The 288,358-nt window shown below is 43.1% G+C and overlaps 1 protein-coding gene across 5 annotated transcripts; it reads left to right on the plus strand.

Moving 5' to 3' along the window:
- Positions 1-17,829: 17,829 nt before the first annotated feature.
- NCK2 (NCK adaptor protein 2) lies at positions 17,830-194,026 on the plus strand. Of its 5 annotated transcripts, XM_064268582.1 has the most exons (6): positions 83,844-86,515; positions 105,619-105,790; positions 134,815-134,968; positions 138,734-138,975; positions 171,830-172,548; positions 187,026-194,026. In XM_064268582.1, the coding sequence occupies exons 4-6, from the start codon at positions 138,750-138,752 to the stop codon at positions 187,218-187,220; spliced, it is 1,140 nt and encodes a 379-aa protein (XP_064124652.1). In that variant the 5' UTR covers positions 83,844-86,515; positions 105,619-105,790; positions 134,815-134,968; positions 138,734-138,749; the 3' UTR covers positions 187,221-194,026. The 5 variants fall into 5 exon arrangements, with proteins under 5 accessions (XP_010591879.1, XP_023408386.1, XP_064124652.1 ...); XM_010593577.2 differs by lacking the exons at positions 83,844-86,515; positions 134,815-134,968 and adding an exon at positions 17,830-17,909; XM_023552618.2 differs by lacking the exons at positions 83,844-86,515; positions 134,815-134,968 and adding an exon at positions 31,078-72,027.
- Positions 194,027-288,358: the final 94,332 nt, after the last annotated feature.

The following is a 288,358-nucleotide window of genomic DNA, read 5'->3' on the forward strand; positions in this document are numbered from 1 at the left end:
AGACAAAGAGCTGCAAGTGCGGGCAGTTGGAAGTTAGACCCGTGTTGGAAATGGTGCCTTCCAAAGGGAAATGGGATGAGCACCAGCTGTGTCTGCCACACCACCTGCAGCCGATCTTTAAAATTTAATATCTATTTCGGTGAATCTTCTCTAGTCTAATTCTCGGTCTCTGTGTTTGGGTGAAGGTCTTCAAACCTGGTGGGGACACTTGTGGATGAAGTTAAGAAGGCTTTTTAACGAAATGACAATTGCAAGAAGGCAAAGTGTCGATCAAAGGTGAGGGGGGAAATCCTGTCTGACTAGGATTTAAAATATTAACGGGAGAAGATAGCAAGAAAGAGAAAAGGAAGTAGAGGACAAGGAGAGCGAGAACAGAAGAACCACAGCCATGGGAAATTCTCATTAAGAAAACTACTCAGGGGAATTTGTGGCTGCGAACAGGAAACAGACTACCGATTCTCTTCTTAGGCTTTCTCTGAGGAGACTTAGCTAAATTAGAAAAGTCTCTCTGGTGCAGATTATAACAATGATTCCAAAATCGTGAGTAGGAGGATCTCTTTTTACATAAACAATTGTTTTCAAGATCTTTGTGTGTTAGTGGTTGCAGTTTAAATATTCTTTGATTAAGAAAACACATGATGATTAAAAGCTACAACGAATTCAGTAGCATTTCAAAATGAACTCGTGTTTTATCCATCGCTACTGCATCTGCATATGTTTAAAAAATAGCTGGTGCCTGTGCAAGACGTGAGACGTGTGCAGGCCACAGACCGGAGAGTGCACTGGCTCAGGGATCCGTGACAGTGACTTTCCAGTGAACTTTCGCCTTTGAGGATGAGCTCTCGTCTGAAAAGTGCTCATGACTGGAGGAGCCTGGAAGGTGGTACCACTGAAATGCTTTAAATATGCGTCGAGAAAACACATCCCATGAGACCTTCCCCCAGATTAGACGTTCCTGAGTAGTCTCCTGAGTAGCCTGTGGAGCCCTGGTAGTCCAGTGGTTCAGAGCTCGGCTGCTCACCGAAAGGTCGGCAGTTCAGATCCACCAGCCACTCCTTGGAAACCCTGTGGGGCAGCTCTACTTTGTCCTATACAGCAACTTTTTTTTTTTTTCTGTTTTGAGTAGTCTGTTTCCTGAATTTCTTCCTATCAGTCAAGATTAAGAAGTTCCTGGATGGTGCAAACAGTTAAGTGCTCGACTACTAACTGAAAAGTTGGCAGTTTGCAGCCACTCAGAGATGCCTTGGAAGTAAGGCTTGACGATCTGTTTCTCAAAGTTCACGGCCACGAAAACCCTATGGAGGAGTTCTACTCTGACACATGGGGTCACCATGAGTCAGAATCAACTCAACAACAACTGGTTTGCTTTGGTTCGGTCAAGATCATTGTTCACCCAATCTGCCTTTGTGTGGTGCAGGTGGTACACACAATGGCAGAAAGAAATTGAGCTCAGGAAAAAGGCAAAACCCTATGAATCTGCAGGTGTGTTCTTTGAAGGAGAAATGTGCTTACCCCCACCTCTTCCTGCCCACCCCACACACACACGATTATTCTTGCATGATGGCAATGCAAGGCTGCAGGTAATATGTCAGAAGCTCAGTGGCTTTCTCTGGTGTGGGGAATCCATGCTTTGTCTAACCAGGCATGTGCATGTGAGTGTGTGTGTATGTGTATACGTGTGGGCTTTTTATAACAACTTGGATTGATGTATGACTGCCTTAATTTTGGCTCAGACTCCGAGACAAGGTTTTGGGTGTAAGCAATTTATTTGGTAGGTGTTCCTAGGAAGCATAGCACGGGAATGGAAAGTGAGAAGAGAAAGGAAGGAAAGCATTAACAAGTGAGTTACTGCTGTGGGTAACTGGGGCTCAGTACCACTGGAGACCCTTTGAGAGACTGTGTGGAACACACTCCAGGACACTCCCACCAAGAGTTAAGGAAGCTGGGGTATTTATCTACTGATACCCATCTGCATTGGTTGGGTTACTCATGAGGACATTAACTTGTGGTATTTCTGCCCTGCCCCCACATGAGGGCCAAGCACATGTCTGTGGCCAGAGGAAGCCCCCAGAATGGCAGCTCATGTCTTGAGAGAAGAAGCCATTAGCCTATAAGGGCGGTAAGGGATCTGCTCAATAATGTCGTGGGTGACCTTTAGGGAGGGCTATGGGGATATGAGGGGAACACTGGCAGCATCTGCTATAAAAATTTGGACTAAATAATAGTATCTACTTTTAGGTTACTTAGGCATTTATCGAATTAGCCAGGTTTTAGACCAATTTCTTCAATGGCACCACGGTTTTTTCTCTACTTATAAACAGGATAAGAATGGTGGTTTATTGGAGTACAACCTGCTTTGTCTCCACTCTACTTTGGGAATCAATCTACAAATAACATAGGAATTTAGAGCTTTCAGGATCTGAAGAAAATATGTATACATTACAGAAATTAATTTGAAATGACATTCAAGGGTAGCTTGGACAAGAAACGCAAAGGGGCAGCCTCAGCCCTATGTGAGTTCTGCTGTATAGACAGGCTTTGAGGTGCGGTCTGAGGCCATGGTGGAGGAGGGAATCTGGGAGTACTACAAAGATTCAGTTATTGGGGCTGAATTAGAACCTCTCCAGTTGGCTGTTACCTTCCAGCATCACTCACTGCTTAGCATTATCAGTATAGGGACACTCAAATGTGGCAGGATCATCTTAAATAAGCAAACTCAAGATGGACTTCTGGAAGGGCCTCCCGCAAAACTTAGAAAAACCACGAATTTTCACCAGTTTCAATGTTTCCTTCTTCAGTAATTCTGGGGAGTTATAGAAGGTTAGAGTCGCCAGGTGGTGCGAACAGTTAATACACTTGACACTAACCAAAAGGTTGGAAGTTCGAGTCCACCCAGAGGTACTTCATAACAAGGGTCTGGACATCTACTTCCCAAAAATCAGCCATTGAAAACCCTATGGAATACAGTTCTACTCTAACACTAACTAGTATGGTACGGGGTAGAAGGTTAGGTTGCAAATTTGATAGCAACAGGTATTGTTTTTCTTGGTTCCGGAAGATGTAACTCCTCTTAACTTTCAAATTGATGCCCAGATGGTTTCTGGACCAATCTCCCAAAGACAGCAAATAGAAAAAACTGGAAAAAAATATAGAAGACATTGAGAGCTATGATGGCAGTGGGAATTTGTGGGGTTAATATCTGGGAGGGAATGTATTTAAATACTGGCTTTTCACTTTTTCACGTTCCACTCTTCTCAGGCTTCCCATTCCTCTTTCTTGGGATCACTCCCTAAAATAAACCCCTTGCATGAACGCCCTTGTCTTGAGTCCTACTTTTGGGGGGATTCCAGGTCAAGACATCTGTGAATGTTGCTAATGGGCCCAAAGGAGACATAGCATAGCAACATGATTGAGCAAGAGTACTAGATCTTTCATTAGGTTAGAGCAGGGTCTTCATCTTCTGATGCTTCTCCTGGGGTAAGCAGAACGACAGAATACACATGCCTTTCCTTTATGTCCAATATTCAGTCAGTTGCCATGCCCTGTCATGTGTTCCTCTACACAACATTCTTTTCTTTCCATCAACTTCTAATGTGACCACCAAGGTCAGTGTTTCATCAGTCACACCTTAGCCTCACCACTGTGACCCCTCCAGCTTCAGTGCTCCCCCATCCGCTTGCATACTAGTGCCTGACCAGTTTTTCCAAAATATTAACATTTAATGTTTTCATTGCTAAGTATAACACATACAGAAAACCACGTGTGGCTTAATGAACTGTTATAAGACAAACACCTTTGTAACCACAACCCTCACCACGTGTTCTTTCCCAAACTCAATCTCCTCCCACTCAATAGTTTTCCCTTCCTGTTTTATCAATCAGTATGTATCCCTAATTGAGCCCTGGTGGCACAGTGGTTAAAATCTCTGCCGCTAACCAAAAGGTCAGCAGTTCAAATCCACCAACCGCTCATTGGAAACCCTACGGGGCAGTTCTACTCAGTCCTATAGGGTCGCTAGGAGTGGAAATCGACTCAACGGCAATGGGTTTGGTATGTATCCTCAAAGAATTCTTGGATGGAGCAGATGGTTAAGTGCACGACTACAAAAGGTTAGTGGTTCGAATCTATCCAGAGACACCTCAGAAGAAAGACCTGTTGATACACTTCCGGAAGATCACAGCCATAGAAAACTCTATACAGCACAGTTCTACTCTGACACACGTGGTCGCCATGAGTTGGAATTGACTCAACAGCAACAAGTTGTTTTTCTATTAACACAATTCTAAATACCACAGTTTTTTTTTTTCCTTTTAAATTTATTTTAAGCTGTTTAGTCTATAGGCTCCCTGTCCATCTCTTTATTTTACCTAGCAATGTCAGTTGAAGAAACCAGGTCTTTTGTCCTTAGAGACCTCACAGTCTGAATTTTGCTGATTGCATTCCAGATAGAGTTTAAGGTAGTCTCTGTCCTGTGCATTTCCTGTAATTTTGTGGTTGGACCAAAATAGCTTAACAGTGTCATTTCCTTGCTCAAGAACCCATCAGCTCCCCTAAACTCCTCAACCTGGCTCTTCTGGAGTGGAACACAGAAACAAAGTTGGAAAGAGGCTTTATCTAAGCGGCAAAAACCATCCTCACTGCCACTAACACGTGATGCTGTTTTGGGGAAAGAGGCTCCAGAAAGCACGTGCTGGAAGGTACCCACATTCCACATATACACCATGCTCATCCCCTCCCTGGTGTTCTCTCTGAATGGTTCCTGAGGCCAGGTGAGCTCCCCAGCTTCTCCCCTCAGCGTGTGACATCCTTGTTCTGCTCTAACCCCTCTGTGAAGCCTTCACAGGGCTGGCTCTTCTCTGGACTTCTAGGGGACTGGAAGTCTGTGGCATCAGTGGGAGACAGAATGATAGCCCCCAAAATGTCCCTGCCCTAATGCCCAGAACCTGTGAATATGTCTCCTTATATGGCAAGTGAACGTTGCAGGTGCGATTAAAGTTATAGCCCTTGAGACTGGGAGATGATCCTGGGTTATCCAGATGGACTCAATCTAATCACATGAGTCTTAAAAGACCAAGACTTACCCTGGCTGAGGTGAGAGAGACTCGAAGGAGGGTCAGAAAGATGGGGCATTGCTAGCTTTGAAGGTGGAGGAAGGAGACCATGAGACAAGAAGGCAGGAAGCTTCTAGAAGGTAGAAAAGGCAAGGAACAGATTCTCCCATACAGCCTCCAGAGAGGAACACAGTCTTGCCTTCAATTTGATTTTAGCCCAGTGAGACTGTAAACCTGTAAACCAATAACTTTTTTTAAGCCACGAATTTTTTTTAACTAATACACCATCCATTTTGGCCCTGAGTGTGCTTTCCTCCAGCCAGACTCCATGCTGGTGAAGGCACAAGTCACATTATATACTCTCCCCGCCATAATCCCTTAACACGTGAAAGGTCCCTGGTTCGAAACCGGGCGGAAACATAGTCGTGGTATAACCCCTTACCCAGTATTAAAAAAACCCAAACCCGTTGCCATCAAGTCGATTCAGACTCATAGCAACCTTAAAGGACGGGGTAGAACTGCCCCATAGAGTTTCCAGGGAGCACCTGGTGGATTCGAACTGCTAACCTTCTGGTTAGCAGCCATAGCTCATTCCTGGCATAGACGCAGGGAAAGTGTATAAATATTGTTGATTGACTGAAAGCGTTTAATCAGATTAGAGATGGGACAGAATCAGCAACTGTTATGAATTCAACATGCAAGTGATTTAATTGCAGATTAAAATAAGTGCAATTCGTTCATCTTAGTAGTATTTCTCAGGTACCTTGCAAACCATTATTTACATATTTGCAAGAGAAATAAAAGGAATCCTGGTGGTGCAGTGGTTAAGCACCCGGCTGCTAACCTAAAGGTCAGTGGTTCAAACCCACCAGCCGCTCCTCAGGAGAAAGATGTGGCAGTTGGCTTCTCTAAGGATTACAGCCTTGGAAACTCCATGGGGCAGCTCTACTCTGTCCTATAGGGTCGCTGTGAGGCAGAATTGACTCAATGGCAGTGGGTTTTTTGAATTAGGAGAGTTCATGAAAACACTTTCATGACCACCTAGCAACTTTGTTACCTTAGACAACTTTTGGCAGGTTTTGAAGCTCCTGTAGGGGTGGGATCATCACACAGGTTGTGAAGATTAGCTAACGTGCTTGTAAGTGGTAAGGCTGCAGTGAATGACTGCATGGGTAATGATAACCTACGATGTCACGTAGCTAAAAATATTTGCAAATATTTCTAAATAGTTGGTTTTTCTCCTACATCAGTCCTTCCAAAAGCCATTATTAATTGCCAACTTTGTATGAAATGTTAGTGGAATATTCTGTAGAGTGAAAAGACATCAGTCTTAATCAGTTTGTCGTCTTTAAATACCACATGGGCAGAAATCACTGAATGAGAAGAACTCTGAGAAAAGAGAGTTTACTGAATAATGAATGGAGGATGCTGTTTGAAAGGGAGGGCATTCCAGAAACTGCACAGAATTTTATTCCTTAATCACAGATGTCCAATTTAAAAATTTCCACCAAGTCCCCGAAAGAAGAGGGCTGTTCTGAGCAGTGCACCACAAGCAGCAAAGGGAAGACGGTATCACATCCCGTATTTTCCTATTAACTTATTTTTCTCCAGCGAAGAACGCAATTAATGAAAGCAACCAATCTGTCTTGGAAGAAGTACAGCCATAATGCTCCTTAGAAGAGAGGATGGTGAGGTTTTGTCTCAGGTACTTTGGACATGTTGTCAGGAGGGACCAGTCCCTGGAGAAGGACATCATGCTTGGTAAAACTGAGGGTCACTGAAAAAGAAGAAGACCCTCAACAAGATGGATTGACACAGTGGTTGCAATAATGGGCTCAAACATAACAAAGATTGAGAAGATGGTGCAGGACCGGGCAGTGTTTCGCTCTGCTGTACATAGATTGCCTATGAGTCGGAATCGACTCAATGGCACCTAACAGTGACTGGTTGAGAATTGCTTTATATTTCAGAAGTCTTCTCTTTTAATATATGCATGTAAAACACTAAATAACTAGACTCTAACTGAAGCCTCGTTAACTGGAATTCTCTACTCAGCACTCTACTTTTGGAAGAAAGTAGCAAATGCAGGAAACCAAGTGGATTTTACTAACTTTTAAAAAAGTAATTCTAGCACATGGACTGACTTAGCACAGATTCCATCCAATCTTCTACCCACTTAACACTGTAAAGTGAGGACGCGTGTTCAGAAGGGTGACTGAGGCATCAGAAAAGGAGGGGGAAGAAAAAGGATTCATTTTACTTAGTATACTGAGCTTTCTAAGGTAAGGTATCAGCTTGCAATATTTTAGGAAAAATTTTCAACTTACATCCCGGTTAAAGGGGCTTACTTTCTGGTTAATCCTTAACCAAAATGGAAATTTAATTTAGCAGAGCAGTTCCTTCCTGAGGCATTCCGATTAATTGAGGGTTTATTGTATCTAGCAGAAATGTTTCATACATGATATTGACCTAAAGGCAGATTTCAAAGCAGAAATTTGAGTAAAATCCTCTTAGCATTTCTAAAGTTATAGGAGTGCTCTTCAAATTTTTCCTGTCTGAAATTAATTCTGCCCTGCTGCTAAGAATGAAAAACAGTGTAACATTTGATCATTTTTATTTTTCAACCCAAGCGGTCTTCACGTTTTAAAGTTAGTTGTACGTGTCTCTCAGCACTAGAAGCGTTCCTGACAAAATGCATACTGAAAGATCAGTTACTATTTGAGCAACTAGCATTATTTTTTACCTTAAATTGCACTCAACTTTAAAGTGTTATTTCAGCAATTTTTCCTTTACTTAAGCAGTAAGGAAATGCATAGCTGTTTCCTCAAATCCCGATCATGCTTCAGAACCAGAAGCTGGTAGAATTCTAAAGATGGTACATAGAAGGGCACCTCAAATTTTTTTTTTTTTTTTGGTATGTATGAACTTTCATTCTTTGTTATTGGTATTATTATTATTGCATTAATCCTGTCAATCACTTAGAGAGAGATTTCTGAGTTGCTAGGTTGACTCTTGAGTCCGAAGAGGAAGTGAGAAAGTTCTTAGCAGTTCTGGTAAGAAATCGCCATGTCATCTTAAGACTCCTGTTTCAGTCCCTTCTCCCTATGCTGACTCAGATAAAATAAAATACAGAACTTGGCCAGAGCACCAGTATTTGTTTTGAAATTCTCATAGTGAGTTCATAAAGGTGTCGGGGCCTTTTCACCAATGTTCAAAGTCCTCTGTCCCCTTGAGCAAGCTCAGAAAAAGAATTTCCATCATTAATAATTTATTGTTGGCTCTGTGCTGGGCATACAGGAAAAGGTGCTGGGGGTTGTACAAGGCAACCAGACTTGGTCCTGCCCTCAGGGTGTTTATATCAACGCTAAGATACCAGCCAACCAACCCATTGCCGTTGAGTTGATTCTGAGTTATAGCGACCCTATATAGAAGACACATAGAGAAATAAGGCTCATTACTCCAGTGGAATACTTGTAGCACCAATAGTTATTTTTCTAGGAAAGTCACTTGAGGGCAGGAACTGTGACTTGTTCACTTGAGTGCCTCCTGTAGAGCCCCCTCCTGTACTAAGTTGGCAATAAATATTCATTAAAGTGAATGTACAAAAACAAAACTGTTTATCCCTAACAAACCAGTTTTCCCAATGTTTCTATTTATGGTATTGGCCCCGTTTTCTTTGGAGTTACCCACATGTTATGTTTGACACTTGTCGTTCTTTGTCCAATCACCTTTGGAGCCTTCCTTCTCAATTCTCCTAGGCCGTTTTCCCATCCCTTCACTCCACCCTGTTGCTGGTGTTAGTTGTTCTAGAGTTGATGATGAGTCATGGCAATGCCACGCGTTACAGGGCAGAATTGCTCCACAAGGTCTTCTTTGCTGTAATCTTGATGGGATAGTCCCCGGGTAGAGCAAATAGTTAAGTCCTTGACTACCAGCTGAGAGGCTGGTGATTTGAACCTACCCAGAGGCACTTCGAAAGTAAGCCTTGAAAACCCTATGAAGTTCAGTTCTACTCTGTACACACGAGGTCATCATGAGTCAGAACCAACTAGCAACAACAACAATCTTGACGGAAGCAGATTTTCAGGTCTGTCTACTGCGCCCTGTCGCTGGGTGAGTTCAAGCCACCAACCTTCAGCAGTCTAGTGCAAATCATTTGTGTCTTGTATTATAACCTAAGTAATGCAAACTTCCTTATTGCCCGGCATTCACATGCATAGGAGGTGACTGAAAATACCATAGCTTGGGTCAGGTGCACCTTAGTCCTCAGAGCGACATCTTGGCTTTTTAGCACTTTAAAGAGGTTTCTTGCAGCAGATTTAACCCATGCAATTTGATTTTTTGGCTGCTGCTTCCATGTTGTGTTGTTGTTGTTAGGGGCCACTGAGTTGGTTCTGACTCATAGCAACCCTGTAGGACAGAGTAGAACTGCCCCTTAGGGTTTCCAAGGAGCGTCTGGTGGATTTGAACTGCTGACCTTTTGGTTAGCAGCCATAGCACTTAACCACCACACTATCAGGGTTTCCATAGGCATTGATTATTGATCGAAGTAAAATGAAATCTTTGACAATTTCAGTCTTTTCTCTGTTTGTCATGATGTTGCTTATTGGTCCAGTTGTGAGGATTTTTGTTTTCTGTATGTTGAGGTGTAATCCATACGGAAGGCTGTAGTCTATGAACTTCATCAATAAGTGCTTCAAGTCCTCTTCACTTTCAGCAAGCAAGGTTGTGTTGTCTGCATATCTCAGATGCACGGGAAAGCTGGATAATGAATAAGGAAGACCGGTGAAGACTTGATGCATTTGAATGATGGCGTTGGTGAATAATATTGAATATACCACGGACTGCCAGAAGAATGAACAACTTTATCTTGGAAGCAGTACAGCCAGAATGCTCCCTCAAAGGGAAGATGGCAAGACTACGTCTCACGTACTTTGGACATGTTATCAGGAGGGACCAGTCCCTGGAGAAGGACATCATGCTTGGTCAAGTACAGGGTCAGCAAAAAGAGCAAGAACCTCAACCAGATGGATTGACACAGTGGCTGCAACAAAGGGCTCAATGGTGCAGGTCTGGGCAGTGTTTCCTTCTGTGGTACATAGGGTCGCTTTGAGTCGGAACTGACTCAATGGCACCTAATAACAACAACAACATTGTAAACTTCCAGCAAACTTCCTGCCTTCCTAACGTTTTTGGTGCATCTATCAAATGAGTTTTCCTGAAGCAAAGTCCAGATATTGTCCACCCTTAATGACCTTCTCTCCTCATGATCCTCACATGCATCCTCTGCTCCATTTAGGTAAATGGGACCATTCCCTGTTCCCATCAAGTCCTCCCACATCCCCCCCCCCACCCTATCCTCACAGTTCTGTGTTCCCTCCATTGGGAATTTCCTCCCTCTCTGTCTCCATCTTTCAAGATCCTACAGTCTGTTTCGTTCAGAAGTTTTGGTTGCAAGCAGGATAAATTGCCTACAGCAGAACAGGAACTTATTGGAAAGATATTGTCATGGATTGAATTATGTTCCCCCCAAAAGTGTGTATCAATTGGGCTGGGGCATGATTCCTGGTATTGCGTGATTTTCCCATATGTTCTAAATCCTGCCTGTATGATGTTAATGAGGGAGGATGGGCGGCGGTTGTGGTAGTGAGGCAGGACTCAAGCAACAGGATTGGTCTGTGTCTTGAGGCAGTCTCTGAGATATGAGAAGCAAGCAGAGATACAGGGGGACCTCATACCACCAAGAAAGCAGCACCAGGAGCAGAGCATGTCCTTTGGACCTGGGGTCCCTGGGCCTGAGAAACTCCTTGATCTGGGAAGATTGAGAACTAGAACCTTCCTCCAGAGCCAACAGAGACAGAAAGCCTTCCCCTGGAGCTGACACCCTAAATTTGGACTTTTCGCCTACTTTACTGTGAGAAAATAAATTTCTCTTTGTTGAAGCCATCCACTTGAGGTATTTCTGTTACAGCGGCACTAGATGACTAAGACAGATATCAAGTAGTTTGCAGGGGAGTTGGAGAAGCAGAAAGAAGAGGGGAGAACCAAGCCGGCTAACTACCGCTGTCCGGAAGTGCTGGGACCATCTTGTTCAGAGCAACTCCAATCGCACCCTCCTTTGTCTTTGTCACCCTCTCAAGTTTCAGAGTCCTGAGCGGGAGGGTTCTATCATCCAGTCTGAGGTTGTACGTCTCGCAGGGTCTCTGGGAGTAAGGACAGTGAGGAACCCACTCTGCCTCCATCCAAAGACTGGACAGGAGGACTCCATGAAAGTAGGAAGGGGGTTGGATGTAAGGTAACCAATTCATGGCACCTTCATCTCTCAAGGCCTATTTCTTGTTTTTTTTCCTACCAGTTACTGGTTGCCATTGTGCCTACGCCGACTCCTGGCAACACCATGTACATCTGATGTGCCCCATAGGATTGTCAATGACTGATTTTTTGGAAGTAGATCACCAGGCCTTTCCTTCAAGGCACCGCAGGGTGGACTGAAATCTCCAACCTTTTGGTTAGCAGCTGAGTGAGATGACCGTTTGTACCACCCAGGGACTCCATGAGGCCACCACCTTTCATAAAGCCTCTCCTGATTGTCATATTTTGTTTCATACTTTTCATAGTTAGCTTTATATGATTGTTGTTTGCATACTGGTTTTATCCTTCCTCTAAGATCAAAAACTCTTTCTTTGTTTCTCCTGAATTGCTTCTTACAACATCTTACAAATGGAAAAGTAATAGAAATGTTTAATTGAATGAGAGTTAAAATAGAAGGTCACAGAAAGGCTGACATGTTTACTGTGTGACAAGCACATAGTTTAGGCATTTTTATGTTATCTCATTTAATCCTCATAACTCTTTGCAATAAGACTCTTATCCGAGGCTCAGGGTGATTAAATGACTCAAATCGCAGGTTTGTAAGTAGGCTTTGGACCTCTGAGGTCTGACTCAGCACTCTCAACCATTGTGTTATAGATGAATCCAGGGAGGGGGTTAGATAGGTGGGCTTGGGGTGGAGTTACAAACTACACTGTTAGGGCAGGACTACGTTCTAGAGGTCTTTGAAAGATAGTCGAGTTTAATGCTGAGGTGATTTGGGGGAAAAGGTTTATACTTCCAACAGTTGCAACATTTCATTATTGAAACAAACAGGCACGTTAATGGAGTAACCCAGAAACCCAGTGCTGTCGAGTCGATTCCGACTCATAGTGACCCTTTAGGACAGAGTAAAATTGCCCCATAGAGTTTCCAAGGAGCGCCTGGCGGATTCAAACCGCCGACCCTTTGGTTAGTAGCTGTAGCACTTAACCACTACACCACCAGGGTTTCCATTAATGGAGTGGAATGCAGAAATACATATATGCATTTTTAGATAAAGACAGACTTCAAAGAAGCGTCTTACCTATGTTGGATCTTATAGTGAGTTGAATCGTGAACCCCGCCCCCCCATAAAAGATACATCCACCCAGAACCTGTGAATGTGACCTAATTTGAAAAAACAGTCTTTGCAGGTATAATAAATCAAGGATCTCCTGATAAGATCATCCTGGATTAGGATGGATTACCAAAACCAAACCCACTGCCGTTGAGTCGATTCTGACTCATAGCAATCCTGCAGGCCAGAGTAGAACTTCCCCTTACAGTTTCCAAGGAGCCCCTGGTGGATTCGAACTGCCGACCTTTTTGGTTAGCAGCCATAGCTCTCAACCACTACGCTACCAGGGTTTCCAGGATGGATTAGGTGGGCCCTAAATCCACTGGTAAGCAACCTTACAAGAGAAAAGACAAGTGGAGAGGACACAGAGGGATGGTCATGTGAAGACAGGGACAGGGGTTGGAGTCACGCTGCCACAGGTAAGGAGCTTCTGGAGTCACCAGAAGCTGGAAGAGGCAAGAAAGGATTCTCCTCTAGAGCTTCTGGGGGGAATGCAGCCCTACTGACACCATTTTTTCCTGATTTTTGACCTCCAGATTGTGACTGAGAATAAGTTTTGTGGTTTTAAGCCATGCAGTTTGTATCTGCCCAGGGAAACCAATGTAGGCTTCTTAGGGCTAGATTGCCCAGTCTTCCTTGGAGCAAATGCTCACCCCTTGTGTGATTAGAGGAGTTTCAGCAGACTGCGGTGGGAAACTGGGAGCTTGAGGTGTGCGGTCACCTTACAGAAAGCAATTTGGCCTTTGTTCTGTTTTTCATAGCTGTACCAACACCTGAGGCTGATGAATGGGGGCTGATCCGACCAAGAGGGACCACCTGAGTGCCCAATGCTGCCTAAGCCTCACAGGCATGATGTAATCTACCACAGCCACGTGGTGAGGCTGATAAAGGCCCAAGGCTCAGAGGTGCTTCCTGGCTTGTGACCATGTACCAGAGACTAGTGTGTTCTTTGGGACGTGGAAGCTCTGTCCCAGGCCTCATCCTGTGTGTCTCTTCATTTGTATCCTTTTTGGTTGTAATAGAGTTGTAGCTGTTAAGTATGGTGCACTCTCCGGGAGATTTGCTGAGTCACTCCAGTGAACTGATGAACCCACAGGGCAGCCGAGAGCCAGGCGGGCTTCTGTCTGCCTATTTGGCAATCTGAAAGAAGGTGTCCTTCTAATGTGTGAGGTCTGACCCATGACCTAGCACTAGGTGGGTAGGGCCCAGTAATGCTGCATGGATAGCTGGTCTGAAAGATGGTATCCGTGTAACTTGTGGGCTCTGACGCAGCTCTGGGTGGCTAGCGTGGGAGGGTATGCCTGTGAGTGGCTGGTGACAAGAATGGAGAAGTGCGAAGTTAAGGACTGAATCCGTCCCCACACTTTGGGAATCGGACTCTTGTTGATGCCGGTGGCATGTCTAGGGTATCGCCCTGGTCCTGGATGCATGGAGCCACTGGACAGTTTCTGCTAACTCGGTACGGCCCAACGTACTTCCTCAAGCACCCAAACCCAAACCCAGTGCCGTCGAGTTGATTCCGACTCCTAGTGACCCTATAGGACAGAGTAGAACTGCCCCATAGAGTTTCCAAGGAGCACCTGGCGGATTCAAACTGCTGACTCTTTGATTAGCAGCTGTAGCACTTAACCACCATGCCACCAGGGTTTCCTCCTCAAGCACAGTAACGTGTTAATTAAAAGATGAACAAACTTGACTTGTATTTTTGAGCTGATTGAGCCACCGTGAGTCAGTCGACTCAATGGCAATGGGTTTGGTTTTGGTTTTTATTATAATAGAGTTATTTAAAAGAGAGGTGTCAGATGTTTGGGCAGGGGCGCCATTTTCTGTAGGTAGCCGCTGGTCGTGATGGGTTAATAGAAACTTTCAGTGGTGCCAAGCACCCACAGGTGGTACAATACCTGCCATACCAGCCATACCCCAGTTCTGCCTCTGCCAGTTGATCCGTACCTTGCAGTTAACGATGAAGGCAGGATCTGCCCAGCGCCACTTGCTTAGTGCAGGTGCCATGAGAGGCTTTTGTGCAAGGGGAGGGGTAAGAGAGAAGCCGGCTAGGAAGACATTGATATTCCATGTAAATCTGGGGGATGGGAGGAAGTGAGGTATGGGAGGCGAGTTGGAAGGTAGTGGGTACAAGAGGAAAGAACAGACTTAGAGTCAAGAGCATGAGGGTTCTGTTCCCAGCTCTGGCACTTACTTTTTCAATTTTTTCATCTGTAAAATGGGGATAATAATATTGTATGTGAGTTAGAGATAATATATGTAAGGAATTCAATAAATACACATTACAATTATTGTTAATGATATAAATATTAGGATGGTGGCATTGGAAATAGAAAGGTACTATCAAAGAGATGTTTAAGAATCAACAGGACTCAGAATCACAGTTTAGACCGAAAGCGATCTTAATGTCCTCTAGTGCCGCCTCCTTACTTTCCTTGGGGAGAGCTAAAACAGTGGGGATGAAAAAGTCCTGGCAGCATGAGCTTTCTACCTTGGGAGCCAAGGTGCATGGTGCACTCCTGGGCAAGCCTGAGAGATGGTGAGAGAAGGAGCTAACTCGGAAAAGTGATGAGTTCACTCTGAACATGCTGACTTTGATGAGACAATGAGTGGCCTACAGGAGAGGTCTTCTGGGCTGCTGATAGTAAGGCATTGGAGTGTAGGTAAGAGATCAGGGCTGAGGAGGTATCTAAGGCTACAGAGCTAGGAGTTATTCGCTGAAAGTCCAGCTTGCAAGATATAAAAAACCATTGTCTCTCTTAAAAAAAAAAAAAAATCAGAATAAAAACAAAAGGCCAAAGTCAGCTTTGGGAATATTACGGTTACAGGTTGGGGAGTCAAAATACCCCACAAAGAGACAGATGGGTGGGCAGAAATGTAAGAGAATCAGAATTAGTCATTTTAGACAAATGAAAAGATGATCATGTTTGAAATATAGTAGAAAGGACACGTTTCAGAAAACTGTACAGGATGACGTTTGAGGAAAAGACCACTGGGTTTAGACAGAGAACGCCGTGGGTGACTTTAAGAAATTACCAGGGGAAGAAGAGGAAACACTGGGTGAAGTTCAAACACCCATGATTCAGTCACAGTTTACAAAACAAGTAAAAACTAGGTTGATATCATTATACTTATTTTGAGTACGTTCATTTAAAACTGGGCCAGACCATGACTGGACTTCTGTTTTACTTATTGTAAAGCTGTTGTTGTTGTTAGCTGCTGTCAAGTAGATCCGACTCATGGCGACCACATGCACAATGTGATTGGGCCATCGTGATCCATATAGAGTTTCCATTGGCTGATTTTTGGAAGTAGATTGCCAGGCCCTTCTTCCTAGTCAAAATATTAGTAAAACAAGGTTTTCACAAAAGGATGAATCCAAACCAAACCCATTGCCATCAAGTTGATTCCAACTCATAGTGACCCCACAGGACACTGCCCCACAGAGTTTCCAAGAAGTGCCTGGTGGATTCGAACTGATGACCTTTTGATTAGCAGCTGTAGCTCTTAATCACTCTGCCACCAGGCTTTCCTTAAAGGATGAATGGAGGTCGCTTTTTTTCCAGCATCACTGCAGAGAAGAATGAAGATGTCCTGATTCCCCTAGCCCCTCCCACCAGAGATTGCTTAATGGGCACCACCTACTGCCAGGGACTGTGTCAGGTGGGTTAACATTACATTCCCATCTTGCAGAGGAAGAAACTGAGGCGTAGAAAGGTTAAGAGATAATTTGTGCAAGGTCACACAGTTGGGGAAACCAACAGTCACTGAACTGACTTCAAAACCATACTGGCTCTAGTTACCTATCCTTGGATACTTCCTTTAGGGAACGCGATGGGATTTGTGAATCAAATAATACTACCCCGTCACTTTGGATAGATCATTATTGCTTTAATAATAATGGAGAAGCCAGGAATCTAGGAAAAAATCTTAACATGGAGACATGCCATCCCACTAGGACATCAGGATTATTTGCATGTTCAGGTTTCCTTTGGGAAGCCATATGGGAAGGGGACTGGAGAACAGACATCTGCACGCAAGTGCCTGCGAAAGTGAAACTTCTGTCTTTGCTCTTCCTCCGGGGTTTTAAGCTTCCAAGTTTGTTTACAGGTAAGCCGCAACTTGGTGCTGAGTGAACCAGTCCCCCACTAGTGACAACTCCTTCTGGGCCCACAGTCAGGCAGCTCCTTATGGCGTTCTGTCCTCGTGGGTGAGTGTGCAACCAGAATCCAACTGGCTCGAGCTGGTGACGATACAGGGGAGGCAGCAGAGTTTGGGTTTCCTCTCCTTCCCTTAGGAAGTGCCTCCAACAGGGATGATGGAGCAAAAACTTGTCTGGTTAGGAGTGTAAACAGATGCAAGACAATCAAAAATATCCAAAAGCAATTACTGGGAGGCAGTGACATTTTTATGTAAGTCACTTTTCTGATGGACAACAGACCTGCTTTGCAGAGTGCCTTGGGGACGCTTCCGGGAGGGGGACAGTGGCCAAACAGAGTGCACTGATAAGAAAATCGAACTAAAAGGATGGGAAAGACGACCCTACCAGTCATTTAAGGCTGGAAGTTGCTGCCTTATGTTCATTCTCGTGCCTCACTCCCAACGGTAAAGGTACTTTCTTTTCTCTCCGCACATGGTACCGCGTTTCTCCCAGTATTTACCCGTCGCCAAGCGGCTCGCGCGCCACCCAGGCTGAGTATTCCCTTGCTTCCCTGCTATTCTTTTAAGCGTTCCAGGCCCTGGGCCGCCGGTCTTCCACAGGGCCCCCGGCCAGGCCCGACAGCCTGCCCGGTGTCTGGTCCCGGAGAGGCGGCCGGAGGCTGGGTGCGGGCACGGATCGCACGCGGGGCGGCGGGGCGGGCCCGGGAGAACCCTGTGAGGAGGTGGCCGCGCCCTGTGCTGCCCGGGCGCCCCCAGGTGGGTCTCGGCGGCCGGCGCCCCAAGCACCCGGGGCCTGCGGCCGCCCCGCACGGCGTCAAGGCGCGGCCGGGGGAGGAGCGGCAGGAGGAGGCGGAGAGGGCAGCGAAGGGAGGGCGCAGAGGAGGAAGAGGAGCGGAGGAGGCGGGAGCTGGGCGCCGGGGGAGGGGTTGCCGCCGCCGGGGCTTCGTCAGGCTGAGAGCCGCGGCGGGCGAGCGAGGCGCGGAGCAGCGGGCGAGCCGGGCGGACGGCCGGGCCTGGACGCGGCGGGGCCGAGGCGGCGACAGGGCTCAGCGGCGGCCGGGCCGGGGCAGCGCACGCCGGGCCGCGGGAGGGGGCGAGCGGCCGGCGGCGGCGCGAGGAGGGAAGCGGCGCAGACAAAGAGCGGCGTCTCCCGGGTGCTGAGCGCGGCCACCGCCGGGACCCCCGCGCCCGGCCCTCCGGGCGGCGCCGCGCGCGGCTGCCTCTCTGCCCTCGGCGGGCGGCGGCCCGGCCAACCCCTTCGCGAGGTAAGCGCCGCCGCCGGGGAGCACGGCCGGGACGGGCTCGGGGCGCGGGGGCGCGGGGGCTCCGCGGCCGCCGCAAACTTGTGGCCGTTCCGTGGAGTTGGGAGCGCGGCGGGGGCTCGCGGGGCGGGGCTGCGCCTGGAAAGGGACTCGGGGGACTGGGTTCCCTCTGCCCTCTCCACCGGGTCCCCGGGCCCTGCCGCGCGCGGCCTGGGGCGCCCCCTGCCCCGCGCTGTCTGCCCCTGGGGTCGGGCAGGGCTGGGCGCCGCACTTCGCAACTCCTCACCTTTCTTCTCGCCTGCCCGGCTCGGGCCCCTTCGCCGCCGACACTCCTGGAGTGTGGGCACTGGCCGTGGGCAGGCAGGAGGGTGCGGGAGCCGGGGGCTGCCGGTCGACCCCGCGAAGCTGGGACTGACTGACCCGGGGAGCTGGGGAGCCCCAGGCAGGCAGGGAGTAAGCGGCCTCCGAGCCAGCTGCGGGGACGAAGCTCGGGGCCGGGCGTGGGCGTGCGTCCTCCTCGGGGTCACAGCAGGCCCGTGGGGGTGGCCGGGGTCGCTGGGGCGCGTGCGTCCTCGCGAAGAACAGCCCTGGATTGCAGGGCTCCTGCGCAGGGGACGTGGGAGGCCGAGCTTTGCCGAGAGAACTTACTGTCCTTATTGGAACTATTTATGAATCCCCGCACAAAGCTGCTGTCATATCGCATAAAAGAGGTCCTCGCCTAGGCGAAGGGCGCTTTTGTGGCGGATTCAGCCGTGTCCTGTCCCAGATTTACTTGATTCTGTTACAGCCACCGGAACCAAAGTTTCTCACCACAGCTTTGCTCTCCTGGCTTATTCAGGACGATTTAAGTACGAAGTGGTTCCGAAGAATTTGGTGTGTGACTCCTAAGGCATTGACTGTAACTCCCTCACCAGCTTGGTTTTTGGGGGATATTGTATGGAGGGGGTTTAATTTGCAAAACGCTTTAATTTGTAGACATTAAAGATCACCGTGGAAGGTCTGCGGGGGACGCTGGGGGTCACTGGCTGATGAACGTCAGACACCTGACTTAAGATAAACACTTTAACAGCTTCAGGGTCAAAGCAGTAATGTACCTGGAGTCTGCCTAAGCCACTTCAGACAATTCGGTTTGGCAGTTTCCCCTTTATTTGGCTTGTTTATTTTGCGAAGAGGTTTAAGGTCCATTCGGCCAAGTTTTCACCCCATCAGTTAGCTTCTCCATAATCAGTTGGCTTCTGCATAATGGGAGCAAACCCCAGTGCTGGGCAAGAAAGGCTTACCAGCATCAAGTCCGTCTCCTTCCATTGACCCATAAAGAAGCTGCACTCTGGCCAGGTGGCTCCCTTTCCACCCACAGGTAGGAGAGTCCCCAGTCCCAGGACAGCCCTGGCTTCTTGAAGTAGATTTTGTGTAGGAATGAAAATTCGGGGTGTGCTTTGTGCCACTGTTTTTGATACAGTTGTAAACAGTACTTCTCAGTCTTAAGAAATGAAGGAAAAAAAGTGAAAATGAAATTTACCTGGGGCTGCTTTAATTTATCAGAACAGAAGTAAACTTTGCCTCTGAACACACTGGTAACTCAACTCGCCAAATGTTCCTAGGTAAAGGGCAAATAAGAGAATTCAAGCATGTGCGTGGTTTATATAAATAAATGTTCATGATAATCAGTGGTAAACGTGGAGAAGAAATGTGGGATGTTTGGGTCTGTTGTTGGGTGCTGTCTAGTTGATTTTTACTCATGGTGACTCCTTGTGACAGAGGAAAACTGCCCCATAGAGTTTTCTTGGCTGTCATCGTTAATGGCAGCAGATTACCAGGTCTTTGTCCCATGGAGCTGCTGGATGAGTTCAAGCCACCAACCTTTGGTTAGCAGCCAGGCGCTTAACCATAGTGTCACCACGGTTCCTGGTTTGGTATAGATAAATTGGTTTTTAGATGTTGTTGGAGACAGATTTTCTGACGAGTGGGTGTGAACACGGCTTGTGAAGAAGTGACCACACCTCGATATTTCTCTCTCCTCAAGGTTGGTTTGATGTAGTTTTGACTGAAGAAAGTGGCAGAATCTTAATGGTGGTCTTAGGACGGCTTCATGCTGGAATTCAGAACTTGAAGCCAGTTGTAAGCTTGTGGAGGTGCCTTACTCATCTTCCTCTGCACCTGGGCCTGAGCTTCTTAGCTGCTGGGTAAACACTGAACTGGATTGTCACAGAATTCAGGATGTAGCTGGTGGCAAATTGCCATAGGAGAATTGACTGCTCCTTAAGCCCTCTGTCCACGAGGGGAGAAACCCATACTTTTTAGGTGGGTGAGGCTTGTCTAAGGTGCATTTTAAATAGCTGTGCTCAGTTTCCTATCTGTTAAGAGCTAGCTGCCAACCAAAAAGGTCGCCAGTTGGCATTGACCAGCTGCTCCTTGGAAACCCTGCAGGGCAGTTCTACTCTGTCCTGTAGGGCTGCTATGATTCGGAATTGACTGGGCAGCAGTGGGCCTGGTTTTCAGTTTTTTTGATGCTCAGTTTCCAGGCTTTGAATTTTGCTCGATGGTAAGTTTTGGTCAAATCGTTATACAGCTGCATCCTGAATCTTCTCTGTCAGTCTCACCTTCTGGCGTTTGCGTAGGGGGTTATTGTTTTCCAACAAGCAGCAGCTCTTGCGTACACAGTGTTTGAGAAATGAATTATCATCTGTGTTAAAGCACTAGAAATTCTCTGCATGTGCACAGACTGGATAACCTTTTAAAATACTCTAAAGACTTCCTGATCGCCTGGAATCTTTTCCTTTATCACTGACATTAGCTAGATTTGCCCCGGCTAGGCCAGGGCTGTGCTGCTGTATAGAACACAAATGCTTCTAATTGCTCAGACAGGCCTGCAGTGTACACTGGGGGAGACGGGGCTTGTGGAGATGGGTCTTCGCCTTTAAAAAATGAGGCTTAAGATTGCTTGCTGTAACTGCAGGGGAGGGCAGTGGGTGAAATTTGGGTAACCAGTAAATTGTTTTTCACAAATGAACTGAAAACTCCCACAATCCACCCCAGAGGCTTAGGAAATTAAATAGTTTTTCCCATCCAGAGTTATTGCAAATGGCACTTCCAAATTGTTTCTCTTTCCTGAAATGAGTTATGGAAACACTTCACTGTGTGTCTTCAAAGGGCCTAAGCTAAAAATTATGTAATGTGCGTTGTTAACTGCTTGAGTTAAGGCAAGGAGCAGGTCAAGATAGGCTTTAATGGGTTATTGAAGGCGTGCAGCTGAGGTAAAAATAGTTTATTTCTCCTAGGCCGTTTTAGCAGTACAGTTTTAAAAAATTATTTTTTTTCTCCCTGCATTTCACGCCGAACACTGAATTTATCCCAAAGTGCTTGTATTTCTAAAGGTATAATTAACATTGGCAAGATATTACACCCTGTCCCCTAACATACACACGTTTACGTTCACACGTACATCCCTGCCTCAGGAATCTCAGTCCTTGAAGTCATGACAATGCAAAAAAAAAAAAAGAAAAAAACCCCACAAAAACTCCCAAAACAAACCTGCTGCCCTCCAGTCAATTCCAACTCATGGCAACCCCATGTGTTACAGGGTAGAAGTCTGTAGGGTTCTTTTGGTTGCAGTCTTTATGGAAACATTGCCAGGCCTTTCTTCCGTGGTGCCACTGGGTGAGTTCCAACCTCCAACCTTTAGGTTAGTAGTCAAGTGTAAACCGTTGGTGCTGCTCAGGGAACTTGGCAGTACAAAAGTACTTTTAATTGTACTTTTTTCTATTTAAGGGTTCACTCTGTTTTAGTAACTTCGGTCCTGTTATTTCCCCTACCTAAAATATTTTCATGCCCATTGGTTATAAGATAAAAACCGAAATTCTGTGGCTTTCTATTCTCTTTCCTTACTCCCAGCAGCCCACCATGGTGACGTCACAGTGGTGTTACTACGGCTGGCCAGCTCCTTTGTTCCTTTCTCCACTCCTTTGCTCTGCCTCATGGCCTCTCAGCCCTCTTGTGGTTTTAATTTCTCATCCATCCTGAAGGTCTGTCCCAATTCTGTATGGTCACCACATCTCTTTGCACCAACTTTGTCCAATTTCCCAACCAGAGGTGGTGACTTGGCCGTTGAACTTTCATAGCACTTTCTTTGAGCCTCTGATTTGGCATTTGTCATAGTCTGCCTTACGGTTTCTTTGTGTTCATATTTTTCTTTGTAGATTTTAAGCACCTTGAGGGCAGAAAGTTTTCTTCACTTAGTGTAACATCTTATACTATGTGTTGGGTGCACAACACATAGTTATGGATAATACATGCATATTGAATTCTGAGCCCTCAGGGTTACTGGGGCTCTAGAAAACTCTGTGGCCATTCTACCCGGTCACATGGGGGGAAGACTTTGTCAGTAGGATGTTGGAACAATGGGGTAAGTCGGTCTGGTTGCCTTTCTCCTTGGTAAACTCTCTGTCAAATGATCCATTCCTAGTTCTGAAACTAAGCTTAAAAGAAAACCAGAAAATCCCCCAACTATGTAACAACTTAGTGGTGGGCTTGTTGGCTGGCTTGCTTTCCAGTAGAGTTAGCCTGTTTCCAGGGCCCACCTAAAGTGGGAAACTTTGGGCAAAGCGCTCCTTATCCAGGCCTGATAAGTTATTTAGTACCATTCTACTTCTTGCTGCCATTTGTAATTTTAGTATTTTTAAGTAAAGCAGCTTCAAGTGGACTCAGATTTTAAATATCATAAATTCCTCTTTTGAAACAATTGAAAAGTGAGGTGCTTTTGCTGGTCTTTCATGAATGAAGGTTTAAAACACCACAATCCGATGATAATAGACTCTAATTAATGCTTGTGTGATAATTCATAGTTTACAAAGCACTTTTCACATACTATCATGTTGAATACTCGAAATAACATGGCACAGTTGACCTAGCCTTTATTTATATGTGAGAAAGTTGGAGCTCGGGGAACTTGCCAGAGACTGTATAGTCTGAACTTGTACCTAAGTGCTTCTGCTTCCAGCCTGTGTCCCTGGGCCACGCTAAGCAGGCAGCAAAGACTTAACACCAAAATGGTGCTGAGTAGAGTTGCTTGTAATGTGGCAGTAGATAGGGCAGAACTTTGTAGACCTTGGGTTTATGCCTCTGCCATGTTGCACATGTGTACAGATATTGACAAGAGTAAATTCTGTGTAAGTTGCCTCTTTGAAAAAAACTATTTTGTGGGAGACAGGAGCAGTGGGCTTGTGACCCTTCTTCACTGTCAAGAGCCAGTGTCATCCTAGCAATTCTGAAGTTGAGGAGTGCTTATTCCTATTTAGTATGTAGCTACGTGCTCTAAAACAAGGCTGATTATTCTAGAAAGTCCTGTTGCTTTCATCACCCAGATCTGGAATCTGTGTTTATTTGAGGACACCAGCCTGTGATGGTTTCAGAGCAGTCAGAGTGGGGCGGGACTGTCTACTTGTATATATGTCAGTCATAGCCAAAAAAAACCCCAACCATTGCCGTCGAGCCCATTCCGACTCAGAGCAACCCTATATGACAGAGTAAAAGGTTTCCAAGGAGCGGCTGGTGGATTCGAACTGCTGACCTTTGGATTAACAGCCGAGGTCTTAACCACTCTACCACCTGGGCTCCACAGTAGGACCTTGCAGTAGGCAAGAAGCCTTGGCTTTGGGCTTACAAAGACTGGTCACATTTTAAGTAGAATAATTAAGGAGAGAAAAATGTCTTGACTTGATTTATGAATGCTTCCCCTCAACATACGCAGGTTTAACTGCAGTCAAGTTTTATTTATTATTATTTTTCAAATCAGGACCATGATGAAATACCAGAGACATGGAAGGTGTTGGCACCTGGATGAATGGAGCAAAGTGTTAGAAGGCAGGGCAGGTGGCAGCCCCCAGCTGCCGCCCCCCTAGGCCTGTAACTGCTGTTCTGTGCATCTTTGCCCAGTAATGAGTGAGTGTTGGTCAGTGTACCGTGTGTGGGTAGGACACACCCTGGGTGCTATATGTCTGTTCTGACCTAGACTGATTTGAGTTGTCCAAGATGATGACACAAGGCGGGGGGAGTGTATACGTGACTGACCTCTTTCCAGCTCCAAATCTCTCTGATAATTCATGATTCCTTTGTTCTTCATTCATTCATTCATTTATTCATTCACATGAAATAGCCAATGTTGTACTGATCATTTCCACCCAGAACTGTGAATGTCTCCAACTGTGTGTACCATCTCTGGACGCTTCTTTTTCAGTTAACCTTACCGAGCCATCCTTGGATTCCCCTGACCATCCAAATCCAGTTATCAGACCTCTAGTGATTCTACTTCCAGAATGTCTCGTATACCTGAGCCCTGCTCTGGTTGTTTTTTCCCTCTTTTCACTTGGACTGTTGAATAGCTTTCTAGCCATTCTTGCCAGTCTGTCCTCACTGCACCGCAAAATTCAAGTCTGGTCATAGCCCACACTCCACGCGTAGTGCTCTCCATTACCCTTGGGTTCATGTCTAAAGTCCCCAGCATGGCATGTGTGGTCCCGCTGGGCTCCCCAGGTTCCACCAGCCTCTAAATATGACCCTTCACCCACCTCCTCAACATACCCTGAGCCAGTACAGTCACCCTAGGGCCACAGACGGAGTGGCAGTTTGCTAATTGTAATAATAATAATAATAAAATACCAATATTTATAAAAGTTTGAGAAACATTGGGCTGATTGAGGGTTATCCTCTGTAATAATGACAGGGCAACTGCAGCTTTGTTCCGCTGGAATTGTGCGTGAGCCCTACTCTGCCTGGTGGGAAGGAAAGAGACTGAGTGCAGAAGATGGGGTGGGTGTTGGTTTTAATGCTGAGCGTTTCCCTGTAAATGCCCCTTGAAATGCTTGTCAAGAGCAGTGCTGTCCCGTAGAGATGATGCAGTTACAGATGGCGTTTTAGATATTCTAGTAGTCACATTAAAAAAGTAAAGAGAAACACATGAAACTGATTTCCACAATATATTACATCTAAGATACCATTTTTACGTGCATTCAATATAAAAAAATATATATACATCATAAATGGGGCCGTTTACATTCTTTGATTTGCACGAAGTCTCCGGAATCTGGCGTGTTTTACGTGTACAGCACATGTCAGTTTGCCGTAGCTCCATTTTGACTGCTCAGCAGCCACGCCAGGCTGCCATATTGGATTGCAGGTTTAGGGTGCAAAAATTGGATTCGGTTAGAAGCAAATATATATAACCAAAATACCTTGTGTGTTTTAGAAGTATTTTTAAATGTGTTTTCAATTACCAGTGTAAAATAAATTTTTTGAGTATCCGTATTCAACGTATTTCTGATATGTGCTAAGCGCTCAGTCCTTAAGTCCCGGTTGCCGACTAATCGACTTGGACTCATGGTGACCCCATGGTGTCAGAGTAGAACTGTGCTCCAGAGAGTTTTCAGTGGCCGAATTGCCAGGCCTTTCTTCTGAGGCTCCTCTGGATGAGTTTGAACCTCTAACCTTTCAGTTGGCAGTGGAGTGCCTTAACCATTGGAGCCCCCTGCCTAAGATTATATACCTAGTAAATGGCAGATCTGCAGTTCACACTCAGGGCATCTGGCTTCTGAGTCTCCTCTTATCCACTAAGCTAGGCTGCTGTCTCTTTATTAAGGTGTATCTGGACATCCGTAAAGCAGAACCATAAATTTTTATTATAAGATTACAGAAACATTTATGGAACATCATTGATAGGGAGAGCAACTTGGATATTCTGGCTCATTCTGGGAATCCCTTATCAGCCAAGTCTTGTAGGAGGCACCTGAACTTTGGAAGGACATAATAATAACTGCTAGGGTGGTCATTGGATCCCTGGTGACACAGTGGTTAAGAGCTACTGCTGCTCATCAAAAGGTCAGCAGTTTGAATCCACCAGCTACTCCTTGGAAACTGTATGGGGCAGTTCTACTCTTGTATTATAGGGTCGCTATGAGTTGCAATCGACTTCATGGCAATGGATTTGGTGTTTTTTTTAGGGTGGTCATTGGAGCCCTGGTGGCACAGTGATTAAGAGCTCAGCTGCTAACCAAAAGGTTAGCAGTTTGAATCCACCAGCTGCTCCTTGGAAACCCTATGGGGCAGTTCTACTCTGTCCTATAGGGTCGCTATGAGTCAGAATCAGCTGGACGACATACAACAACAGACTGGTCATTGAAAGGTAGCAGGTAAAGGGTTACAGAAGGACATTGTTGGGCACCTTTGGCCTTGCTCCTCCTCTTCTCCGCCCCTCCCCCCACTGTGCCTAATAAGGGGGCATCAGACTCCCTTGGAGGACTTGTTATAACACAGGCATCTCTGGTGGAGGTCTCGGGTGGGACCTGAGAATTTTCTTTTCAAAGTTCTCAGATAATTGGCTGCTGTTGGTAGGGGCAGGGCACTTTGAGAGCCACTGTGGTAAGGAATTAGAATACAACTGGGAGAGTGAGGACATTTTCTCTTATAATAGCATTTTAATGGGAACGTGGTCTGAAAGTCTGCTATGTAATAGCACCATATAAGCTTGTGTGATTATGCCATTTCATAAATAGCTGTGTGGTGGTTTCCCACCCCGTCAATACCATAGCGGAGAATGAGGTAGCTAGAGTAATTGTCGTCTCACTCCGCCACTCTGTACCTGAACCCATGCCTCTTGTATTGATGCGGTGTCTTACGTGAGGCCATTTTCAGCTGCTGCTTTTTTTCCTTTTTGAGTTACTGTTAGTAAAGTGAAGGTGGGTGGGTATTTGCTGAAAACCTTGGAGTTGAACACACTAAATCCTGTGTTTGTGCTCTCTTAACATCTATGAAGGTCCTGAATTCCAAGATGGCTTTGGAAATATACTTCCCAAGCCACAAGAGAGGCCATGTCAAGCCTCAATTTGGTAATCTTTGAAAACTCCTGGTAAAAGATTCCAATAGAAACTTTAATTTTAGCTGCCATTCCTAGTGAGTTTTAACGTGCCAGAACAGTCCAGACCGGCCTTTCTGTGTCTGCAGGACCCTTGATCATCAGAGCTTTGGGCTTCCTTCCCCCAGAGCAGGTAGAAGTGAGATACTCTGAAGAGTCTGGGTGTCACTGTCGGGAGATGCTTCCCTATATAGCAAGACTAGAGAAAACATTAGGCTACAACTTGGATAGGCTTAGATTTGTAGTCCGTTGCTTCTCATATGGACATCTATATGTAGCTTGTTTCAGGATGAGTAGTAGCAAAGATCGGTTTATATACACGTGGTTAATAATTCTCCCAGCAACTGTGGGGGCGGCCAGTGAGTGAGGAATAATAAGTTTAGTATAGCGTGCTACATGTTTAGAAAGGCGCCAGTAGCCATCTTATAGGACAGAGTCCATCACTGTTTAAATCTGTTTTCCTTAAAGGATATGCCTCAAATCCTTAACAAATTTTGGCTGTCTACCATGGATGTCTCCTAAGTCAACAAATATTTGAATTATGTCACTTATAAGCCTGGCTGCAGAAGAGAAGAGCAGTCTCTCTCTCTGTCTCTCACTCCAGTTGTGTTCATCTTAAGGAAAATTGCTTTAAAAGTTTGTATTCCTGTTTAAAGTCTCTCTCTGTGTGTGTGTGTGTGTGTGTGTGTGTGTGTAAGTGAGACAACGGGAAGGAGAGGGGGAGAAATCTGGATTGATGATAAACAGCACTCTTTTCTTACTGCTCTGAGTGAGTGGAAGCTGGTCTGGGGACACTGACATAAAACTATCAAGCTGCAGGCGTATTTTTAAGAGACCAAGAAATAACAAGGGACGGAGGGAGTTATTTTAGAGACGGTTTCAGGAAATTTGATACAGGTGAATGGTGACTTTTGGTCAGACTACTTCTTTTTTTTTTTTAAGACAAATTTAGGAGCAACATCTTGCAAGACAGATATAAAAACTGATTTTTCTTCCCATTGCTTTTTCATGTTTATATCTGACTTACCTTGGGCTTAGTGCGCTCTCTTCTGCCCCGGCCGTTTATCTTAGAGTTGTTCTGTTTTCCATCTGTCTTCATTGCCTGCACTCCTATGACTTTTGTCCTTTACATGTCTCAGTTCTTGCCTTTTTAGGACCTACCTAGCTTGTATTTGGAAGATTCTCCTCACTTTTTTAAGCCATCTGCCTTGTTTCAGTTCCCTTTTCATAGTTTCCTTACTGGGTCTGTTTTATATGGTTCAGTAGACAAGACCCAGTGGAGACTATAAACTATGACGTTATCATACAAAAAAAGGGGAATGTCAGATTCCCTACTGTCTTAGTTGTCGTTTTGAAGCTTGGCTGGCTGGAAGTGTAGCTTAGTTGATTGGTCATTATAGATTTAAGACCCGGGCGATTCATGTTGCTTCTTACACTTATTGAGCCATGTGCCTAATGTCCCTCGGCCTCGGTCAGTAAAGCTGATTCCACCTTTCCTAGGAAGTAGGTTCTCTTTTCGTGAATGTCCCAGAATGGCAAGGGTTACATGTAGAAGGAAGAAAATACGTTTTCTGCATACTGTGCGTTAATATATATGGGTTCTCGGGTTTGGATCTTGTTAGCTATTAGATTTGGATTAGGAAGTGGAAGCAGTTCACTTTTGAAAATACACAAATACCTTTCTAAAAGTTAGTATTTTGAAAACGAATTGAGACTTGGACCTCCACCCCGTATATATATTAGTGGTCTTAACTAGAAGTGATTTTGCCTGTGTGGACATTTGAATGTCCAGATTGCTTTGACTGATGGTGTGTTGCTAGCATCTGTTGGGTAGAGAAAAAGGTTCTGTTAAACATTTTATAATGCACAGGGCAGTCCCCTACAATAAAGAACTGTCCAGCCTAAGATGACAATATTTATGCCACCTTTTTGTAAATGAAGGGTGTAATGCTTTGTTTAAACTTTTTTTTTTTTTTAATGGTAATCTGTTTATTTACTTATTTGTAACACTTTTTTAAGTTGTACTTTAGATGAAGGTTTACAGGGCAAATTTGTTTCTCATTAAACAATTAACGCACAGATTGTGTTGTGATATTGGTTGCCAACCCTGCGAAGTGTCAATACCCTCCCCTTCTTGACCTCGGGGTCCTGCCTACTCGTCCTTGCCCCTGGGCTGGTGTGCCCATTTAGTCTCGTTTGTTTTGTTTTATGGGCCTGTCTAATCTTTGGCTGAAGGGTGAACCTCAGGAGTAACTTCAGTACTGAGTTAAAAGGATACCTGGGGGCTATACTCTCGGGGTTTCTTCAGTATCTGTCAGACCTGTACTGTTACCTGTTGCCATCGAGTTGATTCCGACTCATAGCAACCCTATGGGACAGAGTAGAACTGCCTCTTAGAGTTTCCAAGGAGTGCCTGGTGGATTCGAACTGCTGACTCTTTGGTTAGCAGCTGTAGCAGTTAACCACTATGCCGCCAGGGTTTCTGTCTTTGTGAGTTATAATCTTGTTCTGTATTTTTCTCCAGCTCTGTCTGGGACCCTCTGTATGATCCCTGTTAGAGCTGTCACTGGCGGTAGCTGGGTGTCATCAGGTTCTGCTGGACTCAGTCTGTTTGGGGCTGTGATACTTGTGATCCATTAGTCTACTTTGTTTAAACTTTTAACCCTTTATCGTGAATGAATTTTTTTATGTTTGTGATTTTTTTTTTAGTGCTGTAATGTTTTCTAACTAATGGAATTGCACGCTGAATCACTGAGTGTTGGGAACCTTTTGTTAAGTAATATGGTGTTTTATTAATATTATGTGGTACACATATATACCCGTGAACTCTGGAGGTAAGATAGGTGGAATTTGGCCGAGAAAAAATTTTTTCTTGCCAATTGTTTTCTTTTTTGTTGGTTGGGTAGAACATCATTACATAACTGCCAAACCACTGTGAATCATGGCCCAGCAAAGTGGACACACAACCTGAACCAGCACAACAGGGTAATACAAATACCATGTCTCCAAACCAGTATGAGAATACACAAGGGGAGACATTACGTAATTCCAGCCTCCTGTAAAGCTAAAGCCCCCAAAGGAAGTGCTGTCGTGGGAACATTACCACTGCAGTGAATTACCTCTTACTGCCAAACAAGTACTTACAGCTCAGAAACCAGAAGATAGGCCCTTGGTGACTGCAAGAAACGTGCATGTGGTATGTCGAGGGTGCTACAACATGGGCTTATACTGTATTTCTTCTGAAAATAAGTTTTTCACATGGATCTTGCCTAATCTCGAGAATCGTCCGTACCCAATAACACAAAGAAAACCAGAGGTATTCTTACGAGGCTCATCTCTGTTCAGAATTCCAAACGGCCCAAAAATGTAATTGGTACTTACCTGTACCTGTGTACGTGAAGTACGGCAGGGATGCATGTTTACGGGGTATTTCCACTGAAAATAACTTATGCACTTGAATACTACGTAACGGCCAAAAACCACACCCTCCTGATAACGCAGAGGAAACGGTCGATGTACTTACAAGCCTTATCTTGCTGTACAGAGGGAAAAAGAGACAAAAGTCACTTACAGTCACTCTTCCCAGCTGCATCACCTTCTGCAGTAACAAGACAGCAACATGGCACCGGCCAACTTCCTTCCAGTTTAGCAGCTACAGAAGTCCCTGCCCCAACCTCAGCAAGTAGCAAAATGTTACAAAACCATACCCATAAGCCCCCAGAGGTGAAAAATATGAGTGGTACTTATATATACCAGTATACGTGGAAGAGTTAAACTAATGACATACGTTCTTTTACACAGTTGTACTTCTGGGGATTAATTTTTTCTTCCAATTTCATAAACATAATAGGAAAAGAACATGTATTTAGCCATCTAAATACTGTTTATATATCTATACAGTTAAATATGTAAAGGAGAAACTTACTGTAATGTAAAAAAAAAAAAAAAAACAAACCCACTGCCGTTGAGTCGATTCCGACTCATAGTGACCCTATAGGACAGAGTAGAACTGCCGGAGTTTCCAGGGAGTGCCTGGCGGATTCGAACTGCCAGCCTCTTGTGTAGCTGACTTTATTTTATCCGTAATGTTAAGGTAAACATAGTGTACATTGCTTCTGTATTTTCTAATTCAACATATTTGGACCATATACCTATAAAATAGTGATGTTACAGGAAGCATTACGATAAAAACATATTCCCCTTGGAAGGTCTACTCACAAGGAAATAATAGCGTGCGGGGGTGGGGGGGAGGGAGTCTCTTACCAAATACTTTTAATAAGTAATTGATTTTCAGAGTTTAGTTTAATCAAACACATCTGTTTACTTAGCTGAGATGCCTTATAATTGGTGATTGTCTATAGTAAAAAAAAAAAAAAATTTATTATGAAAGTTCGTAAGATTCTAGATTCAGCCTGATGATATTCTTTGAGCTGGTTGGTCACATCTGTTAGCTTTTGAATGTTTTATTTCCTTCATTGTATAGTTCTAAAATAAACTCTTCAGTAAAGACAGAACAAAAATACCACAAATTAGACCTTACCCAAGGCAAAGGAAAGGGAAAATTATAATTTGTCTGTTAATTGCTGACGCCCAGTGTCTAGATTAGTGCCAAAGCTGCCTGTTAGCTGTCCGAGAATATGATGTTGATGTCCGAATTTTTTGTCTTTATAAATAGGCTCTGACTTGATAAAGTAGGATAAGCCTAGAAATTAAGAGGGTTGTCAATTAGAAGTTCCTTGAAAGGAGAATTAAGAAAACAAAAGACACAGGGAAAGATTAGTTCAAAGAACTAATGGACCACATCTACCATGGCCTCTACCAGACTGAGTCCAGCACAACTAGGTGGTGCCCGGCTACCAGCACCGACTGCCCTGATAGGGATCACAATAGAGAGTCCTGGACAGAGCACGAGAAAAATGCAGAACAAAATTCTAACTCACAAAAAAAGACTAGACTTACAGGTCTGACAGAGACTGGAGAAACCCGAGAGTATGGCCCCCAGACACCCTTTTAACTCAGTACTGAAGTCACTCCTGAGGTTTACCGTTCAACCAAAGATTAGACAGGCCTGTAAAACAAACAATAACACCTGTAGTTTAACTATTTTTATGAGACCTTTTGTGGGCACACCGGCACAAAAGCAAAGATGAGAAGGCAGAAAGGGACAGGAAAACTAAACGAATGGAAGTTGGGAAGCTGAGGCTGAGAAGGGGAGAGTGTTGACACCTGATGGGGTTGGCAACCAGTGTCACAGCACAAAACAATTTGGTATTAATTAAATGATGAGAAACTGATATGCTCTGTAAACTTTCACCTAAAACACACACAAAAGATATTTCCTTGGCTTTATCTTCATCTGTTTTGTGTGAATGATTTCCTGATATATTTCTCCACGTTTTTACTTTGTAGCTTCTTATCTCCTCTCTTCCTGTTCTGATAGTTACTAGAATAAACACAGAATCAGCACTTTGTATATTTGTGGTCTTTTCTCTGTGGAAAAAGTACAATCGATCCTTTCTTTTCCTTAACCCTCCCATCCTCATATGAACTGAGAGAGACATCTGAAAGATTCATAGTAATTCTCTGGACAGACTTGAAAGTTCTGAAGTTATATGCTATAAAACAACACGCATCTGTTATTTTTGCAGACATTGTATTTTTGGAGTCTTCTAGCATTGGCTGAGGGAGGCAAATGTTATCAGCCATTTTGTGGATGAAGAAAATGTGGGTCAAGACCTAATGGTCTGACTGAGACTAGAGGAACCCCAGAAGACATGGCCCCCAAATTCTGTTAATCCAGAACTAAAACCATCCCCGAAGCCACCACTTCAGACAAGGATTAGACTGGACTATAAAACATAATGAAGAGTGTGCTTTTCTTAGTTCAAGTAGATTAAAAAAAAAAAAGTTTTTTTTTTTTTTTAAACGGGCAGCTCTTGTCCGGAGGACGAATGAGAAGGCAGAAGGGGATAGGAGCTGGTTGAATGGACATGGGAAACCCGGCGTGGAAAGAGGGAGTGTGCCGTCATACTATAGGGATTGCAACTAGGATCATGTAACAAAATGTGTATAAATTTTTGTTTGAGAACTTGACTTGAGCTGTAAACTATCACCTAAAGCACCATTTAAAAAAAAAAAAAGTGTGGGTCAGAGGGCCCGTGTCTGGTCCACAGAGTCCCCCCAGGGGGTAGAAGAGGTGAGACGTGGAGCCCCAAATCTAGGGTTTCAGACCCTGTACTTCATTATGGCTTTGCATTAATGTGATTGAAATCTCTCGCAAAATAAAGCATCTGCCTTTATGTAGGGACATCTTGACCTTGAATGTCACAGTAGCAGCTGAGTTAAAACAGTGTCGTTCTGAACTTTGTTAATAGATACCCATTGCCATGCAGCCGACTCCGACTCAAGGTGACCCCGTGCGTGCAGAGTAGAACTGCTCCCCAGGGTTTTCATGGATGTGACCTTTCGGAAGCAGATTGCCAGGCCTTTCTTGTGAGGTGCCTCTGGGTGGGTTTGAACTGCCAACCGTTCAGTTAATAGCCTGTTGCTTAACTGACATGTCCTGCAGGGACTCCTGCTTTATTAATAGCTAGTCTCAATTTGAGCTTCAAAAATTAAGATTCACATGAGGAGTAGAGCTGTAGATTCTCCTTTCCTCTGCTGCTAACTTGGCTAAAGTTGCATGGCTGATTTTTCACCTCTCTTGACCTCTGTTTTGTCTTCTGTGAAACGAGGTTAACTCTAATGTTCTTTAAGACCTTCTAGAGTTCTATAATTCCCTGTTTTAAAATTTGAACTGTATAGCTTCTTATTAGGGAATTTATTTTTTTCTTCAAAGCTAGTGGAGTGAACCGATAATGTGGTAAAGTCATGTTGCCGTTCCTAGGTTTAAGAGCCCTGGTAGTACATGGTTATGTACTTGGTTGCTAAGTGAAAGGTTGACAGTTCGAACCTACCTGCTGCTCCGCAGGAGAAAGATGTGGCAGTCTGCTTTCGTAAAGATTTACAGCCTCAGAAACCCTGTGGGGCAGTTCTACTCTGTCCTATAGCGTCGCTGTGAGTCGGAGTCAACTCGACAGCGGGGTTTTTTTTTCTTTTGTGGGTTACTAGATTTGTCTGAATCTAGTTGGCAGGCCATGGTGTTTTCAGTTGCCTCATGCACGCAAAAGCTGGACAATAAATAAAGAAGACTGAAGAGGAATTGATATCTTTAAATTAATGGTGTTGGCAAAGAATGTTTGAATATACCATGGACTGCCAGAAGAAGAACAAATCTGTCTTGGAAGAATTACACCCAAAATGCTCTTTAGAAGCAAGGATGGCAAGACTTCATCTCACATACTTATCGACATGTTATCAGGAGGCACCAGTCCCTGGAGAAGGACATCATGTTTGGTGAAGTAGAGGGTCGACAAAAAAGAAGACCCTCAACAAGATGGATTGACACAGTGGCTGCAACAATTGTGAGGATGATGCAGGACTGGGCAGTGTTTTCGTTGTGTTGTACATAGGGTCACTGTGAATCGGAACCGTGACAACAACAGTTAAGACTGAAGGAGCAAGTGTGTGCAGAAGTAGAAACTGCTACGTTGTTCCTCCTGCTTCTGACTTACAAATTTGACTGCTCTCCTAGTTCTGCTGTCACTAAACGATCATAAAATCTTATACCGATCGAGTATCAGCTGTATGTGAGGCACTGTGCCAGGTGCTGTGGGGAATACAGAGACAAACCAGACAGAACTGCCCTCAAGGAGCTTATTAACTTGTTTGGAGATTTTACAAGTTCACAGTCAAGACTAACCTTAATTAACAAGCACATAAAATGACTCTTTGCAATGTCTGTGTGGAGTTCTGTAGGCGATACAAGAGGAGAGACTGTTGAAGGTCCTCCTCACCCCAAGGCCAGGTAGAACTCATCTCAAGTATCCTGGGGGAGGATAACAATATTTCCTTCAAGATTCTCAGAAATCTCCGGTCAGCCCTTGGAGAAAGTGGAATTCTCAGCTGACAGTGAAATTGCCAGCTGTGAACCACTGTGCCCACCACTGCGTCAGGCGAGTGCCCTGGGTCTCTCATCTCAGAATTGCCGCCCTTATTGCAGGTCCTGAATGAGGACCAGACTGTCAGTTTTCATAGGATGAGCGCTTGATATTTTGGATCAGTGAGTCCTTTTTTTTTTCAGATAATGTAAACTCTACTTAATATGTTGTTCATTTGCTTAAAACCTTTAGATCTTAAAAATTATTGTGCTAGTCGTCTAGTGCTGCCGTAACAGAAATACCACAAGTGGATGGCTTTAACAACGAAATTCATTCTCTCACAGTCTAGTAGGCTAGAAGTCCAAATTCAGGGCGCCAGCTCCGGCGGAAGGCTTTCTCTCTCTTTCGGCTCTGATGGAAGGTCCTTGTGATACATCAGTCTTCCCTTGGTCTGGGAGCATCTCAGTGCAGGAACCTCAGGTCCAAGGGACTTGGCTCTGCTCCTGGCACCCCTTTCTTGGTGGTATGAGGTCCCCCTGTCTCTGTGCTGGCTTCTCTCTTTTATATTTCCAAAGAGATTGGCTTCAGACACTATCTAACAGATCTCATCAGTATGACTGCTGTTAATCCATCATAGTGATAGGATTTACAACACATGGGAAAATCTCATCAAATGACAAAATGGTGGAAAATTATACAATAGTCGGAATCATGGCCTAACCAAGGTGATACTTATTTTTGGGCGATGCAATTCAATCCACAATAATTATTGAGATCACTTCTTGATGATTTTAATGTAATGTTGGTGTTAGGTACCAAAAAAAAAAAAGAAAAAGAAAAAAAACTAAAAAGCACTGCCGTCGAGTTGATTCAACTCTCAGCAACCTCACAGGGTTCCCAAGGCCGTAAATCTCTGTGGAAGCTGACTGCCACATCTTTCTCCCTTGGAGCTGCCGGTGGTTTCTAACCGCTGACCTTTAGGTTAGCAGCCAACCGCTTTACCCACTGCATCACCAGGGCTGTTAGGTAGTATATTAATAATACTTTATTCCTTTTTTTTATTTATAAAGGCATGAGTGTATTATGCAATTACATTTCAATCTAGAAAATACTTATTTAGACAAATTGCAACTTTGCTTAGATTAGTATTGAATGTTGTAAATCAGTCCTATCCAGGTTTATTTTTCTATCCTACCAGTAGAGGGTCTAGTTTGAAGTGTGTTTCTTTCAGTCTGTTTCCTTTGAAACTTAAACTATTTCTTACTTCATAATAGATTTTTTTATTTGTATTTTTAAAGTGCTGTACTTCAAATTGTCGACTTCTCCTTAACCTAGTACCTGTGCTATTTGACAAGACGTTTCACAGAACATTGTTACCAAAGTGTTTTCCAAAGGGAGACTTCTTATGGTGTTTACATTTTAGCTGTGCCCGACATCTGGAAATAAATTAATACTAAATCCCAAGACAAAGTCGTAATTAATGCTGTGGCCTTCATTTTACACTAAAACAGTTTACATTTCCTTTAACTTGTGATGACGTGGGTATGTATAATGGCTTTTCTGATATACTGTAATTTGTGATACAGTGTGATTAATGCTTAGTCTTTTGAATGAACTTAATTTAAGAATAATGCAAATTTAATTTGAGATTTGTGATGGGATGTTAAAGATTGGTTGAAATTCATTGATTCCTGACTCCCAGGGGCCTTCAGTAGGAGAGAATTGAATGTATTCTCAACAGGTTCATGTTGGGTCTCATTCAAGGGAGCAGTATTATTATTTTTTTTTTTAGCAAACTCGTGCAAAGTACTTATCATTTTACATCAGGTACACGCAATCAGTTCTCTTTTGGCCAATTTCATTATTTTTGAAGAACAACAAAAATTGTACTGAGTTTCAAACATGTGATAACCTCATTCTGTTCTGTTGAGCTAATCAGTAGGTGTGTTTGTCTCCTTTCATTGAGTATTTTCCTAACTTTCCAAAGTACAGCTTGTCATTGTAGAAAACAAGCCATGTTATGATACATACATAGCATATATAGTGCATACATGTTTTTTAAGTAAACTTTTTAAAATAAGCTTCTTTCCTGATACCCCGCTCCCCAGAATTTTAACCACCTCTTGGATATTTCCATCTGAGTGGCTCACTTTTAATAAACCTGAGGATCTTCCTTTGCTTTCTGGGTATTTGTTATTAGGTAACCCTGGAGTCAGCTCTAACTTGGGTGATCCTATATATAACAGAATGAAATGTTTGCCCAGTCCTGTGCCATCTTCATGATCATTGGTCTGTTGAGTCCACTATTGTGGCTATTGTATAGTGCCTGCCAACCTAGGAAGCTCGTCTTCCAGCACTATATCCGACAGTATTGTGTTGTGGTCTAATTCTTGGAAGTAGATTGCCAAACCTTTCTTCCTAGTCTGTCTTAGTCTGGACCCTCCATTGAAACTTGTCTGCCATGGATGACCCTGCTGGTACTTTAAATACCTGTGGCATAGCTTCCAACATCATAGCAACATACAGACCACTACTGTATGACAAACTAACAGGTGGGGGCTTCTGGGTAACCTCATCCTTAATTTTGATGGCCTCTGAGTTCCAGTAGAGGGGGATGTAGTAGGGTTGCAGCCGTGAACTCTACCGTGTAAAGATTGGTCTGGACCAGAGTAGGAAAGTCTTTAAATGCCAGCTTATCTGAAAATGATTCCACTGTGTGTGAGAGAGAGGGAGGTTGAGAGCATCCTGTGGACTCTGTTCAAATTTGGGCAAATCAGAAACCATCACTAAATCCTCATAATTTCCAGTTGTGTCCCTTGCCTACTTCTTTGCAGAGGCCATCTAGCTCTAAAGAGGCAAAGTCTGGTTTGAGTGGGAAGCAGTGGCCTGAAATGTACTTTTCCAGGCTTAGGTCTATTATTGACCTCCCCTTGGGATGTAGCTAGAAGAAATACCATGATGGCGCTCCTTCAGTGGGTCACAGCCCAACTCCTGGAGAACAGAGTCTAGGTAGGGAAGGAGCACACACATCTGTAAACATAGACCCCCCGCCTTCTCTTGTGACCTTAATGATGTGAACCTCCCCTGGGCCAGTGAGGATGTCTGCTCCCCAGGTGGTGTGATGTGGCTTCAGGTGTGTGTGTGTGTGTGTGTGTGTGTGTGTGATGTGGGTTGGGCAAGAAGTGGCTCAGAACCTGTCTTGGGGGGAGGGGCTTGGAAGGGCCCTTTTACTGTGCTGGCAAACTGACCTCAGATTCCAGAGAACCTTTTGTGGAGAGGGAAGAGTGGTTGACATTTGTCTTGGAAAGCATGGAACTTAATTTCTCTTCTGTAGCTCCGGCCCTCCCCACCTCCCCCCACTCCACCCCCTGCCAAAATAATGGTGCGATTTGAGGATGGGGAGTGGAAAACCCCTTGGTGGGAGATAGCTGTTCTATCGTCCTTAAAAACTACATAGCATCATATTAGAGTCAATTGTGTTCATTCATGTGAATTAATTTTTGGTAATACGTCCTTTTTATTAAAAATTACTGAATACAGACATATGCAATGGCTTTTTTTGAACATTATTTTAAGTCCATGCCCGTGTTAAAGTAGACTTATGACTTCTATTTTGACCTGCAGATTTCTGATAATTTTTTTAAAATCGTTGTTCTTTTCCTAGAAATTTTGCCTTGACTAAGGCAAAATTAACATCCAAGGTTGTTAATGTGAGGTGAATCACTTCACATGAAAACTCTGACTTCTGCTTTGCTGGGAAGCAGTTTGGGACAGCATTTTTTTGAATTGATTAGTCTTGGGTTTTCTTTACAGCACGTCTGTTGAAAACATAATTTTCGTATATAAGAGTAGGCTAGGAGTTGAAGAGAGACTTATAGTGACCCTACAGGGCAGAGTAGAACTGTCCCATAAGATTTCCTAGGCCGTAATGTTTATGGTAGCAGATGACCAGGTATTTTCCCCCACAGAACTGCTGGTGGGTTCCAACTGTTGACCTTTTGGTTCGATGGCACACAACAGTGACAGAAGTTGAATGAGCTGACTTCCTCCAACTTTGAAGCTGAAAGGGGCCTTGCCCAAGAAAACAATAGTATTTAGGAGGGCAGAGAATCAAACCAGGTGGGCGTAAGTCTAGGTCCTGCGTTCTTTCTGCTCTGCTAGGCGGCTTGGTCATATCAGTGGCTGTTCTGTATATTAACAGCAACGTTATAAATGAGCCTCTGCCCTGAAAGAGCTTTTAGTCCCTTCTGCAGCCCCTGAGTCTGGAATCTACATGAAATTCTGAGTGGTTTCCTGAAGTAGGGGCCCTTAGCTTGGGGTCCCTGGTGGTAAGTGGATGGACTTCAGGGGTTCCATGATTTGGGGTGGGAAAGGTTTACATTTTTATTTTTTCCCATTTTTAACTGAAATTTAGTATTTCCTTCCACTGTGAATGTAAGCAACACAGCCAGTGGCATTTTGCAGTGCCTGTGACTTTGTCATCCGCAGAAATGGCAAGTATTTTCATACCACATTTCAGTTGTTGTGGATATGTTGAAAGGAGGATATGTTGAAATACAGATTACTCTCTTACTATGAAACTATGGTAGTTATTACGGCTATGGCTAGATCTTCTTGTTTAGTGTGTTAACAGAACTAAAAAAAAAATGAGTTGCTGTTGAATCAGTTCTAACTAATGGCGACCTGATGTGTGTCAGAGCAGAACTGTGTTCCACAGGGTTTTCAGTGACTGATTTTTTGGAAGTAAATCACCAGGCCGTTCTTCCAAGGTGCTTCTGGGTGGCTTGAACCTCCAGCCTTTCAGTTAGCAGCTGAGTGCGTTAACCATTTCACCACCCAGAGGCGCCCTGTATTATTATATCTCACATCTTTTAAGTACTATTTTAATAACTGTATTTTATTATACAGCTATTTAAAATATTTGTACTATTATATTTATAATATAATTGCATAAAATTAAAACCATTTAAAAAAACATCCTGAGAAGGAGTCTCTAGGCCTCACCAGTCTGCCGTGGGGGCCCGTGGCGCAGGAGGGAAGGGCCTGGCTGGGGACCATGTGCCATCCTATCCTGTGATCGAAGTGCTGATCAGGGGCCCAGATCACGAGGCCAAAAGTCCACGCTGGTGGGGTAGAAAAGCAGTTTAATTTTTCTGCTTAATAGAACTCTTTCCAGTAACATAGCCATGACAAAACATCCCTCAAAGTGGATAAAATAAAATTTCTTCTCTGAAAGAAAATCTAAAAAGAAGTTTATTTAAATTGGATAAAAAAAATTCACTATTTCTTGTAAATTTAATTATTTAAATCGTCATCGTGGGATTATTATTTAACCAGTTTATTAGGTTAAAAAAGAAAAAAACTAAATTTTGTTCTGGAATATGTGATTATTTATGTTACCATGATTGGGTTGGGTTGTGGGTCAGGTACTTAGGGGTTAATGATTTCCAGGATTAGAAAAGTGTCAATGACTTTTAAAAATCTGCATAAAAGAGTGTGACTTTTTAGTTCTTGGAATTCAAAACAAAACAAAACAAAAAAAACAAACCACCCATTGCGGTAAAGTTGATTCCGACTCATAATGACCTTATAGGAAAGAGTAGAACCGCCCCATATGGTTTTAAGCAGTGGCTGGTGGATTCGAACCGTTGACACTTTGGTTAGCAGCCTGAGCTCTTAAACATGGTGCCACCAGTTCTCAGGATGGTTGTGACAAAGTGGTCGCTGGAGTGTCTGACCCCATGATTAACAGAGATATGCTATAAAACAAAAAATAATTTGGAAAGAGAATTGGCTCATGCATTACTCATACTGTGCTTCTCCGCACATGGCAATATAAATACCAGCTGCCAGAAATTCCCTTGAAATGATGGACTGTACAGAGAAACGTTCTTAAAGAATTAATGTGGCAACAACAGGTAATATTTACTGAGCACTTAACTGGCTGAGCACTTCAGATACGTTATATAATTGATCCCTTCACTGGAACCATGTGAGGCTGCCCTTGCTATCCCTGTTTAATAGATGGGGGAGCAGACTTGGAGAAGATAAGTAATTTACCCGAGTACTAGTCCTGGCAGCTTCGCTCCTGAAGAGCTTCACCTAGGTGTGCTGTATTTGCACACATGTGCGGTGATCCCTGGTGTTGGTTACAGCTGAGAGCCCTTTGGCATGGTTTTGCATCTATATTCTGCAGGTTAATGGGAGCCTCCAGGCAGGCATCCCCTATCCTTAATTAATTTAGAGACTGGAAGTTGAGTGGAAAAGCCTTCTTTTCATGCAGCTGTGGCGGGCAGCTGCCTGAGCTCTGCGTGTTTATCAGTGGCCACGCTCCAAGGACCACAGCCCCTGAGGAGCCTGCAGCAGGCTCTGCTTCAAGGTTCCCCAACAAAGCTGTCTGAAAACCTGATGGCCAGTCTCTTTTGATTGAGCAAGAAGCAGGAAGGTCATAGTCACTTGCTTTCTTCTTCCCAGGTGGGATTTGCAGCACCACCAGGTAAAAAGTCCTGAAAGAGCAAACTGAAATCACAGACGCCATATTGAGAATTGTATTTCTGAGACTTAAATTTTCTGGCACTTTTTTTTTCCCCCCTCCATGGGTTTTCTTTTAGTAATAAAGACCATAGTTCTTAAAGATAGTTTTTGAAAAAGGAAGACACCTTTTGTCATCTCACCACCCTAAAAGAGGAATTTTTCATATTCGCAATTAGTTTTCATAAGTATTTGTAACCATTTTGTACACTTTTATATTCTTTTCCTCTTCATTGTAATGTTTTTTTCTCCTTACCAGTAACTGTAATACATATTGCTATATGATATTCCATGTAGTTGAATGTCCCATAATTTATTTAAACCATCTACTGGACACTTAAATTTTTGCTCCAGTAGGTACAATACCTGTGTCTTTCTTTCTCCTATTAAATTATTTCTTTTGCATAAACTCCTAGGAGAAGGGTTACAGAGTTAAGGTACAGACATCTTTATGGCTCTTGATACATCTTACCATAATGCCCTTCCAAAGGGTTGCACTGGTTGTCAGTGGTGTTCAAGTACCAAACCCATTGCCATTGAGTCGATTCTGATTCATGGCGACCTTCTAGGACAGAGTCTTATGGAAGCAGACTGCTGCATCTTTCTTCCACGAGGGTGGCTGGTGGGCTCAAACCACTGACCTATCAGTTAGCAGCTGAACGCCCAACCACGGTGTCACCAGGGCAAACTACACCCAAACTACACCTCCAAAGAGGCATCTTGAGTTGATCTCTTCTAAAGGACTTTATCTCAGAGCAGTGTAGCTACCATTTTAAAAACAAGCGTACTACAGTTTGTGCATACCAAGAGCACCGTGTTCTTTCAGACAGGCAGACTTTAAAACAGTGCCCGAATCTCGGGGACTCTGCCTTTGCACACCGGTTTTAGAACTCCCTCATGGTTGTCCCCAAGGCGGGACCCAGCTGCTGACTCTTAGAGTTTATAGCCGGTGGCACATTCTTTGAATACACTCTGTGACGGCATATTGAATGTACTCAACTGTGGCACATCTTTTCCCTTCGAGGGTGAATTTAGTTTTTGTTAATAAGTTGTTCTTCGGAGCCTTGTTTGGGGCATAGAGTCAGTGGGTGGAGCTGGATTATCTTCTTTTTGGTCACTGGTAAAGTGAGGTAATGGTGCTACTGTTCTTTTAGTTGGTGATCTGATTTAAGAATGTCTTAGGAAAGAGTTCCAAATATTTTTAGTAAGCTGCCGGGACCGTGACAGGCAGATAGGCTCCCAAAGCTTTGGGGAGTGTGTGTGCGAGTGAGATTAAGTATGTATGTAGGTACGCGTATTAGGTATCTATTGCTGTGTAACAAATTGAGAACCCAGCTAAGTCAGGCCTTGACTCCAGACTCACCAACCAAAACCCACTGCCATCGAGTCGATTCTGACTCATAGTGACCCTATAGGACAGAGTACAACTGCCCGATAGAGTTTCCAAGGAGCACCTGATGGATTCGAACTGCTGACCTCTAGGTTAGTAGCAGTAGCATTTAACCACTATGCCACCAGGGTTTCCTCCAGACTCAGAAACTGAGATAATAAGTGTGTATTGTTTTGATAATTATGCAGCAGTAGATAATTAACACAGTATGCACATTTTACCTGTTCCTATTACTCCGTGGTCGGACTTTGATGCCAAGCGGGAGTCCCTGAAATTGCTACTCCACTTCTTTACTAGGTTTTTATGACGTTTCTTCTAGTTGACTCAAGATTTAGTAGGAATTGCTTTATATAGTACCTGTGGTTGTTAAGATTATGTGTCAGCTTGGCGAGGCCATGATTCTCAGTGGTTTGGCAGGTATTGTGTAATCATCCTCCATTTTGTGATCTGCTGTGAGCAGCCGGTCAGTTGAAAGAAGAGTTTCCTTGGGGGTATTGCCTGCATCCAATGTATATGGATGTTCTGGCAAAGCTTGCTTGCTCTCAGTCGTGCATCTGACTCTTCTTCCTCTGACTTCAGTTCTTGGGATGTGAGCCAGCAGTCTGCCATCTGATCTGCAGACTTTGGGTTCATCAGCCCCTGCAACCATGTGAGTCAGGGGAAGCCTCCAGCCTGATACCTGACCTGTGGATTTGGGACTTGCCAGCCTCCACAACTGTGTGTGCTGGTTCATTGAAATAAAACTCAGGTTCATGTAAAAAAAAGACTTAATGGTCTGACTGAGAGTGGAAGAACCCCTGAAGTCATGGCCCCCAGACGCTTTGTTAACCTGGAATCAAAACCATTCCTGAAGCCCACTCTTTAGGCAAAGATTAGACTGGGCTATAAAACATAAAATAATGTTCATGAAGAATGTGCTTCTAGTTCACGCAGATACGTGGGACCAAATGGGCAACTCCTGTCCAGAGGCAGGATGAGAAGGCAGGAACTGGTGACTACCTTTTACCTAAAGCACAATAAAAAAAGAAAAAAAATGTAATCAATATAAAAATTTACTAGTGAGATATTTTATTTTTTGCCTAAGTCTTCAATCTCAAGTATGTATTTTGGACTTAGGGCAGTCACGGCTGGACGTGGCACATTTTGAGTGCTCAGTAGCCATGTGTGGCAGATGGCCGCCGTGTTAGCCAGGGCAACCCTACACTGCTTCTTGTTACATCCTTCATCCCCAGCTGGCTGGCTGGGCCCTATTTTAAAAAACACTCCTCTCTGCTGTAAAACAGCTGGTGAGTTCTTATTTCACAAGCTCTCCTTCTTTACCCTCTCTCTGACTTGCCAACTCCTCCTGTTCCTGGTTGTCAGGAAGCAAATGGAGAAAAAATATAGTAACATTTCTTGGGAAACGAAGTGTTTAAATGCAGCCCACAGATTGTGTATCTGCTTATAATGACTTAAAGAAAAATAACTGAAGAGTAGCAGGCAGGCAGCCATAGCCACCAGTTTTCTAAGGAAAGGGGCTGTGTAGATGCGGTCCCTTGCCCAGATCTGCCTGAGAAGCCTCATAGGTTTAGGTGGCTCTGGTCCCCGCCTCTCCTTTACTCAAGAGTCAAGGCTGCACAAGGAGTCTGTGGACAGGAACACGTGCATCTAGGCATTGTAAATAAAATTGGCGCAGGAGGGGAACCATTCAGAGAAAAACGAGAATTTTTGTTTCTCAAGTAGTCTCTGATTTCGTCCGTCCTTGTATGATGTTTCTGCATTTTTAACTTTTACTTTCTTAATTTTTATTCTCATTTTTGATTCAGAATTTTGGAGCCGGAACTGCTGGATTCAACTCTTGGCTCTACCACTCACTGGGCCTTGGCCCAGTTACTTTACCTTTTGGGGCCTCAGCTACCTTCGCCTGAAAATGCATTGTTAGGAAGATTAGAATGAGTTTACTGTTCAATGAGTTAAAACATGTAGAACGGTGCCTGGCATGTGACATTATGTAAGTGTATTTGTACTTGCTTAATTTCAAGATATAAAGCAGTAGTAAATAAAGAAAAGGTATATTACAAAAATAAAAGGGAATGGTAAAGAGAATGTCCAGGGAGTTGTGTCAGGGTGGGTGGTTGCTAAATTTCAAGCGTATAGAATTTTTATAAAATTAGTATTTTGGACATGGTTTATACAAAAAAACTCTTTAATCTTTAAGGGCAGGATGAAGATGTCTGTTGCATCATGACCTCCAGCTGGAGACAGACTTAGTGACACTATCAGATGTTAAAATGTTTTTAAAGGGTGGTGTTTGCATCTGGCTTCTGTCTTCCTTCTGAGAGGTAGATAGACAACAGTGATAAAGGCACACTGTGTTCTACAACAAAGAAACCCTGAAACTTAGCTGTAGGGTGGATGTATGTGTGTTTATATATATAAACGATCACATTGAACGTTTCTTTAGGAATAAGGGAAACCCTGGGGGCGGCGTAGTGGTTAAGTGCTACTGCTGCTAACCAAAAGGTCAAAATCCACCAGGCGCTCCTTAGAAACTGGGGGGCAGTTCTACTCTGCCCTGTAGGGTCGCCATGAGTCGGAATCGACTTGAAGGCAGTGGGTTTGGTTTTTTGTTTAGGAATAAGAGGATATAGGATATATATTACCTTTAGAGTATGTAGATCTGTGTGACGTAGAAGCAGACTACTCACCTGCAGAATAATCAGTTCATGGTTTAGAGTTTGAAGTATCGAATTAATTCATATGTTAAATTATAGAAGGCTATATTGCCTATGATATGGGTATTGATATTTAGTAATCTTGGTTTTTTTTCTTATTTTAAATCAGAGATCTTGAGCAGGTCAAGAAAAAAATTGTTTTTAAAAAAAGTAACTTTAGCCTTTTTTATACTTCAGATATTCAAGAAAAAATTTGGGGGAAATAAACTATTGCATTAAATAGTTTCGTGCTTTAGATTGTTTATAATTTCAGCATTGAAAACTATTAATACAACTTTGTCTCTATCCTCATTCACATATTTTATTCTCAGTTTCTAGTAAGAAATGGAAGAACTAATTTCTATCTGGACAAATACTTCAAGAGTAGGTTCTCATTGTTTCTCAACATGTGTCTTAGGTAGAAACTAATGTTCTTTATGACAAAAGGACTGTTTTTTTTTTTAAGCTTATGTTTCTCAAATAGAGACTATTAAGACTTCCTTTGAGTCCGTAAACCTCTCCACGAAGAGCATGCGCCTTGGTTTAACACAGTTTGCAGCAATATCTAACCTTTATTTTCTTCTGTCTGAAGCAAAAACCCTTCCGGTCTCGAATCCTTTCTTTTGTCAGGCCTACCCATCATTCAAATCTATTTTTTTCCTACAGCTGCTCCCAGAAGCTTTCTCAGGCTGACTTCCTCCCTCCCAGGGTAGTTTGAGGACCTAATTTTCCATTCCCTCCTTACCACCCTTCAAAAATTAGGCATTGTAGAAGGCTGCAAGAACTCTTCAGCTGTGACGTCTTTGAGAGCTGTTAGCTTTTGAACGGCCCTGTAGCGTTTGAGCTGCCCACCGGTCTGCAGAGCTGCTGGTAGCTGAAAGGGTAGGCAGTTCTGAAAGCTGTGACTTATTTGAGGTAGATAAATCTCAACGATGAGGAGCAGGGACTGTTTGAAGGAAACTGAGAGTGCTGGTTTAGCAGTTTCTTACTGGTATCTTCCTAACAGCCTCTCCGAGCCTCTTGGGAGTGCTTGAACTCTTTGGCCCTCCGTTTGAGAACCACGGATTTAGACTGTTGATTTTAACGTTCTCAAGTCCCAGCTCAAACACTTGAGTTGCTTTTTTTTTTTTTTTACTTAGTCCCAAATGAGAACCTTCTGGCCCCTTGGAATTAATAAAACTAAATATCCTATTCATCTGCCGGTGCTCAGTTACGAAAAGTCCTAGAAAAAGTAAAATATTCCTTTCTTCCCAGTTATAATGCAGGCGTCATCCGTATTTTTCCTTTAGCCTGCCCTCTTCTCTTCTGTGTACCCCCTCTTGTAGATGGCTGGTCCAGTCTCATGGATTCAGTGATCACGTCTCTAAAAGTGATTTGATCTCGGGTCGGAGCCTCTACCTTGCAGTCAGTCTCCTATTTTTACACACAGGAATTTGAATGTCTTCTCTTGGGAATTTAGTACTTATGTAGGATGGGGAAGAAAACAGCAACCAAAGGTCGTTGCTGCTGATTTCAAGGAGCTTGAAGGTATTCCCAGGCATGCTCCTTAGAAGTGAGAATAGTGAGACCTTGGCTCCCTTACTTTGGACATGTCATCAGGAAAGACCAATCGCTAGAAAAGGACATTGTGTTTGGTAAAGTAGAGAGTCAGCGAAAACGAGGGAAACCCTCCATGAGATGGGTCGCCACAGTAGCCGCAACAATGGACTCAAACATACCAGTGATCATGGAGATGGCACGGGATAGGGCAATATTTTGTGCTGTTATACCTAAGGCCCCGTTAGTGAGAGCTGACTCGATGGCAGCTCACAACAAATAGGGCTTTTTTTTTTTGCCATCCTGTTTTTCTTAAACCCTTCTTCCTGAAACTGGCTTCTCTCTCTGCCATTTTCACAGTTAGTAAAGCTTAAGGATTATCTTGGTGCCAGGATTCATCTGACCTGCTGGCCGTCCTTCCTCTTGCTGCGTCTTGGTCTCTAGGTCCTCCTGCGTCTGTTTTCTCAGCAGCCCCTTCCTGTCCATTTTCTCTGCTGGCTGCCTGATCCCCCTACCATCCTCACGTAGGTGCCTTCCTGCCTGTCTGTGGGCCTCTTCTTTCTCCCAGGTGCTGCCAAAGCACTTTTTTCTTAAACCAGTTATTATCCTATCGTTTTCCTCCCCGAAAAATACAGTAGTTTGTTTTCCTACAACACTGAGTGTTCCTTTTCCCCTCGTCCCTCGGTCTTACAGTCCTGTCCGCCCCAGACAGACCTGTCTTCTTGCTGTCCATCGCACGTGCCTTTGCTCATGCTGTCATCTTCTCTGGAATGCCTCCCGCTGTGCCCGTACGCTCCACTCATTACTGTGTCTGCACTGTGTCGGGAGCCTCCTGGGCAGGTAGTTACAGGTCAGTGGGAACGCTCCTGTGGTGTCTGTGATCTGTCCTGCTTCGCGTTTAGATCTCTCCTCCCTCCCCTTAAGTACTGTTATTGCTGTTAGTTGCCATAGAAAAAAAGAGTCACCTCCAATTCATGGTGACCCCATGACAATGGAATAAAACACTACCCAGTCCTGTGACACCTTCATGATCGTCGGTATGCTAGAGTCCATTGTTGCAGCCATTGGGTTTTTTGAGTGTCTTCCAACCTAGGGGGCTTGTGTTTCGGCAGTAGACTGGCCAGTATTCTGTTGTGATCCATCGGGTTTTCATTGGCTGATTTTTGGCCAGGCCTTTCTTCCTAGTCTGTCTTAGTCTGGAGGCTCTGTTGAAACCTGTCCGCCGTGGGTGACCCTGCTGGTATTTGAAATACTGGTGGCGTGGCTTCCAGTATCACAGCAACACACAAGCCACCACAGCACCACAGACTGACAGATGGTTGGTGGCAGAGTTCTATCATGGCAACGAATATCGCAGCATCTCTTTGGCACATAAGAGTTTACTACTTAAATGTTAGTTTTTTTAGCATGTGAATACATGTTTTTTGAAAGAGCTGAAACTTTATTCGCTCATTAAACTAGTGTTTGATTGCGTGCTGTGTGCCAAACCCGGTTTTGGCAATACCGCACTGGGAAAAGTAGATATAAATCTTTTCTCTCCTGAGGTTGTGTTCTGATGGGCTTCTTGGAGAATGGTCAGTGGTTATGGACTTACGGACTTGTGTTTTGTTTTTTTTTTTTCCTTTTATGTAGTTGCTTGAGTAGTTCCATAATCATTTATTAACTGAATTTTTTTTTTTAAAGCGTGAGCTTCAATTTGGATCATAAACATGCTACCAGACACCAAATGAAGTGTTTATCTAGATATCCTAACGCCAAAGATTTAGTTCTCTAACTGCCTTTGTGGAGGAGGTTTTAGGTTCCTAAATTCCACTCAGTAGCTTAAGACCTCTGCCCTGTGTGATGATGGTGTGACAGATACTCAGTATTTTTTGTTTTAGCAAAAATAAAATTGACATATTGGTCAAATCTGGTGGCATTCTGTGAAGGCTTGTGGGGCACCTCTTGTGCCCTGGTGTTCTCAATCCCTGGAGTGGTGTGTCTGGATCCCTGTGCCAAATTCCCCAGGAAGTTCTCTCGTCTCTGTCAGGCCAGGTGTCCACTGCTGGTCTGGTCAGCTGTGGCCAGGGGTGGTCACACAATTACAGACATGACTGCTGGACTCCCCCACCCCCGAGGTGGGGCAGGACTTGGACAAATCACGTGAGGCCTGGGCATAACAAAAATACAGCTCAGTAAGCAGATTCTTTTTTTTATTTTATTTTATTGCAGTAAATATATATGTAACAAAACATTTGACATTTCCGCAGTCTTCACGTGTACAGATCAGTGACATTAATTATGTTGATCACGTTGTTCAACCATCACCATTATCCGTACCCAGATTGAAACCATCATCCTTAGGAGAAGCTCAGTGCCCTCTAAGCATTGAGTCCTCCTTTCAGGCAGAGTCATTTCAAATTCACGTTTATTTACCAACTAATGCAAGGCATCTAAGGAGCCCTGCTGGTGTAGTAGTTAAGGCTCTCAGCTGCTAACCTTAAGGTTGGTGGCTCAAATCCACCAGCCACTTCATGGGAGGAAGGTGTGGCAGCCTACTTGCATAAAGATTACGGCCTTGGAAACCCTATGGGGCAGTTCTACTCTGTCCTATAGGGTCACTATAAGTTGCAATCGACTCTATGGCAGTGAGTTTGGTTTTGATTTTTAGCAACTTTTGGAGCCTGGTAGTGCAATGGTTAAGAGCTTAGCTGCTAACCAGAAGGTCAGCAGTTCGAATCCACGAGCAGCTCTTTGGAAATCCTTTGGGGCAGTTCTACTCTGTCCTGTAGGGTTGCCATGTGTCAGAGCTTAGTCGATGGCAATGGGTTTGGTTTGGTTAATGAGGCATCTAAGGAGCCCTGGTAGCACAGTGGTTAAGCACTCAGCTGCTAACTGGAATGGTCGACGGTTCAAACCCACCAGCTGCTCTGTGGAAGAAAAAAGGAAGTCTGCTTCCATAAAGATTTACAGTCTTGGAAACCCTATGGAGCAGTTATACTCTGTCCTGTAGGGTCATTATGGGTTGGAATTGACTCAGTGGAAGTAGGTTTACATGGGCATCTGTGGAACTCTGGCTTAGAAACACATAATATTTTTAAAGCGTTTTAAAATAATTGAAAAACCTTTAAAGAAACCTTTTTTTTTTTTAGTTGTATGTTTATCTAAAGAAATACATGATATATAATTGAAAAAATGCTTTCTAAAATCTTTGCCAGGTGGATTCATTTAGAGATTAAGTAATGTCACACTGACTGAATGCCTTATGACCTGGTTTTGGCTTAACTTTATTTTGTAAACAATAATAATAAGTGACATTCAGTGAGAGGTGATGACTGACTATTGGCCACTCCTGTGCTAAGTAATTTGTACTGTGCGTGTGTGGTATATGGGTTCACAGTCAATGACAATTTGCCTATTGATTTTTAATTTTTTATAACAAATTTCAAACATGGCAGAGTTAGAGGACTGGAACTGCTGTGCGCTAACCCTTGGCTGCAGTAGACATTAGCTCTTGGCCAGTCTTGTTCCAGCTTTACTCCCCTCCCCCCCTCCGCCAGAGCCCTCCCTTCCTCATACTCTCCACTGGATTATTTTAAAGCAAATTCCAGGTATATATCAATTCCTCGATGTTATGTTTAATCAGAATGTTATGTTTTTAAATTTAACTTCAAATTGGTTTTGCTTGAACTTCCTTGTTTCCTCTGCGTTGCTTATTTTTCTCAGTTGTCCCTATATACTCATTGCTGTCCAGTCGATTCCAACTCACAGCAACCCTATAGGACAGAGTAGAACTGCCCCATAGGGTTTCCAAGGAGCGGCTGGTGGATTTGAACTGCTGACCTTTTGGTTAGCAGCCGAGCTCTTTAACTACGACTCCACCAGGTCTCCTGCCACTATATGGCACCTTGATATCTTGTCTCCTTCAGGTCTTAGACCCCATTATTTGTGATTTATCACTTACCTTAAATAGCTTGTTCTGTAGACTAAAAGAGGTGTCTGTGTCAGGCTGCCTGTCCAATAGACAGTAATCAGCTAATTAAAACCATTTGAAAATTAGCTTTCTTTTTTCCCCTTCTTGACCTCAGCTTCGTTCCTGTAACTAAAACCCCACACCTCCCAGTGCGTAAGCTTCAAGAGCTACATTGATTCAGGTGGGTTTTTTAAAATGTGAATTTCTTTTCTTTGCACGCTAATCAGCCTCATAATTTCCTCATCTGTAAGTGAGAGGGTTGGAATAGCTTGTTGCCAAAGTTCCTTTTTTGGTTTTGTGGTTACAAAAAAAAAAAAGTATAAGGCGTCATTGGTGACCATCAGTTACTTAAAAAAAAAAAAAAGCTGTTGCTGTTGAGTTGATTCCAACTCATAAAGACCCCATAGGACAGAGAACTGGCCCGTAGGGTTTCCAAGGAGAGGCTGGGTGGGTTCGAACTGCCGACATTTTGGTTAGCAAATGAGCTGTTAACCACTGTGCCACCAGGGCTCCTATCAGTTACATACAGGGGAGTTAATGACTTCCATCTGGGAAATAATTAAAAAAATACACTCATTGTATTTTAGCATCTCACTGCTTATATCCTTTACTGAAGACTACCTTTGGGGAGAAGTGAATGTGGAGGAGGTCACGTGTGGCCTTTGGACCATCCCAGGGGATCTGGAAGGTCTACCCTGCTGTTAGACTTTGTCCACAAACTCCTACTTCATGTGTGCGACCACAGTGTCCCAGTCAGGAGTGGGAGCGCCCTCCAACTTTTTGTTATGGTAGCAACCATACATTTTGTTTTTTCTGTAACACACTGAATTTTGTTTCTTTTGCCCCTTATTTCCTTTCATAAAAAGCCAAAAACAAAACAAACAAACAAAAAAACCCATTGCCATTGAGCTGATTCTGACTTATAGCAACCCTATAGGACACAGTAGAACTGCCTCATAGGATTTCCAAGGAGTGGCTGGAGGATTTGAACTGCTGACCTTTTGGTTAGCAGCCAGGCTCTTAGGACTCTGCCCCGAGGACTCCTTCCTTCCATAAGCACGCCAAATACCTTGAAATTTCAGCATCTCCTGGAGTAGCCAAGGGAAGTTTGGGGTGGTTCAGTAAAACCTGTCGCTGTGTGGTATGATACATGGGCAGGCTTATTTGATGTGGTGGTGGCTGCCCTGCAAGGTTTGCAGCCACCAGCTGTGGATTGAGAGGCGGTCATCAGCTCCTCCCTGTTGCCTCCCAGTAAAAAAAAACCCAGTACCGTCGAGTCGATTCGGACTCATAGCGACCCTTGCCTACACAACCGAATTCCTTGCAGGTAGCCTGCACGCCCACTGAGGGCCACCGCTGTCTGAGTGTCCTGTATTGTTCCCTGCCGCAGCACCTTGTCTGTACCTTTATGACATTTTTAACGTGACCTGGGTCTTAATTAGCTAGTGCTGCTGTATGGGTGGCTCTCACAAACAGAAATTTATTCTCTCACAGTTTAGGAGGCTAGAAGTCCGAGTTTTTTTAAATGGTGAATTTCTTTTCTTTGTGCACTAATCAGGCACGTAATTCTCTCATCTCTGTCAAGGTTGAAACAGCTTGTTGTCCAAGTTCCTTTTTGATTTTGTGGTTTCAAAAAAAAAGTATAAGGCATAATTGTTGACCATCAGTTACTTAGGGAGTTAATGATGCTGGCTCTAGGGGAAGGCCTTCTCTCTCTGTCGGCTCTGGAGGAAGGTCCTTGTTTTCTTCTGAGCTTCTGTTCTGGGGCCATCTTCACGTGACTTGGCATCTCTCTTCCCCCAGCTCTGCCTCCTGGCTTGCTTGTGTAATCTCTGCTATATATCTCAAAAGAGATTGATTTAAGACACACCCTACACTTATACTGTCTTGTTACCATAACAAAGAAAGCCTCTTTCCAAACAGGATTATAACCACAGGTATTTTTTTGTTGTTAGGTGGATGTGGAGTCTCACGGTGTTCCTTTACACAACAGAACGAAACACTCCCTGGTCCTATGCTATTCTCACAGTTGTTGCTATGTTTGAGCCCATCATTGCATCCTCTGTGTCATTCCCTCTCCTTGAGGGTCTTCCTCTTGGGGGTAAGATTTACAACACATATTTTGGGGGAGACACAATTCAATCCATAACAGCCCAAAAAGGAACTTGTGGATTTTTCTAGGCTTAGCCAGTGGACAGTTGATGCCAGGCTAGGTAGATACTTTTCGTCCTCTATCTTGCCCAGCTAGTTCTAGCTCAATCTTCCAAGAAGGGGTGATGTCAGCTGTACCCAGGCTCCAGGGGTTCTTTAGCAATCGGACCACAGGTGACTATTTGGGGAGTGACACAACCCTCTGGTATCTTTTTGTTTTGACCTAACTAAGGAGTCATGAGTGCTGACCTCATTTTTCAGATGACCTCTGCTTTATTCTAGCCTCAGAGTTCTCCCGGCCCCCCTCAGGCACCTCTCTGTTAGGGAAATAGAAGCCTCTCTAGGTATTTCAACCAGATAGTATCTAATACAGGGAGTGATTACAAAAGTGTTTGAGGGGCTGGAGGAACAAAAGGGGAAGGCAGTGTTAGCCAAAGAGAAAAATCTGAAGAAAGCTGCCGCCATCCCTAGGTCTGGAGGAGCAAGACAAGGAAATGGGAGTTGTGCAAAGGCCATGAGCAGGTGCTGTCACTGAGCAGGAATCCTGGAGCCAACAGACACGTTGACGCTGCTCGGCTTGTTAGGCATGCAGCTGGAGCCCCTGGTCACTTTCTCCTGCAGCAGTTGCTGCTGCTATTGCGGGAGGCTGCTGCCACCACTGCCATAAGCTGGATGGGAGGTGGCCCAAGGCTTCTCCTCATTCTGCGTTTGAGCGTTGTACCCGGGACTTTGTTTGGCAGAAACAAACCAGAATCCAGCTGGCAAGGGAGTCTGGGAAATACAGCTTTCAGGTTCCTAGCCCCTGTGGTACAGAGGAGAGCATGAATAGATAGCAGTGGTCCTGAGCACCAGTAGACCATGTCTGGCCCACAAACTCCCTAATGCGTTGGAGAGAATTAAAGGGACCAGTACATGTCAGCTACTTGACACAGTGTCTGACCACCTGGCCCAGCATGAGTGAATGAATAGTAAGTGGTAGCTGCTGTTCATATTTTCTGGATGGATCAATAAAAATGGACTATAGATTGTTTGCTATCATACAGATTATACTCAATTGCTAAGGACTAGAAAATAGAAAAGTTTAACACAACCTACTTTGGCTAATGGAAGTGAATATAAATTCATCAATTGTAGCTGTACTCTACGTAATAGTTAACGGACACTGATATGTTCATTCAACATCAAGGTAATATCGTGTTAATGACTCAGCGAAGGAGCGGTGGTTCTCTATGATGTGTGATGTTGTAGATGGGAGAGCTGAATCATCCTTTGAAACGCTGGTACTGACTGTTCACTGCTGTCAAGCGGGAAGCAAGTACCTGCATTTTGAAAATGCTAAGCTCTTATTCACAGTTCTTTTAAAAGTCTGCCTTGAAGAGAAGATGGCATTGAAGTGATGGCTAATGAGATTAAAGCAGCAGAAAATTGGCTTCATTTGTCCATTCAGCTTCTCTCCTCCTAATAATGGAAAGTTCTCTTGGTTTGGCTCTTTCGGCCTCGTGCGCTTCTCTTGGCATGCCTGTTTGCGTCTTTTCTCCAGCCGTGTCAGGAGGAGCTGCCGTGGTGGCAGGTAGCAGAAACCCTCTTGAGCTAGCTGAAGTAAGAGAGGAATTTGTCACAAGAATAAGGTGTCTTATGAGAGAATATCGGCAGGCCTCTGGGACTGCCTGGATCCAGGGCTTGAACAGGGATGTAGGGACCCTAGAAAGCCCCCGTGTCTCTCAACTCTTCCTCCCTCAGCACTTGCAGACTGGCTGCCCCCCTTTCCCAGCCCATATGGTAGACAGTGTCTGCCAACCAACAGTTTAGGGGTATGTTTCCCATGGAGGTCGAGATCTTCAGTCTCAATTCTGTATTCCTCAGGGAGTGTCGTCTTTATATCCTGTGTGGTCAGATGACCACTCTGAGTTAATCAGCTGATCACCCACCTTCCCCGAGGAGATGGTGTCTTGTAAGAACATGCCTGTCCTCATTATAACCATGCAGATGGGGAAGGAGAAAAAGACAGCTGATATTAGAGATGGGGAAACGATAGAACCTGGGCACCCACCTGTTATGATTTACTAGAGCAGACTTTCATAAAGTAATGTAGGTGATATGGATTGAATTGTATCCCCCAAAATGTGTTGGAATCCTAACCCTTGTACCTGTGGATGTAACCCCATTTGGGAACAGAGTTTTCTTGGTTGTGTTGATAAGGCCTTATTAGTGTAGAGTATGTCTTAAACCTAATATTTATGAAATACAGAAGAGCGGATTAGTCACAGAAGGAAGCAACCATGAATGGGGTAGTGATAGATGCAATGTGGACATCTTTAAGGAACCCCGAGAAGAATACTAGAGAAGCTGAGACAAGGATTTTACCACTGAACAGACAGCCTTCCCCTAAGAGCTAGTGCCCTGAATTCAGACTTCTTGCCCCCTGAACTGTGAGAAAATACATTTTTGTTCTTCAGAGCCACCCACTCGTGGAAGGAAAAACACTAAACAGACAATAGATAAGTGGTAACTTTGGTGAAGGGTAAGGCAGTATACAATACTGGCGAAGCCAGCACGACTTGTCCAAGGTAAGTCCCATGGACACATCCAGACTCCCTGAGTGACCAAATTACTGGGCTGAGGGATGTGGGAACCATGGTCTTGGGGAATATCTAGCTCAATTGGCATAACATAGTTTTATGAGGAAAATGTTCTACATTCTACTTTGGTGAGTAGTGTCTGGGGTTTCAAAAGCTTATGAATGGCCACCTAAGATACTCCACTGGTCTCACCCCATCTGGAGCAAGGGAGAATAATGAAACCAGAGACAAAAGGGAAAGATTACTCTAAATGACTGATGGATCGCAAGTGCTATAATCTCCACCAGACTGAGTCCAGCACAACTGGATGGTGCCCGGCTACCACCACCAAGTACTCTGACAGGGATTGCAGTAGAGGGTCCCAGACAGAGCTGGAGAAATATGTAGAACAAAATTCTAAGTCACACACACACACACACACACACACACAGACCAGACTTACTGGTCTGACTGGAGAAACCCAGAGAGTATGGCCCCCAGACACCCTTTGAGCTCAGTAAGGAAGTCAGTCCTGAGGTTTACCCTTCAGCCAAAGATTAGACAGGCCCATAAAACAAAACAAGACTAAATGAATACACCAGCCCAGGGGCAGGGACGAGAAGGCAGGAGGCAACAGGAAAGCTGGTAATAGGGAGTCCAAGGCAGAGAAGGACAGAGTGTTGACATGTTGTGGGGTTGGCAGCGAATGTCACAAACAATATGTGTACAAATTTCTGTAATGAGAAGCTAGTTCTGTAAACCTTCATCTAAAGTACAATTAAAAAAAGAAAAGAAAAAAAAAAGTAAATTTAGGAAAAAAGGGAAAAGGCAAATTGTTTTTAAACAAATAGAAAAAATTAATAAGGGAAATACAAAATTAAAGTTACACTGAAATACTATTTTATAGTCTTATCATATTGGCAAAAATCAAACATTTGACAACATATTTTGTTGGCAAGTTTGTAGGGAAAAGGTACTCTCGTACGTTGCTGATGGGGAAATATAAAATAGTAGAACTCCTATGAAGGGGAATTTGCCAACATTTAGCCAGAAAACGCTGTCACTTACGTTTTGATCCAGCAATTCCACTTTTAGGAATCCATCCCACAGATAAAGAGCAAAATTATAATTATAATTAGACATATGCACTAGGCTATTGATTATAGTACCATCTGTAATGTGAAAGAGTATTCTAAAACTGAGGTGCTTAACATAACTAAAACGGCTAACACAGTCTGAATTGGACTCCATTTTGTCCTAGGCCCCAGCTTTTTAGAGTATGTGACCCATGACTACACTTTTGACCCAGATAACTTGTTTTGCAACATTTTGAGGTGGCGCACCCAAAATGCTGCGGGAAATGGAAGGAACTAGCTCTGGAATGCAGGAAACTGTGGCTAAGGTTGAGTTACCCAGCAAATAGAAATTCTTGATAAATGAGTCTTAGAGATCATGTTGAATGTCAGCCAATCAAGTGTACCCCTGTAACTCTTTTCCCACCCTGTACAACGTTGTGATAAAAGACGCGTTCATGCCTCTCCTTCAGGATGCCATTTTGAACTTTCATTTTTGTGCTTCCCAATTTGCAAATCTTTGAATAAAAGTCTTATTCTACAGGAAAAAAAAAAAAAAAAGCCCACCCATTTGCGATATTTCTGTTACAGCAGCATTAAGAGACTAAGACAGAAGGCATGCTGGAGACACGCCAGCTTACAATGTATCATTAACTGGAGTTCCTATTTTCTGTGCATTTGTGCCTGGACTGAAGGAGATAATACCTTTGTAAATGCAGTGGCTTTGTGTATAAACTGGAATAATGGTTGTTTAAAAAAAGAGCTTTAGTAATATTCTTGAAGAATATATCCTTTTAAACTCAGCCACTCAAACTTTTGTGAATATTGAAACATATAATTGAGAGTAATTTTATTAAATTGATTATTATAATGCGTTTAGTGGAATCACTCGTGAAGAAAACGTAAGAGACAAAAACTCAGGGCTTTTAATCTTTTATATTAATTTAATTAAAGAGAACACTTTAAGTTGATGACCATTTAATTGTTATATAGACCTGGTAGTGCAAGGGGTTTGCCATCAGCTGCTAACCTAAAGGTTGGGGATTTGAACCCATGCAGCCACTCCAGTGCCTGTCGAACTGCTTCCTTAAAAATTCCAAGAAAACCTTATGGAGCAGTTCTACTCTGTAACATATGGGGTCACCATTAGTCAGAATCAACTTGATGAGAACTGGTTTGGTTTTTTGTTTTACAGAATATGACAGCGTTGCCGTTTACCCCTTATAAAGTGATAAACTACACCATTATAGCTAACTTGGTTTCCTAGAGCAGAATGTAGCCAGCGGGAATAGAGACTCTTTCGAAGACTACACCTGTTGTATAACTCGCCTTTGTGGTGGACACATGAAAGAGCGAGCTTGTTTCCCCACCCATTGAATGTGACACAGGTAGAGGAAGGCACATACGTAATGGTAATTTTAGTTTGTTTATAACGCAGCTTTTGAACTGGTCCGCTTTGCTAGTCCGTAGTTTAAAACACAATGAGTAGCAGAAAACTTGTTTTGTGGGATTCGTATGTTCTGTATCATAGGATTGATTTTCTTAGTTCTGTGAAGGGGGGACTGACATGAGAAAAACAGCATGAGGAATATCCCAGCCTACGTGAGCTTCTGTGTGGTCAGACTCCCTTTGCCCTCTTTTAGGGAACGTGATACACACGTCCACGTACCTTACCACTGAATGAATTATTTGGATGTTATGTGTTGTTACCCCTTCATTATTTAATCCATTTCTACTCTTCATAAACCACCCCATCTCCCATTTAGTTGGTTTTCCCTTTCTCCTTTTTATACGTGATTATTTTAACTAAGCATATTTTGGATGTACTAGGCGAAGTGCTAAGAAATAAGGCACATGTGCTTAATAAATTTCTGATTGCAAGATTAATCAAATAATAAATATTTATTGTAGAGCATTTAGGAGGTTTTTATAGTAAAATTTTCAGTGTTAGAGCCTTAGCTGTACATCAGCCAGATTAAGCTGGGTTCTAGTGTCATGAATATTTAGATGTCTGTAACCATATGTATTTCCATGATATGGTTTTCATATATGTAAATTTATTTAAAGGATACATGTGTGTACTCGAACACACACCCATTCTTACTTCTATTTTGGTATCTGGGTTAAAATTCTAGTGTTTATCCTCAAATCCTGCTGCTTCCTCATGCCCTGCACCATGTCCAAATGGGTGTGGAATAAGGTAACCATATTATTACCTACATGGGACACCTTGGAGAGAGAAAGGGGGTGCTGTTGATATTTTTGTAGAGAGAGGAGTCATAAGCCAGGGCAGATGGTCACTCAGCCTCAGATGACTGACCTTTTCTCATTGCCCTTTCTCATGTACCCATGGTCTTTGTGTCTTCTTCCAGACTTTTCTCCCTCCCCTCTACCTCTTTGTTACTGCGGTCGGTATTTCTAATATATAGATCTGATTGTTTATGTCTCTGCTTCTAAACCTTTACTCCCCCGTTTCCTGCAGGAAAAAAACCCAGAATCCTAAGTGTTATTAAAAGACCCTAAAAATTTGCCTCATCTTCCACCGTTTGGCACTTCTAAACTTCATTATAAGTATGATCACACTGCTCATTTCCAACGTGACCATGTGTTTTCACACCTTCATGCCTTTGCATGCGCTGTTCTGATGGCTGGACTGCCCACCCCCCACTGCAACCACTCTTAATCTCCTTCCTGTGTTCCGGACTTGACTAAACTGGTACCTCTCCTTGGAAGCCTTCCTGGATTCCCCTGGCTAGAACTAGTTACTCCTTCCTTGGTCTTGTCCTTGTTCATGTACCAGAAACCAAACCAAAACCCTTTGCCATCAAGTCGATTCTGATTCATAGCAACCCTATAGGACAAAGTAGAGCTGCCTCATAGGATTGCCAAGGAGTAGCTGCTGACCCTTTGGTTAGCAGCCGTATCACTTAACCACTGCTCTACCAGGGCCCCAGTTCGGGTACACCCTTCTCTTAATACTTGCGTACTTAATCCTGGGAGACAGTATAGCATGGCAGTAATGAGCTGGTGCCCAGGCATGAATCATGGCCTTCCACTTGTCACTGTGTGACTTTGGGCTGGCAAGGCTCTTTGTGCCTCAGCTTTCTCATCTGAAAAGTGGGAACAATAATGGTACTTATAGGATGGTTGTAAGGTTTATGAGAACAATGTGTGAAAAGTGCAGAGCCTGTTTGGCAAACGATAACCCTGTGGTAAATGTTGCCTGTGGTTAGTGTTAACTTTCACCTCGATGTAGTGTGATAATTTGTATATGTGTTTCTACAACTGGAATATGGCTTATTTTTAATTTTATAAACCAGCTGTGGTTACGAGGTTTATAAAAGATAATTAGCAAGGCAAAAAACATCCAGCATATGAAGATTGCAGGTGGTAATGCTAGACGGAGTGTGTGGAGAGGCTTTTGGGTTTCTACCAGAGTTGGAGCCTGGAGCTAGATTGTCCCTCATCCACCCTCCTCCCCCATTACCGATTTTGAATAGTTTGGGTAGGCAGGTTAACCCTTCAGGTCTGGCTGTTGGCTGGCAGGGTGGATAGGCCTGGGAGCTGGTGATGGATTTCCTTCTGCAGTGGGTGTTGAGGTGGCCGGTTCACCAAGCAGATCCTGCTCATGGCCTCCCACAGACTGGAGGGGGACTGCCCAGGAGCCACTGTTGCGTCTTCTCTCTGCCGTCAGAATCGTCTAAAACTAGTTCCACTTTCTCCACCATAGGTGATAGTTTGGCTAATGGCCCTTGGAGGACGTGGGAAGAAAGGTGTCATATACCGAACGTTCTTTTCTTAACGATTGAAGTTAATTTAAATTCTACGCAAAATCTTAGTTGAGGAACGCTGGCTACGTAAAACGTTGTATGCCCATCATCCCACTCTTCAATTCCATTAATCGTCCTGTAGATTTTACCAGAGAAGAGGCTTTCTCTAGCTTCCTTTCTCTGTGTATGGGTTTGGTATTAGTACTTTTTCTTCTTACTTCTTTATAATAATTTTGTTTTCATGGCCAGTTTAGGTTAATTCATACAGTGTCAAATGGTAGATGGAGAGGAGATAGAAATTGTTGCACAGGTTGGTCATGCTTATTTTGAGGACTGGCAGTTACAAAGCATATGCCTCCTAGAACCGGCTTTAAATTATTTGTAGTAACATTATCAGAAACCCTGATGGCATAGTGGTTAAGAGTTCGACTGCTAACCAAAAGGTCGGTAGGTGGGATCCACCAGGTGCTCCTTGGAAACCCTATGGGGCAGTTCTACTCTGTCTTATAGGGTTACTGGGAGTTGGAATCCACTCAGCGGCAACTGAGGAATCTGTTATCTCTGACATTCCTTATGAGCAGTTGCTTTCTGGGGGCATAAAAAACCAAACCAAACTCATTGCTGTCAAGTCAATTCCAACTCATAGTGACCCTATAGGACAGAGTAGAATTGCCCTGTAGGGCTTCCAAGGAGCAGTTGGTGAATTCGAACTGCTGACCTTTTGATTAGTGGTCCAGCTCTTAACCACGATGCCACCAGGGTTCCAGTGGGCATAAGAGACAGTTGTTATTCCCAGTTATTCCTTCACCAGCTTGGTGAAGGTAATAGCTACACCTTTATTTCAGGTGTACTAACAAGTCCATTTGCCTCAGAATCAGTCAGTAAAGGATGACTTCCTTTATTTAACTGACATGCATCAGGTGCCAGGCCCTGTTTTGGGCACCTGGGATATAATTGTAGAGCAAGATCAGTGGGGACACCTGCCTTCTTGGAACGTGTAAGCCCCTAGAGTTACAGAGGGGCAGAGTCCTAAAAGACGGTTGTGAAGCTTTCTGGAGTTCTACTTTGCTTTCTGTTTAAGCTGCTGAAGCAGAGTGAACCCCTGCTTTAGCTGCTGCTGAATCAGTCACCAAAACAGTCAGCAAGCCTTAAGCTGTGTTTTCTGTAAAATGATGTGGTGATTTAAAGTGGAAAATAATGACAATAAAAATGCTCGCAGTGATGTTTGGAGGTGGAAGGATCTGCTTGTAATCTACCCCAAGCTTGGTGATTTCCCGTTCCCCTCCTCACTTGGTGATGGTTATGAGAGAAGAGCCTTCCGTTGCTTGCCTTCGTGGGTGTATGTGTTTCATTTGAACATGCAGATTATCCCAAATCCGGAAAGATGAATGGCATTTCCCAGGGACTCAAGCTGGCAGAGTCAGCCCCCAGTGCGTGTAGAATGTGCTCAGGAATGCGGACGGTCGTTTCAGGGATTAACTAACTGGCCGAGGACTGCCGTAGATTCTTTGGAAACTAAAGTTGAGGTTTGCACTTTGAAGGAACATTTTCTTACAGCTTAATATACCAGCCATGTGCGAGGTACTGTCCTAGCCACGGAGGGCGAGGGTGGAGGCGAGATGGTGATAAAAGATCTATATCATCCTGGCACATGGTCCTCCCTGCTGAGGTCCCCTCTCCCTTCAGATGGACAGCAATAGCTTGGGTGGTGAAGGGACAGAATTTAGCATTGTGGATAAAAATACTGTTGGTTGCTCTTTGCTGCAATATTCCCTAATGACAGTTTAGGACCTTATTAGGATGTGGAACGTGTACTTTGTTGTCATTGTTAGCTGAGGTCACCTTGCCCTGATTCATGGCGACCCCACGCACAATGGAAGGAGACACTTGTGTGGTCCTGTGCCATCCCCATAATCTGTTGCAGGTTAGATTGTTGTAATCCATAGGGTTTTTCCTGGCTGATTTTCCAGAGCAGATCACCAGGCCTTTCTCCCCAGTCCTGCTTAGTCTGGAAGTGCCGCTAAAAACCTGTTCAGCATATTAGCAATACCCAAGCCCCCACTGACAAGAGGGGTGGCGGCTGCACATGAGGGACATTGGCCAGGAATCAAACCCGGGCCTCCCATATGGAAGACGAGAGTTCTACCACTGAACCACCATTGCTCCCTGAGTTTGCCTTAAACAAACAAAAAAAAATCTGCTCAAACCTGTTGCCGTTGAGTCGATTCTGACTCATAGCGACGCTATAGCACAGAGTAGAACTGCCTCAGAGAGTTTCCAAGAAATGCCTAATGGATTCAAACTGCCGAGCTTTTGGTTAGCAGCCGGAGCTCTTAATCATTATGCCAGCAGGGTTTCTGAGTTTGCCTTAAAAAATACCTTAGCCCCTGGTAATTTCTGATGAATGCTTTGTAATTTGAAAAGTCTTACGCGTGTTACGTGCTTTATGCTTGTTATATGTATTAAATTTTGTATGTTAGTAATTGTCGATGCTGGTAATGTTACTGTCACTTTGTCAGTGTTTGATAGTTGGATTTAAAAAAAAAATGTTTTATTTAGGATAGTTTTAGATTTACAGAGAAGTTACAAAGATGGCACAGAGAGTTCCCACATACACCCCCTCCCAGGTTTCTGTACTGTCAGCCCCTGACATTGCCGGGGTACATTTGTCACAGCTAAGAGACTAACAATGTTTGGATTTGAACACATGCTCACTGGAGGTGACTGTCTATTGACGTTCCCCTATTAAAGCTTCTTAATTTTATGTAAGTGATTAAGTCATTTCTTTTCAGATATCCTCAGAGCATTCTAAGTACCAAAGAACATTATTTTGTGGCCATCAAGTGTAGTTGTTATTATGATATATGTTTCTTACCCCAGAGAAGTAGAATTCCTTGTCTGATCATGGGTGTTTCGATTCTTTGTTCGTACCCTGAAAGTAGAGGCTTTTTCATGCTTCATGTATGACCATGCAGCCATTTGAAAAGCTCTCAAATTGTTAAACAGGGTTCCAGAGAAATTTATCAATTCTTCATCCCTTGTTTGGCTTCTTGATGCATTTAGGATCCTTTTATAAAAGCTGCTGGACTGTAGAGGGTGTTGACAATTCCCATAGGAGCCTTTGGGAAGGATGGTTACAGATTTGCCTTGGGAAGTGGTCCCTGCATTGCAAGGGATGAATCCAGTGTGCTCTGGTTGTAATAGGTGCAGAAGAGAGGTGAAAACAGACACTGCTCTTTAAATCCCCCCAGTGGTCCTCTCAGCTTTTCTTCAGCTTACCTGTTAGATGCTGAGAGATTTCTACGATGGGCTTTTAAAACTGCTTTTAAAAAACAAACAAAAACCCAAACCTGTTGCCGTCGATTCCGACTCACAGTGACTCTATAGGACAGAGTCGAACTGCCCGATAGAAGGGAGTGGCTGGTAGATTCGAACTGCTGTCCTTTTCCTTAGCAGCCAAGCTCTTAACCAGGTGCCTCCAGGGCTCCAGAACTGCTCTATGACAGATAAATTAGAAAGAGGCCATCACTATGCTGAACCCCTTTAGGTGGAAAGTAGTGTTGTTTAAGACTAGCCTCATCTGTTAGAAGAAAAAACTATTCAGCAAATTCACAAATCTGTTGTAAAGTTGGTTTAGATAAATTCTTGTTCTGTGAATAGAAATATCTCAGGTATTAAAAGACAGCTGTGATATGTTTCTAAGTTCATATGTATTCCTTGACTTGTGGCCTTCAGTCGTGCCTCCTCTTAGACTAATCACCGCGTTGGTTGAGAAGGCTTATGTAGAGCTCGGCCATAAACCGTGGATCCTACCATATTAGCCTCATTTGGTCTTTAACAACTAGTAGAGATAAATGTCTTCACTATCATGGATTTCTAGAATGTGTGAAAAGAACTGAAAACATGCTTGTTACTTACAGTTTTAAAAACAATTTTAGATATATACTGGTACATTGAAAATGGTTGGAAATCTAAGTCTTAGTCTTAGGAAAGTGCGGCTTTTTTTTTTTTAAAGCTTAAATCTTTTCTCAAACTTACTAAGTGATGTCAGAACTTCTAGCCGCTGAGGCCTGTATCACAGGGAAAATTTATGAGCTAAAAGGAGCCTTGGGGATCATTTAGTGGGTTGATTCTTTTTTCATTTTTAATTAGCATGTGTTCCTTTTTAATTGCAAAAATGATGCAGGCCTGCAAGTACCACAGCCTCTACCAGACTGAGGACAGCACAGGTAGATGGTGCCAGCTACCACCACTGTCTGCTCTGACAAGGATCACAATAGAGAGTCCTGGACAGAGCTGGAGAAAAATGTAGAACAAAATTCTAACTCACAAAAAAACACCAGACTTACTGGGGTGACAGAGACTGGAGAAAACCCGAGAGTATGGCCCCGGACACCCTTTTAACTCAGCACTTGAAGCCACTCCTGAGGTTCACCCTTCTGCCAAAGACTAGACAGGCCCATAAAACAAAATGCAACCAAAGGGGCACACCAGCCCTGGGGCAAGGACTGGAAGGCAGAAGGGAACAGGAAAGTTGGATTACTGGAAATGGGGAACCGAAGGTCAAGAAGGGGAGAGTGTTGACAAGTCAGAACAATAATGTATATTGTTTAATGAGCTATTAATTTGCCCTGTAAACCATCAACTAAAGTACAATAAAAAAAAATTAAAAAATCATGCAGGTCCAATGCACGTGGGCCGACTTGCCCATCATCTTCATCGCTAAGCTGGGCATTCACTCCTGTTTACCTGAGTCTTCATTCTGCTCCCACTCCTGCCTTGCTTTATTTCCTCCTAGATCAACCTGGTGGCGTAGTGGTTAAGTGCTACGGCTGCTAACCAAAGGGTCAGCAGTTTGAATCCACCAGGTGCTCCTTGGAAACTTTATGGGGCAGTTCTGCTCTGTCTTATGGGGTCATTATGAGTCGGAATCGACTTGATTGCACTGGGTTTTTTTTTGGGTACTGGGTACATCAACCTGCCTGCTGCTTCTCGCCTCTTCCACCTCTGGACCCTGCCCAGCCTCCTAACTCACTCACCCCGCCCCGTCTTCTCTCCCTGATGCCCTTCCCTAGTTCTGTAGCTGCGGTGAATCTCGAAGTACTAGAAAGAGCAATGGCTTTAGAGCCTGGAGGCTGTGCCACCCACCCCTCTGTACCACGTGTGCCATCTTTGCAGGTCGCTTCCCTCTCCGCGCTTCCGTCTGTGCACCAGTGTACCATGGGGATTAAGAGAGGTGATTGAGTATTTGTCTACACAAGCCCTTGTCGTTCTTGGCTCACAGTAGAGGCCCCTTTTCTCTCAGCCACTCTGATGCTGGTTTCTGGCCTTGAGGGCATGCACACAGAGTAGCGCTGTAGTTTGCCTTTTTGCCCGAGACCGGTCAGAGTTTGGCTTTTGCATGTGCTTGTAGGGATGGGGCAAAATTATGGCTTCTCTTGACCCTTTCAGTTTGTTGAGGCTGAGTCCATAAAATGTACTGGGGATTATCTACTTATGTGGACCCTTAAATAACAGTAACAGTAATGGTGATGATAATGAAGGTGGTGTTGACCTTACAGTGTATAAGCACTTCATGTGCCTTATCTCCTTTAATTTTCGTGACAGCCTTCTGAGACATCTTGCCACTTAACCAGTGACACATAGGTGGCCAATGGAGAAATACTGGTTTGTCTTACTTGAGTCCTCTGCTCTTAAAATCAACAATGTTCTCACAAAAAATGTGAGATGGGAGTTTTATTAAGAATTGTTATTAAAGAACAATGAGGCCAACAAAGTGTGTTTGACATGTAGAGCTTGACCTTTCCCCAGGCCTGGGTGCAGGCTGGCCTGCCCTCGCTCACGCTGCTTGTGCAGGAGCGGCAGCTACTGCGTCTGTCACAGGTGTAGTTGGGGACCAGGCCTGAAGAGGAAGAGGTGCTGAGAAGGCGGGGAGGAAGCGTGAACAACACTGCTTTGAATGTCTGTGGGAAAGGCTGTTTTTGAGAATGTTTTGTTCTTCAGAAGATACATAGGCCATTTAAGGGAAGTCCTGTAACCAGCCCCAGCTGGGGTCTCCCAAGGAGAGGCAAGAGAGCACCCTGCCCTTCTCTGTCCTTTGTGTTTTTGCTTCTGAGCATGTAGCGTGCTTGGTACGTGTCTTCTCTGTATGATCCCTTTGTAGCTCGACAGCTACGCTCTAGAGACACTCAGCTGCCAGCATTAGGGGACCAGTAAGTACTGTATGACATCACTGTGTGACATTGGCCAGGAAGAGAGATCCTTCAAAAAATGTAGAAGGAGGGAGGGCTGAGTCAGTGCAGGATTCTTGTGAACAGTGAGCCTGAGTTGAGCCTTGATGGTTAGGGAGGATTCAGGGTGGAGGACTTAGAAGCAAAAGTGGGTGAGCAGGAGAGGAACAGTAGATTTGGGTAGAGGGAGTAGATGGGGGCACCCTAAGCACACGAGGCCTCAAGGACTTGATTTGGGAAATGAGTGACCTGGATGAGGACTAAGAGCTCAGGTGGTTAAGGGTGAGGGTGCTAAAACCAGACCACTGGGGCGCTTCTCCAGTTCCAGTGTTTATCATTGATCACCTTGGTTTCCCCATCAGGAAAACGGGTCCATGACTGATGAGATAGATCCTTTACACATAAAGCCCTTGGAGCAGTGCCTGGCATACACTGAGCAGGCGAAGGTTGGCTGCTGTTCTGATTTGGAGACCCGGGTTCAGCTGAAAGGTTTTTATAAATGAGGTTGAGAACAGAAACAAGGGGAAAAAGCATGAAATATCCAAAAATATCTTGAAAAAAAATTAATATCATAGACCTAATGATATATTGTATAGGGTTGCCTGAGGGGGGAAAAAAGTTTTCAGTGGACTTATATTCTATCTTGGGAGATGGGAAGAATGGGGGCATGATTTGCAGAGTCCCCTGTATTAATTTACTTCTGGTTAAATGTTACTACTAACTGTTCTAAAGTAGATTTGAGTTGCCTTTGATATAATTGAAGGTAAAAGTCGGAGCTAGTCAGTAAATTGGGCCCCTGTTGGGTTGGGTTGTTCTGGAATACTGCCATGTAGCGCATATGCCATAAGTGTGCTTTTTTATTTAGGGGTAAAAGGAGCTTGGTGAAAAGTTGACTGTCTGAGCTAGCCTTGGCCGTTCCACAGTCAGCTTGCTTGTTGTAAACTTTCTACGCTGAAGCCCCACGTTCCTAATTTGTAGTCGTTCCCATAGCGAGCAGAATCCTAGGGAGGCAGTAGAATAATGGCATATTTTTCCACCTTGGTTCTGACGAGGATTGTAAAATGTATTGGCATGAAGAAACTCAATAAATATTCTGAACAGTTGTCTTACCTAAATACGTTCTGATTACTCTTGTCTCTAGTACAAGGTTAAAACTGAAAACCTCAACTCTTTCGAAGAATGGAACAGCAAGGTAACCTGTTACTCAGGCCAACGCTGTGGTTTCACGCAGAGGTGATTCAGAGCTGGTAACAAGGATTGTCTTTCCCAGAAAGTGGGAGTCGTCACTTCTCTTCTTTTATACTACTGCCTTGTAACAATCAAAAAATTGGACATGTTTGGGATTTCCGGGACAAAATAAATACGTCTTTCTTTGCAGAAGATAGAGTGTAATTTCCTTTCTGGGTTACCTAATAATTATCTAGAATTCTCTGCTTCCATGTGGGAGACCCAGGTTTGACTGCTGGCCGGTACACAGCCACGACCTGTCTGTCAGTGATGGCTTGCGTGTTACTCGGATGCTGAATGAGTTTTAGACTAAGACTATGAAGAAAGACCTGGCTCTCAATCTGTTTCTGAAAGTCAGTCAAGTGAAAACCGTCTGGGTCACAATAGTTTAATCTGCAGCAGAACAAGGGGATTGAACAGGACCAGGCAGTGTTTCACCCCATCGTGTAGGGGATTGTCATGAGTTGGGAGCCCACTGGCCAGCCAGGTATTTATAAATGCTTTACATAAAGTATTCTCCTTTAATTTAGTGGATGCTGTGTTGTCATTTTGTTGTTGTTAGGTGTTGTTGAGTTGGTTCCGACTCATAGCAACCCTGTGTACAACAGGACAAAACACTGCCCGGTCCTGTGCCACTCTCACAATCATTGCTGTGCTGAGCCCGTTGTTGCAGCCACCGTGTCAGTCCACCTCGTCAAGGGTCTTCCTCTCTTTCACTGACCTTGCCCTTTACCATGCATGATGTGCTTCTCTAGAGACTAGTCGATCCTGATACCATGTTCAAAGTATGTGAGATGAAGTCCCGCCATCCTTGCCTATAAAGAGCATTACAGATATGTTCGTTCTCCTGGCAGTCCACGGTGTGTTCAGTATTCTTTGCCAACACCGTAATTCAAAGGCGTCACTGGACACTGAAGCAACATCAAAATTGTGAGCAAAGGGTGAGAAAAATTTTATACCCCACGGGGGCAACATGTCTCCCTGCTTTGTGCCAGTTACTGCTCCATGTTACAGGCCCTAAGGGTAGGGATGGTGCAGGTGAGTAACGACTACAATGGCCTGCTCCCGCCTCCCATTTCCTCTCCCACCACTTACTGCATGGCCCCCGGTGTTCTCTTGGTATTTTCTATTCAGTATTCCTACTATATATAGAGTAAGAACTTATATATATGTACACACACACGTGTATATATGTTGTATCATAAAATACTGCTTGCATAGGATACACAGGTAAAGTTAGGAATACATGAATGCAGTTAGACAGTTTACCAATTCAAAATGCTTTGAAGTAGCAGTTGTTTGTCGTGTCCCTGGGAGTCGGAAGTGGCCGTGGTGTCTGTGTCAGAGTGGAAAAAAAGCCAGAGAACAATACACGCCTTCTCATCCAGGAGCCTTGTTGGAAGGTTCTCTCTGGAGACATCAGACATGTATTTTGCCTCCGGACACAGGAAAAGATGATTATGTTGTCATGTAGAGAGACAGCGTGAATGTAATTCCTGGTACTAAAAAAGATCAGATTAAAACGGAGTTAAAAGTCACTTTACCAAAATACAGCTGTCTTAGTCATCTAGAGCTGCTATAATAGACATACCACAAGTGGATGGATTTAACAAAGAGAAATTTATTCTCTCACAGTTTAGGAGGCTAGAAGTCTGAATTCAGGATGCCAGCTCCAGGGCAAAGCTTTCTTTTGGCTCTGGGGGATGGTGCTTGTCATCAGTTTTCTCCTGGTCTAGGAGCTTCTTGGTACAGAGAACCTGGGTCCAAAGGACATACTATTCTTCCGACTCTTGTCCCCATGTCTCTCTGCTCGCTTCTCTCTTTTATATTTCAAAAGTGATCGGCTTAAGACACATCTAATCTTGTAGATTGAGTCCTGCCTTATTAATGTAACTGCCACAAATCTCACCTCATCAACTCCATAGGGATAGGATTTAGAAAACATAAGAAAAGCACATTAGATGACAAAATGATGGACAATCACAATATTGGGAATCATGGCCTAGCCAAGTTGACGGATACTTTTGGGGAACACAATTCAATCCATGACAACAGCCAATTAAAAATCTTCTTGTAATGCTGCCTCCTGTAGTTCTTCTCACAACCTTAATGGTCACACAGACAGGTTTTCCTTTTACAGACAGAAGGGAAAACGTTAAATGTAAAAAAGCATAAGTCACGTGGAAGCCATATGATTTTATTTGCCCATTCCTTGATTTCAGTAATGGAGTACCCCCCTCGTCCCAGGCAGCACCTTGTGCCCAGTGGTGAGGTCGGTTTACCCAGTCGCTCTGTGGGACAGCCCAGTGCAGTGGGCTAGAGCAGGGAGTGTGATGTTTACCTTTGTGTTTTGTCAGTTAAAGCCCAGAAGAACTTTATCACACAAAAACGTCACTCTCCGGTTCAGCAGTATGTTGGGTGTAATATAAAAATATTGGGTATAGGATGTTTAATTCCAAGTAAGCATTGTGTCTATTTGTTCTTATCTGATACGCTAAGGAAAATAAGTACTTATAGCTGGTAGCTGTGAAATCCTTCTGGTCTAAACACTCCAGGGAGGCGGAAATGATTTAGCTGAGCCCTTTCATTTCTTTGTACTTACTCGCTTTGGGCTTATGTGTGTGCATGGATCCACTCTTTGCCCATTTGTTGACCTTCTTGTTTACCTTCTGCCTTATTTGCCTTATTCTCATGTCTCTTCCATTGTACATCTCTCTACCCATTCAACCATTCATCCATTCATCCAGGTGACATTTTTTTTATCATCAGTTCTGTTGAAGGCACCATGATAAAGTGTTGTATGTGGGATGGTAAATTTCACAGTCCCTGCAGCAAATACAAGGAAGAAAGAAATATGTGCACAAATGGCTTTGATACAAGATAAACAATATGAATTCTGAATATATGTAATAAGAACCCCCAAAAAACCAAACCCATTGGTGTTGAGTCAATTCCGATTCATAGCAACCCTATAGGACAGAGTAGAACTGCCCCATAGAGTTTCCAAAGAGCGCCTGGTAGATTCGAACTGCCACCCTTTTGGTTAGCAGCTATAGCTCTTAAGCACTATGCAACCAGGGTTTCCAGGTTTGATTTAGAAAACTAAATCTATGTAGAAGCGTGCCCTTTATATCTTGGCCCCCTCTTCCCTCCAGTCTCACCTCTCTAGGCCCTTGTGTTGTTCCCATTGTGTTCGTCCCCTTCCTATTTCCTGTGAGAGGCTTAAGGTTCAGAGGTGGGTTTGCTGTGCTCTGGGGCCAGCTACCTAGGTTGGAGTCCTGGCCCCAGCCCTTTAGCAGGTTACCTAACCTCTGCTCCTCCTTTCTAAAGTAAGGTGATAATGGTGGTCGGACTTAAAGGAGGTGGTATGTGTTAAGCCTCAGGGCTGGGCTTGAGAAACTCATGGAGCCCTGTAAACTTTGTTGTTGCTGTCGGGTGCTGTGGAGTAGCTTCTGACTCACAGTGACCCCGTGTGACGGAGTAGAACTGCCCCATAGGGTTTTCTTGACTGTAATCTTTATGGGGAGCCCCGGTGGCACAGTGGTTAAAGCACATGGCTGCAAACTGAAAGGTCCTCGGTTCAAACCCACCAGCTGCTCTGTGGGAGAAAGACATAGCAGTCTGCTTCTGTAAGGATTACAGCCTTGGAAGCCCTATGAGGCAATTCTACTGTGTCCTGTAGAGCTGCTATGGCAACGGGTTGGTTTGTTTGTTTTTTAATCTTTACGGAAGCAGAATGCCAGGGTGAGTGGGTTTGAACTGCAAGGGCCTAACCTTGCACCACCAGGGCTCCTTTAGTGAACTTTAGCGGCTGTCAGTTATTGTGGTTGTGTTCTCACCTTCTCTGCTCTTTGTTCCGTTTATTGCTTAGCACTTTCTTCTCAGTCCTGGCCTTGACCCCACTGCAGGCGACAGCCAGACAACCTGCCTGTTGTGTCTTCTGTCCTAACCGCTCACTTCCTCATCTCTACATCACAAATCTTTTTCTTTTCTAAAGCTGCTTTTCTCCCCCATACAGAAAAGAAGTCAGCTCGGCATAGTAGAACGTGCATGGACGCCCACATCTGCAGTGATCCTGGGCCACGTCCTGTCCTTTCTCACTATGAGCCTCACTGGATTCAGCACTGAGGTCAGAATCCATCAGGGAGACGTGGAGTGGGTGTGTGAGGAGGGCCTGGCTAGCCTTCCTCTCCCTGTCACCCCAGCTCCCCATGCAGGGTGTCCCTCTTTGGCCACAGTCCTTTATGCAAGGCAGCCGGGCCCTCCTCTCCTTCCTTCTGCTGGTATGATGGGAAGATTAAAGCCACTGCTCTTTTGTTTTAATATTGACCCATTCCCACATCGTTAAGATGAACTCAGACTCCTCGCGTAAGACTTTCGTAAGGAGAAGTCAATGCAGATTCCTCTCTGTTACAGATCCTGCACCTGCGGGGATGACTCAATGACTCAGGGGTTTCCTGCTGCTCTGCCTCCTGGCCCCGCCCCAGCCCCACATGCCATGACCAATTACAGATAATATTTGGGGCACGGTCCCTCATATATTGGACTCTACTTGTACCAGGATGCAAAAGTGGAGGTGTTAACCTTTGAAATAAGTTTCTAAATTCTGACGTTCCTTGCACTTTTTTACTTTTAAACCCATTGCCATCGAGTCAATTCTGACTCATAGCGACCCTACAGGACAGAGTAGAACTGCCCCACAGGGTTTCCAAGGACTCTTATTTATTTGAATTTTGGGAGTTGGGCGTAAGGAGACTGATTCTAAATTAACTGAGTGTTTCTAATTAGTGGTATGAAATGAAGAGTCAGAAAACCTAGCTACTGTTGCTGTCGTTGTTTAAAAGGATTTTTGTGCCCTAAAAACACCTACACCCTTTTGTGGAAGCATCAAGTACTCTGGTGGGGTAAAGGCATTACTTAAAAGCAAATTAAAAGGAAAGTTTTTCTGTTTGCTCTTAACCCCTTTTAGCTTTTTTAAATCTATGCCTACAAGAAAATTTTCTCAGGTCTACATGCTTATATTTTATCCAGATTAGCTTTTCTTATTAGCAGGGATAGATATTCTGAAACTACTCTTATTTTCTTCATCTTTTCTTGCCAAGTAATATTCATACATATATATGTATATACATACACATATACACACGCATATACGTATACATACACACGCATGCGTGCTCACATGTATATGTATGGAGCTCTGGTGATGAAATGGTTAAGAGGTTGGCTGCTAACCAAAAGTTGGCAGTTCAAATCCATCAGCCACTCCTTGGAAACCCTATGGGGTGGTTCTACTCTGTCGTATAGGGTCGCTGTGAGTCAGAATTGACTTGATGGAGCAGTGGGTTTATATATATATGTATTTTTTTTATATATACAGTCACTAGTTTTTTTTAGTATAGTCACATGGAGTTACTATGTATTATAGTCATATGTTGGTAATGGAGTCCTGGTGGCACAGTGGTTAAGAGCTCAGCTGCTAACCAAAAGGTCAGTAGTTGGAATCTACCAGCCACTTCTTGGAAATTCTTTGTTCTATGGGGCAGTTCTGCTCTGTCCTGTAGGGTAGCTGTAAGTCGGAATCGACTGACCACAACTGGTTTGGTTTGATATTGGTAGTATAAGAATCTTATGCTGACCAATGCAGAGCTTAGTAAACTTCAAGGTCCTTTCTCCAAAGATTTTCTATTTGTACTTGTGTTCATTTACCATCCTTTGCCTACAGAATGCGTCCTTTCCTCCTATTTTCTCTCCTTTTCTTTATTCTTAATTTGCTTAATTATAGACCCATTGCATTTCAATACTCTGTGCTTTAAAACAAAAGTCATCTTTATTAATTCTTTTGTGCGTTTGGCAGATGCAGACTGTAGTCGAAGCAATGGACTCTGTTTCTGAGTTTTTAAAAATACTTTAATTGCATTCATCTTTTTAGAAATTATAAATTGATATAAATTATTATTTAAAATATTATGACAATGATCGTTCTATTTCATGCACAGTTCTCTTCCCCCCTCCCTCCCACACTCACAGCTTTGGTATTGGAACAGCACTTGTACTCAGATTGCTCCAGTGCAGGAGCTGGGAGCAGCCTCCAGCTGTGTCCCACTCACCTTCCCTAGCTCATTGACTGGGACACTGGGTCTGTAGTTAAGGGGATGACTAGGCCAAGGTTATAGTCACACACGCACTTGAACCCAGGTGCTTACTAGTTGTTTTTTTTTTTTTTTTAATGAGAGAAAACATTAGCCTGTTTCTTTTGATCCAGAAAATAGAGTTTGTTCCATTTGAAGAAATGCTTTCCTGAGTCTTTCTGATAAATGGTTCACCTGTTAGATAACATCTGAACATCTGATGCCCTAACCTGGGCGAGAAAACCTGTCCAAGGAACACATTTTAAAGCATCTAGTACCCATCTGGATCTGCTTGTGAGGATGTAGCCCACTGGTTCTCAAACTCGAGCCAGGGTGCTACCCGGACCCGGACCCGTGGTATCTGCTTTAATAGTCTGAGGTGGGGGCTTGAGAATTTACTGCTTAAGCGACCGGCTTTGAGAACCACTGCTCTAGCCGTCTGATAATGAAAAACAGATTTGACGCCAGTAGTTAGTTACCTAAATTTCCACACGTATGTGTTGAGTTTTTCCTTCATTAACTACTTGTAAGAGGAGTGTGTGAATCAGTGTGTAACAGTGTACTCTATTCAACATCGAATCCAAAGACGCAGAATTGGCTTCGCTTCAAAACATCTTAATTTTTATTGCTGCTGTATGTGAAATGTTATCTTCTGTTTGTAGAAAGGGAAGAATTAAAAGTTGATTTGTGAGCTAAAAATACAATAAACCATTTCTTCTTCATCATAGCCCATGAATAGACTAGAATATTTAGACATTTAGGGTAAACCATTTAGACATAGTGCTCTTGTCCTTAGAATTTAGTTGATCAGATTAAAATTATAGACTATCTCATTTCTTTACTTCCTGCAGCTTGCATAATTGTTTACCACCTATGATTAGTGGATCTTGCATTGTTGACTGAAAGTGGTAAATGTTGTTGGGCTCTGTGCTTCTCAGTACTGTAGGCCGAGCAGGTGGCCAGGCCGTGAGGACGGGTAATGTTATCCTGCCTGGGTACTGTGTGGGCTGGTATGCCAGGGCCTCTCTAACTGCGTGGTAAGGGGATCTCTCGGCAGCCTGGGAACACGGCCAACTTCTGCCGGCCCCTTCTTTTGACTCCAGCCACCCAGGGCAGCCGTGGCTCGAGTCCACATTTCGAGGGCAGAACTGGCCCCTTGAGAAGTGTGCCAGGCCAGGTGGTGCTGCTTAAAGTGTCTCACCACTTGATACCGTATTGCTCCTCAATTTGTCCTCACTCTCGGGTGAACGTAAGTGCTCCCATCAGCGGGGAGGGCTCTTTGAGTTCCTAGTCTCTTGCCTGCATTTCTTAGCAGACCTTAGGGAGAAGCATAAATAGGTGGAGCTTGTCTTTATTGGGGCATAGAGGTGAGTCTGGGGGTCCCCTGCGTTGGAACAAATAGTTAACGTGTTCAGCTGCTAGCTGAAAGGTTAGAGGTTTGAGTCCCCCCAGAGGTGATTCTGAAGAAAGGCCTGGAGATTTATTTGTGCAAAATTAGCCATTTGAAAACCCTATGGAACACAGCTCTACTCTGACACACACGGGGTCGCCACAAGTTGGGGTTGGCAGGTGGTGGGTCTCTTGTCGCCGGAGGAACATTTTTAAACCGATGCGTGCAGGCAAGGTGTGGGCGGAGCATTCGGTTCTGTCACTTTGACCTTGAAGTTGTCCGCTGTGAAGCCCAAGGCAGGGTCTGGTCAGCCAGCCCATGCCCTAGTCAGCCAGCAGGGCCCCTGGCCCACAGGGTTAGCAGGAACTTAGCCAGAGCCCTGACAGTCATCCGTTTTGACATCAACACACAAATACAAACCTTTAGGGATAGTGCTGTTGTTATTAGAATTTGGCAGGAATTGGGCAATACGACTTTGGTGTTATTGATTCAGGTGCAGGAAACTACGGGGGTCTGGAGGTGACCTGTGAGGAGCGTAACTAAGAGTGCAGGGTTGTTCTCAGCACCTTCAGACAAAGTAAAGCCCCTGTGACCTGGGGCTCAGCCATTCTGGGCTTTAATTATCTCATTTGTTAAAGAAGGGGTTAGAGCAGGAGAGATTTAATCCTTCCTTTCAGGATTTAAATTCTCATTATTTGTAAGAAAACGTTGATTTCATCTAGAGAAGGCTGAGGAAGTGCAGTAAATTATGGCCACGCTGATAAGAAATTTGTCATTTTTTACCTCTTTAACCTCATGGACTGTCATTTCTTTGCCCTCACCCCAGAAGAATAGTGAACTGGTATGAATTAAGCCTCAGTGAATTTCGGAAGGAGGACTGTTGGGTGTGTTCACGGTCAGGAGTATACATGGTATATTGTTGTTAGTCGCTGTTGCATCTTCTCCGACTCATGGTGACCCCATGCACAACAGAACTAAATGTTGTTCAATCCTGTGTCATCCCCATGATTAGTTAAGGATCAGACTGTTGTGCTCCATAGGGTTTTCACTGGCTGATTTTCGGAAATAGATGGCCAGGTATTTCTTCCTAGTCTGTCTTTGTCTGGAAGCTCTGCTGAAACCTGCCTACTATGGGTGACCCTACTGGTGTTTGAGATACTGGTGACATAGCTTCTAAATCATAACAAATGCAAGCCACCATGGTACCAAGCCGCCACCATGGTACCAAACTGACAGGCGAGTGGTGGAGATATGGTATATGGGTACTTAATAAATTAGTGAATTCACCCATCACCTGTCCTTACAGTCTTCACCAGCCAGAGAGTTCCAGCAGTTTTATCTTTGCTTACTGGGCCAGGGATGTCCTTGTTCTTAACTTGTATTTCAGCGTAGTTTATTATATGTTTATATAGTACCCTGATGTGTTGACCTGTTTTATATGGTAAATGTCTCTAGACTAATGAGCATTTCCAATTGCCACACTGAATAATAGAAGTGATTGTCGTGGTCTCTGTAAGTAAGTGCTTGGTGCACGCTTTCATTTTTATAATTTTGGGAAACTGATGATGCATTCTCCTTGCGGCCTGTGAGTTAGGAGGAGTCTCCGTAGTTCTGTCAATGTGGAAATGACACAGCCGCTTGGAGCTGCCTTCTTTGTTCTTTTGCCACATCGCCTGCAGTCATTGATGTCATGCCAGCAGGCAAGGAGGATGTGGTGCTCCAGGCTTTTCTCAGACGGTTCCTACCTGAGACCTGGAATTAGCGTTTCTTCCAAGATCCTTGGTTCCTTTTAGTAGGAAATGGAATTAACAGTTGGGTAGTGGTGTTGTCAAGTCAATTCTGATTCAGGATGACCCCATGTGTTACAGAGTTGTCTTTGTTATCTAGTGCTGCTATAACAAATACCACAGGTGGGTGGGCTTTAACAGAAAATTATTTTCTCACAGTTTAGGAGGTTAGATGTCCTAATTTAGGGTGCTGGCTCTAGGGAAAGGCTTTCTCTCTCCCTCTCAGCTCTGGAAGACGGGCTTTGCCTCTTTGAGCTTCTGCTCACGGGCAGTCTTCATATGGCTTGGCATATCTCTTCTGTCATCTCTGCTTTTCTCGCTTTCTCATCTAATCTTTTTTATATCTCAGAAGAAATTCATTGAAGACACACACTACACTAGTCTTGTCTCATTAACATAACAAAGACAACCCATTCCCAAATGGGATTATAACCACAGACATAAAACCAAAAAACCAAACCACCTGCCATCAAGTGGATTTCAATTTATAGCAACCCTGTAGGACAGAGTAAGACTGTCCCATAGGGTTTCCAAGGAGTAGCTGGTGGATTTGAACTAATGACCCTTTGGTTAGCCACCTGAGCTCTTAACCACAGTGCCACCAGGGCTTTAACCACCAGCATGGGGACTAGGATTTACAGCACATTTTTGGGGGGTACGATTCAATCCATAACAATCTACCCTTTGGCCCCCCAAAATTCATGTCCTTGCCACATGCAAAACACATTCACCCCATCCTGTTGTCCCGAAAGTCTTATTAAATCAACTTCAAGTCCAAAATCTCATCTTCTGAATCATTTAAATCAAATATAGGAGAGACTTTAGGGGTATTCCATCCTGGGACAAAATTCCTATTCATCTGTGAACTTGTGAAATCTGGAATACAGGTTATCTGTTTCCAAAGTACAGTGGTGGAAACAGGTACAATATGTTCTCCTGTAACAAATGGGAGAAATTGGAAGGAAAGGAGGGATAACAGGCAGCAAGGAAGTCCAGAACCCAGAGGAACAAATTACGTAAACTCTCAAGGCTTGCAAATAATCCTCTGTTCTCTGAGACCAGCTGGGCTATGGCCCCACCCTCCAGACTCTGGGTGTTGGTCATACCTTGTGGATTCTGGGTGGAGGCCTCTTGACCCTGGGCTTCAGACCCACTTTCCAGGCCCACTGGGATGGCAACACTGCTCCCTTGGCTTTGGATGCCCCATTCTCCTAGTCCATCTGAGTGGCTATCCCACCCCCTCGGCCCCATTCTTTTGCCCCTTGGGCATGGCAGCCCTGCCTCCTCAGGCTTGGGTAGCAGCCCCATCCCCCTGGTGTACTTATCAAGTGCAGCCCCACACTCCAGAACTAACTTGGTAAAGATCTGACTCTTAGAAACTTAGGAGGCCATGGCTTTACTCTTTGAAACCGAGGGAGCCCTCCGTCCCGTGCTCCTTCCAACAGTTCTGATCTCTGAGCTGCTCCAGGGGTGGCCCTTTTCTTTCCTTGGAGGGCAACAGATATAGCTTCTTTGGACTGTTTCCTGCCTGTACAGTTCCAATAGGCAAACAGTGTTCTTTTCCTTTTGTTCGTTCTCTGTCCCCTTCAGTCAAAGCTGATGGGTTTTCTGCTGTGGCAGTTGGTTAGATCCATCAGCCACAGGCTTAATCTCTTTAACAAAAGATTGTGTAGTCACATCCTTGGTGAAAATTCTAGGACGTGTGTCCTTAGCTTGTATAACAGAATTTTCTAAATTTTTAAGCTTCGTTTTCAGTTCGCACAGTTCGTTTTTAAGTCCATCTCTTTTCTCTTGCCTTTTGTTATAAGCAGCAAGGAGAAACCACATGGCCCCTTGAAGGTCTTGCTTAGAAATCTCCTCAACCAAATATCCAAGTTCATCACTTACAAGTTCTACCTTCCACCAAACATTTAAACATAATTCAGACAGGTTCTCTGCTACTGCACAAAAAGCATGGCCCTTCCTTATTGTCCAGTAATATGTTCATCATTCTTTTAAAGCCTCACTAGAAGCACATTTAACATCCACATTTGTAGCAATACTGTGTTGCTGGTGCCATATGTATTCTCTAAAATGATACTTTCTCTATAGCTCTCCTCCCTTGCTCCCGAGCCCTTGCTGGAACTGCGTTCTATGTCCATAATTCTACCAACAGCCTGTTCAAGGCAGTCTAGCCTTTTACTATTAGAAAAACAAAAAACCCAAATTCGTTCAGCCTCTACACATTACCTAATCCTAAAACTACTTCCACATTTTAGGTATTTGTTAGAGCAGGACTTCTACCTCTGGGTATCAAATTCTGTCTTAGGTATCTGGTGCTGCTATAACAGAAAAGCCACACATGGCCAGGCTTTAACAAACAAATTTATTTTCTCACAGTTTAGGAGGCTGGAAGTCTGAATTCAGGGCACTGGCTCTAGGGGTAGGCTTTCTCTCTCTGTCGACTCTGAAAGAAGGAACTTATCTCTGAGCTTCTACTCTAGGTGATCTTTATGTGGCTTGGCATCTCCCTTCCCCTGTCTCTGCTTCTTTTGCTTATTTGTCTAATCTCTTTTGTATCTCAAAAGAGATTGATCTAAGATACACCGTAAAGTAATCCTGTCTTACTAGTGTAACAGAGACAACCCATTCCCAAATGGGATTATGACCACAGGCATAGAGGCTAGGATTCACAGTACCTATTTCTGGGGGACAATTCAATCTATAACAAGAGCAGAACTGCTGCATAGCATTTTCTTGGCTGTAATCTTAATAGAAGGGATCACCAGTTCTTTTCTTCTACAGTACCTCTGGGTAGGTTATCAGTTGACAAACTCCCCCTTTTTGGGGGGGGGTGTTGCTTTCTCTTTTTTACCATATCAAATTCATACTGATATTTTGAATTCAAAATTAGGATTACAAGATTTTTTGTTTCTTTGATTTTTGTATTGTATCTCTTGTGTTGAAAATCTTGGCCCACGAACATTAACGTAATTACTTATTTGCTTGATACATAGCACATATGAATGTTAGTTTTGAATAACTACCAATATTATTACTAACGGTATAAGTAATGAAAATAATTGCAGATTTTTTTTTTCCCCTTAGGGCTTATCCCACTAGGGAAGAACTAATTATTATGATTCAAAGTCTTTTGGAATCATCCATCTCTGTGTTTATGCTACCAGCTCAGTATATAGTTGGCTTGTTTGTTTCATTCTGCTTTTAATTTTTAGTACTTTTAAAAACATTCATGTTATTTTATAATTACATAAACCATTTACCTGGTTCCAGTGCCAAGCCTGTAAAACCTGGTGTACTTAGAGAAGCCCACATTGTATGTCTGTCCCCTCTACCCTGTTCTCTCCCTACCCCTTTAGATCACTGTGCTTTAAAGGATTTTTGTCTTTTCTCCTTCCCCCTTTTATTTATTTTTTTAATGTAGGCAAATACATATATACATACATTTATATACTTAGTTTTAAAATTTCTGCTTAAAGAATAACCTACTCTGCACACTTTCTCCAACCAGTATAGATGAGTATAGTTTTATTAAGCTAGAGTTTAAAGGTTGTATTCTAATTATGTAGCATGCTGTAACTTAGTTAATCATGAAATAAGTTACATTTAACGTGCCTGTTTGGTTGGAGCCGTGGTGGTGCAGTGGTTAAGAGCGCGGCTGCTAACCAAAAACGTCGACAGTTAGAATTCACCAGCCCCTCCTTGGAAACCCTATGGGGCAGTTCTACTCTTTCTATAGGGTCGCTATGAGTTGGAATCAACTCGACGACAGTGGGTTTTTTGGGTTTGGATTTGTTCTGTTATTTTGGGAGGAGAAATTATAGCAACTACCACCAAATATTTTAATCATATTCTAGAATAGTTAGAAGTACATGAATATCCTTTATTTTTGCTGTTAAAAAAACAAAAGCAAAAACGAAATACCCCTTGATCTAATTTGTATGTATTCCAGTTTAGTGGTGCTCAACCTATGATGATTTCGTCCCCCAGGGGACATTTGGCAGTGTCTGGTTGCATCCTACAATGCCTGGAGTGGCCCCACAACAAAGAATTATCTGGCCCAGAATGTCAATACGTGTACCACTGATGAGAAACCCTGCTCAGGTTCAACCAGGCATATGAGAGCTTGTGTTTTCTCCCTTTAGCCCCCTCCCTCCCTCCTTTCTTCCCTCTTCCTCTTCTTTTTCAATAAAACTAGTTATTTTATACCTAGGACTTGAGGAGAACATCAGTCATTTAAAATGAAAAGTCAGTAGAACATCACTGGTGTATGATTCACCAGACTTGGAGAAAGGGAAGAGTAGTGCAGCACTGGACACCGCTATTGGAGTTTACTCTGGGATAAATCGTGTACAACTAAGTATTTGCTGGAAAGTAAATTCCGCTTTCTTACAGATCTCGGGAAAACAGGATTTCTTGTTAGGTGCGTAGACACAGACTACCATCTACGTGGTTTAAAGTATTTGCAGTTGAAATTGTGAAGAACTGGAAGCATTATGTTTTCATAGTTGGTTTGAAAATATTATCCGTTTATGAGAAATCATCATGCCAAAGGCACATGTGAATTTAGAGTTTAGGTAACAGTTGGGAAGGTTGATAGCTTTGCTGCTGTGATGCCGTTATTTTGTCATTGATGGCATAAGGGGAAGTCTGGTGGCTAGTGTCAATTTTTGTCTCTGCGCTTGCTTTTTCTATTGCCTCCTATCTGTATCCTCTGAAATCCTGTTGCAGCTAAAAAGAGGAGTGAATAATTTAGCTTCATTGCAGTTTTAAGGGTTGCATGTATAATGTGATAAGGATGAAAGGTGGGAGGGCTCCTTTTCTTACAGAGGGAGCCTGATGGGGTGTCCGAGTTGTACCTTGTTACTTACACTTGGTCCATTTGCCGAGAAGGGTCTGGAAACAGAAGCATGTGGCGTAAAAAGCAGGTCCTCAAGGTGGACAACGTCCAATCTAATGTTGTGAGTTTATGGCTTCAGATTTCAGTTTCCTGTTGCCCTTAGTAATGGAGAGGTTCCAAATATTTTGTGTTATTCCAGAAATTCCTGACATCACTGCTCTTTTTTCCTTATTTATTTCCTGTCTTGCCCTACATGTCTATCAGGTGAATTGAAAGAATTAGAAAAAACTTGGTCAGCATTTCTTTTTGACACCGTAAACATAATACAAATGTGATTTTGTGGAAAGGAAATGTGTACGTAATTAGACTAGTTATAGACATACACAGTAACAGTTGAGAGGTTTGTCAGCCCTTTTAGGAGTAGTTTTTATAGAACAAATTTGATTAAACATTTTATTCATAAGCTTCAGCACTTTTGTGCTTGGGTAAATGCCACTATTTGGGGTGAAAAGTGGGTTATGATAGTGGTTACAAGAGTAGTCTTTCAGAAATAGATTTAGTCATCAAAACCCCCTTTTGGTTTTAACCTTATGCCCCTATGATGTAAAACTTTACCCTCCTCTCTGGACCTGTGATTCACATCTTTTACCACCAATCTTTTCCTTTTACTGTCCCTCTCACACCCTTGCCCCCCAAAAGAAGCTGGCATTTGATTTTTTAGCCTTTCTCTTTTGCAGAATCCAGGATCTTGGAAAGCACTCACCCCTATTTCAGTCTTAAATGCTAGTTTTAGAGGGAGTGGGGTCCTGAAGCCTTGGCTGTCTTGTCTTTTCTGCACAGAAAAAAAACAACAGCTTGAGATATTTGTGTTGTGAGTGTTGAACTCACAAGCTTTAGGGCACAAGGAGGCAAGCAGCAGTGCAGTTCGTATCCGGCTTTGTATTCTGCAATGTGAGGGCATAACCGGCTTCCTTGTCTTCCTGAGGAAGAAAAGCAGCAAGAGGGAAAAGAGGGAAGTCCTTAAAATACTGTATGCTTCACCTAGAGCAGCCAGCACTCACGGCGGAGTTTTACTAGGGCTTCAGGATTGATGGAGAATGGTGTACATCTTCGTCTTGTTGGGTTTCCTGTAAGGCCCCGTGGGAGAGGACTGTAATAACAGTGAAGTAATAAGTAATTGGATTTGCAGCGACTCCTAACCAAGAATGGGATTCATTATGATTTTGCCTCAGCTTTGCTTAGCGAGCAGATGCAAAGTCTTTCGTTACCATAATCAGTTAAAACAAAGCGCCTGAAATCGCGGAATCCTGTCAGCTGTTGCCTTCCGGTAGGAACAGGATGTTTTTAGAAAAGAAAACCAGTTCATGACTTTGGCAATGAAAAACTCTTTTAGTAATTTGGGGTGCACTCTACTTATTAGTTTATGGTTTCGTAACTTTTTTAAGCTACTGGCACTAACTGCAGTTCTTTAAACTATTTCATCATTTTAAGTAAGGTCTGACTGTAGGGTGACTAGCTGTATTAATCTGATTCAGCTCATTTCCTAGGAGAACCAAATTATAACTACATTTTCATTAATTTACAGTTTCAATCCATCTATTTCAGAGCCAATATTAAATTATCTCCTACCTCCAGGAGATGTGTTTTTGAACATTAGTGTCTTTAGGATTTAATATTCTGTGAAAGGAATGTTTGCCTGTTGCAAGATTTATTTTCTTTTATTTACTCGTTTGTTGAGGAAAAAAATATATTTGAAAGAGTGAAGCAATGGGTTTTTTTTTTTTTTTTTTTTGATTAATGCATAGTTAAAAAACAAAAAAACCCCAAGCAGCCAAAAACATAAAACAAGGGAAGTTCTCCTCGGGCCCCAGGCACCCAGATGGCCTGACCAGTCAGAGTCGGGGACTGCAGTTCCTCATGTGTACCAGTCAGAAGGTTCTGTATGTATCTAAGCACAAGGTTACCTCAATCATTTATTTTCTTCTCTTTTCTCCCTCTTTTCTTATAAAAATGAAGAGATCTACCCACAGGTGTCTAGTCCCCTCTCCCCACAACCAATGAATTGTATAAATTAAAACGGTGAATTTTATGGTATGTGAAATGTATCTTAGTTTTTAAAAAAGTAACCTTGAAATCATTTAGAGCATAGAACATAGCTTCCTCCTGTTTTACATGTAAACAGTATTTCAGCATCTAACCAGTCGATGTTGAGTCAGCTCCAACTCGTGGCAATTGTGCTCCGTAGGGTGCTCAGTGGCTGGTTTTCTGGAAGTAGACCAGGCCTTTCTTCCGAGGTGTCTCTAGGTGGACTCAAACCTCCAACCTTTCAGTTTGCACCTAAGCACATTAAATGTTTACATCACCCAGGGTCTCCTATTTCAGTATGTAGATGTGTTTACCTGTTGATAGGCATTTAGATTGTTTTCGTTTGGGTATGTACTACCAAATTGTTCTCCATAAAACCAAAAATCCAAACCAGTTGCTGTTGAGTCAGTTCCGACTCATGGCAGCCCCACGTGTTGCAGAGTAAAATTGCTCCATAGGGTTTTTGTGGCTATGATTTTTTGGAAGCAGATTGCCAGGCCTTTCTTTCAAGGTGCCTCTGGGTGGATTTGAACCACCAACCTTTTGGTTAATAGCTGAATCTTAGTGCTTTACACCTCTTAAAAAACCAAAACCAAACCCATTGCCATTGTGTTGATTCTGACTTATAACGACCCTATAGAACTGCCCCATAGGGTTTCCAAAGAGCGGCTGGTGGATTTGAACTGCTGATCTTTGGGTTAGCAGCCAAGCTCTTAAAGAGTACCTGTTTCATCACAGCCTCACTGATACAGTGTTTTATCATATTTACAATTTTTTGATAACTTTTCAATTCCTTAAGTTTTCATTTTGAAATAAATTTAGACTTATTAAATGTTACAAAAATAGTACAAAGAATTCTTCTATACCCTTCGTCTGGATTTCTCCAATGTTAACATCTTAAATAACTGCGGTACAATTTTTGAAATCACGAAATTAACAATGGGACAGTGCTATTGTTACCACACTTTCTGATTTCTGACAGTCTATAGTTCAGAGGTGGTATCTTAGTGTACTTTTAGTTTACATTTATTTTATTATGAGTGAAGTCTTGCTTCCTTTCGTTATGTTTGAAAGCTAGAGTTTTTCCCTTGCTAGCCCTTTTTTTTTCCAGTCAACTTTTGGGAGCCCTGTCTGCATCAGGGAGGTGAATGCTTTGTCTCTTCCATGAATTGCAGGTATCTTTTTTTTTTTTCCTAGGTTTTTGTTTGTCTTTTTGAATTCACCTATGGAGTATTATGCTATATAAAAAAACTTCATGTAGTTGAATTCATCCATCATTATGGTTTCTGAACTTTGATTTATAGATTAAAAACAAAACAAAACAGTTCTTCCATCAAGGAAGCTGTGTTCGCCTTATCTGGACTTCCCCTCCTAGATTTTGCCTGCCTGCATTCTTGGCTGCAGGAGGCAGGTGAAGGATGCCTGATAGGAAATTGGTTGAAAATAGTTAATGACCTAACATTTTGTAAAAAGATGGTAAGCACATTTTGGAAAGTATGTAAGAATTCCTTGAAGAGTTCTCTCTGGTAATTTCACCTTTGATATTAAGGGAATCTGTGCCACTCAAAAACATGGCCTGTGCTCATCTGGTACAGTTTTAGTCTCGATTTGCATCAGTATTTTTCAGAGATCTAGCTTGCCCCTAAGCAAATGCTCAGTGAAAAGAAAGGGTTAACGGAGTGGTTGAGTTCCCGCCTTGCTGCACCGCACTGTGAGTTCTAGCTGCCCTTAGGTCTACTAGCACCAGGGGCAGGATACCCAGGGGCAAGGCCAAGGGCTCTGAATGAAGTCAGCAGTCTCCAAATCCCGGCTTACAACTTACTGGTGGCATGAACCCGTGCTGGTGGGTTACCTGACTTCTGCAAAATGGGGATAATGAAGCCTCATCCTGATGTTAGGAGGAAATGTGGTAACGCATGAAAAGCGCTTGACATCGTCTATGGCACCCAGGAAATGGTCCCCGTTATTACTGGTCTGTGTCCTTTGCTCGTCAGTGTGTGAAACTCGGAGGCACAGAATTCCTGAACTTTGAACTTGAGTGCTGGAAGAAAAGGAAGATAGTATGTAAATTGGGATGAAATATGGAAGTGGTGTGTGCACGTGTGAGTAGCTCATAGTAGGCCAAAACCCAGGACATTGGTGTCTGATATGACTAATAGGCGGGAGCAGGACTGAGCAGCTTTCATTTGTATTGATTTTCATTGACGTTTATGTTCCCCTCATTTTCCTTTTTTTTCCATAAAACAGAATAATCTTCAAGGTAGAACAGAACAAATATGATTAACAAGGAATGGAAGCCCAAGTTGGGACAACAGTGAGTAGGAAAGCACCGTGCCACTTTGACTCGAAGGCTTGAGGTTCCAATGAATGCTATGAATTTATAGGTGGGTGGCAGAATCACTGTTGGTATTTTTTGAGTGACCTTGAGGAAGAGGACAGATGCCAGAACATTGGAGACAGGCAGTTGTTCTCATTTTCTAAATGGAGAAAAAGGCAGAATTGGGGAAGAGACTGTTGAACTGATTACTAAATGGAGATGAAAGCTGAGAGCCTGGAGCCTGTCAGCATTTCTTCTCGTTGATGTCGTGTGGCTTGGTTTCGGTAGGGTACCTGGATAAGGTTGGACTCACATTTGTGTCCCTTAAATCTATAGTGTTAATATAACTTCTTGCTTTGGACCCTCCCTTCTGACCCTAGCCATTGTCTAGAAGCTTTCTCCTTTGGGATGAGACTGTGATCATCCACCCTCGCACTGCCCTGTGGGACCTCCCCACACCGTAATCCTGATATCCATTGACCAGTTCACTGGACTTACCTCTTCCCACCCCCATGTCACCTTGTGCACATGACACACGATTGGGGGAACTTTTTTGCTTAAACTCTCATACTCTGACTACACAAAAAGCAGTGTACAGCATTAACTGAAAGAAAATGAGGAAGATGATGGAGCGTCGGAGAGGCCTTTGTCATGTGCTGGCTCTAGCTGAGTAGGAGGGAAGGTGGCTCATGGTACAAAGGAAAACTAGAGTGTGCCAGTGCCAACCGACAGAGGGGTGTTTCTGACCTCCACCCCGTGTGTCCTCTTCTGCCCCAGTCTGTCTGTCTGCCATCTGATACCAGCCACAGGAATAGTTCTTGGTCTTCCCTGGCAGGCCCAGTTATTCACAGGTTGGGTGTTTGGGGGCAGGGTGGTTCTTAGCTCAGTTCTCCTTTATAATCAGAGTCCGGGTGGGGGAACAAACTAACATTTTTTGAGTACCTACTATGTACCTCCATCACCCATCTGTCAGTGTGTTGTACTGTGGTGACTTGTCTGTTGCTATGATGCTGGAAGCTATGCCTCCAGTATTTCAAATACCAGCAGGGTCACCCATGGTGGACAGGTTTCAGCAGAGCTTCCCCACTAACACTAGGAAGAAACGCCTGGCATTCCGCTTCCAAAAATTAGCCCACGAAAACCCTATGGATCAAACGCAACATTGTCCAGTGGACTGAAACACGCCAACAGCCATGGGGCAGAGCTTTGTTCTGTCGTAAATGGGGTTGCCTTGAGTCAGCGATGACTTCACAGCAGCTAACGCCACCACCAGCGTGTACCTATAGAACCTTGCTGGGTCCTTCATGTGTTATTTGAGGTATACATGTCTGCAGAAATCCATTTCTCTTTATCCTCCATTTTATAGGGGAGAAAACCTGAGTTTTAGAGCTAGTAAGCCGTCTTTCCCAAAGCCATAGCCCGTAAGTGATGGAGCTGGCATTTGATTGCAAAGCCAAAGCTGGTTCCCTGAGTCAGGCAACAGGCCTGCCTCCTTGTGTACACAGCGGTTTGTGGATTGGGAGTTGGTGGAGTGGCCTTTCCCGAAGAGTGCCTTTGACGACGCCTCGACGCTAACGTGTTCATTAGCTTGGCTGAAAACCTAGAAAACCTGCTTATCAGATTTGTGACTATGAGTGGATGTGATGAGAGGGCTGATCCATGACTGAATTAGAATTTCAAACACTTGAGAAGCTGGAAAGCTGGACTGAAACAGACATGATGAAGTGGAATGAGATTAATAACATACTCATGTCCTCTACTTCCATTCAGAAATTACCTGCCCAAGTGCGGGATGAGAGAGACTGGGCCCTACCTGTGTAGGTAAGATGCTACCTGAAAAAGTCATGCAGTATCAGGCATCATTAGCATGCACTTACTACTAACCTTTCCTTCTTCTGTAATGGATATTCCTGCCTGACTTTGTGTGTCACGTACGGAGGCCCTAGATGATGGTCAGCCACATCCTGCATTCCCCTGTGCGGGTCCTTACCACCCAATTGTCCGTTTCTACCACTTTGTTCTAAAAAAAAACCAAACTCGTTGCCATTGAGTCAGTTCCAACTCATAGTGACCCTATAGGACAGAGTAGAACTGCCGCATGGAGTTTCTGAGGAGTGGCTGATGGATTCAAACTGCTGACTTATTTTTTGGTTAGCAGCCATAGCTCTTAACCACTGTGCCACCAGGGCAGCACAGCTTTGTTAGTGCAAGGGATATATCTGTACTGTTCATCAGGTTTCTAGTACCCAGCACCCGACCCCATTGCCATCGAGTTGATTCTAACTCATAGAGACCCTATAGGACAGAGCAGAACTGACCCATAGGGTTTCCAAGGAGTACGTGCCGGATTTGAACTGCTGACCTTTTGGTTAGGAGCCAAACTCTTAACCACTGTGCCCACAGGGTTTCCAGCACCCAGCACAGTGTTGTTTAATAGCAGGTGTTCAATAAGTACTTATTGAATGAATTAGCTTGGAATTTATCTGAAGAGAGAACAGTATTGGGACGATGATGTTTAGGAAACCATGTAATTTTTCAGAGTAGGAAGGTTTTGCTTGGAGAAGTATTTCCAAGAGACGTTATATTTCTCCTAACGGTCCGTCTGGGAAAGTGAGATTAGACCTACTTTCTACTATATCATAGATTGTTTTTTCTAAAACAACTACACTGATATAATCACTAATTTTGCTCGTCTCCTTAGAGTTTTTGTCAGTTCTAAGGCAGATATAGGCAGATATTTTGGGTAGCACACAACTCTTTTAGAAGTTACTTAAAAAAAGTTTAGCTGGTATTTTTCTTATAGGCAAATATTCTTGTAGCAAGTAAGATTTAAAAGGCAGTGCTGTGTTGTCTCGTATTTAACTTTGGTTCCTTAAGGGCAGTGTTTGTACTTTGCCATGTTTACGCACTGTGTGTGTACACAGCACATTTGAATACGTTTTCGTTGAGTAAGTGTGTCTTTCGATTAATTCTGTCAACAAGGTGACTGGCACTGTTTCCGAGGAAACTTAGTCTGAGGCTAAGAGGCAGCCTCAAAATAATATAGCTAGTAAGGTGCGAAACGAGGATTTGCATCTAGTTTAAAACGTGTGCAGAGACAGTGCAAACTTTTATTACCTGGGTTAGTCTTCCTTACTGCAGACCTTGTATTCGAATTATGAGGGTTCCGGGAATAAGAGTTTCTTGAATCGGTCATTCTTGTTTCTTTTCCTTTTCTCTATAATAGTAGTTCTTAAGTGGTTCACTGGAAGATTTCTCACCTTCCATGCAGGAGACCTGGGTTCGAATTCTGCCCAGTGTACCTCATGTACTGCTACCACTTGTCTGTCGGTGGAGGCCTATGTGTTGCTGTGACGCCGAACAGGTTTGAATGAAGCTTCCAGAGTAAGGTGGACTAGGAAGAAAGACCTGGCAATCTACTTCTGCAAATCAGTCATTGAAAACCCTGTGGATCACAATGGTCTGATCCGCATGCTGGTCATAGAGATGGCGTGGGTCTGGGCAGCAGTTTGTTCTGTTGTGCATGGGCTCGCCATGAGTCAGAGGCCAACTGGACGACAGCTAACAACAGTGGTTCTTAACTGTGGTTCTGCATCAAAACCATGTAGGAGCTCAGACAGTCTAATCTGGCAGCTCTGGGTAGGATCTGTTTGGAATAAACAGGCCAGGATCCCTTTCCGTTTCTGGAATGCATGTTAGAACATGCATGGTTTCGTCTATTGTAAGTGACTTACAGGTCCATGATGCTCAGTATTCTGTATTTGGCTGAGCTGTAGATCTGAATAATGGGTTGCAAGGTGTGTTTAGAAAAGTGAGGGAGTAATTTAATTCATTAGGTGAATCTTTCCAGTCCCCCAGCCCCTCAAGGAGGTTTTGGCATTGATTGCAATGTTTACAGGACAAGTTGTATGCATAGAGGCAGTTGTAAACTTCAAGGTTTACTAATGACTGAGTGAAATTGTGAATTATGAAGTACTGTAAAGTAGGGAATGCCTGGAGTCCCTTCTGGACCCTGTCCCCTCAGTACACGGAATTGCATTGTGAAGTCCAGGTTGATCATCTCGTAATGCATGTGAACGAATAGACGAAAGCTTTTCATTGATGCTTATGGTGGACGAGGATTACCGGAGAAGACCTGGTTGGACAAGAAAACTGGTTTTGACTTTCTGCCGGATGGTCACTGCAATGTCTTTTCTTTCTTTGTGCCCAGTTAAAAGGCCTGGCATGTAGATTTTCATACTCTTGTCTGGTTTTAGCTTTGGAAGTGCTTACACAGCTAATCTGGCATTTATGATTATTTCCACTTCAGGGTCAGCAGGAGACTTTTTGGGGACATTCATACAGAAATGACTTAATTGGATTTCAGCCCAGACACAGCATTTGAATGGCTTTATGGATGGTATTAATTGGACAGCTGTTGTAAGAGGTCGTATATATGTTTTTGAGCTTTAGAATTTAGAAGTACTTTTTGATTGAGTGTTCCTCATTGGCTTATTGCTAATTTATTTAACAAATGAGATAGTCCAGAAAAACAAATCTATAGCAGTAAAGTTAAGAAATATGATTTGATCTCCATGAGCAACTGCCTTCTTTGCCATGGGACCAGAAGAACTAGATGGTACCTGGCTACCATTACTGAACTTCTGATCAGAGATTCCATAGTAGAATCCTGATCAAAAGGCGTAAAGTGCACAACAGAATTTAAAATTCTTGTGGACTCTAGACTTTCCTCTTCTTTTGAAGAAGAAGGTGGAGGGAATATACAGAGTCACTGTACAAAAAAGAACTGGTCCACGTTCAACCATTTCAGGAGGTAACATATGATCAGTAGCCGATGATACTGAAGGAAGAAGTCCAAGCTACATGGAAGGCAGGAGCAAAAAACAAGCCTCCAGGAATTGACAAAATGCCAATTGAGATGTTTCAACAAATGGATGCAGCACTGGAAGTGTTCACTCATCTATGCCAAGAAATTTGGAAGACAGCTACCTGGCCAACCAACTGGAAGAGATCCATTTTTATGCCTATTCCCAAGAAAGGTGATCCAACCAAATGCAGAAATCATGGAACAATATCATTAAAATTCTGCCGAAGATCATTTAAAAGCAGCTGCAGCAGTGTATCGATAGAGAATTGCCAGCAGTTCAAGCCAGATTCAGAGGAGGACATGGAACCAGAGGTATCATAGCTGATGTCAGATGGATCCTGGCTGAAAGCAGAGAATACCAGAAAGATGTTTACTTGTGTTTTATTGACTATGCAAAGGCCTTTGACTGTGTGGATTGTAACAAATATGGATAACATTGTGAAGAACGGGAATTTTGGAACACTTAATTGTGCTCATAAGCAACCTATACATAGATCGAGAGGCAGTCATTCAGACAGAACAAGGGGATACTGTACGGTTTAAGTCAGGAAAAGTGTGCATCAGGGTTGTATCCTTTCACCACACCTGTTTAGTCTCTATGCTGAGCAAATAATCCGAGAAGCTGGACTATATGAAGAAGAACAGGGCATCAGGATTGGAAGAAGACTCATTAACAACCTGTGATGTGCAGATGACACAACCTTGCTTGCTGAAAGTGAAGAGGACTTGAAGCACTTACTGATGAAGATCAAAGACCACAGCCTTCAGTATGGATTATACCTCTACATAAAGAAAACAAAAATACAACTGGACCAATAAGCAACATCATGATAAACAGAGAAAAGATTGAAGTTGTCAAGGATTTCATTTTACTTGGATCCACAATCACTGCCCATGGAAGCAGCAGTCAAGAAATCAAACAGTATATTGCACTGGCCAAATCTGCTGCAAAAGAGTATTAAAAAGCAAAGATGTCACCTTGAAGACTTAGGTGTTTTCAGTTGCCTCATATGCATGTGAAAGCTGGATGATAAAAAAAGGAAGACCAAAGAAGAATTGAAGCCTTTGAATTGTGATGTTGGTGAAGAATTTTGAATATACTGTGGACTGCCAAAAGACTGAACAAATCTGTCTTGGAAGAAGTATAGCCAGAATGCTCCTTGAGAGTAAAGATGGTGAGACTATATCTCACATACTTTGGCCATGTTATCAGGAGGGAGCAGTCCCTGGAGGAGGACATCACGGTTGGTAAAGTAGAGGGTCAGCAAAAATGGCTGCAGCAATGGGCTAAAGCATAATAACGATTGTGAGGACGGCGCAGGACTGGGCGGTGTTTCCTTTCGTCATACATAGAGTTGTTATATGAGTCGGTTCCAACTCAACAGCACCTAACACCACCACCTACTACTAGACTTTATGGAGCCATGGAGAGTGGATTGTTGCCTGAAACTATTGCCCTGAGATAATCTTTAAACCTTAAACCAAAAATATCCCTGAAGTCATCTTAAAACCAGCAGTAGTTTAGGTTAACTAATAAAAAAGGTCTGCCTTGAGTATTATGCTGTTTTAAGAACTATCTGTACGGGATCAAGTTGACAACAGCAACTCAAAAGATTAGATGAGAACCTTAGGGGGCAGTGAGTTTATGTTAATGCGGGAAGAAGAGCTCAGAAAACAAGGCTGCACAATTTGAAGAATGTAATCAGTGTCACTAAATTGTACATGTGAATTGGTATATGTTTTGTTGTGAATGTCCTCAACAACAACAACAAAATAAAAAAGAAATACAGCTTATAAGTACAACCGTCATTTGGTTTCAGCACAGTTAAGATTATTATTTATACTGAGGCTTCCATGTTAATATGCATGGTCTGGCTCAGAGGCAACATTGTGCAGTGGAGTTAGGTTCTCTTGGATTGAATATTAGGAGAAGAGGACTCTGTGTGGCGTTAACTGATGCAGGGTGTTGGGCAATTACACCAAATCTTACAGATATAATTAGGGATGTGAGATTTTATTGGATGATACGTGTCTGAAAGGAGTAATTTTATCCACAGCTGCCCCGTGGTCTCTCCTTGGAGGCTCTCCCTATCCGAATAGTCTTGTGTCTTAGTTTCCTATGGCTGCTGTAACAAATACCACAGTGGGTGGCTTTAAGAACAGAAATTAATTTTCTTGCAGAGGTATAGGCTAGAAGTCGAAATCAGGGTCTCAACCCTGTCAATTCCTTCCTTGTCAGCATCCCCAGGCATTCCTTGTTTCCTTGGCTTGTTAGATGATCCACGCCTGGCCTCTGTCTTCCCCAGTATGTGTGTCTGTGTCTGTTCTGGTGTCTTTATAACTCAGAAATGATTAGATTTAGAGCCCACCCTACTTGGGTATGATCAAATTAACAAAACCTATTTCCAAATTTAGGTACATGTACAGATTTTGTTGTTAAGTGCTGTTGAGTCAGTTCTGAGTCCTAGCAACCCTGTGTACAGCAGAATGAAACACTGTCCAGCCCTGCTCCATCCTCACGGTTGTTGCCGTGTTTGAGCCCATCATTGCAGCCACTGTATCAGTCCATCTCGTTGAAGAGTTAGGATTCCAGCACACATTTTAGGGGATGCATGATTTAACCCATAAAAAAAAAAATCCATAATACCATGTAAATGGAGAGATTATGATATTGTAAAGTAGTGGTTTCTATGGGAATGGAGGACATTCTCTCAGAAGAGGGGACATGCCTGAAAGTTTAGAACTGACAGATGAGGTAGATTTGGCTGGGCCATGGTGGTGTGAAGCTGGATGGAGAAGGGCATTCCCAGTAGGGGGATAAGTACAGAGGTACAAAATTGTGAAAGGGTCCGGCATTTGGGGAAAGTGTGGGCAAACACACTTTGAGCATTTTAGGAGTATTTAAAATGTTAAATATATTTCAAAAACACTGGTATTAAAATGTTTATTCACTTGAAATAACAGCACAGATCACAAATTTGTTCTCTGTAATCAGGTTTTTATAGCAATTAGCCTTTTCAAATGGAAAATTTTAATTTACTTAATTCTCTTTTCATTTCGTGTTTTACGGATTTTACGGGATACATTTACGGGGTGCTGTATTATCTGCAGGATCCCTGGTGTCTCAGTGGTTAAAGTGCTTAGCTGCTAACTGAAAGGTCAGCGGTTCGGGCCTGCTGGCCACTCCATGGGAGAAAGATTTGACAATCTGTTTCTGTAAAAAATTTCAGCATCAGAAATCCTGTGGGGCAGTTCTACTCTATCCTGTAGGGTCGCTATGAGGCAGAATCAACTGGACGGCAGTGGGGGTTTTGGTATATTATCTGTATGACCATTACCTCTCCTCAAAAATCAAGGAAATGTCAGAGGTGGAAGAGGATAATATGTAGTAAGACTCTCTCTCAGTTTCTTAGAAAAAAAGGAATTCATTCTGTAGGAGGCTTCTCAAGGTTTCAGCGGTTACCAGTAATTTACCCAAAAAAATCTAACAGCCTTTCCAGAGAATCTTTCTCAATCTTTTATCTCCAGAGCTGGCTTACTCTGTATTCTCCTAGAGACTTTTCAGATGCCAAACGGGCTATTGTCAGGTCCTTTTAACCCGTACCTTCATCTAATTGTTGATAAAAATCCTATCTCCCACCCTGGCGTTGAGAATCCTGTTCTGATTTCTTAAAAGGCCAGTGATGTTATCTGGAACAAAGGTAGGGTCTGAGTAACACTTGGAATCCTGGAATACTAAAATCTGTATTTTATAACAAGTCAGTCATTGTGCCGTGCACACTTGGGGATGCAGCCACTTAATCCCGAGTTAATTAGAACTAAGGCCCTGACCTGAACAGCTCACTTGGGGTGTTTCTGTCTTGCAGTACACGTGTGTGTGTGTGTGTGTGTGTGTGTGTGTGTGTGTGTGAATGGTGGGTTTAACAGATTGAGTGTTCTTCTTTCTAAATTTAATATGTGACTCTAAAACAACACCCAAGTGCCTTACTTGAAAAGCAGGGGAAAAAATAAAGGTTTCTAGGATTCTGATTTGATTGATTCTGGGGTGTGGGAAAATCCTGAGATTCACATGAAACAGTAGAAGTGTTCTTTGTAGGAAAAAAATAAAGTACAGATTTTCTTTCATAGAAAAAGTGTAGAGGAAAATATTGTTTGGTATCTTAAGAGAAACCGAATCAACCAATTCCACATCTCTGACACCAACTAAATTGAAGGAATTCACTTTCAATTCAGTTGCATGTGGCAGAGTATTTCTTTCTCGGACCCTAGCCATTTGGAACTAGGTCAGACCTCACAAGTTAAAGGGCACAGTCCTCTAGACTGCCAAGTCTGCCCAAGGCTTCAGAAGCCAGTCACAAGCTGGGGGGTCCCCATATACCCCTCACTTCTGACCTGGGATTTGATAATTCACTAAAACAATTCACAGAGCTCAGGAAAGCACTGTATTTATGATTACAGTCTTATTATAATAAAAGTATACAGATGAAGAGACCTTACATAGGGTAAGGTCTGGGAGGGTTCTCAACGGGGAGCTTCCATATCCCCAAAGGGATGAGCTGCCCTTCCCCATGCATCCGTGTCTATCACCAACCAGGAAGCCCTGGGAAATGCAGTGTCCAGAGCCTTTTTGGGGACCTCATTTCATCAGCATGATTGAGGTGATGCTGATAACACATGGTGGGAATTTCTGGCTTTGGCATCCCCCACCCAAGAGGCACCTCATTATCCTAAACCCTCAGGTATGGTCTGGAGGCCTCCTCAAGGACACTTCAGTCAGTGGAGAAATTCCACAGTTTTAAAGGTTACCTCTCAGGGGTAAAGGACAAAGACCAAATTCTTTGGGTAAAGTTAATCCTACAATACTATGCGTTTAATATTTGTACATAATTTGACTTAAGTATATAATAGCATTATGTTTCCTCAAAAGGATAGTTTTGGGGCTTAAAATGCTACCTTCATAGAATTGTGGTTGAAATCCCCATGAGACCACACCTGCCTGGAGGAGGTGGCGTTGCACCATGCTGTTCTGCATAACATTAGCCTACCCATGAGATAGTCAGTTTTTAAAACCATTTTCTTAAAGCCAAAAAACCCCAAATCATTTAATGCTTAGCTTAGTTTGTAACTTATAGCCTTAAATTTTATATACCTTTTCCCAGTGGGTAAAGTAGTGTCCTGGGAGGCAAGACAGGGGAAGGACCCAGGAAATGGAGGGTGGAGTGCTGTAGGTGTTGATCCCTTCCCATGCCCTCTACCTCCGGGAGAAGCCCACTTGAAAACAGGAGCAGTGGACACAGATAAGTAAGAGTCTTGAGTCTCCGGTATATGGTTGTTGTTTGTTACTATTGAGTTGGTTCTGACTCAGAATGAAAAGTTCCTCAGTCCTCCACCAGCTTCATGATCTTGATGTATTTGCAGCATTTCTGATACCTGAGCTCCCCTCATTTTTTTTTTTTCATTTTCTGAAAACATTGATTAGTTGGGCTGCTTCTCAGTACCAAGTGCTGTGGTCATTACTAGGTCCCTCTCCTCAAGAAAGTTAGGCTCTCCCATCCAACTAATCTTTAACCAGTTGGCATCGAGTTGATTCTGATTCATGGTGAACCCACGTATGTTAGAGTAGAACTGTGCTGCCTAGGGTTTTCAATGGTGGATATTTTGGAAGCAGATCACCCAGCCTTTCTTCTGAGGCACTCCAGAGAACTGCCTCTGGACCGTCCGGACCGTCCTCTAGACTGCCAAGTTTGCCCAAGACTTCAAAAGCCAGCCACAGGTTTGGGGGTCCCTAGGCATCCCTCACTTCTGACCTACAGGCTCCCACTACCCTCTGGGATTTGATAATTTGCTAGAACAACTCACAGAACTCAGGAAAACGTATACAAACGAAGAGGACTTACACAGGACTCGAACCACCAACCTTGTGGTTAGTATTTGAGTGTGTTAAGCGTTTGCACCATCCAGGGACTCCCAACTAGTCTTTAGCACTAATTTACTGGAAATAGCAGGGATGGAGGAATATGTACAACATCAGCGTGATGAGATCTACAACGTATTGAAAAAAAAAAAAGAATGCAGAAATTCTGCAGGACAAATAACCTAGTTTCTTCAACAAGTTAATGACAAGGGGGAAAATTGGAGGGAAAATAAGAGTAAAAGATGGCTTAAGAGACATATGAGAAATTGTAACACGTGGGCATCATTTGGATGCCGATTCAAATAAACCTACTTTAAAAAGACGTTTATGAGGCAATTAGGAAAATTGGAACACTAACTAGATATTAGATTTATATTAAGGAATTATTTTAAGTGTGGTAATGGAGTTGTGCTTTTCTGATGGTGATACGCACTAAAGTGTATATGGAGGAGATAATTTTTTGTATGGTGTCTGTGTTCGGGTCCTAATGAGGGCTGATGTGCTGGCTGTGTGTCTATAATTTTTGATGTTGGGTGGTAAGATACATGGGGATGGATGTATACTCTACTTTTAAACATCTCCATTAAAATGCAAAAACAACGATTATGTTACAGTGTGGTGAATGCTACTGTTGAGCTTTGCATAGAGAAGGGAAGGTAAGACTTTCTGTGTAGGAGAATCAGGAGTGTGTTCCAAGAGGTGACAGTATTGTGACTGGATTTTGAAGAATGAATAGGTGTTTGAAAATTGGAGAATCTATCCCTTCTTATGCAGATGAGGAAGGAAGCAAGGAGAGAAGTACTGTGGGTTTGTTTGGTGGTTTTGTTACTGGTCCTATCTTTTCATTCATTCATGAAATATTTGAGTCCCTGGATGACACTGGACTACTAATTAAGAGGTCGGTGGTTCGAAGCCACCCACAACCCACTGAGAGGCACCTCAGAAGAAAGGCCTGGGGATCTGGAAGTTCACAGCCTTGAGAACCCAGTGGAGCACAGTTGTACTCTGACATCTAGGGGGCCACCAAGACTTGGAATCAACCAGATGGCAACTGGTTTGATTTTTTGGTTTTATTGTATGTGTGTACTGTGGTAAGAATTCATGGGATTATGATCTAGTAAAATAGATGGGCATACAAAACTGTGGTGTAGTGCTACGGATTGTGTACCCCAAAAGTGTTGACTTGGCTAGACCGTGATTCCCAGTATTGTGTGGTTGTCCACCATTTTGTTGTCTGATGTGATTTTCTATGTGTTGTAAATCCTACCTCTGTGTTGTTAATGAGGCAGAATTAGAGACAGTTATGTTAATGAGACAGGACTCGCTCTACAAGGTGAGGTTGTATCTTGAATCAGCCTCTTTGGAGAGATATAAAAGAAGCAGAGATGAGGGGGACCACTGACCACCAAGAATGCATAACCAGGAGCAGAGCACGTCCTTTGGACCAGGGGTCCCTGTGCTGAGAAGCTCCTAGACCAAGAGAAGATTGATGACAAGGACTTGCCCCCAGAACTGGCAGAGAAAGTCTTCCTCTGGACCTGGCCCTGAATTTGGACTTCTAGCCTCCTAGACTGTGAGAGAATAAATTTCTATTTGTTAAAGCCACCCTACCTGGGGTGTTTCTGTTATAGCAGCACTAGATAACTAAGACATGTAGTAAAATGCTATAAGATACTAAGGAACCTAGGAGAAAACATGTTTAACTGACCCTGGAGCCATCCCAGAAGTCTTCCCCAGGGGAAGGGGACTTTTGAGCAGCCTCTTAAAAGAGGGTAGGAGTTGACCCCACCCACAGAGCACTGAGAGAAGTGGAGGGAATGTTGGAAAGGAGTTCTCAGAGATGAGGTGGAGAGGGAGAGGAACAGGGACAGGAAGGTAGAGATGGTGGGTGCTGGGTAGACACTGGACAGTTCAGCCGGGACGGATGATGAAGGACACCTTGCTTGCTGCTTGAACAGTTTGTCTGCCATGGTTTAGGCACCTGGAGCTTGTAAAGGATTTTAAGCAGGGGGTTGATATGAGATTTGCGTTGATGAAAACCCTCTCTGGCTACAGTGTGGGACCTGCGTCTAGGAGACAAGTCTGGAGCCATTTTAGTAGTGGACATCAGAAGAGATGAAAGGACAGGTTGGAGAGGAGGGGCAGATGTTTGAGAGAGTGGGTGCCCAGGACTTGCTTTAGTGTTAGACTCAGGGGAGCAGCCTGGTGGAGCTGCATGTACTTCAGAGGGAGAGAGAGAAAGGGCACACTCCCTGTGTGTGCACATCCAGGCTTCTGTTAGGAGGCTGGTGCAATGGACAGAAATGCAGAAAGGAGGATGGCGTTGTATAAAACACTTTTCTTCTGTGTTGCAAAAGTAAAACACTGCTATAAAAAGTCAAACGTTATAGAAATGCATACAGTGGAGTGATTCCACTACCCAAGTTTATTAGTAGTTACCACTGTCCACTGTTAGTATAACAGCTGTGGCTAGCCTTACAGATCGCTTTTCAAGATTCTGTTTAAAAAAAAAAAAAAGGCTGTGTGTGAGAGAGAGAGAAACCGGAGAGAGGAGAAGGGGAGAAGGACAATAGACATGTATGCTTTTCTGTGTACCACAAGCACGTTTATCTTGACCTTTCTTTCAGACTCCTCCTTCCTTTCAAACCTTCATCCCTAAGACGTAAGGTGCAAGAACTTAAACAAAATAGTAAAAACAATGCTTTACACATAGGTACAGGTAGGAGAGACCTTTTGGATCACATAGTAAGCTTCATTTATCTCAGGTAAGAGTTCAGTATTTCTTCGAATTGTTTTTTTCCACCCCAAAAGGGGGGTTGTACACTTTGATTCAATAGTGTGTTTTAGTATTTAAGATTTATTTTTTTTCAGCATACTTCTTATTGGTCTTGTAACTACTTGGACAAACTCTAAATCCCATTTGTACTTAATAAATAATGCTATTGAACCTTTAAAAAACAGTGTGTGTGATTGGCTTATCTATTTATGGCACTGAGATGTATAGCAAGGCTTCTAGTCTGACTCTAGAACTGTGGTTTGCACCAATGGGGAGATCTTAGAGTAACATCTTAACAAACCTTTCGAGAGTGGAGTACCGTTGTGTTTAAGAGGCTAACGTTAAATATATAAACAGAAATCTTTATAAGCCATTAGTGTTTCTGATCAAATTCCTGTATATACATTTTTTAAGGCAGTAGCCTGTAAAACTTAAATTCATTTTAAGATTCATATTATGACTTTCCAGTCTTGTTATTTTAGCTTTAATAAAGTTCCGCACCATATCATCAATTTTTCATCATCCTAAAGCCTGTTGCCATGTCCTACAGAATTGGAGTCAGTGGGGTCCTAGTTGAGTCTGCGTTGTGGACATGAACAGGTGGCACAGAGTCACACAGGATGTTGGTGGTGGAGCCAGCCTGGAACCAAGTTCTCCTGTCCCACAGCCTCTTTCTTAGTCCATACGTTCCTTCTCGTTATGGATGGTGGACCCACTGTTTGTAGTTCTGTTCTTTTCCCAGTCCTGGAACGCTCGAAGGCAGAAAACTTCATTATTCTACACCATAGAAATATGGGAGCTCAAAATCCAACCAGTTACTCTCTTTGCCAAACACCCACCTGAGTCTCATGTGCTGTCTCTCTGAAGTTGTTTTGAGTGTTAGAAATTAGTACTGGGGTGTTTTTCCTCCCATTTTTGCTATCACCTGGAAGGTTGGAGGTTCAGACTCACCCAGTGGTACCACAGGAAAAAAGGCCTGGCAATCTGCTTCTGTGAAGATTACAGCCCAAAAAAACCCCTATGGGGTAGTTCTACTCTGTCACATGGGGTCACTATGAGTCAAAGTCAACTCCAGGCAACTAACAAAAACAACATATGCATTCCCGGGCTTGTTTCTTTGATGCAGCATTACCCTGGAGTCCCTGGGTGGTACAGACGGGGCAAACCCCTCAGCTGCTAACCGAAAGGTTGGAGGTTTGAGTCCACCTAATGGCTTTCCTCAGTCTATTTCAGGAAAATCAGCCACTGAAAACCCTATGGGCCATAGTTCTACTCTGACACACGTGATTGCCATGAGTCACAGTCAACTCCAGGGCAGCTGGTTTTGGCAACTCTGTCCTTGTGTGATGCTCCAGACACAGGGTAGCGGCAGAATACATTCGTCTGTGATGAGTCTCAAGGTTCTAGCCCTTTAGTGCTAATCTTTGTGAGGAAAGAGAGCATGGTTGGGTTTTACAATCAGACAAGCTTGTGTGATATCAGGTGGGGACACAACCTGGCAGTTTGGTTGCTGAGCTGAAAAGGAAGGTATATATCATGGGGTTACTGTGAAGATTCATGAGGCTGAAGTGAAAATAAAGCAAGAGAGCGTTGCCTTACTTGGCCAAAAACCAAACCAGACCCACTGCCATTGAGTCGATTTTGATGTACAGTGACCATTCTAGGACAGATTTGAGCTGCCCCATAGTGTTTCCCAAGGAGCAGCTGGTGAATTTGAACTGCTGACCTTCTGTTTAGCAGCCATAGCTCTCAACCACTGCACCACCAGAGCTCTTGGACCAGTACGTGGTAATTTTTCTCCTCGCCCATTAGTTAACGTCAGTCGAGGAGGAGAAGGTAGTATTACACGACCTTTCTGAAAGTGAACCTTTTGATGGTTTCCGTCATCTGGACTAATAGGCCGCTCCAAAGCAGGAGGAGTAATATGTCCAGCAATATCGAGCCCAAAAGACGCACAGCCTTGGGCAGTTAGCAGAGTAGGGCAAGCACATTACCTGGTTATTAACCCTTAATGACTTGAATTGAGTAAAGCTTATTGGGTGTGGGTGGCAACACTTGACTCTTAAGGTTTGAAGGAAATGGCACAGTACTGCCCAGAAGACACTACCCTATATCATACCAAAAAATCCATTGCCATGGAGTCGAATCTGACTCCTAGTGACCGCATAGGACAGAGTAGAACTGCCCCATAGGGTTTCCAAGGACAGCTGGTAGCTTCAAACTGCCAGCCTTTTGGTTAGTAGCCATAGTTCTTAACCACTGCGCCACCAGGGCTCCTATATTGCACCAGGCACTGGGAATTTAAAATGGAGGCGGTCGGCTTGCATAGGGGTGCCTTGATACCAGATTCTACCCGGAGAACAGGAAGTATGACCTGGGTTTGCAGACCGCGGTGCTGAGGAATGCAAACCCAGAGTGGGCGCTCACAGCTGGGATAAGTCTTGCCATCTAAATGCCTCCAAAAAAAAAAAGACTGAAAATCCCCAGGTTGTGGTTTGTGTTTTTCAAGCAGTAGCTGAGAAAAACCAACTTTCAGTGTTGCAGAGAACACAGATAATCCCTTGGATTTTACTGTGGAAAATGTCATATTATTAAGGGTTCAAATTAGAGAAAGAGATGCATTGGGTGTTGGTGTTAATTCCTTTCCACCCTTACTCTTCCTGTATTATTTCTAAAGGGAGATGCACGTTGGACTAGTGGAGAAATGTTTTAGAAGAAACATACGCCCGTTTCTTGTGTTCTCTCATATGCTCAAAGCAGGCTTTGTGGAAAACCTTTGGGTAAATTCTTTGGTAAGGGCTTTCTACATTCCAGACTTATTACCTTGTGCCTGATAGTGTTTATCTCGCAGTTTGATTTTTTTTCCCCACAAGTATATTTTTTTCTGATGTGTTTAGATCACAGGTTGTGAGTATAACCTGATTTGAAATGCTTAGTCTTTAACACAAGTTTTGAATAAGCTGATAGCCCCATGTTAAGCATAAGCAGTGGGCGGATTTCAGTGAAACCCATAAAGAGAGGTCTTGGTCGTCTGTTTATTTCTGTTTTATTTAAGGTGTATGCTGAGCACATTGACATTTTGCCAGTGAAATGCTTTTCTTAAGGAAAACGTGGTGACCTTCCTTTCTGTACTTCATCCCAGCTGGCCACTGGCACCTTTAAATTGATTTAAAACAGCCGTCACTTCCATTGGAGCTAGCCCATTAATTCAAATTCTGGACTGTTCCATCTGGTTTCTCTTTTACTGATTGTGCTTGGAGGCGGTGTGTTGTGTGTTGCCTACTATACAGAGTATGGAAGGACTGGGTTCCAAATCTCCTTCGTTATTCCTTTGCTTCGGGCTAGTAGGTAAGGCTCTCAGACCCCTGGCGTTTGTTTTGCTGTTAGTTTGATGAGCTTCTTTTCTAAATTGTGTTTTCAGAGACTTCCAAGAAAGGAATGAGTTTCTAAGTAATATCCATGCTTGTGGCAGGTAAAGAACACTGGGTTTGAGGTTTTGAAGGTCTGAATTACCAACGGTCGAGCTTATTAAGCTTCACCTTTAACCTCTCTGAGAAGGTTAACTCATCTGTAAATTTGTGTATTAATGTCTATGCTGGAAGGTTATTAGGAGAATTTAATAATATTACTCTAGAGAGCACAAGTACCTGGAGAAGGAGGTCCATATTTGGACCAATACCACCTAGCATTTGCCTAAGGAAGTCTGACTCCAGACGAATGAAATTTTGTCTAGAATAACACCTGAAAATAGTGATACAGAAGTAGCATTTTGGGGGGCATGGCTACTGTTCTGGATTGAATTGTGGCCCCCCAAAATGTGTGTCAACTTGGCTAGGCCACGATTCCTAGTGTTGTTGTGTGATTGTCCACCATTTTGTCACTGATGTGATTTAGCTATGCATTGTAAATCTTCATGGTGTTAGAGGTGGTTATGTTTATGAGGTGTAGGACTCAATCTACAGGGTTATGTTTTATCATGAGTCAATCTCTTTTGAAATATAAAAGAGAGAAGTGACTAGAGAGACACAGGGACCTCATTACCACCAAGAAAGAAGTGCCAGGATCAGGATGTCCTTTGGACTTGGGGTCTCTGAGCTGAGAAGCTCTTAGACCCAGGGGAAGATTGATGACAAGGCCCTCCCCTAGAGCCAACAGAGAGAGAAAGCTTTCCCCTGGAGCTGGCACCCTGAATTTGGACTTCTAGCCTCCTAGACTGTGAAAGAATAAATTTGTTAAAGGCATCCATTTGTGGCATTTCTGTTTTAGCAGCACTAGATAACTAAGTTAGCTACCCAGCACATCGCTATATGTTTAGATGGTGGCTTTCTTCAGTAGGTGGCATGTAGAGGTCAGGAACGTCAGCAGTGAGAAATCAGAATCCTTGGCCAGGACCTGAGTTCAAATGCCAGTACCTCCTCTTCGAGAGAGCCTGTCACTTTGTTGTAAATATTTAGCAGAGAGAAGAGAGCCGTCTTCTTGGTATACATTTAAAATCTTGTCCTGTCTATAATTCCCATTATGTTTGGTAATCATTTTTTCTTGTTAAATCATATATCTTTTTGAAAGTATGCAGCCTTTAAGATACTGCTAGAGAAATCCATAAAGAGGAATAATTGTTTAATCAAAATTTATGAACTTGCCTTATAACATTTTTTATGATAGTCCTACTTGAATTTTTCTTTTTGACTGAAATAGGGTTCGATTTTTCTGTGGGGTATTTAACATTTTGGGTCACAATAATGCGAGTGGTGAATTAATAGATCTTCTCTGAGTGAACTGTCAAGACATTTCCCCTCTGGGTTTGAAATGTAATTAAAAATGTCAGCGGACTCACTCTGAAGTCCACAGAGGGCTCCAGGGGCCCCTCTAAAATGTTATTCAAGGACTGAAAATATTTACCCAAGTGTCATCAACATACCGCAGCAACAAATGCTTGACAACCAGGAGGGAGACCAGGTCACCTCTGGCAGGTTTCTCTCCATCTTCACTTCCTGGTAGCTTTGAAATGTCATTCTCAGATTTCTGACCAGTGGGGGATGTTTTTGGCACAGTGCTATGTCTCTAGTTGGTGACATCCCTCAATAAATGGCCAGTGCAGTCCCAGCAATGTTATGTTTTTAGAGACTTCCAAGATAGGAATGAGTCTCTAAGTAATATCCATACTTGCTGCAACCTTCCTCCTCTGCTGGCTCCCAGACTTGCTTTCTTTCCACTCGGCACCCTCCCTTTTTTCGTGGCAGGCTTTGAAGGGTGTGGGGGGAGGGTAGTAAATAGGGAAAGGAGGGCTGGAAGGGACTCCCTCAATTATGCCTTGATCATTGCTGGCTGCCCCCTTTCTCCCCAGCCCTTCCCTCCCCTGCTGTTCATGCAGTGTGTGTTGATTCTCCCCAACCTCTGCTTCATGGCTCACGTGGGAAATGGGCGGGGTAGAAGGGCGAGAGAATTTTTGTTGCAGAGATCTATATACCCAAAGCAACTTTTTTTTTTTTTGGAGTGAAGGTAGATGAAAAACACTGGTTTCAGGCAAATAAATAACCAGTTATCTTAAAGATGGCCACTTAAAATCAAACAAGCCAGCCCTTCTAACATGTGGTTCTTTCTCTTTCTTTTCAGATTTCCTATGTTCCTTTTATATAAGTTGTTTCTGAGATAGTAACTTTCTGCTGAGATTTGAGTGGAATTTGAGAATTTGGGGAAGGTCCTGTGGCTGCAGAGGTGTCATCAGCTGCAAAATTAACCTCTTTGAAGAGTTCTGCATTTTGCCACTCGACTCCGTGTGCCAAAGGTACGTGTCAGTTTTCTGCTTAAAACAGGCCAGGGAAGTTGTTGCTTTTACATCCAAAGCTTCATTTATGCAGTAGCTTTGAAGCTACTAAAGTAACAATAAACGGAGCCCTAATTTGTCGAACCACTTTAAATTTAAGCTTTCAGAGGACTTGGTTCAAAAATTAGATTATGACTTTTCCTGCTTTAGCATGCAATGGTTTTGAGCATGTAGATGGGAAACAGAATGGTGGGAACCTGCAAACTGTGAAGTGCTGTTGTGCTTCATTTTTTTCAGCTGAACAGATAGTTCTTGAATATGTACTGAGTTGGGGCTGGGCCATCTGTGTGCTGTATCAGGGTTAGGACTACAAAGATACATGAGAACTGCCATTAGCCTACTCTCGGTCTAGTACAGATGTGATTCCAACTTTGATATTCAGAAGATAAGTCTACAGCATAAGAGAAGCAAACAGATAAAGGATTCTTAAGAAATTTTTACCTGATGAATGAGAACTCCGCTAGCCTGTTGTTTAAAAAATGTATACTATTTGCAGTTATAATACAGCATGTGGATTCTGGGATCCAGTAGTCATATACCAAGTTTCTACGTAAATAACGTGTGCCTTCTGCATTTGTTTGCCAGCCGCACCCTCCACCTGTGAGGTATTTTTGTAAGTGTGCTATGCTATTTTTTTTTTTTTTAAACCAACATGTTAAAAAATTGGCATACCGGCATCTATGAAAATACCTTGAAGGGGGGAGGGCGTGGTTGGCAAACGCAGAAGGTGCACATTATACGAGTAAAAATGGTAATAACAGATGGTGGGCTAAAATATGTCTCTGTGTAGCAACAGTATTTTTTAGCCTTAATAAATACTTTGGGACCCTAGATTTAGAATGTAAGAGTTACTGTTTAGTGCCTTGGGTTCATCTGGTGCTCCATCTCAGATGGGCAATAAGAAGTTTTTCTAAGAAGGTGTTATTTCACTTCCATGAGGCTGTCTCAGATTTTAAGGATAGCACCCAATGCGTCAGCTTTCCTTAAAAAATCTTACGTTGCTTCTGTTCTTCACAAATTGTTTTAAACTCTACTTGAATCTATAATTTTGGACAGTAAAATCTTTTGGTATAATGATTTCTATACATTTACTGTTGTTTTTATTAGGTGCCATCTAGTCAGTTCCAACCGATAGCAACCCTATAGGACACAGTAGAATTTCCCCATAGGGTTTCCAAGGAGTGGCTGGTGGATTTGAGGTGCTGACCTTTTGGTTGGCAGCAGAGCTCTTAACCACTATGCTACCGGGGCTCCGCACATTTACTGCTTTACCATAAATTAGAATTTCCTTTTATTTGCTTTAAAACTACTACCAAAAACATTGTGAATGTACTGTCTTTCTTTGATCACTTTTTCAAAAATCTTTTTGGAACCTTTTCAGCCTCAGTTATGCCCCTTTTGTATGGTAACCAGGATGGCATAAATGTAATGCATAGTATTTTGTAAGGATAGGGTTAAACGTCTTAGTAAATGATCCTTTATGGTTTCTTTTGAGGAAAATGACACGTTTGTACTGTTTATCTAGGGTATTATTCGTTACTATTTCCCAGTCTAGTCTGAGGTTGGAATCAAGAGCTCAGAGTTCGTATCGCTTAGCCTGATTCCACGTCCCCGCCTTTCTGCCTCCTCAAAACATTTGAGTCATGTTTACGCACATGTAAATTTATCTCCCCACCCCAGAGCTTTTTTGGCTCTTACTAGCTTTAGATACTATCATGCATGCATAAGGCATTTCCAAGTTTCTCTTTCAGAGATTTTCTAAAAATATTAAGACAAACACCACTGAGATGTTTTGTTTCTAATCCTAGGAGATGTGCATGGCATAAAAAAGCTCTTTCCAAACTTTGGTGGCTCAAATTTTTTTTTTTTTAATAGCCATTGGTCTGGAAGCTTTTAAGACTTAACCATTTGTAAGTGTGGTTACGTATCAGTCAGTTTGTCAGATTTTAAGTGGAATAGAAGCTAGAAATGAGCGCGGATCTTCAAATGTGATCGTTGGAATTCATTACTGATTCATGAATAATCAAAACCTGGTCACAAAAGTTTTTGATCATCAGTGACACTAACAGACAGCAAGTTATTCTTGGTCCTCTATGACGTCATCTCTTTAGGCAACCCATCTTACGTAAGCACCCGGTAAGCATATTACCCAAACTAGTGCAGGCGCCTGAGTATAAATACATGGGGAACCGTGCACAGATCATGAAAATATAAAAATACCTCTACCCACGTAACTTTTAAAGAATTACTTTTTTAAGCTCATGAGATCCACGCGAAACCCTGATTTCTGTATTATTGTGGTTTGGAAAAATCATTAGATGCATCCATTTATATAATAAATATTTGTTGTGAGTATACCAACTATATGCTAGGCTGTTTCTCTTTAGGTGACTGTTTTAGCAGCCACAAAAAATAGATAAAATATTGTTCCAGACACACTTGAGGGATGGGGCAGGACCCCAACAACCCTGGGATTCTGGTAGCTGAAATAGTTGAAGGTACTTCTAGAGTCTTGGGTACATTGAGGCAGGAAGAACTGACCCTCCAGAGAGGGGTCTGGAAAAGCGAGAAGAGGCTAGATTTAGAAAGGTTTTAAAGAATCAGGGGACCAGGTGTACAGAGGCAGAGTGAGTCCCCTTGGCAGAGGGCAGGCTCTGGGGATTGGCTGGATAATGTGTCCTGAAGACTCCAGATCATTTAAAAAGTGATGGGCTGGGACCATGCATATGGTCTTTGGTCTTTTAAGTGCCAGCAGGAATAGTGATAGGTCGGTCAGCTTTATCTTTGGGCCTGTTTTGTACAGGAATCAAAGCCCTGATAGCCTGACAGGATGCTAAGTAGGGATATCTGCTGCAGATGCCTTCCCCAGTCCTCGGGCTTTTCAGGTTTGCACTGTACCAGCTACATCTACACCTGGGGCTGGGCTGAGCAGAGCCTTCTGAGCAGGGTGGTTGTCTGAGCTGCATCTCTGAGAGGCATCAATTTGGTGTCTGAGCCTGTGCCTCCCAGGCAGTACCCTTCCCAGACTGGTGTTCTCTTCTCCCCCTGGGGCCCTCCTTTGTTGACGTTAAAGAGCAGTCTTCAGAGCCTCCTGGCTCCCATCCTGCCTACTCTGGGGAGGGAGCCTGTGGGAAAGCATGGTGGCACACCCCTTCCTCTCACAGCCCAGCCACAAGAATTGTGTGTTGTTTTCACAGATGCCCTGGTGGTGCAATGGTGAAGCATTCAACTGCTATCCAAAAGGTCAGCGGTTCGAACCCACCAGTGGCTCATCGGGAGAAAAGACCTGGCAATTTGCCCCCATAAAGACAACAGCCTAGGAAACCCGATGGGGCATTTCTACTCTGTCATGTAGGCTTGCTGTCAGTCGGAATCAACTAGATGACACAACAGCAGCAGTCTACCCTTAATTCTTGCCATAGACAATCAAGACTTGACTAATTCACTGTTGTTGCAGGTGGCTAGTATTTACTGGGGGTGGAAGACATGAAGGAATTAGTGTGCTATGTGAAAGATTTTTTACCTTTCGAAAAGCTATTAAAGGCCCTTTCAGGAGAGAAGCGTCCTAACTGGTAGAAGGATGTTGGTGTTACGGTAGAAGAAAGACTGTGGCTTGGATGACAACCTCATGGACCTGGTAACATAAATACAGTCTATGTTTTTACAGACTGTAAGAGTCATTTTCTATTCTAGAATCAGCAGTGGCTTTGTTTCATTGAGCACTGAGGAAAAATGAAAGGTATTTCTGTCACTCTTACGTTCTTCAACATGCTAAACAATAATATTTCTTTTGGAAAGGAAGTTTTTACTACTTCATGTTAGCCACAATTTATATTATACAGCTTTCCCAGAGTTTATATACTTAGAAAAATTGCCTTAAATATTGCTCCCCACTGTTACCACACCTGAGCTTTTTGGGCTGCACTCCGTAGGGTTTTCTTTGGGAAGTAGATTACCAGGCCTTTCTTTCGAGGTCCCTCTGGATGCATTCAAACCACCAGCCTTTCAGTGAGTAGCCAAGCGCCGAACTGTTTGCACCACCCAGGGGGCTCCTTAGAGTGGCTAGGATCTGATAATTGGTTAAATAATTGCCCAATAGGTGTGGACAATTGCTAAGAAATATTGTTAACATTGATTCTACCACAATTAAAACCTGGTAATGCAGTCCATGGATCCGACTATAATCTACTGAACACTTGCTGGGTGCTTAGTACAGGCCTTGCCGCCTCTCATGTATTATCTCTGGTCTAAAATGCAGATACTATTATCCCCATTTTACAGATGGGCATCACACCTCAGAAGAAGTTAAGCGAGTTGTCCAAGGTCACAGAGTTGTACGTGCAAAAAAGTATTTTATCCAAGGTCTGCTGCATATAAGCCCATGTTCTTTCTGTTCCTCCATGTTGTGGCTCTCCCATTCTGTGCTGATAACATAGTAACAACCCTGGTATTTGAATGCTCATCTTGAACCAGGGACCAGGTGAGGCTCTGAGAGATTTAATAGCTTGGCCAAGGCCCAGTGCTAGTGAGTGACAGAGAAAGTTATGAGCCCACAGCTTCCTGACTCCAGAGTCTCTGCTCACGCTTACTGTACCATAAATTATTTTATTTTTCTTGAGCAATCTCCAGCAACTACATATGGCGTAGACGAGGGTGCATTTTGGAAACTCAGGGAAGCCTGGAGGAAGGTTTTGGGAGGGGGTGGGTGGATAGGAGACAATAAGTCAAATCTCCTGGAAGGGCCTCAGTACCTCGTGAAGGTCCCCAAGATCAATTTAGCAGTTTAGGGGCTGAGCTGAGGCAAAGATTCAGACTATCTGATCTCCACATGGACCTGTCTCAGGACGGTGTTCAGAGTTGCCTTGTGTTGGTGATTCCCAACTTATGAACAAATTTGAGGTTACCTGTAAGAGGAGAGAGATCCTAGTAATAGCCGTTTACTGGGTGCGGAGTGGTCTTTGTAGTCCCTGTTACACATCCCCCAGCACCTTCTTACAGAGTGATGCCTTTTAAAAACCACAGTTTAACATTTCTGCATGCAGTCAGTGAAACCATCATTTTCTGATAATTTGAGGGGATTATCAAAGTTGAGTCGAGCGTTTTTCTCTTTTATCTTACCTAAAATGCCCTAGTAGTGTGGCTTCCCAGAAAGCTGGAGAAGCAAATTGAAAACATGAAAATAAATAAATAAAGCAAATCCCCACCCTCCTGCTGCCTCCTTTCCCCTCTGACAGATTGTAGAGGCTGAATACATAAAATTTCAGTCATCCTGTGGCTCTTCTCAAAATTGTACCTTCGTGTGTATAGAGGAATTTTTGAATACACATTTTCATAAACTCTATTTAAAACCAGGTGATGTGGAAATTCCTCCTTCCCCTATTTTATAGACAAAGGAGTTTAACCAGGAGGGGTTATATTACTCGCCTTCTACGGCCCCGCTGTTAAAGGGTGATCAGTGACCCAAGCCTAAATGTTCACTCACAGATACCAGGACAGTTCCTGGTAGCCTGCCTCCCGATCACAATGCAGTGCTTTGTCTGACTTTAAGGCTCCCTGACCAGGCCTGGTGTGTGGCGACAGCCTGTCCATGGGAGGAAGCAGTGTTAAAGGAACAGGCCACGCTGTGCTTCCAAGGAGGTCTGGCTGCAGTGGATATTCTGAAGTGAGGAACAGGAGAGTTTTTTCTTGACCTCCCTCCTCCGGAAAAGCAAAGAATATATTCCTGCTGTGTGTGTGTTGCAGGGTAGTGGGGTAGGCTTTTAGCAAACTGACCTGAATAGGCAATTAAAAATAAATGGAGAATTCTTTTATGGGCCTGCCAGCGGAGCGTGCCGCAACATGGGGCCTCTGTGAGCAGCTACAGGCCTATCATTTCGTAGTGTAAACATCTGGAGGTCTTGGAAGCCTAGCGGGTTGGTGGTGGAACCTCTTACCTTTCTCCTTCTCATGGCAATGGTGCACCTCACTACACAAAGCAAAAGCATTTTTTTTTTCTTTTTAAGTTTATTTTTGAAAAGTCAACATATAAAAAAAAAAACCTTTAAAAAAAAAAAAAAAGATAAAATTCAAACCATTCAAAGTCACCCAGACTCCACCTCCAGAAGGAACCGATTTTGTTTTTTGTGTGTATTCTTGCAAAGGTAACCTGTGATTATAAAAGTACTTAAATGTATACTGTAATTTATTTTTTCATTTTACCCAAACAGTAGCATCTTACTTTTTTTTTTTTCTTCTTAATACCTTGGTGGCAATTCCACATATAAACTGCCTCCTTCCTTTCTAATGACCGAATGATGTATTTCGTTGCATAGATGTACCTTAATTATCCAATCCTGAACTCATGGGCACTCGTGTTGCCAGACTTTTGCAGTTACAGAATGCCGCTGAGAATACCCGTATGACATGTGATGTTAAGCCCTTGTCATGGTTGCGCAGATGGTTGTCATCTGTCTATCTTCTTTGGGGAGGTGTCTGTTCAGATCTTTTGCTCATATTTTAATTCAGTTGTTTTCCAAAAGCATCTGAAGTTTTAGAGTCCTGCCTAAGAGAATGGCTTTTCCTCTTGATTTTTATTATAACATTGTAAGTGTTTTCTTTGGAAACAGTACTGGCTCCACGATGTTGAAATTGTTATAAAAACATTATAAATAAATCAGACCATAAAAGATCAAGGTTTAAGGGGAAGAATTTTTAGTACTGTGTTAAGGAGCAAAATATTAACAGAACACAGGTTTCGAAATGGAAAGTAATAAACCACAGTGTCTTGTGGAGGGGAGGGCATAAATAATGCTAAGAAGGGAGAGGAGAGGTGAGCGTCAAGCTGCCTTCGCTCACGGTTGTGCCCAAGTTCATAGCCCTGTGTTGTGGGCTGTATTGAAACTTGCATTTTTCTTGAGGCCCTCACTGATCTTTGCTAAAGGGATATTCTACTCTGAGGTCCTACGTTTGAGAGTTTTCATGTATTCATAACTGTACTCACCTGCCAGGTCCGATTGTAGCCTTTTCAGCCTTCCAAAGCAATAATATTGACATCTGGAAGTTAGTTGATCAGATTGGAACTTAACTGCTGTGTGGAAATAAGGATGATCTTTCTTTTTGAACCTGACCAAAATCCCTTGCTCTCTGGTCTTTCCATTTGACCACCTACCCAAGGCCAAAGTCTGAACAAGCCACAGTCAGAAATAGCCCAGTGCCAGAGTCAACTCCAGTGGCTGTAGCAGGTAGGACCTGGAGACCTGAGGGAGGGGGGTGCCTCTCCTTAGTGGCTAGTTAGCTTGCCCCCCAACCCCGCCCCAAAACATGGGGAGCTCTGGCAGTTGGCGTTTTTAGCGGTTTTTCTAAATGGCTTGTGTTTTCTGCTGCCAGCCTTCTATTTTGGGTTTTGTTTTTAGTTTTTTAAAAAATTATTTCATATGTGTTCTCTTTCCCTCTTCTCTCTCACTCACAAACACAAACACGTCACGTTTTCGTAGAAAACAGTTTTCTGCTTTTACGCTCATTAAACACTTGAGGAGGGAATAAGTGAGAAACCCCACAGACGTGAGACACCCACCCCACCAGTGAGACACCCACCCCACCAGTCAAACTCGTTTTGATGAGGAAGTTCAGGGACAGGCAGCTGATGTTTTACACAGAGTTTTTGTTGTCACTGTGGGTATTTACAGAGACCATGAGGGACACATCTCGCCCAGATTGAAAGAGCTAGGGAATACCATTGATTCTAGGAACCTGAGAAAGAATCTTCTTTGCTATAGCTTGGGCCTTAGTTGAGTGTGTCTTTTATGGGAAAAGCTGACTGCAGGCCACCTTTTAAAATTACCGTATCTGATAACCTGAGAGCTTATTTTTAAGATATTTCTATAAAATGCTGGTCATCGTTTCCTGGTGGTCAGATTCCACAGCCTGTTTAACTTGTCCTTGAAATCCTCTGTCTTAAAGATTTTGATCCTCCAGTTTGGAAACTGCTAACTTAGACCCTGGGCTTTATAACCTCTGCCAGCTGGAGAGGTAATGGACTAGTCTGGGAATCAAGAGCATAGATACACTAAGAAGGGAGAAAAAGGGTGAGTGTCTGCCGAACAGGTCTTCAGCTGTGTTTGTGGCCAAGTTCACACCCCTGTGTTGTGGGCCATTTTTTTCCTTAAAGCCCTCATCAATTCTTATTAAAGGGATATTCTATTCTGAGGTCCCACATCTGAGAGTTTTCATATATTTACACTTTAAATAGTTGATTAGACTTTTAGAAATCCCATTTTATGACTAATTACAGTGTTTGTTGACAGTTCCGCTCCTTGATCCTTACAGTGAGCCAGTCCTCGAGGGAGACTGATCTTACCGCACAGAAACTTAATAAAATATAATTGAAAAACAGGAAGCAACACTGGGCACTGTGACTTTATAGAACATACACAAAATAGAAACTTTTCTCCCCACGCCTCGCGTACTCCACTTTGGAAACCTCTGGTTGGGAAGATGGTGAATTCCTGGAAAACGTGATTGAGGGATGGTGGGAAAATTGCGTAACAGCCCATATTGTCTAGTATGAAAGGGAAATAATGTTTTCTCTTCTTTTAGGGATATTTTATGGACCCCTTATTTTTGCCCAAAGCACAGAAGGAATGTGAAGTACTTATAACCTTGTGAAAGGTAATATATACAAAGCCAGTCCTCTGTGCCGCAGATCACGTTACACCCCTAGAACATTTTTACTGTACTCCCTTACATGGCCAGAATCTTCTAGTCATCAAATTTCTAAGTCCCTTACATTATACCATCCTGATGATCACAGATGGCACCCCTAGCACCTCGAAATTGTGAGGTACCTTTGGGTTAACTAGAATGATTGAATTATGTCCTTTATTACCATGGAGCTGAATGTTAGGATGTTCCATGTCATTGAGAAGGCTGACTCTGTGAGGGCCAACTCTGTCCCCTTCGGTGTGTTGGGTGCAGCTTGAATAATTGCCATCAGGTCAAGTTATATTATCCATTTATGTACACGTTGGTGGAGAGACCTGTCATATTTGACTATCTAAATAATAGAAAATTTAAAGATGCCGATATATAGACTATCTCAATCAACCGTTGTTCCCCCCCCGCCCCGCCAAACCATAACTACTAGAAATTGCTTATTCTCAGTTAGAACAAGATTCCAAATGGGTTACTTGGTTAAGGGTTCTGAGCTCCTTTCTGCAGCCCTAGGACCCGCATGTTGGGGCCATTCCTGGCTTGTTCCCAGAGGTGTACCCCTCCTTTTCAATGCTAAATGCCAGCCAAGTAAGTGTCCTTTCCTCTGAAGAATTTCCCTCTCTCCCCATCTTATCCTGGCACACTTGAGAGAGAGATTAGATTTGGGATTGAGAGAGTGGCTAGAAAAATTGAATTCTGTGAGATAAAGCAAACTAGAAAAATGGTCTTTGCCATGACTGCCAACTCTGACTAAACGTTTGTTCCCCTTTTATAGTTCACTGTAGCTAAGGCAAAGCAAGCTCTGGAGCCAGCCCACCTGGGGCGGAGTCCCAGCTGCTCTCCTACTGTGTCCATTTGGGCAAGTTAGGATAAGGGGTATCTCGGTGGTAGTGGATAAGTTCAGTATCTTGACTGTGGGTGGTGGTTACATGAATTGACATATGCGATAAAATAACAGAACTGTGGACACACATTATACCAGTGTCAGTTTCCTGGTTTTGATACTGTACTATAGTTTCATTAGATGTAACCATCAGCGGAAACTCTTAAACATGGACCTCTTTGTATTATCCTCGGAGCTTCCTGTGATACTATATAATCATAATTTTTTCTTCAATAAAAGGAAAATTTAAGAGATCCACTCATTTCCTCTTTTGAAAATAGCTTGTAGTTTGGGATCAAAGAAATTTCTAAGTTTACATAACAATTGATGAGTTGTTGTTAGGTGCTGTCAAGTCAGTTCCAATTCATATCAACCCTACGTACAACAGAACAAAATACTGTCTTGCATCCACATGATTGTTTTTATGCTTCAGCCCATTGTTGCAGCCACTGTATCAATCCACCTCGTTGAGGGTCTTCCTCTTTTTTGATGACACTCTACTTTGCCAAGCATGATGTTCTTCTCCAGGGACTGGTCACTCCTGATAACACGTCTAAAGTGTGTGAGACAAAGTCTCGCCATCCTTGCTTCTAAGGAGCATTCTGGCTGTACTTCTTCCAAGACAGATTAGTTTGTTCTTCTGAAAGTCCATGGTGTATTCGGTGTTCTTTCCCAACATAATTCAAAGACATCAGTTCTTCTTCAGTCTTCCTTGTTCACTGTCCAGTTTTCTCATATGAGGTGATTGAAAACACCATGGCTTGGGTCAGGTGCACCTTAGTCCTTAAAGTGACATCTTTGCTTTTCAACACTTTAAAGAGGTCTTCTGCAGCAGATTTGCCCAGTGAAAATTAATGGGTAAGGTATAAAAAAAGAAACAGGATGGAGGGAGAATTGGATACATGTCAAGGTTGCTGTAGAATATGTTTTCTTATCAACCAATATCCTGTTTCCTAGTTGGGTTCTAGCCCTAGTTTTTGTTTTCATATACATGTATAATCTACAGTAATTTACCCTGCAACTGACTAATGCTGATCAAATGAAATAAAACATAAACAGCATGCATTGACCAGAAGAAGGTTACAATTCACCAAAGCTCCGTGACTAAATACACACAGACACGCCAATGTGGAGTGCAGTGTTTAAGAATGTGGTCCGTAGACTAATACTTTGTTTTGACTCTTAAACCTAAGAAACAAGGCTGCAAACAGCAGAAGGGTCTGCAGATCATGCCAGCAACTGCCAATGAAATACCTGTTGTCATGATTTACACACATGAATACTAACCTTGGAGTCGGGAGACCCAGGACCTCGGCTTGTCATTGATTGGCTGTGGCATGTTGAGCAGGTCACTTTCCTGTGTAACCTTAGTGTCCTTGCTTATAAATTGGTAGAAATGATATGTTCCTTTAGGGCTGGTATATGAATAAAATAAGATCCCGCATGTGTGAGCTATTAGTAAATTAGAAAGTGTTCAACACAGCACAGTGCCGTCATTCATGCATCTCCTCACCTGCACCCATAGGAAGATAGAGGCTACTACCTGATATAAACTATATCATGCTTTATAGATATATAACTGTATCTGTCCCTATAGGACAGAGTAGAACTGCCCCCATGGGATTTCCAAGGCTGTAAATCTTTTTGGAAGCAGACCGTTGCATCTTACTCCCACAGAGCGGCTGGTAGGTTCGGACCACCAACCTTTCAGTTAGCAGCCAAGTGTTTAATGAACTGTGCCACCAGGGCGCCTAGATATAAACTGTAGGTCTAGGTATGAGTTCATACACTCCATCTCTCTGAGGCTTAGACCTTCCCAAAAATAGGTGTTACATTTCAGCTGAACCCAGATAAGCTTAATGCCTTATTTGGGGTGCCTGGCCCTGGATGGCAGAAGTCAGGGTGGCAGTAGAGTGCAGAACTTCCGGGCAAAGCCCTGCTGACTGGCAGCTGGCGGAATGCTAGCTAGTAAAGTACCAACTCCAAATGCTCATCTTTTTGCATGACCTCTGTGCTTCATTTTTACAATGGTATCTGTGATGTTTGATAGGTACAAACTACGCAGATGCCATCTGTGCAGTTACACAGCATAATAATAAAGCAGATAACTCATGCATTCACCACCAGACTTCAGAATTAGAGAATTGTCAATACTGGGGAAACTAGAGTGTCCACCTCACCCCATCCCATTGCTTCCTCCCTTGCTTTTTTTTTTTTCTTTTCTTTTCTTTCCGTAGAACAGCCGCATAGGGTTTCCCAGGCTGTAATCTTTTTTTATTTTTTTAATTTTTATTGTGTTTTAAGTGAAAGTTCACAAATAAAGTCAGTCTCTTATACAAAAATTTATATAGACCTTGCTATGTACTCCTAGCTGCTCCCCCCGAATGAGACAGCACATTCCTTCCCTCCACTCTCTAGTTTCGTGTCCATTCAGCCAGCTTCTGACCCCCTCTGCCCTCTTATCTCCCCTCCAGACAGGAACTGCCCACATAGTCTCATGTGTCTACTTGATCCAAGAAGCTTACTCCTCACCAGTGTCTTTTCTTATCCCATGGTCCAGCCCAGTCCGTTTCTGAAGACTTGGCTTTGGGAATGGTTCCTGTCTTGGGCTAACAGAAGGTCTGGGGACCATGACCTCTGGGGTCCTTCTAGTCTCAGTCAGACCGTTAAGTCTGGTCTTTTTATGAGAATTTGAAGTCTGCATCCCACTGCTCTCCTGCTCCCTCAGGGGTTCTCTGATGTGTTCCCTGTCAGGGCAGTCATGGGTTGTAGCTGGGCACCATCTAGCTCTTCTGGTCTCAGGCTGATGTGGTCTCTGGTTTATGTGGCCCTTTCTGCCTCTTGGGCTCATAATTACCTTGTGTCTTTGGTGTTCTTCATTCTCCTTTGCTCTAGGTTGGTTGAGACCAATTGATGCATATCAGATGGCCGCTTGCTAGTGTTTAAGACCCCCCCCTTTTTTTATTTTAATTTTTTACTTTAGAACGGTTTCAAATTTCTAGAAAAATTGCAACAACAGTACAGAGTTCCCATACACCTTATACCCAGGTTCCCCTATCATGAACACTTTACACTATTATAGTACATGTTTCACAATTACTGAACCTCTATCGTGGATACATTATTGTAAATGAAAGCCCTTACTTTATTAGGATTTCCTTCGTTTTTACCTGATGTCCTTTTTTCCTGCCCCAGGATTCCATCTGGGAGACTACCTTGCATTTATTCATCAACCCTCCTTAGGCTCCTCTTAGCTGTGACAATTTCGCAGGCTTGCGTTGTTTTTAGTGACCTTGACAGTTTTGAAGAGCTGCTGCCAGGCAAATGCTGTGAGTCGGAATCGACTCGATGGCAGTGGGTTTGGGTTTTTTTTTTTTTTTGGTTTTACCAAGCAAACATTTTGTAGAAATGTTCCTCTGTTGGGATGAACCTGATGTTTTTGTCGTGATTCGACTGGGGTTATGGGGTTTTGGTGGGAAGACCCCAGACGTAAAGTGTCATCCTCATTACATGGTACCGAGGATACCTGTTTTAAACATGACATCACAGTTGGAGCCCTGGTGGCGCCATGTTTCAGAGTTACTACTGCTAACTAAAGGTTGGCAGTTCGAGTTCACCAGCCGCTCCTTGGAAACCCTATGAGGCAGCTCTACTCTGTCCTGTAGGGTCTCCCTGAGTCGGAATTGACTGGACTGGACAACAATGGGTTTGGTTTGATAAATCACAGCTGAGGTTGACCCTGAGTACCTGGCCGAGGTTGTGTGTGTAAGGCTTGTCCATTGAAGGGTTACTCCTTTTTTTTCCTCTTTCCATACTCTTCTCTTTGGAAGGAGGTCATTTATGTGCAGCCCACACTGAAGGGGGGTGGGAAGTTGGGCTGCACCTCCTTGAGGCAGAGGGTTTCCATAATTTACTTAGAATTCTTCTGCAGGGAAGATTGGTCTATTTGCCATCGTTGATTTATTTACTCCTTTATTTCCAGTAGTTTCATCACATGTATATTAAAGATAAATGCATAGGTAAGCCTAAACAACATTGTTTCATTTTGCTTGATTTGGGGCTTTGTGAAAATGGAACCATGTGCTGGGTGGCCCTCTGACTTTGTTGTCCTACTCAGCATTGTTGTAATTTCACTTTCATATGAGGGTGAATTGTGTGGCTAGACTGCCAGTTTATCCCTTCTCCTATTGAACTTTTTTTTCTTAACAGGGAATGCTGTCTAGAGCGTTGTCGTTCAAGTCTGTTTATACACAAGTGTGAAGTTCACTACCGTCTGTAACTAGGAGTGGAATTGCTGGATTGTAGATTATGTCAATATTCAGCTTTATAGGAAAATATCCATCATTTTCTCTCCAGCAGAATATGAGGATTCTCACTAATTTGTAGCATTCCTAACACGTTATCACACTTAAAATGTTATCCATTGAGGGCAAAATGGTATCTCATTGTGATCTCAGATTAGGAGTGAGGCTGAGCTTTTTTTGTGTTTATTCACCACTTGTGCTGACCATCTGTGAAATGACTGCTTGTTGCTCATTTTCCAATCGAGTTGTTGTCTTTTTCTTATTGAACTGTAGGAGTTTTTTTTTTTTTTAATAGATTCTGTATACCAGTCCCTTGTTGTTATGTGTGCTGCTTGCCACGGTTTCTTTACAAGGACATTTCATCAAGTTTTGATCTATGGAAATGGGTAATTCCTACATGGAACTTACTGTTAAGCCAGACTGTTTAACTACAACAGAAATCTTTTATTGCACAGATGACGGATACCAGTACTTACGAACTTTAAGGTTTTCGCATAACAAAAGAATCTCGTATTCTCATAACTCTGCTGCGAGAGGGCAGTATGCATGTTCTGTTGTTTCAGCCTTCAGCAGCCTATTTTTAAATTAAATTTGGGGGTTAGTAAAGATAAATACAAATTTTGTAAATGCCTGGACTTGTTTTTAAAGTACTTAAATTATTTTTGTCCAACATATATAATCTAGTCTTAGGCTATGCCTTCTTGGTATTAAGAAGCTTTGCTGAACTTTTATCTTTCATTCATGTGTTGCTGTAGCAGTCACTTGCTAGAAAGAGTTAGACGATTCACTCGTCATCGTGGATCTGCATTTCATGAATATTTATGTGTATTCCATGTATTTTCACCCTTTTACTCAAAGTAGCTGAGTGGTATAAAATTTTAACTTTTAATGGGGATTTAGCCTCCATCATATGTGCAAAAGACCTGGTATTGTGTAGAATAACAATGAATATATTTTTTAAAAAATAGAATTGTTTTAAATGAAGCATCTTAAATTTGAATCCATTTGCGAATTAGTACTTCGGTATAGGATGCAGTAGCCTATGGGCATTTTATATTTGTGGGTTGAGTATGGCAGAGGAGCCCATCAACAGGTATTTGTAAAGAGCATAGTCAGGCCATTCATTCATTCACTCCTTCAAATATTTTTGAGTATATACATGAATGTCTTAGTCTGAGTTCTCTGTAGGAACAAAACCAGTGAAGCGTATATATAGATATATATAGAAAGAAATTTACTTGAAGGAAATGGCTCACGCACTGGTGGGGGCTGGCAAGCCCCAAATCCACGGGTCAGGTGGCAGGTTGGAGGCCTCTGCTGGCTCATGAGGTTCTGGGGGTTGGCAAATGAAAAGTCTGCAGGTCAGGTAGCAGGCATACACCCCAAGAACCAGAGGTCAGGCTACAAGAAGAGTTCAGGGTCAGGAAAGAGAGTGAGCTTTGCGAGAACATACATTTGTATACTGGAGGCAGGCCACGCTACCAAGGAAACTCCCCTTTCAACTGATTGGCTGCTCATATCAGATCACAAAATGGAAGTTGATTACATAGCGTCCGCCAAGCCACTGGGAATCATAGCCTAGCCAAGTTAACACGTAACATTAAACATCACAACGTGCAACCCCTGACAGCTCCTGAGAATATATGCAAATGAGTTGGGACTATACAAACCACCTCAGGAAGGGAGGGGGGCATGATGCCATCAGTCATGCATATTCATTGATTCAGTCAATCATGAATGTGCAGCAAAGCGCATAGAAGGCTTATTGGATTGGAGAGAGCATGCCCCTTCGGGAGAGTGGCACATCCCTGGGGACAATGGAAGCTTCTTCGTGCCTGGACCCCTCCCAGACCGTGCTGTGCGTGTCAGTTGCATTGTATTGCTTCTGGTTATATGAATCTGTAAGTGCAGGTATTCTCTGCAAATCTTATGAGCTGTTCCAAGGAATTAATGCATCCAAAGGAGCAGTGAATCAGCTGGGGCTGTTTGCCTCTCCGGCGGTCTGAAGCACAGAGTCCTTCTGACTTCTGTGTCCTCACTTGGTGTGGGATGGCTGGGATCAGTGAAGGGCTGAACGGATAGCGATTAGACAAGTTAGTCCGTCTAACTTGTGAGCTTCCATCCAGCTCTGGGTGGCTGGAGGTTGGAGAGAGAGTGTGCTGTTCAGGTGGGTGGTGATGAGGATAAAGAAGTGGGAGGTGAGGACTGGACCCACTACCAGGTGGGAATTGGACCCATGCTTGTGCCTACCTGGCTGTTAGAAATGAAGATGGGAATTGCCCATCGTGCCTCTTTTTCAGTGCACAGAGTCCTTGTCTGCGAGGAATTATATCCAGTGGGAGACAATTGCTAATAAGTAAAAATGTGCATGAAGTACTGATGGTGACATGGAAAAAAGAAAACAGCGTGAAAAGTTAGAGTGTAGGGTAACAGCTATTTCAGATAAGGCGCTGCAGGAGTGGCTTGGCAGAATTGGCTTTGGTCAGGGATGGGATATGAAGAAGGGAGAGAGGAGCAAGGCAAGTAACATTTGAACAGAAGCCTGAGCAAAATGAGGGATATGTCGTGCAGGTATCTGGGAGAAGAACGCTCTAGGCAGAAGGAACAAGTGCAGAGGCCCCAAGACAGGAGTTTGTCTGAGGAACATCAGAGGCAGAGTAGCAGTGGGCTATAAGTTTGGAGAAAGTACCCAGGGCCAGCTTATTTTGGGCCATTGTAAAGGTTTTGGGTTTTACTCTAGTGTGATGGAAAGCCATAGTGGGGCTTGAGCAGAGGAGTGAGACATATCACCTTCAAAGTGTCAACATGGGCTGCAGCTATAAGGCACATAAACTGGGAGTAGGACCAAGGTGTGGGAACAGAGCAATTAGGAGACAGTTACCGTAGTCCAAGCAAGAGATTGTTGCTGGCCTGGACCACGGTGGACCAGTGGAGGGGAAGAGAAATGGTTGGGTTGGAGACATTTTACAGGTGAGCCCGGTGTTTACTGAGCAGGAAGAGTTTAAGGGATAACACCAGGTTTTTTGACCTGAGCAACTAGGTGAACAGTGGTTGTCTAAAATGTCATTTACTCAGAAAACTGTGGGGGCACAAGAGTTTTATTTGTGTAGAGTTCTGTTTTGGACACGTTTTGTTTGATATGTACCTTAGACATCCATATGGAGATATTCAGTAGGCAATTGGGTGTATAAGTCCTTCGGGATAGAGCAGGGCTGGAGAAGAGACAGGTCTCCTGTGCAGAAATATTCCAAACACTTTATGTAGACACTCTGCCCTCTGGGGGGTGAAGCCTAACCCCCCAATCCTTAGGTGTGGGCTGCGCATTGTGACTTCCTTCCAGAGACTACAGTATGGAAAGAGGATAAAAAGGTAACTTTACAGTGGACAAATCTGACACATACTATCTCAGTCAGGTGATCCAGGTCTGCCTCAACTGAGACAAGTCATGTTGATAGCATGTACCTGTGATATGATGCGACAAGAATGACACTTTACCTCTCTGGTTTTCTGCCAAAAGCTCATAGCCTCAGTCTGATGTCTGATGAAAAAAACATCAGACAAGCTCCAAATGAGGGACATTCTACAAAATACCTGACCAGTACTCCTCAAAGATGTTACACAGCGAGAGGAACCTAAGAAGACATGTTGAGTAACTGTAATGTCGTCTCCTGGGTGGGATCCTGGGACAGAAAGAGGAGATTAGGTAAAAACTAAGGAAATCTGAATACAGGACGGAGTTTAGTTAATAATAATTTAGCAATACAATTTCAGTAACTGTATCAAATACCATACTAATGTAGGGTGTTAATAATAGGGGAACCTGGTTGTGTATGGAAACTTTTTATACTTTTGTCCCAGTTTTTTTTTTTTTAATAAGTCTAAAATTTTCTAAAAAATAAGTTTATTTTTTAAAAAATGAGCCACAGATGCTAAAAACCTTTATTTCATTATTCTGTTTTCTTGAATGATAACGAAAGCTTTCTTTAGAAGAATCATATGTTTGTAATAAATAAACCTTAAGCGCTTGTCTTTCCAAATCCATTTGTGGCAGTATCTGTTGTGTAGTGACTAAACCCAAAACAGGCCCAGTTCACCTCCCTTGTATCGGGAGTATGCTGAACAAGGTGTCAGTGAGGATCCCTGTCCACAAAGGCTGCGTACTGAGGGGCTTTCTAGAATTCCCTCTTCCATTAAACGGGAAAATCTGAAACAGATTTACTGCTTAGGAATGTGGGCATAAGCCTTGTAAATCTGAAGAACTGTAATGATTTTGGCAACTTAAGTCATATTTGAACATTATGAGACCCAGATAATATGACGCGTGTTGTTTTAAATCACTGTGCTTCTAGTGTCAACCTCGTATGCTTCAAAATATTGGAGGCAAGAGAACTGTAAATAAGGAAATAGGAGGGAGAAAGGACAAGTATTGATTAGTATAGCTGAATTCATTTTTAGAACTGAGGATGCTCATGACACTTGTATTTTGATATGTTGATAAAATAGATGTTTAAGTTATAAAAGCTAACTATTACGGTTGTAGGGAAGAAAATAGCAAGTCCTAGTAAACCGTGAAAAACAGTGACCGATTGCTGTTTGTCTGCTTTGGGAGCCATAGGTGTGCATTATCTGAGAGTACTTCACAGCCTGTTGCGTTTTAAGAGGGTCAAATTTAACCAAAGTTATCAATGTTGACTTTCATAGATGCTTTATGGGCATTTTTCCATTGCTAATATTTTTTCCGTCACCCCATTACTCTGGTGCCTTCCATTTTGGTAAGGCAGTGTCAATTCAGAGTCCAGTACAGTTATTTGGAATTCTGTTTATTTTACAATTAACATTGTGTAATAAAATTAACATTAAAATGTCGGTGATTCTCATGCATCATGGTACTTCGGCATCATTTAAGGTTCATAACCTTCCTCCTCCCGGTGTGACAAATGTTTAAGACACCCACCAGGACGCTTAGAAAGATTAGCACAGTGTATACCCGATTGTGACTTGATGGTAAGTTATGTGTAAAATAGCATTTTCCAGATTCTAGCTGAAGCAGCCATGTCACCAATTATTTTCTTCTGTAAAATTTTCCAGACACTAATGAGTTGTGTTGACTTGTCTTCTAGTCTTTTAGAATGCTGATTATGTCCCGGCACTTCACATAGTAAAATAAGTTGCTTGGTGGACTGTTTCCTGACAACTGATTGATAAATTCTCATTTTAAGGTATTTTCCTTATGTGGTTTAATTTGGGTGGAGCCTGATCCTGGCAGTAGGGATGAATTAATGGTAGATATTCACTTTAAAGGAGCCCTGGTGACTCAGTGGTTAAGAGCTATGGCAGTTCGAATCCACCAGGTACGTCTTAATAACCCTATGGGGGCAGTTCAGCTCTGTCCTATAAGGTTGCTGTATGAGTTGGAATCGATTTGATGGCAATGGGTTTTTTTTTTAATTCACTTAGAAAGGGGCGGGCAGTGCAAAACCTTAGATTCATTAAGTATAAAATTTTCTTTTTATTAAAAATTCCCGTTCCCTAGCAAATCCCACTGAGGCTCCAGTATAGAAGAAGGGTCACTTTAGAAATTAGGTGGTGTAGTATGTGCTTGAACTTCTGCTGAACAGTGCTTATTGTATTCTCTATTCGAAGCACTGGCGGTGCAGTGGTTAAGTGCTTGGCTGCTAACCTAAAGGTTGGCAGTTCGAATCTAACAGCTGCTCCTTGGAAAACCTATGGGGTAGTTCTACTCTGTCCTGTAGGATTGCTATGAGTCAGTATTTAAACAGTGTCAAATCCTGATCTGGGGTCATGGGGATCTTTCCAATGAGTGGCTGGAAAGGCAGGTGCAGTACCCAGTGTGGCCCTCAGCCCTAGAGATAGAGCTCTGCGAACAAAAGCTAGGCAGAGCCAGCAGTGGGAGGTGGATGCACTTGACAGGCTCCAGGGCTGGGAGCCAGGGAGGGGAGGAGGGAAGACTGGGAAGGAGCAGGCAGCAAAAGGGAAGGAAGAAGCCAGATGATTACTGATCCAGGTACACACTTCGCCGCCTGGTTCTCTGGAATAAACATCAACAAATACTTTAAATTTACGTTTTCATGATGATGTAGTTCCACCTTCTTGTCTGTGAAATGTATTCTGGTAGGTGTTACAGACACATGAAAATCCCCACTAGGCTGAAAATCACTATCAAAATACAAGCTGGTATTATCAGTGTTAGCCGCAGTGGCAGCATTGGCAGTGCCTGCTAATTCGTGGCCAGTTCTCCAGCAATGAGGAGTTAATGGAAATATCATCATTCAGAGGAGTGGAGCTTGGGGCGTACCCAAGACCCACTGGAGTCTCTCTGTAAAACTTTCTAGTAGGGTTCACAATACTGAGGCATTAAATTTTATGGTACTACCTTTGAGCGTTATTAGCACATCTTTTTGTTATTGTAAATTTTCTCTCTATTTTTAAATGGCACGATCCATAATCTAGTGCAAGTATTTCGGACTACATTCAAGTCCAGTGAGTCGTTTGATTTGGCATTACATAGATGTGGCTAAAACAATAACGGTAATGGCTAATGTTTATTGAACATGGGCCAGTTATCAGGTACTGTGCTAAATGCTTTCCATGAATTGTCTCATTTAATCTCAAACTCTGACCCTACAACACAAAAATGAAGGTCAGAAAGAGGTTGAGTCACTTTCTCCAAGGTCACCCTGATGCCAGGAACTCCGGATTATGCTCTGCGTGACTCTATCAGGCCAAAAAGACAGACAACAGAAGGTTAACTTTATTGGTTGGCCAAGCTGTCCAAGACTGCCTCGCAGGCAGCTTGTTGAGGCTGGTTTATATAACTAAAAAAAGGTTTATATAGGCAGGATCAATTTCAAAATACAAAATGGCGCACATGCAGGTACACAGCATTTTAGAATGAGTAAGCATTTTCTAAGGCCCAGGTTCAATTCCCCCACGCAGGAGGAGGTTAGCCATTTTTCTTCATTAGCATGTTAGCTCTCCACGCAGGGTGGGGAATTTACCATGCATGAGACAGTTAATGAGCTAAAGGTTATCTGGAGTGCCAAGATGGGGGTCAGAACCAGTTTAAGTCATTTTTGGCCAGCCCATGGCTGTTTCTCTTCAAGGGAATTCTGAGGAGAAAAAGAATTCCAGGAAATGGCCTGGGTGAGGGGCTGTCTTGAGGCTAAGAAAAAATGGCTGTAGGGCTCTAGCCCTGTCTTAACCCAATGGTTAGTGCCAAGGCCGGATTCCAAACCCTTGTCTTCTGAAGAAGAGTATTCACAGAGATGGATCACACGTTTGTCAAAAATCTTGCCAAATTCAAAGAAATAGAGATTTTCACAGGCCACAGTCTTTGACCATTATCCAATAAAATTAGAAAACAGATCATTAGAGCCTGTCTCCAAAATAACCTGTGGGTCAAAGGTAAGCGAGGTCTCACTGATAGGTAACAAAGCCTCCATCCGCCCTATAGCATTCACCTGTAAGTAGGAGTGAGTGTGGTTGCAGTGACGTGTAAGTGGGCTCCCCAAAACAGCAGTGCAGAAGGGGCCTGCTCCCCAGACAGGAGAGAGAGGACCTGCACTCTTCAACCCCTTGTTTTTGAATTGGGAAAGATACGCCTTTTTGACCTTTCTCGGCCACCTTCAGTAAAATACTGAAAAACAAAACAAACAAGCCCCTTACCAAAACACACCGGGAAGATGGAGAGATACTGCTGTTTTCTCTTGGTTTTTCTCTTACCATTTGTCTTAGTCATCTAGTGCTGCTATAACAGAAATACCACAAGCGGATAGCTTTAACAAAGAGAAATTTAATCTCTCACAGTCTAATAGGTTACAAATCCAAATTCAGGGCGTCATCTCCAGGGGAAGGTTTTCTCTCTCTGGGCTGGGAGGAAAGTCCTTGTCCTCAATCTTCCCCTGGTCGAGGAGCTTCTCAGGTGCAGGAACTCTGGATCCAAAGGCCACACTCTGCTCCTGGTGCTGCTTTTTTGCTGGTATGAGGTCGTTCCCCCACCCCCTTCCTTCCCTGTTATCTCTTGAGAGAGATAAAAGGTGGTACAGGCCACACCTCAGGGAAACTCCCTTTACTGTGGACCAGGGAGGTGACCTGAGTAGGGTGGTGTTACAATCCCACCCTAATCCTCTCAACATAAAATTATAATCACAAAATGGAGGACAACCACACATGGCCTAACTGAGTTGATACACACATTTTTGGGGGAACAGAGTTCAATCCATGACACCAGTTTGTCAAAGTGAAATTGAAATTCAGTTCTTATTAGCATATGCTTTGCCTATAAGGAGCCCTGGTTGCACAGTGGTTAAGCACTCAGCTGTTAACCAAAAGGTAGGCAGTTTAAACCCACCGGCTGCTCCTGGGGAGAAAAACGTGGCAGTCTGCTTCCATAAAGATACAGCCTTGGAAACCCTGTGGGGCAGTTCTACCTGTAGGGTCGCTATGAGTAAGAATGGACTCCACAGCATCAGGTTTGGTTTTTTGTTTGATCTTCTCCTTGAATTTTTTTTTTTTTTTTTTAACCCTGCAGCAAAATTCTGCTACCAATTAACAGCAGGCAGTAGAGAATAATAAAGCAGGAATAATAAAGAAGAAGGCTGAGGGTGGTCAAAAAGATCTAAGTTTCCTGATTCCAGAACAAAGAGTTGGAAGAGGGCAGGTCTTCTCTCTCCTGTCTGGGGAGCAGGCTCTTGCACAGCTATTATGAAAAGACAGTTCTAGTGGCCTGGAATCCCATTCCAACCACTTTCTATCCTTGTGAACTTGGACAAGTTATTTAATATCTCTAAGCCCCAGTTTCATTTATAAAATATATCTATAGACAATACCTACTTATGCTATAAAGATTTAATGATCGCTAATACATATAACATATAACATGGGGGCCCTGGTGGTACAGTGGTTAAGTTCAGCTGCTAACCAAAAGGTCGGCAGTTCCAATCCACCAGCTGCTCCTTGGAAATCCTATGGGGGAGTTCTGTCTTGTAGGGTCGCTATAAGTTGGAATCGACTCAACAGCAATGGGTTTTGGTAACACATATAAAACACATATATAGTGCCAGTACAAGGTACCTGTTGGTTGTGTGTACTGTAACTATGTCCCTCTGCCATTGGGATGGCACTTTGTACTGGCATCTCCACCTCTGTACACAAAAAGGTGTGTTGAACCCAGCTCTGTGACTTCTTTTCTGTGTTGACATGTAGTGTCTTTATTGGTGTCTTAGAAAAGACCTTGATTCTCGTCACAGCTTAATTAACTTATTGGGAGTTGGAACAGCCACTAGATTCCATATTGTGTCCTGGTTAAAGCGGAAGCATGGTAGCTGTAATTAGTGACACTGCTTGTGAAAAGCCACCAACTGGCCTTTCTGTTCCCCCACAGAGTACCACAGGTTCCTGCCAACTCCTGTCAGATTAGTTGGCGTCTGGCAAGTCTTTTCTCTACAACAGCACAACTTGGAATTTTAAATAAGAATTTATAAGGTATTTTATAGTTGCTTCTGAGAGTCTTTCTTGAGGAAGTCTCCTTAAGCAAATGTGCCATTTTTAGATATTTACAAAGATACACTAAGGAGGGGGTAGGCGTTATGATAAGTGGAGGGAAACAGGAAGTATTCCCTTTGTTTGGACTGCCCTATTAGTGTTCTCTACTGCTGTAGCCAGTGGCTGCAAACTGAGTGTCTTAAAGCAACACAGATTTATTCCTTACAGGTCAGAAGTTTAACATGGGTCTCCGTGGGCTAAAATCACAGTGTCAGCAGGGCAGTGTTCCTCCTGGAGGCTCTCAGGAAGAGTCTTGTTTCCTTTCCATTTTCAGCTTCTGCAGGCTGGCGCAGCTTTTGGCCCCTCCTGCGCCTTCAAAGCTAGTGGCATAGAGTTATTCAGTCTCACTCTGACTCTTCTGCTTCCTTCTCCCACTTATCAGGCCTGGTTTGATAACACAGAGCCCACCTGGATAATCAGGGTAATCTTCCCATCTCAGAGGGAGCCGATTAGCAACTTTAATTCCATCTGTAACCTTAACGGCCCTTGCCAGGTAACACAGGTTCCAGGGATTAGGATATAGACATCTTTGGGGGAGGAGGGTATTAGTCTATCTACCATATCTATGAAAAACCTATTATGTTTGAGTGAATTTCCGTATGAATTGGTTGATGGCATTTTTTTCTTCCTCCTGAAGACATGAGATATTACAAAGAAAAAAACTCTACAGAACCATGTTTATGTTGTTAGGCACCATTGAGTTCAATTTTCAACTCGACAACCCCCTGTGACACAGTAGAGCTGCCCTACAGGGTTTTCTAGGCTGTAATCTTTCTGGGAGCAGGTCACCAGGTCTCCCTCCCGAAGAGCCACTGGGTGGGTTTCAACCACCAGCCTTTCAGTTAGCAGCTGAGTGCTTTACCATTGCACCACCACGGCTCCTCAAAAGAACTATAGTGAAGTAGATTATATTAGACTGTGTTGTTGAAAATCAGGGTCAGGGTGACACTTTTTTTTTTCATCTAATCTCAATTTCTTTTCCCAGTTGCTTATTCTCTAAACCAATTCTTTGCTCATAGACACATATTCAGGATAACCAAAAGGTCAGCAGTTCAAATCTGCCAGCCGCTCCTTGGAAACCCTATGGGGCAGTTCTATAAACCACAATCTCTGCAGTTAACTAGCTCTCAAGTGGCCAGGACTTGGTCAGTAACTACCAGCTTCCCCGATTTTTTGAAACCCTGGTTGCATAGTGGGTAAGCCCTATGGCTGCTAACCAAGAAGTCAGCAATTCGAGTCTACCAGATGCTCCTTGGAAACTCTATGGGGCGGTTCTACACTGTCCTATAGGCTCACTATGAATTGGAATCGACTCTATGGCAATGGGTTCGGTTTTGGTATCCACATGTAAGGAGCCCTGGTAGCGCAATGGTTTAAGCACTCAGCCGCTAACCAAAGGGTCAGAATTTCCAACCCACCAGCTGCTCTAAGGGGAAAGGATGCCCACTCTACTTCTGTAAAGACTTACAGCTCTGGAAATCCTATGGGACAGTTCCACGCTGTCCTACGGTGTTGCGGTGAGTTGGAATCAACTCAACGGCAGTGGGTTTTTGGTCTTTTTGGTGTATAAAAAAAAACATGTACACAAATTTGTTTTTCTGAAATTTAAAATTAATTCGATAGAGGTAAAATGCTAGATTTGTTTTATTGATCCGTTTGTTTATGCATGTATGTATGTATTTTGAATTGAGTTCAAGAAACCAGAATTCTTCCATTTAAGATTTACTTATATTGGAAAGTGAGATTGGCAGTTTTTTAAAGCTGTATGCCTGTGGTGGTCTCTGAGGCTAGCTAAGCTGGTAGTTGGTAGAAGAGTGAATGGGCAGATGTATATTAATCTTGAATCACCAGCCTGCCTTTACCTTGAGTTTCCATTCAACCAGGTGGCTGAAGCCTAAATAACCATTATTGATACCTAATATGATTGGTGGAAACCCTGGTGGCATAGCGGTTAAGTGCTAAGGCTGCTAACCAAAGGGTCGGGAGTTCAAGTCCGCCAAGCGCTCCTTGGAAACTCTATGGGGCAGTTCTACTCTGTCCTACAGGGTCGCTATGAGTCAGAATCAGCTCAATGGCACTGGGGTTTTGGGAATATGATCGGTTGGACAATGAGTAATTGAATAGGTAATCTCAGGTGGTGTTTAAGTGTCATTGAGAAAATGAAACAATAGGTTATATCCTAAATGACCTCTGGGAAGCAGAGGGTGGGACAATGATACTGACTTAAGACAGTGAGGGGAGGTATCTCTGAGGAGAGCTTGAATGATGAGAGAGAGGGGGCCTGTCTCCCTTACCGAGGAACCCCAGGTGCCGTGGAAGAATGCGTGGTACCTTCTGATAGAATGAATGTAGGAATCAACAGAAAGCTTAAACCCACCTTACATTTATTTATAGAGTGTGGGTGTTACTTTGTATAGAGGCCTTTAGTTACGTTGTAGCTACCGTTCTTGGGAGTTTATTCAGTGTACTTGGTGCTCTCTTTACAACCTTACAAGTTAAGTATTACTGTTTTTGTTAGTTGCTGCCCAGCCACGCCTGACTCATGGCGACCTGATGTTCAACAGAACAAAACATTGTCCAGTCCTATGCTATCTTCATGATCATTGGTATTTTGAACCCATTGTTGGGCTGTTGTGTCCATCCATCTCATGGAGGGTTTCTCTCATTTTCACTGACCCTGTACCAAACATGATGGCCTTTTCTAGCTGTAGGTACTATTATTATCTCTCATTTTCTGGAAGTGGAAGCTGGAGTTAAGTGAACCTCAGCTACAGCAAGTGATGTGGCAGGACTTCAGCCTGTATCTGTATGACCTGAAACCCCACATTTTAAAATAATTTTTGTTGTTCTTGTTGAGAATATACACAGCAGAGCATATACCAATTCAGCCATTTTCTACAGGTACAATTCAGACATTAATTACGTTCTTTGAGTTGTTCCTACCCCACTAACAGGAGCTCACTGCCCCCTAAGCTTCCTGTCTAACGTTTTGGATTGCTGTTGTCACTGTGATCCCACATAGGTAGATCTTAAAAGAGCACAGTGCTCAAGGCAGACATTCTTTTATTAGTTAAGCTAAACTATTGTTTGTAAACCCCACTCTTAAACACTACACTGTTGTGTTTCTCGTGGGTATCAAAAGTGTCTTGTGAGCCTAAGTAGATGCTGCTATCTCCATTTTATAGAGTAAGCTTGAGCCCAACGTGGACTTAAAGTTACACCAATGGTTCAGCTAAGCTTAGAACCCCAGATTTTCGACTCCTGTCTTCTATTTGCCATTACAACCAAGTGGTTTAGCTTGGTTCCATGACCTCTTTAGAAATATCTGTGACCGTTTTGGGGTGTCATGGGGGCACTGGCTATTATAAGCAGTATGTTACACAGCAGAAAGCAGTAAATGGGATCATTTTTAGAAAAAAAAAAAAGGGGGGGTCTCAGAATAGGATTCATGATATTTTAGGGGTTAGTGAAAACTGTTGAGCCAAGGAATTTTTTGTATCTGTTGTTTCTATTTTTCATTCTCTTAACCTTCTCTCACCTAAGACTCAAAAAAGCAGCCTAGTTCACGAAGTTTTTCAGTTTCTTTTACTCGGCGTAACTTGAGCTCCCTGCTGAGCTTTATTCCTGAGTAGTAATGTGACATGTAAGATGTGACCTAACTGTATGATACCAACCAGCTGGCTGTTCTCTCCGTGGGCTGGATCTCACTGATAACTAGCTGTAGTTCATGAAGGTGAAAATTAGGTTTCCTTGAACTTAAGCTGGAGAGAGAAAGACACATTATTCTTTGAACTTGACCTCTATGATTCTGTCTTAGGCTAAATCACAGTATCATCTCTGAGGTGATATTTCAGTAGTCACTTATTTAGAAAGCACTTTTTCAGACTTTCTTTTGTTGGGGCTTTTCCATATTAGAAATTTAAGTTCATTTTTCTGCCTAGTTTTATTGATCTTGATTCATCTCCAGTCTCTTCCTATTCCAATCCATCCTCCATGCCACAGAAAATTATACTTCACTGAAGATAACTTGTGTTCCCTGTGGGGCTCCTAAGAATGTTTTCCAAAGCCTCAGGGCTGGAATTTGAACTCTTGCCCTACATGCAAAACCCTCTGGTGTGGGCTCCATCGACCTTTCCAACCTGCGCTGGTGAACAAAAGGAAGATCAAACGTCTTCAGAAGTGAAGAGCAATGATTGGGGGGCGGTGGGCTGAGCGATACCTTGGCTTCTGTTGTTGTTAGGTGCCATCAAGTTGGTTCCGACTCATAGGGACCCTCTGTGCAGTAGAGTTGTGAGGTCCTGCACCATCCTCACAATCATTGTTATGCTTGAGTCAGTTCATCTCCTTGAGGATCTCCCTCTTTTATGCTGACCCTCTACTTTACCAAGCATGCTGGTCCTTCTCCAGGGACTGGTCCCTCCTGATAACATGTCCAAAGTATGTGAAGTAAAGTCTTGCCATCCTTGCTTCTAAGGAGCATTCTGCCTGTACTTCTTCTAAGATATTTGTTTGTTCTTCTGGCAGTCCATGGTATATTCCTTGATATATACCTTGGCTGGAAGCAAATTAAGTTTGAGTTTTCTAACAAAGTACTTCACATTGAAATGGCTTCAAAAAAGAAAGAAAAAAGATTCACAAATATATATCCTGTGTTTTTTTTTTTTTTTAATTAGTCTCTTCCACTATTCTTCATTCTTTTTCTTAGTAACATATTCTTCCTACCTGGTTCTTGCTTAAACAACTTTCTGGCCTGGATGCCTCCTCCTACTGCTTTGCTTGGTCCCTTCCTTCCCATCTTTTAAGACCTAAATCCGTTTCCTTTTGATCCTTCTCCAAGTCCCGGTTACCGTCCTTTTCTCTCAGCTCTTGTGGCAGGTGTGGTCTGTATCATTTATTGGCAGCTTAATCACCCACTGTCTTCTTTCATCTCCCGTATGTTTTTTTTACGTGACTCTTTCTTCCCGCTTGGTTTGTGGTCCATGAGGGCAGTGACCCTGGCTGTTATCTGGCAGGCTATTTCATAAATGAGGAAGGTGGGAGAGAACTTAGCATTACATTTAGGCAGCTTGTTTTACATGCGAGGTAATTCAGACACAGGTGAGGTGCTTTGTTCACTGCTTCAACTCAGTATCTGAAAAAGCCGAATGTGTTGCATTTTAATCAGGGGAGAGGTGTGCTTGAAAGCCAGAGCCTCCTGAGCGAAGAGCTAATCTTTTGAAGGGTTTTCGGATGTGTGCATTTAGGTATTAGATTTGCAGAAGTATAAGGTTCAGGGTTTGGTTGACCTTTTAACTCTTTTGCGAAGCAATTATTTTCTAGTTTGAATTTTTGTTGATACCACGTGTTTTCATGCTGAATCATTGAGTGTGTCTGAATTTTTGGTAGGTAGTATGGCTTTTTTTTCTCGCCCCCTCCTATAAGCCTACCCTAAGTGTTTAGTGGTGCACACAAAATACCACTAATTATACCCCAGAGCCCCCACCAGGGTTTGTTGGTACATATGTATAACAAATACAAATTTCCAAAATTTCTATTTTTCCTAACAGAAATTCAGACACCTCGTATAATACCCTGTAAAAACAGCTATTTGCAGCACACAGCCGTTTCTTAGGTTTCAGAAGTCATAAAGGCCCCTGCCTGGCTGCAGCATGGACTGTCAGTGGTGCAGCTGATTCCCAGTAAACCCCAGATGCTGAAAAGGTAATTGGTCCCTCAAGGTACCCATGAGATGAAAGGGTTAACCATGGATGCAAAGTCACTGCCTTGGACTATTGCTGATTGGTTGCCTTCTGACATACTCTCACTGGAGTGAGGCAGCTGTTGATTGGCTGGCTGGCCTTCGGAATTGGTTCTGTTCATGGGAGGCTGTCAGTAATCAATCAGGATAGATTTAAAATTACCTATTGCTGTAGCCAAGGAACAACCAGTCGTCCTAGGTACATTTTTTGTTGTTAGTTACCATGGAGTCACCTAAGAACTTTTTACTCTCATCTCTCTTAGAATCAGAGATTTTCTAGATTGGTATAAACAACCACAACAAAGACCAAACCCATTGCTTTCAAGTCCATTCCGACTCATGGGGACCCTATAGGACAGAGTAAAACTACCCCATAGGGTTTCCAAGTCTGTAATCTTTACGGAAGCAGACTGCCACATCTTTCCTCCGTGGAGTGGCTGGTGGGTTCAAACTGTAGACTCTTCAGTTAGCAGTCGATCACTTTAACCACTGTGACACCAGGGCTCCTTAGGTTCGAATCAGCCTATCAGAATACAGACCACACGTTAGATCCCTAACCACCCCAAAATGAGCAAATGAGCATAGATTTGGGACTGGAGCTCAAATCCTGACTCTTTCATTAAACAAGCGACTTGATCTCTGTGATTCCCAGTCTCCTAAAGGATGAAACCTCCCCAAAAGGGGTGGGTCGAGATTAAGTTGATGTGAATTGAATTGACATGTGTGAACTACCTATGGTATACTTGGTACTCAGAGCTTGTGCACTTCCCTAAACTGAACATTTACGCCTTCATTACAGCCCACAGATCCAGTGTCACGGTTGCTACTCAGGAAAGCATCCATGAGGAGGGGATTTCTAGCTCTGTTCTGTCTTGTTTGGCTTTTGCCTCCTAAGACTGTGATTAAGGAGGCTTGGTGATACAATGGTTAAGTACTCAGCAGCTAACTGGAAGATTGGCGGTTGGGGTTCACCAGTGGCTCTGCGGGAGGTAGGCCTGGCGATCTGCTTCCGTAAAGATTACAGCCAAGAAAGCCCTATGGGGTAGCTCTCCTCTGTCACATGAAGTCTCTAGGAGTTGGATTGGACTCCAGGACATCCAACAACAACAAGACTGTGATTAGCTTTGGAGCCCTAAGGCCTTTCCCAGGCTAGCCGCTATGTCTTCTCTCTGGACTGGTGGTTTTCAACCCTGGCTGCCTGTCAGAATCACTTGGAGAACTTTAACAATCTATCGATACCTTGGCCTCACCCTAGAGCTTCTGATATAATTGGTCTGTGGTACAGCCTCAGGCAAGCGCATTTTTAATTTCTCGTGCCTGGTGGTACATATAGCGACCATGAACTTTTTCAGCTTCTGGGGTTTGCTGGGAAGTTGCTGTACCACTGATAGTGTGCTGCTGCAAGACAGGCGCCTTTAATACTGTCTGAAACCGAAGAGACAGCCATGTGCCACAAATGATTGTTTTTACAGGGTATTGTATGAGATGTTTGAATTTTTGGTAGGACAAACAGAAATTTTGAAAATTGTTATTTGTTACACAGGTGTACCAGTAGACCCCAGTGGGGAATATGTGATATTGGTATTTTATATGTACCACTAAACACTTAGGGTAGGCTTGTGGAAGGGGGCGAGAAAAAAAATCCATACTAACCTACCAAAAATTCAGACACACTCAATGATTCAGCAAGCTTCCGTTAATGAAAACACATGGTATCAACAAAAAATTCAAAGCAGAAAATAATTGGGTCACCAAAGGGTTAAAGCTCCCCATGTGATGCTAACTTGAGATCAGGATTGAGAACCCCTGAGGCAGACCTTGCCCAGCCAGCTCCTTACTTAATTGCTCTTCATACAAACCAAACAAAATCAAACCCCCTTGCCACTGAGTCAGTTTCAACTCACAGCAACCCTGTAGGATGGAGCAGAGCTGCCCTCAGGGGGTTTCCAAGGAGCGCCTGGTGGGTTTGAACTGCTGACCTTTTGGTTAGCAGCCGTAGCTCTTTATTACACCACCAGGATTTCCACTGTTCATACAGTAGAAAATTAGTAAATAGCTTTGTTTGGTTAGGTCATGGTTGATCTTAAGTAATGAACTGTTCTAATTAGAAACTTTTTTGAAAATTGTGTAATTAAGAAACAAACCTGGTTTTCAAATGGAGTATTCTCTGAACTGCGTTCCCCTTACTGTAGCCCCTCTCATTATTATTTTAAAAAGAACAGCCTGAATGACTTTAAAAACACATAAAGGTCACGTTAGAGAGATACATGGTTATGGACTGGAGATTTTCAAGATAACAAAATTACTTCTTTTGAAATGAGCTTTGTGTAAATGATATCCTCTTGGATATTTTATACATTATGCATAAGGCTTATTAAACATTTCCTTCTTCCCAAAAGGTTTGTTATCTGTAAATTTGGAAGTTAACCCGTGATAGAGGAGGGCATGTATTATTTATAAATTTCTTTACTGTCTAGTAGAAAATGTCATGTTATTTAAAAATAGTATTTATTAAAAAAAAATAGTATTTGTGCTTCCAAGGAATTACTGTACATAGGTGCTCTCTGTAATCCTGAAGCCACCCCCGTAAAATAGTGAGAACTCTCTGTCAGGGCTGAAGGGAGTTTTAAATTAAGAGTCTAGCATTCCTTTCTTCTTAGTTTTGGGGAAACTTCTAGTCAGTTGAAGGACTAAATATTGACCTTTTCTGCTGAAAGGATACTGGCCTGTCTTCTACCGAGTAGGCATTAAGTTGCTGAAATAGTTGGTAACTATATATTCATTTTGGGAGCCTTGGTAGTGTAGTGGTTAAGAGTTTGGCAGTTAACCAAAAGGTCAGGAGTTTGAATCCACCAGCTGCTCCTTGGAAACCCTATGGGGCAGTTCTACTCTGTCCTATAGGGTTGCCATGAGTTGGAATTGACTCAGCGCCAACGAGTTTATAATCCTTTAGTTACCAAGTACATTTTGCTGGATACTTAACTAGATGCATAATATACTGTACTTATTTGTTGTTAGTTTTAATAAGCTTTTTATTCAGGGTAAATTTCATATTTACAGAAAAGTTGCAAAGACACTACAGAGAATTCTTGTGCACCTTCACCCAGCTTCCCCTAATGTGAACATCTTACTGAACACTTGTGTGTTTGTCAAAAACACAAGATGAACATTGGTGCATCACCATTAACCAGACTCTGGGTGTTATTCGGGTTTCACCAGTGTTTATGCCCATTTCGTTTTTCTATTTCAGGATCCAATCCAGAAATACCACATTGTATTCGGGACTATATTTATTTTAATTTGCAGGAGCAGTTTGGGTGGGTTGTGTTTATTAAATATGTTCATAAAATTCAGCATATCCCAAGGAAATGGATGTAAACATGTCAGCTATAAGGAGCTGGTTTTATTTTATCGAATGAACACATTCAGTTATATTTTTATTTAGATTTTTCTGAAAATTTGTTTTCGTTCTTGGCAGAGCACGCAGAATCCCCAGTGTTTAAAACTAGCAGGAACATAGGATTTGTTATATAAGTTTGCTGTTTCTAAACAAAATACGAAAGTGTGTTGAAAGAAGGTCATTTTAAGGTTGAGTATTTCAAGACCCAGGAGACAACAGGTTGCAGAGTTGTAATAAAAGCTGTAAATGCATGATTTTTCAAGTTGGTGCAAAGGATGAGGCATCTGAATGGTTCTCTAATAAGCGTCTCCAAATGTTTTGCTGGCAGAAGGACTCCATGAAAGATGACAGAAGAAGTGATTGTTATAGCAAAGTGGGATTACACTGCCCAACAGGATCAGGAACTTGACATCAAGAAGAATGAGCGCCTGTGGCTGCTGGATGACTCCAAGACATGGTGGCGGGTGCGAAACGCAGCCAACAAGACGGGGTACGTGCCGTCCAATTATGTGGAAAGAAAGAACAGCTTGAAGAAGGGCTCGCTCGTGAAAAATCTGAAAGACACACTAGGTAAGTGTCCTGTTCGTTAGGCCCCAGGTGATAGACATAAATTGTTTCTCGTGATGGAAAGAGAAAACCTTGGGCTTTTCCAGGGGAGGTTGTTCACGCTTTTTAATTTGTTCCTTGACATCTTTCTAGTTGGCCTTTTTTTAATCTCTGAAAATTAAGAGATCAAGTTGGAGGACTAATCATGTTTGTCATTTCCTAGGAATTTTAGGGTTTGTAGTTGTGAATGTTGACACTCTTGTGTGTTTTGGACCCCTGCACATATTTCTCTCTTCTTGCCTCAGAGTTCAAGAGGATCCTGAAATGAGATGACCACCTCAGAAAATGTCTTCCATTCTGCCTCTATCTTTCCAGCAAGTCTTTCTGAAGTGTGTCATGTATAGCTTTCTGTCTCTTAACAAAATCTTTCTATATGGCCTTTATGCGTAGAAAAGGAGATAGCAAAAAGCACTTGGAAGCCAGGTGAATTTCTTCCCTCTCTTAAATTAATGACCTTTCATACCACAGTCCTGGGCAGTACTAGCTAAGGTGGCAGCTGGGGCCCACACCAGTGTGACGTCACAGGCCGTGTGAGCGCACTGAAGCGGAGACTGCTGGATCTTAATTGCCAGGATTTCTTCTTCTGAGCCTCTCTCCCTTCCTTGTTGCCCTGATATCAGGACACAGTAAAAGCTACTTCAAGTTAAAGGTATCGTTACCTCATTCTCTGAGTGTAATGGTGGTTGGTACGCCTGAGACTGCTTGATTATAACTTAAATGTTTACTATTGAGATAAGCCTGTAGCACTTCAGTATTATCACCTGTGTTACATTTACTTGGGTTAAGAACAAGTGTACCTGTTCTTATCAAGGAGCCCTGGTGGCACAGTGGTTAAATGCTTGGCTGTTAATTGAAAGGTTGTCAGGAGAAAACCTGGCAACTGTAAACATTGCAGCCTCAAAAACCTTAAGGGGAAGTTCTGTTCTGTCACTTGGGGTCACTGTGAGTTGGGATCCACTGGACAGCATCTAACAACAGTTTCTAACAGGATTTATTTCATTTGGGGTGGGGGGAGGAACATGTGGGAAACTAAAAAGAAGACAGTGGACACGGTGGGTGTTGCCGAGTTCATAATGTTGTGTTTTATGCAACCTTGCAAAGTCTGTTAACTCTGCAAAGTCCTTCAAAGCCTTCATTCATTGGGTAGTATTTTTGTGTTCTAGATTAGGTTATTCCCACGATTTGGAGAGAGATAAGAGACACAGGACTGCATAGGACTCACACAAAACTGTCAGCAGTCATGGGTTCTGAGCCTGATGTAGAAATCCCGTTTTGCACAGGCATCTTGGTTCTTTTTTCACCAAACTGTCTCCCCTTTATCTTCACCCCTCCCCATAAGCATGTCACTTGAAAGAATCATGGTTGCCTGTGCATAGAATTTTCACTTAACTGATAACAAGAAATGAGGGGAGCCCAAATAGATACGTTCTGTAAGATTGTCCAAAGTTTAATTTTAATTTATTTTTTCCAATTTCAGCTTCTTACCTGCCTTTTTTAGAGATGCCAGACATTGTTGACTTGGGTGTTTTGCCCTCTTTCTTGCCTGTGTATGTGTGTGTGTGTGTTCTCAAGATTCTAGCAAGCGTGGTATGCCCAAAAATTGGCGGAGGAAGTAGAAAAAGGCATGACAAGCACTCTGGAGAATCTAACAATTCCCTTGAGTAACTTAAATTGTCATCAGTTTTCAGAAGGAGAACAGGCAGAGCCTCAGACTGGAACGATTAACATCTTTCATCCAGTGCATTTAGATTTCTTCCTGAGCTGCGATGAGTTAAACCTGTTCGTTTGCCCCCAGACTCTCAGAATCAGACGAGAGCGACTCAGCCAGCCCCCCGGGCACCCATCCCTGACAGATGGCCACCCAGCCTCTGCTGGAACACTTCTGCTTTTCAAGTCGGCCGGTTCCATTTTTGGCGAACACAGATTGTTAGAAAATTCTTCCTTAAATAGCATCTACATTTTTGCATTTCTTTGGCTTTCTCCCATTGGTTCTTCTTTTGCCCTCTGAGGTTGGACTGAGCAAATCTGATTTATCCCTCTAAAATGACAGCTCTTCTCCAATCTGCGGTCTAAGTTGAGTCACACATCTCCTTGGAAACGTTTGTATGAAGTATTACGTATTTTAAAAATAGGAGTAAAGCTATGCTTTGAACATCCGCATCTATTAGCAGTGGGTGGTAGTCATAGTCTAAAGGCTCTCAAGGGTCTGTATCCCCCACCATCTGGGAGAAACTCCCCCCACTTTTAGTATATCTTGTTTGTTTTGATGTGTTTATCATGCTCACCTGAAGCCTTCTTTTGTTGGTTGAAGGAGGGACCTTATATCTCAGCATGTGTTTTCTATTGCCCTGTTGGACAGGGATCACACAGAAGGGGAGAGACCCTGACAAGCGAGACTTCTTATTTATTTCTCCGTAGCCTAACTTGTAGTAAAACCTTCTCGACAAAGGCATCACTGTCAAGCAGGAAGGTGAGAAAAGTTCTAGAGCACCTCCTGCCTCACACCAGCCTCCATTGCTAAGAAGATCAGAGCTGCAGTATTCATGGGCTTCCTGTTGAAATGGTTGTCATGGGTTCGCTCTCAGAACTGCAGTATGCTTTTAGACCGATGGTGTAGCCAGCAGCAATTATCTCTCTCATGTATTAGAAGGAGTGAAATCCACACTGAAAACTACATTGCATATATCAACCTTCTGATACCTGCTCACGGCATCTTCAATGTCTGTAATTTTTACTGCTCTGAGAACTCACCTAAATCCTAAATCTGTGGTGAAATTTCCTTGGCAGTGGCTTGGTTTGGAATAAAGTAGCACCGTCCTCCCCAGCAAACCCTGGGTGGTATACAAGTCTCAGCGTTATAAATGTGCACGTACATCACTAATTTCAGATGTCTGTAACTCTATAGAGTTCTCTCCTGCTTTGTGATACTCACCGGTCGAGTATCAGAAAGCAGGTCATCGGTCGAGTACCAGAAATCAGGATGGGTTTGGTAGTGCATTTAATTTTCTCACGTGTAATACTTCGTTGGAGTAACTTCAGGAAAACAGTACCTTTGACAAAAAGATCTCTCTGTTAGGAAAGGATGATCCTAACGGTCTTCCATTTCCTTTAATAATTTATAATTGAATAAAACAATATAAGCTCTTATTTTCACATGGGCAAAACATTTGTCTACTGGATCTCCTCTTGTATTCAATTTATGATCCTGAATAGTCAAAGAGAATTTTTCCTCGGATAACAAGGAGCAATTGTCAAGAACTATTTCTGTTGGCAGGATCCAGTTGATGTTTTGAAGGGCTCAGACACAGATTTCTGCACAGCTCTCAGCTCAGCAGGGAGGGTTTCTGGGCTATCGTCTGGGCTTGATATTGCAACTTATAAAATCTGTGTGTTAGGTATTATAAAAGCTCCGGAAGAAATCTTTCATGATGGCAAAGGTGCTAAAGCCGCACCTAGCAGGAATTTTTCAAAGATTTTTCTTCTGGCTAGTGAAGAACAGTTTTTGTTAACTACTTCATGATCCCCAGCTGGTATCCACCAAAGCCTCAAAGGTCATCCTCTTCCCAGTGGTTAACCTAAGTGCCGACTTGGGCTACCTAAAAAGATACAGTTCCATTTATAACCTAATAGTAAACCTCCTTAGGAGGGTTTGTTCAAAGGCTCACGTACGGGTACCTATCCAGTTCCTTCCTAGGCATCTGGAACCAGTGTCCAGCTACCAGGGTTGCTCGCCCAGCGCTAGTCCCACTTTGACTCTAAAAAAGTTACCATCGAATAGATTTTGACATATGGCCACCCATGTGTCCCAGAGTAGAACTGTGTTCTGTGGAGTTTTCAGTGGCTGATTTTTCGGATGTGGATCTTCACGTCTTTCTTCCGAGGCACCTTTGGGTGGACTTGAACCTCCAGCCTTTCAGTTAGCAACTGAGAATGTTAACTGTTTTCACCGCCCAGGGAATCCAATGTGACTGTATATATAAGGCCGGTTAGAAATCAGTCAGCGATGAGCACCAGGATCTATCGCTGCCTCTGCCATTCTAAGTGAGCCTAGAGAGGACGATGAAAGAAACAGCTTCGTGTTTATTAATTGTAAAATAACCTCTGTACTGGTCTGAACTAATGCCGTTGGAGGAGTGGTGGTTTCTGTGGGTGAAATTGACAGGGTTCGCATAGCCAGATCCATGCTAAATACCACCTTTGGAATTGAGACACAAGAGTACATACTGTCTGGTCCCATTTATATAAAGCCTAAAAACAGGAAAACTAATCTTTGGTGTTAGGAGTCAGGATTAGGATCAATAGAGTCTGAGGGGAGGGCATGAGGGGCCTCTGTGTGTTGGTAATGTTCTGGATCTGGTCGTGGGTGTAGGGGTATGCCTGTTTTGCCATAATACATTGAGCTAGACACTTTTATAGGGGTTATACTTCAGCTTTTAAGAAATTATTTTAAAAAATATGTCACTAATTCAAAACAACCAGAATAACAAAACATCAGAACTTTTGGAGAACCTGATAGAAATATCCAAAGGTGTAGACTCTGTGTTCAAGTTACTTTTTTAGTTGGGAAGGAGGAAAAAGTGGACCCACCAACAAATTCCTGCTTTAGTAAGCATGTAGCGTTACGATTGTGATGGTGAAGACATGTGCAAAGTCTAGTGGGAGTGGAGGAGAAACGACAGCCCCTCAGTCTTCAGGAAGGACCCTGTGCAAAAAGGTAGTTTCCAAACCCAGAATCAAGGCTGGCTGGGGGACTGCCAGGCAGGGGCGGTGGGGCCTTCCAGGTGGGAAAGCAGCAGTCTTCCATTAACCCGTATTTACTGAGTGTGCCTGCTGAGCGCCAGTCTCAGTCCTACATGTGGGCGCAGGGTGGACGCAGTCCCTCCTCTCGGGGAAGTGATACATCACGCACAGGTTTAGGGACCTGGGAGACCATGGTACATCTCAGGATGGTGACTAGTGTCAAGTTTCTGGAAAGTAAAGTTCAAAGGAGGAAGGTGGGAGATCAGGTTGAACAGGTAGTTGGATGACTTCTGGAGTCCTCTGTAAGCCAGGCGCAGGAGTTCAGTGTCTTGGCCTGGGTGATCAAGGGCACTTAAAGATTGTGAGCAGGGTTATCACATGGTTCTTTGCAGGGCTGAGGAGGAATTGGAGATGATGAAAAGTTGGAAAACCTGGAAAGAGGCATATGTTGGTCTAGACTGAAGATAAGCAGAGGCCTAAATCAGGGTGGGGAGGTGGGAGGGGCAAGGAGGGATGAACTAGCAAGACCTCGAGGAGCCAATAAGGGTGAAGGTGGAATCCATTGGTTCCCATTCACTGGCTTGTGGGGTTGGGGGCGACGTGATTTTTGCCAGTTTGCTTCCTTACCCCTCCCTCCTACCTGGACTAATCATTCCCTACCCTCTCAGTTTGTTGAACTATCTTAGATGCTAAATTTTCTTTCTAATTTTGTCAAGTTTCTACTCAGCCTCATCAGAGCTATTGACAGAAGCTCCCAGGACTCCATCGCAGTGTCTCCTGAATAAGTTATTCAAGGAGCCAGAAAGAAAGGGGCATGGGTGGGGGTGGGGGGGAGTGGCTAAGGAAGGTCCCCAGCCTTTGTGTCGGTGCCCTTGGGCAGGAAGCCACAGTAGCAATGCTCATAACAAATCACATACCATTTTTTTAAATGTGTTATTGCTAAAAGTAAATGACTCGCATGCCTCTGCTGTGGAAAAGAGAGCAGTTTGAATTTCATTGATTGATTTCTGTGCCTCTATCAAGTTGGGTTTTAGGTTTTAAGTGGACTGATAAATCAATTCCCCATACGTGTAAAAAATAAATAAACGCATGTCTAATTGTAAAAGTAGATGCCCTTGTGATATTTTTTAAGCATTAGGATCATGAGCAACTTGTAAGTGCAAGCCTATGCAGGATACACGCATTTTGGGAGCGGAAGCATGGCTCAGGAGCCTGATCGCAAGCCCCTTCTCTCTGCGGAAGAATGCCCACTGTAGGAGCTGTGAGGTCAACCCAGCAGGGGAGAATTCTTTCCTTCCTGGTGCAGCAATAGACTTAAAACAGCTTTCAGGCTTATCGATGCAATTTAAGTTTCTCTAATTTCTAACGCGCATCTGCTTTTTACAGAGACTGCTCTAGTATTTCAGTCATACTCAATAATTTGTCTTAAGATCAGACTGGCCTGGAAATTTTTTTGGATTCAGAGCACTGGCTACAGCAACTAATAGGCAGAGAACCGGCTGTCAGCCATTATGTAAGAGAACGCAGGAAGACCTCTTCTGCCACCATGGTAACTAAGTAGCTAACCCTGCATATATGCACATAATAAAAGTGACAGCTTGCAATTTACATATTGTTGTTAGGTGCAGGTGAGTCCGTCAGATTTCACAACAACCGGATGTGACAGAGCAGAGCTGCCCAAAAGGTTTCCAGGCTGAAACCCTTACAGAGGCAGATCACCAAGTGTTTCTCCCCTGGAGCCACTGGGTGGTTTCAAACCGCTAGCCTTTCAGTTAGTAGCCAAGTGCTTAACCATTGCACCATCAGGGCTCCTTGCAATTTATCTAAACCTAAAACCATACGCATTGTCAAGTAGATCCCCACTCATAGCGGCCCTATAGGACAGAGTAGAACTGCCCCATAGGGTTTCCAAGGAGTGGCTGGTGGATTCGAACTGCCAACCTTTTGATTAGCAGCCAAGCTCTTAACCATTACGCCACCAGGGTTTCCCGTAGTGTATATAGCACGTTGCAGTTTATCCAGCTGCTCACTTCTGCATACGTTCCTCGTATGAACAGTAGAGACTCCCGACTTCTGCCTCAGGAGCATGGGGGGCTTCAGACTAACTAGAAAGGGGCCCCTGATCCTGTGCTGGAATCCTAAGCATGCTGATTATACTTAGATGGAGCAGCCTGAGTTAGTAGAATAGCCAAGTAAAATGGTTTTAGTTACACAGTACATAATTTGTGAAAATATCAGTTGTTCACATAAAAACGTGTGGCACTCCCCAGGCGTACCCTGGTGGTGTTACTGATTACAGATACGAAAATGAAGGCCTAAGAGCACACTCCTAGTCACTAGGACGTGACTGAGATGGGACTTCGACTTGAGGTTTTCTACTATACCTGGATTTAGCAGGTGGGCCTCTTTGTGTGTTTGATAGAACTCTGTTGAAGAGTCAGACAGTAGATAGAATGTTAGAGAAAAGTTTCGCTCCACCACGGTCTTCATTTTAAAGATGGAAAACTAGGACCTAATTAGCAAAACTTGAATGGGGCCCAAGGCTTAGGTGGTGATAATGTATCAATGTTAATTTATTTTGATGGCTGTACTGTGGATATATGGGTCCCTGGTAGCACAGTGTTTAAGCACTCTGTTGCTGATCCAAGAGATCAGTGGTTCAAACCCACCAGCTGCAGGAGAAAGATGCAGTAGTCTGCTTCCATAAAGATTAAGACCAAACCCGCTGCCATTGAATTGATTCCAACTTTTAGTGACCGTATAGGACAGAGTAGAGCTGCCCCATAGGGTTTCCAAGGAGCAGCTGGTGGATTGGAACTGGCGACTTTTTTGGTTAGCAGCCAAGCTCTTAACCATGATGCCTCCAGGGCTCCCTATAAAGATTACAGCCTTGGAAATCTATGGGGGCAATTCTCCTCTGTCCTGTATGGTCTGTGGGGTTGCTATGAGTCAGAATTGACTCTACAGCTGTGTGTTTGGTTTTTGGTTTTATCATAGTTAGGGAGGAGTCCCTGGGCAGTGCAAACGGTTAACGTGCTTGGGCACTAATTGGAAAATTGGAGGTTTGAGTCCACCCAGAGGCACCTCAGAAGAAAGGCCTGGCAATCTACATCTGAAAAATCAGCCATCGAAAACCCTGTGAAGCACAGTTCTACTCTGACACATGTGGAGTTGCTGTAACTTGAAATTGGCTCAACGGCAGCTGTTTTTTTAATGTGGCTACGGAGGAGGAGCTCCTTGTTTATGGAAACACACACTCAAGTTTTGGGGGTGATGGACATTATGTTGGCAGCTTACTCTCAAATGGTTCAGGGAAAAAAATGTTCTTTGTACTGTTGTAATTTTTCTGTGCATTAAACCAAACAAAAATAAGAGTGGTTTAGGGACTGCCTGAGGCTATAAAGTTAAAAATAGAAAGTTAGCTTGTAGCAAAAAAGACATTATGACTTGGGCTCCCGGGCTCTGCCAAGGCACTTATTGGACATTTGTGGTGGCATAGTGCCTTAAATTTGGCATAGACATTTCAGAGATCAGAGAGCATCGCTGAGTATCTGCCGCCTCTGGATCTAAAACCTGAGAATAACGCCAAGTATAAACTTGTCCAGCTGATTCTTAATCAGAATGGTTTTCCCCAGTACTTGATTGTTGTTGTCAGGTGCCATCAAGTCGATTCTGACTCATAACAACCGTATGTACAACAGAATGAAACACTGCCCAGTCCTGTGCCATCCTCACAGTCGTTAGCTTGAGCCCATCGTTGCAGCCACTGTGTCAATCCGTTTTAATTGAGTGTCTTCCTGTCTTTTGTTGACCCTCTACTTTACCAAGCATAATGTCCTTCTCCAGTAGCTGATCCCTCCTAACAACATGTCCAAGGTAGTCTCACCATTTTTGCATCTAAGTAGCATTCTGGCTGTGCTTCTTCCAAGACAGATTTGTTCCTTCTTTGGCAGTCCATGGTATATTCAAGGTTCTTCGCCAACACCAGTACTTAATAAGGAGTTTTCTATAATTATGGAGCACATTCTCTCCATATCTCTCACATGCGTGCACATGAGAAACTCCCCACCCCTTGCTGAATCAGCCAAGACTGTTTTGAGCCAGTTATATGCATGTTTTGGTTATAACAGATACAGGGAGAAGGAGAGCCAGAAACAACCTTCTGGGACTCATAGCCTTCATGACTTGTGTGGGGCGTGGGGGATTTGTGTTTAGGTACTGCAGAATTGTGGATCTTTCTAAGTGATTATGAATGTTCTCAACAGGTCTGAACAAGGGCAGGTGGTTAGTCATAATGAGATGTGAGTAAGGTATGTAGCCTGGGGGTTGCGGCAGTGGAGTCTGAGTTGTCTCTTCCTGTCTCTATCCCTTGGAGATCCCTTCTAAAGCCAGCTTCATTCACTGCTGAGTGTCCTTTGAAAACAAGAACCAGCGACTTTGAAAGAGGGAGGCAAACACTGTGCTGGGATCATGACAGTGTAATAGGCTGTGTGTAGATCAGAGGTAGGGGCCTGATAGAGTTAAGGTTTAGCCCCTGACTTTCTGAAGCTTGTAATTTAATTGGAAAAATAATGTTGGCACAAAATAGAACAGCCTTCATTAAGACAGCGGCACTGCCTCTGCCTGTGACGTTAGAAACGGGGTCAGAATTGTCCAGCTCAGGCATCTATGCCTGGAGGAAAGCAGTATAGTCCAGTGCTTAGAAGGGAAGGCTAGAGTCCCAGACTGCCACCCTTCAAAGCCAGGCTTTGCCACTTTACACAAGCTGAGTGACTTTGGGCAACATATTGAACTCTCTAAGCCTCAGATGCATCATCTGTAGAATGGGCTACGTGACTACTTGCCTGATAAAATTTTGGATGAAGTCTTTCATGTAAAGAATACTCTGGGCTGGGTCAGGACTTTCAAGGAGGGGAGAAGGCAAGCGAAGATTTAGAGATTGAAGCCATGAGGCGGTTGAAGGACGTTAAGCGACCCAGTCGGTCTAGAGTAAGGAGAGCTCTGGGGAGTCCTTAGCAATTAGGGTGCACCACATTGAAGGCTCTGGACATTAGGCAGGTTTCTGGGTAGTACAAGCGGTTTGTGATCAGCTGCTAACTTAAAGGCTGGCAGTTCGAACCCACCCAGCAGCTCTGTGGATGATAGGCCTGGTGATCTGCTTCCTTAAAGATTATAGCCAAGAAAGCCCTATGAAACAGTTGTACTCTGTAACTGCATGGGGTCACCATGAGTCAGAATTGACTCGATGGCAACAGGTATGATTTTGGTTTGAACCTTAGGCCTGATTGCATTTGGAAAGGAACCCCCTCCCTGCAAGGTTTCTGCATGGCAGAAGGAAATGAAAGTAGGGGCCTACCATAGGTGTCCTGATCCTGGTCTTCAGAATGGGACCGGAGAGAGCTGGGCATGAAAGCAGGAGGCTGGAAAGAAGTCACAGAGGACCCCAGGTGGGATGTGGTAAGGCCTTGAGCACAGCAGAGGAAACAGAGGGTGGCAGATTTGAAGGAATCCCTTGACGCTGGCTGGCTGACTGGATTCGGAACAGCTGGAAAACGTGTTAGTCAGGAAGAACTTGGAGGGGTTTGAGGCTGAAAGACCAATGGAAGAGCAACACACTGAAAAATTAGGGAGGTAGGATGAGCAGCTGAGCTGGAAGGCTAAGACATGTTTCAGGTATGGATCTCAAGTTTAGGAGATTTGTAGATCATGTATAAAATGTTGGCATTCAGATTTTTGTTATGACATACTTCATATGTTCAAGTAAATTTTAGTTTTTGAACTTGTGTGTAAATAGTTTTTTTCTAGGGTCAACAGTGGAAACCTAGCATTTCCAAGGCAAACTTTGAGTCTTTCTGTTGTCTGGGGAACTGATCCCAGGCCTGATCCTTGTCCTTTGTAGACATGGCTGTGGCCTTCTCAGCTCGTGGGAAAAGCTTCATGCCCTTTAGCAGTCTGTAAATTAACCACCTTGGACACAGCTAACACTGACAGAATAACATTGGAAAGAGGAGAGAGAGAGACAGGGAAAAAACAGCATCGCCAGGTACAAAAGCAAATTAGTGATTTAAGTTCAGGTGCCCCTACACATAGCTAACAACGCATTACCTTCTCTGTCTCACCAGCAGCCCTCCCCTGGCAGGAAGGCACCAGGTACTGGCCTAGGCCCCTGTGATGGCCACATGCTGATTGGGCCCATCTGTGTCCCCCAGCCAGCATTCCCCGTGCTTGCAGGGCTCCTTGCTGAGAAGGCACAAATAAGTGTGTCACTCCACCAAAGCAAACAAAAAAACTGGTACAACAGAAATATTCAAGCCAAGTACCCAAACTGATTTTATATGCATTTTTTATTCTCTTTGATTTCTATAAAGTAACTTGCCAGAAACACCTCTTCAGTTTTTTTTTTTTTATTGTACTTTAGATGAAAGTTTACAGAACAAACTAGCTTCTCATTAAACAGTACACATTTTGTTTTATGACTTTGGTTAACAACCTCGTGACATGTCCACAGTCTCCCTTCTTGACCTTGGGTTCCCTATTACCGGCTTTCCTATTCCCTCCTGCCTTCTAATCCTTGCTCCTGGGCTTCGTTTTATGGGCCTGTCTAATATTTGGCTAAAGGGTGAACCTCAGGAGTGACTTCATTACAGACCTAAAAGGGTGTCTGGGAGCCATACTCTCAGGGTTTCTCCCGTCTCTGTCAGGCCAGTAAGTCTGGTCTTTTTTTTGTGAGTTAGAATTTCATTGCATGCATTTTCTTGAAATGAATGAACAGCAATACTTTTTCCTTTGACTGCCTAATTTGTGCCAGATACTGGGCTTGCATATATTTTTGTTTAATCTTCACAATAATCCTGAGAGGTAAATGGTATCCTCATCTTTCATGTGAGAAAACAGGCTCAGAAGTAATGTGCCCAAGAACACAGAGTAAGTGATGGGGTTGAAGTTCAAACCTAGGTCTGTCTGATTCAATGTCGGTGGTCAGGCTCATGAGTTGGATTGGTGGGAGAGGCAGGGGTGGGTGGGCATCAAAGTGCCTGCTTGATTGATACCTGTTTGCCATGGATATTGGTGAATTCAGTTACTCGCTGGCTACTTTGACACCCTTGCCCCAGCTCTCACTGTTTAGGTTTTTTGCTGCCCTAAAATGCCAGGGGAAAAGCCACTGCAGTGTGCATCATTTTCTCCCTGGTTCCAAGGCCTGTTCATAGCTTTAGATTATTCCTTAATTTTGAGGTGCGTTAGAGCCATCAATTAAAGTGATCCAGCAGCTGAATGTTCTGAGAACATGTCTCCTTTTCTGTAAATTTGTTTTTACTTTGGCAGCAATTTTTGTCAGTAGCAAACATGTACTGTTTACTGCAGGCATAATATTTCAACCATCTTTACTGCTTCACATATTCTTTGTATGACACACGTTTTTATAAACAGATATTCCTCAGAATTGTTGCTTCTAAAATGCCTGTATTTTCAAAAATTGTCATTTCTCTCTTGTGTCTCTTTGTGTGTGTGTAGGTGGTAAAATACTTAAATAACAAAAATATTTGCCATTTCAACATTTTTTACATGTACAATTCAGTGGCGTTAATTATATTCATCATGCTATGCAACCATCACCCTGAACAGAAACTCAGGGTTCCCTAAGTGGCAACTACCCTTTTACCTTCCCTTCTGCCTCTGATAACCACTAATAAACTTTGGTCTCTATACTTGTGAATTCTAGGTATTTCCTATAAGTGAGATTATACAATATTTGTTCTTTTGCATCTGACTTATTTCACTGAGCATATTGTTTTCAGGGTTCATCCACATTGTAGCATGTATCAGGACTTCATTTCTCTTTATGCCTGAATAATGTCCCATTGTATGTATTTACCAACTTTTGTTCCATTCATCTGTTGATGGACATTTTGGTTGTTTCTACCTTTTGGCTGTTGCGATTAGTGCTGCAGTTAGCATTGGTGTACAGATGTCTGTTTGTATTCCTGCTTTCAATTCTTTTGGATAGATACCTAGGAGTGGAATTGTTGGGTGATACAGTAATTCTATGTTTAACTTTTAGAGAAATGACCAAACAGTTTTTCACAGAGGCTTCCGCCATTTTGCAATCCCACCAGCAATGGATGAGTGATGCAGTTTTTTCACGTTTTCATCAGCAACCTGTTATTTCCCCATTTTTTAATCATAGGTGTCCTGGTAGGTGAAATAGTATCTCACTGTGGCTTGATTTGCATTTCCCTAATGACTAATGGTGTTGAGCATCTTTTCATATGTCTGTTGACCACTTGTGTATCTTTTGGGTTGAAATGTCTATTCACATACTTTGCTTATTTTTTGATGGTGTTGTTTTTTGGTTCTTAAGTTGCAGGAGTTCTTTATATGTTCTGGGTATTAAGCCCTTAACAGATAAATAGTTTCCAAAAGTTTTTTCCTAATCTGTAAGTTGTCACTTCACTTTGTTGATAAAGGCCTTTGATGAACAAAAGTGTTCAATTTTGATGCACTCTCATTTATCTATTTTATCTTTTGTCACTTTGGGCTTTATATTTAAAACTAGGCCCCTAAAACCTTGCCCGTATATTTTCTTCTGAGAGTTTTAATTCTCAAATTTAGGTCTTTGGTTTATTTTGGATTAGTTTTTGTATATGGTGTGAGGTATGGGTCAATGTTCATTCTTTTGTATGTGGAAATCCAAGTGTCCTAGACCATTTATTAAAGAGACTATTCTTTCTCCATTGGAAGAACTTAGCATTCTTGTCAAAAATTAACTGACCATGGATGTATGAGTTTATTTCTGGGCTCTCAAGTCTATTCCATTGGTCCATATGTCTTATCATTATACCAGTACCAGGCTATATTAATTACTGTAGCTTTATAGTACGTTTTGAGTTCAGGAATTATGAGTCCTCCTAGTTGACTCTTCAGGATTGCTTTGGCTATACGGGGTCCTTTGCCCTTCCATATATAATGTGGAGGATTGACTTTTCCATATCTACAAAGAAGATTGTTGGAATTTTGATGGGAATTGCATTTGAAGGTATAGGTTGATTTGAGTAGTACTGATAACTATATTAACCTTCCAGTTCATGAACACAGAATGTCTTTCCATTTATTTAGGTCTTTAATTTCTTTTGTAATTTCCTTAGTTATCTAGTGCTGTTACAAAATAAATACCACAAGTGAATGGCTTTAACAAACAAAAATTTATTTTCTCACAGTTTAGGAGGCTGCAAGTCCAAATCCAGGGTGCCAGCTCCAGGGGAAGGCTTACTTTCTCTGTCAGCTCTGGGGGAAACTCCTTGTCATCAGGCTTTCTCTGGTTCAGGAGCTTCTCAGTGTAGGGACCCCAGATTCAAAGGACGTGCTCCGTTCCTAGCTCTTCTTTCTTGGTTGGTATGAGGTCCATCTTTCTCTGCTGCATTCTCTTATATCTCAAAAGAAGCTGATTCAAGATACAACCTAATGCTGTAGACTGTGTCCTGCCTCGTTAACATAACTGCCTCTAATCCTGCCTCATTAACATCATAGAGGTTAGGATTTATAACAATAGGATAATTATATCAGATCACAAAATGGAGGACAACCACCTAATACTGGACATCATGGCCTACTCAAGTTGACACACATTTTTAGGAGACACAATTCAATCTACAACAGTAATGTTTTATAGTTTTCAGTGTTCAAGTCTTTCACCATCCTGGTTTAATTTATTCCTATGTACTTTGTTCTTTTAGGTAATACTGTAAATGATACTGTTTTCTTAATTCTTCTTCAGCTTGCTCATTGGTAATGCATAGAAACCTGACTTATTTTTGTGTGTCGATCCTATTCCCTGAATTCATTTATTAGCTCAAATAGCTTTCTTATGGAGTCCTTGGGGATTTTTATATATAGGATGATATCATCTGTGAAAAGGCATAGTTTTACTTCCTCCTTCTCAATTTGGATTCCTTTTATTATTATTTTCCCATCGCGTAATTGCTGTAGCTAGAATTTCCAGTGCAATACTGGATAGCAGTAGTAAGAGCAGGCATCTTTATCATGTTCCTGATCTTAAGGGGAAATTTCAGTCTTTCTCCACTGAGTATGATGTTAGCTGTGGGTTTTCTATAAATGCCCTTTATCAGATTGAGGAATTTCCTTTCTATGTTGAGTACTTTTTATCATGAAAAAAACCAAACTAAACCTGTTGCCTTCAAGTCAATTTCTGACTTGTGGCAACCCAATAGGACAGAGTAGAACTGCTGACCTTTTTTGGTTAGCAGCCAAGCTCTTTAACCGTTGCTCCTGAAAGGGTGTTGGATTTTGTCAGATGTGGTTCTTTTCCTTTGTTCTGTTGATGAGGTATGTTACATGGGTTGATTTTCTAACGTTGAGCCACCCTTGAATTCCTGGGATAAACTCCCCTTGGTCATGGTGTATAATCCTTTTATTATGCTTTTGGATTCAGTTTGCTAGTATTTTGTTGAGGATTTTTTGCATCTATATTCTAAAGGATATTGGTTTGTAGTTTTCTTGTAGCGTCTTTTTCTGGCTTTGATATTAGGGTAAGGCTAGCCTCATGGAATGAGTTAGGAAGTGTTCCTTCCACATCTACTGTTTAGAAAAGTTTAAGAAGTATTGTGCTCACTTCTTATGTTTGTTGGAATTCCCCAGTGAAGCCATCTCGTCCAGGATTTTTCTTTGTTGGGAGGTTTTTGATTACTGATTCAGTTTGTTCATTTGTTATGGGTCTACTGAGATTTTCTATTTCTTCCTGAGTCAATGTAGGAAATTTATGTATTTCTAGGAAGTTGTCCATATCATCTAAGTTTCCTAATTTGTTGGCATACAATTATTCATGGTAATCTCATTTTACCCTTTTTATTTATGTAGGGTGGGTTGTAATGCCACCACTTTCATTTCTGATGTTATACATTTACATCTTCTTTCTCTTTTTCTTCGCCAGTTATAGCTAAAGGTTTGTGGATTTTATCTTTAAAAAGAAAACCTACATCTAGTTTAATTGATTCTCTGTTGTTGTTTTTCTAGTCTCTATTTCATTTATCTCTGCTCTGGTCTTTGTTCTTTCCTTCCTACCGGTAGCTTTGGGTTTGGTTTTCTTTTTCTAGTTCTCAAATTGTAAAGTTAGGTTGTTGATTTGAGATCTTTCTTTTTTAATGTAGGCATTTACTGCTATGAATTTCCCTCTGTGCACTGCCTTCACTGCATCCTATATGTTTTGGTATGTTTTAGTTCCAAAAAAAAATACCTGTTTTTTTAAAACTATTAATTAGTTGTCCTCAGTCTTAAAGATAGGCATACTCATAAAACATTTGGAAGATATGGAACAGCATAAAGAGGAAAAATCACTTCACCAAGAAATAATCACTGTTAACATTTGTGTCTGTTTTTCCAGTATTTGTATATATCTAACCAGTATATATATATAGATAGATAATCAAGATAATGTTACATAGATAACTTCTTGAAGTTATCCATACAAAAAATATTGGGCTTTTACTATGGGGTGCCCAATCCAGACACATGCTGGAAATGAGGCTTGCATAGTTGTTTTCATTATATATTTCCTGGCTGTGTAACAGTTGGGATGCTCAATGTGTTTTGTATTTTCTCTATGCTATTTTTTTCTCTTTTTATGCAAAAAGAAAAGTTGATTTTTTTGTGGTGCATTTATGTTAGAAGCAGTTGGTTGTTCTAGGTTAAATATTCTTAAGAAATAAAAAAAATACTCTTAATTTTCTGCATGTCACTCAAAGATGCTTCCTAAACTAAGTCAGTCTTTCAAGGAACCAACTTTTCATTTAGAAACACTACAAAGCTAAGTCACTCCCCACACAAGTTTACAGTAATATATGAAAAATAAAATTTAAGGTATCTCAATTTGAAATTGTTTATCACCTCTTCGCCATATTAAAACAAGGACTCTATAGAGCTTCCAGAGCTGCATTTAGTACTTCAGGTTTACTTTTTTTTTGGCGGGGGGTCTCTGTTGTATAATTTACCACTGTATTACCATGAATTAAATATAATATATCATAATTTAAAGTTCAGCATAGCAAGATCATTCAGGATGGAAATAGTCTGCCAAATCTATAGCCTACATAATGTGGAAACTTTTACAATAATCATGGTGCCACCCACCTAAAATAAACTTGGATTTGTTTTTGTATATCATAAGCTTGCAAGTATTTGGAACTAAAAATGTAAAACAAATCACAATAGATTAGTGGGAGGACGATTAGAGAGAAAATAGAGATAGGTTGTTATTAGAAAAAATACTAATGGGGAAAAAGCCAGAAGAGACAATGGGAAATGAGGGAGGGACTCTGTACCCTTATAAAGCTAAGGAGAAGCTGCTGTAGACTAGCCAGGCTCCTTTTAGGTGGAGTTAATACGTGTAGGAACACGAAATCCTAATTGCTGTGTTCACTGGGCCGAGAGATACCCTCTCAAGTTCTGACAATGGACAAGAACATGAGTAAAGTGTTTCTTGGTTTGTTACCCAGCAACTGGCATCTTGGTTACTTCTTTTTAGAATTAGCTTACTCTGCTTCAGCTTTCTAAAGAGCATAGAGAACACCTGGCCTGGCTAAAGAGTTACTCAAATGGGAGTCTTAAGTTTTGGAATAGAGAAATGTGCATTCCAAATGCCTAGGAATTAAAGTAAAATCTTCTTAACACATTTCTGACTGCGTTTCCCCATATGGCACACTCCCTTTTTTAGGTCCTATCCATATGTCTAGAGTGTTCCTTTTCTCCATTACTTTCTAGTGTCTGTACCCTGGGGGTGGGTGTAGGGGAAGAGAGTGTGGATTTGTTTACGGTCATGTCGCTTAGATGTTTGCTGCTGAGCCCACTTTATTGGCTATAGATTGCTTTTGGACCTTCCTCTCCTGCATGCTGCTGAGCCCACTGCCTGGCGCCCACTGTCCCTCTCTGGAGCAGAGGGTAGCGGGCATCTGTAGGGCTCCTGCGCGACCAAGATAAATCAAGGTCGCCTTGGTAGACTTCAGCCAATGCAGGCATTTACTCAGGTCACTTATGTCAAGAAGTCTGTCCCTGTGATCTCCTCCAAGCTGTTGTTACTTTCTACTGGTAGCTCATGACTTCCCCTGTCTGCTTCCGAATTCACAGATTCTATAAAAGGAAGGTCGTCCTCAGTGGTTCTCACCGCCTTGGAAGCCACCTGGAGGGCAGCTCTTTTTAAGACTTTAAGCTTGGGGCTCCTGAGTGTTGTCCCAGAAGCAGGTTATCCCATGGCATCTCTTTGTCAGGAATCTTGCTTGGTTTTGTTTTTTTTTTTAAGAAGGATAGCAGTTAATTGACTTCAAAAATTGACAGGTGTGCATTTGAAATATATAAGTTGATCATGAATTAGTAGTAAAACTGCAGTTGTTCCCATGTTACTAACTTAAGTTGACTAAATCTCTAACCCCCACGCGTCTGTCAGTTTGACGTACTGTGTCGGCTATGCCACCGGTATTCAGATACCAGCAGGGTCACCCATGGGGGACAGGTTTCAGCTGAGCTTAGAGACTAAGACCAGGAAGTAAGTACATAGGGTCACTATGAGTGGAGACTACTCGACAGCACCTAATAACAACAACAAATCTCTAATGTTTAACTGAGCGTCCTAAGAAAAAGACTCAAGTCACAAATGATGGCTTTGCAATGACAAAAATGACCGCTTGATTCCATTGTGGTTCTGTCTGGGTGTTTTGTAATTTTTTTCTTTGTAGCCTCATATGTCTGGCTGTGTTTGTTGTTGTTGTTATTGTCAGGTGCTGTTGAGCCAGTTTCAGCTCATAGAGACCCTGTGCACAACACAGTGAAACACTGCTCAGTCCTACGCCGTTCTCACTATTGTCGTTATGCATGAGCCCATTGTTGTAGCCACTGTGTCAGTCCATCTCTTTGAGGGTTGTCCTCCTCTTCGCTGGCCCTGTTACTTTACCACTCGTGATGTCGGTGAAATTTTCTCAATAATTGAGGCTAGCTATAGAATTCTAGAATCTGGGAGGAGCTCTGGAGATAACCTGGTCCAGAGGTTTTCTGTGAAAATGAGGCACTTGAGACCCAGGTAAACTAAGTGACTTATCTAAGGTTGCAAAGCTACTGCACAGCAAAGCCAAGGCCAGGCCTCCCAAGTCCCAGGCTGGGGTGTTTTCTGCTGAAAGCCAGAGAGAGACGAGGGCTAGGAGGCAGGAGCCCAGTTGCATCAATGACCTGGAGCATGAGCAAGTAGAAAGGAACATAGAGCGCCATAGGACTTGACGTTCTTCGTCTTGTCCAAGCAGTGTGGGATCCCACTGAGCCCTCCTTACTTCGAAAATTGTCATTTTTTATTCCCTGAGTTGAGGGTCATTTTGCATTAAGTTGTACTTTCTGTGACTATTCATGGCAACCCGCCTGGTCCATGAGGACGTTAAGCTGCTCCTGATCCCAAGAGGAGTGAGATTAGACCTGTCCTTCAGGAGCCTTTTGGAGCCCCAGTGGCTCAGTGGTTAAGAGCTCCGCTGCTAACCAAAAGGTCAGCAGTTTGAAGCCACCAGCGGCTCCTTGGAAACCCTGTGGGGCAGTTCTGCTCTGTCCTGTAAGTTCGCTTTGAGTCAGACTCAACTAGAGAGCAACAGGTTCAGCAGCCTTTTAGAGAAAGAAGTAGATACGTGCACATCTCTATTTAAAAAGTACCATCTTGCCTTTTGTCTGCTTCATCAGCCTCTGCCCCCAATCCTGAAGGAAGGCAGTTAGATGACATAATAATAAACACAACAACTAACATACAGGCTCTTGCTGCATGCCAGACACTGTACTGTACTAAGGGCTTTCCGTAGTTATCTGACCTTTATAACAGCCCTACATGGTAGGTGCTGTCTATATCTTTGTATTTCCGGTACCAGTTGCCATTTCCACTCCCGGCCACTGTCTGGGTATCACAGTAGAACTGTGTTCTGTAGGGTTTTCAATGTCTGATTTATTCAGAAGTAGATTACCAGGGCTTTCTTCTCAAGCTCCTCTGGGTGGACTCGAACCACCAACCTTTTGGTTAGCAGCCGAGCTTGTTAACAGCTTGCATCACTGAGAGACTCCATATCCTGACACTACAGATGAAGAAGCTAAGGAACACAGAGGCGTTATGTAATTACCAAGCTCAAAAGCTAGTGTACGTGGAAGCTGGGCTTGGAGCTCAGGTCTGAAGGGTGATTCAAGTTGTGTCTTTGCCCGCTACTCTCCACCTGCGTATTTTCCCATGAGTCTGCTGTCTGTTTACTGTTTTTTATTTATTTGTTTCATTTTGCTTAGCAGGTGTGGTCTTGAAAAGTTGCCTGCATGCTGAACTTTTGCCAGCGGATTGACACTTTAATGCTTCAGAATGTCATGTCTAATCCTTGCCACATCCAGTATACTGTTTGGCATATTCAAAAATTCCCATGCTAACGGATCCAGTATATGTGCTGAAATTCCCATGCTAACGGATCCAGTATATGTGCTGGAAAAAAAAAAAAAATGTGCTGAGAGGTACTAAATATGTATTTTAATTAGAAATTATAATTAAAATTTTAAAAATTCTTTTCATTGGCTTCTGTGTTACCGTTTGACTTTCACATTTGATATAAAATCTTATAGTACTTCTAAACCATTTGGGGGGGAGCTTAAAAATTCAGTTATGTGCCTGCCTGCAAACTAGTGAGTGGGCTTTCTTATGAGCAGGGATGGGAACTCAGGTGGTTCCGAGCCCTGGACACATATATTGTGCTATGGTAGGGAGGATGGACCCCTTTGCCTCTGACTCTTCTTCACCTCTTTCTGGAACGTCTGCCTGCTGGGAAAAGGGGCCATCTGGCATTGATCCCTTCCTCAAGTGGCAACCCCTACCCAGTCAGTGTGGGTTTCTTCAGGAATAGTAGTTCTCCATCTTTCGTTCCTCTTCCTTCCCCTGTCCTATTCTACCACAGCCACCCCCACCCCTGAAATTGAGAATTTTATATGGCAAACACTAGAGCTCTTCACTGTAGAGTGAGGGGCAAACACTCAAAGTGCACATGCCTAAAAACAATAAAAGTTAAATCTACCAGATTCAATCTGCATTGGGAGAGAGAAGGCCAAACAGCTTTACTATAGGGGCCTCCCTGAGGATGGGGGTGGATCAGGAAAAGAGTATTACTGTGGATATGTCTGACAACCCCAGCTGGCCCAGCACTTTCGCTACACCTCATCACTGCTTCACTGACTTAGGAGTTTATGTGTGCCTGGCACATAGTAGGGCCTCAAATTTTTGTTGAAGATTGAAAGGAGAAAAGGTTGCAGGAGAAAGGTTAGCATGGTGTGTACTTGGGAAGTTTGCTAATTGCAGTATCTGTCTGCTTATAATTAATCTGTCTTTTCATACTCCTGGTAAGAGGAGTGGGTGTCACTGGGGAGATTTGATTCCTCCGGAAGGGCTGGTGAGGGCATATGAAATAGTGGTGATTAAGATAGGAAGTGCAATTTGCTAACTGGGCAAATATTTATTGAAGGCCTGCCAGTGCCAGGCCCTGAGGACATAAAGGTGACTGAACATGGTGTTTACAGATGGATGAATACAGCGCAGTGAGGTGGGTGCCAGAGTGGGGTGGATGAGTGCCACCAGGGGGTGTGGGAGAAAGGCCCCTACAAGACTTCTTCTCTCATGGGGAGTGACATCACATTATTGTAATGCTGTTTACAGATCTGAGAGGTAAGCAGGTTTTTGAGATCAACCCTCATTTTATTGTGGAGGAAACACTCACAGCGAGTTATTTACATGCTGGCCCTGGTGTCCTACTGATCCACCCAGGGCCTCTTTGCTCATGGGCTGTGTTGACTGGCCAGGGAGATGGAGTTGGCTAAGCTTTTGGGAAAGACATCGGTTTTTTATTTTTTTCAAGCTAGAGTTAAACTATTTCTTAGAGGAAGAAAGGATCCTGGCCCAACATTATACCCAACCCTTAATCTCTTCTGTGTCTAGCACATCCTGATCGTCAAAGGAATACACTCCATTCTTCATGATGGGGATGTTATAGAACATGGGCGCAACTGTTGTGGCACCTGACAGCACAACAATGGTAGTAAGACTGGGTTTGGAAAAGGGCTGGAATTTTATGCAAATGAAATGGTATTAAGAGTAATGCCCAAAGAGAGACATGGAAGACCTGGAAAAGCCGGCAAGGGTACATGTAGTCCTTTGCCTCAGCAATGATTAGGAATTTAGAATTTGTTTTTCTGTATAAATATTCACTTCCTGATAGTGAGTCCACAGTGTCAAATAGAGCATATTTTTCATCAGTAGGACACTAAGAAGAGAAGGGTAGGTCGACAGACATTTTGCTTTGCTTGACACGGTTCTGTCCACCTCGACTGGAGACATTTTTGCTTCTACCCTGCCCAGTTCTCTTTTTTTCTGTGACTACTAAGTTGGCCTACAAAACCTGCCACTGGCTGTGAGTCCTACCCAATTCCCAGTCTCGTCCTGTGCCCCCTCTCTGCCTTGCTGTCCACACTGCAGCCACGGAGGTCTGCCTTCAAGTGCTTGAGTGGCCAGCTCCTCTTCCTGCTCGCGGTCCTGGTGCGTCCTGTCTTCTCTGCCTGCATGTGCTTCCTTTCCTGCTCCTGGGCTCTGCCCACAGAGAAGCCTTCCCTCCCTGCTTTCCCTGTATTGCACTTGTCACAATTTGTCACTGTTTGAAATTTGGGTTTTTTAATACCGCCCTCTTGCATCAATCTGTAAGGTTCAGGAGGCCAGGAATCTGTTCCAGTCTTCGTTCCTTCCCTTGAGCCATGCAGTGAACAATGAGCAAAGAGACCTTCATCAACCTCAGGAGGCATCTGTAGGTGTTCTCTGTGGATTAATGGCTGAACCTAGGGATAGTGTTTCAGGAGGGATTGAGGAGCATTCGAGGTCTATTAGAGTTCCCCCTGAAAGCCCATTCCTTAAATGCCGTTTGCTGTTAAGGAGGATTCTGCAGTGGTATGAGGAAACCCCAGAAAAAAAATAACTCTTTCCCCCCTTCTCATTTGCCTAAACTGGCCACATCATTTGTGCAGTGAATGCCTTCAGGATTCTCTTTTTGGAGAGGCAGACGTTTTGGCTGCACCCCGTCCTCTCCCAGCTTGGGCATACCTTTGCCCACGGTGGAAATCCAGACCAGTGTCATGAAGTTCCCCAGTTACCAGGGAAGCTTCACTTGTCCTTTCAGATCTCACTCCCCTCAGCCCCTGTGAGCCTCCAGCCCACAGTTAGTAACATGTTTGAGCCCGTGTGTTGACCAGAAGAATAAATGCTAACTGAAGCAACCTGAAACCAAAAGAAAAGTAAACCGATTGCCGTTGAATTGATTCTGACTCATAGCGACCCTACAGGACAGAGTAGAACTGCCTCATAGGGTTTCCAAGGAGTGCCTGGTGGATTCGAACTATTGATCTTTTGGTTAGCAGCTGAACTGTTAACTACTATGCCACCAGGGTTTCCTAAAGCAACCTAGTGATGGCATTTGTACTTGAGTCTGTTTTGACTTAAATTTGGACTTGTCATAAGTAGGTTTATACTGAAGACCCTGTTCTTCTCTCTTGAGCCTCTCTTGATGATCTCTCTGACAACCTGTGCTTAGGATTCTGGACCAAAGTGAATTTAGTTGGGCCCATAATAAGTCAAATCTGATCAAACCAAACCAAACCCATTGCCATCAAGTCGATTCCAGCTCATAACGACCTTATAAGACAGAGTGGAACTGCCCCAAAAGGTTTCCAAGGAGCGGTTGGTGGATTTGAACCACTGACCTTTTGGTTAGCAGCTGAGCTCTTATAGCCCCCAGGAAATTGAGGTTAGATTGCCTTGGCTGGTGAGACCTAAATTTGATGGACACCCACTCTCAGATTTCTCATGACAGCCCTTATTGTAAATATTTTAAACCCAAGATTATCTGGGTTTAGGACATGTGTTCACCACCCCACCCCACTCCACATCCAAACCTGGGTGGTCCAAAACTATTAGTGTGTTCTTTTCTACATGTGCACCAAATTAGGAATATACCACTGTCCCGAAAAGGAGTCAACAGTTTGGCATATTCTAGGAGGTGAGATAGAGAGGTGAGGATGGGGGGAGAATAATTTTATTTTTAGCCAGGGCTCTTACTTGTAAGTGACAGAAAGTTCACTCAAAAGTAGCTAGAGCAAAAAAAAGAGGTAAAATTTAAAAGAAAATTTAAATTGTTGGCTCAGTTAATTGGTGTGCGGTTGGATCCAGGGGCTCAACTCATGTCATCAAGGTTCTCTCTCTGTCTTTCTATGCCCCGTTCCAGCTCATCTCTGCCTCTTCATTCTTCACATAGACCCCCTACCAATGTGGCCTGATGGCTGCTGGCAGCTTCAGAGAGATGGTCTTCCCATGACCACAGCAGATAGTGCTAGCCAACATGTGTCCTGTCCCATGGACCAGCGAGGGTGGGACAGCTCAGGCGTGGGGTCAGCCCTGCCCAGGTCACATGAACGGGCTCCCCTGTGAGGAAAGAAGTTTTGTTCGAATTGAAAAGGGAAAAAGGATGCTGAACAGATAAAAAGCAATGGCGAAGCGCTGTGTTAATCTTAAATGGTCACCCTTTCAAAAAATATCTGGTAAATTTGAGTTTTTTACCTTTACACATTCAAGTATTTTTTTATCGTAAATCTTTACACTGGATACTCTGCGAGTAATAGAAGCTAATCTTCCCAGCCTAACTAAAAAACTTGATGCAAACTAAGTGAACATATGATAACATGAAAAACTATTAGAAGCCAAACATGAAATACACCCTAATTTGTAATTTGTTCACTTTGTACCCTAATCAAACCTTGTCAGAGCTCCTTAACATTTAGTAGTAAGAACTTTTTATAATTTTTAGTTGACTTTAATAGGCCCTAATCCTGATTAGAGCAAACCCCCACAAATTAAGGTCCCTAATCAGGCGTTCTTAGAAACTCTATGCGGCAGTTACTCTGTCCTATAGTGTCGCTATGAGTCACGGCAGTGGGTTTGGTGGTTTAACCTAAAGGTGGAAACCCTGGTGGTGTAGTGGTTAAGTGCTACTGCTGCTAATCAAGACGTCAGCAGTTCAAATCCACTAGGCACTTCTTGGAAACTCTATGGGGCAGTTCTACTCTGTTCTGTTGGGTCGCTATGAGTCAGAATTGGCTTGACGGCAGTGGGTTTTTTTAACCTAAAGATGGAGCCCTGGTGCCATAGTGGTTAATAGCTACGGCTGCTAACCAAAAGGTCAGCAGTTCGAATCCACCAGGTGCTCCTTGGAAACCCTATGGGGCAGTTCTGCTCTGTCCTTTAGGGTCGCTGTGAGTCGGAATTGACTCCACAGCAACAGGTTCTGCTTACCTTGATGGCAGTGGGTTTGGTTTTGGTTTCTGATCATGCTTAGCGTAAATGAAATTTTCAATACAAGGAAGCTTTCTAGTTAAATGTGGTTTATGATACAGATCTCATTAGTAACAAAAATAACATGGTTTTGCAATAGAGTTCCTAAAACTTGAGTGCATTATTGTCTAAATGAATTTGCTTGAGTGTATGTCTGAGCTGTCAGATTTGTTTGAAGTTTTATTTTAAATCTCTAAGACTCCAACTGGAAGATGACAGAACATGTTTTAAAGTCATCTGTTATAACATCCCTTTATCTTAAAAGGGGTGTAGGGAAGATTTTGACTTTAGAATTACTAGCATTAATAATGTATGACATACTAAGCTTTTATTAGAACTCAGTCTTTAATGTATGTAATTTTATTCCAGAAAGTTAAATGAAATGTGCTTATTATTGTCAATAAAAATGTAACTCAGGGTCAGAGATCTAATAGCTCGCTGCCAGGAAATCGTCACAAGAGCAGAAAAGTATAGGTTACCTTTAAATCCAACTTGGCTGTTTGCCAATTTAGAATTATGCTGTCTGCTCATAAAGTAAGAAATATTTCTGATGCTGCACATGTGACTTTTTAAATTAAATGCAGATAAAGAGAACTCGTCACCCAGCTTGTGGCTGGTCTTCCATGTGGCAGCTGTAGCGATGGCACCTTGACAACTTGTTCAGATTCTGTCTTGGCCCCAAACCCGGTCCCTCCCGGGCAGCCCTGTGCTCAGGAGTTTTGAGCCCATGGAGCCATGTCCCAGCTGGCTGCCGGCTGGCTTGTGAGACCCTGAAACTGTCATCTATCTTATCTCTCGAGCACTTGTCAAGCACTTCTTGCCTGATGGGTAGAGTGACAGGGGTCTGCAGCAGCGGTGGGGTTTGCAGGCTCTTGTGCCTGCTAGTCTCCTCAGCAGCACACACACGGGAACTCAGGACCCCACAGCAGCAGCTTGAAAACATGTGACCAAGATGACTGAAGTTTCTCCTAGTGCTTAAATGCCGCAATTTTGTGACCAGAGATTTAAGGAAATTGAGCTGCTTTCGGGGCTTAATCTTCAGTGTAGAAGTTAAAATCCTGGCACATGAAGCAGCATCTTTTTTTTTTTTTTTTTTTTCCTTCACAGTGAGTTCCATTTCTTCTTTGTGTGGGAATTCTTCTTGCAAGGGTGTTGCAGTTGATACATTATTGAGCAAGCCCTTAAAGAAAGTCAATACCTGGCAAAATATTACTTAACCTCACCCAGTAGAGCATGCCAGCCTTTAGATTTTGCAAAAGGCTGCATTCTAGATATTCATATCCATAATATGTTTTACCCAAAGCAGATGGCAGAAGCACCTGCAGCCAAAATGCTCCAACACTGAATTTTATGATTAAAATCGAGAGAAATACACATCTCTTGAACTCTTGTCCAAATCTTGCTGAGACACACTGAGTGCACATTCCTGCCTCTGAAAATGCAACAATGCAGTAATTGAAGTTGTCTAGGCATTTTGCACAGGGTGAGTCCTCAAGTGCCCAAATGAATGCGCGTCTGTGTGCCTGCCATAGGGCCTGGTCTCCTGAGGGCCCTATTGTCCACAGCTGAAGCTACACAAGGACTACATGATTGGGCCTAAGATGAGCAGGCCTTGAAGGAAAGTTCTAGAATGTGCTTTGAAAATATGGGATGAGTAGAAGCACTAATTAATAAGGGTCTCTGGTCTATTACATTTGGCTTAGTTATGGTTTAGTTATATTAGATAAATATGACCTGAGTCTTTAAGAAATGTGTGTGAGGATTTGCCTCTAATATTGGGAAAATATGTAAATTCTAGAAGAAAAAAAATCACTATCCTTGTTAAAAACAAAAAGCATCGAAGTTCATACCTAGAAGAAGTAGATGATAGGACTTTAATGAAAGAAGATGAAATGGAAGATGTATAGAAAGCAGACGTAAAGAAAGTGGAAAGCAATGGAATGCCCATGTTATGTCTTTGCTTAAAAGGTAATAAATTTGCCTTCAAGTTAGAGAAATTGCCTTGGAGGGCTGGACCAGTGAGGGCGGGGAGTAGGGGACCTGGGGCTCACGTACCCCTCTGTCTTCTGACTTGCTCTCTGGGGCTTGTGTAGGAGTGCTGCTCTCATCTGGTAGACGCACGTGAACCACTGCTCATTCTGTAGTTAAAACCCATCCCTATGAGATCTCATAGCTGTACCATAGGTGCTATTGTGACTTCAGGGTAAGTAGAGGCAACGAGAGAATGATAGAGGAGCCCTGGTGGCACAGTGGCTAAGACCTTGGCTGCTAATCAAAAGGCTGGTGGTTTGAAGCCACCAGCCACTCCTTGGAAACCCTATGGGATAGTTCTGCTCTGTCCTGTAGGGTCACTATGAGTTGAAATCAACTCGACAGCAACAGGTTTGGATTTTTTTGGTTTTGGGCAGGTCACTGAGCCCTTGAGCCTGTTCCCACGTAAGTTATTATTGTATTATAGGCAGCCCCGGCTCACAAATTTCAGTTCACTTAATTTTCTCACTCAGAAAGGCCACCCTAACTGTTGGTGGGATTTGTTTCTTACCTCTCTCCTTTTCTTTCCCTTTTGCCACCAGAGACACCTTGCCTATCCACCTTACTATTCCTTCCCCCCATTCCTCAGCTTTTTTGCTATTTTCCCCAGTATTCCTCGCAGTGGGAAGGGCAGGAGCAAAACTGAATCTTGCTTTGCTAACATTTCAGGGTCTCTCATCCCTTCTGTTTCAGATTACCCTGGCTCTGACGGTTGGGCAGCATCAGGCTGAGGGGAAAAGTGGGGAAAAGAAGGAGAAAGAGCAACCCCTTTCCTCAGCAACCCAAGCGACTTGGTTCCATTTATACATTTTCTACCAGCAACCCCCTCCATCCCTTGTCCCAGCCTAGCTAACTGCTGCTTCGAGAGCCCCTGGTCTACGACTCTCACTACACACTAAATCTCCATCAGCTCACCTACAGCTCTGCTCCCAGCCCCCCGACACAGGGGCTGTATTCATTCCCTAGAATCTGAGGAAAGATTTATGCCTGCTTGGGAGGGCAACAGAGAAGGGGGCACAAGTGGGCTCTCGACACCCTAGTTCAGAATCCCGGATGCGTTTTCACGCGAAATCAAGTTACAAATGATAATTTATTTGCCATGAAAACCATGTTATAAGTCAGTCTCTAACAGAACTGTGCTCCTTGAGTATTATGGGTTAAATAGGCTTTTATTGGGCCTACAGGTCTGTGTGTGTTGCAACAGTTCCCCAATCTCTTAAGCTTTGGTTTCCTCATCTGTAAAAATCAAGAGAATAGCCACCTCATCAGAGGACTGTTGTGAGGGTTCAGGTAATGTCGGTGTCAGTAAAGCAGGTCCCTTCCTTATTCCCAGACACCTGCCTCTTGAATTTTACTGCACCAGCAATGACAGGTGACGTTACTCCCACAGAAGAATGTTTTCCAAATGCCGGAAATCCCGTAGACAGGCTTTTTATTTTGATGGCCACCTGGTACTAGTGGAATCTTGACTGAGAGCTTTTAAAGAGGATTTTGGCCCTCTTGGAGCCTGGTGAAGAGCTCGGCTGCTCACCAAAAGGCAGTTCAAATCCACCAGCTGCTCCTTGGAAACTCTGTGGGGCAGTCTACTCTGTCCTGTAGGGTTGCAGTGAGTCAGAATCGACTTTATGGCAACAGGTTAACAGGGTTGGCCGTCTTTTGGTGAGATAGCATTCTGAGAAAAAACCTGAAGTCCCATCTCAGTTCATAACAGTATTAATTACTATCATTCATAGACTATTTCTGTGCTTAGCTCTTTATGTGCATAATCTGAATTTATATACAATTGCTGTCCACATTTTACAGGTAAGAAAAATGAGACACAGAGAGACTAAGTAGCTTTCCCAAGAACACACAGCTGCTAAGTGGCAGACCCAGGATTCCCAGCCAGGGCTGTGCTCTTGGTCATCCTGCAGCAGTGCCATCCACTGTTGCCTCAGAGTAGCTAGATCACCTTAAAGCAAAACGGGTGTATTTGCCACGTGAATATTACAGCTTTGATAAGAGAAATGCAAGCTCCATGGAAGGGCCCGGAGCCTGCCTCTTTTGTTTATCTCATCCTCCCTAATGTCTAGGATGGGACCCAGCACGTGGCAAGAACTCAGTGATTGGATTAAAACTTTCGTTACTACATTCCCCCCCTTTTTTTTTGATGGCATGTATTTTCAGTATTGGAATGCTTGCTTGCTAATTGAGCATGTGTTAAATTTTTGATTGGGAATAGGGACTTTGAGAAATATGAGCTGGTGATATAAGCCACCAGTGAGGCGAGTGGCACTGTGGTGCCACCAGTCTGTGGTGTGACAATATACCAGTGAGTCACATAAATAACTTATTGCTGGTACCTTTCTATCAGGTTACATGGGGAGCCTCTGGTTTTCCAAATATGACACAGAAAAACCAAAACAAACCCATCAGGGCTCCCTAACTATCACAAAGGAAAGCCCTAATTATTCTTGCAAGCCTCATCTCACAGAAATAAAGGAAAAGGGGCAAAAGTTTACAAAACTAACACATCCAGGAAACATCACCTAATAGAAATGCTCAACCTATGCAACAGTGAGGCTCCAGCTCAGGTCTGCTGAGCTTCACACACTTCAAAAGGGACCCACCTTGGTGCTAAATGCATTAGAACCAGAATAAGGCCTTACCTCTGAGATCTAGAGGCATAAAAAGTGGCTGATAAACACTGTTAACCCAATGGTAATGAAGAGTTTTAATTGAACTAATTATTTGATGGTTAGAAAAAGTCACCAGATGAAGTAGTATATTCACAAATCAGCTATGGAGTATTATGCTAAGTATGTTTCGTTCTGTTGTAGGTAGGGTTGCGCTGAGCCAGAACCAGCTCAACGGCACCTAACAAATGTAATGTACAGTATAATGTATTATGGTAGTAAAGCCTTCGTGTTGTTGTTTCTGGTAATCTTACCACCTCTATCTTTCTGTCATGATGAATATCCTAAAACCTGCTCTTCTGTGTTTTCTCAAGTAGTTTCTCTGACTCACAGATTTGAAAAGGTCTATTAAAGTATTATTTTTTAAATGCTATTGTCTTGAAATCTTGGTTACAATAAAAATGGTACTTGGCCTGGTCATTGCTGCTTCAGCATGTTGACTGTTTTATGAGTTTTATAACATCTTCATGACGAGCTTTAGGCCCCGCTGTCTTCTGGACAGACGCCTACTCTTGTGAACTGCCTTCCGTACTTTGAAGGTGCTGAGTTATCACAGTGCTTTCTCATCACATAGGTGAACTGTGCTGCATCTGAAAACACACAAAAGGATTGTTGTTGTGTGCTGTCGAGTCCATTCCAACTCTAACGACCCTGTAGGACAGAGTAGAACTGCCCCATACGGTTTCCTAGGCTGTAGTCCTGTGGGAGCAGATTGCCAGGTCTTTTCTCCCACAGAGCCAGCAGATGGGTTTAAACCACCAAACTTTTGGTTAGCAGCCGAGTGTTTAACCACTGTGCCACCAGGGTTCATATTAAAGGGTTAGCTCTACTCAAATTTAGAGGTTCATGTTTTCCTATGAAACAAATTACCCTTATTTAGAAATCTAAATTTTAAACACTCAGTCGAATATTCCAGGTTTCTCTTGCATTCCCCGTGCACTTGAGTAAAATGTAAAGAAATTGCAGAGGCCATTAACTTTAGATGAATTCCTCTATTCGCTTTAAAACTCTGGTGAATGACCACTCCCCAGCAGCATGGTGCGCACCACACAGGTCTTGCTCTGCTCATCTGAGTGCCTTTCGGCCTGAGCGGCTCTGCTGGGCGGCCCAGGGTGGGCATAGATCCAGGATAGTGGAGTCTGAGAGCTTGGGCAGGTCCACACGGGAAGGCAGCACACCACCTCTCAACAGCAGAGGAGACATGATCCAGCATTTCAGTCTTCATGACTTCACACTAGCGCAAGAAGACGGGAGAAGCAAAAGTAATTCTAAGGGGCCTAACTGCCTTCGTTGCAGTTTAAGCAATTGGAGGAGAGATAAGTAAAAGTTACCCATGAAAATGGGTTAGTGTCGTTTGGGAGGGGGAAAAAGGCCTGCAAGTGGCCACAGTTTTCATATAGAATCTTGAAGCAGAGCTGGTGGGTAAGCAGCTCGCTTAGGAAAGGCTCAGGAGCATGGCCAGCCCCAGCGATCCAGGGGTACATCCCCACCGGTCCGGGGGTATATCCCCAGCACTGGGGCTGGCATGCTTTCCTCCCTTGGGCTCACTTCTCAAGAATGTTCCGGAATTCTGTGCATTTTAACTGAGTTAAAGCATTTTTACCTCAGGGCGTTTCAATTTTTTTTTTCTCACCTACAGGAAGAAATACGTTTCACAGTACAATCTGGGACACACTCACATATATAACTGAAGAAACAATATTGATCCTAATTGTCTGATGCATTCGAAGATTTTCTATTTTATTCCCTTAAAAAAAAAAAAGCTACCCAGTGAATTGATTTTACGATTCGCTAGTGGGTTTTGAGAATCCCCGAGTGGCTGAAATGGTTAAGCGTTCGGCTGCTAATCAAAAGGTTGGAGGTTTGAATCTATAGAGAGGCACCTCAGAAGGAAGTCTTGTCAACCTACTTCCAAAAGGCCATAGAGCCTAGTTCTGCTCTCACACGTGTGGGGTCGCTATGAGTGGAAATCAACTCCACGGCAACTGTTTTTTTTTTAAAGTGGGTTTTCAATCACAGTATGAAAAATTTCTGCTTTAGATTTAACATATCAGCTAATCTTTTCTAATTTACTCAGCACAATGTGTTGTGGGAAAGTAGTCCACCGTTTTTGAAAGAAAGAGGGATTTCAGGAAGGGAACAGGTGAGTATACATTCCTGTCCAGTAGGGCCTATTATGGTGACAGGCAGCCATTCCAGGCACTGAACATCGGAAACCCTGGTGGCCTAATGGTTAAGACTTACAGCTGCTAATGAGAAGGTCAGCAGTTGGAATGCGCCAGGCGCTCCTGGGAAACTCTATGGGGCAGTTCTGCTCAGCCCTATAGGGTTGTTAGGAGTTGGAATCGACTCCATGGGCAACTGGTTTGGTTTTTGTTTTTGTTTAACCTGATAGGAGCAGCAGAGGAGGGCCAGAGTGAGAGGAGGCGGGGAAGGAGCAGGACAGGAAGTGTAAGCTTTGCTCGCCGTCTTAGGGTTGGAACAGGGGCTTGAATTCCTTTAGTTCAGCTTCCCATCCAGTACAAAAATGCGGACCATCTTCTGTCTATGCCTTTATACCTTATTTCTGAGTGGCACACGAATGCTCTAAAAGGTGTATCATTTCAAAATGAAACTTAACTTTCCACTATTTTTGGTTAGGTTTTGTGTTGCAGGTACTTTGGCATTTTTTTAATGAGGAAAAGAGAAAGATCAATTTTAGTAATTTGCAGCGTTTAGTGATTTGATACTGCACAATACCGTGGTCAAAATTTTATGTTTCTGATGGCGATGGTAGCTCGTCATCACAGTCGATTTTTAGCCCTTTGTGTTACATTGACGCAGGAATTGCATCAAAACCCTCATTATTTATCGTTGTAACTAGTAATCCTTTAACCATTTAAAAAACTAGTTGGCATTTGATTGTACGTGTGCTGCGGGAGTGCCCACTCAGCGCGTCCCTGTGTCTTTGCAGGCCTGGGTAAAACGAAGAGGAAGACGAGCGCCAGAGATGCGTCCCCCACGCCCAGCACGGACGCCGAGTACCCCGCCAACGGGAGCAGCGCCGACCGCATCTACGACCTCAACATCCCCGCCTACGTGAAGTTTGCCTATCTCGCCGAGAGGGAGGACGAGCTGTCCCTGGTGAAGGGGTCCCGGGTCATCGTCATGGAGAAGTGCAGCGACGGCTGGTGGCGAGGAAGCTACAACGGGCAGATCGGGTGGTTTCCCTCCAACTATGTCATGGAGGAGGTGGACGAAGCCAGCGCGGACTCCCCCAGCTTCCTGAGCCTGCGGAAGGGTGCCATGAGCAACGGCCAGGGCGCACGGGTGCTCCACGTGGTGCAGACTCTCTACCCCTTCAGCTCCGTCACCGAAGAGGAGCTCAACTTCGAGAAGGGAGAAACCATGGAAGTGATTGAGAAACCCGAAAATGACCCCGAGTGGTGGAAATGTAAAAATTCCCGGGGGCAGATTGGCCTTGTTCCCAAAAACTACGTGGTGGTCCTCAGTGACGGGCCGGCCCTGCACCCTTCCCACGCCCCTCAGATAAGCTACACCGGACCTTCGGCCACTGGCCGCTTTGCGGGGAGAGAGTGGTACTATGGGAACGTCACGCGGCACCAGGCGGAGTGCGCCCTCAACGAGCGGGGCGTGGAAGGGGACTTCCTCATTAGAGATAGTGAATCTTCGGTAAGTGCCTGCCAGCTCGTTGGTGGGCTCAAGAGAAAACAGTAAAAATAAGTGTGTGTGTGTATGTATGCATGTGTGTGTACATATATATAATAGAGAACGTGTCTATGGGTGGTGCAAACGGCTAACGCTCTTGGCGGCTAACGCCCTGGGTTGCTGTCTGAAAAGCTGAAGGTTCAAGTCCACTTGGAAGTGCCTCAGAAGAAGGGCCTGGCGATCTCCAAAATCAGCCATTGGAAACCCCTTGGATCGCAGTTCTATCCTGATGCACCCGGGGTACCCAATGAGTCTGAGTTGACTCAACAGTAAGTAGCTTCTTTGGGTTTTTTTTATACACGTACACACACACACATCTATAGTGCACAGTATGACAGTATCATGCCATTTCCTTTTCAGGTTATGAGAATATACTTGAAATAGCCAAAGAATATTTAGGGGCTCCTGTGAAGATAGATGAGTAAGATTTAGTATGGACTTTATGGTTTACTTATATCTATTTAATATAGTGACTCATTGTCGACTTAACCACTTATCTCCCGGAGTTACAGGCATGGAGAGGGGAGGGTAAGTAAAATACGTTTTGTTCATAAATATTGTTTTGCCTTTTTTTTTTTTTCATGATTTCCCCATGCCCTTTTCCATTCTACACTCAGGAGTCATTTTCCCTGACTGTTTCCCAGTCTGTTAATGACCCCCGCCGAGGCCCCAGTGATTCACTGTGTCTAGGCATAGAGGAGTACTCTCAGCGAGGTGGGTGGGTGCCTGGTTTCCAGTACAGCCTTTTGTTGGCTGGTTTATTTTTCTTTTTAAATCATAGAATCCCAAGGTCATCTCTGCTGCAGGCAGCGCTACTGAGTTCACTTCTGAAAAGCTTTTAGAACACTTAGGAACTGCATTGAAAAGAAATACACCGTTCTTGAGAGAGTTGAGTTTGTGTGTATGAACTGAATCAAGGCATTGAGGCCACTTGACTTGCAGCGGCATATCTGTTTCCAGTGGTAGTCAAACCTGGGGTGTGTGTGGCTGAGCCTGTCTGGAAGAATTGGACCAGTTTTGTAGCTCTCTTTCCACATATACCATACACATAGTGAGACCCCCAAGAACAAGAGTTTGAAAGATAGAGACCAGTGTATTTTATATTTGTTGTTATCCATAAGGTTTGCAATGGACTCAGACACGCCAACGATCGCGAGGATGGCACAGTGTTTTGTTCTGTTGCAGATAGGGTCACCATGACGCTCCGGCAGCTAACAACAGTTTTATATTTAAGTTGTATTGATTCTGGTAGGCTTCAGTTTATTTTTTTTTTTAATGTAAAGCATAATGCTAGTTAAGTATATGCTAAAAAAAAAAATATGCACTAGTAATTGCGTGCCTGAAAATGTCGTTATCATGATAAGTGTCTATTCAAGACTCCTGTTGACTGATCTGAGTGGAATTCAAGGCTACAGAGATGCGTTTTCCCTTCAAAGAGAATTAGCTGTGATCTTTTCTTCTTTGAGGCAGAAGGAGCATCATAGTGGTGGAAATAGGACCTCCTCATGATGTCAGCAGCTTTGCAGAGTCTGCCGCAATCTTTGAGTATGCTTGGGTGAGCACGTTGTGCCTGAAAGTTAACTACATCTGAAATCTGAACTCCAAGATTTTCTTATCAAGCCACCAGAGTTTATCATTTCTGGCAAGACATCACATTAAATTGTTCTCACGCCGTGTAAGCTCTGCGCATAGCTTCCCTTAGACCATGTTTGAGGCTTCAAAGAATAAAGTACAGCAGCACTTTTAACTCTATTGGGCAGGAATTTAGAGAAAGCACTGTAAAACCAGCTACGATATAAGGTGAGAGGTCCAGAATACTTAAGGAAGAAGTATAATTCAGAATCAAAAGGATAACCTTGATTTAAAATGTTTAGTAGAGAGAGGGGCTAAAGAAGCCCCACAGTGTGGAGATGTTAGTCCCATTCATTGTTTTTTCTGTCTAGGACTTGGGGGAGAAAGGGAAAGTCTTCGGAAGGAGGATGGACGAGAATAGACTCCTCCAAGGCTGTTTGCCATAGGGAAGATGTAACCCTTCTCTGCCGGACCAGCACTTACAGTGGTCTTTGCTGTCTGAACTCAAGGACCGCATCTAGTGAGGGATACTTGCATTATCTGGGTTCCATCTCAGAATTTGATACACTCTTAATGTCTTGTGGTGGGGGGCAGCGGTAGTTCAGTAGCAGAATTCCCGTCTTCCACACGGGAGACCCAGGTTCAATTCCCAGCCAGTGTACCTCGCGCACAGCTGCTGCCCGTCTCCCATTGAGAGCTTGTATGTTGCCGTGATGCTGAACAGGTTTCAATGGAGCTTACAGACTAAGACAGACTAGGAGGAAAGACCTGGTGATCTGCTTCCAAATATCAGCCAGTGAGGACCCTGTGGATCACAGTGGCCCCATCCCTAACCGATCAGGGGGATGGTGCAGGGCTGGGCAACGTTTTATCCTTTTGTGTATAGCCTCACCATGAGTTGGGGGCCAACCTGATGGCAGCTGACAATGTCTTATTTACCTCACCTTATTGGAGAGTAAACTTAACCTTCTAAAAATAATTGAAACATGAATTGCTTAAATTCTATTTTAACCATTTGAATGAAAGCCTTTCCGGATTTTTTTCATTCTGCCTTAATTTAGAAAAGCTGAGCCCTCCAACGCTGGGTTGCTGCTGTGATGTTTTTATAGTGTGTTTATAATGTGCCATGCCCTTTGATATCAGGGGCATGGGGGTGGAAGGTGAGAAATTGGCCTTGACAGTAACTGCTGGGCCTCTCGTCAGCCTGCACTCAGTGGTGCTGCCTTGGTCTGAAGGCTGTCACGTGGCCTGGAGACATGTAGGTTCTCTTTCCTGAGGGATCTTGCTTTAGCAGATGATGTGCGGTGTGCTTACCTTGTGCCAGAGGGCTGCTGGAAGGGTCTTCTGAGGCATGTCGGTCGTCTCCTGACTGCACAACTACTCCGGCCTACCTGCTTTTCTCGCTCATCACTAGGGCTGGTCTTTGCTGCCAGGTGCTGCTACTGGGGAATCTGTCCTGGTGGTCTCCGTTGCTTATTCTTTTCCACTATCCACTGCCTCTGCCTCTTGCCAGCGTCTCCCCCCTGCACTCCCCTTCCTCCTTTGTCTTTTTCCTGTCCGTTCTGGCATTTCTAAGGTTAAAGCCTGGCTTTCACAGCCACCATGGGACCAGAGAGAGCCCTTACTTCATAACCTGACGTACCACGTAGTGAGTGGTGTGTGTGGAATGGAAAGATTCCTGATGAGACCAGCATTCCTGTAAGACTCAGAAATGTCTTTCTTTTAATTTCCTTTTCCTCTTTAAGAAACTTTGGGTCTAAAACTGTTCCTTGGATTGAGGTTACCACAGGAAGCCTGACTTCTAAGTAAGCACAGCAGCTTTTTTTGGAGTCTGTCTGTAAGAATGTATTATTTTACAATATCCTGAGGGATTGCCGTATAAATGAGATAGCCTCTTGTGCTTCGCAGTGTTTTTCGTTTAAAAATACTTAATAGTTTTCTGTTTTAAAGAGTAAAGTAATAACCCAACTCTGAGTCCTAGTAAGTCAGTGCTTTTTTAAGGGGGGGAGGGGTGGTACATATATCTGGGAAAAAAGAAAAAGGGGTCATCCTATGATATCCCGTGTTAGTGAAGCTCTCGCTGTTTCACAGATCAGTTAAGTGCGTATTTTACCAGTGAATGAATGAGTGGACCAGTGAACGTATGTACAAACCAACAAAGTTTCTTTACCTGTTTCAGTCCTCTTTCTCATTCCTTCCTCTCATCTCTTCTTTTGCTGTCCTTTCTGTATAATTGTCATGTATTTTATTTCTAGCAGCTGAAGAATAAACAGTATTCTTATTATTCATATTTCATCATCATACTTCTGTCTGCTAAACCATAGTTCATTAAATCTGGAAAATTCAGAATTCCTACCGTTTACCTGTATATTTGTCATAGGTCCTTACATATTTTGTCCACATTCATTCTATAGATAATGGTTAGCAGGCTGTTCTTACAATAAAGAATAACTAGTAGCTAGATTTATAAATAGTAAGCAGTGCAAGTTGTCAGTGTTTTATCAATTCCTTCTTTTCAAAGGAGCCCTGGTGGTCATAAACAGTTAAGCACTCAGCTGCCAAACAAAAGACTAGCCGTTCAGACCCACCCAGTGGTCAATCTGCTCATGTAATGGTTACAACCTAGGAAACCCTATGGGGCGCTTCGCACTATGAGTAGAAATCAACTAGACAGCACCTGTTTTAGTTATAACAGAAATACCACAAGTGGATGGTTTTAACAAAGAGAAATTGATTTCCTCACAGTCTAGTAGACTGGAAGTCCAAATTCAGGGTCTGCTCCAGGGGAAGGTGTTCTCTCTCTGTCAGCTCTGGAGGAAGGTCCTTGTCATCAGTCTTAACGCTGGGCTAGGAGCTTCTCCGTGCAGGTGCCCCAGGTCCAAAGGACACACTGTGCTCCCCGCATGCAGTCCACACCCCAGGGAAATTCCCTTTACCATTGGATCAGGGATGTGACCTTAGTAAGGGTGTTACAATCCCACCCTAATTCCCTTTAACATAAAATTACAATCACAAGATGGAGGACAACCATGCAATACTGGGAATCATGGCCTAACCAAGTTGATACATATTTTGGGGGGACACAGTTCAATCCATGACAGCACCTAATGATGACAACATTCCCCCGTCCTCTCCCAGGTCCTAAAGGTTATTGAGAAAGTGACAGGTTATAACTACGAGGAAGTCTGAAAATTATAACACCTGAGAGAGTAGCTAACTTCATAGCATAAGCTAATGGTTTAGGAAGTCATCTTCATCTCTGTAAGACTCAAAAGATCCCATCGAAATCACAGTTCTCCCATATTTTCATGTCCCACAGTAGTATTTACATCCCAGTGTTTAACCATTTGTTTCTGATAGAGAAAAACTGTGTCTTGGTATAAAGATAATTTTAACCCACATATCTGGCACTCTCAAAGTTAGTGTGTGTTTAATCCCCCCCCCCCCCACTTTTTTTAATGTATTAAAATTGGCCAGGAAGGAACAGAATAAAAGGATTAGAAAAGTTCCTGGCCATTTTTTTAAATTTTAATATTTTCTTACAGCAATCATTTTTAAACCCAAACTATATTTTTAGGAAGTCTCTTAAATCTCTTTCTAAATCAGTGATTCTCAAACTTTAGTGTGTATCAGAGCCCCCAGAGGGCTTGTGAAAACACTGATTGCCTGGTCCCGTCCCCCGGTTCCCCGCCCCCCCCCCCCCCGCCACCCCGCCCCAGAGTTCCTGATTCAGGAGCTGTAGACGTAGGGCCTAAGAATTTGCGTTTCTAACACGTTTCCAGGTGATGTGGATGCTGTTGGTCTGGGGTCACACTTTGAACCCCTGGTCCAGATTGTGTATTCCCTATGGTTTTATACGTTGCTGTGGAAACTCTGGTGACATGGTTAAGTGTTATGGCTGCTAACCAAAAGGTCAGCAGTTCAGATCCACCAGGCGCTCCTTGGAAACTCTATGGGGCAGTTCTGCTTTGTCCTATGGGGTCGCTATGAGTCAGAATTGACTTGATGGCAATGGGTTTCATCAATGGGTATGTTGTTCCTAGGTGCTGTCAAGTCGGTTTTGGCTCATAGCAACCTCAAGTGTGCGGAGTAGAACTGCATGCCATAGGGTTTTCGTAATATTTCTAAATTCAAATATTTAACTATAAAAATTGGAAGTACCTGAAGTATCATTTACTATATGTACTTTTCTAGGCATTCAATCCTCACCTTTCACCTGATGCTCAGGTGAGTCAGGACCTTCAGAGAACCCTACCTCATTAGCCCTGGCAAGCTCCTCAATCCACCTTTTTTTTTTTTTAAACTGAAGTACAGCATTTAAAATTATTCTTCACATTTACTTCTGTAAAGAAGACAAGAGTCTTATTTAATGAAATGGAAAAACTAATCTCCAACTTTATGTGGAAAGGAAGGAGGCCCTAAATAGATAAAACAATATTAAAGAAGAACAAAGCAGGAGGCCTTATACTTTCTGATCTCAAAACTTACCATACAGCCACAGTAATCAGAACAGCCTGGTACTGGTTCAATGACAGGCACATAGACCAATGGACTAGAATCGAGACCCCTGAAGTAAATCCATCTGTGGGCAGCTGATCTTTGACAAAAGGGTAAAAGCCCATTCAATGAAGAAGAAACAGCCTCTTTAACAAATGGTGTTGGCAAAACTGGATATTTGTTGGTAGAAAAATGAAACAACATCCATACCTCACACCTTACACAAAAACTAACTCAAAATGGATCAAAGATCTAAATATAAAACCTAAAACTATAGAAACCATGAAAGAAAAAATAGGGACAACACTAGGGGCCCTAATGTATGGCATAAATATAATGCCAGCCATAACTAAAAACACAAACAGCAGAAGATAAACTAGATAACTGGGTTCTCCTAAAAATTAAGTACCTAGGCTCATCAAAAGATATCAGCAAGAGTAAAAAGAGAACTGGGAAAAAGTTTCCAACTATGACGTAGCAGACAAGGGTCTAATCTTCGAAACTTACAGAAAACTTTTAAACACCTCAACACCAAAAAACAAACAACCCAGTTGAAAAAGGGGCAAAGGACATGAACAGACACTTCACCAAAGAAGACATTCAGGCAGCCAGCAAATACATGAAAAGATGCTCACGATCATTAGCCATTAGAGAGATGCAAGGCAAAATGACAATGAGATACCATCTCACCCCTGCAAAAATGGCAATGATACAAGAAAAAAATTGAAAACAAATGCTGGTGAGGCTTTTGTGGGAGTGGAACTCTCACACATTGCTGGTAGGATTGTAAAATGGTACAACCACTATGGAAAACTGCAGACCTTCCTCTAAAAGCTAGAAAAAGAAGTACTTTGACCCAGCAATCCCACTCCTAGGTATATATTCTAGAGGTGATAAGAGCAGTGACAAGAATAGACATGTGCATACTTACGTTCATTGCAGCACTATTCACAATAGCAAAAGGTGGAGACAACCTAAGTGCCCATTAGTGGATGAATGGATAAACAAATTGTAGAATGTACATACAGTGGAACACTACGCAACTATAAAGAATAATAAGTCCATGAAAATGATATTTGATCATGTCACGTGGATGGGCTTTAGATCTATGAAGTAAGTATTTTAGAGATACAGTCAGAAAATAGAAAATGCCATTAAGGCTGTTCACACTTGAGAGTAAGGAAGAGATAATCTGATGTAACAACAGACAGCAGTATCAGCTGACAGTGGCATTGAAGTGTTGAGAGTGAGCCAATTTTGATTAAAAGAAGTCTACGTTAGACAACTAGCGAGGGTGCTGTAATAAAACAGCAAAACTGAAAGGTGGGTTTTCTGAAATAAAAAGACAAAATAGTCAATGGAATACAGTTTGTCTCTAATCCATTGGTTCTCAAATTGTTTTGTCCGCTTCTGTGGACAAAAGAGTACCTTCATTAAAGTAAAAAAAAAAAAAAAAACTCATTTACCAAAGTAAAAAACAATGACACAGCTTTTTGATAAGAAACCAACAAGGTGACCTGTCTTTGGGGTCCAGGGAATATAAATATGTAATGGTAAGTTGTTGGTGCTCAGAGGTTTCAGGGTGACCACATAGTCCAAAGCCCACCTGGGAGACCTGGTGAAGCACACAGAGGGGATTTCTACTCAAATCTTTTTATAAAATCCAAAGTGGAATAGAAGTAGAAATTTTAAGGCTATTAGCGATTGAGGAGTGCCTGTAAGCAAGGTCCCTCCCACCCCTCTTATTTCCTCAAGGCCATTGTGCTTAGAAGAAAATCATATTAACACATAAGCTTTCAGGGATGAAGGAAGAAGTAAAGGATATTTAAGACCATTCTCAGCATCTGTTTTTTTCCCCCTCAGTGAGAAAATACTGATTAAATTCTGAGTAGATAAGTATCTGATCTAGGCATCTGTTCTAGAATAATGCAAAAGGGCTTTTGAGCAAGTATTTGAACCAATGGTTCAAGCTTAGTGAAGCTGCAGGAATAGCATCAAAGAGTTTGTGCTCTGGTTTTCTTCTCTAAAAGCACTCTCTTCTTGCAAGCTGAAATCGCAAAGAGGTGAGGTGTAAGAATTATTTAAAGAAATGAATAACGGAAGAGCTGTCAGAATTGGAAATTCGTTAAGTCAACGTGTTTGTTGAACACTTAGTAGAAGCCCGGTGTGAGGAAATGGAGTTGAATCAGGTTCTTGCACTTACAGGGTCATATTCAAAGAGGGGCCGAAAGCCCAAAATGAAAACGACGGTAATGGTAAGTGCCCCGACAAAGGTTAGATTTCTTCCAACCTATTAATTGTTCACAGATTCCATTTGGAATCTAAAAAGAAGGGGTGGAGTTAATGGGTTATAAAAAAAAAAAAACAAACGCATTGCCGTGGTCTTGATTCCGATTCACAGCTATCCTATAGGACACAGTAGAACAGCTCCACAGGGTTTCCAAGGAGCATCTGGTGGTTTCGAATTACCAACCTTTTTAGTTACCAGCCAAGCTCTTAACCACTCTGCCACTAATTGATAATTCTTCAGAACCTCCGATTCAAATACGAGAATAGAAAAGTCGCTCCTTACTAGGAACAAAGAGGAGGTAAGAAGAAGTGGTCTTATGTTTTAGTTTTGCCTACTTTTGAATTCTATAGATGGTGCCCACCAGCAACTCGCTGGAAACACTAAGGGGCGGTTCTACTCTGAATTGACCCGGAATTGACTTGATGGCAATGGGTTTTTTTTTAATCATACTATGGCTGTTTTCTTAATTCGGGTCCACACGGTGAGACATTTAATCTCTGTTGACGCATCCCTCTCGTTGTTTGCTGGCGGCACACATCTCAGTCTTTTCCCATTTTGCTGCTGGTGAACATGAGGAGTGTTGGCAGCACAGGGTTATGAATAGTCCTGCTGTGGACATTTTTTTTTTAATTATATGGCCTGTGCTATCAAATGCTCATTCAGGCATTATCTATAGGAATTCGTATTCTATATAGATAAAAATTCTGGTTTACTTAGAATACCGTGTTTACTTTTACCTGAAATTATTCTATATTCCTTTTTCTAAAAAAAATATTGTGTTTTTGGTAAAAGTTTACAGAGCAAATTAGTTCCCCTTTGGCGATTTCTGCACATATTGTTCAGTGACATTGGTTACATTTTCCACATTGTGTTGACCTTCTTAATAATTTTTGTTCTGGTTGTTCCATTAGTCTAGCCTCCCTGCCCCCTCCAACCTTCTCATCTTTGCTTTAGGCTAAGTGTTGACCATTTAGTCTCATACAGATTTTTTTTTCGTTAAGGAGCACAGTACCCACAGTGATTTTGTTTACTGAGCCCATCTGTTATTTAACTGAAAGGTGGCCTCAGAAGTAGTTTCAGTTCAGAGTTTAAAGGGTATCTCAGTACAGTAGTCTTGGGGGTTCCTCTAGTCTCAACTGGTCCGGTAAGTCTGGCCTTTTTTTTTTTTTTTAAAGAATTTAAGTTTTGTTTTACAGTTTTCTCCCATTCCACCTGGGACCATCTATGTGTGCCTGGTCAGAACTGTCGGTAGTGGTAACAAGGCACCATCTAGTTCTCCTGGCCTCAGGATAGATGAGGCCACGGTTCATGTAGGCAGTTAGTCCTGAGTTGTCCCACCAGACTATGGTCCTAAGCCTTCAAACTCAGTAAATCAATCCTGCAAGGTGTTTGGTTATATCTAGGCACTATTCACAGCTGTGCCTCCTGTGTGTTTTATTATATATGTGAATATATGTGCAGCACACACAAATACGTATATATATATGCCTACAGATACACCTATACGTGCACACATATACCTCCCTATACGCATATATACATACATATCTACCTATGCAACCAGTCACATTTTTTTTTTTTTTATAATAACTTTTATTAAGCTTCAAGTGAACGTTTACAAATCCAATCAGTCTGTCACATATAAGTTTACATACATCTCACTCCCTACTCCCACTTACTCTCCCCGTCTTGAGTCAGCCCTTTCAGTCTCTCCTTTCTTGACAATTTTGCCGGCTTCCCTCTCTCTCTATCCTCCCATCCCCCCTCCAGACAAGAGTTGCCAACACAATCTCAAGTGTCCACCTGATATAATTAGCTCACTCTTCATCAGCATCTCTCTCCCACCCGCTGACCAGTCCCTTTCATTTCTGATGAGTTGTCTTCGGGGATGGTTCCTGTCCTGTGTCAACTGAAGGTCTGGGGAGCATGGCCGCCGGGATTCCTCCAGTCTCAGTCAGACCATTAAGTTTGGTCTTCTTATGAGAATTTGGGGTCTGCATCCCACTGATCTCCTGCTCCCTCAGGGGTCCTCTGCTGAGCTCCCTGTCAGGGCAGTCATCAATTGTGGCCGGGCACCATCTAGTTCTCCTGGCCTCAGGATAGATGAGGCCACGGTTCATGTAGGCAGTTAGTCCTGAGTTGTCCCACCAGACTATGGTCCTAAGCCTTCAAACTCAGTAAATCAATCCTGCAAGGTGTTTGGTTATATCTAGGCACTATTCACAGCTGTGCCTCCTGTGTGTTTTATTATATATGTGAATATATGTGCAGCACACACAAATACGTATATATATATGCCTACAGATACACCTATACGTGCACACATATACCTCCCTATACGCATATATACATACATATCTACCTATGCAACCAGTCACATATTTTTTAGTTGTTTACCGCTGTTGTTGCAGAATTGTGTATGTTACAGCATTTACCAATAACATCTCCTATTATTGTGTACTTCTTAGTGTCATCATTTACTTTGGTCAAGTTGAGCAGACTTCACCCACACAGCCTTTCCCATCCGCAAAAGTACTAAGTGCCTACTGTCTACAGAGTGACTCCCCCTTCCTCCCCTTCCGATCCCTGGTAACCACCAAGTGATATTGATTTTTGTATGTGTACTTATTTTTTGTCTTTTTACACAAGTGGGATCATACAGTATTTTGTCCTTTTGTGATTGACTTATTTCAGTCATCATAATGTCCTCAGGATTCGTCTGTGTGGTTTCACGAACTGATCATTATTCTTTATAGCTGCATAGTATTCCATTGTATGTACGTACCATAATTTGCTTATTCAGTCATCCATTGACGGTTGCTTAGGTTGTTTAAATCTCTTTGCCATTGTGAATGATGCAGCAGTGAACATAGGTGTGCGTGTGTCTATTCATGTCCCTCCAGGGTATATACCTAGGCATGGGATTGCTGGATCATAAGGTACTTAGAGCTTTTTGAGAATATGCCATACCGTTTTCCATAGTGGTTATGCCATTTTACTATCCCACCAACAGTGGATAAGGGTGCCACTCTCCCCACAACAAAAATGTTTTCTGTTTTTTAGATCAGTGTCATTTTTGTAGGTGTGAGATAATATCTTATTATAGTTTCGATATGCTTCTCTCTAATAGCTAATGATCACAAGGATCTTTTATATGTTTGTTGGCTGCTTCACTGTGGATATTCTTGAACGTGAGTCCTGGTAGACACGTTGCATGCATTTCTCAATACCACATTTCCGAGATGAAATTGCTGGGTCAATGAAAATGACTGTCATCAGACCACACAGTAATGTAGACGCTGTGTAACGAAGCACTAGCACTGCGTTATGCACTCAGCAGCCATGAATGAGAGCTCCCCAGACCAGCAGTCTTTCCACCTCAGAAATCATCATGGCGCACTGGTCCTTCAGCGATGGAGACTTGACAGGCTTCACCCCTGTGCCCCGGCGGAGAAGGCTCACATTAACCACCTTGTGTGAGCCTTCCTCCAGAGAAGAGAGAACTGTTTAGACAGAACGGAATCCCTATGACTTCAAATCAGTAACACTCAAAACTGAAAACATGTAGAGTGTTGAGTTAGAGTTTGTTTTGGTCTTCTTTCTCAATGTAGATATTCAAACAAAACGTGTTAAAATTCTTTGACAGCTTAAATTTAGAGTACTGTATCATCATATTACTACATTCCTCCTCGCTGAGGGGGTGGAGTGTGGCATGGTCCTTTTCCAGTCTGATTTCTCCAAGTCTATTTCAGAAAACCAGGCATAAAAAGACCACAGCAGACGTGAGCAGGGGCTGGTGGAGTTGCCTTTGCTGGGATCATTCCCTTGAGCTCCCTTTCCTGGGGGCTGAGTTGTTTGGGGCCCAGAGTAGCTCCATTTCCATCAGATCCAGGGAACTGGCTCAGCTTACGGAATTCTCTGCTGCGGTGCCCCAGCTGTCCCATTAGGGACATTCCCAATAAGGAAGGTCTGGAGCAGGGCCAGGCTCCGGGATAGAATCAAAAGCATCTGCAGGCTGAGTGAAGTCGGCAGCACAGCTTCCTCCAGCGTGGGGCTGCTTAGCCCGTAAGTCACAGCTGGCCGTTCACATCATTTTCTGGTGGCATTGAACATTTGAATGTACTCGTGGTGGTTGGCTGAACTTCATTTCACTTCTCAGGCTGCATGAGAATCTCCTGGAGGGCCTGTGAAAACACAGGGTGCTGGGCCCCACCTCTCGAGTTTCTGATTCCCTAGTTCTGGGATGCGGGCCGAGGATTTGTGTTTCTAACAAGTTCCCCGGTGATGCTTCTGTTTCTGTTCTTGGTTGGGAGCACACTTTGAGAACCACTGGTCTAGTTATCTTCACATTTGATTTAGAGCTGTTCAGTGGTAACCCATAACCGTGTGTGTTAGTATGTAGATTGTTCGCTCTCTGATTTTCTGAGGGGAATCTACGCATTTGGAATTAAAACACCCCACATTTTGAATACTCCTGCTTTGCCTGAATGAAGTTGGTGCTCTTTCCTTACCTGATTTCTGCTTGAGAGCCCAAGAAATTAAAAACGACCTTTCCTGCTGCCTCAGTTTTACTGCCATAGCGCACACATATACACACATACACCTACACACGTACACATACACACGTAGACACTACGATGCTAAATCAAAGAGCTTAAACTAAAAGCAAATTTCCCTGTCTGAAAAAATCATCCGCTGATCATTTGGGTTAATTAAAATCGAGTCTGTCACACACTTAGTAGGATCCATTCATGTACCACCTCCACTATGAACGATGCCATGTTCCCTGTGAATTGATTGAAGTGTCTGTAAAACTTGCGCAGCGCCTGGCTCATGGTAAGGTTTCATATGAGACCCCCCTGCCAATCTTTTCCTAAAGGTACAACTTATGGCACAGAAAAGAAGAAGAAAAATACCTGTGTTTATAGAATATATATTTTTAGAATATTCATAGTGAGAAACTTGAAACTGAAAATAATTCAGGGAAAACCTGAAACCATCAGAAGAGAGGGGTAAGCTGTTCATAGCCATATATCCTGTTGCTACGTTTAATGCAGTATGGTCAGCAGCGGTGGTTCTCCTAACCTGCTAGAACGAATAATGGTGACCGTGGCAAGGATGTTGGCACTCTGGCCTTGCTTGCGTGTGGAGCACCTGTCAGGCAGCACCGGCTTTGGTTTGTTTTGTATTCAAAGCCATGCTCAGCGGTTAATTTGGATGGTGATACTGAGGCTCGCAGGCATTCATCATGTTTAATTCTGTGAAAATAGTAATGATTTGAGACTTGTGCGATCAGATGATTACTTAGCATATTGTTTTGTGCTGTTTAGAATATTATGTGGATAGGACTGGCTCACGTGATCACCTGCGACAGCAGAGTTCTGTGATGACTGATTCTAAGGGACCTAGTAGGCGAAATAATTTCCGATTCTCTGTATGCAGACCACTTTTAATAAATCCCCAGTTTATAAAAAAAAAAAAAACGGAAACCCTGGTGGCGTAGTGGTTAAGTGCTACAGCTGCTAACCAAAAGGTTGGCAGTTTGAATCCACCAGGCGCTCCTTCGAAACTCTGTGGGGCAGTTCTACTCTGTCCCATAGGGTCGCTGTGAGTTGGAATCAACTTGACTGCAGTGGGTTTGGTTTTGGGTTTTTGGTTTATCAAAAATAACACAGGAAGTAAAAACGTCACGTTTCTTCGGTGCCCAGGTTAACACGGGTGCCTCGCATCCATGATGGGTTCCCAAGTTTCAAATAACAAATTCATTTAGCACCCAAACTGTGCTAGGCAAAATTTAATTTTTCTTTGGTTCAGAACCTTGGAATGCCTCGGGGCCATTCTCAGTTTCAAATACTACTCTCGGTGTTAACACAGAATGGGCTGGCTGAGCTTTTGGGTGGTTTGGATTTGGATAAGTGGAAGATTCAGACTGCGCGACCCGAAATATTTAAGAGTCAAGAAGTTACAGCTCCCACAGTAAAGAATGTCTGTTCTCAGTTTTTTAAGTTTCTGGATGGCTTGAGTGTTTCTGGAGCCCCCGCTCTGTGACCGGGTCCTAATGTGTGCTTTGCTTCCTCCCTAGCCCAGTGACTTCTCCGTCTCTCTCAAAGCATCAGGGAAGAACAAGCATTTCAAGGTGCAGCTGGTGGACAATGTCTACTGTATCGGGCAGCGGCGATTTCACACCATGGACGAGTTGGTGGAACACTACAAAAAGGCGCCAATCTTCACCAGCGAACACGGGGAAAAGTTATACCTTGTCAAAGCCCTTCAGTGACAGCCGAGGCGGGGTCCCCTCCCCACGGTCCTCTTCCAACTACAAGCCTTAGGTCCAACACTCATTTCCGCAGCGCGGGGCTCATCTACCTGAAGAAGAAGGCTGAAGCCGCTGGCTCCCCTGCAGAGGGTTGTGCTCTCTCTAGTGGCGTGTCCTTTCTTGGGTTCTTTTGCTGGTTGACCTTTTAGCCAGTTCTGTTTGTGTTCCGTTTGCCTTAGGTGTAAACCATGAGCAGCCATCTCTAGCACTCACATCCACGCTCAAGTCCAGCACCCCCCGCCCACTAGGTTTGTAGAATTTGGAGATGGAAGAGAGGCGTGTTTGTTTGCTTTATTCTTTTTCAATTGGAAGTGGTGTTAGTCTGTTCAAATTGTTCATGCTGACAGAGCCCCCTGTTAAAAAGACGTTGGGCACAGTCTGAATGCCCTGAAGCTACAGTTCATTGAGACAGAGTACACTCAAGAAGTTGTGGCCAGGAGCTTTAGGGCCGTTTTGCTTACCAGGTAGCCTACGAGGAGTTTCTAGGTCCCAGAAGCATTTGTTCCCCTGCCCTTTGCTCTCACGTGGCTTCCCAGACTCTCCAAAGAGTGAACGTATTTGGTGGTAGCACTAAACTACTAAGTCAGATTGTCGTTCTAGAGCCTGTCTCGTGCATTTTGGACTGTGCTTGCAATAAAGAACAACTTTGAAACTCAGTCTGCAAAAGAAGAAACCGGTGACTCATAAAGAATAGAACGTTTTGGTGGTTGACCCCAAATGTGCCATCCACATAGTGCTTTTTCCTTTCACCCTCCTGCTTGCTTGAATTTTATAATTATGTATTTAATTCTCAAATTTATAAGTGTACCTGTAGCTATTTGTTGACACTAATACAGATGATTATGGAGAACAGCTGATCTTTGGGGAAGGGGAGCTACCAACACTTTATATATGTGTGTGCGTGTGTGTGTGTGTATACACACACACATATATTCACCCACATACACACACTATATGTGTGTGTATATATATATACATATATATAATTTGCTTTACAGGGAAATTTTTTAGGGTTTACAGAGAATATGTGATTGGTAGTGAGAGACACACAGAATGTTTATGAAGAAGATGCATTCTCTTTTTTCTTTGCATTTAAGTTTCTTTATAGTTTATACGTCTTGAGATGGCACATTCCTGAGATTGAAGAAGGGGTCTTGCGATTCCCCTAAACTTGCATACCCAGTTTTTTGGATATTGTAATAAAAAAGTATTATGACGAGACTATGCGTAGATTTATCTTTGGCAAAACTCGGACGCAATTATGAGCATATCTACCGCAGCTTTTTCCAAACGCTCTGTGCTGAGAGGGAAAATTGTTAGGAGTTTAACAAATTATTTGTGTGCTTCCTTTTTCTACCACCACATCTTTGTATATTGAAATAATAAATTTTAATTAGTGAAATTCCATGAGAAACCAGAATCACAAGCTTGGTCGTAACATTACTCTTTGGAAGTTATTTATTTAAAACGATGTCTTGCCAAACTGTTGTCAGCCAGCCAGAGTTCTCATGTTTAGTTTTTCTCTCCTCATTAATGTCTTACTTTCGTTTGCTCAGTCAGTAAGCATTTCTCAAACAATCACATGTGCCAGACACTGGAAATAGTCACATAAACACAAGGTTTGTTCCCTTTTGGGCTAATTGTAGCTGAAGTTTACTGAGTGCTACCTGCGTGCCAGGCCCAGTTCCTCACTGACCCCATCAAGACCCCACGAGGTGGGTCCTATCATCGTCCCCATTTCACAGATGAAGAAAATGAGGCACAAAGTAAATACCCAAGGCTAGTGGGTTAGTGAACGTTAAAGCACGGATGCAAACCCAGAGGACCTGGCCCCGAGACTGCCTGTTGAGTGCTTTTGCTCCGCCATTCCTGTTTCCTGTTTCCTTAGTGTTAATTGCATCTTTTTGTTGCCTTTGATTATAATAAAGAAGGTTGGTTCTGGTTACTGAGATGGGGGGCGGTGGGAGGGGAGACAGTTATATAAGAATAGGCATCCAGGTTTTGTAGTGAGACTGTCATCACCTTATACAAAATAACATTTGTCCTGTACTTTATCCATGGAAACAATTCCTCTTGACTGTTTCAGGTTCACATTTTGGCTTCAGTTTAGAATCATTCTCAATAGTCAGTGCGTGGAGAGCTGAACAACTTTGATATACACATAGCCATTCAGGAAGAAATGAGTAATTAAAGGATGGAAGACAGATACACATTTTGGCTTCAGGAGCTTTGTTAAGGCTTATATTGTAATTGACACTTATTTTTAATCTTTTCACAAACAGAATTCTCCAGCTCACTTGGGTAGATCAGGGCTATCTTTTATTAAGGAAATAGTACTCCAGTGGACCTAGGAGGGTGGATTGATAGCGCCAGGGTGCATCTATCTGTAGACCAGGAGCCTGAAGACTGCACCCCAAATGGTTTGGAGTGTTACCACGATGCTCTGGCCAGGTGGTACTTCTGCCATGGAAAATCTCTGCGTGTCCAAAGATTTCCTAAACAAATCTCCCTGCTTTGCTATCGGCATTGCCCCTTGGCACAGACAGCAAAGAACAATAAAGGTTATTCTGTAGCTGGGTAACATTTCTTTGCACTTAGATCTGACTTCATTTTACATAAATAATGTGACATATGGGCACCCTGCTGGGTTACAGTTCATAACTTCTAAGCCCTTCACAGGTAGTTGATGGCCAAATACTGTTACACAATGATTCTTGGGAGCCAAACGGTCCATCAGTTTTTTCCCAAAGTGTATCACAAATTGAAATCTTAAATTATAATTAGAATCTTTATAACCACTGGAACGCCGACATTTCTAAAAGAAGCATTTTGGACTCCAGGACTATTTTGTCTTTCACTTCTGTAGCTGATTTATATCTATTTTTCTACCATTCCTATTGCCTAATGCCAGAAAAATGTCTTTAAGACCAAAGTTCAGAGGTGAAAATAGAAAAGTTTGAAGGTATTTGTTCAATGTATTGACTTTCATTAAATATAGGTTTAGTTTTGACTTCTCACTGGAATCTAACATTATTTGTTGTGTTGTTAGTATATAATTAGTGTAGTTAATATGGCTATTTCAATTCTAACACCTTTCCAGGTGCTAAATGAAGTGGGACTCATTCAGCCACAGACTCTGGAGCACCTACTAGGAGCCAAACACGATAGCAGTGTGGGGTTCTTATTAGCCCTGTGATTCAAACAAATCACGGAGTGTCGATGACTGTGTTTGCTCAGGAGTAAAGCGGGGTTGCTACCCACCTACATTTAACATGCTCGACTACTAACCGAAAGGTTGAAGGTTCAGGTCCACCCAAAGTCTCCTCAGAAGAAAGGCCTGGCGATCTTTAAAAAAAAAAAAATCCATTAAGAAACCTGTGGAGCACAGTTCTACTCTGACACACATGGGGTCACTGTGAGTCGGAATGGACTCAACAGCAGCAGGCAGCGACCCACCTGTATCATCACAGCTGTGCGAGGAGGCGGTGAGGTGATGCGTGTGGAAGTACTTTGTGTAAAGTGCTATATTCAGTAATGGCAGTCAGGACCTGCTGTGTGTCACACAATCCACTTAAACGTTCGTCTGCACACGGTGGAACTCATCAGTACCTCGTTAACCCATTGCCACTGAGTCGATTCCAACTCATAGCGACCCCGTAGGACAGAGTAGAACTGCCCCATAGAGTTTCCAAGGATCGCCTGGTGGATTTGAACTGCCGACCTTTTTGGTTAGCAGCTATAGTTCTTAACCACCATGCCACCAGGGTTTCCAGCACCTCATTAGCCACGGGCATTCCTCAGATGACCCCAACATGTAGAGCTCTGGCCCAGTCAGACCACCACTGTGATCCTTACTCAGCAGTCCTGGAGCCAGCCTTTCCCTGTTTCTTCAACTTAGACTCTTACAGTGTTTGAGAGGTCTCTTCAAAAACTGCTGCTTTCATTTCAAGTCCAGAACTGAAATCCATATTCAACACTCAAATTTTTACCTGAGGTAGTTGCCAAAGTCACATCCCTAAAAATAGTCCTCTTTGGGGGGAGAAACATCTTTTTTTGTTCACTGTGAGGAAATCCTTCTGTTTTTCAGCCTGAGTCTGACAACACAATCCCTACTGAGTACTGAGCAAAATTTGCATAAGCCAACAAGTGCCAGTTAAACCTTTTCTCCCTCTCAGAAGGTGGTGTTCCCACGGCTCTGAGAACGCCGGCCGTTGCTGTTCTACATAAAGCTCATTCAGACCTAGAGGGCTTACAGTTCCAGCCTTACAAACTGCTGCTTCAGGCAAATCCTGGAGCCCTGGTGGCACAGTGGTCAAGAGCTACAGCTGCGAACCAAAAGGTTGGCAGTTCAAATCTACCCGGTGCTCCTTGGAAACTCTGTGGGGCAGTCAGAATCAACTTGATGCCAACAGGTTTGGTTTGGTTTTGGTTTCAGCCAAATCCAGGGCCAACTGAAGGACCAAGACCCAAACAAGGAAAAAAAAAAAAAAAGACACTAGTGTTTGCTTCCAAATCACCCTGGGTGGGGGTTCCTCATGAGTCGGAATCAGCTGGAAGCAACTGGAGAGGAGGGAGGAGAACAAATTGGGACCTGAACTTTGAGTGCTTTCCTTGTCTATTTGAAATCTGTGGGAAAATACCTGTTCCGTGCACTTGGCCTTTCTTTGGCTCTTAGAGAAATGTCTGATCTTGAGTGCCTAAAATGGTTTGGCTTTGGTATTTTTTTTAGCAGTCTTACTTGTCTGCATTTGGATTTCCCATATCATAGCTACTGACACTCCGAGCTAGCTGGAGAGACTCATTATGTCCCATCTTTGGAGGGAGTCCTGTTACTTGACAGTAGGTTATTACTGAAGATGGTTGAGCCTGACAGCTGTTATAAAAGCTTACTTTGACAGCTTTTGAAAACGCACAGCCTCATCACCACCGGGGCATCAGGCATTTGGCCAACTCTGCTGGGTTACCAGATTCTGCAGCTAAACTAATATCAGGCACCAGGGGACTAGGTCGTTTTGCTTCAGTTGCCCTCTAATGAGTAAGGCAAGTGGCCCTCTGAGAACAGGTCATGGCCTGAGGAAACTCCAAGTCCAAAAGTCTTTGGGGACTTTAAACAGAGGTCCTGCTTTCATGGGAGTTGAACCCATTGGCTTTTGTCTGGCCTGGGGTTGAGCCTGGGCTCTGCCCCTCAACAGCAGAGCAGCCTCCAACAAGGTCCCAAACCTCTTTGTGGCTCAAGTGCCTCAGAAAAACTGGTGCGTACCTGCAGTTCTTACACAACCCTTCAAAGACGATGTTGTTAGAATTTATACATTCAGATAATGTGTCTTAGTTATCTAGCAATGCTATAACAAATACTACAAGTGGATGGCTTTAACAAAGAGAAATTTATTCTCTAACGATCTAGGAGGCCAGAAGTGCAAATTCAGGGCACCAGCTTCAAGGGAAGGCTTTCTCTCTCTGCCCAGGGGGAAGGACCTTGTCATCAATCTTCCCCTGGTCAAGGAACTTCTCAGCACAGGGACCCCAGGTCCAAAGGTACATGCTATTCTCCTGGCTCACGTTTCTTGGTGGTATGTGGGCCCCATGTCTCTCTGCTTGCTTCTCTCTTTTGTATCTCAAAAGAGACAGGCTTAAGACACAACCTAATCTTGTAGATTGAGCCCTACCTCATTACCATAACTGCTGCTAATCCCACCTCATTAACATCATAGAGAGGATTTACAACACATAGAAAAATCGCATCAGATGACAAATGGTGGACAACTATGCAATACTGGGACTCATGACCTAGCCAAGTTGACACACATGGAGGGGGACACAATCCGTAACATAAGGTGAATTCCTTAACATAATCATGTAAAATGCTTAGAAGCTTTGTACAGATTGTTAGATGATCTTAATGAAAAGGGGGAAAAGTAGGTTAATGTGTTAAATTATTATCAGAATGGAGCCAGTAGTGAGTAAAATGAGATTCCAGACCACATCTGATTGCAGTATCACAGAGGCACTGTGGTTGAATGAATTCAACATAGAACTCCATATACAAATGGAATTCAGTTGCTAGCAGGATTTACTTGAAAAATGACATGGATTTCCCTTCCAGTGCTGTGAAGAGCAGGGAGTAATAAAATAAGTAAGGCATGACTTTGAAGTAATGAAACCAAATAAATATTTGCCTGACTAGAAAATAGACATCCAAATAGCATCCAAATCCTGTAAACTCTGTCACAGTGGTCATGTTAGCTGTTGAATGCTTAGAGACACTACCTTTGCTGAGGATACTTTTCGGAACATCGTGAGAAAATGTCCACCCATGCTGGGGTGTAGCCTGAACCTACTGGTGCTAGACAATCCTTAGGGTTTATTCAGAGTGGGAAGGGTGGTATTGCTTATGGAACTACTCAGAAATCATTTGGAGAAGTTAGAGAAGTTTTTATTTTCTTTTTCATACTTTTTAATATTTCCCACATTTTCTTCAGTAGATGTGAATTATCTGAATGAAAAATACATAGGGAAAAAATGTTTTCTATATTTGTGTGGAGTAAAATTGGGCAGATAAAATTAGGTGCTCACATCAGTTATACCAGTTGTAGACAAATATTTAGCAGAGAGATTTCTGCTGTGGATTTTGCTTGGTTTCCTTCAAGTATTAGGAAGTAATGTTATCTTTTGTCAATATTTTCATCAAAAATGCCTGTTAGAAATATGATTGCCAAATTTAAAAGTGCAATGAAGTCAATAAACAGCAGAAGAAAACTGAATTCAAAGTCCAAGTATTCTAGATTATTTCGGACGAACCTTTTCATTGTAGCCTGTGCTGACTGCCCTATTTAATACTTGGCCTGTCCCTGCCCTGATTCCATTGCACTGCTCTCTTTTTTTCCCTTATAGTACTTACCAACTTCTAACCTACTGGATAATTTACTTCATTACTATGGTTATCATTTACTACCTGCCAAAGTGCATGTGCCTGCACACACACACACACACACACACACACACACACACCCCTCACACACAGCTATAAGGTAAGTTCCACAAGGCTTCCGATATCAGTTTGGTCAACTGATGTAACCTGAATAGGATAATGCTTAGCACCTAGTAGATAATAAATACTTGTTTAGTAGCACTGAGCAAATCAACCTCATAGGAAAAAAAAAATATATATATATATATATATATACCTTGAGACATTGTATATCTGAAAATGCCTTTACATCGCTCTTGAAAAAGAATACTTGCTTGGGTGGGTATGGTTCATGCAACACTTTTTTTTGCTTTCAAAAAATCTAGATACTGTTCTATCATTTTTTGGCATTCAGTCAAACCAACCCTACTTTAGTCTATGATGCCGTCATTATCCTCTTCACTTAGGTCAAGAGCTCACCTCATCATTTGTTCTGCCTTTCTCATTTAGCACCTCCCACACACCTCAGTTCAACCTCCTCTCACTCCGTTCTTCATAAGGTCCTTATCCAGCCCCTCTCATCTGCAATACATAGTTTTCTATTTTTAACCACCTATTTTTATTTTTGCTTTCTGCCTACAAGAAACAGTAAATTTTAACTATGGGCCTTCACATAATTTCTTCCCTCAACAATTTATCCTTCCTGAATCTCTGATCGTATCACTTAACCATGCTATGAAGGCCCATCAACCCCCTTTTGTCCAATAGAGATAGATGATGAAATCCAAATCGTGCTCAGACAACCGAGGAGGCTTGCTACTAACATGCCATGACTCCTAAGCCCAGTTCCTCATGTCTTCTTACCTAAACTGTGTTCTTCTCATGATTCCACAAACAGGCATAGCATGGGCATTCATATTTCTCTGTCCACATTCTTCCCAGCCTTCTCTGTAATACGAGTAACTTCCTTGGCCCACCAAGTGCCAATGTCCCAGCTCGATCCCCGTTTTCTCCTTTCTCACTCTGCCCCTTCTCCTGGACCACCTACAACATTTGTCTGGCCTTTCTTATTGTTGGCCAACTTGCATCTGTGTCTTATCTCTCTCATCAAATTATCAACAATTCTAGTTTAGGTTGAGTGATATGAAATTGCCATTCTGTTAAGGTCAAAAATGGTAGAATACTGGAAATTTTGTATGGTTTCCAGCTGAAAACTTTTCTCAAAGTTCTTAATACCTTGCTCTCTGGACATAGTAGGTACTTAGCAAATATTTGTCGATTGACTTACAGAAGTAGAGAACCTATAAAATAAAGCAACACTCATCTCTCTGGCTTAATTAGATTAAAGCTAAACCCATTTTAAAACACTGATAAGGGAAATTCGACATAATCTAAGACCTTATTAAAAGAGTTCGTTCTAGTTGTCAGCGGTCCTCTCATTTCTCTCGAGTCTGCATCTGCACGCCTTGAAGAGGAGAGACAGACTCTTGTGTCTTTGTCCCTGATTTAGACATATGCCATCCAAAAAACATTTAGTTGGACCCTCAATGTTGGGACCTGGGTCTTATTCAGGAGAGCTGTTATTTCTTATAATCTTGCTCAATAATCTACCACAGAACTTCTGGGAAATCCCTTAAGTGGGACACCAGATGTGATCTGTGACCCATTGTGACATTTTTATGAAACTCAAAATGTTATACCATTAGGACTCAACCTCAAATTCATAACTGCATGCGTGAGCTTTAACATGTCTGTATATCCTCAAACATGTACACATCATGGCACCAACAAGAGCATCTAATTTACATTGTAATCTCTTGAAACATTCATTTTTATTGACCTTAATCCATAGGTGGGATACATAGAGTACAGCCAGTCCTAGTTTTGAAAAGCCAAAATCTGGAAGCAAGTGAACAGGAGATCAGAGATTAGTCTTCAAAGGACATTGATGTTAGAAAATCACTGTCATTTAAAATCAGCCAAGGTAAGCCAAGTAAGCAAAAAACGGAGTAATCTTGTCCCAATAGTCACCACTTTCCCTCTACCTGTGACTTTAATTGATTTAATCTATTAAGATCAAGACAGACAACCCTGCCAAAATTAGGACGTTTGGACTCAAAACACTTTTATATGTCTTCACACACATTAGACAAGGATCCCTGGTGACACAATGGTTAAGTGCTCAGCTGCTAACAGAAAGGTCAGCGGTTCGAACCCCCCGAAGGCTCAGCAAAGATTTGACGATCTGCTTCTGTAAGGATTACAGTCTTGGAAACCCTACGTGGGAGTTCTACTCTGTCCTATAGGGTTGCTATAAGTTGGAATTGACACGACGGCACACAACAACAACACATCCTTTAGACACCCTTGCTCTTTAACGTATATAGGTTTTTCTTGATTCAACCAATATTTAGATGCAAGTCCCTCTGGTAGGCCATGGTCTCAGGGAGCTTGCAATTCCGCGGGAGTGGTACCTGTCAGTATACAAGGAAGCAAATGAATAGTCACATAAATTACAAGTTTACTGGAAAAGCTATGAAGATCAAACAAACAAATCCATCGCTGTTGAGTTGATTTTGACTCATGGCAACCCCTCATGTGTCAGATTAGAAGTGTGCTCCACAGGGTTTTCAAGGCTGTGACCTTTCAGAAGCAGATTGCCAGGCTTTTCCTCCGAGGTACCTCTGGGTGAGTTCAAACCACCAACCCTTCATTCAGCTAGTAGTCGAGCACTTAACCATTTGCACTCCACAAGGACACCATGAAGATCAAATGGGAACTTTGATGGAAAATGAGAAGGTTGCCTAATTTAGTTAGTGAGGTAAACAAGCAAACAAAAAAGCTTCTTTGAAGAATTGAACTTTAAAATTGAGAAGGAGCTGGCTGTACCAAGAGACAGAGCAGGAGTGCCTCCTGTAACGGGGCAGCATCTGTTGGGCCCCAGGGAAGGCAGGGAAAAGCGGAAGCGCATGCAGCGCTTGAAGATGGCATGAGATGAGGGTGAAGAGTTTGAAGAAAACTGAGGGGGAAACAATTTAAAGTAGAAAAATCAGTTCAGTTCATCCAGAGTTCAGTTTTAAACACGGAAAATCTGAGATGTTTGTAAGACATTAAAGGGGAATTGTTGGAGACAATTATATGTACCAGGCTTGATATAAACTGTGGAAAGTATCAGGTTATACATGGCATTTAAAGTCAGGAAAGTAGATGAGATTATCCAGAGAGAGAATGTAGAGAAAGAAGAAAAGAAGGTCCAGGATCAAAGCCCGAGGAATTGCACATTTATAGACCCCGAGGAACCAGCCAAGGGGAATGACAGAGAAAGGAATACAGTGATTAGAGTGTGGCATTGTGGAATCCAAGTGACAAGAACGCAGACGAAAAGAGAGACAACTATATCAGCAGTTGTTTTGGAGTCCCTGGGTGGTGCAAACTGCTAATGTCCTTGGCTGCTAACCAAAAAGTTGGAGGTTCAAGTCCACCCAGAGGTGCCTGGGAGGAAAGACCTGGCAATCTACTGCTGAAAAATAAGCCACTGGAACCACGATGGAGCACAATTCTACTCTGACACACATGGGGTCGCCATGACTCAGAACTGACACAACTACAACTTGTAAAACCGAAGCCCATTGCCTCCGAGTCAATTCCGACTCACTGCAACCCTATAGGACAGAGTAGAGCTGCCCCACAGGGTTTCCAAGGAGCGGCTGGTGGATTTGAACTGCCGACCTTTTGGTTAGCAGCCAAAAGCTTAACCACTGTGCCACGAAATGGGTAAAGGTTGTGTTAAATGAGAAGAAAGGACTCACAGAGATTAGCAACAGAAAGGTCGATGACCTTGACATGAGCTGTGTGAGTGGAGTGGGGGAGTGGTCAGATTGAAGAAGATTGAGGAGAAATGTAGGATTTGGAAGAGGGGAATTTCAGAGCAGAGAAATGCAGCAATAATTTGGACGGGGCTGTGGAGTTCGTGGAGCCCTGGTGGTGCAGTAGTTAAGCACATGACTGCTAACTGAAAGGCCAGTGGTTTGAACCCACCAGCTGCTCTATGGGAGACAGATGTGGCAATCTGCTTAAGCAAATATTACAGCCTTGGGAACACTATGAGACAGTTCTGCTGTGTCCTATAGGGCTGCTTGTGAGTTCGAATCGACTTGACAGGATTGGGTTTTGTTTGCTTGTTTTTGGTGGAGTGCTTCTGGAGTTGGAGATACCAGAGTTGTTTATGTGCTGGTGGGGGCAGTCTCTTAGAAAGAGAGAAATGGAGGATGTAGCAAAATGATCATCCAAAGGAGTAAGGTTCCTGAAAGCAAGGGAGGAAGGGAGGATCCAGAACTCACAAGAGAGGACTGCTCAGCCAACAAGGAAAGGAATAGGAGTTTCGTAATTCCATGGAAGGAAGAACTGTACCAACTCTACTGTTTTGTAGATTTGGCAGCCAGGCGATAACGGAGTGCCTTTCCAATGGCTTCTGTTTCTTCAGGAAGTATGAGTCTATCCACAGGAGTTTTTAATTTTTTGATTTTTTGTCCTCAAGGATAGCTTTTGAATACAGAAAAGATGATTCAAATGAAAGTTCCTTGGGTTTTTAAAAATAAATACAAATCCAAGATGGTGGAGTAGTCAGACACTTCCTGTGGTCCCTCTTACAGCAAAGACCCAAAAAAACAAGTGAATCGATTATACATGACAGTCCGGGAGCCCTGAACATCAAGGACAAAGTTGAGGAGTTTGGCTCAGTGACCAGTGGAAGGAAAAATGGTTCAGAAGCAGCAAGGAGTTGCCAAACCTGACCCACTGTGAACCGGTGTCCTGCGGGTCAGATCCATTGAAGCCACCGTGGTGAGGCAAGCAGTGGCGTTCAGGATGCGTTTTCCACATCGGGAGAGACTGAGTGTTGGAGAGTCCACTCATGCCTCCAGAGTCTGGCTGCAAAACCCACCTACCTAGATGCCCTAGAGAACAGGGACATGATTTCCTCACAGACACTCAGGCGTAGTTGTCAGCTGCTGCCTCGCTCAGCTTGTGACACCCTACTGCAGCCAGATACCTGTGCCTACACCAATCACCCATGCTCAGCTAAGACTGTAGGTGAGAGAGCCTGCACCACATACTTGGTGACCAACTACCTGAACACATGAGCTGAATTCATACAAGAAAAGTAAATGGACTACTGGGCTCATATATCTAGTAACAGCTCTAACCACCTGGTGACAGGACATTAGAGCTTCAAAGGCACCAATAATCAAACTAGCTCACTCAAGCAGCCTGTATGAGCATATCAAAACAAAACAAAACAAAAAAAGAAGCTTGGACATAGTTAGCAAACATAAAATAAATACAATAACTTATTGATGGCAGGATTCACACCAGGTATGCAGAGATGGTTTAACATTACAAAAACAATCAATGTAATCCATCACATAAATAAAACAAAAGACAAGAACCACATGACCTTATCAATTGATGCAGAAAAGGCATTTGACAAAGTCCAACACACATTCATGATAAAAACTGTCAGCAAAATAGGAATAGAAGGAAATTTTCTCAACATAATAAAGGGCATTTATACAAAGCTAATAGCCAACATCATCCTAAATGGAATATGAAAGCATCCCCTTTGAGAACAGGAACTAGACAAGGATGCCCTTTATCATCACTCTTATTCAACATTGTGCTGGAAGTCCTAGCCAGGGCAATTAGGCCAGAAAAAGAAATAAAGGGTATCCAAATATAGGGAAGAAGTAAAAGTATCTCTATTTTGCAGATGATATGATCCTATACACAGAAAACCTTAAAGAATCCACAAGAAAACTACTGGAACTAATAGAAGATTTCAGCAAAGTATTAGCCTATGAGATAAATATACAAAAATCAGTTGGATTCCTCTACACCAGCAAAGAGAATGTCAAAGAGGAGGAAATCACCAAATCAATACCATTACAATAGCCCCCCAAAAGATAAAATACTTAGGAATAAATCTAACCAGAGACATGAAAGACCTATACAAAGAAAACTACAAGGCACTACTGCAAGAAACCAAAAAAGACCTACATAAGTGGAAAAACATACCTTGCTCATGAATAGGAACACTCAATGTTGTGAAAATGTCTATTCTATCCAAACCAATCTGTAGATACGATGCAATCCTGATCCAAATTCCAATGGCATTTTTAATGAGACGAAGAAACAAATCACCAACTTCATATGGAAAGGGAAGATGCCCCAGATAAGTAAAGCATTACTGAAAAAGAAGAATAAAGTGGGAGGCCTCGCACTGCCTGATTTTAGAACCTATTATACCATCACAGTAGTCAAAACTACTGGTACTGGTACAACAATAGATACATAAACTAATGGAACAGAATTGAGAATTCAGACAAATATTCATCCACTTATGAGCAGCTGATATTTGACAAAGGCCCAAAGTCTGTTAAACGGGGAAAAGACAGTCTCTTTAACAAATGGTGCTGGTATAACTGGATATCCATCTGCAAAAAAAATGAAACATGACTCATACCTCACATCACATACAAAAACTAACTCAAAATGGATCAAAGACCTAAATATAAAATCTAAAACAATAAAGATCCTGGAAGAAAAAATAGGGACAACTCCAGGAGCCCTAATACATGGCATAAACAGTATACAAAACTTTACTAACAATGCAGAAACACCCGAAGAGAAACTAGATAACTGGGAGCTCCTAAAAATCAAACACTTATGCTCATCCAAAGACTTCACCAAGAGTAAAAAGTCAACCTACAGACTGGGAAATAATTTGGCTATGACAAATCCGACCAGTGTCTAATCTCTAAAATTTACAAGATACTGCAAAACCTCAACAACAAAAAGACAAATAACCCAATTTAAAAATGGGCAAAGGATATGAACAGACACCTCACCAAAGAAAACATTCAGGCAGCTAACATGAGGAAATGCTTATGATCATTACCCATTAGAGAAATGCAAATCAAAACTACAGTGAGATACCATCTCTCCCCAGCAAGGCTAGCATTAATCCAAAAAACACAAAATAATAAATGTTGGAGAGATTGTGGAGAGGCTGGAATACTTACACACTGCTGGTGGGAAGATAAAATGGTACAACCACTTTGGAAATTGATTTGAATCTTCCTTAAAAAGCTAGAAATAGAACTACCATAGCATCTAGCAATCTCACTCCTTGGAATATATCCTAGAGAAATAAAAGCCCTCACACGAATAGATATATACACACCCATGTTCGTTGCAGCACTGTTTATAATAGCAAAAAGATGGAGACAGCTGAAGTGTCCATCAATGGATGAAAGGATAAAGAAATTATGGTATATTCACACAATGGGAATACTACGAAACAATAAAGAACAATGATGAATCCATGAAACATTTTATAATAACATGGATGTATCTGGAAGGCATTATGATGAATGAAATTAGTCAGTTGCAAAAGGACAAATGTTGTATGAGACCACTATTATAAGAACCCAAGAAAAGGTTTAAACACAGAAGAAAACATTCTTTGATTGTACGAAGGTGGGGAGGGAGGGAGAGGGGTATTCATTAATTAGGTAGTAGACAAGAATTATCTTAGGTGAAGGGAAAGACAACACACTATATAGGGGAAGTCAGCACAACTGGACTAAACCAACAGCTAAGAAGTTTCCTGAATACAACCAAACACTTTGAGGGACAGAGTAGCAGGGGTGGAGGTCTGGGGACCATGGTTTCAGGGGACATCTAGGTCAATTGTCATGTGTATTAAGAAAACATTCTGCATCCCACTTTGGTGAGTGGCATCTGGGGTCTTAAAAGCTCGCAAGCGGCCATCTAAGATGCATCAATTGATCTCCTGGAGCAAAGGAGAATGAAGAATAGCAAAGACACGAAGAAAATATGAGCCCAAGAGACAGAAAGGGCCACATAAACCAGAGGCTGCATCAGCCTGAGACCAGAAGAACTAGATGGTGCCCGGCTACCACCAATGACTGCCCTGACAGGGAACACAACAGAGAATCCCTAATGGAGCAGGAGAAAAGTGGGATGCAGAACTCAAATTCTAGTAAAAAGACCAGACTTAATGGTTTAACTAAGACTAGAGGGACCCCGGAGGACATTACCCCCGGACTCTCTGTTAGCAGAGAACTAAAACCATTCCCGAAGCCAACTCTTCAAACAAAGATTAGACTGGACTATGAGACATAAAATGATACTGGCAAGGAGTGTGCTTCTCAGCTCAAGTAGACACATTAGACTAAGTGGGCAGCTCCTGTCCAGAAGAGATGAGAAGGCAGAGGGGGACAGGAGCTGGTTGAATGGATATGGGAAATACAGGGTGGGGAGGAGGAACATTCTGTCTCATTGTAGGGAGAGCAACTAGAGTCATATAACAATGCGTGTGTAAGTTTTTATATGAGAGACTGACTTGAATTGTAAACTTTCACTTAAAGCACAATAAAAAAAGAAAGAAAAAACCATATATATATATATATATATATCCCCCAATATACACACACACAAATACAAAACTCTGGCTCTTCCTTAAGCTTTTGAATTCAGTTTACTAACCTTATTCTGTTTATAAATCTAGCATTTAGCGATTCCTTTTAATTATTGTGATTAATGTCTAGTTTCATTTTAAGATGTAGTTAAATAAACTCCCTTAAGTATTTTAAACTGCTTTATATGTCTATTAATTCAATTTCCTATTTAAGTACTTAAGGTATCTAACTAAAAAACAAACTTCTCCAAGTACTTAAGTAATCCTTGGAAATCTAATAAATTAAATTTGTAAACATATAAATATGGTGAGCCTTAAGTTCTTTTAAAAACTTCAATGCTGTTTGTATACTTAGTAGAATTACAACCTAAATTCAAAGCTCTAAATTGAATTATAATGAGACCTGGTGGCGCAGTGGTTAAGGACTTGGCTGCCAACCTGAAGTTTGGTGGTTTAAACCCACCATCCCTGCCTTGGGAGAAAGATGTGGCAGTCTGCTTCTGTAAAGATGACGGCCTTGGAACCCTATGGGGCAGTTCTACCCTGACCTGCAGAATTGGAATCAGCTCCATGGCACACAACAACAACAAATTCAATTATACACTTGGTATTAAGAGGCCAAGTTCTCTTAAATTTTATAAGTGCATAAGCTACCAAATGTGCATAGATTTTTTTAAATCTCAAAAATATTAATGCTATCGGTTTGATTCTCTTAAACATTATTATATCAAACTTAAATCTTCCTGAGATTAGGAAATATTTGCCTACTGAAGAAATCATTGTCACCCCCAAATATTTTGGCATAGCCTCCCTAAGGGGTCTCTGAGTTTGCCTTTTCCGCTGCTGGGACTTTTTAATGATCAGCGAGGTCACCGGCCTAGACGCTGGCTGGGTTCTTGCCTATGAGCTGTCAGTACTGTCCCAACAGTTTGCTGCTCCACAGCCCACACCCCTGGATTCAAGTGACCCAGTTTCTAACTCTTACTACTCAGGAAGATGACAATTTCTACCACTTTGTTAGATTCGCCTGATCTATTTACTGGAGGTCCTGTTGTTGTGGCTCCTTGGAAGAATGGCCTGGTGATCAACGTCCAAAAAATTAGCCATTGAAAATCCTATGGAGCACAGTTCCACTTTCACCACACATGGGATTGTCATGAGTCAGAATTGTCTCCCCAGAAACTTGATTTTTATTGGGGATTCTTTTCGCATTGGTCCTTCCTGCTAGGACCACAATCTTGGACAGATATCTAACTAACATCCAGTTAAATTTCTCATGGCTTTGTGTGGTTCTAAGGTCATAACAAGGAGCCCTGGTGGAGCGCTGGCTAAAGCACTCAACTGCTAACTGAAAGATCGGTGGTTCAAACCCACCGGCTGTTCTGCAGGAGAAAGATGTGGCAGTCTGCTTCTGTAAAGATTCGTTGTTGTTAGGTGCCATCGAGTCGGTTCTGATTGGTAGGGACCCTATAGGACAGAGTAGAACTGCCCCATAGGGTTTACAAGAGTGGCTGGTAGATTTGAACTGCTGACCTTTTGAAGCAGCCAAGCTCTTAACCAATATACCACCAGAGCTCCTGTAAAGATTTACAGCCTTGGAAACTGTGTGGGGCAGTTCTATCTACTTTGTACGGTTGGGTTGCTATGAATCGGAACCAATTTGGTGGCAGTGGGTTTGGTTTCAGTTGGAAGGTCATACCAATGACAAAGGCAAGACCATCAGGGGTGAGGGGATTGAGGAGGAAGGAAAAGGTGTGAAGTAGCCTTCACAGAGCATGAGCGTTTTATTGAACTTATTAGCCAGAGTGCCCACCAGATGGTGAGCACTAGTGAGCAGCGGCTACACTCCCCGAGTGTCTGTGCTCCTCTGTTCTCGTCTATTTAACAAGAAGCAATGTTGTTTGTTTCAGGCCTACAGGTGTTCCAGCACCTGTTTATTGCAGGCTTACATGTTATTGTAATAATTCTACTCAGATCACTTCTCAAGTAGCATTTGGTGTTTACTCCGTTTTAAAGAAAACCAAACTGGACCTTGCAGAGGAGGCTTTATGGTGACTTATACCAGAAACACTATGCCGAACTCCAGTCAGAAGGCCCCTTCTCAAAGGAAAGGCATGGGCCGAACTCAAAAGATTGGCAAATTAATATCTATTCATACGTGGTAAACCAAAACAACATGTTCCAGTGTGTATATAAGTGATGCCTGGGTGGCACTAACAGTTTGTGCTCGACTACTAACATGAAGATTGGGGATTCAAACCCACCCAGTTGCACTGAAGAAGAAAGGCCTGGCAATCTGCTTCTGTAGAGATTACAGCGAAGAAAACCCTATGGAGCAGTTCTACTGTATAAGACATGGGGTTGCCATGAGTTGGAATTGACTTGGCTGCAACGAGTTTGTGTTTTTTGTTTGTTTGTGTTTTTGTATATGTATCGAGTCTCTGGATGGTGCATTTAAGTGCTTGACTACTAACCGAAAGGCTGATGGTTTGAAGCTTCTGAAAGATCACAGCCTTGGAATCCCTATGGAGTTTTGTTCAGTTCTACTCTGTACAAATAGGGTTGCCATGCATCAGAATCAACTCAACAGCAATTGGTTTGCTTTTCTGGTTTGGTAATATGTATGGGTCATTTTTTATAACTCCCAATTTTAATGTACTTTTTCAATTAAATTACCAATTACCAGACCAGAGAACATTGGGTAGAATGGCTTCTGCTGTAATTGTAAAGATAAACCATGGAAGCTAAGTTGGCTAAAGGGAAAAGTAAAGAAAAGAGGGATTGATGACGAAAGAGAAAATCTCAGGGATCTATGGAATAAGGGGCCTTAGTGAGACTGAATGATTAAAGAAATGAGCTAGTAGGGTAATTGATTGTGCTTGGAAAATAGAATGTGTGGATTACAAATTTAGAGGTGGTGCAGTTGGTGACTGTCTTAGTTATCTAGTGCTGCTATAGCAGAAATACCACAAGTGGATGGCTTTAACAAACAGAAATTTATTCTGTCATAGTTTAGGAGGCTAGAAGTCTAAATTCAGGATGCCAGGTCCAGGTGAAGGCTTTTGCTCTCTGTAGGCTCTGGGAAAATGTCCTTGTCTTCTTTCAACATCTGTGGGCCTGGCATTCCTTGGAGACCTTTGTGTGTCTTGGCATCAGTCTTCCCCTGGGTCTAGGAGGTTCTCAGCACAGAAGCCCTGGGTACAAAGGATGCACTCCACTCCCAGCTCTTCTTTCTTGGTGGTAGTCAGGCCCATCTTCTCTCTGCTCACTTCTTTCTTCTTTTATCTTTTGTAAGATAGAAAGATGTGACTCAAGTAAAGGTGTAACTTGAGTAAGGGCATGACTTGAGTCAAACCCTTTTGTAAGGCAGTGACTCAAGATACACCCCAATCTTATCCACCCCATTAACATATAGAGGTTAAGATTTACAACACATCACAAAATGGAGGATAATTACATCCTGTCACAAAATGGAGGACAATGCTGGAAATCACGGCATAGCCAAGTTAAACACGTATTTTGGGGGACACATTCAATCCATTACAGTGACCAAGGAAGAAAGGAGAAAAATGCCACTGGAGAGAAGTAAAAGAAAAAAAAAAAAAGATTCAACTGTGTGTCCTTGGCCAATTCTGGCTCTTAAGATTGTAGAATACTTCAAAGATTACGCTTATGTTGCTGATCAAACCACACTACTTCTTTTTCCTGTAAAGGTATGGAAGCACGTGTTCTGAGCTAGATGGGACCTTAGCGGTCACCCAGACCCATGCTCTTATTGTATAAACAACAAAACTAAGGCATAGCAAGATTGTTGGAGCAACATAGGAAGAGCTTTGAGCAGCAAGGACTTCAAGCACAACCATGAGCCTCTTCAAACAGATCACTGGGGTGGACAGTCTCTCAAATGGAGTGTGTTGTGGTCTTTGTTTTTTGAAGAATCAACCTTTCTGGCATCAGCAAAAGGCATATGGCAGCTTTGCCCACCAAATTCAGTACTGGTGTCATAATTTCCTTTTGCGGACATGTCTTAGTGGTCATCATGCACTTCTAAAGATCTAAGAGGTGATGGAACTATCTGCTGGCTGGTCAGCCCAGTGGTTTCAACACTATGACAGTGGGGCTGAAAGCCAAGGCCGTGACTTTGAGACTAGGATGGCCTGTGAACCACACTCCCCACTCATTGCTGGTGGGACGAGAGACAAAAGGGGTCATTTGCAGTTGGGAGGACACAGGAGTATTCTGAAGTTGGTGGAGAGAGAGGTTTAAGTGTTATTCAAGAGGCAGGAGACAAATATGTGATCATTTTTGGGAAGCAGGAGACAAATGACTTCCTAATAATTATTCTCATCTTTCACGATCAAACTTAATAGTGTTATTTTCCACTTACCAGTTTTTGATCATTTAAGATCAGTGAATTTGAAAACAAGTACTTTCTCAGGAAGCATCTTCAGGCACCTGTAATTTTGGAGGTCCTCATCTGAATGGGTGGCCAGGCATTTGGAAGTCAGGGTCCTCTACCCCCTCCAGAGGCCACCATCCAGAAGTTTCCGTGGTTTGAAAATGGACCACACCGTCTAATTCTTTCTCAGTCAAAAGCCCCCAGTCAGCAACAATCTCTCTGGAAGGTGTGTTTCCTGTGAACAGCACAGAGCTGGGAGTCACCTTGGAAGAGCTGGCCAGAAAAGTGTAATCAGTGTAAGCTGGGTGAGGATAGAAGGGCCATTGTGAGTGGCACCAGGCTTCATCAGGACCGTAGAAGCAACTGCCGTGACTGACGCAGAGAAAGCACCTGCAACAGCACTCAGCTCCCAGGCTAGACACTGAGGCCAGGAAACCTAGTGCCGAGGCCAACAGACGTAGCCTCCAAAGGGCAAGGTTTCCAGCCCGCTGGGTGATGTGAATCATGGAGGACTACAGCTCCCTAATCACCTAAGCCTCGTTTCTGACTCCTGGAGACTCAGGGACTCAAATACACCTTTGTCTCTCCACTCTGCTCATTTCCCACTCAAATAAGTCTCCAAATGAATCTCCTTGCCTCTAATCTTAGCCTACTACTATCTGTCTTCCACGCAGTTGCTGTGTCTGGAAGGCTGTATTTTCCAAAATAGCTAGTCCCACTGATTTTATTTTCCAAAAATAGCTAGACCCACATATTCTTCCAGAATTTTGCCACTCCCTCATCAAGAAATGGAGCCTAGGTCCCTTCCCCTTGAAACAGGCTAGGCCTTTGTGAATGCCACAACTAGTAGAGTAAGACAGAAATAATGCTACATGACTTTGGAGGCTAGGTCATAAAAGCAATACAGCTTCCATGTGGTTCTTTCTCTTGCAATGCTCACCCTTGGAACCCCATCACTATGTTGTGAGGAAGTTCAGGCTCATAGAGAGGCCTGTGTGGAAAGAAACCAAGGTTCTTGGCCCTCAGCATTGACTGAATTCCCAGCTGACAGCCTGTACAAACTTACCAGCCATATGAGTGAGCTGTATGATCTTGGAAGCTGATCCTCCATCCTTCAATCAAGCCATACCAGCTAATGTCAAGTAGAGCAGAAATAATGAGCTTGGCTCAAATTGCAGATTCATGAGCAAAATAAATGATTCTTATTGTTTTAAGCCACTGGTTTCGGGTGCTTTGTCATGCAGCAGTAGATAACTGGAGCACCAGATAAATCGCTTCCCGACTTCAGGTCCCCAGTTAGCCCAGTTTACAATCCCTTCACGCTCAGGTCCCTCCACCACGGCAGCCACAACTCTGTCTAATTCTCCAATCATAACATACTGTTTTCGGACACTGGGTCCTGCAGTGTTCTCTCATGCCTCCTTGCCTTCACACATGCTTTCTCCTTTGCCTGGAACACTCTTCTTTCTAGCCTCATCTGCCACCCTCTCTTTACTTACTCCAAGTTGTCTTTCAAGACTCAGCTCAGGACTCACTGCTCCAGAAAGCTTCCCATGCTCCCCTTCCTCAATGTGGAGACTGAAGAAGAATTGATGCCTTCGAACTATGGTGTTGGTGAAGAATATTGAATATATTATGAACTTCGGAAGAACGGACAACTATCTTAGAAGAAGTACAGCCAGAGTGCTCCTTGGAAGCAAGGAAGGTGAGACTTCGCCTCACGTACTTTGAACATGTTACAGGAGGGACCAGTCCCTGGAGAAGGATATCACGCTTGGTAAGACAGAGGGTCAGCGAAAAAGAGGAAGACCTTAAATGAAATGGATTGTCATTGTGCCTGCAACAATAGGCTCAAACATAGCAACAATTGTGAGGATGGCACAGGACTGGGCAGTGTTTCATTCTGTTGTACATAGTGTTGCTATGAGTCAGAACAGACTCAATGGCACCTACTTAAACAACACTCCCCTCATGCATGATCCAACAGGAATCTGAGCATTTCTTCGTTGTAGCACTTACCAAACAGTACCATAATTTATATGTGTCTTCCTTCCTCAGGAAATGGTGAGCTTCTTGTGGGAAGGGCCTGTGTCTTATTTGTCTTTGGAACCCCAGAGATCAGCACAGTGCCTATCATAAAGGACATGCTCAATAAATATTTAATGAATGACTGATTCTAGACATGGAGTCATTGAACCCTACTGGAGCTAGAGGAGTGTATATAACGGTTTTTGGCTGAGATGGCCTTGATGAGGTTTCCACGTTCCCTCTTTTCTGACGAAGTATGCCCACTTTTATTCAGATGACTTCTTTACTGGATATCACCAACAGCCTTCCTTCATTTCTAGCTCCTGCATTCAAAATTAGCCCAGCCTCTATTCTCAGAAGTACTTTGTCTATATTATCCACTAGGTGGCCTAGCATAGTATGTAGAGTGGCGGTATCTATAGCTGCATTCATTAGGGATTTGTTCTCTCATTTTTCCTTCAAACTTACTCTTTCCTTCATGTGGTTGGAAATCTTGAGCAGGTCTCATAACATTTTTGGCCCTTTGGGTCACAAAATCAATCTTGTTTCAGTTTTGAAAATTTCCAACCAATGGACTTCTGGAATTTTGTCCAATTTAAACCTATCCCTAATGGTGGTGGAATAATTTGAAAAAGGATAGCAAAAGTGGTTGTACAAATTGAAGAATGTAATCAGTGTAACTGAATTGTACATGTAGAAATTGTTGATTTGGTATGTTTTGCTGTGTATATTTTCACACACACACAAAAAGTTAATGGTAGAATTAAACAAACAAACAAAACAATCCCAGTGTTAGCCTGCCTCTAGGTGGAAGCCTGCAGAGGGGGAAGGGTATTTGGTCTGTATCTCTTCAATTCTCACTCCACTTCCCCAGCTCCTTCCGGCTGCAGTGAGTTGGGAGGGGTCAGAAAGGAGGATACAGGGCAGGAAATGCCTTTCCTGTCTCATCTGTTGTAATCAGGATGTGGATGGATGTACAACTGCTGGTTCTTCTTTCCACAGGGTGCGTGGTGAACTTCTGGAATCCCTCTGCTGGGGCTTGTGGGACACATCTGTCCTCTGGCTGGCTCTTCTGACTCTACACAGTTTCTGAGCTTCCTCTGTAGAGCTTCCTCCACCTTTCAGGCAATCTCCTTGGGTGGGTCCCCTTTTAAGATCACCCCAGGCTGGCTCCTTTCTGTTCTCCAGATGTACCTGCATTTTCCACCATGGAAGTGCAGGTTACTCCCAAAGCAGCCAGTTCTCTTCATTTCGATCCCAGAAAAGAGCTGCCCTAGCCTTTAGTCTTAACAGGTGGGAGTCAAATAACCAGTCACTATTCACCCCAAACTCTAGGGAACATGATATGCAGCTCTCCAAGTGGTCTTACGAAGTCCAAATCACCTTGCTTGAGGTGAGAGGGAGCCACTTCCTTCAACATGGGGTGAGGGACAACTCTCCCTCAAATATTCCTCAACCCAAATGTATTCCACCAAGCCTACTCCAAGGTGTTGATGGGTAATGCGAGCAGAACTGGCTTCACAATCTCTATGCACTTAACTTTCAGATATGACACCTATTGTACTGTATTAGGATGGAGGAACCTACCGTATTGTTTTCAGTCTTTGGGGCCCCAGCCAAAACTGTAAGACAAAAAGAGTCCAAGTTTTACATCCTGTTACACCTGTAGAGTTGTCCCCAGAGTTTATGTTCTTAAATGAATCTATTAGTTGTGGAGGCTGCATATTCAAGTTCCTATTTTGGTTCAGATATACCTGTGATTGGATGACAGGAGAGGAGGCAGAAATGAATTTGCATGAGGGTTTTTGTCAGAATGAGAATGAAGGAACATGCAGCAAGCAGTGTATGCTTGGGTGGGAGGAGATAAGGAAAGAGACCACCATAGCTGCCTGAGATTGACCCCCCTCCCTGGCACCACCGATTTACTTCTGAGCCCATGGGTGGGAATAAGAAAGTGGCTTCCCTATGGACTTGGTGAAACCCGTGATAGTGGACCCAAGCAGTGGACACCAACCAGAAAGTCCTCGTTGGAAGAATATGATGGATCTACATGGGAGCTGGGGAGTCTGCTCATGAGCTGGAGTGACTCATCCAATGTCTCCAGAAATAATTGGGTGAAACCCTGAGTGGAGATGGAGACCTGGCATTAATGAATGGGGTGAGGCTAGAGAAACAGTTATTTTTGATAATGTGACAAGGTTGAACCTATCCGCTCGTGAAAACTGAGGCTATCGTTTTAGTATATTAACACAGTGCTGGATTTAAAAACACTTCCCCCACTTACTTCTTTTTGATGACGAGATGGTAAGACCTAGAAAGACCTTCATAGCTAGTGTCCTTGAAGAGACACTGCTGTTTGGCATCTCCTACAAAAGATTTGGTTCCATTGATCTTACTACCACATCTCTGCCTGGGTTTTATTTTAACTCCCTGTTTCACAGAAATAAACTATTGCCTCCTTATGCTCCATGTCAAAACATGGTACAGAGATAGCACCTGCATAGTAGAGTGCTGTTGTTGTCAGGTGCAGTCCAGTCGGTTCTGACTCATAGCAGCCCGAGGTACAGCAGAACAAAACACTGCCCTGTCCTGCGCCGTCCTCACAATCATTGTTATGTTTGAGCCCATTGGTGCAGCCACTGTGTCAATCCATCTCACTGAGGGTGGTTAAGTGCTACGACTGCTAACCAAGGGTCTGCAGTTGGAATCTGCTAGGTGCTCCTTGGAAACTCTATGGGGCAGGTCTACCCTGTCCTACAGGGTTGCTATGAGTCGGAATCGACTTGAAGGCACTGGGTTTGGTTTTTTTTTTTTCCTTCTTCTTTACCAAGCATGATTGTCTTTCTCCAGGGACTGATCCCTCCTGATAACATGTCCAAAGTAGAGTAATATAAGTAATAACTACGGTATGGAGAAATTGTGCCTTCCCTAAAACATGGCTTTGAATTTTTCTTTAGAGGAGATTGAGATATGGGTCATCTCTCCAGAAGATGGCTGCCCTAAAAAACCTGTTGCCGTTGAGTCCATTCCGACTCCTGGCGACCCTATACGACAGAATAGAACTGCCCCATAGGATTTCCAAGGAGTAGCTGGTGGATTTGAACCACCAACATTTTGTTTAGCAGCCTGAAATCTAACCCACCCCTTAAGTTTTGTTTTCAAACAATCTCAGCTAGGCCTCCACACTGTGATGACAATAGAAAGGAGTTAAACACATGCAAATTATTCACTTGATTAAAAAACATTGCAGTATCTCCAGTCTTTGCAAACCTCTCTTGGACTTTGGCCTCTCAGGGTCCTTTTTCTGGAATCCCACTTAAAATGCACAACAAATTCTGAACCTCTTTTATGAACTTTTCTCTTGTCATCTTTCTGACACCCACAGGCCATCAGTTGGAGTAGATGCCAAAAACGGCTGCTGTTGTCCAGCGTTTTCCATCGTCAGCCGTAGCCACGCTGTCCATGACCCCTGGGGCTGCTTCCTGAAGCACAGATTTGCACAAAGGCCTCTCTCATAGCTGTTTCTCTCTGTCCCCAGAGGTCCCTGGGCTGAGTCCCTGAGTTAGAAACCCTAGCCACAGCTAAATGTAGTGACACAATTGGGCTATTGTGTGAACTGCAAGTCAGCGGACAGGCAGCAGAGGCTGGGCTGACTCACCAGGCGCACCTGCCCTGCTGGTCCAGTGGGGCTGCTGAGCGTGAGCGGGGCTTTCTGGACGCCCTCTGCCTCAGGCCCTGCCCTTTCCACTGCCCCCTGAGCATTTGGGGGCTCTCTCTGCTGTCACTTCTGCCTTTCTCCTCTCTTTGCCTTCTCTATTCCCGAGCAAAGGCCCTGAGGCCAGTCTTTTGACACCTGTCGTCTAGACATTGCAGCCCCAAGCCCACTCTAGTTCTTGAGCAGCCCACACCTCACCCTGAGTCTGAGATTAGAGATTAACTGGTTGCCTGCAGGGTCCAATACTAGGCATGTCAAGAATGAGCTCCATCCCACATTTCATGAAATCTTCAAGTTGCAGCAGTTCTAGCCAGGTTAAGAAGGAGGCCAGCTGGCAGTAGCCTGGGGTACCAGGGCTGGTGTGGCAAGGCTGGGGGTCTTAATGGACCTCAAGGGTGCCAGCCACAGAGCCAGGGCCAGTGGAGAGAAAGGATGGGAGCCCCAGAGGAATCAGCACTTTTGATGGGTTAACACTGGGAGCAAATGCAGCAACACAGAAGATGTCCAAGAGGGGAAATAATGCCAAAGGGGGCAGGATCTGGTATGGTGCGTGCCAAAGCACCAGGACCCACAATCCAGGGAGACCACAGTGGTGGGGACAGTCTCCAGAAAGGGGAGCCTGGAAGACAGGATTGAGGCTGGAAAGAAGTTCATGGGGAATTCAACACACCTTTCCATAGACCTGCACTACCCAACATGGTAGCCACTAGCCATGTGTAGCTACTAAGCACTTGAAATGCGTTGTTGTTCTTGTTAGGTGCCATCGAGTTTGTTCCAGCTCATGGTGACCCTATGTACGACAGAACAAAACACTACCCAGTCCTGTGCCATCCTCACAATTGTTGTTATACTTGAGCCCATTATTGCAGCCACGGTGTCAATCCATCTCATTGAAGGTCTTCCTCTTTTTCACTGACCGTCTACTTTACCAAGCATCATGTCCTTCTCCAGGGATTGATCCCTTCTGATAACATGCCCCAAGTAAGCAAGATGAACTCTCGCCATCCTTGTTTTTAAGGAGCATTCTGGCTGTATTTCTTTCAAGACAGATTTGTTCATTCTTTTGGCAGTCTATGGTATATTCAATATTCTTCACCAACACTGCAATTCAAAGGCATCGATTCTTCCTTGGTCTTCCTTATTCATTGTCCAGCTTTTGCATGCGTATGAGGCGCGGTTGAAAATACCATGTCCTTAATGTGACATCTTTGCTTTTTAACACCATAAAAATATCTTTTAGCAGCAGATTAGCTCAATGCAATACGTCATATTAGATATACCCAGTTCAATAAAATGTTAAAATTCACTTCAGCCTATTTCTTTTTACTTTTTTTAAAAACAAGTCTATTAGAAAATTACGTAGTTTGTTTGCATTCTATTTCTATTCTGCTCTCTGCTGTTTGTTCACCTTAATTCCTAGGTTCCCTCAGCTGGATCCCCCCATCTCTCCTGCCAACCCCACTGCCCCTTCTTCCAGCAAGCTGTCCCTATCCCCTCACTGAGATGCTTAGTGTGGAATGCCTACCGTGGACCAGGTATTCTTCACACATTATTTCCAATCTTGACAACAATCTTTTAAGGAAGGTATTACTATTCCTACTGAGAAAATGAAAATGCGGAAAGGATAACTTCCCAAGGCCACATGTCTTATTAGTGTCAGTATTTGGGATGTGGTTTTCCTGGCTCCAAAGTCCACACTTTGTCCACCACACCACCCTGCCTTCCTCCTTTCTCCTGTACTTCCAACCTCTGTTGTCAGTCCCCTATATCAGTGTGGGGGCAAGGACTCCCCAGCCCCCTGAGATATGAGATTCACCAAACAAGCCTCAACCTCTCTGTTATCGATTGAATTGTGTCCCCTAAAAATGTCTGTCAGCTTGGCTAGGTCATGATTCTCGGTATTGCGTATTGTCTACCATTTGGGGATCTGAAGTAATTATCTGATGTGTTGTAAATCCTCTATAAAGTTAATGAGGCAGGACACAATCTACAGAATTAGGTTGTATCTTGAATCAATCTCTTTTAAGATATAAAAGAGAGAAGCGAGCAGAGGGGACAGGGACCTCATTACCACCAACAAGGAAGTGCCGGGAGCAGAGCGAGTCCTTTGGACCTGAGGTCTCTGTGCCTAGAAGACCAGGGAAAGACTCATGACAAGGACCTTCCCCCAAAGCTGACAGAGAGAGAAAGCCTTCCCCTGGAGCTGGCACCTTGAATTTGGACTTCTAGCCTCCTAGACTGTGAGAGAGTAAGGTTTTGTTTATTCAAGCCATCCACTTGTGGTATTTCTGTTACGGTAGCCCTGGATGACTAAGATACTCTCCCTGGGCCCAGACTTCCAGAAGCTCAGGGACAAAGCTATCCCAAGCTCTGTCAAGTAACTCCTGGGTGAGCAGTCACAACAGTCCTACTCATCCAGGGCTCTTGGGGGCCATAGGATGGACTTTACTACAGGGATGGAAGTTTCCTAAGGGCCTGAACTGGACATCCCAGGAACATGAAGAAGACACGACATGAGGTCATCTGGCCTCTGTGCCTTTGCGTATGCTTTTACTCTGCCAGGGACTCCCTTCTACCCTTCACCGGGTTGACTTCTCTTGGCCCTTCAGGTCTGTCCGGAGCCCTCCTGTATGCTCTCGTATCATCCTATTTAACTCCCACTGAACCACTCATCATATCCTAGGACAGGGGTTCTCAGAGTGTGGTCCCTAGGCTGGCAGCTTCAGCAACACTTGGAAGCTTACTAGAAATACAGATTCTCAGACTTCACCCTGACCTACTCAATCAGAAACTCTGGGGTTGGGAATTAGCAACCGGTGATTAAATAAACCCTTCAGATGGTCCCTGGGTGGCATGAACAGTTTGTGCTTGACTGCTAACCTAAAGGCTGGCAGTTCAAGTCCACTCGTGGCACAGCAGAGGAAAGGCCCAGTGATCTGCTTCCATAAAGAATACAGCCAAGAAAACCCTACGGAGCTCTACCCTGTAACACATGGGGTCACCATGAGTCAGAATCAACTTGACAGCAATGGGTTTGGTTTTTGGTTTTCAAATCATTCTGACGGCCACTCAGGTTTGAGATCCGCCGGTTGGGGGAAGGAGCCCTGGTGGTGCAGCGGTGTCATTCTACTCTGCCCTATAGGGTCGCTAGGAGTTGGAATCAACTTGAGGGCAATGGATTTGGTTTTGATTTAGGGGAACTTCTTGTTTGCTTGTTGGCATCTCCCTCTAGACCATAGACTCTGGGTATAGGAACCACATCCTGTTCACTGTAGTGTTTTGAATCCCTAGCCCAATTCCTGGCACATTGTATGTGCTCAGTAAATGTTTATTCAGTGAACATGTCTAACTTCATTGGCCAAAAACAAAAAACAACAAAAAAACATAAGCGTGAGCTGTGCATAGTGACCTCCTTGCAAAGAGTACAGTCTGGAAAGGTTGGGTCGGGGAGTAGCTTTACAGTGGAGACACCTGGCAAACACTTGCTGAGCCAGGCAATCAAGGTCAACGCAGCAATGACAATGATGTTGACAGCCCATACCATTGATGTGCTGTGATGAGAGTGGCATTTCACCTCTTCCTCTCAAGAACCCATAACCACAGCCTAATCATAAGAAAAACACCAGACAAACCCCAACTGAGGGACTTTCTACAAAATACTTGACAGGTTCTCCTCAAGGTCATCAAAAGCAAAGAAAGTCTGAGAAACTGTCCTGCCAAGAGTAGCCTAAGGAGACGTGACAACTATATGTACTGTGGTATCCTGAATGGGACCCTGGAAAATAAAATGGGCATTAAGTAAAAACTAAGGAAATCTAATGAAGTATGAACTTTAGTTAGTAATAATGTATCACTATTAGCTCATTAGTTGTGACAAATGTGCCACATAAATGTAATACGTTAACAACAGCGGAAACGGGGTGTGGGCTATACAGGAATTCTTTGTTCTACCTTTAAAGCTTTTCTGTAAATCTAAAACAATTCTGAAACTTAAAGTTTATTAAAACAAAGGAACAACAAAGATTCTCTTCTGCCCAGTTCCTGAGCCCAATCCAGTGTGGATTTGACTCATGGCTTGCTGATTGGTAGCCTAGAGACTAAATCAGCAGTACAAATGTGCTTCATTTGATTCTGAGTCCTTTAAAAAATATATATACATTACTTGCTAACATTTAAAAACCAGGAAAAAAAACGAGAATTTCCAACTTTCTTTGAAAAATCAAAGGACCCAGGTGTTCCTGGCTTAAATTCCCAATTGTTCTAGCCAGGGCTTAAGCTCTCCAACTTGCCATAGTCTCCACCATTCTCTATTGCCTTCCAGAAACAGACTTCCTATCAGCTGCCATCACAGTTGTGCTTGCCCTGCTTTGTTTTGTTCTGTTTTACTTTCCCTAAGTTTTCTTCACTGCTCATCTGTGCTATCTGCCTGGACCCTGTGGATATGCTTCACCCTGGCCCGTCCTTACCCAGAGTTGTCTCCGTCTGGGGGAGGTCACTCAAGTCCTTCAGACACCTGATCTCATCTGAATCTCTGGGCTGGTGCTGACTTTATCCTGCCTCCACGGTTGTCACCATCCTTCAGCTACATTCCACCCCACAAGGAGTTGTTTTCTAGAGCTTCTGCCCTCCTCTCAGCCTGAAAGAAGTTTTTTTTTTTTTTTTTTCATCTTTTTTAACCTAGAGCCATTTAGTTACTCTGGGAATTTGTGCTTTGGTGCCCAAGAAAAGTCCTAGAGTTAGGTTTCATTTGGAAAAGGGTTTGTTTATTCCCCTTATTTCGTGGCAGAACTACGATTTTAGATAGTTTTATAAACAGGTAGCAAACGAGAAACGGTCATATTTGCTCACAGAGGCCTGCCTGTGAGTCTGCTTGGGTCTGTTAGAAGTGGAGAACCTCCTGGGAAAATTAAAGGCTGTGGACTAGGTTCATACGTGACAAGTATCATGTGGTAACTGAGAAAATTCATTAGATCCCTTGGGGAATATTTGTTTAGAACGAGAAGGGTGAAGAGACCAGGCAAGTATAGTCACACAGGTAAAGAGAGGGCTTAATCGTTACACATCCTGAGGAGAAGGGAGAGGAAGGCTAGGCTCAGGTTCCTTTTTGGGCTCAGCTCGCTGCTGGTTATCACACGTTTGGGATTAGTTTTTCTCTCTTAGGTCTCCAGAGTACCTGGGTGGTGCAGAAGATTAAGCACTTGGCGGGTAACTGAGAGGCTGGCAGCTTGAGTACACCTAAAGGTGACTTGGAGGAAAGTCCCAGTGGTCTCCTTCTGAAAAATCACCGCGAGAACCCTGTGACGCACAGTTCTACGCTAACGCACCTGCGGTTGCCGTGAGTCAGACTGACATGAAGGCAGCTGGTTGTTACACAACGCTCAAAGAGTCAGGACACCAGGCACACCACACGGAGAGGAAGGCCCAGGGCCAAGAACAGCAGGAACGAGAGAACACCTGTGCTCCCTGAAGAAACAGAGCCTCTCCAGAGAAACCACCTGGAAACACTGGTGTTTGTTCATCCCTGAAAAACAGTGCCAGCTCATTGCTCATGCCCTACCAGTCCAAAAGCCTCAACCCCAAGTTCAGCCAACACTGTAGGGCCTCCCTCAAATAGTAATGTTGTTGTTCAAATAGTAATGTTGTTGTTAAGTGTCGTCGAGTCAGTTCCAACTCATAGGGACCCTGCGTACAACAGAACGAAACACTGCCCTGTCCTGAGCCTAATGTTGCAGCCACAGCAACCCATCTCATTGAGGGTCTTCCTCTTTTTCACTGACCCTTTACTTTACCAAGCATGAAGTCCTTCTCCAAAGACTGGTCCCTCCTGATAACACGTCCAAAGTATGTGAGACATAGCCTCTCCATCCTCGCTTCTAAGGAGCATTCTGGATGTACAGACCTGTTCATTCTTCTGGCAGTCTGACGTATATTCAATATTCTTTATCTACACCAGAATTCAAAGGCATTAATTCTTCTGCAGTCTTCCTTAATAGATAGCCAAAATCTATCAGACTTTCACAAAAGCCTCCAGCAGGAAAGATAGAGACCTAAGCAAAACAATACCTCCCAAAAAGAGGAAGAAGACGATATAGGCATCGGATATGTATATCCATATATATATATATATATAAAACAAAACCAAACCTGTTGCCATTGAGTTGATTCTGACTCATAGCAATCCTATAGGACAGAGTAGAACTGCCCCATAGGGTTTCCAAGGCTGTAAATCTTTTATAGATGTACACCGACACATCTCTGTCCTGCAGAACAGCTGAGGATTTGAGCCATCAGCCAGCAACCTTTCATTTAGCAGCCAAGCACTTAACCGCTATACCACCAGGGAGATATATATACCCTTGAGTTCAAGTCATATATATATATATATTTATATTTATACATATTTTAAATATATATGGACATTTACTAAGTGCTTTAGGCATTAACGTTAAATTCACACACAACCCTGTGAGGAAGATGCTATTATTCCAATTTTTTACCAAAAAAAAAAAAAAAAGAGACTCAGAGAGGTTAAGCAACTTGACCAAAGTTATTTAGCTAGTAAATGGGCAAGCAAGGATTTGAACCCAGGCTACCTGCCTCAAAAGGCTGTAATTCTAACTGTTATGCAATACTGTTTGCAGAATACAGTGTACCGGTAACAAGAATAAATAGGATGCTATAAAACAGGAATAGTCAGAGAACAAAAGAGAACTCTTGGAAGTTAAAAACAAGATTGCCTTATTAAACAATTTGTTAGAAAGGCTGGGCAATAATTTTGAGAAAATCTAAAATTTAAACAAAAAGAAAAAAGATGGCGCTGCAGAATAAAATGGAGAGAAAAGATAATAAAATTATAGGATCATACCAGTATGACCAAGGAAATTTAAGGAGTTCATACCACAAAAAAAAAAAAAAAGGAGAGGGGGAGGAAATGGTGAGTAAAAAATTATCAAATTTCCTGTGAGATGGAGGAGAGGGGAAGCAAGGGCAAGGCTGAAAGATAAATTCTCATCTATCATTAAAAAAAAAAAAAAAAAACCAAAACAAGAAAGCATGCATTGAGGAGATTCTGACTCATGGCACCCCAAGTTTACAGACTAGGACTGTGCTCCATAGGGTTTTCAATGGCTGATTTTTGGGAAGGAGATCACCAGACCTTCTGTGGAGCTGTTGGGTGGTTTGAAACTGTCAACCTTTGGGTTAGTAAGCCGAAAAACCAAACCCATTGCCGTTGTGTCAATTCCGACTCAGCGACTCTATAGGGCAGAGTAGATCTCCCCCTTAAGAGTTTCCAAGGAGCTCCTGGTGGATTCAAATTGCCTACCTATTAGGTATAGCTCTTAACCATTATGCCACCAGAGTTTCCTTTCGGTTAGTAGCGAGAGCAAATCATTTGTGCCAATCAGGGACATTATATTAATAACAGGTAAAGTCTAAAATTGAAAAAGAGCAGTATAACAATGATATTTAGATATTTGGTCCAAAAGTGAATGCTAAGTGTTAAAAGTAAGTGGTGCCTTGTAGGGAAAGGGACAGTGGTGACATTAGAAACCAGGGGCAAATCAGCTGATAAATCAAGTTGAATATAAGCTTACTATAAAAAAAAAAAAAAAAGCTTACTATAAAAAAAAAAAAAACTAGTGCCTGCTAGACGTATACCAGAAAATTCTATACCCCCCACATGAAGACACGTAAGAACGTTCATAGCAGCATTGTTTATAGTAAAAAACAAAACAAAAACTATTAAAAATATCAAAAATCACCAACAGGATATCAGCTAAATAAATCATGGGAGAGTCATACAAGACTAATTTTGAATACAGTTGTTGCAGAAGAATACATGTTGTATAAGATTATGTATGTAAAGGTTGAAAACATGAAAAACAGTGATACATGTTAATTAAGATCATATATGTAGTAAATTTTTAAAAAATAAATGAGAATGGTTAACAGCACATCCAGAATACTCACTCAGTGGTTAGGGTTGGCCGCTAACCAAAAGGTCCACAGTTCGAATCCACCAGCTGTTCCGTGGAAACCCTATGGGGCACTTCTACTCTGTCCTGTAAGGTTGCTAGGAGTCAGCATTGGGTTTTGAAGGGAGGAGGTTGTGATCAGGGAGGATTACGTGGACCCTTAACCTGTGTGGGTAGCATCAGTGTCAACTGTATTTTTTATTTTTCTTTCTTTTTAAAATAGTTTTGAATTGTGAAATATAACATACCTATATAAAATGCATAAAAACTTATATCCACAGTTTATCATATATTTATAAACACCCATGTAGCTGCCACCCAGGTCAATTCTGACTCATAGCGACCCTATAGGACAGAGTAGAACTGCCCCACAGGGTTTCCTAGGAGCTGGTGGATTTGAATTGCAGACAGTTTGATGTAGCAGCTGAGCTCTTAACTACTGTGTCACCAGGAATCTGAGAAATAGAACATCACTGGCCTGGAGGATTTGAACTGCTGGCCCTTTGGTTAGCATCTGTAGCTCTTAACCACTGCGCCACCAGGGATCCGAGAAATGGAACATTACTGGCACCCAAAAGCCTCCCACCCGTAAATCTTGTCCCCCATCTGCGCACCCTCCTTCCTTCCATAAGTAACTGCTATTCTGACTTTTAAAGTAATCCTGCCGTCAACTTTCTTTATAGTTTTACCTGTGCAAGCATCCTGGAACAATACGTTTTGGTTTAGCCTGTTTTAAAACTTTATATAAATGGAATCATATGGTATTATTTTGCATCTGATTTCTTTCCCTCCGGATTATATTAATAAAAATTCTCTGGGTTTTGTGTGTGTGTTAGCCAGTTGCTACTGAACTGACTCCAACTCATGGCAACCCCGTGTGTGTCAGAGTACAACTGTGCTCATAGGGTTGTCAGTGGCTGATTTTTCTAAAGTAGATCACCCAGCCTATCTTCCAAGGCACCTCCAGGTGGCCTCCAACCTCCCTGCAACCTTCTGGTCAGCAGCCGAGTGTGTTAAGTGTTTGCAGCACCCAGGAGCTCCTGGGGGTGTATCTACTTCATCCATTTTTATTGTGATAATATACAGCTATTTTATTAATATATAAAAATCCATTTATTCATCCTACTCTTGCTGAGTCTTTGGTGATTACTAGAAATGAATTATTATCTAAATTTTAATGTGCCTCTCAGGAATTTGGTTAAAAAAGGAAAACTGAAGAAAGAACAAAACTGATGAAAAGTGGGAAATAGTTTGCCAGTTTGAGCGCATTAACTTCATTTCAGACAATAAGAGTGGTGTTGTAAGTGACTTTGTTTTTAAACCTCATGATTGTGTAGAACTCACACACACACACACGAAAAAAAACCTGTCACCGTCTAGTCAATTCTGACTCATGGCGACCCTATAGGACAGAGTAGAACTGCCCCATAGGGTTTCCAAGGAGCAGCTGATGGACTCAAACTGCCAACCTTTTGGTTAGCAGCCGATCTCTTAAACACTGCACCACAACCAGGCAGGGGTTCTTAAATGTTGGCATGCATCGGAATTCCCTGGAAGGCCTGGTAAAGAAAGAATGTTGGGCCCTACCTCCCCCCCATCCGAGTTTCTAATTCAGTCGGTCTGGGTGAGACCCAAGAAATTGCATTTCTAGCAGTGACTACACTTTGGAAACCACTGCTGTAGACAATTCTTGTGCAGCAACTGATAGGCATTCTGAACTTGAAACATCAAATAAAAAAGAACAGCATGCAAATTTTTGTGTTACAAAATTATTCTGAAGAGTCCTTTCCTGAAAGTTTGGGATTGCAACAGTATTCCTGTCTGCGAGAAAATGAAATTCAGTAGAGCTAAGTCAGATTTGACTGAAGCAAGTAGATGGCCTATTACATAAACTCCTCAATCTGGGACCATATTATCTCAAAGAGTAATACATACAACACCGGGCTTGGGTCATTCTTGAGATATCAGTAGCTGCTGATTACCTAACTCAATATATTTATAAGAATAAACATTAATGGGAATTCATTATTAATTTGACTTGGGAGATATTATTTACAATCATTCATATCAAATGAACATTTGAACTTTGGGAGCATTATTATTACTGATTGAAAATACTCTTGCTTAAAAGACGGTCATGTAAAATTACAAAGCATTTTCTGGACATGAAAGTCAGAAGTTCTTCAACATATTATGAGCTATACTTTACAATTATATCTAGGTAGGCTATCTCTGCTCTTAGTGCTATCCATGTATTAGTGATACATTCATTCATTCAACAAATATTTATTGGAAAGTCATTACATGCCAGGCACTGTACTAGGTCTTGGGACATATCAGTGAAAAAAAGAAAACCAGTAAAAGTTTTCTGTTTCTATGGAAGTGATATTCTGTGGGGGGGGGGGGTGAAGACAATAAATCGTAAGTGTAATATATGAGTAAATTACCTATTTTTATTAGAAAGTGATAAAATAGTTTAAAGAGGTTTCAGGAATGTGGGAAGTGATGGTTGTGGTGTTGGAAATGAAAAACTGTTATTGTGATAAATTTATATGACATTTCTGGGCTGCATCCATGGCTCTCTTACCCTTTGGTCTGATTGTTTGGTCCCATGGGAAGAAGTGACAAGAGATGAGAGGGAAGGAAGACAGTGAGTCCAGGTCATGAGCTCTCCTCTATCATCCTGGCTGGGCTGTAGTTGGTGATGCATCTCTGGGAGTCCCTGGGTGGTACAAATGATTAATGCGCTGTTAACCCAAAGGTTGGAGGTTTCGGGTCCACCCAGGGGTGCCTCAGAAGAAAGGCCTGGCAATCCACCTCTGAAAAATTAGCCACTGAAAAGCCTATGGAGCACAGTTCCACTTTGACACACACGGGGTCACCATGAGTTGGAACTGACTCAGTGACAAAAGGTAAATATATAGGTAACAAAACATCTGCCATTTCTACAATCTTCACGTGTATCATTCAGTGACATTACGTTCATCGTGTTGTTTGACCATCATCATTAACCATTCCCGAATTTTTCCATCACCCTTAACGGAAGCTCAGTGTCCGCTATGGAAATGCAATTTAAAGTAGGGAGGTCAGGTTGGGTCTCATGGAGAAGGTGACATTTCAACAAAGGCTTAAAGGAGGGATTTTGTCATGTAGATATTTGAAGAATGAATGTTCCAAACAGATGGAAAGTCTCTGAGGTGGAAACATGACTGATATCTTTGAATCAACTGTTGAAGAAGATGAACTCAGTGTGTCTGAAGCTAAGGAAGCAAGACAGAGAGTAGTAGCGGACACGGCTGCGGAAGGTGAATATGTAAGGCCTTGTAGGTTACTGTAAGGATCTTGGCTCTTACCCCAAGTGAAATGGACATTCTGGGCAAAGGGAAGGCATGGTCTGGCTTGGTCCCATTAAGATATAACTGAAGCATGGTAGATTGCACCTATTTGAGTGTATAATTGGTACGTTTTGCCATGCGTATACATGTGTGAAACCATCACCATAATCAAGATATGAACATACATTGCATCAAAGGACTTAATCAAGAAAGTGAAGAGACAACCTACAGAATGGAAGAAAATATTTTGTAACCATGTATCTGATAAGAATTTAATATCCAGAATATATAATAACCCCTACAACTCAACAATGACAACAACAAAAAGAAACAGCCACATTTAAAAATGGGCAAAGGACTTGACTAGACATGTCTCCAAAGAAGATATACAAATGGACAATGAGCACATTAAAAAGATGCTCAACGTCGTTAGTCATGAGGGAAATGCAAATCAAAACCACAGTGCGATACCACTTCACACCTACCGGTGACTTTTATCAGAAAAACTGAAAATAATGAGTGTTGACGGGAATGTGGAGAAATCAGAACCCTCTGCTCAGAACCCTCTGCCATTGCTGGTGGAAATATAAAATGGTGCAGCTGCTGTGGAAAACAGTTTGGCCCTTCCTCACAAGTTAGACATAGAGTTACTGTATAACCCAAGCATCCGTCAACAGATGACTGGATAAATAAATGTGGTATATCTATACACCGAAATGTTATCCATCCATAGAGAAATAAAGTGCTGACACATGCTATACACGGATGAAACTTGAAAATATGTTGAGTGAAGCCAGGCACGAATGACAAATATTGTCTGATTCCACTTACATGAAATATCTAGAATGGGCAAATACGTAGAGACAAAAGTTTATTAGTGGTTATCACTTTCCAGATAGTAGACCTTGTTATTTTTGGTGACGGGAAAGGCAATATCCACTATGGGTCAAGTCTGCACAGCTTGTCCAAGATAAATGAAGACAATAAGTAGTACATAAGAATAAAGGACAATTTCGGTAAAAACTACAACAATTTTGCAACAACAGTAATGACAACCAATAAAATATGCGTGTGGTTACATAGGTAGACATGCATACATATACAGGTATAGGGTGCACATGTGAATATATAAGCATGCATGTACAGGTGATTCTATGGGTATACGTATATATATATGTGTGTATGTGCACTACATATATATTCATGTATATAATAAAGCACATAATGGGTACTGTTTAGGAAACTTCCTAGACTTATCCAAACACCTCGTGAGATTGAGTTACTGGGTTTGAAGGCTCAGGACCATAGTTTCTGGGGACATCTAGGTCAACTGGCAGAACATAGCTCCTAAAGACAATATTTTATATCCTAGCTTGGTGAGTACCATCAAAGGTCTTAAAAACTTGCAAGCAGCCATCTAAGATACAAGTATGGATCTCTACTCATCTGGAGCAGAGGAAAGTGAAGGAAGCCAAAGACCCGAGAAAAAAAAAATTAGTCCACGAGAACCACAGCCTCTTCTAGCCTGAGAAGAGAAGAATAGATGGTGCCCGGTACCACTGCATGGAAGAAAAATTTAGAACAAAACTCGAAGTTTTACAAAAGGCCAAACTTACTGGACTGATAGAGACTAGAAGAACCCCTGAGACTATCGTCCTAATATACCCTTTGAACTTGGAACTGAAGCCGCTCCCGGAGGTGATCTTTATCTGAACGAGAGATTGGCTTATAAAATAAACAACTTCACCCTTGAATACTGTGCTCCATTATATTAATCAACCACCTGAGACCAAATGGTCAACATTTACCCTAAAACAAAGATGACAAGCTAAGGAGAGGCAGGGAAGCTAGATTAATGGAAACAGAACAAAAAGAATGAAATAATGAGAATGTTGACACATTGTAAAATATGTAACCAGTGTCAGGGAACAAGTTGTATAAAAATTGTTACATGGTAGCCTAACTTGCTATGTAAACTTTCACCTAAAACACAATTAAAAAAAGTTTGTTAGTAGTTAGGAGGGACTGGGCGGGGGGGGGGGGGGGTGGCGAGGGAGGAGAAAAGGGGAAGTTATTGCTTAAGGGGTGGTGAATTTCTGTTCAAGGTAATTTAAAACGTTTGGAAATGGATAGTGGTGATGGAAGCACAACAGGGCGAATGGATACTTTAAAATGGTGAAAATGGCAGATGTTTGTTTTACTACATTAACATTTTTAAAAATTAAGATAATTTTCGCAACTCCTAAAATTTCCCCTATGCCCCTTTGTAATCCCTCCTTCCTGCCCCTGTCCACCACTTCCCTCCCCCAGGAAACCACTGACCTATTTTCTGTCACTATGATTAGTCTGCATTTTCTAGAATTATATATGTACTTCTGGAATCATATAGCATGTATTCATTTTTTCTTTTTCTTTTTTGTTCTGGCTTCTTCCAACCAATACTTATTTTGTGATTCACTCATATTTTGTGTGTATCAACGGTTCATTCCTTTTTATTGCAGTATTATAGTATTTCATTGTATGAATGCGCCATACTTTCTGTATTTACCTGTTGATGGGGATTTGTCCTTCAAAGAGCAAAGGTAAATCTTTATAAAGCCTCACATAATTTTTTTTCTTTTCCAGACGATTTTTGGGATGTTATAACTAAGACATCATTGCCTAACCCCAAACCACAAATATTTTCTTTATACTTTCTTCTGTGAGTTTTACTGTCTTATATTTATGTCTATGATCCATTTTGAGTTGGTTTTGTGTATGGTGTAAGATATGGATCAAAGCTATGAGTCAGAACCAACTCGACTGCATATAACAACAAACCATGAATAAGGTATACATCTCCATTAATTTAGATCTTCTTTAACTTCTTTTAACAAGGTTTTGAAATTTTCAGTGTACAGGCCTTTCACATCTTCTGTCAGATTTATTCCTAAGAGTTTAATATTTCTGATGTGATATTAAATAATATTTTTAAATTTCAATTTCTGATTGTGTGTTGCTAGTATACAGACACAGAATTGATTTTTTAAATCTTAATCTTGTATCTTGTAACCTCACTAAATCCACTTATTAATTCTAATAGCTTTATTAGAGATGTCATCAGATTTTCTACATAGATGATCAAGAGATGGTGGTATTATCAGAACAGGAGGGGGTCAGGTGCTGTCCCCCCCAACAGAAGCTGGAACTAGGACAGGCCTTCAGGAGGTAGACACAATGAGGAAATGCAGCTGCTGCTGGAGAGCCTGCCCAAGGCCACTCCTCAAATCTCTCACCAGTGCCTCCAGTTGGCCATATCTAAGCCAGAAGTCAGCTGACATGGAAGCCCAGGAAACAGACTGTGGAGCCAGGTCTCCTGTGAGACAGAGAGCAGATAAAGGGTGAAGGAGGGGTGTGAAATCAAACAGGCCAAGAAACAGGATAAATATTAAGAGGTCAGGGATGTGAGGAGGAACCAACAGGTGAGACTGTGAAACCAGCGAGGTAGAAGAAAAGTCAGCCTAGCTCAGTGTCCTAGAAGCCAAATGAAGAAAGGGTTTCAGTGAAGTGGAAACAAAACGTGGAGAGAGAGACGCTGAGAATGACCGTTGAACTTAGCAGCAGAGGTGTTAGTGGTGAAGTGGAGGGAGGTGAAAATCTGGTTGGGCTGGTTTAAGCAACAATGTGAGAAATGAAGTTGGAAACAAAAGTATAGACAATTCTTTTGAGGTTTTGCTGCAAAGGGAAGCAGAGTAATTGATAAGAGCTCTAAGAACTGGAGGGTCAGGAGAATCTCGTGTGTGTGTGTGTGTGTGTGTGTGTGTGTGTGTACAAGTTACGAGAAATAACAATATGTTTGCAGGCTAATGAGAATGAACCTGTAGAGAAGGGGATAATGAAAGAGTCCACCGAAATAATAAATATGTATTAATTTGTATTCTCTATTTCAGGTGGTAGAAGTCCAACTCAAATAAACTGAAGTAGAAAAAAGGAAATTAAAAAATTATAAGGATACTGAAATATCTCAAGGAGCCCTGTAAAAATGGTGTGGCAAATGCAACTGACCTCCTCTAACTTCACAGGGGGGAAAAAGAATGAAGATCAACAGCCCAAGGCTGATTCCTGTGAGGCAGAGGTCAAACATGACCCCACCCTCCAATCTTTTTACCTATCTGACACCAACCATCCCTTACACAGCACTCTGCTTCTCTGATGGGTTCGATAATTTGTCCCAATACCCACACAGAACTCACAGATCATACTCACAGTTATGGGGCTTATTAGGGAAGTAATAGTTTACAATTCAGGATACAGTTCTATCAGGACAGCCTCTTCTTAGCTGTGTCCCCAGGCAAGCCACTCTCTGGCCCTCAGACCCTCGCCTGGCCTTTGCCTTGCTTGAGCAAGTGTTACAAAGCTCTTTAGCGCCACTGATACGTTCACAGAGGCACCTCACTCCACCAGCAAGCCTCCTGCCCGGAGGCGCTCAGGTATCTCATTCTGTGGCCTGGCTGTAAGCTCACCGTGCCATCTCTTGCCAGTCTCCTGGCTCTGCTGCCTCTGCTGCTGCTGTTTCTCTCCCACTGCTTCTTGCTGTCTTGTCATCTCTGGTGTTACAGCTCCCTCTCTCTGTCTCCTGGGTCTAAGGGATGTGTTCCACTCTTATCTCTTCTTCTTGGTAGTGAGATCCCTCCCATCTGACTCTGAGATGGCTCATTTTAAGCCTAGGGGGACAGCAAAACTGATCAATTCCTTCATTAGGGTTCCATACACCTTATTTGCATGGTCTCAGCCCCACAAGTGTGCCATGAACCTTATTTGTATTCTTAGCAAGCCATCCAATCCCCTTGGTGTGTCATAAGCACCTTATTTGCATAGTTCTACCCAATCTTTTGGTAGGAGTTACAAGACCATGGTGAGAAAGGCCATGTAAAAGCAATTCATAGCACCACAAGCCCAAAGACTGAAATATGGCTGGGAGAAACTGAAGCCAGGAATTCAAATGCCCTCAGGATTCTCTCTCCATAACATGGCTTCATGTCTGTCTTCATGCCATCTTGTTTTTTTTTAACCCTCATTCTGAACAGGCTTTTGCCACATGGCAGAAATCTTGGTCTCTGGGAGCTCTTGAGAGTTATCTTATGCAACTTCAGCCACAAAGAGAGAGCTCTACTCAACGCTCTTGGTTTCCAGTCCACAGATTCAAGAGGAGAGCTCCGATCAGCTCAATTTAGTGAGTTGCTTATTTCTGGAACAATCAACTGTGGACACGGAGGGTGGGCTTCACTTTATAAAATGGCTTTTTTATGGTAACTGTGTCAAGGGATGATGGGCAGAAAAGACTCTTTGCGGAATGTTTGAAACTGTGAAAGTAAAGTGCTCAATGCAAAATAGTACTGGGATTGGAATTTGTCAGCATGTAGCTGGATCCCAGCCAATAGAAATAGATTTCCAGGGCCCTGAGGGATTTAGCACACCATGGAGATAAACTCTGACAAAGACTGAGGGTCAGCTCATGCAACGTCAATTCCCACACTACTACAGAGGCTGGGCAGTGAAAACCTGGTTTTCCAGGCTACCCTGCAACTAGGGTTCTAGACATCATTTAGGCTCTACCTGTCTGATACAAATGGAGGAGATGTAAATTGCAACTCAGTTGAACGGCCAGAAGCTCAGAGCCTGTGACAGCGATTGCACTAGTGTGGAGGAGAGCAGAGGTGGGTGGTTCTGGAGCCAGCAGTGTCCGGGTAGTTTGCTGATCCTGCAGGAAGCTTAGTGACTGTAGTAAAGACACCCTTGGTCTGCTATATGACTTTAATAGGAGTTGTTCCAGAGAGCTCTTCCCAGTCTCTGTTTCTTCAGATTTCCTAAGGATTATGTAAGCCTTTTAATACCAGTTTCATTCAGTTATTTCTGATCCATGGCAACCCCTATGTGTCAGAGTAGAACTATGCTCCACAGAGTTTTCAATGGCTGATTTCTCAGAAGTAGATTGCCAGGCCCTTCTTCCAAGTTGTTTCCGGGTGGACTCAAACCACCAACCTTTTGGTTAGCAGTGGAGTGCATTAATTGTTTGCACCACCCAGGAATTCCAAGCCATGTAAAGTTGTCGTTGTGTGTCGTTGAGTCAATTCCGACTCATAGCAACATCACGTGACAGAGCAGAACTGTGCCATAGGGTTTTCTAGGCTGTGATCTTTATGGAAACAGATTGCCGGGTCTTTCTTCCCAAGAGCTGCAGGGTAGGTTCCAACTGCTGACCTCCTTGTTAGCAGCGGAGCAACTAAAGGTTTTGCCACCAGGGCTCCTACGCCATTTAATAGCCTGTGATAAATCCCTTAAATTAGGATTCTGCAACTGAACCGTGACCAGTATGGGTACAATGTGGAAACCATCTCTCAGGAAACCAAGTCAGAATCCTTGGCATCTGAGCTGTAGCAGAGCATGAGGCCTAACCACAAGGGTAATCGAATACTGACAGCCAATGCACAACGCTAGGTCTCCTAACACCGCCGTCTTAGGTCTGGATTGGTCCTAGCGTCTGAGCAAGGATTGGCCTGGATAGGGCAGCCCCATAGCCTCAACAATCAGGCAAGGAGGAAAGCAAATGGCTGGGAATCAATGGGGGCCTCCTATTTGCTGTATGTAAACAGCAAATTCTATTTAAAAAACAGTAAGTTTTTTTTCTTACTGTTTTTTAAACAGCAAATTCTAGATTATCAGGTCTCACAGGAATCTACCCTCCTCATTTGGCAGATCAGGAAACTAGATGATACAAGACATATTTAGAATTATAGGGTAACCTGTATCTTCTTAAACATTGTGACTAGCTCTCAGTACATATAAAAACTAAGAAAACTAAGTCAGAAGCCTCGGTGTCAAGTAGAGTTGATTCTGACTAATGGCGACCCCATGTGTTACAGAGTAGAATGGCTCCATATGGTTTTTTTTGGCTGTAATCTTTTGTGGTTGATTGCCAGGCCTTTCTCCTGCAGAGCTGCTGGGTGGGTTTGAACCATCAACCTCAATCTGGGTGGCTTAAACTGCCAAACCTTAGGTTAGTCCAAAAAAAAAAAAAAAAAAAACCCGGACTTGTTACCATCAAGTTGATTCTGACTCATAGGGACCCTACAGGACAGAGTAGAACTGCCCAATAGGGTTACCAAGAAGAAGCTGGTGGATTTGAACTGCTGGCCTTTTGGTTAGCAGCTATAGCTCTTAACTGCCGTGCCACGCATAAACTATTTGTGCCACCTATTTAATAAATTGTGCTAAGGATTTATTGCGTTGCATAGGAATTCAGGGTATGTCTGTTGAATTGAATATGTTTTCCTTTAGTTGGAGACTACTGACCACTAGCTCCCCTTCAAACATGCGTGTACTGACAGCATTAGAAATGACAGTTATAGGGAGGCCACCAAGAAAAAGCAGAGTTACTGTTATCGTAGTCTGAGGGAGAACAGCGGCTAAGGAACCTTACAAAAGAGTTGTGGCCATTTTCCCATGTGTCAGACAAACATAAAAGCAATCTCCTAGGAATCAAATTTATTACTGATCGATGAAGTGCTTTGCCAATTTAGGTGGTAGGAGGTTGTTTAATTATAACAGAGCAACAGTTCGTATTATATCAAACATTTGTTTTATACCTGAAAACCCTGGAAATGAAAATTAATGGATTCATACAGGAACACACGTACTTGTAGGGAACTGATGGTTCTGAGTTGACCAGCAATTATTCATTTCCCTTTAATTCATTTCTACAGATGGGAGAGAAAAAAAAAAAAAAAAGTGATTCCAAGAAGGAAAATCATTGCATGGAAATCTGGCAAGTTTTCACAAGGACTGAATTGCTCTTTTGTTTTCTGACCTGCAATATGAGATTGTCAGCTGAAACTGGGTCTCTGCTGATGTGAGTGAGACGACAGCTCTGTTCAAAGCCTTAAAAGATTTAAAGTCTTGCAGATCCTTCTGCGCCTTGGGCTGGACACCCAGGAGTTCCAGCGCTTCCAGGGGAGAGTGGGGAGGCATGTCCTCTGAAGGGCAAGGGCTTCGTTAGCCCTTAGTTAGTGATGGAAGTATTCAAAAGGAAGGAAGAAGGATTCTGAAGGCAGCTACAGATGTGGCCAACACGTCAAGATCAGGCTTTTAATTTAGTTGTCATGATGATAAAAAAAAATTAAAATGAATAATGAATTCAACCAAATGAAGGTAGAGCTTTCTGTTTTTATTGAAACCCAAATCAACCAACTCCATTTATAAAGGAGACTCAGCAGGAGGAGGCCTTTCTGGCCCACGCTTAGCCCACGCCTGGTACAGGGCAGTTGTTTGGCTTAATAAATGATTGTTAAATGATGACAAAACCGAGAAGATTGAGCTAAGAGTAAGAAAATGCCTGGGAAGGCAAGACTAACCTAGAAGTGGAATTTCTTTCTTTCTTTCTTTCTTTTTTAAAGTGAGCTAGGTGTGGGAAGGCTGAAGATAGAAGCTAGTAGCAGAAGCTATGAGCTTGGATGTGGCCTGAACTGGGTGTCTGGGAGGGATCTTACAGTTGGGATAAAGAGGGGTGGGGGCTGGCTAGAATGTAATGGCAGCCGATGCTAGCAAGATGGATGGGAGTAAATGAGCTTCCTGGCTCTCTTCCAGCCATATCTCAGCCCCAGTTTGCTGGCAGCTTATTGCAACGTGGCCAAATACAGGATTTATCCTCTGCCACCCCCACATTCAGGGGGGATTAGAGCCCGGATATGAAATAATATAAATGATTTTTGAGTAAAGTCCTTAATCCAACACTTTACAACTCTTAAAGCTGTCTGTTGGAAATCAATTGTTTTTTTTCCCCCAGAGTTAAATGAATTAGGCATTGATATAAGGCTTTCTCTTATCATGTATGTTTTTTTCTCTCAAATCTCCACTGATCATCTCAGGAGTAGATTTGACACATTGAACACTAATGACCAAAAACTAGATGAGTTGTAGAATAACATCAAGGACATCATATATGAAGAAAGCAGAAGGTTATTAAAAAGACAAGAAAGAAAGAAAAGACAAAAATGGATGTCAGAAGAGACTCTGAATCTTGCCCTTAAATGTCACATAGCTAAAATAAATGGCAGAAATGATAAGTAAAAGAGCTGAACAGAAGATTTCAAAGGGTGGCTCGAGAAGACAAAGTAAAGTGTTATAACGATATGTGCAAAGACCTTGAGTTAGAAAATCAAAAGGGAAGAACACATTTGGCATTTCTCAAGCTGGAAAAACTGAAGAAAATTTTCTTGCCTCGAGTTGCAATATTGAAGGATTCTGCAGGGAAAACATTAAATGATAAAGCAAATGTCAAAAGAAGATAGAAAGAATACACAGAGTCACTGTACCAAAAATAATTGGTTGATGTCCAACCATTTTAGGAGGTAGCATATGATCAAGAACCGATGGTACTGAAGGAAGAAGTCCAAGCTACCATGAAGACACTAGTGAAAAAAACAAGGCTCCAGGGATTGGCGGAATATCAATGAGATGTTTCAACAAACGGATACAGCACTGGAAGTGCTCACTCCTTTATGTCAAGAAATTTGGAAGACAGCTACCTGGCCAACTGACTGGAAGAGATCCATATTTGTACCATTGCAAAGAAAGGTGATCCAACCAAATGGGGAAATTATTGAACAATATCATTAATATCAAAAGCAAGTAAAATTTTGCTGAAAATCATTCAAAAGTGGTTGCACAGTACATCGACAAAGGAACTGCCAGAAATCCAAGCCGGATTCAGAAGAGGACGTGGAACCGGAGACATCATTGCTCATGTCAGATGGACCCTGGCTGAAAGCAGACAATACCAGAAAGATGTTTACCTGCGTTTTATTCTCTATGCAGAGGCATTCAACTGTGTGGATCATAACAAATTATGGATAACATTGAGAAGAATGGGAATTCCAGAACACTTAATTGTGCTCATGAGAAAAGTGTATTGTGGTTTGAACAGAACAAGGGGATACTATGTGGTTTAAAGTCAGGAAAGGTGTGTGTCAGGGTTGTATCCTTTCATCATACTTATTCAATCTGTATGCTGAGCAAATAATCCTAGAAGCTGGACTATATGAGGAAGAATGTGGCATCAGAATTGGAGGAAGACTCATTAACAACCTCCATTATGCAGATGACACAACCTTGCTTGCTGAAAGTGAAGAGAACTTGAAGTACTTACTGATAAAGATCAAAGACTTCAGCCTTCAGTATGGATTACGCCTCAACATAAAGAAAACAAAAATCCTCACAACTGGACCAATGAGGAACATCATGGTAAACAGAGAGAAGATTGAAGTTGTCAAGGGTTTCATTTTCCTTGGATCCACAATCAACGCCCATGGAAGGAGCAGTTAAGAAATCAAAAGACACATTGCATTGGGCAGATCTGCAAGGGACCTCTTTGGAGCATTGAAAAGCAAGGATGTCACCTTGCGCCTGACCCAAGCCATGACATTTTCAATCATTTCGTAGGTATGCAAAAGCTGGACAATGAATAAGGAAGAGTGAAGCGGAACTGATGCATTTGAATTACGGTGTCGGCGAAGAATATGGAATATACCGTGGACTGCCAAAAGAACAAACAAATCTATTTTAGAAGTAGCGTAGCCAGAATGCTCCTTAGAAGCAAGGATGGCAAGACTATGTCTCACATACTTTGGACATGTTAACAGGAAGGATCAATCCCTGGAGAAAGAGATCATGCTTGGTAAAGTAGAGGGTCAGTGAAAAAGAAGACCGTCAATGAGATGAACTGACACAGTGACTGCATCAATGGGCTCAAGCACAACAACAATCATGAGGCTGGTGCAGGACTGGGCACTGTTTCGTTCTGTTGTACATAGGGTCGCTATGAGTTGGAACTGACTTGATAGCACCTAACAACAACAATAGCCACATTAAAAAAAGTAAAAAGAAATGATTGAAATTGATTTTAATTATATATTTTATTTAACTCTATGTACCAAAATATTTTCATTTAACATGTACTCGATGTAAAAAATTATTGAGATATTTCACATTTTTTAAGTAAGTCTTTGAAATTCAGTGTGTATTTTACACTTATAACATATCTCAGTTCAGACTAGCCACATTTCGAGCCCTCAGTGGCCACACATGGCAGTGGCTGCTGGATTGGACAGCCCAGTTCTAGACCGTCAAGCCTCAGCACAAGAAAGGAAGCAGGGCATAGCGGTGCTGGAGGTACAACATGGTGAATGCAATCAGAGTCACCAAATTGTGCATGAAAAATGCTGAAATGGCAAATGTTTCATTATCTAGATATATATAACAAATATATAACCCGTTGCCATCGAGTCGATCCCGACTCACAGCGACCCTCAAATATATATTTACCACAATAACATTAAAAATAATGATAATAAAGGAAGCAGTGTCCTTTATTTTTTATATTATATTTTTTATGGAAATGTTTGAGTTTACTTCTCTGTATCCCCCTCTACAATACGAAATCTTGAGAGTGAGAAGTCGCACTCATTACAGAAGAATCTTAATAAATGTGCAGGTGACCAAATAGATACACGCGCTGAGTTCTTTACTCTTCAGAAAGGATTTGGACACTCTGTCTCCTCAAAAGAGCCTTGATACTCTCTGCTTCCCTTAGCACATCTACATTTATCATGCTCTCTTATTACTGGAGTAGTCATTCATGTATCTGATTTAGTTTCTCCTCCCTCTTTGTCTCATTCATCTCTGAATACCTCACAATACCTGTATGTAGTAGATAATCAATATTCGTTGAGTCAAGGTAATTAAATTCTTTTCTGTGTGGTAGAGGAAACAGAACAGAACATGCCTTGAAATTGGATGGAAAACAGTTTAAGTCCTCTTAGTTACATGAATTTGTACGTGTCAAACTTCTCATTCATTCCACGGGTATTTATTTCGTGGCCTCTGTGTACTGGAGACCTTGGTGGCATAGTGGTTAAGTGCTACAGCTGCTAACCAAAAAGTCGGCAGTTCAAATCCTCTAGGCACTCCTTGGAAACTCTATAGGGCTGTTCTACCCTGTCTTTTAGGGTCGCAATGAGTCAGAATCAACTCGACAGCAATGGGTTTGGTTTGGTGTACTGAGCTCTGTGCTCGTGGTTGAGGACAGAAGCCCGTATTGGAGTCCTTATAGGGTCCTGGTGGCGGGGGTGGGGGTGGGGGTGGGAAATGTGATTCTCTCTTGTGCCGCCCTGCCCTGCGGCCCTGTACATCTTTCATTGTAGGGCCTATTACTCTCCGTTTCAGCTATGTTCCCTTCACTTTCACCTGCACAGGCGGGAGCTGTTGGAGGCACGGACCCAGTGTGAGGCCCTCCTGTGGTCTCAGCACAAAGCAGATCCAAGATTGAGCTCATTGTAAATGGTCAATGGGAGCCCCTGGGTGATGCAGTTAACTTGTTCGCCTGCTTCCCAAAAGGTCAGTGATTTGAGTTCATCCAAAGGTGCTCTCCAGAACAAAGACCTGGTGATCTACTTCTGAAAAATCAGCCATTGAAAACCCTGTGGAGCACAGTTCTGCTCTGACACACATGGGGTCACCAGGAATTGGAATCAACTCATAGCAACTGGTTTGGTTTAAGTATTTATTGGTGTTGGCCCCTCGTTCTTTCTCTGTGTTTCAGCCTTACAGGCTGTGTGGAGTGCTGGCCCATAGGAGACCAATACATGCTTGGTTTCCTGGGCTTGGTGCCTAGTGTGCAGTTAGACCGAAAGCAGCCTCCTTCCTGCCTTCACAGGGAGGAGGAGCGGGGATCCTGGGGGATGACCCAGCCACGTCCCTCATTTCCCTCCCACTGCTTTCTGCCATTTTTATTAAAATGCTCTGCCCAGAAATCCTACAAAGACCAAGTTCCTCATGAACTTATACTCCAGTTTTTCTTTTGAAACCTGAGGGAGTATGCCTGCCCCAGCCTCCCAGGGTTGTTTGAAGAGAAACATGCTAACAGCAGGAAGAAGTTATTTCTCAACAGTGTAGGGATGGAAGAGGATTTGGCTGTGACCCTAAAAAGGGGAGGATCTGGCCCAGAACATCTAAAAAGCCCTTCCTGCTCTCTGGTTCTAGAATAAAAGTACAATGGGGCTGGCCTTAAAGATTTTCCCTTGGCAAGGCAAGATGTCTGGCCAGCCAAAGAGCCCCAGCTCAGGAGCCAGCAGTTCCGAGCTCTCTTTTAGGCCTGACCTCTGACTTGTTGCATGATCTCAGTTTCCCCACTGAGGATCTGCCCAAAGCTGTTTACCGTTGTTGGTCAAGGGCTATAAAGCACTGGAAATTTTCTCAGCTGTTACTTAGGGCTGCGTTAAGGCCAGCTCACACAATGGCTTCCCACACTACCCTCAGATGCTTAGATCTACTTCTGCCCCCTGGGTTTTGTCCAACCTCTGCCTCCTTCCTTGGTCTCCGTCCCTGCCTGGGATCATTTCACTACTTTCCCTTACTTTTGCTATTTGTTAGCAATTCTCCCAAAAGGAGGATAGGGAAAAGGGAAAATGCGGAAACTCAGAGACCAATGTTACTGTCTAGTAGACCTAAAAACCTTATTGGATGACAAGTCTAAAATTAATATCTTGTCATCTAAAGTATAATAAAAATATATATTTAAAAGAGTGTTGAAAAAAGAAAAGAAAACCAGCATCAGAGGCAACACTGTTAACAAATGGCGGGCAACAACAAAAAATAAAATTAGTACCTGGGAGTAGCTGAAGGAGACCCAGATGCACAGTGTTTAGGCACTCCAGTGCTAACCGAAAGGCCGATGGGTTGAACCCGCCGGCTGCTCCATGGGGGAAAGATGTGGCAGTCTGCTTCCACAGAGATTTACAGCCTTGGAAACCTTATAGGGTCTCTGTGAGCTGGAATCGCCTCCACAGCAGTGGGTCTGGTTTTGGTTTGGGGAGTCCCTGGGTGGTGCAAATGACTAAGTGCTTGACTACTAGTTGAAAGATTGGCAGTTCAAATCCACTCAGAGGCACCTTGGAAAAAAGTCCTGGAAATCTGCTTCAAAAAGGTTACAGCCTTGAAAAACCCTACGGAGCAGTTCTACTCTGCACACATGGGATCACCGAGCGTCAGGACAGAAACTAACAACGTTCCTGTGTGAACCCAGCACCCAGAGTCCCTGGAAAGATAAAAATCCTTACTTAATATGTGAAAATGAGTATTTTTTTTTTTTTTTTAATTTCAGTGGAAGTGGTCTTAGAGGAACCAAACCGTGACTAGAACGCTAGGAAAGGTGGCACTGCAGTCCTGTGTTTGAGCAAATAATGATTGTGGCCTTTGAAGTGGAGATTTAGGGGCAGGTGCCTGGTGTGAGAGGCAAGAGAGATGGAAATGGGAATGAAAGCTTTTAACTGGTTTTGTGTTACCTTCTCATCATATGAACTACCTAGCCTCATTCTTTCAAGATGAAAGATAATTACTTCTGTGGGGAGATTGAATTTTTTAAACACAATGTCCAGCATTTTATGGTTTCATTTCTTCAGAAAATGTGGGTTTTCAGAACGTTGCCTTTACTTTAGCAAGCGCTGAATTTGTGCTAAAGCAGATTTGGGCCCCAGAGACCATCAGGTGACCCAGTGGATTAAAAAAAAAAAACCAAACCCACTGCCGAGTCTATTCCAACTCATAGCGACTCTATAGGACAGAGTAGAACTGCCCCATAGAGTTTCGAAGGAGTCCCTGGTAGATTTGAACTGCTGACCTTTTGGTTAGCAGCCATAGCACTTAACCACTAGGCCACCATGGTTTCATGGTTTCATTTCTTCTGAAAACGTGGGTTTTCAGAATGTTTCCTTTACTTTAGCAAGGGCTGAATTTGTGCTAAAGCAGATTGGGGCCCCAGAAACTATGGGGTGACCCAGTGGACAGGCAATGTATTTTCCATCAGTCAGTTCTATGATTTCACCTTAAATAATTACAGGGGCTCATGTGTGTGGGGAGGGAAGCTTGCTGGGTAAAGGGATGGCACAAGCCAAGAGAACTCGCTGTCTGCTGAACTGCAGGGAGGACAGGAATGCATTGCGACTTCCCCAAATGACAGGGCTGCTCTGAAGAGCCCATTGTTTAGACTTCACCCTGTGGAGTCACATCCCTTCTGTCCCATGAGTTTATATTCTTGCAAAGCCTGTGGCCTAAAAGATGGTTTTGCCCCTTCCCAAAGAGGAAAAAAAACAAAACTGCACGTGGCTCAGTGCACAATCATTCTCTTCTGCCTGCCCTGCTGCCTGTCCTCTGGCTGGGCCGTGCCTCCTGGTGCTGCTGGCTGAGGTTCTCACAGACCCAGGCAATCTGCCGATGACACCAGAAGGGAGTGTATGTTTTAAAAAGCTTCCGATCTCTGAAGTTTCATGGGAATGTCACTGAAAAGCAATGCCAAGGTCACAAACCCTTAAAAAAAAATGCTTCAAGAAAAAGACTGCTGGCTTTAGAAGACTGATAATTGGATATATACAGGGTAGCCAGTACAAGACAACTCCAGATGACCGGCTTCACTGGGGCCAGGGTCAAATGGGGTAAAGTTTTAAGATGCTGTAGGAAAATGAGCAAGGATTTTTCCATGAACTAATTTGTTCAAAAGCAAGTGAGGAAGACTTAAGGCATTAGCTTTGAGTAATGAGGTCTTGATATGTTCCACCAGTTTCCTGAAGTACTGTTCATTGTCTTGTCCCCAGGCTGCCTCACTCGAAGCTCAAGAGTGTCCCGGCAGGAGCTGCCCTGATGCCTCTCACATCCTGCACCTGCCAAGAATGACTGTCCTCCTTGACTTTGAACACATAGGTTGATACAGAAAACAAGCAGGAAGAATAAATTAGTTTTACGTTTTAAGACTGAGAAAGGACAGAATATCTCAAAATAAATAAATAAGGCTGGACTAGATAAGGAGCCTCTGGGTGGCGCAAGGTTTAAGCGCTTGACCACTAGCCAAAAGGTTAGCTGTTCAAACCCACCCAGAGGTGCCTCGGAAGACAGGCCAGGCAATCTGCTTCCAAAAGGTCACAGCCTTGAAAATGCTGTGGAGCAGCTCTACTGTGCACACATGGGGTCGCCATGAGTCGGAATTGACTCGGTGGCAACTAATGATGACCAAAATATTAAAAGCTAGAAACACTGGCTCAAAACTATCAAGGTTATTCCTTATTCCTTGGGCTTGAGGACATGCTAAGTAGATTAGGAAAGATGCCTGTGATGGAGATGCAGTGGTGAGAGTGGTTGGGTTCATGTATTCATTACTCAGGAATATTTACTGAATGTCCACCATTTGCCAGGCAATGTGCTAAGGACTAGAGATGGAACCAGACCCTAGCGCCTCTCTTGTGAAGCTTACATTCCAGGATGACAGAGAGTCAGAAATCACAGGTGTCCCTCAAATATGGGAATTCTAAGGGAGCAACTCTTGAGCTTCAAGTGAGGCAGCTTTGGGACAAGACAATGAACAGTACTTTATGAAACTGGTAGAACAACTCAAGACTTCATTACTCCAAGAGGCTGAAAGAGACATAAAACATACATAGATTAATGTGTTGTGCTGTGACAAGAACTGGACAGGTGGTTGGTAGCCCTGGGTTTTGACCTGAGACACTGAGACTAATAGGAGGCAAAAACAAAAACAAAAAACCAAGGGGCAGTGCTTTACCTCTCCAGGCCGTCACATCTCCAGCATCCTCATCTGTTAAGTGATGTGGCTGGACAGTTGTGCTCTTGGATCTCTTCCAGGTTTGCAATTGTACAATTTTCAGGCTGAGATAAACTCAGGAATGACAGATCCATAATGAAGATCTTAAGGGGAAATTACCCATTGTCATTTGAGTTGATTTCCATTCAGGTCAGCTAATAGGGTTGATATAGAGTCGCTATAAGTCGGAATCCACCCATCAGCAACGACATCAGGAAGGGGAAATTAAGGACCTCAGAAAAAATTCCAAACATTTTTAGGTTATCCTACAAAGTAATTGCACAGCCTCACAGAAAATCTTCCCTAGGCCTCTGCATCTCACCTCCCTGAGCCCTCACCGCTGGAAACTGACCTTCCATCTTAAGAAAACCAAAGGTATTGAGTTGGAGGGTGGTATTATAAGGTCAGGAGCCCTGGTGGCGCAGTGGCTAGCGGTTAAAGTGCTCGAATGCTAACCGAAAAATCGGGGGTTCAAAATCACCAGCAGCTTCACAGGAGAAAGACCTGGCAGTCTGCTTCCGTAAAGGGCACAGCCTTGAAAACCCTCTGGGGTCACTATGAGTTGGAATCAACTCAACAGCAGTGGGTTTGGTTTGGCATTATGAGACCTATGAACTTTTACGTGTGCATGTGTGTGAGAATATACACAGCATTTCAACAAATTCTGTGTGTACGATTCAGTGACATTGTTTACATTCCTCAAGTTGTATACGGTAACTGTTCTTGCTATTCTAGGCCAAGTTATTCTGCCAGAATGTAAAATCACTGCCCCCTAAGCGTCTCATCAAACCTTTCGAGATGCCGTTATCAACTTGATCTTACACACATAAATCTTTGAGAGAGTACATACAGACATACTTTGTATGGTTCAAAGCAGACTTTGGGGAAAAGTTTTGGTTTGAGGTTTAAGGTTTAAAGATTATCTTAGGGCAATAGTTTTGAGTGTTCTTCCAACCTCAATGGCTCCAGAACGTCTAGATTCCTCTGAGAAGTTGAAATTTTCCTGTTTTTTTCTCTCACCCCTTTTGATCAGGATTCTTCTACAGAATCTTAGATCAAAACTGAACTTTCGTTGTTGTTGTGAGCTGCCAGCGCGTCAGCCCCTGACTAATGGTGATGCCATGCACAGTAGAAGAAAGCACTGCCCTGCCCTGCACCGTTCCCATGATCGGTTACAGATCAAACCATGTGGTCCACAGGGTTTTCATTGGCTGATTTTTGGAAGTAGATTTCCAGATCTTTCTTCCTAGTGTGTCTTAGTCTGGAAGTTCCACTGAAACCTGTTCAGCATCTTAACACATCAGCCTCCGCTGACAGACGGGGTGGTTGTGCATGAGGCGCCTTGGCCGGGAATCGAACCCAGGTCTCCTAAATGGAAGATGACAATTCTACCAACGAACTGCCGCTGCCCTACTATGAACTTTGTCGTTGTTTTTTGGATGCTGTCCAGTCGATTCCAACTCATAGCAATCCTATATGACAGAGTAGAACTGCCCCATAGGGTTTCCAAGGAGCGAATGGTGGATTTGAACTGCCGACCTTTTGGTTAGCAGCCAAACTCTTAGTCACTATGCCACCAGGGCTCCCTATAAACTTTAGTAGATGCTAATTGGGTATTTTTAAAGAATTTCATAGCTGAAATGGACGTCAGGCCATCACCTCGCCCTGTTTTATACAGACATGCTCTCAGAGGCATCTGGATCTAAAGTGACTTTCCCAAGGGCATGTGGCTCATTAGAGGAAAAGCTAAAGCTGCACTCTGGCTCTCCTGATGGTCAGGCCTGTGCTTCTGCCAAACTGGCAAAAACTTCTGCTGCAAACAGAAAAAACGGGCATCTCCAATCTTGTGACTGAATTATCAGCCACGGGATCAGCACTTTGAAGGCGTGCTTTCAAAAACAAGAGGGTTTTCTCTGATGACTTTAGAGAAATGAAATAAGCCTAGAGGGGAAAACAAAAATCTTTCCACAAAACTCCATTTGACAGAACAAAGATCTTTTTAAGACCATGAGAAAGGACAGGCTGGATTGGAAATGTAAAAGCTAGAAAGCCTGGCTTAAAAACAATAGGACAATTTGAAAGTTATTAGTAATGCAAATCTGCTATTTTTAAATGCTCCTGAATCTCTCAGTTACCTGAATAAACAACTAGCTTAATAACTAGAATCTAGCCTGAATCAGATTTCCCTTCTGAGTTCAGTATGTTGTATTTCTGTAAACTGAAAGCAGAAAGTTTTAGAAGTTCTCAGGAAATGACATTTAAATGGGTTAAGTGTAACTCTTAGTTATACATCTGCTCTGTTCAACCAAGAGTTTCTTGTATTCGGAAAAAAAAAAAACAAAAAAAAAAAACGGATTTCCCCCCTCCCCAGGCAATGTCTAACTGAACTCTTGAAGATTATAATTTATGTTTATCAAACCTTTCAAAATAATTTCTAAGCTCCTCTTGTCTGCCTAGAAAGCTCCATTGATGGTTTTATAGCCAGTTTCTGGTCCCTGCCACTCCCAACTCAGGCCTCCACTGACTTTGCTAATTTCTAATTCCACCCATTCTTCCTGTATGCAAAGAGGAAGCCAGGTAGTTAAGTTAGAGAAATCGCACCCCATTATCTCAGCCTGCCCCAAATCGTTAATTGACTGGGGCAAGGTGTGTGTCGCTCTTGGCAAGGTAAATCCCCATAATCATAGCTAGACATGGAGTTTTATTACAGCTAGGGAAGATGAGTGTTTGGAGTAGTAGGATCCAACTATAGGATAATACCCCTGTTAGAAGTTTCACTGCCAAAGAACTGAAAGGCGTGGCAGGCAATATTCACTTTTGGTTGTAATCATGTACCTGCCACTTGAAGTAAGTGTTCTGGTCAGACGCCCTCCATCCAGCATGGGCACACACACACACTCACACACACACTCTCTCTGTCTCACACACACACATACTCTTATATGCATCCTTATACCCCAGCCTCCCATTCTCTTATCCTCTTCCTTTTTGGGGTTATACTTACAAATAAGCATAACCCAATAAGTCAGTGGTTAGCTGCCGTGCAGTTGGCTCCGACTCATGGTGACCCCATGCACGACAGAATGAAATGTTGCCCACTCCTGTGCCGTCTTCACAATCATTGGTATGTTTGAATTCATTGCTTCGGCCACTGCGTATTTGAGTGCCTTTCCAACCTACGGGGCTTATCTTCCTGCACTATATCAGATAATATTCTGTTGTGGTCCTTAGGGTTTTCATTGGTTTATTTTCAGAAGCAGATTGCCAGGCCTTTTTTCATAGACTATCTTCATCTGGAAGCTCAGCTGAAACCTGTCCACCATGGGTGATCCTGCTGGTATTTGAAATGCCAATGGCATAGCTTCCAGCATCATAGCAACACAACTACCACAGTAGGACAAACTGACACGTGGGTGGTAAATCAGTCTTCAAGTCTGGGCGATTCAATTCACCAGTAGCTTAGCTGAAAAGCAGATTCCCAGTTTTTGATTCTCAGACCTTAGGAGAAAGTATCCTCTTCCCCAATATTCCCATTATCCTGTGGTGACTAGAGAGAAGTTCAAAATTATCTCACATCTCTCCTTATTTTCTGAGGCCAGTGAGGAAATTCTGCTGCTTTTCTTCCTTTGCAATCTCTCTTATAGTCATTTGGCTTTTCCCTTGTGTGATTGTTACGATTATGTGTCAACTTGGCTGGGCCATGATTCTCAGTGGTTTGGTAGTTGTGATGTAGTTTGGCAGTCATATAATGACATAATCTCCTCCATAATGAGATCTGATATGTGATCACCTCCATCATGGGATCTGCTTTGAGTAGTCAATGAGTTGAAAGGGCCTTTACTTGGGTGAGTGGGCTGCATCCAATATAGGTGGACTTTCTGGCAAGGCTCTAGCACTTTTGTTCATTCTGGGTCCTGCAGCTGGCTCCTGTTCATCTGACCTCCACTTCCTGGGACTTGAGCTAGCAGCTTACCTGCCAATATCAGGATTCATCACCCTCTGCAGTCTGTGAGCCAGCAGCCTGACAGCTTACCTGCCGATTTTGGAATCTGTCAGCCTCTGAAGCTTGTGAGCCAGAGGCCTGTTGTCTGACCTGCTGATCTTAGGTTCACCAGCCCCTACAGCTATGTGAGTCAGGAGAAGCCTCCAGCCTGACCCATGGACTTGGAACTTTCCAACCTCTACAACCACATGAGCCATTTCCTTGATGTAAATCTCTCTCTCTATCTCTAGACTTCACTGGTTTTGCTTCTATAGAGAACCCAGCCTAAGACACCTTGTTATCACTCTAATCAAAGACCAGTTTTCTATTTAAATAGAATCTTAGCTGGTATCCCTGCCTCTAGCTTCTGTTCACTGAAACCTATCCTGAACTGTACAACCAGATGAGTTTTTTAAATTATCACCTCCGCTGTTACTCTTTAACCAACTATCAGTGACCCCCAATGTAAAAGTAACTTTGTGAGGTATTCTGACATTCATGGGCCTCACAAAACAGCCCATGTTTCCAGTGGGTGAGTGTGGTAGGGTAAGGTGAGACTGAACTTTATAGAATCGAGCTGAACTGGGTATTTTTCCCGAGCTCTGCCACGTACTGACTGGTAACTTCGGGCAAGTTATTTAACTCCCTGAACCTCAGGTTTTTCAACTGTAAAATAAAAGTAGCAACTATTTATTGAGTACCTTATCTACGCCAGGCACAAGGCTGTACATCTGTGAAGAACTGACTGACCCAATTTGGCCTTTGATAAGGACAGAGTATGTTTTTATTACTGTTGTTTTTGTTGGTTGATATAGGCAGCCTTTTATGATTAGGGGCTGGTGAGAGCCTGTAGATCTTCCCCAAACCCCATTTTTTGTGCAGGGTGGAAGGTTACAGTAATAGCAAATTTCAGACTGACTTCTGAAATAGTTTTCACCAGTAACCAGGTCCAAAATCAGTCATATAAGCTTTTAGTGCAAGTTCAGGGAAATCCAGGGTCCCTGTCCCCTGGGCCCTCTAGCAAGTCTTTGCGTAATGTGTAAAGGCAGATGTGGTGACATTCCAGGGACAGGACCAACTCACCTTTAGTCAGATCAGGCAACTGAATTTTTTGTTAAATGGCAGAAGCTAGAAAATACGGCATCTAAGGTACCATTCCAAAGAGTGTTAGGCAGCTGGGCTGCCATATTCTTATGCCCATTGACATGCAAATTTCTGGCCAATCCAGACACCTTAAACATCACTAATGTCACCAGTGAACAATTATTCCTAACATCTTTTAAGCTAGTTTTAAAAACCCCTCTGCTGTACACACTTTAGATAGTGAGGCTGCATGCACCAGCTGTAGCCTCTGCTGGAGTAAGGACTCTTGATTTAAGTCTTTCAAATGATAGTTAAATAGTAATCAGGAGGAGATTAAAACCACTATAGTGACATATTTCAAACTTCAAACCTTTCAAATAATTTCAAAGTAAATGGTAGTATAAAGCAGCATAATAAAAAAACCCAAAAACCCACTGCTGTCGAGTCGATTCCGACTCATAGCCACCCTATAGGACAGAGTAGAGCTGCCCCATAGAGTTTCCAAGGAGCTCCTGATGGATTCGAACTGCCAACCTCGTGGTTAGCAGCCATAGTACTTAACCACTATGCCACCAGGTTTTCCAAAGAAAACCAAACCCACTGCTTTCAAGTCAATTCCGACTCATAGCAACCCTATAGGACAGAGTAGAGCTGCCCCATAGAGTTTCCAAGGAGCACCTGGTGGATTCGAACTTCCGTCCTTTTGGTTATCAGCCATAGCTCTTAACCACTATGCCACCAGGGTTTCCAGAGTAGCGTAATAGCACTTTGTATACACTACTTTTGGTCCTACAACAAAGCTATGAGATAGGTATCATTACCCCCATTCTACAGGCTCTTGAGTTTAAGCCAGTTACCAAGCAACTTAGCCAAGATAATATAGCTGGCAATTGATGGAACTGAAACTGAAACAAGGTTCTTTCCAGCTCTGGCATGCCCACTGTTTTTATCAGCCTACACAGCCTCTCTATTATCTGAATATGCTGGGCCGGAAACACTGGACTCAAGAATTACCAATGACATCTTAGAATACATAGCCTGCCAAACTTCCGCCTTCAAAATATGTCCTGAAGCCAGCCATTTCCCACCATAGTCCAAGCCACTATAGCCATCTTTCATCTTGACTCATGCAACAGCCTCCTACCTAGTTTCCCTCTTTCGGTTCCTGCCCCCACCCTTCTGCAATTTATTTTCTCCAAAAAAGTCAAGAGTGATCTTTTAGAAATATAACCTAAAGGAGGGAAATCCCCTGCTCATGGAGGTAAAACCCTCCATGGTTTCTCATAACAATTAAAATACAATCCAAAATCCTTACTGGGGTCAAAAGGTGCTACGTGACCTCTTGTTGTAGCTGTTGATAGGTGCCGTCAAGTCGATTTCCAGGCAGTGATCTCATCCCAGCCCACCAGCCCTGGCTAATTCCCCCAACTCATATCCTCTGACTTCTCTATCATCCATTGCTCTCTGACCATGCTGGCCTCCTTGCCATTTCTTGAACCCATTCGTTGGGGTTGTGTGCTTGCTTTTGTCCACCTTTCTCCAGGTATTTGCACGGTTTGTCTCCTTACAGGTCCCTGTTCAAATATTCACTCCCAAAAGATGCCTTTTCTGACCACCTTATCTGAAAGTGTACCCACCCTCTTACCTTTCTAGATGTGTCCCTGATTTACTTTTCTTCACAGCACTTGGAAGTACCTGAAATTGTATTATATAGTCATTCATTTAGTCATTTATAGTTTTTCTCCTGTCTTAGGATGTAAGCACCATTAAGGGCAGAGATTTGTCATTTTTGTTGCTGCTATATCTCCAGTGCCTAGAACAGTGCCTGGAAAGTGGAAAAGTTCAGTAAAATAATTTTTAATAAATAAATAGAAGTCGGTACTAACTCCCACGAGCTGTTACATCTGAGAAACTTCAACTCAATTTTGCATATCTATATACTGGCCTTATGCTACAAACTTTGAACATTCAACGGTAGATATTTCTAGTGTCCACCCATATCTGCTTCTTCTCCTATTTCAGTCACCTAGGAGGCTTAAATGGTTAGGTGGGGGCAGTGACGACTTCAGCCAATGGGCTGAGAGCAGAGGTGAATTAAATTGCTTGGTCACCAAAGATTTCATTCTTGACCCAGACATCTCCAGAATTCTCTATTCTTGCAATGGAAACCAAGTTTCCAGATGATTAGGTAGAATATAACGGAGGCTCTCTCAGCCTGGGTCTCTGAGTGACTGTGTGGACCAAGGCTCCCCATGAACCACTTCAAATATGTACTGTGAGTGAAAAGCAAGCATGGACAGGGGTAGTACACGTTGGAACTGGCTCAACAGCAATAGTTCTTTTGGGTTGTGTTAAGCCACTCAGATTCGGAAGCTAAATTTTTACCAGATTATCACCTAGTCCAACCTGACAGCACTGAGCTCACTAATCAATATTTACGTCATTAGGAGTGGGGTAACAAAACACAATGTGCCCTTTAGTGAGATGCAACATAAAGTACACAGCATCACCCATAAAAAATTCTTGCCAGAAGAACTGAACCTGATTCTAATCAATCCTAAAGCCCTAACTACCAGTGTACTGGAAGTAGAGGAGAAAGTGAAACATATTAAAAGACACCAGGAGGATGCAGTCACCAAGACCCCGAACATAGGAAATTTTATATAACTGGTCATGCAAGTGCTTCTTCACTGAACATTGCACATTTTCATCAAGGTGACCTGCTCAGCCCTGAACTTGAGAGAGGCTAGTGAAACATGTAAGTATCTCCTTCACTGGGCAACTCTTTATATCTGTACCTTAACAGATCCGTGGCGTTCTCTCCTTGGTCTATGTCACCATGCCTCATTCATCCTTTATACATTGATTGAACCCCTCCTGTATGGCCCATAGGTTCAGTATGAGTCAGAATCGATTTGATGGCAATGGGTTTGGGTTTTTTTGGTATGTGCTCCATATAAGTTGGGAGCCTGAGGTGCTACAATGAGAGGAGAGGCTGGCAAAGAGGATACCTGCCCTCAAAAAGCATATACAGGTAGTCCCTGACTTATAACGCATTTGAATTACGACGAACTGTGCTCATGACTGTCCACTTTTTTTTTGTACATCTTATCGTTAGTAACGTGTACTACATACAGTGCTGCAGCATATAATTTACCGATATTATCATTCTCATGCTAGCCCCCAAAGACAAATAAAGATCAGATTTATAAAGATACTTATAATAAAAGACAATAACAATGAAAACTAAAAAAAAAAAAAGTGAGATACTCAACTTATATCAAAACTAACTTACTATAGAGTTGTCAGAACCCTGTCATAAATCCCAGACTACCTGTAGTCTAGCTTGTTAAAGAAAGTAGAAAACCTGGAGATAATTCAGAGGGAACCAGACAATTGTGATTAAAGGGAAGAGACCAGTCTTTTGAAGAACGTTAGAGTACACAGAAATTCTACAGGTCTAGATTACTGTCTGCGCATATTGAGAATTTTTGTGAGCTCATGGAAGGCAGAATGAGAAGCTGAAAATGCACCCAGGAAGACGGGGGGTCTAAGGTGATAATCCTGAAATCAGTCAACATTTATCAGTCTTCAATAATGCATTTTGTAGATGGAAAACTATAGAGTTTCCGTCAGATTGGATTAGCAATCCAAATGCATTTATTTTCTCTCTGGCTGTTTCTAGGCCAACCCACAGAAAGATCTCTCTGCTGTTCTTTCTGATGTAACCCCCTGACTTCCATCATCTTTTTATATAAACTCTGCTTCCCAGATGATTCTTTCAGTGACAGAATTCTTGCCTTCCAAGTGAGAGACCTGGGTTCAATTCCCGGCCAGTACACCTCATGCATAGCCACCACCCATCTGTCAATGGAGACTTGTTTGTTGTTATGACGCTGAATAGGTTTCAGTGGAGCTTTCAGACTAACAGGGACTAGGAAAGAAGGCTTAATGATCTAGTTCTGAAAATCAGCCAATGAAAACCCTATGGATCAAGGTGGTCTGATCTGCAACAGTCAACCCCACCACAGGGGTGGCACAGGATTGGGCAGCATTTTGCTCCATTGTGCATGGAGTTAGCATGAGTTGAGGAGCCAACTTGACTACAGCTAATAAGGACAACTATTGCTTCTCAGAGCCCATCTTCTCTAAGTCACCTTCTAATTAAGAGAGATCGCTGAGATCCTTATGAAAGAGAAAGAACTCTGGGGAAGACTTTCAGGGAAATGAACCCAGTATAAGTCATTCAGAAACTGACCATCTAAACAGGGGATTACCTGGTTTCTCCTCTCTCCTTCGTCCCTAAGATTTCCTGTTTACCAGAAATGGATGGTGGTAGAATTGGGGAGGCCCAGGCTTCCCATTCAAGCTTGTCTATTTTGGACCACAGTGTGGTCTGAAATTGTTCATGAGAACTTAGGATTCTAAAAGTAGCTCAGCCTCACTGAGGCTTTGTTCCAGGGTGTCAGTTTTTGATGGAACCTGCCCTGCCACAGTTTGATGAGCTTGAAGGAACGTTTCTGTAATTACCTGGCACCATGCCTGGTTTCCAGAGCCAGCAGATGGAGGGAACCTTTCTGTTGGCTTTTGAGCTAATCACATGTTCTCACCTCCAGCTGCTGGGAGAGAAGTAAAATCAAAATAGCATCTGACACTAATTATCCTAGCAGGGAGGGTATGGCTCTCTCAGGTTGAAGACATACTCTTTTTCTCTTGAAGGCAAGGAAAAATAAGGTTCACTGCTAGCAAGCCTCAGAAAATTGTCTTTGCTATTTGGTGAATGTTCTGAGGATTCTGTGTAAAGACCGAGGGAGGCAAAGTGCCAATTTTTACCTAAAGTAGGTAAATTATGAGCCTCATTCCCTCGGCTGCTGCTGTGAAGGCTGGCATGTTACTAACTCGAAGGAACATACTTGAAAGAGCATGTACTGTAGTTCTTACTTTTATAGAATCCACCAGAGATTCTAGCAAAGAGTCCTACTTTGAGACTATGAGCTTTGTGATGATGATGATGGTGATACTTTTCTGCAGAGTAAATCTGAAAGCTGAAGAACTAGGTCACCAGCATGCCATTGCTTCTTTTGGAGAAGGAGAATTTTCTTTGGCTATTTTCCCGTAGCTGCCGTTGGTAGAATGCATTATTGCCTCCAATTCTTCAGCCTCCTCTGTATCTAGCTTCTTGCCATGCAACTTTGCAGTTCCTTCCCCTGGAATTACCCACCCTTAACTCTTGGAACCGACTCAACGGCGCTGGGTGGGGTAACTTTGGCTGTGTAGTTTGCTTTGGCCAATAAAATGAGGTAGAAGTGATGGTGTGCCAATGCTCAGCCCAGGCTTTAAGAGACCTTGGTGTTTCCACTTGTCCTTTTGTGCCTCTGCCAGGCCATGAGAAGAGCTTGCCTCAGGTTGTTGTTGCCCCCTTAGCTGGGATCTCAAAATGAACACATATAGAGCAGATCTGAGCTGAAACCTCAATGAGAAGAAGCCCAATGCAGCCCACCTCAGCTAAATCTATGGCTGGAAGAAGACTTGCCCAGACAAATCCAGTCTAGATCAGCCAGCCTCCAGCCAACCTCAAGATCCATGAGCTAAATCAATGCCTTCTGTTGTTGCTGCAAGGTTTATAGTTGTTTGTTACACAGCATTACTGTGGTCAGAGTTAACTGATACACAAGCACCTTATCTGACAATTTTTGGAGGGTTGAAAACTTGAGTGAAGGGATCAGAGTTTATATATATATTTTTTAATTACACAATTATTTAATTAATTTCCAACTCAAGCCCACCTCATGTGAGAGTAGAACTGCCCCATAGGATTTTCCTGGGCTGTAATCTTTTTCTTTTTTTGTACTTTAGATGAAGGTTTACAGACCAAACTAGTTTCTCATCAAACAGGTAGTACATACATTGTCCCGCGACATGTCATCACTGTCCCTTCTCAACCCTGGGTTCCCTATTAACAACTTTCCTGTTCCCTCCTGCCTTCTAGTCCCTTCCCCAGGGCTGGTATGCCCCTTTAGTCTTGTTTTGTTCCCTGGGACTGTTCAGTCTTTGGCTGAAAGGTGAACTTCAGGAGTGACCTCATTACTGAGCTGAAAAGGTGTAGGGAGCCATACTCTAAGGGTTTCTGTCAGGCCAGCAAGTCTGGCCTTTTTTTTTTAGAGTTAGAATTTTGTTCTACTTTTTTCTCCAGCTCTGTCTGGGACCCTCTATTGTGATCCCTGTCAGAGCAGTCAGTGGTGGTAACCAACATCATCTAGTTGTACTGAACTCAGTCTGGTGGAGGCTGTGGTAGACATGGTCCATTAGTCCTTTGGACTAATCTTCCCCTTGTATCTTTAGTTTTCTTCATTCTTCCTTCTCCTGAAAGGGTAAGACCAGTGGAGTGTCCTAGATGGCTGTTCACAGGCTTTTAAGATCCCAGATGCTACTCACCAAAGTAGAATGTAGAACATTTTCTTTATAACCTGTGTTTTCCTAATTGAGCTAGATTTCCCTGAGATCATGGTCCCCACAGCCCTCAACCCAGCAATCTGATCCCTCAGAGAGTTTGGATGTGTCTATGGAGCTACCATGACCTTGCCTTGTACAGGTTGTGCTGGCTTCCCCCTTATTGTGTACTGTCTTACCCTTCACCAAAGTTTCCACTTACCTATTGTCTATTAAGTATTTTTCCATCCCTACCCCTCCCCTCCCTGGTAACCATAAAAGATTGTTTCTTTTGGTATGTAAACCTTTCACGAGTTTTTACAGTAGTGGTCTCATACAACATTTGTCCTTTTGCGATTGACTTATTTCACTCAGTGTAATGCCCTCTAGATTCCTCCATGTTACGAGATGCTTCACAGGGATCAGAGTTTATATTGTTTAACAGCTCTAGTACAGCAACAAGGTATAAAAGGATAGCAAAAAAAAAAAAAAAAAACCCCAAAAACTTCCTTAGTAGGGCAAGGCCATTACAAAGGAAGAGACTTCTCTATTTTCATGGAGTGCCCCTTATCTATTTATATTCATAAATTCAAGACTCTGGAAGCATTTCTTCTTGATTCCTTCTGGTAATAGTTATTACAGAAAATAGTCTCTATAACTGGATACGCATTGAAGGAAAAGTTTGGTCAAAAGTAAATTTGGAAAAAATGAATAGATCTATACAATAAGTTGTTGAAAAATAAATATTTTCATTCATTTTTCCACCTAACAAGCATTTATTGAGTGTCTCCTCTGCCAGGCAATATTCTAGGCACTGGGCCTACAGCAGCGAACCAAATAAAGCCCTGTTCTCATGAGGAACATTCTAGAAGGGTTTTGCCACACCTTAGCTGGCAGTGTCCACTTTATCTTTATGCACATTGGTTAGTCAGATGAAGAAAAGAACCATAACATATGTTTGTAAAAACATTCAAGCCACCAACCTATAAAAGGAATAGGCCGTAAAATGGTGAACTCTGTCTCAAATGTAAAGTAGCCTTCACCAGTACAAAATGCAATCTTATTCTTTTATAAAATTCAATTTTAATTATAAAAATTACATTAAAAAATTTTAAAGGCAAAATAACTAAGAAATAGGAAAAATACCTCAAGATGAATGTTAAACATTTAAAAACAACCCATTGATGAAATAAAAAATTATCCTTGTACTGAGAGAAAACTTTGATTTTTGACCAGTTTTCTTTTAGACAGTTTAGTTAGCTTTGAAAACAAAAATGCAAGATTCTTGATAACATTGCCCAATAAGCAACATAGACATAACTGGTTAGAAATAATCGGGGAGAGAGAGAACAACAAAACAGAAACGTGAGCAATGAAAGTGCTGTGATCTTGGGGCACGTGACCTCCCTGGTCCTCAGCGACATCATCTATAACGCCAGGAGTCAGCCCCAGAATAAGGAACCTATTCTTCTTTGCCAAAATGACTTAGAGCAGATACCATTCTTCCTTTCCAGAAACTTGTAAAACCAAGCTTTAAGAAAAGGTCAACACCAGCCCTGGCTTCCTGAAGGCAACAGGTCTTTTCCTCTCATGCAATATGAAATCACTTTGCAGATGCAAACATCAAGACTCATTTCCTTTTGCTCTAATGTCATCACTTTGAGCTTCACCAGTAACCTGCTGTTAACTGTTTTTCCCTTCCCTCTAACATGCTTGTCCTTCCATCGTTGAAAGATAATTTTTTTTGGCAAAGAAAGTTCAACACTAAAGTCACGTTAATTATCTATTTGTTTCACGGAGACAATAGGTCTTTTAGGAATTGCTTTCTTGAAAAAAAAGAAAAAAAAATATCTGTTAGATTTGGTGCCAAGATTGCCATACCTTAAAGCATGACTGGGCTTTCTTCCCTGTCAGGAAAGAAAAGATAATGAATGTTTGACATGGAACAAGATGACACTGTTGACTTCTATGTGCCTTAGGTAGCAACCCTGACGTGGCAGCATTCAGATGATCTACACTACATTGAAGGGCAGTGGGATGGGGGTGGACAGACAGCCTCAGTTTCCAAATGGACAGCTTAATAGTAGTTAGCTAGACAGTTTTGTGCTCTCTTGTGCCTGGGGATTTTTTTTAGGAAATGATGAAAGATCTTGACACTTCAGAAATGGAACACCTCGGAGGGTCAAGGGAAGATTCAGTGGAAAACCAAAGCTCTGGGTGGCTCAAGGATCTGCAAGGGGCAACCTGGAAACAGAATTTATATCTATATCTATGCCTACACTATAGCTGTATAAGTTTCAAGCTTCTCTACTTAAAAGTTATTGATAATTGACTATTGTTTCGGAGTGAGCAGTCAAAGATATTGCTCAATCAATCTTGCCTTGGGGTCTATTGAGCAGAGTCAAAACGTCTAGAAAAATTTAAATGCGTGGAGGAGGGAGGTCAATTTACTCCCAACTTACATCAACCCCATGTGTGTAGAGTGGAATTGTGCTCCATAGGATTTTCAATGGCTGAGTTTTTTGGAAGTAGATTTCCAGGCCTTTCTTCCAAGGCACGTCTGAGTGGACTCGAACTGCCAGCCTTTCAGTTAGCGGCTAAGTGCTTAATAGTTGATACAATCCCAGGTCTCCAGTTTTGATCTTTAAGCCTCAATGTCTTCATGTGCAAAGGATATAATCTTTATCCTCCTTACAGAGCTGTTATGTAGATCAAATATATATCAAATTCCTTAGTAAAATACAGTATAAGGGGATACTATTACATAATGCTGAAAGAGTCTAGAGACTGTTCAGCCTTATTTAGCCTTTAGGCCAATGGCTGTCCAACTCTAGCGAGCACCAGAATCCCCAAGAAATCATTAAAACACAGATGGCTGGGCTGTCTCCACAGAGACTGATTCAGGAGGTCGGGGTGAAGCCTGAGAATTTGCCTTCTTCATCAGTTCCTGGGTGAGATGATGCTGCTGGGCCACAGGCTACCCTAGAGACCCACTGCTCTAGGCTAACTAACCACCACAATTTATTTTTTGTGGCCACACGTCCCAAATGTCAATCCACTTAGTTGAACAAAAAAGCAGGCTAAGAACATCAGAAATGTATTGTCTCTTGCTTACAATTTAGAAAGCACAGAAAGCAGCGACTTACACAACTGTCATTAGAAACCACAGGGATTGTTTTAGGAGGGAGATGAGAGCCAGGATAAATTCTGGGCTGAAGGTGGAGGGCAGAGCCCACAGGCTGAACCATGATACCAAGGCGACCCTGATCATTATGGCATTGTCCGCTTCATCAATCAGGAAATGATCTCAGGCCAAAAAAGCCAGTGAGGTTCACTCGCACAGAGCGAGCTCCTCAGAGAAACTCGGTCTTTGCCTCTGTCGGCCCCTCTTCTGATCTCTGATTGTGATTTGAAACCAACCTTCCTTTCTGTGACCTCCTCTCCTGAAGTCTCTCTCTCTTGCGTTTTCTCTGCAACTAGCCTCATTTTGGGTCTTCAAACACCAAAACACCTCTTAGACCCCATGGTTACTTAGAAGTGTTGCTCTTAGACAAAAGCCTGAATCACAGGCCCTGGTATCAGTTACAGTAAAATGTCTATAGTGACTCCCTCCCCGCCTCCCTCCTCACCGCTGTGCCTGTTAATCCTATAATCCAGCACCAATTTCTTCAAGACTGTACACCATTTTCACTGGTCCCAATTCCAAATAGGTTGAGCAGATAACGTTCAGCTAATTAGAGGCTCCTAGGGACCCAAAAGACTCGAAGGCAATGGGTTGTCTCGTCACCTTTCTGAATCAACACCGGTCCCCAAAGAATTCTCATCCTGGTGGTGCTTGAAGCAATTGAGAGAGAATGAGCCTCCGTCCATTTGAGAGGAAAGCGCCGTTTGCCTTGCAACCCCCATCAGCTCAGCCATTTTTGGATACAGTGGGGCTTTTAGTCTTTCTGTAAAAAGGAAGTTTAACGAAGTGCTTTTCCAAATGGGAAGTGCAGTCATTTCTTCCATGGGAAAGTGGAATTTGTTTACGGAAAGCCTCGTCTAACCAAATATCTTTTGACCAAACCAATATGTGAATTGACTAATGGAGTCCGGCAGTCCACATCACAGTCCATGGAGTCACCCTGAGGGCGTATCATCCTAGGAGCTCCTGCACGCTGTGTGATACACTGAGCTTTCTGCTGGGGGCCGAGACGGGTTCTAATTCTCGTCGCCATCAGTGATTTCTGGAAATACTATAAAACAAAAGGGCTACTCTTTCCTGCCTCATTCTAACTCAGAGGGACAACGGGAGAATGGATGAGTTTCAAAGGCCCTTGTGGTTAGGTGTCATCAAGTCAATTTTGACTTATAGCTACTGCAGGTGACAGAGTAGAACTGCCTTATAGGGTTTCCTAGGCTGCAATCTCTACAGAAACAGATTTCCAGGTCTTTTTCCCTCAGAGCTGCTGGGTGGGTTCAAAGCGCCAACCTTTTGATTAGTAGCCAAGCGCTTAACCGCTGAAGCCCCAGGGCTCCTTAACGGCCCTTAGAGCTCATGATTTATTGCAACCCAAGGTATCATTATTCCCAAGCACAATGCTTGCCAAGTCCCCTGTCATTTTCCTCCTTGATGCTTAGGAAGATCAGTTTCCCTGCCTCCCTAGCGGTTAGCTATGGCCACATGTCTTTATTCTGGTCCTGCAGTGAGGAAGTAATGCATACCACACCCAGGCCATCCCCAGCACGGTCTCTTCCTGTGTCTGCTGACCACATGTAGAGGACCCAGAGGAGAGTCCATGGCCCTAGAAGCTGAAGATGGGAGGAGCCTGGGTCTTTGCATGACTGCATAGAGCAGAGCACCTCCCCAGTCCCTATTGCCACCAACTTCATTGGACTGTGACCTGAGGCTGACCTGCATTGACTGACTGTGTTAGGCCACTGTGATTGGGAGGTGATTTGTTTCAACATTAGGCTACATTGACCATGTGGTGACAAGGCCAAAGTTTGAATGAGAGTGAGGACCTAAGGGGGGGACAATATAACCTTCAAGGGAGAGTGAGTTTTTCCCTGTGGGGAAATATCAGAAAGCACAAAAAAGATGTGCCCGAAAATTCCAGGAAGGCGAGCCATAGTTTCAGAAAGACGGACACGCTACAGCACTTATAAGGGAGGAGGGCATCTCCATTCTTAATGCTAATCCTGGTTTTCTAAACAGAAAGGGTCTTCGAATGAAGAGCCCCTTGCTTGGAAATAAATGTCCCTTTAGAAATATCTGAATTCTTTAGGCTGCTTAATGTCATTTAAGACTACTTGAATCCCTTTGCCCTGGGTTACTGCTCACCAAGAAGCCTTCTGCCTTTTGATTTGTTCTCCTCCTGTTCCAAGGGGGATCCCTTGTTCCAGTGATCAGCACCTATTATCTTGACAGGCACATCTCTTAGTGCAAATTACCAAAGCAGAATTCTGGTTTACCAATCAGACCCATGCAAGCTTCGAATGCAGGAGTTACCTCCTCCACAGTCTCATCCCGTGAGTGAGAATGAACACAATGTGTGGGGGAACAGGCCTTGAGCCACGGGGGACGCAACTGGGTCTCCCCAAAACATCCCACCAGCCACTCGTTGGGTGCCTCTGTGGATTTGTTTGAGCTCAGTACCAGACAGCTAACAGGCAGCTAAGAAATATTTGTTGAAAGTAAGAGAAGAAAGAAATAGGAATTGAAAAAAAAAGATAAAAGAATGCCAGGAAGAAGGAAATGGAAGAGAGGGAGAGAAAGAAATTGATGGAGTGGGTGGGGAAGAATTAGACAGACACTAGACCAAAAAAGAAGCTAAGAAAATTCTTTTTTTGACTAACATCACAGTGAAGCTCTGTTGGGACCAGGGTGAGTATATACACATGAAGAATTCTGGTCAGGACTTTGAGACTTCATCTTCCTTTTCCAGTGATAAAGGGGACGGTGATGGTGGTGGTGCTGGTCCTTTTGTAAAAAAAAGCACACGCTAAACGTCACTTCTGATGAGGAGCCAGAGTGCAGAAAGTCCCAGAGAGTTCCTTCTTGAGCACAGATCAGGTTCTTCCTCTTTCAAAAGTATGATGGCCATCAATTCCTGTTTACCAACCCTTGCTGGCACCTTCCCTGGCACCCCATGCTCAGCTCCCTCCTGCCATTATTCACCCCACTTCTCTCTCACAGAGCAGTCACTTCCTCCTTTAAGACAGGCAGGGTAGCAGAGTGAGAAACTAAGAAGCTTTGGATTCAGACAGCAGGATTCCCTCATATCTCCTGCCAAGAACATTCATGGGTCCTTACTAAATATTAACTACTATTATTATTTGTCAAAACTCACCTCCCTTAGTAGATGGCTTTACATAATCCCACGGACTTTGGTTAATCCTATATTTTATGTGAGTTGACCAAAATAACGAAAATTTGAACATTCCCTCTTTCTTTTTCTTCCTGCCTCTCTGCAGAAGGGAATCCCTGGGTGATGATGCAAACGGTTAACCACTGGGGGGCTAACCAAAAGGTTGGAGGTTCAAATCCACCCAGAGGTGCCTACAAAGAGAACCCTGGTGATCCACTTCTGAAAAATCAGCCACAGAACATCCTATGGGACATAGCTCTACTCCGACATACATAGGGTCATCGTGAGTTAGAGTCAAGTTGATGGGCAACTGATTTGGTCTTATCTGCAGAAGATGAGTGTGACTTCCTTCTGAGAAAAGAGATTTCCTCAGGGACTTTCTGTAAAAAGAGGAGAGAAGATGAAGAAAATGAGAAACAGAGAAAGGGGGCTGTCTTAGCATTGTGCTGCCCCTGAAGCAGACCCCAAGACAAGAATTTGTGAACGTGGAGAAGGGATTGATGGGAAGTGGGAAAAGGGGATAAAGGAAGACAGGCTGCCACTAAGGGATCTGCTATGAAGCCAATTACTGCTGTGGGGACCAGAAGCTTACCCCCTCCGGAAAACACTGGTGGGATATGCACCTCAGGGTTTTCCTGCCTGAGAGCAGTCAGAACTCGGGTGTTCATCAAGCGCCTCCCATCGTGCATTGGTGGAGCACTGCTCTCATGTTCTGCCTCCTTGCTGGCTGCCATGCAGGGTCCACTTTCTCAGGCAAAGAAAAGCAGGTGCTGGCCCCCGTGTGGCCTGAAGTAGTAGGCATGGTGGATATGGGCAGGGCACCAACAGCTGCTAATGGAAACTTTAAAGAAGTAAACCTGTAATTCTTGTGTCTTCTTCATAGGGTATGAGTACCCATAATGAACACCAGTTCTTGGAAATTGCTTTTGGGTGCTATGGTTCAAAGCCTGAACCATATGGGTGGCTGCTTTCTAGGTGTGTCATTCCTTCACAGCCTTCACCACACCTGGAAGCTGTGTATTACTTATGACCTTGTCACATATTACCTATAACCCTATTGTGTGTCACCTATGACCCTTTTGTATATTATCTATGACCTTATTGTGTATCACCTATGACCCTATCCTGTATTACCTATGACCCTGTCACGTGTTACCTGTGACCCTGTTGTATGTTACCTACTACCCTTTCACGTGTTACCTATGACCCTTTTGTGTGTTACCATAGACCCTTTGGCGTATTACCTATGACCCTTTCATGTATTACCTATGACCCTATTGCTTATCCTATGACCCTCGCATGTGACTCTGGGTGGACTCAAACTTCCAGGCTTTTGGTTAGAGTCCAAACACATTAACCATACCACCCAGGGACTTCTGTCTGGTAGAACCAAAACCAAACCAAACCCATTGTCTTCGAGTCAATTCTGACTCATAGCGATCCTATAGGACAGAGTAGAACTGCCCCATAGGGTTTCCAGTGAGTAGCTGGTGGATTTGAACTGCCAACCTTTCGGCTAGCAGCCAAGCTCTTAACCACTGAGCCACAGAAGCTCCAAAACCCATTGTTGTAGAGTCAATTTCGACTCAGAGTGACCCTACAGGACACAGGAGAACTGCCTTATAGAGTTTCCAAGGAGCTGCTGGTGGATTTGAACTGCCGACATTTTGGTTAGCAGCGGAGCACTTCATAGGGGATGATTACTCTTGCTTGCCCCGTTGAATGGAAACCCTGGTGATGTAGTGATTAAGTGCTACGGCTGCTAACCAAAGGGTCGGCAGTTGGAATCTGCCAGGTGCTCCTTGGAAACTCTATGGGGCAGTTCTACTCTGTCCTATAGGGTTGCTATGAGTCAGAATTGACTCAATGGCACTCGGTTTTCAGTTGGGCCCCGTTGAATAAACCTCTCACTGCTCATTGGTAGGGATGCCTACCAAAAGAAATTTTTTGGGGGGCTACTGACCAGATGGAACTTAACTTCCCGAGCAGGAAGCTCTCTGAAACACCTCTTTGAGGCCTGGGAGTGACATGGTACATCCTAAGTGATCTTGGCTCAGGGGTTGTGGGGAGGGCTCAGACTGAGCACGTTTCTTGGTGAGTGTTTACTGAGCACAAGCTAACGTGCAGCTTAGTCACGAACTCCGTTTCTGTCCTGTCACAGGCTGCAGCTCCTGTCTGCTCATCTTCAGGCTGAGGAGGACCATCTCTAGCTGCTGCCATTCTCAGGGATGCTGGCTGATTAGAGAGATAATGAGCCTGAATGAATTGGTGGGCTGAAAGGAGTTGCTCACTTTGGGGAGCTGCATTAACCTGGCAGGGATGTTGGGGACCATTGAGTACAGCTCATTCTCCCTGAGCTCTAAATGGCCTCCTGTGCCTGGGAAAAGCCATTTCAGCTCCAGGGAGCAATTTGAGAAGACTTATCCGAAGGATCAGACCAGTGTGTTTATAAGCCTTGACTGCCTCAGACGGAGGTGCTGGCTGTATTTGTACCAGGTGTATAAATGCCACATAAATATTGATATTTTTTAAATTGCCCTATTAAAGGGAATGGCCAATTCCATAAACTTATTTTAAATAAATGTAGATCACCCTATTCTCTGGTCTCTTGTCTCACCCTCCGATACCTTGAGCTTTTTCTTTTAAAAAGGAGCCCCAAGACCAACGCACAGCACATTAGGAAATTCACCCCTGGACAGTGAGTGACATCAGCTCCTGGCCCAGTTCCTTCTCTGCATAAAGGCCCTTCGACCTACTGCTCTTCTAAAGGAAGCCACAAGAAGGAAGAGGTAGGGAGGGAAGTTAAATGGAAACAGGATAAGAAGAATGAGGAGGAGAAGGAGAGGGTCTCGGATTAAAAAAGAAAAGAAAGAAGAAGGAAAAAGAGAAGAAGAAAAGATGAAGGAATAAAAAACAAGGAGGACAAAAATAAATTTCCCTAAGAAGGACAGGAATGTCATGCCCAGGGCCTCCATTCACAGCTCCAGGCTTTTCAAATGCACCCTCTTTCTTAAAGATTTACCTGATTTTCTAGCTATAAATCACAATTCTCTTTTGATTTCCTACTGTACTTCCTCTACTCTTCCTTGTGATCCTTACCATTTCCTACTATAAACCCCCAAACCTGTTGCCTTCAAGTTGATTCCAATTCATGTATGGCAGCTCCACGTGTGTAGAGTAGAACTGTGCTCCACAGGGTTTTCAATGGCTAGTTTTTCAGAAGTAGATCCCCAGGCCTTCCTTTCAAGGTACCTCTGGGTGGATTCAAACTGCCAGTCTTTCAGTCGGTCATCAAGCACTTAATCATTCGAGCCACCCAAGGGTCACTTCCTACCTTACATCGCAGTTATCGTGCACATAATTGGAGCCCTGGTGGCACAATGATTAAGACCTTGGCTGCTAACCAAAAGGTTGGCAGTTCAAATCCACCAGTTGCTCCTTGGAAACCATATGCGGCAGTTCTACTCTGTCCTACAGGGCCTCTATGAGTCAGAATCTACTCAAAGGCAATGGGTTTGGTTTTTGGTGTGCATAATTAGATGGCAGGGACTGTAATTTGTATTCCTTTATAGCAGTCACAGCACAGAGTATATAGCTTTTAAAAAGTTAAAAATATGATATCATCCCAACCTAGAATAAACATGTGTCAAGGATTCATTAAATCATTAGTGGTTAATGGGAACACGTATATGCTGGTAAAGCTGTTTCCAAAAGCATTTTAAAGAATTGGGAATTTATAGGAATCTTGAAACATGGAACGTTAGAATAAAATTGCTAGGTTAGACACAACATTGGCTAATGGTCTGCATAGCAATAAAACCATAGCTCCTCTAATAGACAGAAATCTGTAAACTTTCACAATCAATTAGTAAGTAGCAAAGTCAAGGACAGGCTTATTCTCTTAGAGAATTTTTAAAAAATCCCTGGATGTGCCTGTTAAACCATATCACGGGGTGACATTGAAAGACGTGCTGCTCTTTGCCCTTTATTTCCAAGTCTTGGTGTAATTTTTATTAACATAGGTGTTCAGTAATGTTTAAAGAATGACCAAATGAAAGAGATATAAATCGAAAACCATGTACTATAACTAAATAGAGCTTTTCTGCTTCTAATTCCCATGATCCTTCCAGCGGAGCTCTTGGGTCCTTGGTTGCACTTTGGAAGTTTGAAGGAGGTGACCTGTATTGACATAGAACGGCTTTTATTTTATTTTTTTGGTATAGGTAAACATAACTTATATTTTAATAAAGCCCTGGGTCACAAGCGTGGGCTGGGAACCCATACACTATTCGATGAGGCTGTTACGTGAACATTGTGTTCTTAAAAGAGAAACGGGACGGTAATATAACCTTAAGAAGGCCCAGGCTTTTCTCCCCACCAGGTCTCCTGTTTTATTAAAAATCAAACTTTTACAGTATTTTTCAAATTCTGAATCGTTTTTTATCTTCAATGGCTTACAAAAAGCAATACACTAAAATTCAGGTCTTACATACACAGTAAAAAAAAAAGTCAAGTTTAATGGTAAAAAATTCGGAGAGTTTTAAAATGACCAGTGTTAAAAAAAATAATACACTAAGTTCTTATTTTACTGCTCTTCCCACAACTCTGCTAAGAGGCCAAGCTTAGCTCAGCTAAGGGCAGAATGAAAATACTCAAAAATCACCCTCAACCACCCATGCAGAATTCTCTGCGTCTGCCTCGTTGTCAACAGTGTGTGCTGTTGGTAACGGCTTTGCTACGCATCCGACCGAAAGGAAGTACGTTCAGAAACCTAGCCCTGATCTCCGGCGTTACGTGGTGGGCAGAACCCTTGAGTCAGCTTGTTGGGACCTATTGTTGCCTGGTCTCTTTTCCCAGGCATGGATCTTCAATTTCCTAGGGTCACTATCAAGCTGATAAGCAAACAAACAGATTCATACTTCTTGATCTTTTGTGGGCACAGACCTCTTTGAGAGTCTGTTGAAAATTAAGCTTGGGTTCCTTCCCTCAAGTGCAGGCGTACCTGCATATACATACATTGTCCAACATAATGTAGAAGATTAATGTAATGAGGCTCCGTGCAGGACATTTGGAACCTGGTAAGAGCCACTGTATGAGGCCGCCGTGGTTCAGTGGTAGAATTCTTGCCTCCCACTAGGGAGACCTGGGTTTGATTCCCAGCCGAGATACCTCATGTGCAACCACCACCAGTCTGTCATGGAGGCTTGCATTTGCTGTGATGCTGAACAGGTTTCAGGAGAGCTTTCAGACTAAGATGCACTAAGATGAAAGGCTTGGTGATCTAATTCCAAAAATCAGCCAATGAAAACCGTATGGATCACAATGGTTTGATCTGCAACTGATCATAGGGATGGCACAGGACTGGGCAGAGTTTTGTTCCATTGCGCATGAGGGGGGGTCACCATGAGTCAGGGAGGATTCAGTGGCAGCTAACAGCAGGAACACCTGTACTAGGGGTTTCAGTTGTTCCTTTTAAGGTATTTGCAAGCAGACAAGCCTTTCATAGTCAAAGAAATGCATCTCTCTTTAAGAAATTTTTGAATAGACATAAAAATATGACGTGGCCAGGGCAAAGTAAGTAAAGACTCAGAACTAAGGGATTACCAGTTTAGCAGAAGTATAGGGCTGTTTAGGATATGATCAGAGAGATAAAGTTGGAGAGGTAGGTGGAGGCACAATGGTGGAGGGTCTGGAATGCTAAGCCAAGATGTTTAGCTTTTGCCACGTGGGTAAAACAGAGCATCGTCTGTAAAGGGAGTCATCCCCTCTCTTACATCTGTATTGTGTATTCTGACTTCTATATACTGTATATTGTATATGGAGAAAAGACCTGGTGATTTACTTCTGAAAATCAACCAATAAACACTTTATGGATCACATGGTTCAATCTACAACTGGTCATGGGGACATGGGGATGGTGCAGGGCTGGGAAGTGTTCCAATCCTTTTTGTGCCTGGGGTCACCATGAGCCAAGGTCAACTCAGTGGAAGCTAACAACAGTGTATCTAGATAGATAGACATAGTCTATGGCAGACAAAAAAATCCATTCTTTCCTTCTCTCTAAACAACAAAACACATTACTGCCCAATCAAAAAACTTGCCCAGCCTCTATTGTAACTACCTGTGACCATGTTCTAGCTAATAAGGTATAATCAGAAACGTCCTGTGGGACTTTCAGAAAATCACTTTAAAATGGAGGGAACATGCCTTTTTCTCTTCCTAGACATTGGCCGTAGTGCCTAGAGCTCTTGTTTCATCCTAGACTAGGAGGAAAGGGACAAACCCTGGGCATGACAGAGCAGGTCCCTGGAAACGTCACCAAAACAGCCCTGGACTGGCCAGCCCTTATCCCCTCTGACTTCTTTTATGTGCAAGAGAAATAAGTCTATCCTACTTAGGCCAAAATTACTCTGAGTTCTTTATCATAAACCAAGTCAGTTGAGTCAATTCCGACTCATGGAGGCCCTATGTGTGTCAGAGTAGAACTATGCTCCATAGGGTTTTCAATGGCTGATTTTTCAGAGGTAGATTGCCAGGACTTTCTTCCAAGGTACCTCTGAGTAGGCTCAAACTTCCAACTTTTCGTTTAACAACTGAGTGCATTAGCCATTTGTAACACCCAAGGATCCCTGTCTGTATTATATATAGCTCAAACTAATCCTATAGCTATAACCTCTGTGTGTCTCATCTATGATTTAGTTTAAACTCATCTTCTAGAACAACTCCTAGGGTTTTAGATTTCTCAAGTCTATCTTTAAAAAATTTTGTCATCCTTACTCACTTTTGGAACCCTGGCAGGTCAGTGGTTAAGGCAATCAGCTGCTAACCAAAAAGCTGGTGGTTTGAACCCACCAGCCCCTCTATGGGAGAAAGATGTGGCAGTCTGCTTCTGTATAAGATTAAAGCCTTGGAAACCCTATGGGGCAGTTATACTCTGTCCTATAGGGTCACTATGAGTAGGAATCAACTCAATGGCAGTGGGTTTGGTTTTGTTTTGTTTGTTTGCTTTCTATTCACTTTTAATCGTTCTTCTGCATTGGAGGTCCTCAGTAAAGACTGAGTGAATAAATAAGTAACTGTTCTTTGGGATTTTGACTACATTTTCCCTTATTTAGAAACAGTCTACAAACATGGGATGTTGGAGTTGGAAGACAGCTTAGAGTTCATTTCCTTTAGTTTCCACCTAATAAAAGAAGAACACCTCCATTCACAAACATTCCCTGTCACATTGCAGCTCTGCCCTTTCCTCCCCATTTTCACTCCCAGTCCCAATAAATAATTCTTTCACATCACCTGGAAAATTTCCCTCCAAACTACTTAAGCCACATCCTCCCTTCTTTCAGATCCACCCAAAGAGTTGATAGCTTCCAGAAAATGTCTCCTTTGGCTATAAAACACAGAAAGGCTAGCACTCTGTATACATCCCACATCCTGTATTTACAATTTTGTGTGAGTCAGTGTCCCCAGTACCACTGCCTCCCAGCAAGAGGGACATTTTCTGAATATGAACAGAAGTCCTCAGCAATACAGACAGCATCACTGGCTAGGGCCCCAGGCTGGGTGACCATGCCCTTGAGCTGCTAGTGTGGCTAGGGGTGGAGAAGGAGGGGAAGATGAGGGAAGCACTAGGGAGGGCGCCAGCCTCTGCAGGGTTAGGGATCCCACCACTGGACCCCACAGTAGCAGTGATCTTTCTGAAGCAAAACCAAAAGTGTCAGAACTCTTTATATTACTGAAAACCCACTTTCAAAGAGGCCAGATTACAGCTTCATTTGCTTAACTTTAGAATTCAAATCGCCTCTGTTCTGCAGGTTTGACTTTAGCATCTTGCCTCAACACTAGTTCATTCTTCAACAACAGCAGTTGGGGTTCCATGCCCACCATCCACTGCAACGTGCACGACCCCTTCACCACCAACTTCCATGTTGCTAAATGCAGGACTCTGCCCTCCTATTCTCAGCCTCATTCAGTACCCCAATTCTCCTTCCTTTGTAAACACTCCTCCTTGGGCTTCCAACATGGCACAGTTGCCTCTCTTTTCTCCTCCATGGGTTACCACTTCTTAGTTTCCTTGGCTGGCTTCTCTTTGGCTTGACTATAAATGTTGGAGATCTGCAGGGCATGTACTGGCCTATCTTTTTCTTATATTTACTCTCCGCAATTGAGCTCATCCAATGTCCATGATTTTAAATACTGTCTTTGTTAATAATTCCCAAATTTGTATCTTCTATTCAGACCTTTCTCTCCTGAGCTCCAGATTTGTACTCACTTTTCTATTTGATATCAGCACTGCCCTCCTCCACCATCAACCCAAATTTATCATTCGTATTTCAGAGAATGGACCTTCCACCCTCCTGGTGGCCCCCATGATCTAGGAGCCATCTCTGTTTCTTCCATTCCTCATCACTTGTTAATTCTACCACCAAAATCCCTCTTCAGTCTGTTCATGTCCCTTTATCTCCTTTATCATCATCCTCTTTAGTCTAAACCACCATCATTTCTGTCTGAACTATTACAATTACCTCATGAATTTATCTCCTTATTTGCCCTTCTGCAGTCTAATCTTCAAACAGTGTCCAATGTATATTTTGGCAATGTAAATCAAATCATATTATTCCCAACTTAAAGCCACCAGCAGCTTCCCTTTGCTTTTGGCATAAAAATCAATCTCCTTGTGATAGCCCTCTGCTCCTGCCTGATTCTCCGACTTCATCTCCTCCACTTGCTCCCTCCCTTCCTCCTATCCTCTAGCCACACGGACCTCCTTTACGTCCCCCCCCCCAAATGCCAACCCCTTTTCTATTTCTGGATACCGCATTTATGTTTCCTTTGCCTACAGGCTTCTTCCCCCAATTCTTCAAGTGGCTGTTGTTGTCAGTTGCCCTGGCGTCAGCTCCAGCTCATGGTGAATGACCCTCTGCGCAGTCCTGTGCCATCTTCACGATTGTTGCTGTGTTTGAGCCCATTGTTGTGGCTGTTGTGCCAGTCCAACTCACTGAGGAGTCCCCTTATTTTTGATGACCCTCTACTCTACTAAGCAGGATGTCCTTTCCTAATAATTGACCTTTCCTGATGACGTGCCTAAAGTAAGTGAGCCATAGTCTCTCCACCCTCGCTTCTAATGAGCATTCTAGTGATCACGTTCTAGTTTATTCTTAGGGTCTACCCCCACTTCTCAGAAAGGCTTCCCTGATCCACTATTTAAAGTGGACTAAGTGCTAAAGAAAAATAATAATAAATAAATAAAATAAAAATTCTTATTTTCTTCTTAAGTGCTGTCACTCCCTCTATTGCATCATTTTACTTATTTTCTCACAGCCACTGGTCCAATTCAGGAATGATGTTCTTTGTGTGCTTACTTATGGCCTCCCCCCCACCATCTAGAATGTAAACTCCATAAAGCAGGACACTGCTCATCTCGCTCATCACAGTGTCCTCTGCATTCCCAATGGCTAATGGAGTGCCGGGCTCATACGTGTTTGTTGAACAAATGAAAAGCAAACGTAATACTACTTCTGATGATAATTTATGAATTGCTTACTATGTGCCAAGCTCTATACTGGCCCTGCTTATCTACAGTATCTCCTGTAATCATCCAAAAGTAGGTCATACCCCCCATTTTAGAGTTGTGTAAACTGAGGCTCCGAGATAAGTAACTTGTCTATGGTCACCCAGTGGGTTTGAGGCAGAGGCCTGACTCAAACCCAGGTCTGTCTGGTTCTGCCACACCCACTGTCAAAATTTTGATAGAAACGTGGCAAGTGTTTTCTTCTTTGTAATTGTTTGAAACAGATGGAGATTTAAGACAAGGCCTTAGATTGGAGAAACTCTTTATGTCTTCCCGAGAGCTTCTTCCGCAATTCCAGGGAGGTCCTCAAAAAATTAGAGAACTAGTCTTTCTCTTAGCAGCATGTTATCGCTTTCCAAGGGCCACCACAGCTCTCCTTTCATTTAGAGTGATACTAATCAGAGTTCCAGTGGGGTCTAATGCTTCCCAGAGGATGGAAGCAGGAGTCAGCTGGACACCAGTTTGCCCTGCCCTGCCCTGCCTTGTTAGGCTCGCATGTCTGAGGCCTGAAGGAATAAAAAAAATGGAAGGACAGTGAGTCTTGCCCCAACAAACTAAGGAGAACTGAGCAAACTCATAGATTCCATCTTTCCTGTGTGCAGATGGGACTTGGAATGTCAACAGGTCATGGAAGACTTTGTGTCCCTCCTTCGGGGCTCAGGCAGGACCAAAGCAATGCCCTCTGTCACTCCAGGAGAGCAGAAGAGAGAAGGGACAGCTCTCAGCCCCAACTGTAGCAAAGACCAAGCAACACACAGACCAATATTTAAGAGGTGAAACAGCTGTCCATCATTAAAGCAGTTCCTCTGGAGCCATGTCCCTGTTGAATCCCCAGAGTCCAAAAACCCAGTGGCCCTGTTTCCATGAGGTCAGAAGGTATAATGGGTTAAATTGGGTCACCCCAAAATACATGCTGGCATCTTAACCCTATACCTGGGGATATAATCCTGTTTGGAAATAGGTTTTTCTTTTTTTATATTAATTAGACCATACCCAAGTAAATCCAAAAACCCAAACTCAGTGCTGTTGAGTTGATTCCAACTCATAGCGACCCTATAGGACAGAGTAGAACTGCCCCATAGAGTTTTCAAGGAGCGCCTGGCGGATGCGAACTGCTGACCCTTTGGTTAGCAGCCATAGCACTTGGCCACTATGCCACCAGGGTTTCCATACCCAAGGAGGTTGGGTTAAATCTAATCACTTCTGTGTTATAAAAAGAGAATAGACACAGATATAGGAAAACATGGGCCGGGGCGGGGGGGAGGTGGAGAACGGGTTGGGAGGGGGAACAGAAGCCACGTGAGGATTGTTTACTAGCCAAGGAACCAAGGAACCCCCAGGACTACCTACAAGGAAGGAAGGAAAGTAGCCAAGACCCAGATTTGGACTTTTACCCTCCAGAACCTTGGTGTATTTCTCTCTCATTCTCGGTTCCACCCCATACCGCCTCCTGCCCCCCAGCACTGATTGGTTTATTTTACAAAGTAATCATCACAAGGTTGTATCGTTTTGTGGCTCAGTTTCCCTTAACCTCAAGATAAGCATCTTTGCATGTTATCACATCCTTTTTCATAAACATTTCTAGTTAATTCATTCACTTCTGGCTGGACACTTGAGTGAGCGTATAATTTTATATATTAAGCAATCAGTATTTCTGTGCCTAGCAGTTTACATATTTATATATATTTTTTCTGGAATAGATTCCCAGAAAAGAATTTAAAAGTAAGACTTTCTTCTTAATTATAAAACAAATACATTCTTGTTATAAAAATTGCTTAAATATGAGAGAGAACACATATCTATATATGAAATAAATTTGAATAAAACTACACGTGTGCATGCATGCACAGAGACTCACTGTTAGGAGTGCATGTAAAAACTGGGGAAATCTGAATAAGGCCTGGGGTTAAGCTAATGAGATTGTATTAATGTCAGTTTTCTAGTTGTGATGCTCTGCTATCGTTAGGGAACATACCACCACTCAGGGGCACTGGAGGGAGGGTACATAGGTCTCTTTGTGCTATTTTTCCAACTTGCTATGAGACTATGGAGCCCTGGTGGCGCAGTGGTTAAGAGTTCAGCTGCTAACCAAAAGGTCAGCAATTCAAACCCACCAACTGCTCCTTGGAAACACTATGGGGCAGTTCTACTCTGCCCTGTAGGGTCACTGTCGGTCAGAATCAACTCAACAGCAACAGGTAAGTTTTTGGATGAGTCTATAATTATTTCAAAATGAAAAGTTTTTAAAAATATGAGAGAGAGAAGAAACACACACACACAAATCTTATCACCCAAACATAAACCCTATTAATGTTTTGGTGTATTTCTTTCCAATCTTTCTCTATGCATGGTTAAAAATAATGCAAAGTAAAAACCAGTTTAGAGACCACTGGTCAATACCGTACTTCATTAGGCATAGCTTTGGTGAGTTACCATAATAATCAAAAAACAGTAACAGGTTCTGAGAAGTCCATGGAAGCTAGGCTGACTGAGGCTTGAGGAAGTTGAAAAGAACCATCCTAAGAAAAAAATATCTTGTCCCTCACCATTTAACCTTTACTCCTCCACCCGACCCCACATCCCTTTTCTTCACTTCCTCAGGCAGGATTTCTGTCTCTATCTTCTCCATGCAGCAATCCCATTTCTTAATTTGATTGCAAGGAGGACTCTGAAAAAGCAGGGGTTTTGTTGGACAACAATAATAGTAATTTTCTTTCAGAGGGTGCACACAGAAGGGAAGAGGAAACCTTCTGTTTAAGCGCCAGCTCCGGCCCTTGGCTGCGTTTGCAGAAAGGACTCCAGGAAAATGAGTAAGGCGGTTGCAGTTAATTAACGCCCTGCTACTAATGCGAAGCACTTATGTAAATAGCACTGGAGGACACTTGAACTCCACTTCAATTCCACGTTTGTGCTCTCTCACCTAACAACCTCATCTCCATGACAACGGAAGAACCTTCTTTAAAACTCAGCTCAAATGGCACCTCCTATGAGATACTGTCTTCAGCTACTCTCAGGGCTGAAGACAGTATGTGCCCCTGTTTAATGCCCTGTTATATCTCACCTGGCTTATTATGCTCTTCTGTAATTTACCTACATGCATGCCTTCTCCCCTGCTGGACCATGAATCCTTGATGTTGGAGAAGGGGTCCCATTCTTCTTTGTCAGCCATCTTTTGCAGTATCTCACCCATACAGTAGTAGGTTCTCAACAGGTACTTGTTGATGGAGGAAAGTGGGAGGGAGGGAAGAAGAGAAAGCAGCCCCTGGGAGGTCTTGAGTGTGAAAGCAGCTTAAGCAATTGTCGCCAGTATTTTAGAATGCCTGCGGCTCTCTTGGGTAGTTGCTACACTTCCTTTCCTTCTCCCTCTAAACTGTTTAGTCAACATGGTAAACCTGTGTCCACGATAAGGGGTCTCTGGTGCAGTGTCCAGGTGGTTTTCCCTTTGATTCTTGTCACACCTTCTCCTCAGGTGAGCTGTAAGTAATGCCATCCCAGAGGTGGGCTGGCCCCTGGTCATGCCATAACTGGGCCTGCTCATAGGGTGGAGGGAAAGGCCAAGCAAAGTATACCTTTAAGAAAGGAACCTGACTCTGCTCTTTGGGGCCTTCGAGTTCATTCTTGAGGGGATCCAGCATAAAGTGAAATGAGGAGCCAGGTGTACACTTGAACTGTGCTTCAATATCTACTCCAGCTCCATGACCTTGGACCAGGCACTCCAGCTATAGGACTGGGTCTGCATCTAGAAATGAAATGGGTGTACAGGTCTTTCTGTTTCTTCCAGTTCTAAGATTCTGAGGTACCTTGTCAGGCAGGTAGGGGGTCCGAATTCCAGAAATAATAATGACAAAGGAGTAAAGGATCCTTTTGTCCCACTGGATTTTTAGGTCTGGAGGGAGGCTGTCCTACACCCCTTCAGTCTAAACTCGGCTAAAACCGAAAACCAAACCCATGGCCCTCGAGTCGATTACATCTCATGTGTTACAGAGTAGAACTGCTCTATAGGCTTTTCTAGGCTGACTCTTTTTGTAAGCAGATCACAAGGCCTTCCTTCCACAGTGCCACTGGGTGGGTTCGAACCATCAACCTTTCATTCTACCAACATTTAGTTTAGTAGTCAAGCACAAACTGTTTGTGCCACTCAGCGACCTTAGCTAGCCATGGCATACTAGAACTAGAAGAAGGGGACTTCTCTAGTCTATTTTTCACCATCAGGACCAGTCCAGCCAAGCAGGCGTCCTTCCTAGATGGTTTGAAGTTCACAACCTTGGTTTTATACTAAAAGGACCAGGCGAGCTTAAGAAAGACTTAGGCCTGAGTTCCCCCTGAGAAATCCTGGTTTATTATGTCTCGGTAGGGCTGACTTACCCACTATGTGCAGAGGGCACAGTGCCTGTACCCCTTTTCATTTAAAATCAGAAGACAAAAAAACAAACTTTTAAGTCATGAAAAAGGTCTTAACCGATAATACCAACATATTTGCCTTTATACCAATGCAGCCGTAAAATACATTTTTCAATAAATTTTTATGAAGGAAGAGGCCCTGGGCAGGGATGTCACTGTGACATCAGGATTTTTCAAAGCTTCCCAGGTGATACTAACATGCAGCCAAGGTTGAAACCCTCCAGTTTAGAGGATAACAGACTGGCCCCCTGTCCTTAAATATTTCCACCCTGGCCTCTGTCAAACCTGGCCAGAAATTTTAGTCTCAATGAAATTAAAATTATTTAAATCAAAAGGTTCTAAACTAAATCAAAACATTTATTTCTAAAGGTCTTCATTCAAAAACTTTTCAAACGTGGCAGTTACCAGAAATAAACAGGCCTTGAAAAGGCAGATTTTGGTGTGGGAAAAGAGGAAAGAGAGATTCTATTGTAGGTGTCACGGAGTGTTTCGGGGCACTGGGGGCATCACGAGGACACTAGGAGTCTGGAGGGGCTGGGAAAGGAGGGCTGTTGAAGATGAGGGAAAACCAGACCAGAGCAATCACTGAAACAACAAAATGAGCCCTTGCCCTTGTGTTGGCTAGGGTTTTTCTAATTCTTCCCCAGCCTTGATCTCATTTGACCTCACAACAACCCTGAGGTAGTCAGGACAGTCATTATTGCCTCGTTTACAAGGTTAAGTGCCAGGTCACACCATCATAACAGGGCGAGTGGATTCAGTCCCAAGTCCACAAACTAGTCACCCAGGGTTGGAACTGCCCACCATGACGCGTCTGCGTCCTGCAACCAAGGTTACTTTGCACGCTTCCTAGACCCTGAATTCTAGCTCAAGTGAAAGCTAGTGTCAAACTGTGTTTGAGAGGCAAATGGGAGTGTTTTCTACATCTGTACAAGCTTTCAAGGCCGACTTTTGAAAATCGCCATTACTGTGTAAATTGTACAATAATGGCAGAACACCGTACCTGAAATTTTCAGGGTAGAAGAGGTGACAGGTGACTTTTTGTCTTCCCTTTGGGAGCAAGTGCTCAGGCTGTGTAGACAGGCCCCAGTCCTGGAGTACAGGGCCACAGCACCACCTATTGGCTTCCAGAAGACAACTGTCTGATTTGTTCATGGGCCCAGATGGGGTGGGAACTGAGGGCTATTTCCCTATGTCCTTCTACTTCCCACACCCCCAGCCCAACAAATGAAAGAGAAGATGAGAAAAAGAAAGGCAGCTCTCCAGTCTAGAGATCGGCAATCTTAGTTCTTCTGCTGGCAAGACTTAATAGTTTGATGAGATTTGCTGGTGTGGAAACTTTCACAGTTCAGAGGAAAAAAAAAAAAGAGAGAGAGAATTTTTTTAAAGAAATAAGCAATGATCTAAGAGATCAGTGCAAAAAGTAATGTTATTCAAAAGATCCGAGGGCCTCATTAAAAAAAAAAAAGTGTATGTGAGTAAATCCCTGCCAAGAGAAGGGAGTAATGTACAGTGTATTAAAATAATGTACAGTGCATTAAAAGGAACCAAATGTAGTGTTTTATCCAGTAGAGATGTTACCTCCTCAACCTCAAAAATAGTGGTCTCCACTGTATTTTGAATGTACACTTTTATCATTAAAAATTTCTGAGTGTGTAGCCCCATTATGGAGCCCTGGTGGCCCAGTGATTAAGAGATTGGCTGCTAACCAAAGGTCAGCAGTTCATATCCACCAGCCGCTCCTTACCAACCTTATGGGACGTTTCTACTTTGCCTTACAGGGTCTCTATGAGTTGGAATCAACTCTACAGCAATGGGTTTTTAGCCCCATCATATAGATATTTATTTTAAAAGTACATACGTGTACTACTACACAAATGTCTTATGTTCATTGTGAAACCTACAAAATAAAAATGAACAAGTGAGATAAACATAAATACCACTATCTAGCTGGCATTCTGTTCCGCGTCACAGTGGAGAGTCTGACTCTCCCTCCAGGGTGCACATCTGCACTTGGAAACCCCAGCTCCAGCAGATGGAAACAATGAGTAAGTCCAAGGAGTCTATGGAGAGTAGATTTTCAGCATCTTTGCTAGAAACTTCGGGCAGGCTGATGCACGTTTAGCAAGAAAATGTTGCTAGGAAAAGGCAGGCCATTTCTAGTAACCAGTTGCCATTGCAGCGATTCTGACTCATGGCGACCCCCTGTGTCCATAGTGTTTTCGTGGCTGTGGTCTTTCAGAAGCAGATTGCCAAGCCTTTCTTCCAAAGCACTCTGGGTTGGCTTGAACAGTCAACCTTTTGGTTAGTAGTTTAGCGCTTAACCATTTGCGTCAACCCAGGGCTCCATCAGAGCTCATCAAGTGTCCAGGTCACGTCTACATTTCCCAGCCCCCATGCAGCCAGGTCAGGCCATGTAACTACTTTTCACCGATGGAATGTGTGGGAAGCGCTGTGTCACTTCCAGTCCCAGGCAGGCAGGCGTGGGCATGCCTGCTCTGTGTTCTCCTTTCCTGTGCAGCAGGGCGTAAAGAATAAGTAAATGTTCATTGCCTTAAGCCACTAAGACTCGGGGGCCCGTGTGTTCGAACCGCCAACCCTTTGTTTAGCATCCAAAGGCTTAACCACTGCACCACCAAGGCTCCTTACTACATATATAGACTCTCTAATACTTTCAAGGTAAATAGCATTATCTTTATTTTCTAGAAAAATTAAGTAATTACATAAAAGCTTAGTAAACGGTGGAAAAGTGTTTAGAACCCCTGTCTGCCTGACTCCTGAGCTACTGGGTGTCCTTCTTCCTGTGCCACACTTTGCTTCCAGTGATAAACCTTCCCCCAGCATGTGTCCACTGAGATAGTGAGCTCTGTTCAACATCCAGCATCAAGGAAGCTAGACTCCACTGAAGAATAACCCTGAGCTGGGAGCCCAAGCGAGCAAACACATATTGACAAATAACTAAGACTCGCGCTGGGCTGAGACCAACACCTTTTGTCCGACATTTTTACTTCTACCATCAGTTCATGCTTCAGTTCTATAGATGACAGTGAGAGTTAATTAATTTTTTTCTTTCCTTTTTTTGTTAGCTAATCTGCTAGTGCCCAGCACACACATGATAATACCTATTTCTAAAAGCATCCTAAAAGAAATATGGAGATGATCAATGCAAAAAGGCTACAGGGAGAGGTTATGACCTTACTAAGATGTTTGAGGAATATAATATTAGTTCCAAAGTATCTCCCTAGAAATTTTTATTAAGCTTCAAGTGAACATTTACCATTCCAATCAGTCCGTCACATGTAAGTTTACATACCTCTTACTCCCTTCTCCCACTTACTCTCCCCCTATTGAGTCAGCCCTTTCAATCTCTCGTTTCGTGCCAATTTTGCCGTCTTCCCTCTCTCTCTATCTTCCCATCCCCCCTCCAGTCAAGAGTTGCCAACACACTCTCCAGCGTCCACCTGATTTAATTAGCTCACTCTTCATCAGCATCTCTCTCCCCCCTGCTGACCAGTCCTTTTCATGTCTGATGAGTTGTCTTCAGGGATGGTTCCTGTCCTGTGCCAACAGAAGGTCTGGGGAGCATTGCCTCTGGGATTCCTCTAGTCGCAGTCATACTATTAAGTATGGTCTTTTTATGAGAATTTGGGGTCTTTTTTTTTTTTTTTTTTTATCCCATTGGTCTCCTGCTCCCTCAGGAGTTGTCTGTTGTGCTCCCTGACAGGGCAGACATCGATTGTGGCCGGGCACCAACTAGTTCTTCTGGTCTCAGGATAATGTAGGTCTCTGGTTCATGTGGCCCTTTCTGTCTCTTGGGTTCTTAGTTGTTGTGTGACCTTGGTGTTGTTCCTTTGCCTTTGCTCCAGGTGGGTTGAGGCCAATTGATGTATCTTAGATGTCCGCTCGTTGGCATTTAGGACCCCAGACGCCACATTTCAAAGTGGGATGCAGAATGTTTTCATAATAGAATTATTTTGCCCATTGACTTAGAAGTCCCCTCAAACCATGTTCCCTAGACCCCAGCCCCTGCTCCGCTGACCTCTGAAGCATTCATTTTATCCCGGAAACCTCTTTGCTTTTAGTCCAGTCCAATTAGGCTGACCTTCCTTGTATTGAGTGTTGTCTTTCCCTTCACCTAAAGCAGTTCTTATCTACTGATTGATCAATAAAAAACCCTCTCCCTCCCTCCCTCCCCCCTTTGTAACCACAAAAGTATGTGTTCTTCTCCGTTAAAAATCGGCTGTAATTTTTTTATGATTTTTTAAATTGTGCTTTAAGTGAAAGGTTACAAATCAAGTCAGTCTCTCATACAAAAATTTATATACACCTTTCTATGTACTCCTAGTTGCTCTCCCCCTAATGAGACAGCACACTCCTCCTTTCCACCCTGTATTCCCCTTGTCCATTCAGCCAGCTCCGGTCCCCCTCTCCCTTCTCATCTTACCTCCAGATCAGAGCTGCCCACATAGTCTCATGTGTCTACTTGAGCCAAGAAGCCCACTCCTCACCAGTATCATTTTCTGTCTTATAGTCCAGTCCAATCCCTGTCTGAAGAGTTGGCTTTGGGAATGGTTCCAATCTTGGGCCAGCAGAAGGTCTGGGGACCATGACTTCTGGGGTCCATCTAGTCTCAGTCAGACCATTAAGTCTGGTCTTTTTATGAGAATTTGAGGTCTGCATACCACTGTTCTCCTGCTCCATCAGAGATTCTCTGTTGTGTTCCCTGTCAGGGCAGTCATAGGTGGTAGCCGGGCACCATCTAGTTCTTCTGGTCTCAGGCTGATGTAGTCTCTGATTTATGTGGCCCTTTCTGTCTCTTGGGTTCATAATTACCTTGTGTCTTTGGCATTCTTCATTTTCCTTTACTCCAAGTGGGCTGAGACCAATTGATGCATCTTAGATGGCTGCTTGCTAGTGCTTAAGACCAAAACTGATCATAATTTTTTAAGACCATTTTTCAAAATTAGCATGCAAGGAAGTGGGTGACTTCTAAAGAAATGGTAAAGGTGAATTAATTGAATGTCTCTTCTGTTTACTGAGACCCAGAATTAAAGATGAGGGGAAAACTAACATTGATTTATTGGGTGGCCACCATGGGCTGAGAATCGTGCCATTCATTTTATGTGCCTTAGCTGATTAAACAATGCTGACAAGTAGCCATTATCCCCATTTTACTGAAAGGAAAATGGAAGCAATGAAGTAGGTAGTAGAGTCAGAATTTGAACCCAGACGAAGACACTGTAATCTATCAAGAATCATTTGAGTTGCAGTCCCATTTTTGAAAATTGTGATAAAATATATATAACAAAACATTTGCCATTTTAACAATTTTAAAGTGTACAATTCAATGGCATTAATGGCTGTCACCACCATCCACGTCCCAATGTCTTCCATAACCCGCAACAGAAGCTCAGTGCTCCTCAAGCGATAATCCCATCCTCCTTCCCCTCAACCCCTGGTAATCACTAATAAACTTCTGTCTCTATGCATTTGCCTATTCTAGATATTTCATATAAGCTATATTTGTCCTTTTGTGTCTGGCTCGTTCCACTCAACATAATGTTTTCAAGGTTCATCCACGTCGCAGCATGTATTAGGACTTCATTTCTCTTTATAAAAATAAAAAACCAAACCTGTTGCTGTTGAGTCTTTTCCGACTCATAGCGACCCTATAGAACAGAGTAGAACTGCCCCATAGGGTTTCCAAGGAGCGGCTGGTGAATTCAAACTCCTGATCTTGTGGTTAGCAGCCAGCCATTGTATGTATGTACCACGTTTTGTTTATCCATTCATCTGTTCATGGATACTTGGGTTGCTTCCACATTTGGCTGTTGTGTACAGTGCTGCAGTGAACATTGTTGTACAAGTGTCTGTTTGAGTCCCTGCTTTCATGTTTTTTGGGTATATACCCAGGAGTGGTTAGCACCCTGGTGACTCAGTGGTTAAGTGCTCAGCTGCTAACCAAAATGTTGGCAGCTCAAACCTACCATCACACCCTGTGGGAGGAAGATGTGGTGATCTGCTTCCTTGAAGATGACAGCCTTGGAAACCCCATGGGGCAGTTCTAACGTGTCCCATAGGGTCGCTATGAGTCGGAATTGAATCAACGGCAATGGGTTTGGTTGTTTGGTTTAACTAGGAGTGGAATTGCTGGTCCATATGGTCATTCTATGTTTTACTTTTTGAGAGACCACCAAACTGTTGTCCACAGCAGTAGTGGCAGCCCTTTTTAAAGGTAAATGTCAAAAGGTGTGTTACAAGACGGGCCCCCATCTTTCACGCCAAGCTCCTTTGGTAGAGACCTGAGACCACCACCCCTCTCTCTCTGCTGAGATCCAGGAGGGAGTCCACGGGTCAGGGAAACAGAAGAAACTCTGAGCCACATTTGGGGCTCGTTCTAAGGACCGCAGGACCGGACTACCCAATAAGCAAGGTATGCAGGGGCATATTTGTGTGAACTTATCAATCTGTAGTGAACCTTTTCAGCTGTTTTTCACCACCTTAAACATGTGGTGAAACTGGTGTGAAATTATGGACTACAGGTTAGTATGCAAACACAAATAAGCTTGTGCATACCTTGCTTACTAGTTAATCCACCCATGGAGGACAGGATATTTTCTCTAGGAGGAAAAGAAAACTGATGAGCATTAGACAGCTGCTAGAAATGAAAGAGAAAATGTTATTTTAACTCTTACTCAGGACAAAGCAACTCCAAGAGAAGAATGAGACTAATGCCCCAACATATTAAAAATGACTTATCACCATGGATAGGTCCTGGTGCCACTTCTTCTATGTCAGAAGGAAGAACTTGACTTACAAATGGAAGTCTTTCCATGACTCATTTGGAAGCAAAATCTGACCTGAACAGACACAAGGCTCGTTTCTTGTTTTTATTTATCCCATTGAGTATGAATATTCATTCACTGCAGAAATACTCATGGGTGTGAGGATGCATGCTGTAATATGATATCTGCCAGGAATTACTCTTGTAAAAACCAGGATATTCTAGATTCTGAAAACATCTGACCCCGGGTGTTTTGGATAAGGATTGTGGACCTGGATTAGGATTGGGAAAGAAATTATCATTTATCAGGAATGTAATATGCTCCAAAACCTCTGAGAGGTCTGCTCTCCTATTTCCTATTACTGACCTTCATACCAGCCCTGTGTCTCATGGGAAGAAGTACCTAAAGTCCCCATTTCATGAGAAAACAGCTTCTGGTAAGCTAATTACTAAGGAAAATTGAGACGCCTGAATATACAACAGCTCAATCTGGCTCCTGGAGTCCCTGGGTGGTGCAAACAGCTAAAGTGCTTGCCTGCTAACTGAAAGGTTAGAAGTTCGAATCCACCCAGAGGCATCTTGGAAGAAAGGCCTGGTGACCTACTTTCAAAAAATCAGCCATTGAAAACCTATTTCTACTCTGACACACATGGCATTACCATGGGCTAGAGTCGACTCAATGACAAACTGGTTTTATTTGGCTCCAGAGTCCACTTTCTTCCCTCTAAATGATGCTGCCTCCCTTTGACTCTAACTTTTGTTTTACCGGTGGAGGAAATGGACTTTGAGAATGGCAGAGAATTTGCAAAATGTCTCAGAAGAGTTTGTGGCAGAACTAGCACTAGAACCCTGGGTCCTAAATTGCAGCCCCTGTGCCGGTGACTAAGGTGGATTTCTCTCCATGTTGGAGGTTTTCTCCCAGCATGTTGGTATGTGAATTTGTTCTTCTCTTCAAACAACAGTTGGGTTCTGAGTCTGAAATTGGTTTTCTCCTCCATTCCCTCTCATGTGTCCAACAGTTAGAGTTGGAAGATGACCTAGAGTTTCAATTTCATGGGCTGAGATACCTGGTCTTCATCCTGCAGAAGTCATAACACCTTGACCAGATGAACATCCAGTTGCTCTAAAGACTATGGGGGGATTTTGGAGTTGTGTCAGTGTCATGGATTGAATTATATCCTCCCAGAAAATACGTGTATTAACTTGGTTAGGCCATGATTCCAAGTGTTCTGTGGTTGTCCTCCATTTTGTGAAAGTAATTTTACGTTAAAGAGGATTAGGGTGGGATGTAACACCTTGTTCAGGTCACATCCCTGATCCAATGTAAAGGGAGTTTCTCTGGGGTGTGGCCTGCATCACCTTTTATCTCTCAAGAGATAAAAGGAAAGGGAAGCAAGCAGAGAGTTGGGGACCTCATACCACCAAGAAAGCAACACCAGAAGCAAAGCACGTCCTTTGGACCAGGGGTCCCTGTGCCTGAGAATCTCCTCGACCCTGGGAAGATTGAGGACAAGGACCTTCTTCCAGAGCCAACAGAGACAGAAAGCCTTCCGCCTGGAGCTGACGCCTTGAATTTGAACTTTTAGCCTACTTTACGGTGAGGAAATAAACTTCTCTTTGTTAAAGCCATCCACTAGTGGTATTTCTGTTATAGCGGCACTAGATGACTAAGACGGTAGGTGTAATGTCACATCAAAGGGAATGAGTCCCAGTAAAGGATAATACAGGAAGCTTTTTTTTTTTAAGGCCAGATCAAACGATGTATCACATTGGGCAAACCTGCTGCAAAAGACCTCTTTGCAGTGTTAAAAAACAAAGATGTCACTTTGAGGACTAAGGTGCCCCTGGCCCTAGACATGATATTTTCAGTCATCTCATATGCATGCAGAAGCTGGACAATGAATAAGGAAGGCCAGAAAAGAACTGATGTCTTTGAATTATGGTGTTGGTGAAGAATATTGAATATACCATGGACTGCCAGAAGAATAAGTAAATCTGTCTTGGAAGAAGTACAGCCAGAATGCTCCTTAGAAGTGAGGATGGGAAGACTTCATCTCATGTACTTCGGATATGTTATCAGGAGGGACCAGTCCCTGGAAATGGACATTGTTGTGGATTGAATTGTGTCCCCCCAAAAATGCATATCAACTTGGCTAGGCCGTGATTCAGAGTATTGTGTAATTGTCCACCATTTCGTGATCTGATGTGATTATCCTTTGTGTTGTAAATCCTAATCTCTATGATGTTAATGAGGCAAGATTAGAGGCAGTTATGTTAATGAGGCAGGATTCAATCTATGGGATTAGGTTGTATCTTGAGTCAATCTCTTTTGAGATATAAAACAGAGAATTGAGCAGAGAAAAGAGGGGCCTCCCACCACCAAGAAAGAAATGCTGGGAGCGGAGCGCATTCTTTGAACCTGGGATCCCTGTGCTGAGAAGCTCCTGGACCAGGCGAAGATTGATAACAAGGACCTTCCCTCAGAGCCGACAGACAGAGAAAGCCTTCCTCTGAAGCTGGCCCTGAATTTGGACTTCTAACCTCCTAGGCTGTGCGCCATCCACTTGTGGTGTTTCTGTTGTAGCAGCACGAGATAACTAAGATAGACATCATGCTTTGTAAAGTGGAGGGTCACCAAAAGACAGGAAGACCCTCAATAAGGTGGACGGACACAGTGACTGCAACAATGGGCTCAGACATAGCAATGACTGTAAGGACTGCACAGGACTGGGCAGTTTCATTCGGTGGTACACAGGGCTGCTATTAATCAGAACCAACTCAACAGTACCTGACAACAACAAACCCAGATTGCAGGGTGGCCACATCAGCCTGCTCTTTCTCCCTTCAGTTCTACCTGGCTAACTCAGTTTTTGAAAGCCCTTGAGATTCTGAGACTTCAGACGAACCCATACTGCCTGCCCACCTCCAATGCTTTTCTACCTCCCTCGATCTTATATCTTTGACCTCAATATTGTTGCTGTTGTGTGCCATAGAGCCATTTCCCACTCATGGCAGCATTTTAGGACAGAGTATAACTGCCCCATAGGGCTTCCTAGGCTGTAATCTTTCTGGGAGCAGATTACCAAGTCTTTTCTCCTGCAGAGTGGCTAGTGGTTTCAAAGAGCTGACCTTACAATTAGCAGCTGAGTGCTTAACCATTGCACCACCAGGGTTCCCTTGACCTCAGTGGGGCACTATAATAATTAATAAAGATGTTAAATGTAGCCCTGGCTGGTGGCTTGGCTACAACCTTGTAAGACAGCCTAAGGCAGAACCGCCCAGTTTAGCCACTCTCAGGTTGCTGACTCTCAGAAACTTGGTAACAAGCATTTGTTGTCTTTAGCTGCTATGTTTTAAGGTTACAAAGCAATAAATAACTAGTACAAATTTTGTTAACTGGCAGTGGGTTGCTGTCATAGTGAATACCTAAAAAGTGAGAGTGCCTTTAGAAACACACAACGGGCCTACATTGCCTTAACAGACTGTTAGTAGAATTTGGATCTGAAGAGGCTGCTGGTGAGGGCTTACAGGAAAGTCAGTCCAAGGGGGCACCAGACGAGACATGGAATGATTGAGGCAGCCAGGCAAGAGGGGGGAAGACTTTTCTGCTGATGTGTTGCTGCTATCAACATCTATTCATCTTGAAATTGGGGGGAGGGTACCCCCCTGAACAACCCCTCTCGCTATGCTTCTGGGGTGACTCAAAGGGTGGAACCGCGAGCCCAGAAAAGCAGAATCAAGAGCTATGAAGAATCATATCTGGGCAGGTATAGGACTGAGTCCTAACCAAGGAACTACCAACATTTGCCCAATGGGACTTCAGAATTTCTGTGGACCAGTGACTCCTTTGTGTTTCCCATTTTTGCTTTTTTGAAACAGGAATATCTATAGCAGTTATCCTCTGTATATTCCCATCAACCTTGGGCGTATGAGGGACAAATAATCCGTCTCTTTATTTCATAGGTCTATATATTGAGAGGAGCCCTGGTGATACAGTGGTTAAGCTCTTGGTTGCTAACCGAAAGCTCAGAAATTCGAACCCACCAGCAGCTCCATGGAAGAAAGATGTGGCTTTTGTAAAGATTTACAGACTTGGAAACCCTAATGGGCAGTTCTGTCTGTCCTATAGTGTCATTATCAGCCAGAATCAACTAGACGGCAGTGGGTATATACTCAGAAAAACTGTATTTGAGGAGCTATACTTAGGGAACTATACCCAAGGAGCTTCATCTGTACCTGGACATAATTTTGATGATGAGATTCTAGACTTTGAGTGGATGCTGTAATAGCATAACTTTTGGGAGATCCTTGGGAGGGACATAAATCGTTGGTGGACAGAGGGTGGACTGTCGTGACTGACTTCAAAGATGTCCTCTAATGGTTTCTTCCTTCTTGTAGTTCCCTCTGACACTGTACAAAGGTTGATCTGTGTGATCAATATAATACTGTAAAAGTGACGATACGTTACTTCTGAGATCAGCCTATAAAATATATTGCAACCTCTGTCTTAATTGCTCTCCGCCCTCTCAGTATTTCCCTTTCTCTGTTTCTCTCTGGGCTATGCTGGCTGCCATGTTGTGAACAGCCATATGGAGACACTCATGCAGCGTGAAACTGAGGTCCTTTTGGTCAGTTACCTAAGTGTGTTTGTGAATGGATCATCCAACCCCAGTCAAGCTCTTAGATGACTGCAGCCCCAGGCAACGCTATCACTGCAGCTTCGTGAAAGATCCTGAAACAGAGCCTTCCAGTTAAGATTCTCCTTAACTGTGCTTACAAACTGTGTGAGCTAATAAATGATTGTTGTTTTCAGCTGATCAATTGTGGGATAATCTGATATATATCAATACCATATTAGATAGATATATACCTAATACTGTGGGCTCTCTTTTAAAGCCCCTGACTGAGGTAGCAGAGGAATGGAGAAAAAAAGCTTGGATCTTTATACAGATTGAAGTATGTCCTCCAAAAATATATGTTGAACCGCTAACCCTTTCTGTGAATGTAAGGAGGGCCTGGTTGCTCAGTGGTTAAGTGCTCAGCTGCTACTGATAGGTTGGCAGTTCAAATCCACCAGCCACTCCATGGGAGAAAGACACGGCAGTCTGCTTCTGTAAAGATTTACAGCCTTGGAAACCCTATGGGGCAGTCCTACCCCATCCTATGAGTTGGAATTGACTCAATGGCAATGGGTTTGCTTTTGGTTTTGATCTGTGAATGTATCCTGTTTGGAAATAAGTATTTTCTTTCATTATATTAATGACATCATACTGGAGTAGGGTGGGTCCTAAAGCTAATCCTTTTTGAGTGGTGTCTGATAAAGGAGAGCATAAACACAGAGACAGACACACATAGGAGAAAGACAGATGTGATGTGATGATGGGGACAGATGCATCTACAAGCCCAGGAGTGCCAAGGATTGTTGGCAGCTTCTAGTAGCTGAAAGAGACAATGAAAGAGCTTCCCCTACACCCCACACCCTGAATTCAGACTCCTAGCCTTCTGAACTGTGAAACAATAAATTTCTGTTCTTTAAATCCACTCACTTGTGGTATTTTTTGTTATGGCAGCCTAACCAACTAAGACAAGTCTTTTTCCTGAGTGAACAAAAAAGAGAACAGGCAAAGAGATACTTTCCAGTTCTGAATGAGAAAGAACACAGTTGTTCGAGGGATGGGGGTATCATTATTCCTCTAAAATGTGGCCCAACTTCTTTATAAGTTTCAACAGAAAATTCTTCCCTTAAAAAGGGTGATGTCTTTTAAGTCCTTAAACATCCTGAAGCCAGGCCTCTGGAGGTAAGCCAGCACAAGGAAAAATGTTAATTGGCAGTGAATTTAGGTTTGATGCAGTGGAAGAAGAGGTGGTGGGCTTGGGGTCAGAAAGCCCTGAGTCCAATCCAGCCCCTCATTGGCTCTGTCACTCTCATGGTCACACTGGCAGATCACCCTCTTTGTTTGCCAAAACTGTCAAATGGAGGCATTCATCCTACGGGTTGATATGAGGATTAAAGAAATGACTTGAAGAAGATACCTAACTGAGTCATTATTTCCCCAGCTTCAACCAGTGCTCGGCATTTAGTCTCTCTTTGTGTACTTGCTGAATAAATAAAGGGGTGAATGAAAGTATTAACTGTGTAAACAAATGACTTGTAATTTGCTTTAGGTATTTTTGGCTGGTTGTTTATTAACCCATTGAATTTAGAGCTGGAAGGAGTCTTCCATTAGGTAAGTGCCAACACTTATCTGGGTTTCACTGCTGGTGAATAGTGGAGTAGGGCCTACAAGTTGGGTCTCTCACCATCTAAGGTAAACTTAACTTCTAAACTTGGCTGTCTCTGTCATACCTGTCTTAGAGTGACGCATGTGCATTCGTGTTTTAATGCAACATTTGGAAGAAAAAAGGTGCTAGCAGCTAATTTATCCAATGAACCCAACGTTTGATAAATGCAAGTCTGTAGAAGTTCAGTCAGAATAACATTGGAGATAGAAGTGTGGACAAACTGATATTAATAACACATGATTCTAAGATACACAGTGAGATATAGAAAATACTAGCTAAATTAGAGTTCTAGTGAGTTGATTTGTGCTTTACTAAAATTTTACAGTATTTAAATCTCTAGGCCAAAATTATTTTTTTCAGCTTATGTGTCTATTTTATTTGCTTTCACACTGAAATCCAAAAATATTCAAGAGGTTATGAAAATTAAATAAAGTTTTTTAAAAATCACACAAGAACATGAATTAGTCATGATCTCTGATAGGCTGTTTTCCTTAAAGATTTGGAAATCCTCACCTTCTACTATTAGCACACTAGTCTTTGAGGGCTTGGTTTGATTTTTTTCCCCAACTTGACAAGGCAGGAGGTCCCTACAGAAAAGCCCACTCAAAGAGTCAGGGACCTTCCTTTTAGGCAGACAGGGCCCTGGGCCCTCGGGTGGCCTGGCCTTCTCAAGGGTCCACAGCTCTAACCTGGGTGACCCCCCCCGCCACCCTCCATCACAGGAAAGACAAAGGAGGAATTCAGTCTCACAGTCCCAAGTTGTTTGTGATTTACAGTGTTGGGAGTTGGAATCCCAACCCCATAATTCATCTATACCTGTTAGCCAAGAACAATTTCGCATGGAAAGGACCCAGATGACTGAATTAACAAAACTTATCTGACCCACATGGTAGATGTTAGGGTTATTTCTGCAATTTGGGTTTGTTTTTGCTTTTTCGTCACGTGGTGAAGAACAAAAGGAGCCTCTTCAAAGGGCTAGCAAAAAGGCTTTTTAGCTTCATAAATAATTTGTCAGTAGAACTATGGGTGAGAAAGATATATTTTGCCTCACTTGAGTGCCTTGGGAGTTGAGAACTCATGTGTGTAAAGAGGCTCTGACATCTCCATGAGAGTGTGGGAGCAGAGATGTCTCCTTTCCAAGGCCCTGCAGAGCAGAAAATGCAAACACCCCACGTAGTCCATCTGTCAGGTAAGTTGATTCACCTCTTTCCACTCCCCCCACCCTACTCCTGCCCCCCTGCTGCACTTGGCTCAGGATTCTCAAGTCCTTGACCTTACCTCTGGTACCCTACCCTGCCATCTCCCCATCACCAGCGAGAGGGTGAAAATTCGAAGTGAAGAATGAGAGCTTGCCAGTTGTGGCTGAGGTCTTGACCAGTGGTCAGCCAGGCCTGTACTTTCCTGCCCCGGGCTGCCTCTCTTATGAAGACCGCCTCTCCCCAGGGGCAGGTCAGTCATTCTGGTCTGTTCACACATGTTGAACACATTTTGCCATCCTGTTTTCCCCAATTGCTTCATATGTTCCCCAGATTTTGGCCAGCAATAAATTTCCACTGACTCTGAAACACATTTCCATTCTTCTTCTTGGCCTGATGAAGCATCGCTTGGGGTAATATTTTACATCCAGAGTGAAACACTCCAGCTCTTTATAAGTGGCTCTCCTCTGGTCAAAGGAGTCCCTTTGTGGCAAAGCCCTTGGAAAATATTTCTTTTCCCAAATTCAACGGTTTATTACTCAGAGCAACAAAGACTGATTTTCAAGTGCACTTTTATAAGCATATGACAGCACAATCTTCAAGTGATTTGTTTATAACCCTTTATTATTATTATTAGAGGGTCTCCTCTATGATCAGTATTATGGACTGAATTGCATCCTCCATAAAGTTATGTTGGAGTCCTAATCCCTGTACCTGTGAATGTGACCCTGTTTGGAAATAGGGTTTTTCTCTTGTTGTGTTAATGAGGTCATACCAGAGGAGGGTGAGTCCTAAACCTAAACTTACATTAAAAAAAAAAAAAAGCGTAATAGACACAGACACACACCGGGGGGAAGAAAGGCACCATGTGAGGAAGATCACCTACAAGCAAAAGAATGCGAAGGATTGATGGCAGTTACCAGAAAATGAGGCCCACAGAAGGAATCCATACAGTTGAGACCTTGATTTGGAGTTTTAGTCTACAGAACTGTGAGAAAGTAAATTTCTTTTCCTTAAAACCACCCACTTGTGCTATCTTTTGTTACAGTGGCACTAGGTGACTAAGACAATTGGCACTGGGAATACCATGATGAAGAGCAAAGCTCGAGGCTACAGGCCCTTGTGGTCTAAGGCAGGGGGTTGAGGCTAACGAGGAAACACAAAGCAGCTGGGACAGCCAAGGTTCTGAGAGCAAGGTGGGAGGGGGTTCCTGCGGGGCCTAAGGGGTGTCATCCCTCAGTCTGATGGAGAAATTAGGAATTAATTTCAGAAATGTAAGTAAGAAGTAGCTGGGATAAGGAGTTGGTAATGTGGAGGACATTTCAGGCAGATTTCAATGAACCTCTAGTAGTGTTGAGAGTGAACTGTGGTGAGTAAGGCATTAGACAGCTCAGAAGAAGTCTTGGTTGCCAAGCTGCAGAAATTTCAAATGGGACATTCTGAAGGAGAACCATGCTTGCCAATTCCAGGAATTCAGTGGCTC

This window comes from Loxodonta africana, chromosome 15 (genome assembly GCF_030014295.1).
Source record: "Loxodonta africana isolate mLoxAfr1 chromosome 15, mLoxAfr1.hap2, whole genome shotgun sequence".
NCBI classification, from domain to species: domain Eukaryota; kingdom Metazoa; phylum Chordata; class Mammalia; order Proboscidea; family Elephantidae; genus Loxodonta; species Loxodonta africana.

Bases quoted from the DNA above. Each gene is read 5' to 3' on its own strand.
- NCK2 (XM_010593577.2), top strand. From the start codon at position 138,750: ATGACAGAAGAAGTGATTGTTATAGCAAAGTGGGATTACACTGCCCAA. The intron at 138,976-171,829 runs GTAAGTGTCCTG...GTGTCTTTGCAG, and splicing joins AAATCTGAAAGACACACTAG to GCCTGGGTAAAACGAAGAGG. The intron at 172,549-187,025 runs GTAAGTGCCTGC...CTTCCTCCCTAG, and splicing joins TTAGAGATAGTGAATCTTCG to CCCAGTGACTTCTCCGTCTC.